The 258216-nt window shown below is 41.0% G+C and overlaps 5 protein-coding genes and 2 long non-coding RNA genes across 19 annotated transcripts; 5 read left to right on the plus strand and 2 right to left on the minus strand.

The window, feature by feature from the left end:
• Window positions 1–24377: 24377 nt before the first annotated feature.
• On the plus strand, window positions 24378–37585 carry FRG1 (FSHD region gene 1). Its single transcript, XM_045017762.1, has 9 exons — window positions 24378–24522; window positions 25042–25109; window positions 27159–27281; window positions 28350–28407; window positions 28673–28787; window positions 29190–29294; window positions 32412–32503; window positions 33408–33518; window positions 34663–37585. Exons 1-9 carry the CDS (start codon window positions 24461–24463, stop codon window positions 34697–34699), a joined length of 771 nt encoding a protein of 256 aa, XP_044873697.1. The 5' UTR covers window positions 24378–24460; the 3' UTR covers window positions 34700–37585.
• Window positions 37586–49744: 12159 nt separating this feature from the next.
• ASAH1 (N-acylsphingosine amidohydrolase 1) lies at window positions 49745–79918 on the plus strand. The gene is made up of 14 exons (XM_045017761.1): window positions 49745–49900; window positions 62846–62892; window positions 63086–63176; window positions 63794–63880; window positions 65774–65852; window positions 67002–67076; window positions 68537–68582; window positions 70979–71123; window positions 75790–75844; window positions 76092–76173; window positions 76856–76987; window positions 77320–77443; window positions 77995–78051; window positions 79248–79918. The coding sequence occupies exons 1-14, from the start codon at window positions 49760–49762 to the stop codon at window positions 79335–79337; spliced, it is 1251 nt and encodes a 416-aa protein (XP_044873696.1). The 5' UTR covers window positions 49745–49759; the 3' UTR covers window positions 79338–79918.
• LOC123370887 lies at window positions 67011–85745 on the minus strand. The gene is made up of 3 exons (XR_006579610.1): window positions 84819–85745; window positions 77307–77408; window positions 67011–67270 (listed from the first exon to the last, which is right to left on the minus strand). It is a non-coding gene; the product is annotated as an uncharacterized LOC123370887 (long non-coding RNA).
• A 3580-nt stretch (window positions 85746–89325) lies between these two features.
• Window positions 89326–100953, plus strand: LOC123370788 (general transcription factor IIE subunit 1-like). 3 transcript variants are annotated; one of them, XM_045017587.1, is made up of 6 exons: window positions 89326–89485; window positions 94035–94108; window positions 94337–94493; window positions 95967–96168; window positions 98249–98478; window positions 100171–100953. In XM_045017587.1, exons 2-6 carry the CDS (start codon window positions 94046–94048, stop codon window positions 100554–100556), a joined length of 1038 nt encoding a protein of 345 aa, XP_044873522.1. In that variant the 5' UTR covers window positions 89326–89485; window positions 94035–94045; the 3' UTR covers window positions 100557–100953. The 3 variants fall into 3 exon arrangements, with proteins under 3 accessions (XP_044873522.1, XP_044873520.1, XP_044873521.1); XM_045017585.1 differs by having other exon boundaries at window positions 94035–94493; window positions 100171–100951; XM_045017586.1 differs by having other exon boundaries at window positions 94035–94493; window positions 100177–100951.
• A 4411-nt stretch (window positions 100954–105364) lies between these two features.
• PCM1 (pericentriolar material 1) lies at window positions 105365–180413 on the minus strand. Of its 11 annotated transcripts, none has more exons than XM_045017752.1 (42): window positions 180272–180413; window positions 179514–179611; window positions 175920–176033; window positions 174982–175227; window positions 173412–173684; window positions 172578–172748; window positions 172269–172385; window positions 170753–170926; window positions 168390–168567; window positions 165114–165223; window positions 164036–164252; window positions 156172–156373; window positions 155574–155747; window positions 154136–154293; window positions 153619–153836; window positions 151041–151195; window positions 150823–150952; window positions 148887–149018; window positions 141171–141361; window positions 140059–140256; window positions 138048–138267; window positions 137756–137901; window positions 133265–133458; window positions 132028–132208; window positions 130143–130507; window positions 129216–129383; window positions 127745–127801; window positions 124579–124751; window positions 124369–124497; window positions 123552–123672; window positions 123185–123322; window positions 122815–122948; window positions 121939–122073; window positions 120681–120878; window positions 119034–119051; window positions 115580–115718; window positions 114104–114261; window positions 110685–110745; window positions 108520–108761; window positions 108194–108286; window positions 107937–108060; window positions 105365–105686 (listed from the first exon to the last, which is right to left on the minus strand). In XM_045017752.1, exons 3-42 carry the CDS (start codon window positions 176013–176015, stop codon window positions 105661–105663), a joined length of 6360 nt encoding a protein of 2119 aa, XP_044873687.1. In that variant the 5' UTR covers window positions 176016–176033; window positions 179514–179611; window positions 180272–180413; the 3' UTR covers window positions 105365–105660. The 11 variants fall into 11 exon arrangements, with proteins under 11 accessions (XP_044873687.1, XP_044873686.1, XP_044873684.1 ...); XM_045017751.1 differs by having other exon boundaries at window positions 118992–119051; window positions 153625–153836; window positions 180272–180412; XM_045017749.1 differs by having other exon boundaries at window positions 118992–119051; window positions 180272–180412.
• On the plus strand, window positions 145657–153806 carry LOC123370884. The gene is made up of 3 exons (XR_006579609.1): window positions 145657–147433; window positions 148395–148486; window positions 153669–153806. It is a non-coding gene; the product is annotated as an uncharacterized LOC123370884 (long non-coding RNA).
• Window positions 180414–180985: 572 nt separating the features above from the next.
• FGL1 (fibrinogen like 1) lies at window positions 180986–233605 on the plus strand. The gene is made up of 8 exons (XM_045019852.1): window positions 180986–181004; window positions 199509–199584; window positions 213394–213574; window positions 218956–219115; window positions 225896–225993; window positions 227964–228052; window positions 229078–229265; window positions 233259–233605. Exons 1-8 carry the CDS (start codon window positions 180988–180990, stop codon window positions 233416–233418), a joined length of 969 nt encoding a protein of 322 aa, XP_044875787.1. The 5' UTR covers window positions 180986–180987; the 3' UTR covers window positions 233419–233605.
• Window positions 233606–258216: the final 24611 nt, after the last annotated feature.

The raw sequence follows: 258216 nt of genomic DNA on the forward strand, positions 1-258216 counted from the left end.
AAACTATGAAATAGCTGTATATAGTAATTAGGACGCAACAGGAGTCAAAAAGATTTTCTGATTTCCTCCACTGTGTTAAAAATAGCGTGCCCTGTGCAGTACACTTCAATACTATTGCTGTAGCATTTGGAAGATTGTAACTAATGGCAGCAGAAGTTCCTTACACCAAGTTGAAAATTTATTCTCAGCAGATGTATGAGGTGTGGCACAGGCCTTGTCTTACGTATGGAAAAAGAATGGTGTGTTTTTAATTCAAGTTAGCTAACTTGAGTTAACTAACACAAGATAAAATCCTAGTGAAAACAAGGCAGTTTGTAGGTTTCACATTGAAGTTAAAGCCGAAGAAGGAACCTAGTCTTTAACTCAACCTGCAAACTCAATATAAAATCACAAATTGCCATGCCTCCCTAGGATTTTACCTTTAGTTAGTTAACTTGAGTTAATAACATACCTTTTTTTCATAGTGAAGACCAGGCTTAAGGGGTTAAGGCCCCAAGGCCTGGGCCTGAATCAAGTAACCAAGGGTCACATGATTGTAACCTAGAAGGCCACTTTACAGAACAAGAAGAGGCTCTTCTGTGGTAGAGTCGGGATGTGGAAGCTTGCCAGGATTCTGGTGCAGCTGCTAGAAGGAAGGCTGTGGCAACGCCCCCCACTAACGGTGGAATTGCTGCAATCCCTTCAATGAGGGCTGCAAAGAACACTGCTAGCCAGAGGAGAAAAGGACTAGGCTAGGGTTGCCAGGTGTCCATTAAAAGTCCAGTCGGTGGCGCATGAGGGGCTCAGGAGCTAAGGCAGTATCCCTGCCTGCCCTAGCTCCAGGCAGCTCCTGGAAGTGGCCACCAGGTCCCAGCAGCCCCTAGATGCATGGGTGGCCAGGGAGGCTCTGCACACTGCCCCCACTCCAAGAACCTCCCTGGCTGCCCATGTGTCTAGAGGCCACAGGGACTTGGCGGCCGCTTCCCGGGAGCTGCAGTAAGCAATTCTGGGACCCCACATCCACTGCCGCACCCAAACTCCTTCCCAGACCTGCACCCCCCTAGCACCCTGCCCCAGCCCCTTCCTGCACCGCAAACCCCTCATCCCCAGCCCCACCCCAGAGACCACACCCCCAGGCTTTTAAAAACAGCATTCGCTCAATATCTAGTTATGTATCAAATTATTTTACCTAAAGGCAAGGGCAAAGAACTGATTTTTTATTTGTTTAATAAAGTGGGGAGATAAAAATGAGACTACAGTTCAGGCCAGGGGCGGCTCTAGGCACCAGCAAAACAAGCAGGTGCTTGGGGCAGCAAATTACCAGAGGCGGCATAATCCTGGGGCCCCAGCTCCGACCTGAGGCAGTGTCCTGGGCTGGATCCTGACCGCCCTGTTGTTCTCTGACCGGGTTGAAAGTACACAAATAAAACTGGGTCAATATTGATAAATGCAAAGTAATGCACACTGAAAAACATAATTCCAACTATACCTATAAAATAATGGGGTCTAAATTAGCTGTTGCCATTCAAGAAAGAGATCTTGGATTCATTGTGGATAGTTATCTGACAACATCCTCTCAATGTTCAGCAGCAGTCAAAAAAGCAAACTGAATGTTGGGAATCATTAAGAAAGGGATAGATAATAAGACAGAAAATATCATATTGCCTCTATATAAATCCCTGGTATGCCCACATTTTGACTATTACATGCAGATGTGGTTGCCCCATCTCAAAAAAGATGTATTGGAATTGGAAAAGGTTCAGAAAAGGGCAACAAAAATGAACAGGGGTATGAAACGGCCACCATATGAGGAGAGATTAATAAGACTGGGACTTTTCAGCTTAGAAAACAGACGACTAAGGGGGGCTATGATAGAGGTCTATAAAATCGTGACTGGTGTGGAGAAAGTAAATAAAGAAGTGTTACTTACTCCTTCTCATAGCACAGGAACTAGGGGTCACCCAATGAAATTAATAGGCAGATTTAAAACAAACAAAAGGAAGCATTTAATCACACAATGCACAGTCAATCTGTGGAACTCCTTGCCAGAGGATGTTGTATAGGCCAAGACTATAACAGGATTCAAAAAGAACTAGATAAATTCATGGAGGATAGGTCCATCAATGGCTATTAGCCAGGATGGCCAGGGATGGTATCCTTAGCCTCTGTTTGCCAGAAGCTGGGAATGGGCAACAGGGAATGGATCACTAGATGATTACCTCTTCTGTTCATTCCATCTGTGGCACCTGGCATTAGCCAGTATTGGAAAACAGGATACTGGGCTAGATGGACCTTTGGTCTGACCCAGTATGGCCTTTCTTACAGGTCTTCGTTTCTTACTGCAAAATGAGTCCCATGGTCAGTGAGTTTTAAGACAGTATCAAGTCTGTGTTTTGATTTTCCTCCTGGAAATTAGAAGTTCTTTGTTGAAATGCAACAGATTTTAGGATTGTGAAAAGACAGATTAGACATTACAAAGCTCAATGACACCCAATGGACATGGCAATGAAAAAGTATGGAGGCAATGACAAAAAATCACCGTCCCCCTGCTATCATACAGGCTTCAACAGGGTTAAATGAGCTGTCCTCAGAGTGTACTATTGTTCTGCTGGTTCAGACAAATGGGTTTCATTTTATTGCATTTGATAAGGTTTTTCGATTGATTCTGGTGAGTCACCATGCCTTACAGCACAGGTTGTTATTCTCATAACAGCATCTAATGCCCTTCACAACACAATGGTTTTCCTTAAAACAGGCAGGTGTTATCAAAGCTAAAATGATCAGTGGAAGCAGTTTCTCAGATTTTGTGAATCAAATTAAATCAATTCTGCATCAGCACAATAACCATAACAACCAGAAATACCAAGAGACCAAGACAAAATAATGATATTTTTCTCTTCTGTCAATGTTTGGACACCATGAAGATCCAGTAGAATCCACAATTCATAATCCCAATGCACAGCAGGAATGGTGTCAAAATAGGTGTTTTCAAGTCACAAGTGCTGTTCTTAATGAGACTAAACATACTTTTCACTGGAATAATTAGCAATACCAAGAATTGTAACTTCAGTTTTAGAATGCAGACAACCAGAGTAGAGACTTTGCTACCTCATCTATGACCAAATTCTTAAAAGTGAAGCTAAGATTGTTTTTCCTTTTTTACCCTCACATAGGATTGTCTTTCCCTCTTCACCCTTACATTGAGTTAATAATAATGGGAGGTGAACCTCTAAAAGTTTCAAAAATGTAGATAGGTTTGTAATAACAAAAGCAGTGTATCTAATAATTAGAGCAGAAAATGAAAACTCCTATAGTCCAACTCTTCCACTGACTCAATGAGTAATATTGGAAAAGCCACCTCTCTGTACGCCATTGTTACCCATATATTAAAAAAGGGATGATAATAATATCTATTTACCTAACAGGAGTGCTGAAAGAATTCACTGTTTGTAAAGTGTTTTAGGAACTCCAAAAGACACAATAAAAATGAAAGTATTTTTATACTGCCATTATTATCCATAGGTTCTGAAGCTTATTTTGAACCTCTGGATTGGAAATATCAAAAGAACAGGCTCTCCAGCAAACTTTGCAGTACTACTTCTTTGCGGGAAAGTCAGAACTCCTGCCAGAGTAATGTCTTTCTTAGTATTCATACTTGTGATCATATCAAGCAAGTGCAGAGGCCATAAAACAAATTAAGAGTTAACTAATTTTTTTTCAAATCTTCCATTTGAGTTTTGGACGGTTTTTCTTATCCATACAAGTTCATCTGTCCTTAGTTTTTGGCATTACAGTCAGACAGGTGTGCTCTGTAGTTTAGACAAAGACTGATTAAAATCTGCTAGGGTTGTTTTAAACCTCTTTTTTCTGGATTTTTCTTAAATCTCCTAAAAAAGTTCTGAAGAAGAGATTTAATCTTATTCAACTCCTTCCTTCCTGTCTGTTTGTTAGCAACTAGAAACATGTCCAAGCCACAAAACAGATCATGCTTCAAATTTTCCCAAGATTTGAAGGTATTCAGAATCACAGTGCTGGTTTGAGCAGCTATGATAATAGAGTAAGGCCCAGATCCACAAAGGGATATAAACCCCTAAATCCCAGATTTGATGCTACTGTGATCCACAAATCCCCCATTCAACTGTTGCCAAACCCTATAGGTTCCTAAACTCACTCAGCACCTAAATTTTCACTGTAAAAGTTTCCTAGGCGCTTAAGTTTCTGCCTCTAGCCATGTGCACTACTGCCTCAGGCTGGTGTTCAGATGCCTATCTCACTCCTAAACCCCAGTATAATCATCAAAATAAGTGAAGATAGGTGTCACCCCAACTATCTTGCCTATAGCCCAATCCACTAGGAATATTCACAGCATGCCTAACTCCACATAAAATCAGTGCGTGGGGGATGCTTTAGCCCAGTGGTTAAGGTACTCACCCAGGCTGTGGGAGACTCCACTTCAATTACCTCATCTGCCTGATGTAAAAAGGGGATTTGAACTTGAATTTCCCACTTCTCAGGTCAGGGCCCTAACCACCAGAGTATAGCATGCTCTGGCAAGGAGCACTCTCAACTGCGCTTGTTGAAGTTGTTCCACTTTGTGACACTAATGAAATATGCAGTGTAGTGAACCACAAAAAGGGTGATTCTATAGCCCAATGGTAAGGGCACTCACCTGAGATGGAGGGAACTCCTTTTCAAGCCCCTTCTCCACAAAGGGCAGAAAAGGAAATTGAACAAGGGTCTTCCACATTCTAAGTGAGTCCCCTAACTACTGGAATAAAAGTTATAAGACACCTTTATGTCCTCCCTACCCATTTTGTGTGGAGTTACTCATGTGCTACCATCATTCTTGCAAGAAACAACATAGGCGTCCAACACCAGGAGATGGTCCCCAGCTAAAGATCACAAACAGAGATAGGCACCTAACTTTGGTGCTTAACTCCATGTGAGGGGCAGGGTTTACGACACCCCCTTCTTGTCAGCATCTCCCACTGGCTAATTTAGGCGACTCCCCACCTAGTGTGCTGGCTTTTGTGGCTCCCATTCTCAGGCACCCATCTCTCCACATGCATTGTATAAGGGTCCTAAGGTGCCTAATCCAGAGTTTGTGAATTCCACTAATTTTCCAGGCACCTACAAGTTAGGTGTTGCAATGTCTAAGTTTCTTTGTGACTCCAGGCCAGGAAGTTCAGATGCAAATCTGGAATTTCCCAGTTTCAAGTTGTTTTGATCCTGAGTTTTAATTCAAGTGCAATCTCTGTTAGAAAAATTACAAAGCCTTGACCTATCATACAGAAAAAAGTTCAGTGCCATCCTCCAGTGGAGCAGGACCTGTCCTTTTATACTCATGAGGAGCTTTACATCTGTTCCTGAGCTTTCCTTTCAAATTAGCTGCTTGTCAATTCTATTACCAAACAAACATGAAGCAGCTGTAGCTCTCAAATTCTGATTAGTATTAAACCCTCCAAATCCAGCCCAGCTTAGACAGCCTCCCTACAGTTCTACTCAATTGATTAACTCCAACTGGTTCGTTACTAAAACTAATCTATTAATTTAACAATCTGAAAAAGCTTCAAATAAAATGCTTCACACCAGAGGGATCCAAACAATAAATTAAGTAAAACATCAATGGAGACACCACAGAAGTGATTTAGGAGGGATAAGTAACTTTACGTTTTAAATCAGTGAGTTTTCTTTTGCCTTATGGCACTAAAACTGTGGATTATTTTATTGATTCAACACTCATTGTTTTCCTTTGCAGAACACTGGAGGACTGGAATAATGTTATTATTAGTCTTCTGAGAAAGGTAACATAGAAGACTCTAGGAACCACAAACTAATCAGCCTACTATCTGCTGCCTATGGTGTCTGTGGCAAAGTACTGAACAATTGATTTACAGCAAAGCTGGATTCCAACCATACTAAAGAATAGCATCTCGATCTGAACTTTCCACAACATGTACCACCTCTGTGCAATCAACAAAATACATGAAAAGATGACAAGCTATAACCCATCAATTTGCATTATCTTGTTAAGTCACGACGTGATGTGTAAAATATTATATAGGAAGAAAGTTGGTTACATAAAACATACCTATTGGTGTGGGGGTGCTAACCAGAAAAGTGAAGGGCTGTGTCACTGCCTGTCCTGTAACCCTGAGTGCCTCACAATGCCTTGCTGCTGTAGCTCCCAACCTCGGACACTCACAGCCAGCCTACAAGCTTTCAGGTCACACCCTGAGTGTCTGTATGCTTAGACAACCCTGGTTCAGCAGCTCTGACCGCAACAGCCTCTCTACAGCCCCAGTGAGGCTTCCATCAGCCCTGGTTACTACTTGAAGGGTGACCCCAATACCTCCCAATTCAGAACTTTCCCAAAACCGTGTGCTCTGTAATGTCCAGCCCTCTCCTGGACAGTAAAAAGGTTTGATTTTCCTCTAAAGACACAAAAGCACATCAGAGCTTATTAACTTAACTGGCATAAAGACACTTTCCATTTAAACACAGAAATGAGTTGGTTTATATTAACAATAAAACAAGTTTATTAACTAAAGAAGATAGGTTAAGTGATACCAATTAAAAGGAATAAAGCTAGAAAGGGTTACAAGCAAATAAAAGAGAAAAACACACACAGGCTTTGTTCAAGATGTTTTTTCTCACCTATATTCAGTTCCCAGAGACTTCAAAACACACACCTTGGTTGAATGGCCCATCTTTCTCAGCTTGCAAGAGCTCTATTCGTTTGTGTCTGGCTAGTGGATGGATGCCAAACATGGCTTCTCTCCTTGCTTATATCTTCCAAAGTTCAATGACTTTGTTACAAGAGGCAGGATGGCTTCATGCTGTTCTTCCCTTTCTGTGGGCTTCCCATGCCCTTGTATATAAATGGGACTTCTATTATTTTGATTCCACCATCTTCAACTGACATAGGAGATAAGTAAATAGTTACCTTCTCTCCTGTGTAGAGGGTACCTGTTTCTCCCCACATGGCCACAGACTTCAAAACATAATATCATTAGTGTTAATACATACATTTCACAATTATATTACTCACCAAGGTATCATTAGCTTTCACTCTTATAATGCAGTAATATTGCATATGGTCAGTTGATTCAACTGCTTTCCTCCAGAACCATGAGGGCTAGAAATGACCTTTTTTAAAATAAAAGCTGAGATTCTCACGTAATCGCTTCACTCCAGGAGCTGAAGCTTAAAGAAAAACACCAAAAGTGAGAGTTACAAAAAAATCATGAGATTGACATCACATATTATAAAATAGGTTCTATATACTATATAATACTATTAGATGTTACATGCAGATGGCAAAAAAGAACAAAGGTCCAGCAGTTAAGGTGCAAGCCTGGGATTTGGAAAACCACAGTTCAGTTCCCTGCTCTATCACAAATTTCATGTGTGACCCTGGGACCTTGATTTCAGTGGGAATTAGACACCAAAGTACTTTAAAAAAATCTCCTTGTGACTCAGTTTCCCATCTGTAAAATGTGAATAATAATGCTTCTCTATGTTGTGGGGCATAATACATTACATACATTCTGAAGATAAATACATTAAAGATTATGAAGCATTCAGCTGTTATGGTAATGGTAGAAGTAGAGAACTATCTTAGATTTAAAAACACTTGGAAAACAAGAAGCCAGTTGGCAAAACAACTAACAACTAACCATTACAAAATGACTAATAATGATCACTGCATTTTTATGACTAAGGGGGCCGTTGAGCAATCATGATCAGTGTCCTGTTTGTGGCTGGCATCCCACAAGTTCTTTCCCAGGCTAACCCAAATGAAGTTTGTTGCAGTTGTCCAGCCTAGAGGTCACAAATGTTTCAATAGCAAAAAGTAATGCAGCAAGCAGACAGAGTAGCAAAATCCAATGCTTTGTTAGGCTATGTCTACATTTAAAACACTACAGCTGTAGTTAATCCACCTTCCTGAGAGGCAGTAGCTAAACCTAGCACTGCCTACATGGGGAGTTAAGTCGTCTCTCAGGGGTGTGGATTTTTCATACCCCTGAGAGATGTAGCTATGCTGATGTAACTTTTCAGTGTAAACCAGCCCCAAGAAGCTAATGTTATGTGCTGGGGCTCTGTTTGTTTCCAAAAAAGTCCCACACTTGCATTCCTCAGGCCAGGTCTACACTACAAAGTTAGGTTGACCCAGCTATGTCACTCAGGAGTGTGAAAAATCCATACCCCTGAGCAACATCGTTAAGCCAAACTAAACCCCACCCCAAGTGTAGACCGCACTAGGTTGACAGAAGCATTCTTTATTCTGACCTAGCTACTACCTCTCAGGAGGGTGGATTAAATACAGCAATGGGAGAACCCCTCCCATCACTCTAGTGAGTGTCTACATTGAAGCACGACAGCTGTGCAACTGCAGTTGTATAAAAGTAGACATAGCCCGTCTCTGGTATTATACTAATATATGTTCTTTTTGAAACCTGATCATCTTTTTCCAGTCCCACTCAGCATACTACATCAAAAGCATAGATTACTATGGCAAGGCCAGGTTCTGAAAGAAAAAGTCACAGCTTCTGAATATTTCAGAAGCCCCATCTGGACTCCTGACCAGGTCAGAAACACGGGCTTCCGTGTTCAATTTATGGACAATTTTTTTTGTTTCTTTTCCTAACCAATTTAAAACAACAACAACAACAACAATAGCTTTAAAAAATAGCCTAACCAATATTTAAGACTATGTGGTATAGGTTCATAATATAAACTGAATGGATTTTGCTCACCTAACAGATTTTCATTAACATGAGTCTTGAGACAGCAATGCATGCTCTTGCTCCTCCTTGGTTAGTGCTGGTCTTAGAAACTCAGATTCAAAAAGTCAGACAGCCCAGGTATATTAGGTTTATGATGGAGAGAGTTATATTGACAAAAGCAAAAAGTAGAATTATATGCTGATGATGTCCTGACTAAGGTACAGATTAGGAAAGTATATGTACTGTATACTTTTTTCATTCCTGTCACTGAAACAAATGCAGCGGACCATTATTACCATTAGATGGCTGTTTGGGTGGAAAATAAATGTGACCGTCTCATTAGTCAAGTTCTTAATGGAAAAAACCACTAGCACCAACTGACACTGTTAAACCATATGGAGTAGCTCAAGAGTATGAGTACCAACCTCAGGGCACACTGTTAAGAAACAGAGCCCAAACCCCAAACTGGTTGTGAATTCTATACTTAGATTTCACCAACCAAGTAACAAGTGTAAACTCCTCAGACACTATAACAGCCTACCCATGGAGTCACAGACAGTCCCCTTGGGTACTCCAGTCTATCTTGCCACCTAGGCAAGCTTGCCTTTTCTTACATCAAAAATCACAACAATAGTCAGGTTAATCCCAGTCCCAAAGAACCAGTCACTTGCCCCAGATCAACTGTACTTTAAATCTTACACCAAAGATGACACTTGTAGCCAATCCTATAATAAACTAACTAAAGATTTAATAACTAAGAAAAAGAAATGAGAGTTATTTACAAGGTTAAAGCAGCAGGTAAACATATACACAGAAATGAGTTACAGTCTTAGGTTCCAAAAGGTGGTAGAAACTTCTATAATAAACAAACGGGATGGGCTCCACCTAAGTAGGGAAGGAAGTAGACTTCTAGGAGGGAGGCTGGCTCATCTGATTAAAAGAGCTTTAAACTAGACACTGGGGGGAGACGGTTGGGAGAGGTCCAGGTGCTCTCCACGCCAAATTTATACATTGGGAGTGAGAACAACAGGATAACAACAGATATAGCCAGAGGGGGGCGGTTAGGTGTAAGGAAGAGGGGGGGGACGGATACTAGATCGACAGGTCATACTGGTAGTACTGTGTCCCTACCAAGTTGGGTAAAAAGGGTGAGAGGAGCCAAACAGCAAAAATTAGGATGTTTGTTCATCAATGCGAGAAGCTTAGGTAACAAAATGGAGGAACTGGAGCTCCTGGTCCGGGAATTGAAACCGGATATCGTAGGAATAACCGAAACATGGTGGAACGGTAGCCATGACTGGAGTACAGGTATGGAAGGGTATGTGCTGTTTAGGAAAGACCGATGCAAAGGTAAAGGTGGGGGAGTAGCATTGTATATCAATAATGAGGTGAAATGTAACGAAATAACTAGCAATGCAATGGATAATACGGAGTCTGTTTGGGCAATGGTCACATTGGGGAAGAAAACTACTAGAGCCTCCCCTGGGATAGTGATTGGGGTGTGCTATAGACCGCCGGGATCTAACCTGGATATGGATAGAGAGCTCTTTAATGTTTTTAAGGAGGTAAATACTAATAGGAACTGTTTGATCATGGGGGACTTTAACTTCCCGGATATAGATTGGGAAACAAATGCTAGTAATAATAATAGGGCTCAGCTTTTCCTAGACGTGATAGCTGATGAATTCCTTCATCGAGTAGTTGCTGAACCGACGAGGGGGGATGCCATTTTAGATCTGGTTTTGGTGAGTAACGAGGACCTTGTTGAGGAAATAGTTGTAGGGGACAACCTTGGCTCGAGTGATCATGAGCTAATTCGTTTCAAAATAAATGGGAGGATAATCAAAATTGCATCTGAGACTAAGGTATACAATTTCAAAAGGGCTAACTTTACTAAATTAAGGCGACTAGTTAGGGAAGTGGATTGGACTAACATATTTAGGGATCTAAAGGCAGATGACGCCTGGGGTTACTTCAGGTTGAAGTTGCAGGAGTTGTCAGAGGCATGTATCCCAAGAAAGGGAAAACGGCTTGTAGGTAGCAGTTTTAGACCGAGCTGGATGAGCAAGCGTCTTAGAGGGGTGATTAAGAAAAAACAGAAAGCGTACAAGGAGTGGAAAATGGGAGGGATCAGCAAAGAAACCTACCTTATTGAGGTCAGAGGGTGTAGGGAAGCAGTGAGAAAGGCAAAGAGCCGGGTGGAGATGGACCTAGCGAAGGGGATTAAAACCAATAGCAAAAGGTTTTTTAGCCATATAAATAGGAAGAAAACCAAGAAGGAAGAAGTGGGACCGCTTAAAACTTTAAACGGAGTGGAGATTAGGGATAATCTTGGAATGGCACAATATCGGAACGAATATTTTGCCTCAGTCTTTAATGAGGCTAATGAAGGGCTAAGGAATAGTGATAGAGGGACTGATGGGAATGAAGATATGGGGGTAGACATTACGGTATCTGAGGTAGAAGCCAAACTTGAACAGCTAAACGGAAGTAAATCGGGGGGGCCCGGATAATCTTCATCCTAGAATATTAAGGGAATTGGCGAGTGAAATTGCAAGCCCGTTAGCGATGATTTTTAATAAATCTCTAAACTCGGGGGTTGTACCGTTTGACTGGAGATTAGCTAATATAGTTCCTATATTCAAGAAGGGGAAAAAAAGTGACCCGGGTAACTACAGGCCTGTTAGTTTAACATCTGTAGTATGCAAAGTCATGGAAAAAATTTTAAAGGAGAGAGTGGTTACGGAGTATGAGGCCGATGGCAACTGGGACAAATTACAGCATGGATTTACGAAAGGTAGATCATGCCAAACCAACCTGATCTCTTTCTTTGAGAAAGTAACAGATTTTTTAGACAAGGGAAATGCGGTGGATCTAATATATCTTGATTTCAGTAAGGCGTTTGATACGGTACCGCATGAGGAATTACTGGTTAAATTGGAAAAGATGGGGATCGAAATGAAAATCCAGAGGTGGATAAGGAGCTGGTTAAAGGGGAGACTGCAGAGGGTCGTATTGAAGGGGGAACTGTCGGGTTGGAGGGGGGTTACCAGTGGAGTTCCTCAAGGTTCGGTTTTGGGTCCGATTTTATTCAATCTATTTATCGCTGACCTGGGAACCAAAAGTAGGAGTGGGCTGATAAAGTTTGCGGATGACACCAAGTTGGGAGGTATTGCAAATTCGGAAAAGGATCGGGATATCCTCCAGGGAGATTTGGATGACCTTGTAAACTGGAGTATTAGTAACAGGATGAAATTCAATAGTGAGAAGTGTAAGGTTATGCATTTAGGGATGACTAACAAGAACTGGGGACGCACCAGTTGGAAGTAACGGAGGAGGAGAAGGACCTAGGAGTCCTGGTTGATCGTAGGATGACTATGAGTAGGCAATGTGATGTGGCCGTTAAAAAAGCTAATGCGGTCTTGGGATGCATTAGGCGAGGTATTTCTAGTAGGGATAAGGAGGTGCTAGTCCCGTTATATAAGGCGTTGGTAAGACCTCATTTGGAGTATTGTGTGCAGTTTTGGTCTCCCATGTTTAAGAAGGATGAATTCAAACTGGAACGGGTACAAAGAAGGGCCACTAGAATGATCCGAGGAATGGAAAGCCTGTCGTATGAAAGGAGACTTGAGGAGCTCGGTTTGTTTTCCTTAACCAAAAGAAGGATAAGAGGAGATATGATTGCACTCTTTAAATATATCAGAGGGATAAATACCAGGGAAGGAGAGGAATTATTTCAGCTCAGTGCTAATGTGGACACGAGGACAAACGGATATAAATTGTCAGTCAGGAAATTTAGGCTTGAAATTAGACGAAGGTTTCTAACCATCAGAGGAGTGCAATTCTGGAACAGCCTACCAAAGGAAACAGTGGGGGCGAAGGACCTCCATGACTTTAAGATTAAGCTAGATAAGTTTATGGAGGAGATGGTATGATAGGATAACGGGCTTAGTCAATAGGTCAATTAAGTGCCACACTGGTAATTAGTACAATGGGTCAATGATAGGATATTGTTAGCCTTTTTCCAGAGGGTATGGCTGGAGAGTCTTGCCCGCATGCTCGGGGTTCAGCTGACCGCCATATTTGGGGTCGGGAAGGAATTTTCCTCCAGGGTAGATTGGCAGTGGCCCTGGAGGTTTTTCGCCTTCCTCCAAAGCATGGGGCAGGGGTCGCTTGCTTAAGGAGTGGGTGGATCGGCATATGAGGCCTGAATCTTGCAGGAGGTCAGACTAGATGATCATAATGGTCCCTTCTGATCTTGAATTCTATGATTAACGCTATCTGTCCTGGAGGGCTAACCCAGGCCAAGCACTGGGGATCTTTTGCTTATGCTTAGTAATCCTTGCCCCTCCGGATATGTCTACACAACAAAGAAAACCCCACAGCCAGCCCATGCCAGCTGACTCGGGCTCATGGGGCTCAGGCTGCTGAGCTGTTTCATTGCTGTGTAGACTTCCAGGCTTGAGCTGGAGCTCAGGCTCTAGGACCCTCCCACGCCACATCCCCTCAGAGTACAAGCAGCACGAACATACCCTTTCTTCTTGTCAGGGATTTTTATTCCCTTCCCCCAGAGTTCAAATGTATGGGACGAATCCACATGCACATCTCCTCTTCATAGGGTGTGGGGGAGCAATCAATGAAAGTCCTTTGTCCTCTGATATTCCACAGTGGTTTGCCTGGTGTCTATAGGCCTTCTTTTGTTGGGCCAGAGATAACACCTACTGTGGCAAACTAGTATTTCACACTGGGTAATGTTTCTCTCCTGGCTGATGGTATGAGTTTCAGAGTAAACACTTTTACAGTTACAGAGCAAACACTTAAATATTGTCTTATAACATGGGATACAGATATTATAAGTGAGTTTCATGCATGCGGAAACTTACAAGCATTTCATAAACACCAAACGCATTTTTATAAACCTAATGCCTATTTTACCTATAACACACCCATGAGCCAGACTGGTTTCCACCTACGCATGTCAGTGTTCACTTGAGGCCTAAGGGCCTCGGCATGAGCTGAAACCTGGTCTGCTAGTGTCACAGATACCTTTGCCACAGTCATAGTAGTGAGACTAGAGTCCGAATGGACATGGAAAATGAACACCAGAGGTTTTCTTTTCAAGCCAGGAAGCTTGCTCTGCCACTGCCTGTGCTGCGCCTGTTCTGCAGATAATGATTCTTTGGGCTTTTTCCCACCTTTCACACATACTAAGTTTCCCCAAAACAATTTTTTTTTAAAATAAGTTGTTAAAAACTCAAGAATTTCACTCCTATTGGGTGTAAAGAAAATTATTTTGTGGGTTTAGTATCTGGATTCAGGACAAATGACACAGAATCAGAAGCTCTATAAGATAAAATAGAGGAAAGTCACCTACAACAGCTCTTCCAATTAAAATGGGCAATGAAAACAATCAAATACCTTGGCAGTGAACATTTTAGTCCAGTTAGACAAAACTGAATAAAGAAATTATACAGCATTCCTGTGGGACAGCAAACATAATTTAGGAAGAAAAGGCTTACAGTTTTATGGCTGGGGAGAATAGCAGCAGTGAAAATGGACAACCTGCCAAGGATTCATTTTCTTTTTAAGCTCTGCCAATTCAAGTGTCTAGGGAAACTATAAATGACATCCAGCATTGTATCACAAGATTTGGGGTGAGGGAAGTAAACCAGTCATGTGCTGTCAAGGAAAACAAAGGGTTATGGGATGGGCCCTCTACAACACTGAAAAATATCACTGGGCTACACAACTAAGGACCCTGTTTCGGAAATATGGCCCTTCAAGAAGGAAGCATACTAAGTTCCAGGGGATTTTCTGCAAACACAGATCAAGGGCAAAGAGGAAATAATTGCTGAGAATGAAAAAACAACTGCTGAGGTAGCAGTTGGTAGTTTGAGGAAAACTTGGGTTATTACAGTAATTCTATCTAGGGCTCAGGGACTGAAGCCTTGAAGTACAGGTCGGGCAAGACTCATTTTCTCAGGCAAGAATAAGGAATCCTGAGAAAAGGGGGAAAGTGGGTTTTATATATTCTTCCCTCAGAGAGGAGGAGATTGTGGAGGCTGACAGTCTCTCCCAGAGCTACAGAGAACTTGGCCTATTTTGCTTCCAGCTGTGAGGAAGAAACCTTTTGAGGAATCAGTCTGATGTGATAAAGGTAAACACTGGGTAGCAGTTGCTTTGGAAAATCATACAGAAATTAAATTTCGGTATATACTAAAAAGAAAAAGACTAACCTCAACAATAATGGAATCACATGAAACTCCAATCACTAAATTCTCTCTAGAATTTTAGAGACAGTTGTTTGAAAAGTTGGCTATTGCCTCATTTTCTTTCCCCGTGTTTTCATTTCTCCCAGGATGTGAAGCTAGCATATTTGCACAATGAGATCAATACATTGGGCCACATCAACTATCTACCGCAGGGAATTAATGTAATTATGACAAACCAAGGGACCTTCAATTTGATTACAATATAATAATGATTACTAAGAAACAGGAAGGGAAAGGCCAATATATGAAAACCAGGAAGAGTTAGTGGAAAAAGAACAATAGACTTTAATTTGGGAAAGAGCAGATAATATCATGCACTCAAGAGGATAAAATGAAATCAGAAGGATTAATCCCAGGCAAATCTATAGGGGCCAAAAGGGCCATGGAACAGCTGCAGAGCTGTTCCATGGCTTTGCTGCCCTTTGACTCTGGCAGCAGTCCTGTGCAGAGGAGGAGCACTATATTTAATGGTTAAGCAAAATCCCACTGCCTTTTGCATTCTCTCCATTCCTCCCTAAAATATTATGCATTACAAAGATATAATATTTCCAGGCATCTCTGTTCTGGTGATATGCCTCCTCCTGCCATCTGCACAATTTCTGAATGTGAGCGGTGTGTATAATAGGCCCGGGGAGGGCCTCCCCAAACAGACTGTGGTACACCTCCCTTTAGAGGGGCACCGGCAATCTGCTCCCTTGGGAGCGCCGCCCAAAGGGCGCCCAAGCCATGGCCCCACCCACGCTCCGTCCCAAGGCTCCTGTCATAAACATACCATTAAGGGTTAATTCCTCTTTGACCTGTAAAGGGTTAAGAAGCTCACAAAACCTAGATGACACCTAACCAGAAGGACCAATAAGGGGACAAGATACTTTAAAATCTGGAAGGGGAAAAGAAGTCTTTTGTCTGTGCGGGGTATGTGCTTTTTGCCGGACACAGAGAAAGAAGGAGCCATCCCACTCCTATAGGGTAGTGAGTATTTAGAGAAGGAATGTATTAGATTACTTTTATGTTCTATTTGTGATTTCTTTTGCAAAATACAAGGAGGATAAAATTGGGTTCTTTGTGTAGCTTTAAAGTTTTGCCCAGAGGGAAACCCTCTGTGTTTTGGATCTGTTTGTCTGTGAGATTATCTTGCATTCTAATCTCGCAGAGGTATTCCTTTCACATTTTTCTTTAATTAAAATTCTTCTTTTAAGAACCTGATTGATTTTTCATTGTTTTAAGATCCAAGGGTTTTGGATCTGTGTTCACCAGGACTAATTGGTGAGGGTATACTCTCAAGCCTACCCAGGAAAAGGGGTGTAAGGACTTTGGGGGGAGGAATTAGTCTCAAATCTGCCCAGGAAGGGGGAGGTTAGGGACTTGGGAAATATTTGGGGAAAGGCAGAGTTCCAAGTGGCTCTCCCCTAAGATTTGGAACACGCTTGGTGGTGGCACTCACTGTTAACCTAAGCTGGTAAATAAGCTTAGGGGGTCTTTCATGCAGGTCCCCACATCTGTACCCTAAAGTTCAGAGTGGGGAGGGAACCTTGAAAGCTCCACTCCCACATCCTTCTCTTACCAAGTGGAGCATGGGTGGGGCTTGGTGTAGCGGAGGCTGAGTGGGGGTGGGCCTTGGTACAGAGCAGTGGGAGGACCATAGTCCAGGCACTGGTGGCCCCTCTCACTTCTAGGGAGCTTCTGGCGGTGAGGCCCAGCCTCCCCAAATGCGGGAGTCATGTGCCGCCCATGGTAAAAGGCATCCCTAGGGCTGTCAGGTGTTCGGTTTTTGACCAGAACACCCCATTGAAAAGGGACCCTGCCAGCTCCCGGCAGCACTGGTCAGCGGTGCTGCAGGGCTAAGTCAGGCTAGTCCCTACCTGTCCTAGCACTGCGCTGCATCCCAGAAGTAACCAGCAGGTCCAGCTCTAGGCAGGGGGGGGAGAGGAAGAAGGGCGCACAGGGCTCTGCACGCTCCCCCCACCCCGAGCACCAGCTCCGCACTCCCTTTGGCCAGAACTGTAGCCAATGGGAGCTGGGGGGTTTCTGTAAGCGAGAGCAGCACGCGGAGCCCTCCCCCCCAGCCTAGGAGCCGGACCTGCTGGCCACTTCCAGGGCGCAGCGCAGTGCTAGCACAGGTAGGAACTAGCCTGCCTTAACCCTGCTGCGCCGCTAACCAGGAGCCACCCAGGGTAAGCCCACGCCCCAACCCTGAGCCCCAACCCCCGACCCCAGCCCTGAGCCTCTCCCCCCCGAACCCAGAGCCCTCTTCTCCATCCCAAACCCCTCATCCACGGCCCCACCCCAAACCCTGAACCCCCAGCCCAGAGCTTGTACCCTCTCCTACACTCCAACCCCCTGCCTCAACCCGCAGCCCCCTCCTGCACTCCAAATCCCTTGGCCCTACCCCCTAGCCTGGAGCCCCCTCCTACACCCCAAACCCCTCATCCCCAGCCCCAGCCCAGAACCCTCACCCCCAGCCCAGAACCCTCACCCCTTCCCACACCCCAACCCCCTGCCTCAACCTGCAGTCCCCTCCTGCACTCCAAACCCTCGGCCCCACCCCCCCAGCCTGGAACCCTCTCCTGCACCCAAAACCACTCCTACCCCAACTCCCTGCTCCAGCCCAGAGCTCTCTCCCGCACTCTGAACCCCTCATTTCTGGCCCCACTCCGGAGCCTGCACCCCCAGTTAGAGCCCTCACCCCTCCCACACCCCACACCCTGCCCCGGCCCAGTGAAAGTGAGAGAGGGTGGGAGAAAACGAGCCACCAAGGGAGGGGGAATGTAGTGAGTGGAGGTGGAGCCTGGGGGTGAGGTCTAAGGGAAGGGGTGGGGCTAGGGTGTTCAGTTTTGTGGGATTAGAAAATTGACAAACCTAGGCATCATGGAGGATTTATGATCAAAATCTGTCACATAAGCAAAAATTTACTATTAGCTCTTATGTTTTTTCTGATACCCTAAATACTGTATCATGTATTGACTAAAGTTGTAAAATGCTTGTTTGAGAACGTTTACTTGTCCATGTAAAAATCTGAAATTAAACTTCTTATTTAACAAAACTGGCAATTTTCAAGGCATCTGTAGTATCCAGAAGTTACAATAAAAACATTTTCAAAATATAGTAGATCAAAATGACTCTATTTTGACATCCAGAGGCTGTGCCCTGACATCATGACTTGCATCATGATATTATGGCGATGCATCAGCATGATCACACAGCTATTTTGGAATGTTGTGACAAAGCATTGCAAGGTGGCAGCCTAAGCTCCACCTCAGATCAGACTTCCTTCCTCCAAATTACCAAGCAAAATATAAACCTCACACAACCTACCTTTTATGCAGCTTGTTATATCTGCCAAGAGTGAGATATTTTAGGAAGGCCACCCACAGTTGTAAAGAAAGAGAAATTGAGCCAATTCCACTATTAAGAGAGCTCATTCACCACTAGAGTTTATCTTAACCTGGAAGATTTCCACATTTCCTAACTATAAATAAAAGAGCTAGACCTAGACCCATGCAAAGTTCAGATCCCAAAGTTCAAGGACGCTCACATCTGGGATTTTGGTTCAGGCCCATCTCTAGCAAATGCATCTAGAGTGCTTGGCTATATCCATGCAAGCACTACTTCATCTCTTTATTTCCATCACTTCAAAATGTCCTAGAGACATGTTGTTCATAAGGATTTTTTTATAACTTGAGCGATGAAGGTGCCCATTTTGCAAACGACACCTCAGCAAAAGTGCCCCATCTGCATGAGAGACAGCAAATGATCTCACTCTTCAGGGATCTTTATTTAAAAAAAAAAAAAAAAAAAAAAAAAAAAAAAGCACATACAGCAAATTCCAAACCAGTAACAAAATCCATCTATGAAAAAAAAGGTTGATTTGTTTTCTACATTTTCATATACCAAGGCTCTAGTTATTTCCACTACCATAAAGAAAATGAACCATTACACTTTTTTAAACAATCATAGTTAGCACATTTTGGAAATGTTTTAATTTCAAAAATACTAACTGGCAAATTAGAATGTAAATAGCTTTCCTAAAATGGCACTATTTTAGACACTGTTTTCTGATTGATGGAATGACTTTGCCCTGAGGGAGAAGATTTCATAGTTTTGTATGTATAATGTAATGATGTCTTTTTGCTGTTAGTGTCACTGAAATGAAAAATACTTCAAAATATGTAATTATTGTAAATAAAATTATACACATTAAAAAGAAGAGAACTTAAGTCTCACATTATGGGAGCTTGAGAAACTCATGCCTACATTTTTTTTAAGCACTAGGAATGTATATTCTCAGCACCCTTCTCCAATGTAATGAGAAAAATGAAATAATAAGTGTAATAAATATGGCCCCAATCCTGCACAAACTTACACACATGCTCAATTACAGTGCTTAGTTTCTTCATGGCCCACTCAAAATGCACAAAGTTAAGCAAGTGTGTAAGACTTTCCAGGATCAGACAGATATCATTAGCAAATTGTAACAAAAGTATAAGCATTATATTTTTCAAAAGTTTGTTAATTTTCATGTATTTTTGTGGATACAGCAACATCTGGTGGACAAATAGCAGAATATAAAGAGAAGACATTTCAGTTATCTGATAAAAACGAGGACTCCGGTGGCACCTTAAAGACTAACAGATTTATTTGGGCATAAGCTTTCATGGGTTTAAAGAAGAAGTGGGTTTTTTACCCACGAAAGCTTATGCCCAAATAAATCTGTCTTTAAGGTGCCACCGGACTCCTCGTTGTTTTAATGGCTACAGACTAACACAGCTACCCATCATACTTGACAGTTTATCTGATGTATATGTAACAAACTGTAATCTGTTATTTCTTCCATTTATTTATAAAATCTTACCAAAGAAAACCAGCTATTTCACTCGCTTTTGCTAACTTTTTTGTGTATCCCTTATAACACATTATATTCTTAATCAGAAATGGTCAGGACATCTTTGTTCTCATATTAGATACTAACATACTAACAATGGCAAAACAAAGTATATAAACACTATAATATAGGAGGCAAAATGAGCCTTCTACTCCTCTGTAATCAACACAGCAGAATTCCAGCCAGCAGAGTTATTTTGCATAATGAATTGGCTAATCAACCCAGACTGCACAGCCCAGACTCCAAAGCCAAGCATTGACCATTGTGAAGAGCTATCCGCATATGTCATTGATAAGATAAATGTATTACATATGGAGCTAATTGTGAAAGAATATTCCACCCATGACTAGATTGTGTTATTCACTCTACCACCCCTGACTCAGTGCCAGAAGCTGGGAATGAGCACCAGGGAAAGGATTACTTAATGATTACCTGTTCTGTTCATTCCCTCTGGGGCACCTGGCATTGGCCACTGTCGGAAAACAGGATACTGGGTTAGATGGACCTTTGGTTTGACCCAGTATGGCTGTTCTTATGTTCTTAGTGTGGCCCATCACATAATGCCGAAGCTCAAGAAGCCGCAAAGACTATTAGAGCTATGAACCTGTGAAATGGATCCATGTTCCTTCTGGCTGGTGAAAACCAGCGAAGAACTATGCTTAATACTAAAGGAAATAGTCAGTGCCTCTTTCAGAAAAAAACATACCAGTAACTACCAGACTTGTTGAAAAATGCAACGGTTAACCCAAACTTTAAGAAACCAACATTCAGTCCTGAATCTCTCTCCATCTACTAACCAGGGGCGGCTCTAGGAATTTCGCCGCCCGAAGCAGGGCAGCACGCCGCGGGGGGCGCTCTGGCGGTCGCCGGTCCCGCAGCTCCAGTGGACCTCCTGCAGACGTGACTGCGGAGGGTCCACTGGTCCCACGGCTCCAGTGGAGCATCCGCAGGCACGTCTGCGGGAGGTCCACTGCAGCCGCGGGACCAGCGGACTATCCGCAAGCATGCCTGCGGGAGGTCCACCGGAGCCGCCTGCCGCCCTCCCAGCGGCATGCCGCCCCAAGCGCGCGCTTGGCACGCTGGGGTCTAGAGCCGGCCCTGCTACTAACCTATCTCCAGCATCCTGTTCCTGGGCAAAATAACTGAGAAAGTAGTAACCACTAAGTTCCAACAATATGTGACATCAGTCAACATCCTGAATGCCTCACAGTGTTCAGACTAGAGCACATAACTGGCTCAAGTGGCATTAGAAGACAATCTCCTCATGACCATGGGCACAGGTAAAATCTCCACGCTCATGCTACTGGACCTCTCTGCAGCCTTTAACGCCATGGACCAGAAAGTACTACTAACTTTCCTACTTGACACAGCAGACAACCCAGCACTAGTGGCTCCAATAATTCCTCTTTAGCATAACTCAAAGAGTAGTGATGGGTAACTCTTCTCCCTCTGAAGACCTTCACCTAAGGGTCCTGCAGCAATCCCTACTATCCCCCCAACTCTTCAATATCTACCTGAGACCACTGGGAGAGAGAATGAGATGCTATGGGCTTAGCTCTCAACAGTATGCCAATGATACTCAACTATATATCTCATTCTCAACTGATGCAACCACCACCACTTTTTAAATGTCAGAACATTTACAGAAAATAAGCTCTTGGATGAAGAGCAGCTGATTCAAGCTGAACTCAGGTAAGACCAAAGTGGTGCTGGTCAGAAAGAAGAACAGCTTGTAAGACCTGGCCAAGTCATTGTCTTCGCCTTCCATCAAAGGCATGCAGCCCTCATTCGGGGTCCTATTTGACCCCTCACTAAGCTTGGATGACCAGGAAGCATCATTTTCCAAAAATGCCTTCTCTGACCTCCAGCTTGATATGAAACTTGTCCCTCTCACGCAGACAAGGACCTGGCCATATTGATCCATGCATTTGTCACCTCCAGACTGGATTACTGTAACTCATATCTGAAAATGAATATGCAGATGATGCACTCACTGTAGCTGGTATAGAATGTGGCTGCCCACCTTCTCCATGGCTCAGGCCACCAAGAACACATCAAGCCTGTGCTCAAGTTTCTTTAAGTTCTTAGGGTACGTCCATACTACCCGCCCAGGTCGGCGGGTAGCGATCGACTTCTCGGAGTTCGATATATCGCGTCTCATCTAGACTCCGGAACTCCACCACCGCGAACGGCGGTGGCGGAGTCGACGGGGGAGCCGCAGACTTCGATCCCGCGCAGTGAGGACGGGTAAGTACTTCGAACTAAGGTACTTCGAGTTCAGCTACGCTATTCGCATAGCTGAACTTGCGTACCTTAGTTCGAAACCCCCCCCCCCAGTATAGACCAGGCCTTAGTGTGGCCCATCACACTAGTTTCTGATGCTAGTTTAAGGCTTTCGTACTGATTTTCTAAGTAATTAATGGATCAAGGCCCACCTACATCAAAGTCTAATTTTTGATCTCTGAACCACCGTGACAGCTGAACTCCTCTGAGACAATAAGATCTGAAAGCCCAGGATAAAGCATGTGAGAGCTGGGGACAAAGTATTCTCTGTTGAAGCGATTTGGCTATGGAACAATTTTCCTGAAGAAATCAGGTGAATCTAGACTGTGACCATCTTTACCAAATGTTGCAAAGCCTTCCCCTTTGAGAAAGCTTTTTCAACATGTGATGCTCATAGTTCAAACAACCCTTTTATTTCCAAATGCCTTCCATCACCACCCAAAAAGAAAAAAAAGAATCAGCCTATCCCAAACAGAGTTTTGACCCTGAAAAGGAAGAAGGGCCAGAGACCTCATAAAGTCCATTGGGTCTTGGCTATTGATATTGATTGTATGTGGAAGATGCTCAGATATTATGGTGATAGGCTGTACTATAAAACCTTTAGGGTAAATCTATACTGCATACCCCTTTTGATAGCATGTAGAATACAGACATTATGCACACCCCAGCATAAATATATATAGTAGTGTAGATGGTGAAGTACTGCTTAGGCGAGTAAAAACACACCTGAACCCTTTGGTTATGTCCCCTACATGACACTCTACACACCCAAGCGGTACCTCCCGCCATCTACATAGTTATTTTTAGCCGTGTAGTGTCCTACTGCCTTCCTGCTGCTGGAGTATTTCCCCTCCACAGGGAAAGGCTCCAGCAGCGGGGAAAGATTCTGGCAGAGGGAAGGCAGCATGGAAAAGCTTTGGCAGCTCCCTGCTGCTGAGCCTTTCCCTGCTGCCTTCCCCAGCCAGACCCTTTCATCAACACTGTGGCCACACACTGTACTGTGGACACAGGCTGCTTTTCACTGTGGTGTCAGTTACACATACTCTACACACTGATGAAGGAAGTTGTAGTGTAGACATAGACTATGGGTATGTCTATGTTGAAATTAAAAACCCGTGGTTGGCCCTTGCCAATTGAGTTGGGCTTGTGAGGCTCGGGCTCACAGGGTTGTTTAATTGTAATGTGGACATTAGGTCTATGGCCAGAGCCTGGGCTCTAAGACCCTGCAAGGCGGGAGGGGGCCAAGCCCAAACATCTACATGGCAATTAAACCAGGGCGGCCCAGAGGATTCAGCGGGCCTGGGGTCTTCGGTGGTGCGGGGCCCCCACTGCTGAATTGCCGCCAAAGACCCAGCACTTCGACGGCGGGTCCCGGGGTGGAAGGACCCCCCACCACGGGTCTTCGGGGCACTTCGGTGGCGGGTCCTAGGGCGGAAAGACCCCTCACCGCTGAATTACTGCTGAAGAAGAGTGGAAGAAACTCCAGGGGCCTGGGCCCCGCAAGAATTTTCTGGGACCCCCGGAGCAAGTGAAGGACCCCGCTCCAGGGGCCCCGAAAAACTCATGTGGGGGCCCCTGCGGGGCCTGGAGAAAATTGCCCCACTTGCTCTCCCCCCCCCCCCGCCCCACGGGCAGCCCTGGATTAAACAGCCCCTTAGTCAGAGAGCCCCAAGCACCGGAGGCAGCTGGCATGGGCCAGCCGTGGGTATCTAATTGCAGTGTAGACATAATCTCTAGCCCTGAGGCTTGCAAACAAGCGCCCCCTAGAGTGAAAACTCACAAGACAAACACACTGAAGCCAGGTCGGGTTTTTTTCAATCTTATGACTGAGAGTCGCGGGGGAGGGGGAGCCGCCGCGGCGGGCGCGGAGCCTTTGGCGTTGGCAATCCCGCACCCGAGACCAGCGCGGGCACAAGCACCGCATCAGCCCAGCACTGAGTGGCAGCTCGAGACCTTGTCCCCTCCTTGTAACCCGCCCCGCCCCCCGCCTCCCAAACCCATCCCGTGAAGGGCCTCGCCCCGCCGCTGTGACTCTGCCCTGCCCCCGCCAGGGCCCGGCCCCCTTGGGCGGGGCGGGGGGGGGACCCCCGCCTGCAGCCCTGCTGGCGCAGAGACATTCACAACACCCGCCCGTAGGGGGCGGGAGCAGCCAGGTGAGGGCAGAGGCGTCACTTCCCCAGTGCGCATGTGCACGCCGTCCGCACGCGTTGACTAAGGGCCGGCCGTTCTCATTTGTCCCTCTGCGGCCCCCGTCCGAGGTGCCGGAAGGGGTGGGCTGTCTGTCTGTGCCGCTGCGCGGGGGCTTCCGTAGTTCAGCGATGGCGGAATATACCTGCGTGAAATCCACCAAGCTCGTTCTCAAGGGGGCGAAGCTGAAAAGGTGCGAAGCGGCCGGGACGTTCCTCCCCATTGGTCGCCAGCGCGCTTCGATGAGCCCCGCCCCCCGGCATGGACAGGCCGGTCCGTCTCCGTCTGCTGCCCCCAGACGGGGGCCCTGCCCGAGGCTCACTCCCTTCCTCCCCAGCCCTGAAGTCACTGCGCGTCGGCCGGAGCGCGCGCTGTCCCCCGTCCCGTGTGGACGCGCTCGTTCCGGAGTGAAGCGGCCTTGGCTCGCTGTAGCTTAAACTGACAGGGATCAGGTGTAAACTAAACCCCAGCAAGAGCGTCCACACGGGGACGTGCCCAGTTTTGAGTAAAGCGGTTTAAAAACCGACTTCTGAGATGGGTACAACGTGAGCCTGCGGACAGCTGGGTCTGTGAAGCCAAGGGTTGCCCTAGTGACCTGCCCCCCTCTCCCTCTCCTCCACTGTGCTACTGTGTATTAGTGGTGGTGATTCAGACACACACGGTTAGTTAGGGAAGGTTTATTATTTAGCTATTTTGTTGTCTCGCTTTGCAGTAAGAAAAAACACAGAGATAAGAAAAGAAAAAGAGAAGAAAATGCAGAAGATCAGCTTGATATTGTTGGTGAGTTGGCTTTAAAGGACGTGCACACCAGTATAGAAGTAAAGATAAAGACAGGAAAAATTAGGGTGTTTGTTTTGTTTTCTTGTTTGGGCTTCTGGCATGAATACAAAACCCTTCTGGGTTTACTATATTTGTACGCATGTTTGTAAACCTATAAATCAGGGGTCAGCAACCTCTGGCATGCAGCTCGTCAGGGTAAGCACCCTGGTGGGCCAGGCCGGTTTGTTTACCTGCTGCGTCGGCAGGTTCGGCCGATCGCAGCTCCCACTGGCCGCGGTTCGCCGTCCCAGGCCAATGGGGAGCGGTGCGGGCGAGGGATGTGCTGGCCGCGGCTTCTTGCCTCCCGCATTGGCCTGGGACGGCGAACTGCGGCCAGTGGGAGCTGCGGTCCACCAAACCTGCCAATGCGGCTGGTAAACAAACTGGCCCGGCCCGAGCCGCGTGCCAGAGGTTGCCGACCCCTGCTATAAATCATAGTCCTTGTAGTAAAGAAAAATAAATGAATGACTGTTTAAAAAATCTGAACAGAAATCTTTTTTTATATGGGGTAGAAGGGAGGTCTGATGTCCAATAGCCTCTGTTTGTCTACACACACGATGTTCTCTTGGGCTGCTTCCAAGAAAAGAGGAAAAGGCCATTCTAAGTTTAAGGCTACAAATAATCTTTCCAATAACTAAGTCCAACTTCTAATTGCAGTGTGTTGTGCCATCAGTCAAATAGGGTATTTGGTGTTTGTCATTTATTCACTTTAAAGGGAATGATGCAGAACACTTTTGTTCAGCTTCTGGATTGCAATTGTTTTACTGCAAGAGCAAAATAATGCTAAATATAATTATCACAGCAAACTGCCTAAACAGTAGAAGCTTATCATGCTACTACATATTACTAGATAAGATCTATTTCCTACCCAGACTAAAATCTCAACCTGTGTCTCTCTCCTCATGGATGTCTAGCCATCAGCTGAAGCTCTGTGTGGCTACAACAGCTTTTAATCTTTCCTCAATGCCCTTCCTGCAACACTTTTCTTTTTCAATCACCATGAACAAAACCATCTTCCTGCTGTCACTCAGGCACATAACCTGGGCATCATCTTCAACTCAGACCTCTCTAGGTCCTCATATTTAAGCTATCTTGCAGATTCTTTCTGCAAAACTTCTCTAAGATATAGCCTTTCCTATCCATACATGCAGCTAACACGGTGGTGCAGGCTCTCGTCGTCCCAATCATTGGACCATCCTTTTCTCTTTTTAACATCCGTAACAAATGCAGTCTTATCCCACTCATATCCATTCAGAATGCTGCTGCAAAGATCATATTCCTAGCCTGTTAGTTTGACCATATCATCTTTCTCTTTGCAACCCTCCACTGGCTCTCCCTTCTCTATCATGTCAAATATAAGCTGCTGCTCTTCACTTTCAAAGCCCTGCATAGTGTATCCCAACCCTACCTATAACTTCTCATTCACAGTTGAGATGTTAAGTATCAGAGGGGTAGCCGCGTTAGTCTGGATCTGTAAAAGCAGCAAAGAGTCCTGTGGCACCTTATAGACTAACAGACGTATTGGAGCATGAGCTTTCGTGGGTGAATACCCACTTCGTCTCTGCCATTGATGCCAGCCTCTATCACCCACTTATTAAATTTTCAAATAGCACCTTAATGCTTTCTCCCATGCTGTCCCTCATGCTTAAGAGCAGTTCCCCACAAACATGGTTATCCTCCAAACCCTCTCCTTTGCCATGACTCCTACAAAAAGACCGATGACAGTTAGGTTGCAAGTATGCTAAGACCACTGCCTGTCATGCTAACGAATACTGTCTTGGTTCCTTGTACTCCCCTGTCTGCCTGTATCCATCTGTGGTCTCCTATCTTATAAGTCAGTTGCAAGTTCTTTGGGGCAGGGACCATCATTTTGTTCTGTACAACACCTAGTATGATGGGGTTCTGATCCATGATAGGGCTCCTAGGTGCTATGCTAATTCAAATAATAATAGTATTTGGCTAAAATCAAGTTGTAAGTGTGCTATGTTATATCATTTTCTTATATTTTAGGAAGCTGGTGGGCAGTAAAAAATTTTGGTGAAATCACAGGAACTGTGGCAATAGAACTGGACAACGGAGCTTATATCCACGCTCTTGACAATGGCCTTTTTACACTTGGAGCACCACATAAAGGTTTGTATTGGGAAAAGAGAAATTTTGCAGTGTTGAGGTATGAAATGTATTTGCTAAATGGAGAGTTTTTGTTCAAGTCAATAAACTAAAGATTTTTTTATAGTGATGCTAGTTAATATATATAATAAAAAATATTATCCTATATGTCTGCATAGCATAGCGAAGAGGATAACTGAATCCTAATGAATGACCACTAATCAATTTTTCTAAGCTAGTCTTGATGTTTTCCTTATACGTGCAATTCAGTTCCTTTCCTGATGCTCACCTGTAGGTTTAGGCCTTTAACAAAATGGAAAGCAGTATGACTCTTGTAAGTAACCATGCAAAACCAGTATGAGGTCAATTTGTCTAATAAAAAGAGAAACTCAAGTCAGACTAGGACCCTCATTTACCAACCAACAACTCCCACTCCACATTAAAGGGTGCTGTAATTGTTATGTAGATGTTCTGTGGAGGTGGCCTGGTAGCTGGTCTTTCCCTCACTCTGGGAGTGAGAGAGCCACAGCTCAAGTAGAGAAACCCTACTGTGGAAGCAGAGTGAATTTGGATGTCTTTCAACCCCAGAGTAAGGTAACGGCCAGTCCAGGAATGGCAGCAGTATATCATTCCTGATGTTACAAAAGTGATGGTGGCTTTTAAAATACTGAATTCCAGTCATGCGCTCAAGTAAAACAGTGCAAGTACATTTTGTTATGAGACGCTTATATAAGGCTGAGATTCACAAAGCAATTCAGTGGATTTAGATATACATTTTCCATGAATTGCTATAAATTCTCAATCCTAAATTTGTTGGGGGCAGGGATTGGCTTTATTTGTGTCTTGTAGAGTGCTAATCATATAGGTGCTTAGATAACTCCTATAAAACTCTTTTTTGTTTTTACAGTAGTTGGATACTCTTTTGAAAATTTATATCAATATCTGGCCCTGCATTATAGCCTTTTCCTGTATTGTACACCAATAATTCTTGTATAATTTATCAGCTTTATTTAAACTTAGTCTCATACATTCAAAAATTGTATATCTAATTCTTTATACCTAATAATAATTTTCAAAAAAATTCTCTTTCAGAGGATGATGGACCTAGTCCTCCTGAGCAGTTTACAGCAGTAAAGTTGTCTGACACCAGGTAATTACTCCAGTGGAGTTTTGAAAAATTTGATGTTGTGCAGGTTTTACTTCAAGAATGTCTATCAGGTCTCATTTAGACTGCTATATGAGATCTCTTACACTGAATCAAAGCTAAATATCCCTCCTTAAAATCTCCTTTATTATAACAGCTAGCTCTTAGAAGTATAGCTAAAACCAAAATACTGAACCTCTTTGATATACTGAATATTTTAAAGTGTTTTAACTTTAAAACATTCTGCATCTTTTCCCCTCATTTCTCTAAGAATTGCACTGAAGTCTGGCTATGGCAAATACCTTGGCATAAATTCAGATGGTCTTGTTATTGGACGATCAGATGCAATAGGATCAAGAGAGCAATGGGAACCTGTCTTCCAAGATGTAAGCTATCCTTAATATTAACTGCAAGTGATGTTCTTGGTAAAAATTGTTGTTTTAAACTTAACATTAATAGTGCTAATGGGATGCACTTCCATACAGGTGGTAAAGCAATGACATGACAGGTATTGCAAGATTATAAAGAATAGTTAACTTGTAGATTGCAGGTGGGTAAATTACTGTATTTTTAAAGATTTTAAATCAAAATGTTTGTCTGTTTTGGCAGCAATATACAATGTAAGAGTAAAAGAGACAGCAGATCCCCAAAGCTGGCTACTAAGAGTTCCTTAGGCAGAAGGTGAGAAGACATCTGTGGTGTCTTCTGGAGTATTCTAGAATTAAAATCTTAAGGCATGTGTCTAAAATTTGTTCACAGTACTAACTTAAGTGGTGGTATTTTAACAGGGGAAAATGGCTTTATTAGCAGCAAATAGCTGCTTTATCACCTGTAATGAAGAGGGAGATATAGAAGCCAAAAGTAAAACTGCAAGGGAAGAAGAAATGATAAAGGTAATTTGTGTGTGTGATATATATATATATACTTTATAATTATATTATCAGCTTGAATGCTATAATAGAAAATGCAAAACTATGCACAATCCATAATATTTATGGAACAAACATTCTAACATCTTAAGTTTACATAATCCCTTTCACCATGATTTTTTCTAATTCACTTTACAAACTGCACATAAAAGAGCATCTTCATTCATCACTGAATTGCAGACATCTCCAAGGCGGTATGGGGCAGCTTTTCAACAAATGTGCTGCTTATTTAAGATAGGAAGAGAATTATTCTCATTTGAAATTGCAGGTAGGCAGAATACTCAACAAAACTGGCTTATACCAGGTAACCAGGATTGCAAACTCCTTACTCTTGTGCGAATGCCACAAGATCTCTGACCAAGAGTAGTCACTGTCTTTTTCAGTCTGAACAAACCAGATTGTACTTCTGACAGCAAATTACTCCCTAATAGTATGCTACATTATTTGTTCAACACTTGCTCAGAAGTGTACCACTTCCTCCTTGCCAGTAACTGACAGCAACTTGGGTTTTCCTTGGCGGTGTCGGATGTAAGTACTAGATGTCCCTGGTTAGTAAAAACAATACATCTGTTAGTCTTTAAGGGGCCACAGGACTCATTGTTGCTTTTTACAGATCCAGACTAACAAGGCTACCCCTCTGATATAAGATTATCACAGTTTGTAATGGAAAAACAATTAAGATCCATCTATAATTCAACATCAGTTAAATTAGAAATGCATTGTATTGTCACTCCTGGACATTAAATCAGTAAAAAAAAATTCTTGTCTTGATTTCTAGTTTCTAAAATTCCATCAACTTAATCTAAAACTTGATATATAAAATTTGCTAAGAACTCAGTCTCGTAAGATTATACAATTTAAATAGGAGTCTCCAAGTCCTCTTTCATTTTGCCAAGTACAGATAATGTTGTTTTAATTGCATATCTATAGCAGAGCATTAACTATTTCAAAACATGTGTGACATAACGTCCCATATAATCTGTAGAAATACTGTTATGATAATGGCATAACTAAGATGTATTTTATGCAAGATGGGTCATGTGAGATACCATTGGAATGGTTATGATTATGATTATCGTATTTGTATGCATGTACATTTTTGTATCTGAGGTTAGGAATATTGTCTATTCACCTATTACAAATGTGTTTATACCTGGGGAACGCCCACTAAACAATGTGGTCGGTCTAGATTGCTCGCAGGAAAGGGCCATTACGAAAAACAATAGGTCTTCAAAGATGCTAATATCCCACCTTCCTGGAAAGCCTTCCTGTGGACTCTGCAAATAGACTTTGAGTTATGGCTGCTGGGTCATGTGATCAAGTCACCTGGTACTAGACTCCATGATAAAATCAGTACGCTTCCACTGGCTAAGAGTGGGAATCGCACTGGAAGACACAGGATTCCAGCCATATGTAAAAACCCATTTAAGGCAGGGAAGTGACATAATTCTGGTTCATTCTTCACTGAATCCCTGCCCAGGATGACTGCTAGAAACATCTAAGGGTATGTCTTCACTCGCAACATTAAAGCGCTGCCTGTGTAGTTGCGGCACCAGCGCTGAGAAAGAGCCCTCCCAGCACTGTTTAAAAAAAAAAACCACCCCTACAAGGGGAGTAGCTCCAAGTACTAGTGCACTGTCCACACTGCTACTTTACAGCTCTGAAATGTGCAGCGCTCAGGGAGGTGTTTTTTCACACCCCTGAGCGAGACAGTTGCAGCGTTGTAAAGTAACAGTGTAGACAAGGCCTTAGAAACAAGGACTGGGGGAAGAGGAGCTGAGCCCACGCTGGAAGGGTGTCTAGTCTGCGAAAGAATACCTGGAGTTTTAAGCTTCAAGCAAGAGAAGCTTGCTTTCAAGAACCTCTGCAATCTGCTTAAAACAACATTCAGGCCTGGTCTACACTGGGGGGGGGGTTCGAACTAAGGTACGCAAGTTCAGCTATGCGAATAGCGTAGCTGAACTCGAACTACCTTAGTTCGAACTACTTACTCGTCCTGACGGCGCGGGATCGAAGTCCGCGGCTCCCCCGTCGACTCCGCCACCGCCGTTCGCGGTGGTGGAGTTCCAGAGTCGACAGGAGCGCGTTCGGAGTTCGATATATCGCGTCTAGATGAGACGCAATATATCAAACTCCGAGAAGTCGATCGCTACCCGCCGACCCGGGCGGGTAGTATGGACGTACCCTTAGGGTTAAAATTCGGTATTTGTACCAGTTACTTTAGTAGCTTAAGCTTAGTTTGTGTCTTTGTTTTATTTGCTCAGTAATCTGCTTTGATCTGTTCACTACCCCTTATAATCACTTCAAATCGATCTTTTGTAGTTAATAAACTTGTTTTTGTTTTTTCTAAAACCAGTTTGTGGAATTCATAACTGGGGGGCAAAAAGCTGTGCAAATCTTCTCCACATGGAGGGAGGGAGTGAATTTCATGAACTTACACTGTACAGTTCTCTGTGCAGCACAAGACAATTTTGGGTTTACAATCCAGAGGGGGTGTGCACTTGAATGCTGGGCAATTCCTTAATTGAGCTTTCCCATGCAGAGCTGATCTCAGCATCTGTGTGAAACTGCAGCTGGGTGTGGCCCGACCTGTGTGTGTGCAGGAAGGGAGTTTGAGAGCCTGTCACAGCAGCACACTGTAAAGGGAACCCAGGCTGGTGGGTCAGGCGAGCTCAGTGGTACCCCAGTTCCAAGTGGCACCCCGGGGGAACTGGTCCCAGCATGAATCTTGGCTAATCATTTAAATGTAGTATTTAATACTGTAGATTCAGAATATATTTTGTTTGTATAGTCAAGAAATATGTGAAATGTAGTTTAGTGTTTGTACGTTTTATATATAAAATTACAAGGTAGGAGCAAAGGCTTTATAAAAACAATTAACTAGAATAGAACCAACTTTTTTGTTAAGAGATCTTTGGTTACATCCTAACAAGCTGTGAAACTGAAAAGACCTACTCAAAAATCCAACATCTGTAATGTCTTGAGTACCAGGAGAAGTTAGAATTTGTTTAATTTTTTCTTACTATCAATTGTAGTTCGTATAATGTACATTTTCTATTTTCCTTTTTCCCTAATAACTAGATCCGTACTTGTGCTGAAAGAGAAGCTAAGCAGAAAGATGACATTCCAGAAGAAGACAAAGGAAATGTTAAACAATGTGAAATCAATTATGTGTATGTAATTGAAAGCTATATAGCTGCCAGCCTTCTACATCTAAAATAAATTATCCATTTCCATATCTGAGCACAAAGGATTCCCATCTCCCCTTGTTTAAAACAATCCTGACCCACCATTCTTCTAGTCAAATGAAATTCTCTTCAGAATCTGTCAGCACTGCACATTAACCACCCAGAGAGGTTCCTGCTGAATGACAGTCTTCCCTCTCAGACGAGCCTCCCCTCCTCTGTTTCCCCCCCACCCATGCCCGGAGGAGCCCAGGGCTGGCAGAAGCTGCACCATGCTTCCCCTCCCCTCCCTGGACCCAACCTGCCCAAGGGAAAAGCATCTGTTAGAAGACGGTTTTGATATGCCCAGTGCAGGTTCCAAGGCGGCTGAGGAGGCACATACCAGCTCCTCAGCCACCCCAGAACCTGCTTGGGGCATAATAAAGCAAAAACTTTGCCACCAAACCCTGCAACCAGGGGTCCAGCAGCTGCGGCAGCAACACGCCTGGCCTATTGTACCCGCCACCCATGAACTCAGAACACAGTGTCCCTTGGGGAGGGATAGCTCAGTGGTTTGAGCATTGGCCTGCTAAACCCAGGGTTGTGAGTTCAATCCTTCAGGGGGCCATTTGGGGATTTAGTTGGGGATTGGTCCTGCTTTGAGCAGGGAGTTGGACTAGATGACCTCCTGAGGTTCCCTCCAACCCTGATATTCTATGATTCTAATATATTGCATCTACAACACTCAGTGCAACATGTGAGACTATTATAGATTCTCTTGCATCTTGTTCTACTTTTAGGCCACCAGTCTAATCCAGGAATTGAACTTAGAAATCCCAGCACAACTATTGCATTTTATTATATAAAGTTTCAATAGAACTGGAGCTATTTTCACACTGTTCATTGTTTGCAGAAAGAAGTTCCAAAGTTTCCAAGACCGTAAGCTCAAAATAAGCCAAGAAGATAGTAAAGCTCTCAAAAAAGCTAGAAAAGAAGGCACTTTCCATGAGACACTGCTGGACAGGTATTTTAAAATCCAAATAATTCCAGTTGTTAACTAAATGAAAGCTATTGACAGATGAATCTGTGATATACCTGGAATGCTCAAGACAACTAGAGTTAAGATTGCCTAAATGTTCTCACTATAGTCCATTTTCTGCTGCCTATATATTTTTGAAACTCCCCTTTTGAGCTGAAATTTTTCAGGCCTGCCTGGTTTCTACCTGAAAGAAAACTTTTATGGAAAGCTTGAGTAAAACTGGTTCAATCAATGGAGTACAAGGAGAGTGGAGAACAATAATACTGTATTATAAAAGCAAAATTCTTACTTTTTATTTTTTTCAACAACCCTAACGTCAAAACGGGGATAAAAAGTTGCATTTTTGTAGGGAAATAGCCGTTATTGAGGATTCTTTTCACATTGTCTAGTGAAAACCAGTCTTGGTTTGACCAAGCTATGAGGGTGTGAGAATAGCACTTTGTACAGGTGCAGTATTTGGGGAATGCAGAATATTCTAAGCACTACTTACCAGTGTTCTAAGCAAAAGAAAGCTGTATTGTGTACCTATAAGTAATTAACTCAGCTGCAAAAAATATTGTGAAGAACTGTTTCCACCTCTGTACAATTGTTGATATGTTGATTTAAGGCATTAGGGTTCCATAGGAGCCCTCCCCCACTGCATTGACTTCTGCAACTGAAAAATTTATGAACGTGGCATAATGTTTTCTATGATGTTCGATGTGTACTCCAGTGAAGCCTTTCCTTGTATGTGATGTGGCATGCCAGAGATGTCCAGCCTAATAGTTTTTGATTTTGGAATAATTTTTCTTTACATTCCCCATCTTTGAAAGTCCATTTAAAAAAAACAGTAAAAGACTAAGGCTTCATGATTCAGAAGTCAGAAAACTCCAAAATTTTAAGGGTGCATGTGCAACCAGTGGGCATATTCCTTACAGCTCTAATGCAAGAGCAAATGCTAACTGTGCAAAGTAACAAAGCCACCAAACAAATCAAAAGTACTAACAGGCTTCTAATGTCATTTGCAAATTTTCCAAAGTTAAGTAGAAGCAAATGTTATAACAGCCTACTCATGTCTTGTGATTATCAGGCTGTTCACTTACATAGCTGTTGTGTAACCTAAATTTTGTCTGTCTTCTCTTTCATATAGGCGAGCAAAATTGAAAGCCGATAGATACTGCAAGTGACAAAAACAATTCGCTTGTTTGCTTGCTTTTATATCCTTTGGTTGTCCATCTGAACATACTATCCGAATAAGACATTTTGCAAAAGTGACTTTATTAATGCAAAGACTTTTTTTGTTCCTACTTCTCATTAGAGTTACTTTACACAGTATTGAAATTTGGTATGCAGAATTTGATCCAAAACCAAATAGCTTTAGCAAATTGAATTGTCGAAGGTTGAGAGAAGCAACTCAGTAGTCTGAAGGTCATGATGAACAATCAAGAAGAGAAGAGCTGAATACAGAACCAAACTACAAAGTTGCCCTGACAAATTGTATTTTCATGAATAAATAAATATTTTATCAAACTAATATCTCTCTGAACATATGGGACTGAAGTCTCAGCTTGACTTCAGTGAAGCTATGCTGCCTGATACCAGCTGAGGATCTAGAGTGGTTTTCAATATTTATAGAGAACAATGGGTCATTAAGTGAATACTTGCATAAACTATGTACTTGAGAAACAGTATGGAGAAATGAAGAAATGTAGAAATTGAGGTTTTTTATGAGAAAAGGAGATCCCTTAATTACTCATATGTTGCTGATGTTTTTATGTTCTTTCAAATTTTGCTAACTTAAAGCTGTTAGATGGACTTGTTGCTATCTTTTAAAGTAAAAATGTTAAAGAATGTTTAAAATGCAGATACTGTGCATTCCTAATAATTATTACGAAGAATGCTGGTTGCTATTTATGCTTGTTACCATAATTTTATTTTAATAAAATCCGTTTATGGGAATTATTCCAACTGTACTGATTGCAACACCACCTTCACAATTCAGCTCTAACCTGTCTTCAAAAAGTTCTTGGTTACCATGCTCAGCCTTTTCATCTCAAATCTTACTTCTTGTGAAGGCCATAATTTAAGTTACCTACATGCAACGTGTAGTCTGTACTGTTTTTTGTGGTTTTAAATTTGGAGCATGCAATTGCCTATAACCTAAGGCAGGGGTAGTTAATAAGGAGACCACAAGCCAAATCTGGACCGCCAAACACTTTTGAATGGCCCCCAAAATCTTTTATTTACTTACTATTGTCATTATTGTTATCTGGCGTCAGGACCTTGACTATTTCTTAACCAAGAAATTTGGACCTTGACAAAAAATAATTGACTACGCCTGACCTAAGGCATAAAAATGAGATCATTAAAAGAACAGGTAGAGTCTGAGCATAAATACCTATCAGCGTAAGGCTGAAAGACAGTACTGCCAGTTTAAAGTGATGTCATTTCATAGCCAGCCTATGTAAAAATGAAACAGGGTGAACTTAATTGCCTATATTCAGAACAAGTTACAACTGGTGCTGAAGCCCAGTTAAGAAATAATTGCACTAGTAGAGCCGTATACACATATGAAAGCATGTGTCACTGTTGTCAGGGAGTCATAAGAAAAACAGGTGCATAGCTTGTGCAGATTTATATTGCTGAAAAACTCTCAGCTGACACACAGAATTTTACCGTCCCTCATCACATGAAAAGTTAACTGATTATTTATTGTATCAGGATTAGGATGGGTGCTTGGGAAAGTTTACTAGTTCTCTGCTAACTAAGCACCTTGATTGTTGGCTCTCCCACATGATTTTAATGCCAGGAATCTAATGGTCTGTTTTATTTTATACTCTTAAAAAGATAAAAGATCCAAGCTTTAGATAACATAGAGCAGTGGAGTCCAACTCTTAGTTTTTTAGAAAATGTATATATTGAAAAAAATAAAAACCATAACACTTGTCCATTATATTATCACCTACTTTTTATCCCTTGTTGCTGTTTGTCTAGATATACCAGATCATTCTCTGTTTAACCTTCATGCAGAGGGGACTCTGCACCTAGGTTTCCCTCATGGAAGGATGGGAACCATCAGTTGTACTGTTCCCCTGTGTCCCCAGTCCTGAAGAGAGCCCTCTGCAGGTCTGAGAAATCATAGGAGAGATAGGGAAGTGCTTGGGAATGCACATTCTCCTGCCCATGCTGCAGGGATCTCGCACAAAAGTTAATATAACGTGGGGCTGTATCCCTCCTGTTGGGAAGTAGCTTTTCAAGGGGAATCTTTGTCACATGGCTCATTTGCTGCTGCCAAGGAGTTGGAAGGAGGATCAAGAGACCTCCAGAGCTGTAGTGGAGTCAGAGGGCCTCCAAGCATATGGCTTTTGCCTCCAGGTAGATCTCAGCAGATCTACTTATTCACAGGGTGGTCAAACATTACTCAACAGAAAAATTGGCAGAAACTCTGCCATTTTTCCTTCCCAAGCCTTTTTGTGTGAGATTTTGCCTGAGCAGAGGACTTGTCTACATGAGGAAATTTACAGCCATGCTACCAGTATAATTATACTGGTATAATTTTCCATGTAGACACGCCCTTAAATAGTAAGTTCACTGGAAGGCCCATAAGACTTATGGGGTTGATAGAAATAAGTTAGAATACAGAGACATTAACTTAAAGCAAGGACCATAGCCATGCCAAGCTGTAAGAATGACTAACAACATGATAAACTAATCAGAACAACAAGAGAAATTGCCATCACTTTTGTCCATTTCATTCTATGTCCATTTTATTCAGTGTATCTGACAGTATCAACTAACAGATGCATCAAACGTGAGTGCAAGAAACCCCACAGTAGATAATTGTGATCTAACCTGACCTTCAGAAAAGTTTCTCCTTAATCTCTGTTACATATGCCCTGAAGTATGAGGGTTTATAGCCTTTCCTAAATATAATTCTAATGCTGGACATTTACTTGAACTATATAAATGTCTAATCCTTTTTTGTATGCAGTGACCTGAAGAAGAGCTCTATGTAAGCTCGAAAGCTTGTCTCTCTCCTCAACAGAAGTTGTCCAATAAAAGATTCTCTCACACACCTTGTGTGGCTAATCCTTTTCTAAATACTATTCAGCTCAGCAGTCTCAATTTTGTTTAGGAATGAGTCTTTAAGTTATGTTGTCAGGTGTTTTTTGTGGGTTTTTTTTTTTTAGTATTTGCAGGTATCCGTTTTGAATTTGTTGCTTTCCAATTTCAGTGAACATCCCACTTGTTCTTGGATTGTGAAAAAGGATAAAAGGGGCACTCAGTTTATCTTTTCTGTGCTATTTGATTATGTTGTATACTTCCATTATATCACTTACCATTTGTCTCCTCTCTAAACGAAGCAGTTCTGGTCTTTTCAATTCCTCCTCATATAAAATCTTGCCATGATCTAGTCATATTCATCACCCATGTCTGAATTTCTATTTCTGCCACATTGTTTTGAGGTAGGGTAACTAAAACTGAATACAGTATTCCAAGTAAGGGAAACTATAGTTTGATTAATGGTGTTACGTTCTCAGTATTATGTTCTTCCTTTATGCATCATCATGTATTTTCTTTTGACAGTTGCCGTAGAGCAGTGGCTCTCAACCTTTCCAGACTACTGTACCCCTTTCAGGAGCCCGATTTCCTTTGCGTACCCCAAGTTTCACCTCACTTAAAAATTACTTGCTTACAAATCAGACAAAAATACAAAAAATGTGTCACAGCCACCCTACTACAGAAAAATGGCTTACTTTCTCATTTTTACCCTATAATTATAAAATAAATCAATTAGAATATAAACATTATGCTTACCTTTCAGTGTATAGTATATAAAGCAGTATAAACAAGTTATTGTCTATGAAATGTTAATTTGTACTGACTTCACTAGTGCTTTTTATGTAGCCTGTTGTATAGTTAGGCAGAGAGCTAGATGAGTTTATGTACTCCCTGGAAGAGCTCTGCGTACCCCATGGGGTAGGCACAGCCCTAGTTGAGAACCACTGCTGTAGAGCACATTGAACCTGTCCATGCTGACACTTGGGTTTTTCTCTCCTTTTTTTTTTTGCCCCTTCACTTTTATGCACTATCTTGCATTTTGTCAACAACAAATTTCATCTGATCTGGTGCTGCCCATCTACCTAGCTTTGTTAGGTCCCTCTGAAGTTCCTCATAGTATTCTGCAGGCTTGACTAAACTCTAGAATTGTGCCACCTGCAAATTCTGCAATATCACTTTTCACTCATTTTACAAAGATAATTAAAATATAATTGAACTCCAATCCTTGTACAGAGCCTCATATCACCCTGCTTTAACCTTTTACCATGTTGAAAATTGGTCTTTCATTTCTATTCTTTATTTCTACTTTATGGCAGTATTTTACCTATCAGAGTAAGCTACTCCAGGGAGTTTGCAGATCAATTAGAATGAAATAAAGTAGTCATATAGTTACCAAATTTGATCCTTGTGTTTCTAATTATTTCATGGACTTCCCATGGAATTACATCCCTTCCTTTACATAGGATTCTTAATGCCCCATCCCTCCCATACCCACAGACACATATCATGTACAATATATTTCTGTTTGGGCTAACTGTAGGATTGCATATGAGAATTTGGCTTGAGTCCTTTGGGACACACCCTAAGAAAAATTGAAGAGGCGTGTAAAGCCTTAGTCAAGCAGTAATGCAAGTCATATACTGCTCCTGAAGCCTTAGAGGCAGGGTATGCATTGATATGTTACAGAGATAACACCCCATAAAATCAAACAAAAAAAAGATGCTTATATGATCAGTGGATAAACAGTTTTTGTGAATGAGTTCAGATATTGTATATAAAGCTTACCCCATAATGAGATCACTCTGATTTTTTTAAAATATAATCTTAGCTATGCCAATCTCTACACGAGTAGCAAAAGCCCAGTGTCCATGGTTGTTTAAAAATGTGGAAATAAAGACCAAATAGCCATTTACAGTGTGTCTGGCATTAATACCAATATTTCTCAATTGTCTAAAATATAAATCAGGCACAGGCAGCCAAATGAAACACAATTAGGTAAAGAATTCTCAAAAAGTTGGCAATTGTTAGGCTTAGAAAACTTTTAAAAGAAATGCTTGGTTCCTATGTTAAAGTGTGTTTGTGTTCTTAAAATTGACTGTAAAAAGAATAGCCTGCTACTGCACAAGTCTGTTTCATTTAATGACAAAGTTAAATGAATATCTGTCAGTCTGAGATTGGAATCTTTTTAATAGTATCCATCGGGGCCACTCATGTCCTATGCCTCCTCATGCTCCTGTATGAGGACATAAAGGGCAGGGCAGCTGTGACCCTCCCTCAGTTCCCTCTTACCACCCAGTGTAGGGACACAATCTGGTAAATTTCCAACACACTAGTTCTTAGCTTCAGAAAAACCTTCAGAACTCTTCTGCTTTACTGACAGGACTGCTGTGAATGATACCGACCTGTCTGAACTGAATATTGGACCAGAAAAAGAGCTCTGTGGTGTTTGAAAGCTTGTGTCTTTAACCAACAGGACGGTTCAGTAAGAGGTTACTTCACCCACCTTGTCTCTGGACTGAATACAAACCCTCTTGTACAGGGCTCCTCGATATGATGGGTTCAAACCTGCAGGCTTAAATCCCCGCCTTCTCCTGTGATGGAATAATTCCACTGAAAGATAGATACACCAGGGCCTCTTCCATTTAGGAAAGTGTTAGGCCTGAATGAAAATATAGCAGGCAAAACAGTTATGCCAACCTGACTGAAGTCAGGCTTAGAGAGGTTTCTGGGTAATCCCAGAGTGGAAAAGTACTGAGAAGCAGCATTGTTTTACAGAGCCCTGGAAAACGTGAGATAAGCCAGGGATTGCATTCCTGGCATACCATTAGCTCTGCTAAGGACAGTGTTTGAAGAACTGATAAGCAATTCTAGCATCCCACGGTTCAGATTCTAACTCTTTGGGTGAGTTATAGGTTTGTTTAAAACTCCCCTGTATTTTTAACTTTTGGGTGTTGTTAAGATATAATTAATAATCTAAAGTTGTAGACATAAAGTCTAGGCATGTGTGTATATTAAAAGTGTCTAGTTTTAAGTTGTTAAACAAAGGGGGGTGGGTTTTGCTCAAGTGAGTGATGTATGACATAATAAAACTGTCTATATAGGCTAATACTAAGCTGAAAAGTGCTGCTGGTTCTCACTGGAGACGAGCTGCCCTTTATTGATGCGTGCACTTGTCAATAAAGGGCTTTTGATTGGACCTTGCTGGTGTTGCCTGTCTCTCTGTGATCAGACAACGAATTTCGCTGTCGGGGTTAAAGGCCCCAACAAAAGTCCCATATAGAGTATGCTAGCAAAACTTTCTCAGTAACATTGACCTGCCCAGGTATAGACACGTGCTGGGAGGGTATAAAGAGAAACAAAATAATTGCTTTGTTACTCAGCAATTGTTTTTCTGAGTGATCCATATGTTGTTTCCCAAACAGAAAAAAAAAGATTATTAATAAAGAGCCTGTAATACTGAACTGATAAGCCTCCCTATTACTTAGGGTTAGAACTTTGGTGTCCTCTTCGAGTCCTCTCTTTCCTTCATGCAAAATCAAAACCTTTGTTAAATCCTATCATTTTTTCTTCTATGATATCTGTAAATGTAGCTTTTCCTCCATCATTACCACTCAGACTCCTGTCTATTCTTTAGTAACTGTATGCAAGAAAAGTTGTCTATTCTTAGATAATACAATAACTATAGTATCTTCTTATGGTCTGCACTCCCTTGATACCATCTAACTTTCATGCTGTCCTGATCTCATCTAATATGTCCCTTTACTCCTTCTTTAAAAAAAAAGAGTTCTATTGGAAAGTAATAAATATGCACCATTGTAACTAGCTACAATAAGTATAGAACTCTGATGATATTCATGTTCTGAGGGTGTGAACGTTTTCAGCACATGCTTCTCTTTTATCTTAATATTTTGTTATTACACTGCCCAATTAGTAGATATTAATCTAATGCGGAAGCAACATAAGTGACAAAAAAAAACATTTGTATAGTGCACAATATTTTTTTTTTCAAAGGAGTTTTGCCATGGAAGAATTTGGCCCATTGCAACTGAGGTTGAGCTAAGTTGTAGTCCTGGTTTGATTTAGGAATCTAATATAAGAAAAACAGAAATACATTCTTATCCTATACGTACCAAGGTTATCTGCATTAACTGCATACTTGAAAACTGGAAACCAGATGTTCAGCTATTCTCTGTTGGCATTTGATGCACATCAGTTTTTCCATGGAAATGGTGTAATATACTCTTGTAAACTAGCAAGATTAAGCTGGCTGGTCTCTTTTCTTCCAGTAGACCAAAACAATGCATCCAGCTATCACCAGTAAATATGAAACCAGTGTTCTGCCACATGCAAGATATGTTCCCCTCCACCCACCCCCAATGAGGACACCCAAGTAGAAAGACAGCTAGACACCAAAGAAATTAGTGTAGGTGATTTTCTGTGCATTAGGTACTAAAATAAGCTTCCAGAGCCCTTTGATGATGAGACACTCCCGTCAAAGTGCTGAGCTCTCCACTGTTACAGCAGCAATTTTCCCTATTTCTCAAATCTGTACACTGATTTCACATCGTCCACATCAGGCTTCTCATCGTTACTGTAAAGGCTTTATGCAACTCCACACCTGTCTGCATCTATTAACTGACTTCCTACACACTGCTGCACACCCTATATTTGCTTCAGGCACTAACACTTTGTTTCCTTCATCCTTTTCTGACACTGTACCTTCTTCAGTGCCTCCCGCTCAGTACAGTAACCCATTGGCATTTGCCAAAACATTCTCTCATCTTCATACCATCTGGGTTTTATTTATTTGTGGGGCAGTTCAATACCTGAATAACTTGAATAACTGTATAAACTAACTTATTAAAGAATTTATATCTTGTTTATGTGTGCTTTAAATTATGTGAGATGCCTAGAAACTGAGTAGGCCATTGGAAAAATCAGAAGAAACAAAATTAAAATGCTCCCATTCCCAGAAGGCCTACATACTTAACATTCACACATAATGCCACACTATTGTTACTTTAATTGCAGTAGAGTGCCTATGTTTTAGTACAAAGCACATAGTATTAAAACAATACTAGTTTTTATTTTTTTATTGAAAACTCTTTAGCATCTGGACCTTGTCTTCTGTTTGCTGAGTTATTTATAGCACTGTAAAACATCAGGTACAGTGATACATAAATAATAGACACAATCTGTGTTAGCTTTGTGGTTGCATGCCTGTGGGTCATCTGCCTGTTGCATTCTTGAGCAGGTAAGACAACAAAAACTCCTTACCCCTTACCACCCCCCACCCCCCACCCCCCCCCACCCACCCAAGAGTTTCAGGAGACTAAGCTTTATTACCATAACCTGATAAAAAGAACTAAGCAAATAGGCAGAGCAATTAGATAGACCAATGCATACAAAATTAAACCTAGTTCTACAGGGTTGCTTAACAGCGAAGGTAGAATCCTGGTATTGCAGACTCACTTTTGCATAACAGATTTTTTTTTTCCAGTCAGGACACTCTTTTTAATATTTATTTTTAAGGTAGGTTCCATTTTGGGTTAGTGTTTTAAGTTGCTGTATCAGCTGAAAACCAGTCAAGTATCACTCTTTTAAAACAAGCCAAATGCAATCAACTAGAACCTGTTCATCAAGTTTCTGTTCAGTGAAACAAGTATTGTATCAGAGAAAGAAATGTCAAAAAAATAAAATACACTAATGCAGCATTACAGCTGAAATGTTACACACTCAAGTTGGAAATTCAGCGGCTCAGACCTGTTCTCAATGTAATAATTTATATTATTCTATATGGTATTAACTGTACTGCCATAAAGAGACACTTTCAGGTTAAGAGTGAGTTATTAAATAGAGTTACTGAATATATCTACTTTCAGTAGATATGTGGTCTGTTTTGTTTTTCATTCTACTTGAATAATGCAAACAGATTAAAAAGAGTTCACTGGAAATTTGGGAGGGGGATTCTCATGGAAAATTTAGACTTTTTGTGCTTATATGCTAACCAGTATTGTTTCATTGTTCCCTTATGCTCTCCATGAAAGCCTAAAATTTGGGAGGGGGGTTGGATGAAAAGTCAAGATTTTCCATGGAAAGCAAACACTTTCCGCAAAAAATTGATTTTGTTGAAAACCCGATTTTCTGTTGAAAAACAGTTGATGGAAACTTTCAACCAACCCAAGTGAATAATACTGTTTTGCCCTTCTACAGCACCTCTAGCCAAGGAGCTCACTCAGGTTTACAAACATTAAAGAATAAAATCTTCCTAACACCTTGTGAGGAAGAAAAAAATTATTACTGCTCTGAGGGAGAGACCATTTTTTCCTTTCAGTCTGTTCAGAGCCTAACACAGTAGGATTTTGGGGCATGACTAAGGCTCCTAGATGCTACAGTAATACAAATAAATAAATAAATAAAATAAGCCAGGTTCAGCTTTGTGCTTAGAAGTGCCTTGTTCTGTGAATATGAATTTAAGGAGGTACTGAACCCTCCCAATTTCAGTTGAGATCAATGAGAGCTACAAGTGCTCAGCACTACTGAAAAGCAGGCATCAAGTGACTTCCCAAACAAAGAGAAAATAGAATAGATCTCTCTAATGAAACCCAAATTGCCTGATTCTCAGTCCTGTGCTTTAACCACAGCCTTCCTCTGACTCATCCTACTTTGAACTATTCATGTGATAAGGGTTTGCGAAACTGCACCCTTAGACTGACTTTTTTCATAATCCATAAAACAGCAAAGAGTCCTGTGGCACCTTATAGACTAACAGACGTATTGGAGCATGAGCTTTCGTGGGTGAATACCCACTTCGTTGGATGCAACACGAAAAGCTCATGCTCCAATACATCTGTTAGTCTATAAGGTGCCACAGGACTCTTTGCTGCTTTTACGTATCCAGTCTAACACAGCTACCCCTCTGATACTTCATAATCAATGTTATGTTACGTCTTATGCAGTAGCACAATGCTTCAGTGTTTGGAATGCAACATCTACAAAGTATATTTTGTTTGATTTTCATGTTTTTTAAATCGCTGCTGTTGAATTCAGCCATGCAGCTGCACAACTGGTGGGATAAGTGGGCCACTCACTTCTCATCCTGGTTCTGCCACTAGCTTGCTGTATAGCTTTGGGCAAGTTACATGAACTCTCCTGTATACACATGTCTATAAGGTAAGTACCTCCCCAACTATAACTATGTGTTTTATGAGGTTTTCACATCTTATATTTGATAAGGTTTTCATTTGACCTGAGCGCCTCGGGGTTGGGTGTTTCTGGGTGTATTACTGATAAAGTTATTAGGCCAAATTAATCCTCACTGTAACTCTTTTGACTTCACTATACTACAGATAATGATATCCTATTTTTATTAAACTATTCAAAGCCAACACACCTATAGATACAAAAGAAAAAACACATTAATTCCAAAAAGACTGGACTAGTCTGATCAGGTTCATGCAACCTTCCTCACTGCCCACGATCCTGCTGTTTGTTAACAATTCTGTCCTTATCTCTAAAGGTTAAAAACTATTTCAGCCCAAGGTTGGATTGCTATAATCTCAGGAACTTTCCATTTGCAATATCTAAGTGTTCCATCCTCTTCGGATGAAATGATACCTGTGTTAGATTTCTTAATACATTTCTTCATACAGTTCATGACTCCCAGGCTTGCAGAAGGCACCACCAAAAGGAGATAAACCACAACACAGAACCAGATCATACGGAGAAAGATTATGAACCAGTTCTTTGGCTCCTGTTCCAGCTGTTTTGTGCTGCAGCAGCAGACCACAACAGCTGGAAAGCTGCCTTAAAGAGTCCGGTAAGGATTCCCATGAGATAAATCATCAGCTGGTGGAGTAGTCCCTATGAAAGTGCTCCAACTGATTTAATTTACAGCATCCCTTGGGCTACCCTATGTTGGAGGAAAACAGTCTACAGCGTAGATTTGAGAGAATGGAAAGGTGACTTAGAGTCATCTTCACTTCCAGCCCAACCTCAGCTGCAGGAGCATGACATAGGCACAGCTGAGGGCTTGACTCCATGTGTTTCATTTTACAGCTCAGAGTGCATCCACTGAGGTAGATATGGTCATCCTCATTGCCGACAGTAGTCTGAATGTTTAACCCAGGCAACAAGACAATAGCAAAAGTCTTTGGAGATTGCTTCACTCCCACTTATTCCTATTAATCATTCACCCAAATAAGTCAAAATAGGTCCCCAAAGATCAGCCAGCAAACTAGCAGCTGTACCTTGATAATAAGCCATCACTCGAAGTGTTTGCAGCATCAAGGTTGTCATGCAAATAATTTGGCAATTCCTGTTTCAACTACTTGAAAGATATAATTTTGATATTGTTTCATAGTGCCGAAGCTATTCTACAATACTCCAAAAGCTGATCTCTTCTTGAAAAAGAGCTCTGCGTCGGCTGATGCTGTCATAGATCAAAGGACAACGGAGGCCCCAAAGCTCTTAGCGGTAAGGACTGTTGTTTACTGTATGTTTGCACAACAACTAGCACAGTGCAGCCCTGAATTAACTGATTTCCAGGCACTTCAAAATATAAATCTGCGATAAATGTGTCCCTCTTTGTATTCTGGGGGCTTGAGAAAAGGAGCTTCCAGCAGCTCATGCTTCAGCAGCACAGAGGATTGGGGAAATGCTACTGAAACCACTTGCCTGGCTTTTGCTTGAGGGACACAAACTGCTGGTGAGGCCTGGGGACTTGGAGTCTGACTGATAGCCTGGGGCAAACACATACAGATCCTGCATAGCCTGTGCCTGGCTGCTGGAACCATCCTGACATTGGAGCTGCATCAGACAGACCCCTTGTTTGGGAGGAGGAGGAAAAGGAGTTACCATATCAGAACCTGCTTGCACGGCTTGGAAGACCATCCGCAGACCCTGGAGAGCTTGCATATGACTGGGACCAGCCTGACATGCACTGAGAGCCTGGACAGGGACACTGTTTGTGGGAGACAGCGGGCTGCAAGGAGTTGGGTTACAGCAGCAGGAGGAGAAGCAGACCTAAGGTTGCTCCCTGTAGCAGAAGGGAAAACAGCCCTTTTGTCTCTCTCAGCCATAGGGCTTGAGGCTCACCTAGAACTCCTAGCTCCACAAAGAAGAGACTGAGCTCCAAGGCAGTGCTGTGCCTATGAGGCATGACTGTCAGAGGCACCCCAGAGGCCTCCCCTTACGGTTGCCAACAGTCCCTTATCACAAGGGACGTCCTTATTTCTTCTCTCTCTACAACAACGCTGAGAGTTGCTGAGTGCTGGTGGAGTTGGAGTTCAGTAAGAAGGGCTGTTGTTCCTCACTGGAAAACCAATAGCTCTTCCTTTTGGCTGCAGGAGGGAGTACGGGCTCTGGGCTGGGGGGTGTGGGCTCTGGGGTAGGGCTGGGGATAAGGGGCTTGGGGTGCAGGAGGGGGCTCCAGGCTGGGGCAAGGGGTTCCAGTGCAGGAGGGAGGGGGGGAGGGCTCCAGGCTGGGCCAGGGGGTTGGGGTGTGGGGGAGGTGGGGCTGGGGATGAGGGGCTTGGAGTGCAAGAGGAGGCTCCGGGCTGGGCCCAAGGGTTGGGGTGCAGAAGGGGTGTGGGCTCTGGCTGGGGGTGGGGCTGGGAATGAGGAGTTTGGGGTGCAGGAGGGGGCTCCAGGCTGGGTCAGAGGATTGGGGTGTGGGGTCCTGGCAGCACTTACCGCGATTCTCTGAAGCAGCCGCCAGGTACCTGCCATCTCTAGGCGCATGAATGGCCAAGCAGCTCTGTGTGGTACGTGCTGCTTTCGCACCCGCAGGCACTGCCCCCTGCAGCTCCCATTGGTCGTGGTTCCTGGTCAATGGAAGCTGTGGAGCCGGTACTCGGGGCAGGGGCAGCACATGGAGCCTCCCAGTCTCTGGCTGCCCCAGTGCCTAGGGGCCACAGGGAGCCGGCAGCTGCTTCCAGCAGCTGCACGGAGCTAAGGCAGGCAGGGAGCCTGCCTTAGCCCTGGGCCTCCACTGCACTGCCAACTGGACTGGTATAGGGGAGCGTAGTGTACTCCTAAAGCCAACTAATCTTGTTGTCTACCACTTCAGAGCTCACCTCCCTTCCAACACTACAAAACAATTTAATTTAGTCTTACAGCAAGGAACAAAATCACTAGTTGCTTCCAAACTAAACCACAATTCATGCCCAGCTGGGTAGAGTTGGGAAAAGTTTCTCATCTGGGAGGATATTTTGCCAATAATTATAATAAGGTATTGAACTGTTCAGAACCAACTATAATCTCTCAGATACTTTTAGTTATCTGCACACTGTCTTCAAGACAGAGCTAGAGAACAAGTAAGAGTCTCACAGAAATACAAACTGAGAAATCTCTTTCAGTGTGGATGGACTCCAAGCAATTCATCTCTGAAATAGTTTCTTCATGCTCCATGCAGTGAATTCTGAGAATAGAAACTCAATATTATGTTGACTAATGATCATTGCTTTGAGATGTTGCAATATCCAACCTCATTCCCAATGTGCTATAGATTGTCTGCCTCAAGTCTTTCTTTAAACAGCTAAAATTCCTTATATAACATAGATTGCAAAGTAGGACTTGCCATACTAGGTCAGAATGGTGAACCATCCAGTCTAGTACAGTATTCTGCATCTGGCAGAAGCTAATAGATGCCTCTGAGGAAGGGGTACTCCTGCGGGAATTTTACATCACTGCACATGTGCAAAATTCATGACCTCCGCAGATTTCTTTGCTCCTCTGCAGAAAAATGATTTCTAACAGGGATGCAAAAGGAAGCCACAAGAGTGGTCATGTGCCCCTCCCTGGCAGTGCAGAAGGTCAGTTTGGGTGCCCAGAGCAGCCGGTAGAGACATAAATCACTGCCGGGACAGGAGGGCTGGGCAGTCATATGTGTAGGGTGACCAGACAGCAAGTGTGAAAAATCAGGACGGGGTGGGGGGTAATTTGAGCCTATATAAGAAAAAGACCCAAAAATCACGACTGTCCCTATAAAATCAGGACATCTGGTCACCCTACATATGTGTGAGAGAGAGAGAGACACTCTGTCCCTCTTGCTCGCTATTGTGGCATGCTTGGCGTGGAGGAGCAGGGCTTTGGGGTCTTTCTGAGGAGGTAGGTGTGGAGCAGACTCTGCCTGCTTAGTGAATTGTTCCCATTGTTCTTAGTGAATTCCCCCAGGAGTATAAAACAGGTGTAAAAATTTTAAAACTCCTTTACATTGCCAGAGTGGTGTAAAGGAGCCTTATTGTAAAAGACAGTGTGGCTTTAGAAATGCTTATGGCGCTTTAGTGATTAGAACCTGTCTAAATTTTTGGACTGAAAATTTTTTGTATCAAATTGTGTTCCACAAATTGTTTGCTACTGACCTTTCTGGAGATGGTCAGTAGCCAATATAAATTGTGACTTCGAGTCCCCAGCCCTCACTTGCTCTTCAGTTGTCTATAATGTAACACTGAGCATATGGCTGCATATAGTTGTTAACTAACAACTAGAAGAAAGGATCAATACTAGCTACATTACTATTAGAGAGGATTTGAGGATTTCCTCCAATGCTCCCTACTACCATTCGACAGCCGTTGTATTGCAGTTTAAATAAATTACCAAAACAATTGAAACCAGCATGATTATATTGTTATTTTGACAAATAAATTTCGCAGAATTTTAAAATACTGTGCACAGAATTTTTAATTTTTGATGCAGGATTCCCCCAGGAGTAAAAGGGCAACAAATCCTGTTGTGGACAATTATGGAATAATCTGCCCATGAGGGAAACCTATTCCTTACCCCAGGAAGTTAGTGACTGGTTTATTCTAGGTGACTGCATGAAGGCTTATAGCCCTGAAACAGTTTTAATCTTAGCTAATGCAAGCCTGGGTGTTCTCACTTCACTGTCCATACAACTAGCCCTGCCCTTCCATTTTTCGCTCTGCCGGCTCTGGATCGCCGAGGCAGAGCGTTCCACAGGCCTATCCCGGGGGTGCAAAAATAGCATTTCCTGGTGCCGGTTTTGGCGTGCGCTGGGGGCTGCTGCTCCCTGCAGAGCCGCCTGGCCCCGCGCCCCCTGTTCGCTTCTCGCTGGGTGCCAGTGGAACATTCCTCACCGCCTCTCCCCCCTGCACAGCCAGCGGCACCTTCCCGGGCATGGCGAGTCACGTGGCGCGCCCCACGCTGGGCGTGGGCTGTGTCACATGACACCACTTTCCCCTTGGTGCCTGCGCGTGCCGGCTCGGTCCGTCAGTCAGTGCGCGGCGGGGCCTCGCAGCAGGATGAGTGTCTCGCGCTGGTTGTTGCTGGTGGTCGCTGCCGCCGCGGCGCTGGCCGAGGACCCGGTGAGCGGCGCGTGGGGGGCTGCGGCGCGGGGCATTTCCCCGCGGGCTGCAGCTGTCGGTGCGCGGCTTCCCCCTCCCCCGGCGGGCAGGTCCCTCCGGGCCTTGCTGGAAAGCGCCGGGCCGGGCGAGGGCTGCCCCTGCTTGCGGGAGGGAGCGCGGCCCTCGCCGGCTCGGGCGCTCGCTGGGGTTGTGCCGCCTGCACCGTTCTCCTCGCAGGCAGGGGCGGCCCTCGCCTGATGCTGCCCCTGGGTCCCCGGGGGGGGGGCGGGGACACGGAGCCTTGGCGGTGGTAGTTGTGTGCACGGGCCGCACCTAGCTAAGCGAGGCACCGCCCCAGGCTGAGAGGGGAGACAGTGGGCTGCCACGCCTGGGTTAGTAGCAGGTAGGTGGGAGGTTTAGGAGCCTGGGAGTCAAGCTGGTCTCATTTGCTCTTGTAATTGGTATTGGTCTAAACTTTCAGAGTGGGGTTCCCGAAGCCGGGCACCTCGGTTAACCAGCCTGACCACCTAGCATTGCACAGCTGCAGTGCCTCTGACTGCTTCTCTTCGTATCCTAGCCTCTTTGGCGTTAGTGGAGGCTGGGGGTGCTCAGCCCTTCTGAAAGTTAAACCACTTATCTAGGTACTAAATTCTAGGTGCCAGGCTCATAAACTGTAGCCCTTGTTAATGATGGAGATGCTTGGTGTTTTACTGTGCAGAAAGTGGTACTGTCCAATCTACAGTAAGATCAACTGATTTTTATCCTGTTTTGTGCGCTGCTGAAGTTACAGGTTCATCTCCTCTTAACTATTTGCCCCCAAACCACTCTTTGTGTGGGTTACTGTAAAGTATAGCTTTATTCTGTAAAGCAGGAGGTGGCTGGGTCTGTTCATGCTGTTTGGTGAGACCCTGAAACAGTTAACTAGTAGTTGTGTTGGTTAAGCAGAGTGATTTAAATGTGCAGATCTTTATTGGGAAAACTTGATTATTCTCTGTAGAAGGCTATAGGCAGAAAACCAGTATTCAAATGAGATCTTTTAGGAGTAATTAGTAGTAGTTATTAGTCTGCTTTCTATGACAAAACATACAGTTAACACCTTCCCTGGGTTAGGAAAAGTACAGACAAGATAATATGCAGAGAAACAATGGTGACCTGTGGAGAACATTTGTAAGACCTAGCTTTCCCTACTCAAGTTAGTGGCCCAAGGAACTTTTCTGAATTGAAGCTTGGATTTTCTTCAGTGGGAAAAGAAAACACTTGAAGGTTTGGGCAGTAGCCAGAATAGCAGAAATCTATCCAAGCTAGTTGAACTCCTAGCTGATAAATTTACACAAATTGGCTTTTGTGGTAGCCCTGTGCAGCTGCCCTGTAACTTTTGTAACCTTCGTACACCTCTGAACTAATCCTTTCCATACCTGTAACTTCATTTCAGTAGTAGATTAAGTAAGTTACATGTATACATTTATGAAGCACTTTGGGATACTTTGAGATAAAAGTGATCTATGTTTGGATTATAGTTTCTAGAGACCTCATTCAGAATTGGGACCTCATTGTGCTAGGAACCATGCAAACAGTGATAACTTAAATCCCTGTCCTGAAGAACTTGGTCCTGAAGCCCCATCTTGAAAATGTATGAGAGTAACTTAACTTGGCATATGTGAGTAGCCTGAACTCAAGAAGACTACTAATGTGTAAGGTAACTCACCTGTGTAATAAGTATTTGCAAGACTTTGGCCTAATTAAAGACAAGATGCAACAAGTGGATGCCTTATGAATCACAGCAGCTGCCGTTCAGCACACTATGTTTAAGTCCTGGATGTTAATTTTAGATCATATGTAACCACTTCAAAATATTCTGTTTTTTAAATTTAACAAATTTCAGTAATGGGCTATATGAGAGCGAGGCCCTTTATATATTTTAGATTACTTGATTAATAAGCTATTGTCCTGGCAGTTTTCCTTGTGCTTGCAATGATTATTTTGCATATTTTATTTACTTAATATACACTTCTGACTTTTCATTTGTTTTCTTTCTTGTATGAAAGATTAAGTTGGCAAAGGCTTCTTGATGAAATACTGCAGTACTACACACAAACATACCAATACTGTTTTTAAAATGTGAAAGGAGGGAAGAATCTCAAGAGGACTGCATGCTGTGTTTATTTGTAGTGTTATATAGAGAATTTAAGATAATTTCCTTTTAAACCATTAAGTATGGCTACACATTTTTATTTTTAGAGGGAGTGAATACCAAATTGATTTTATATAAAATGGTTACCAATTTTTAAACAATTGTTTAGTAGCGTAAATTTGTACTGTATTTTAGAAGGAAAATATATCAAACAATAAACAATCCTAAGAATTCCTGAAAATCTCTACTACTGAGAATAAGGAATTCAGGAGGAGAAGTCCTATTGACTTTAATAGGATATCTTGAAAATCTCTGCTAATACAGTTAGGGCAAGTTCTTTGTTTTAGAAGAGTCCACTTTGAATTCTCCCTAGTCCACAGCAATTTACAACAGAACAATTGCTTCCTTTTATGACTTTCTGTGGTCTAGGTAACAGTTGTCTTGTTTCAGAAGTGAACCTTAATTCTATTACCATATCCTTTTTCAAAACACTGGAGTGACACTCTTCACTTTTGTCTCAGGACATAAAATGAATTAAAGACATGCTATGTAAGCAGAGTTCCTCATTTTGATTGTTTTCCTCTTAAGTATTCTGTATCAAGCATGCTGACATTGCATATGAATGAGCTCACATACTCAAACTCTAATGTATACATGACTTTTTGATGCAACTGCAAGGTCTTGTTGAACAAGTGATCATATCTCCAAATACAAAATGTGGCCTCCACCAGTACAAATATTTGTAATAAGTTTATAATGAAAGTATTGCAAAGGTAATTAAAGGGGGGCAAAGGGGAACTTAAAATCCAGCCAGATTCTTAGATCCTGATCTTGCAGTTGACTGCACACAAGTGTATCCTTGGGGCTCCATGTTGACATGGAGCATGCTGCTGTAGTGGCTTAGGCCTGGTCTACACTAGGACTTTAAATCGAATTTAGCAGCGTTAATTCGAACTAACCGCTCAACCGTCCACACCAGGAAGCCATTTAATTCGAACTAGAGGGCTCTTTAGTTCGAATTTGGTACTCCACCCCGAGAGGTGGAGTAACGCTAAATTCGACATGGCTAGTTCGAATTAGGCTAGGTGTGGATGGAAATCGAACTTAGTAGCTCCGGGAGCTATCCCACAGTGCACCACTCTGTTGACGCTCTGGACAGCAGTCCGAGCTTCGATGCTCTGACCAGCCACACAGGAAACGACCCGGGAAAATTTGAATTCCTTTTCCTTTCTGGACAGTTAGAATCTCATTTTGTGGTTGGACATCGGGGCGAGCTCAGCAGCACCAGCAGCAATGCAGAGCTCTCCAGCAGAGGAGTTCATGTAATCTCTGAATAGAAAGAGGGACCCGGCTTAGACTGACCGGGAACTCTTGGATCTGATCGGTGTGGGGGGGCGAGTAGTCTGTGCTTTCGGAGCTGCGCTCCAACAAACGGAATGCAAAGACCTACGAGAAGGTCTCCAAAGCCATGATACAGACAGAGGATACAGCCGTCATGCAACGCGTGAAAATCAAGGACCCCAGACAAGCCTACCAAAAAATCAAAGCGGCCAACGGATGCTACGGAGCCTGCCACCACTGCCCCACCAGTGACCATGGACTCTGATGATGGGACAGTGTCGACAGACAGTTCCTCGACGATGTTCACGGACGGGGAAGATGAGGAAGGGTTTGTGGAGGACGAGGCAGGCGACAGCGCTTACAACGCTGGTGTCCCCGACAGCCAGGATCTCTTCATCACCGTCACGGAGATCCCCTACCAACCCTCCCCGGCCATGAACCCGGATCCTGAATCAGGGGTAGGAGCAGTCGGTAAGTGCTTTAACCATGTTAACTTTTATTCTTAATATAACAGCAATCTGAAGTGTGTGAAAAGGAGGTCTCTGTATATATGGTGATAGAACAGAAATCCTCCTGGGAGATCTCCACGAAGCTCTCCTGCCGTTAATCGATAAGCATCAGCAGGAGGTTCCTGGGGAGAGCTGCCTTATTGGGTGCTCCGTGATAGCACACTTTTCCGCGCGAGGCTTTCATGCGGTATTCAGGGAGCACTGCCTCCCAGAGCACGGCTGCATAGGTCCGTGGTTCGTGCTAGATTTCACGCAGCATGCGCTCTCTATCTCCTTCAGTGCCCGTCCTCACGGTTATCTCGCTCGGAGACTCCTGCATCTAAGTAGGGGAATTACTGTAATGTTACGCCTGGTCCAAAGTATTTTTAATAAATCCACGGACAGACGGCATAGCACAGACTCAGCACGCAGCTGCGTGACGAGCGTAACGGAAAGCCAAAGAATCAAATGGACGCTCATGGAGGGAGGGGGGAACGAGGACGCAAGGTATCCCACAGTTCCTGCTGTCTCCGAAAAGCATTTGCATTCTTGGCTGATCTCCAAATGCTTCTAGGGTCAAACACAGTGTCCGCGGTGGGTCGGGGCATAGCTCGGCAATTTACGCACCCCCCCCGACCCCCAGAAGTTAAAGGGAAAACAATCCTCTGTTGACTCTTTTACATGTCACCGTATCTGTACTGAATGCTGCAGATAGACGCGCTGCTGCAGCACTCAACAACATCATCCTTCCTCCCACCCCGCCATGGGTGGCTGATGGTACAATAGGACTGCTACCCGTCCTCATCATCAGCCTATTGGCACATGGGGCAGTGCAAAAGGACTGGTAACCATACCAACTTGCTTGGGACAGGTCGATCAAGGTCGCCTGGTCCTAATTTTTCATGGTAGATGGTGCAGTATGGCTGGTAACCGTCCTCATCATTGCAACAGGGGGCTGAGCTCCATCAGCCCCCACCCTTCATTGTAAAGAAAAGATTCAATTGCCCCTGGACTAGCAGAGGGATGATTGGCTCCCTCCTCCACACCCCTTAATGTCATCTCTGGACTATCATTGCAGCTGGAGGCTTCCTTCCATTCATTTCTCACAAACGACGACCTGTGTCTTATTCATGCATTCTATATTACTTCATCACACAAGTGGGGGGACAATGGTATTGGAACCCAGGAAGGCTGGGGGAAGAACGGAATGAACAGCTGGGGTTGTTTCAGGAGCACACCCTGTGAATAGCATTCAGCTCAAAATTTATGCATGATTGGCCAGAGAGCAGCTGTGCTCTCTGGTTCTATGATACAGTGGTTCTCTAGTACAGTTGCCCATATTCTAGGCAGGACTGATTCTATTTTTAGATACCCAAAAAGGAGGGATTGACTCGGGGAGTCATTCCCAAATTTTGCTTTTGCGCCCCTGGCTGATCGGCCAGGGGCACTTATGACAGCACCAAATGGCGCAGTGCAAAAGGACAGGTAACCATGACCATCTTATTACCGTCTTCTTACCAGTTCATGGTATGGTAGACGGTACAGTATGCCTGGTAACCATCGCTGCTGTCATGCAAAAGCAAAAGCATGCTGCTGTGTAGCGCTGCTGGTCCGCCTCTGTCAGCGGCATCTAGTACACATACGGTGACATACACAAAAGGCAAAATAGGGTCCATTGTTGCCACGCTATGGCGTGTGCCAGGGCATTTCATGGAAAACGTGCTCGAAATGATTGTCTGCCGTTGCTTTCCCGGAGGAAGGAATGACTGGCGACATTTACCCAGAATCCACCGCGCAAATGATTTGTGCAACAGCAGGCACAGGGGTCTCAACAAAAAATTCACAGAGACAGCCTAGACTCAGTTAATTGTTCGCAAAAAAGTATCTTTGCAAGGAATTCACTAACTGTTTCCCATCTCACAGCTTCCACTGTCTCCAGACCTTCCACAGCATCCCCCTCGCAGAGGCTGGCGAAGATTAGGCGGCGAAAGAAAAAGACAAGGGACATGATTTTCGATGAATGTGTGGGCTGCTACCTAGCTGAGGCGGACCAGCAGAGGCAGTGGAGGGAGAAAGTCTCTCTGTACCAGCGCTCACACAGCGAATGGGAGGAGAGGTGGCGTGAGGAACACAAGCAGGCGACTCAAGCAATGCTTGTACTAGTGAGGGAGCAAACGGACACGCTCCGGCGACTTGTGTATGTTCTGCAGGACCGCTGCAGGACAGAGCCTCCGGCAGTATCTCTGCAACCGCCCTCCCCTGCCACAAAGTCACATATCCCCCTCACCCTAAATAACCAGGAGGATGCCCGCCCTGGGCCGTGAATACTGTCACTGCACCCCAGCAGAGTGCTCAAGTAACCAAAAGCTCTCATACCCTACGTTTGCATAAGTCCTTCCCTTCCGGACTCAAACAAGTCCCAATCCCAGTCCCATCCCATAACTGTGTACTTAAGTAATAAAAATACTTTGCTGTTAAGTACTGTTTCCATCATATTTTTTCAAAGAAGACTGTGTTTGAATGGGGTGCGTGGGGAAGTGCGTTGCTAATTGCATAGGACAGGCACCTTTCCCAGGGTACAGACACGGGGGCCGGATCAGCAGCGGGTCACACACACAGTGCAGTCAGTAGGCACCGTGGTCGGTATGGGAGGTGGTTTCCAGGGTCTGTGTGGGCGGTGGGGATGTAACTTTTTAGCGGGGGAGGGCGGTTACAGATCTTATACAGCGGTCCTTGTTCTGGACCGCTGAGTCACGCAGCAGAGGAATCTGTATCCGTCCTCCGCCACAAGGCCACATAGCCCCCCGCACACAGAATCCCAAAAAGGAGGGATGGCAGGCTCCGTTGAAACAAGCAGTCCGGCAATGCGGACCGCTGTAGGAGCAGGAGCCTGTCATTCCTTGAGTTTAGAGGCGGTCTTTACATCAGCGCACACCCTACCCACCACAGTCTGCGTTCCAGTTTCAACCCTTTAACGAAAAGTCATGAATAAAGAAACCTCTCCTCAGTAACAGTGTGACATGTATTTTATTTTTACACGTGTCTTGGAAGTGGGGGAAACGGGGAGAACGGGGTATTTAACCGAAGAGGAGAGTCAACAGTAACTGGGTAAAGAAACAGGGGCAGGTTCAGCTTCTCTGTAAAGAAACTGAACAGTCACAGGTCACGCTGCTCACTGGTATTTGAAGAGTTCCTTGTCGCTGTCCCAGGCGCCTGTATAGGGCTTCATGAGCAAGTGCATTAGCGGGCAGGCTGGGTCACCGAGGATCACTATAGGCAAATGCACATCCACAACAGTTATTTCGTGGTACGGGAAGAAACTACCTTCCAGCAGGCGTCTGAGCAGCCCACAGTTCCTGAGAACACACGCATCATGAACCTTGCCCGGCCATCCGACGTTCATGTTGGTAAAACGTCCCCTATGGTCCCCCAGTGCTTGCAGAACCATTGAAAAGTAGCCCAATTTCTCAGCAGCTGAATGTGGAAGAGGTGGACGATAAAGTGCGAGGAGGAGAAAACGGCGAGGATCGCAGCGGGCTCCATGCTTGCAGTGCTGTGGCGTCCACGCTGTCACTGACCAGAAAAGTGCACGAACAGATTGCCCGCAGGCGCTTTCAGGGAGGGAGGGAGTGAGGGCGTGATTGACGGTTCAATGACGACAGTTACCCAAAACCACCCTCGACACATTTTTTTCCCCCAGCAGGCATTGGGGGCTCTACCCAGCATTCCAATGGGCAGCGGGGACTGCGGGAACTGTGGGATAGCTTCCCACAGTGCACCGCTTCCAAAGTCGACGCTGGCCCCGTGAATGTGGACTCAGAAATTCGAATTAGTGTATTTAGTATGGATACACAAATTTGACTTCATAAGGTCGAATCCACAAATTCGAACTAAGTTGATTCGAAATAGTCTTGTAGTGTAGACAAGGCCTTAGAGGCACTAGTGTGAAAATGTGTTGGGGGAGGCTGTTTTGAGATGTAGCAGGAGAGTTGGTGGTAAAGTGGATGACTATATGACTCATTTTAATTTGTGTGATTCAGTTTCTTATAAAGAACTTCAGGTTTCTCTTTGATTTGATGCAGATACATTAGGTTAAAGTATACTTCATACCACTGGCAATCAAGCTGGTTTCTCTGTCACTAGTAATAAATATTATATAGGGGACATGCTTTCAGTTACAGCTGCGTAATCCCATTGTATTGAGAATTGCACAGGTTGTAACTGAATGCCTTCAGTGAGTTGTACATGTGTAACTGAGGGCAAAACTTGGTCTTGCAATTTCAGCTTAGATAGAACTGAAAGCAAAAGAAAATTGGGCTCACTTGCCCTATCTGTGTTGGCATGCTGTTAAGTTTTGTATTACTTGTTACTATTATTCTGAAGGATGAAAAACATCAGTAGGATTATTACAGCATGGCAGAATACTGCCTTGTAATGGGAGAGGTAAAGAAATTGTTTTATGGAACATAGAATTCTAAGCTGTCTTTAGTTACCAAAAGGATGCAGAATATCAATTAGTCCGATAGCTTTTAATGTGATATCTTTAATCTATAAAGTACTATTCGATGTTATAGTAGTGCAAAGGGAGATTACTAGGAATAATAAGATTAGGTAAGGGGACTCTTAGACTGATCAGTGAGGAAAACTTCCAGAAATTCTGGAGTACAAAATATTCTTTCAAGGCAGTGATGAAATCTCTGTTGCTTGGAATGCTTAGAATGGACAATTTGCACTTATAAAGTTCATCTGGACATTTAAATAGGCTGGGCTTGAAAAGTTTATTCAACTGTTACTAATCTGGACACTAATGCTACTCTCTACAGTGACAAATGTGGCACCATAGCTCCTGCAGTTTACAAGAACTAAAACAGCTTTGTTCTGTATTTAAATGTAACTGTCAGCTTTCTATTTAATAAACTTAAAGTAAATGGATGAGTGACTCTTTTGGACTCCCTTTCTTCATAACTTGGCTTCACTCACTTTGATCATGGCATATGTTTTCTATGTTGTCTTTCATCTTACCTTTTTCCCTGCATTATCTTTCTCCATTTTTCCTTCTATGTCACCTCCACAATCTAACGTGTTTCTCACCCTCTCACATACATTCATGTACACATGAGATTTGGAAAAACTTTACCCAACATCTAACCGTCAAAACAAAACCTGGTAGCAAAAGGTTGGTAAGAAAGATGCAGCCTGTCTGGGCCAATGTCCAAGCAAGAAGCTATCTTATCTCCAACCAAAACTCCCTAGCTATTGAGAGAGAGGAAAGTATAGGAATTTTTACAAAGATGCTGCTTCAGGCCCCTGCTTCCAGGCTACACTTTTTGTAGCAGCCTCTGATTAAGTGTCTGACATACCTGAAGTCCACTTTCATGGCTTCGAAAAGGAAGAGAAGATCTTTGTCTGCTAAGAGCAGCTTGACTGTTAAGAGGAGAGGGTGTATCTCCTCTATCCTTCCTCCAACTTCATGATAGTTGTGAAGGAAAGAAGCTTCATGATATTACCACACTAATAGCTCCATACCTGCTCCTAATTTCATTCTGTTGCTGGGAAATGTTTGTCGATTTCACTGCTGTTCCAGAGAAGCTTCTGAACAGCAACAATGAAACTACAGTCTTGTCAATTTCATGCTTTTGCTTAGGAAAGCTGTGAATAGTAGATGCTCTGGAACTTCCTGAAGATCTGGGAACATCAGTGTATGTTGGTTCAGGAATGGAAGGCTATCTTTGTAACTCTCCACCTAGAAACTTGTTTTGTTTGGAAAGTTAAGTTCAAGAAAACAGACACCATACTTGTTTTAAGTGTGGTTTTTTTTTTTAAATATTAACTCTTACATAACACGCACAATGACTAACTGAAAGACTAGAAAAAAGTCACTTGTTTGTTTTTAAGTTTATTTCCTTTGAGTACCCACAAAGGACAGTTTCGCATCCCAACCCACCCCACCCCTCTTTGATTATGTGGGTTATTTTACACAACTAGAGAAAGGGGAAGCATTTTAAGAGTGATTATGGAACAGCCAAAATTAGCTTGGGGGTATAGCAGCATATATAGGACCTGAAACACCAAACTTTAAAAAAAAAATTTTTTTTTTATTTCAAGCTAATGTCCTATTATGTTCGATTGGCTAGAGGCAATAATGTTTCCTCAATTAGTATAGACATGGCCTAGGTTACCATATTGAGCTTCTTATCAACAAAAGGATTCTGGAGTATCCAGCTGTCACTTAAAAAACAAAACAAAACAAAAAAACCACAACACAATTCCCCAAGAAGCCAAATTTCCAAACTGAAATTTGTCATTTTGCTTTAACAGTAGATCACTAAGAAGCAGTTGTGCCCATTGCCTGGAAGTCTGCAAACTTACAATGTTTACCTAGTTTTCTTTTATAATTTAGTTATAAAGGGATAATGAGTTTTTAAACAATGCTGACAACAAAACAATGGATTATTTTGAGATACTTGAATATTTTTCTGCTTAGCAGTGTTTTTCAACCAGACATCTATTTTGGAAGTGGCACTGTACTAATTGCCTGACCTAGTTCTGATTTTGCTTTATCTGTTAAACAGAGATGTATGTGATGGAATATTTCCTTTTTTAGTATTGTGAAATGTTAGTTTCACAAGATATAGTTTGGCTGTTCAGAATTCCGACCCCTTTTAGCCTTCTCGGTCACCTGATGTCTACAGCTAGCTTCCTTATTTTAGATTCCTTAATTTTGTAGTTAGCTTCTGTAAGTTTGAAATTTGTTTTACCATTGTCTTAATTAGGAAGAGGTTATAACAACTGCACACCATTGTTTTCATGCCCATGAACCTGCATACTTGCTATAGTCACATCTAGCATGAGCTTTGATTCCCCTCATAAAGTTTCTTCCCAATCACTCCAGACAGAAAGAATACAAATGTATTACTTTTATTTAGTGCTCTGCTGATTGCTGTTCTTAGCTGTGACTATATAGTGACTAGGACAACAGGGTAAATAAGCAGCAGCTGCCTGCCAAAGGGTAACTTCTATGATAGGTATAAAATCTCTTTGCTAGATTAATTTGTTACAGATCAAAAATCCTCACACCAATTATATTGCACAAGTATTAAAAATGTTAGTTAATTAAATGTCCTGTGTTCTTCTATAATACCATGGAATAACTTGTAAAATAGAAGGTACCTTGCACAGTGTCACAGGCTAGTTGAATTTATGAATCTAGAAAGCTGAAGATGAGTTGCCCAAGGACAACTTGCGTCTCCATCCAGATTGTTGAACATGGATATGCTGGCTGTCAGTTGTTTAGTCTGAGTGAGTTGTATGCCCATTTGTCAAGGACAAACTTAATCTTTCTTACTGGTGCAACCAAATAAACTGCAAATAATTGACCATCTGCTTGTTTACTTGTAAATGGCATTTGTTCCCATAAAACACTTTGGGGTGCACTTGTTCTGTAGGGCAAAGTGGGGTGTGCTTGGGTAAACAAAATTCAGAAGCAGGCTGGTATTTTTTTTCATTACTTCTGTTAGCTGGCTACACTTACAAGTCAAATGAGGTAAGTTGCCAGAGTGGAATAGCTGGTGCAGCACAGGATTGGGAGTAGGGAGACTTGGGTTCTGACCCTGATGCTGATTCCTAGACTTTGCTATACTACAAAAAGTAGTCATTGCTCACATTGGGTGCAGCTGTTATGCTTGGGATTATGCTGGCCGTTAATCAGTTTCGATATTGGTGCTGAATGTAAAATTAATTAAATGGTGCCAAATGTAATTTGCCCTTGGCTACATTGCATTTAATCCATATTCAGCACCAGTTTAGCTGCACATGTCAGTAGTAGGTAATGGCTGTACCATATAGCAAGCTCTTATGACTTAAGGCACACCACTTAATTTGTATATGCCTTTGCCACCCATCTGTCATACAAGGATAATATCAAACATGCCTATCTTGCATGTGTGTGGTGATTTACTTAACACTTCTGAATTATTCTGACCTCTTAACAGAATGCTTTGTAAACGCTAAGTGCTATCACTGGCACCTCTGATCACAGTAGGAATAATCAGTTAATATATAGGATTAAGTGCAAGCCATTAGCTTGTCCACTAAGCAATAAATAATCTTAAATTCACTTGTTCATCTTGGACTACCAAAATATGGGATTTTTTCCTAGCCTGTTATGATTGCTCAGCTAACTAACTAGTTAGATTATTCTTTGATAAAAGTATGAATGATTCCCAAGCACCCGCTTGTGTCTGAGCATCTTAAGGCCAGGGTTACTGTCCCACTTCCTCTGTCAGGCCTTTTAAGGACTCTACAGCAGGCTCTCTTACTTCAACATCACCCCTCCTTGGAGCCCATTTATTACAAAAACATCATGCAAATAATCCAGAACAAAAATCCCAAAGCATCATCCATCTATCACCACCAGTGCCTCTAAATCCATTGACATACCACATACCACACTTCCAGTGCCTCTTTGGTCTTCTCCTGGCCTTCTGCCAGGATAGCCACCCAACCCTTCTACCTGGAGTACAACCCCACTATTCCCTGTCTGCTGGGAATTCATCCATGTCAGGAGAACATACCTGACTCCTGTCCTGTTAACTTTTTTCTAGGTCTCCAGCATGTAGATCTCATTGGGTAAACCCCTCTGTTGCACCCTTGCCTTCAGTCTTCTCTGGTCCTTGGTTTCAAGCTCTCCAGCTTGGAAGTCAGTAGGTAACTCCCTTTCCAGCCTGGGGAGGTCAGCCAGTGAACATGTCTGCAGCTTTTCCTCAGACACTGTCTTCCCTATGTGCTTCTCCCTGATCCTTTATAGCTGCATGTGCTGTCTGGTCCCCCTAATTGGTCAAACTGGAAGCACCTGTACTGGCACAAGGGCGCTGGACATGCTTCATTTAAAAGGACCAAAAACCTAAGACTACATAGCATATTAAAAAAAATCAGCTAACCAAGAAGCAGGTTTAGGGGGAAAAAAAACACCATACATTCTTAAACAGTACTGTGTTCTCTTTACAGTTTGGAGAAGACTGCAGAAGTAAAACATATCCTCCTGCAGGACCAACGTGAGTAACTCAAATTACTGATCCACATTACAGGAAAACAGTGAATGGGAGTGGGGGGAGAGGCAGTTTAAGCTTCTGGCTTGCTCGCATAACAGAATCAAACAAACATCTCTTCCATAGTTTTGGCCTTGTACTTGGTATAGCACAGTTTTATAAACTTGTATAAATATGAACGTTGGTATTTGTTTTTCAGATTCAAAGGGACGGTTCCAACATACATCATAAATCTTGATTTACCTCCCAGCAGAAGATGGGATAAATTGCTGAGTGACAAAAAAATAGAGGTATGAAATAAAAGCTTTTGCTCTTAAGTTTAGCTTTAATAACTTATATACAACTTTTTCATGGAGACTCACAGGAAAGAATGAGTGGGAAGAATTTACCTTTGAAATATTTAATGACTAATGTTTCTAATTCCAGTGTTCCGTACCTAAACTGGTCTGACTTAAGGTCTTGACCGGGGGAAAAAAATAAATGGTTGTTAAAGTAAACACTTTCTTCCTACAAAATGTTTATTCTCAAACTGGATCTAACATAATAGAAGGTAAGTTAACTAGCAATTAGAACACTTTGCAGAGTGGTGTTTCCTGAGGTGGACTTCATTTTACTTATCAACTTTTTCTCCTTAAATCTAAACATATTTATTATGAGGGAATTGTGCCAGAGTGACAGCTTTCTGGGGGCTGAAGTATTCTATCCACAAACACAGGATACAGCAGCAGTAGTCTTAACTTTCCCACTGATCCAGTCAGTATGCCTCCTTCCTAATTTGGAGAAACTGGCAATGTTTGTCTCTCATCACTAGCATCAGATTATCATTTTTGCTTTTATCATTTCCTATATTAAAATGCAAAAGTTATCACAATCTTGAACTCTATTAACTTCATTTTTGCCCTTCTAGTTGAAGACTGTAATTCAGAGTATTAAAAATATAGCAGATGCATTCATCCCAAGTGGCAAAGTTGTTGAAATAGTGGATACTAAGTTGGTAAGTATCTTCAGTGTCTGTGGGGTTTTGTTTTGTTTTTAAAAAACATCAAACTGCATGCCCTAGCCTCCAGAATGTAGTCCTAGAATCCATAGAAATGTAGGGCAGGAAGGGACCTTGAGAGGTCATCAGGTCCAGCCTTCTGCACAGAAACAGGATCAAATACACCTAAACCATCCCTGACAAGTTTGTCCAACCTGTTGTTAAAACCTCCAGTGATGGGGATTCCACAACCTCCCTTGGAAGCCTATTCCAGAGATTAACTACTCTTATGGTTAGAAAGTTTTTCCCTTGCTGTAGATTGTCTGTTACTTCTCCAGAGACTGAGACTTCCGATGTGATAGATACTTATTCTTAGTTTAGAAAACTTATTTTCTGGAGTTTAAATTCTATCTGAAGCCAAATGGTAAACTGAGGAAAAAATTATCGCAAGTGTTCTGTTTTGGGGGAATTTTTATGAATTCAAGGAAGTTTGAACTTAGTCTTCCTATCCAGTAGGAAAATTCATACGTGATTGAAAATGACTTGGTCTCTTTGACTTATTGCAATGCTGTTTTTTTCTGCTGTGCTGTACTACTCCTTAGTCAGTTCCTTTAGTTTATTGAATGTGGCATAAGTGTCTGACCACAACAGCACTAGTGAATTTACCAAACGGTCTTGATCAGAGTCCATTGTTTTGGACTAACAGGAAAACTGTGGCCCCTCCCCTTTAACTACTAACAGATATATGAAGTATTTGAATAATTCACGAGCGTGACAAAACTGAATTGAAATAGTACAGTTTTGAGCAGCAGCAGTAATATCTGGAGTTAAAAGTACCATTTTACTACGTGCAGTTTTGCAAAGGGTAAAAGGGACAATAGCAAGAGAAATTGTGGATGGTGGTATTGATTGATAAGTCTGCTGATCTGTATTGTAAGAGACATGTCTGTGTACCCTGCAATTTCCCTTTTATCCTTTGTACATTTTTAGACCTTCTCAGCTGCTAGACTGATTGAAATGATTATTTTTTAAACTCTTAAGATAAGGAGACCACATGAGCAAGACATAAAAGGCATTTCAGAATCACTAGAAGTTAGATTCTTTGGGTCAAACCTTCAAGCCTGGTTGATCCAGGCTTGTTACAGCACCTGAGCAGGGAGCAAGATGACATGGCCACATACGCTAGCTGTGCTCGAGCTAATGTGCTAAAAATAGCAGTGTGGCTGTTGCAGCATGGGCTAGCCACCCAAGTACAGACCTCGGGGGTCAGGCAGGCTTGTACTTGGTCAGCTAATTCATGCCATAGCCCAGGCTGCTACCTTAGAGCTAATGTGTGTGTGTCTGTCTTCCTGGACTGGGAAGTGCACTCCCAGTTGCAGTGTAGACATAACATTAGACAACTCTGCTTGCCTCATCCTGAAGGCAGCAGGAGGCCAGGTCTGTCCCTACACAATTTACAACAGTCTCATGTCACTAGATTAGAAGGCACTGTGGCTACACCCCATCCTACTTCCTCTCACTCCAGTTTGCCTCTGCGGCAGAGAATGGGTGGTGTAGCTAGGGATTCCCCTAATCAGCATTACTGTGAATGGTGCCTGGGACTTATGTCTTGGTCTTAACGGTGACAAGACTACACTTATCTCCCTATTACTGTCTGTGGTCTCAAATTAACTAGACATTGTGCCCATCTCCATTGTTTGAGTGTAGAGATTTTAATAAACTTAATTTGTATTCTTAAGGTGCTTCCTTGCCTTTCAATTTCTTCCACAAACCCCTCAAATATTTTCAGAGATATTCAATATCCAGTTTTATGTCCGCCTAGAAAGATGTGCTGATGAGGAGAGAGTCTCTGTTTAGAGACCAAGATATTATTCATCTTCAGTTACAAGTTTTTTTTTTTTTGTCCCTCAGGTTCGACTGATTTCCACCCTTCCCTACCCTTTCAATGAAGAGCTCAAAGGGATTGCAAATGCTTCAGGCATTCCTTTGGGTAATAATTTAAACATTTCAGTTCTATAATGTCTCAATCACTGATTATTTTTCCCCTTTAAAATTGCAGTGCATTTATCACATTAGCCTACACTCCCTGATTATTCAGTGTATAACTGGTAATTTAGTGAAGCACTTTGTGATGCTTTAAATGAAAACATTATCTGTAGGAACATGACCGCAAATGACACTTGAAAGATTGCGACTTGTAACCCTTCTGTCCAGCCATGCCCTCTCCCTGATGGTCTTGTGAAGCAGATCTTCTGCTGGGAGATATGGAAGCTGTCAACCTAGGACTGCTAGAAGTTGTAGCACTCCTTTGGTGAGAGTTCTTTGCCTTTCTGTACACCCACTCCCAACGTGCCAAGAGGGGCAGGATAGGATTGCTTGTGGGACTTTTCTCCCCAGAAAGGCATGTGTAGCTACATGCCACAGTGAAATGCAGGCCGCATCTGCACTGCAATATGTAGCTACATGTGCAAATGAAAGGTATCCCACTGCCAGAGCCACACTGCTAAAAATAGCCTTTTAGACTAGGGAGGTGCTGCTTGGACATGTAGAGAGCCATGTAGGTACATACCCACCGGGTTCAGGTGTGACTTTAATTGCCTAAGCAATGCCTCACCATCTACACTGCTGTTTATACCCATGCTAGGGGGGCATGCCACGTATGTACTCTACTTGCTGATGTAAGGTGTGTGCAGACACCCACAATGGATCTCTGGGTACTCCATTTCCTCTGCCAGAATCCAGGCAGATCAGGAGAACCACTGATCTGTGCTTTTCCTCCCCAACAATCCTGGCAGTGTGCAAGCAGCATGAGCAGTGCTATGTTGAAGATTTTGTGTGATGCAAGTTGCTGAACAAGGAAAGCTGTATCTTCAGTGTCAGATTTGGGTGGGCACATAGGTGCAAGAGAGAATCTAGTCCCCATGTTCGTTTAGTTCTTAAGATATTGAAGCTCCTTATACCTCGTGAGGCTCTTGCCTTTAAGTGAACTGGCCATTCACTCAAACCCCAAGAGTCAAGTTAAAATTCTAGAGGAGTGCTGTAGGATTCTCCTTTCTCTAATAGACTTCTTTTCTAATAGCTATTCTTTTTATTGATAGTCTGACACTTTGAATGAATGCTCCTCTTTTTTTTTTTCTAGGAGAAATTGTTCTGTTTAATATCTTCTATGAAATCTTTACAGTATGCACTTCAATAGTAGCAGAAGACAAATCCGGTAAAGTCTGTTCCTAACCACTTTTATTGTGAATCTTATGGGAGTAATGGCTTTTGTCCTGCGTAAATACTTTTTGGTTGAGCTTTGATAATAGTCCACTAGGAACTTTGCTATTGCTGGCTTCTGTTCCTTGCTCTGTTGCTGTCCAGCTGGATGAAGTGATTTGCTCAAGGTCACTGCTCCCGTTTCCCCTTCTGGAATGTAGAGATGATGATAATATTGAACTCAATAAATCATGTTGTGATCTATAGATGAAGAGCACTATATACAAGTTAGGTACTTTAGGTGAAAGGTGCTCAGATACTGTGGTGATGGGCAGCATTTATATAACTCTAACCCAAATAATTTTAAGTGGCTAATTCATACCTACTGAATAAAAAAAAAAATCACTCCATGGTCACAGTGTTCTCCGTTGCTATGGGTTTCAGGTTTTGTTTTCTTGGTCCATTCTTTCCCCTTCCTAAACTGCACAGGCACTAATATGAGTTATTGCAAAAGGAGTCTTCCATTTCTCAGCCAAATGGGTGATAGCTTTGAGGGTAAGAGTGAATTCAGTGAACAAATGGCATGAGGATTTCATTTGCTGCTTTTTCCCTTCCTGCACGGACACTCTTTCCACAAGCAGTTCCACTGGGCAGGGTCCACTGGCTCCCTCGACACCTTCGAGGAGCAGTGGGCGCTCTCTGGGCTTCTCTGCTCAGTGTCCCCATCCGGTACCCTCGTTTTGAACCTATGACCTTCACTTTACTCATTGAGTTTTTACAGTGAACAAAACACCTTTACAAACAAACAGACCATCTACTCATTTAAAACAAAACACTCAAATAGCTGTGGATTGAAGCAGTAAACTGGAACTGCTTTGTATTCATCATTCCATGGACTCTGAAACACTAGTAGCAATCTGTAAAGTACCATAACTTTCCCTATTTTTCAGATTTACTAGGGTAGTTGAAATGCCTTTCCAAGTCTCCAGGAAGACACAGCATTTTTAAAGTTACCTGATTATGTATTCACTCAGGTGTTCTAGCATGTTAATTCCATTTTATTTAAAAAAAATTAATGGGAAAACTGGGAGAATTGTATTTTAATGCCCAAATAATGTTGGGGATTGGAATCTGTTTCCATATGAAAAACAATGGGACAAGTGTCATTCATCAGAGGAAAAAAGCTAAGGTTAGAAAACATTAAATTTTAGAAAGGGAAAGCTTTAGAAGCAGGCTTGTTCCAAATATTGTTTTGGCAAAGGTAGCTTATTTGGTGTCCCCAATCATTCTTACTATAGAATGGTCTTCCTTAGCATCCACATTGGTATAGCAAGAACACCCACAACAGCATCCAATTATAAAATCTTGTATCTGCTATGAGTTCAGCTTGCCTATTTTTCTTCAGTCACAGAGCCTTAACCCCCTAAATGTCTGTTTTAAAAATATGTATTAAAATAACTTCTCTTCTAAATCCAGGAAAGCTGTACCACGCTAGAAATTTAGATTTTGGACTATTTCTTGGGTAAGTACATGTGTCTCTGTCCTTTTAGACATCATAGAATGATTCCGAATAAGAGTCCTAAAAGCAACCTAGGCTTGAATGTTACTCTGTTTGCTGTTTTTCAGTACAAGCTATTAATTTTACATTTACACTGACTGTTGCAACTAGTTACTGTAGCTAACTTTTCACTGTATAATGAAAAAGACTAGTACACGCTAAGAGTACAGCTCTCCTAACCTCAAGTAGTAAAATGACCCTTATTCCATACTTAACAGAAATGGCTGTCATTCCATTTTTAAAAATATCATATCTTGTCCTGTTAGCATGGAAGAGCCCCATAAATGGCACAAGTGACTCTTGCCCCCCTCCCCCCCCCACACCCACACCTAGGAATGGGTATGAATAGTTGTTGGAAACACTTGCACTCTGTGTGCTCCTCTGTCCCAGCAGATTGAACTCACTCTGGCACAGAGTCTGCTGTGGCACAAAACACAAAGGAAACAATGTAAAAGAAAAGTAGTGGATCTCTGGGGTCACCAGGCTTTTGGCTTTGGTCAATATCTAATTCTTCTAGTGGCATCATGTGAACTGAAGAAGCACTTGTACCATGCCATCTGGATTATTCCTGTTGCTTGTTTTAGAGTCCTATGTATGTATACATACACATGCTACGGCACCATGAGTGTGAACTCTGGAATTTAGTTTCTTTAAAAGGATAGCTTGGATCAAACAGACTTTAGCTTTACATCTCCTAAGATCAGTAGAAATGTTTCCATGGAATCTTCTTTTAAATTCTATTGGAGAGTTTGCATCCCAAATATTGCCACATGCTAGTGCACGAGTCTAGTAAACAAAACTGACCAGTTTATATTTTTTTCTTAGCTCAGAGAATGTAAACCATAAACAGTGAAAAGTAAACTGAGTATGAAACAAGGGTGAGATTTTACCACTCTTAAAACTATCTATGGTGCTGCTTAGTGTGCTTTGTTTTTTAAATGTGTATACGTTTAACCTGGCTATCACTGTACTTTCAGGTTGTTTTCAGTTTTTATTCTTAAATAACTATAATCTATGTAGTTATCATATGTCCCTAGTGTCTGAGGCTTACTGTGCACCTTGCTGCTTATAGACAGATGGGCTAAAGACTCAACTGTAATATTCTGTGAAATGTCTCTCTAAACAGTTCATCTTAGATTTGGGTAACCTGTATTACTGTACAGGTCATTTGTTTTCTTGACCTCTCTCAGCATTCACAATCTGTTCTGTCCAGAAGCTGGTGGTCTACTCACTATTGTATATCTAATGATCTGGTGTTTGTATCCATATAGATTCTATATTGGGTGGGCAAACTTTTTTAGCCTGAGGGCTGCATCAGGTTTCATAAATTGTATGGAGGGCCGGTTAGGGGAGGGGGTTGTGACCCAGCCCCCCCCCCCCTTCCCCCAGGACCCCTGCCTCGACCAACTCCCTCTGTTCCCTGATGGCCCCTCTGGGACCCCTGCCCCATCCACACACACCCCCGCTCCCACTGCCCCATCCAACCCCTCCTCTCATTCCTGACAGCCCCCCCGGGACCCCTGCCCCTGACTTCTTCCTGCCACCCCATCTAACCCTTCCATTCACTTTGTTTCAATAATCTGAGCTCCATTGTTTGGCAGTAGTTTTCCTCCCAACTGTCTTAATAGCCAAGAATTTCAGAATTCCATTAATTTATTCTCCCACTACATTTCTGAAATGTCAATTTTATCTAGGTTTTACTAAAAGCTCCACAAATTAACCATAACTACTGTCTTCTCCGTATTTTTACTAGAACTTCTGCTGTTTTGTGTGAGCTTCGTTGATCAGTGCGCCTCAGCATCTTTCAAATTTCCCGATTAATATTAATAACCTCCCCACAAAGAACTTCCACTCTTTCTTTTGGCACTAAAAGAGAACCCTTGTCTCTTTAATGAATCCTGATAATATTGCATCTTTGCTTTCTCATGTCTGTAAAGATAGGGGCATGGCTGAGACTTTAAACTAAAGATGGTGGTCTCCACAATAAGATTTCATCACCCTTTGTCCAAGAGGTATACATCTTTTTGGCGTGCTTTAAAAGTCTCAGTAGCTCCTGGAATTCCAGGTAACATCTCTGCCAAAAGTGGTACAGTTGTTATGACAGTTGAGATTATTTCAAGACCTCTTACTAATAGGGTTAGGGTGTCTGGGTAAGTATGGTGTAGAGGGCTTTAAAACCATATATTCACCCATAAACTTCAGTTTATAAATTCACTTTACACTTTCTTCATGCATAGATTAGCTAGAAGTAAGGAATTAAAAGTAATGCCTAATGTGGAATTAGGAACACTGTTGCTTTGGGTGCATGCAGTCTAACAACATGTGTTAGAGTTTTCTTAATGCACACTTTCCTCCTGTAGGTGGGACATAAAAAATAGTTCCTGGATTATAACTCAGGAACTGAAGCCCTTAGTGGTGACTCTGGACTTCCAGAGAAACAACAAAACAGTATTTAAATCTACAAACTTTGCAGGATATGTGGGCATGGTGTCTGGAATCAAACCAGTAAGTATTCTTTGTTTACAACACTACAAAACTTTCTGGCGCAGATTTTCCTTTTTTTAAGAGCACGATTCACCTTCCTTCTAAGGATCAGTTAGAAACAGGTTTGAAACTTGTCATCTTCAAAGACTGTCCTTCATCTTTTTTAACTCTGAGCCCTTTACACAAGTTAGCCTCCAAGTTTACTCATAATTGAGATGGAAATGTATGCTTCCAAAGAATGGAAGAAGAAGAAAGGATACTTGTTGGAAAATGCCATTGATTTGCACAATTTCATTATAAAAGGAAATTGCCCACATAACATATTTGAACTTTAAAGCTAGCTTGTATAACTAAAGGGAAATTTCTCTCTCTCACTCAAAATTCAGAATCGTGCAGTCTTGTATCCAACACAGATTTGGCTTTTAAAAAAAAAAGCAGCTTTGAGAACAAGCAAAAAATGAGATCACTTGTGATTCCCAAGAAGAGAAGCAGTGAACTTGGTCCGTGTTCTTAGTGTTGAGATGTGTTAATCTCTCTTCCTGGCGAATGTAGGCATGTATTTTAAAGTGACTTGTCTTGATTTGCAGGCAGCTGAGATCTGGGATTTATCTAGATTTTAAACGCTGGCTATAAACATACACCCTGCCTCTCAAGCTGGTGGTTTTCTTCTCTACCACCTCTTTTTCTCTGTATTTTACCATCACCTCAAATCTTCTCCACATGCTCTATCCTACTCTTCTCTACCATTTTAGCCCCCAGCATGGTAAAGTGAGCTCCACCTTCAGGAGTCTAGGCCTTAGCTGTTGAGTTCCATTCCCACCCCACTGGAGGAGCTGAGCACACAGGAGGGATTGGGAAAATTGAGGCTTTAATGTGGAGGCTAATGCATACCTTGAAAGTTTAATGTGCGACTATAAATAAAGTGTGGTACTGGTGACCACGCCATGGGGTAAGTCTTCAAGCCTGGAACTTTCCTAAAGTCTGGTGTCATTCTGGGAGACTAATCAGGTGGCTAAAAGGGAGGTCAGGTACATTATTGGCGGGCAACTGATGTGATGCTTCCTGTAGTGGTCTGAGCCCCTGCCTTGTCTTATCCATAGGCGGCGAGTTCTATGGGCCCGTGGAGCCCAGGCCCCACCAATAATCCTAAAGGTGGGCCCAGCTCCACCAATGTTTGGGCCCCAGGCCCTGTGCTTTGGGGGGTCCCCGTGTCGCAATGCCGGGTGCTCTCACTGCAGCGGCAGCTCCCGGGAGAGGCTCCAGCAGTGACTGGGCTCACAGCCCATTGGCCGGGAACCCCAGCCAATAGGAGCTGCCGGGGGCGGTGCCGGAGCTGCCTGGCCACGCCTCCACAGCTGGGAGGGGGAGCGAGCCACTGGCAGCGTCTGAGCCCTGAGCAGAGCAGCAGCAGGGTCTGTGCCTGTCAGACAGACTCAGCTGGTGAGCTGTGGGGGCAGCCAGACACATGGACACAGCCGGGGAGGGGGGTTTGGTGGGGTCAAACAGACACAGCCAGGGGGTTGTGGGACAGACAGACACAGTGGGGGGGTGGGGACAGACAGGCATAAGGACACAGCCAGGGGGGTTGTGGCACAGACACACACAGCCGGGGGTGGTGGGGACAGACAGACACAAAGACACAGTCGGGGGGGGGGGAGCGCGTTGGTCGGGACAAACAGACACAGCTGGGGGGTTGTGGGACAGACACAAGGACACAGCCAGGGGGTTGTGGGACAGACACGCACCAGGACACAGCCAGGGGAGTTGTGAGGACAGACAGACGGACACAGCTGGGGGGTTGTGGGGACAGACAGATGGAGCCGTGGGCGGGGAAAGGAGCAGCAATGGGCACCCCGTGGCTGGTATAAAATACACAGGATGGGGGGAGCTTCCTGAGGGGACTATAGTAACACCCCCCGCAGAGCAGACCCAGGTTGCAGCTGGCTCTGCCCATCACAGCCCCCTGCCCCACAGAGACCCACACAACCCTCTGCCCCCTCGAGAGACTCCCAATGACCCCTGTCACTCCTCTCCAGAGAGCCCTCCCCTTTGTGCCAGCCCACTCCCCTCCCCCACTGCCTCCCCTCTTCCAAAGCTCCCTACAATCTCCCCATTTGCCTTCCACCCCCCAGCCCAGCCCATTCCATTGGCCGGGAGGCTCCCAGTCTAGTGGCTATCAGGGCCCACGGGAGCTGCACATGAGGCAGGGTGCCTGCCTGCAGATGCAGACCTGCTTGGCTGTGCCTCCACAGCACAGGGAGGGGGAGCCCGAGCCACAGGTGAGCAAGCCCTGGTCATCATCACAGGCCCAGTAATTCTCTGGATATTTAATTTCACTGAGGCAAAATGTGTGCAATTTTATGGGTTGAATGATTGAATGACATAATACCCACCTGCCCACATTGTCCATCACTAAGTCCAGTATTTTTGTCAAGTGTTTGTTGCACAACATGGTGGTGCCTACCCCTACCTTGTGCTTCAGGGGGTGATGGGGTCAGGGCAGCCTGTTATAGAACTACCTGATTAGTAATTGGATATGTTGGCTGGCATCTTTTTTTACGTGTTCGCTCCCCCTGATGTTAGAACCTGGCTACACCACTGGGGAGGGGAGCTTCCTAGACCTGTGCAGCTGGGGCTTAGGTGAATTTTGTGATACTGTGCCCCTCCCCAGCTACCACCCTGCAGTCCCCACTCCTGCACCATGCTGGGCAAGGGGCAGCCCCATCCCCAGTGAGGCTATGGTGAGGGGTGGCAGTAGGGGAGGCCACACGTGATGGCAACCTCCCCCCTCGGTACCCACCATAGGGGAGGTGAGTGGGCTTTCTGGACCTGAGAGGGACCTAGGAGCATGTGCAGTGAACTGCGGGGGAGAGGAGGGGTCCCTCCCCTGGAGCTTGCTGCTGCCAGGGAGGGTGGAGGGGAGTCCTCTTTGGCCCTTGCCCTGGGGCAGCCTGTCTGCACCCCAAGTTCCTTATCCCCAGCCCTGCCCCAGAGTCCTCACCTGACGGGAAAAACACGCAACTTAAATTTGGTGGTCAGTTTAGAGTATCATAGAATATCAGGGTTGGAAGGGGCCTCAGGAGGTCATCTAGTCCAACCTCATGCTCAAAGCAGGACCAATTCCCAACTAAATCATCCCAGCCAGGGCTTTGTCAAGCCGGGCCTTAAAATCCTCTAAGGAAGGAGATTCCACTACCTCCCTAGGTAACCCATTCCAGTGTTTCACCACCCTCCTAGTGAAAAAGTTTTTCTTAATATCCAACCTAAACCTCCCCCACTGCAACTTGAGACCATTACTCCTTGTTCTGTCATCTGTTACCACTGAGAACAGTCTAGATCCATCCTCTTTGTAACCACCTATCAGGTAGTTAAAAGCAGCTATCAAATCCTCCCTCATTCTTCTCTTCTGCAGACTAAACCATCCCAGTTCCCTCAGCCTCTCCTCAGAAGTCACATGCTCCAGCCCCCTAATCATTTTTGTTGCCCTCCACTGGATTTTCCAATTTTTTCCACATCCTTCTTGCAATGTGGGGCCCAAAACTGCACATAGTACTCTAGATGAGGCCTCACCAATGTTGAATAGAGGAGAATGATCATGTCCTTCGATCTGCTGGCAATGCCCCTACTTATACAGCCCAAAATGCTGTTACCCTTCTTGACAAAGGCCAGAGGAGGGAGTGTTAGTGCCTGTGCGGACTTCTGGGAAGTGCATGGGGTGGAAGGGGATGCTGGGATGCTCTGGAACCACTCCTTCAAAGCCAGTCAGGACTCTGGGGGAGCCTCCTCTCTGAGCAGACTGTCTCCAGGGCAAGAAGCTTACACCTTCCTGGGTCTGACCTCAGAGCATTCAGCATGCCCTTCCACACCATGCACTTTCCGCAGTGAGTCCGCCCAGGCGGGGTCCTGGGGCAGCCAGAGGTCCCTGCACCCCAACTCCGCAGTCAGATGTGACACTCAGCCAGACTGTAAAACAGAAGGTTTATTAGATGACGGGAACACAGTTTAAACAGAGCTTGTTGGACCTGACAGAGGGGTTCTGTTTTCTGTACCATCTTGCAGGGTGGGGAGCCTAGAACCAAGTTCTGGGTCTCTCCCCATTTCCCCAGCCAGCTCCAAACTGACACTCCCTCCTCTGGCCTCTGTGTCTCTTCCGGACAAGGAGGCCTCCTGATCTTTGTCCCCAACACCTTCAGTTGGCATCTTGCAGGGGAAACTGAGGCACCCACACAGTATTCAGAGAAAATATTAACATTCCCACTTCATCACAACAGGTGCAACAAAATATAATACTGTATATTGAAGTAGGCAAGTGCTGCTTCTGACTTTCCACTTTTAATTGACCCTTGTAATCTTGTGGTGCTGACGCGTTGTAGCTTCATTTTATATCGGCTTACAGGGCGGGAGCGGGGGGGCACCACCATTTTGGGCCCCACCAAAAATTATACAAACCTGCCGCCTATGGTCTTATCCACATCTAGATTAGTGAGGTTCTGCTGCATGTGTGTCTAATTTTGCAGTCTCTTTCTCAATGAGTAGTTCCACTGGAAATATTCACACGGAGAACAGATTACAGAATCAAGCTATGTGTCCACCTTAAAGTACAGTGTTACTCATTGCGGTGTCAGTAACTAGTTAAAGTATCTAACTTCATTATGAAAGGTAACTAATTTTGTTTACTGTTTTCCAGGGAATTTTCACTCTTACAATGAATGAGCGCTTCAGTCTTGATGGTGGTTACATTGGTTAGTAACTGAGACTTGTTTCTTGAATATACAGCAAAGTTTTCAAAGTTTAGGGGCATCTGCTGATTTACCAAAAAAAAAAAAAAGACTGAAGTCTGTCTAAGATGCACAGGACGGGGGAGAGGGGAGAACAGAAGCTGAGGCTAGGGATTATACCAGTTACATAGAAGCTATAAAAATCAGGAGGAAATTATAAGGTTTTGTTTGTCTAGGAAGAAAAATTGTTATAACTGGTGACTTCTTTCAGGAATCTTTGAGTGGATTCTTGGGAGGAGAGATGGTATGTGGATGGGCTTCCTCACCAGAACTGTGCTAGAGAATGGTACAAGGTAACACGTTTTTTCTGATGATCTTTGTTTATAATGGTAGTGCTGTGGATATTAACATGTAGAACTCCCTAATTACTTTTTTTTTTAAATCTTCTGTTAGAAGCTTGAAAATTAAACAGATCTCTGCCTATTTTGAAAATGCATGGTAGATCTTTAGAAATTGGAACAGGAACCTTTTCCTGTCGTGTGTGTAGGTTCTTGACAAGCCCTTTTTTCCTTAAATGAAGCTAAAATTAAGAAGACCACTTCCAATTGTTGAGTGGCATATCATGACAAAACCTCTTCAGACACTAGCACAAGTTAGGATGTTGTCATGATATTGGAAAAAATGCTTTGTTTCGCTGCAACGCATGAGGGGGGAGTGCAAAACACTTCGAGTTATAAAAAAAAAGTTCCCATTTGTCTTGACAACACTTAAAGACTATCCAGGAGATTCTCCCAGCAAACTATAGGCTTTTTAAATAGTGAATCAAATTGTAAACATGCGCAGTTTGCTACTGGGAATTTTTACTTATACAAACTCAGAATACTGTTACTTCATGTAGTTCTATTAAAGTTTACTTATTGAATAAGTCTGATAATGGAAAATACTTTCTTGCGGATTGATATTTGGGTATTCATAGGGCTTAAAGCACAGACACAAATGTAGCTCAACAAGACTCTTCTCTAATGGATTATTTAGTTATCAAGAAGCAAAGGACCAGCTGGTTAAAACAAGACTACTGGCTCCAGCTTACTTCATACTGGGAGGAAACAAATCTGGAGAGGGCTGTGTAATCACTCGTAGCAGACAAGCTGCCTTGGATATCTGGGAGTAAGTACACTTAAGAGCAAGACAAATTCCATTGACATAGGTGTGCCTTTGTCTAATGATTGGTCTCTTTTTCCTTGAGAGAGTCAGCTGACTCTAGTATCTTACTGCTTGATTTTAAAGCTTTTAATCCAAAACAGTGTTTTGATATAGTATCTGGCTTATTCAGGAAAAAGTGCTTTTATAATCTTAAAAGCCTATTTCACTAATCTGCTCAGGAATCTCATTCTTTAACTAGTGTTGTCAGTGAAATGCACTTTTCCCCTATGCTAGCCATATCTGTATCTGTGGAGTATTTAACCGAAAATGAACACACACTTACATCTCTTTTCAAGCCTTGATTCAAACGGGGGCACATGGTATGTGGTGGAAACAAACTATGATCGTTGGAAGGCTCCCCTTGTCTTGGATGACCGTAGAACACCTGCAATGAAGTGCATGAACCAGACAAAGCAAGAGGTAAATTTTAAAATAATTTAGTATTTTGAAATTATCTGAACTCAAGCCACCTCATAGTGAGGGTCTGCACTAACCACGGCAGTTCAGGGCATTTGCTTGGTAACAGGAAGAACTAAGGCTTTGTGATGCAAGTTTGCCTACATGATTTAGCCTGAGGCTCTCACTGCTTTGCATTTTTAAACTCAAATTTCAGAAGCTTTTTTTCTTATGTAGTAAAAGCAGGTTGGGCTACAACTGAGAATATAAAAACATGTCAAACTACATTTAGGGATTGCTTCATCCATGAGCGAAATTCTACAGCTGACTTAACAGGTGCCAAATGCTACAAAACTGCTCTACTTGCAGCAAAGCCTGGCCTGCCAATCTCTAGTGCCCATGTATCTTCTGTCCCGAGGATGGTTGGAGTTATGTATTCTTTAAGTCTTCTTTAATGTTACAGCTTAAGTAGTCAGCAAAGATGATATCACTGTTCTCAGCATGATCTTGCTATGTAATTTGTATGTAAACGTGAGCTAGAATAAATATAGCTAATTGATCTACTTATCTTTCAGAATATCTCCCTACCAACAATCTATGATGTTCTCTCCACAAAGCCTATCTTAAATAAGGTAACCATTTTTTCCACATTTCTTGCAATGGAGGTGTATTTCCACAAGGTGGGCATATCACTTTAGGTCAGATTCAGTGGCGTTTCACCTACTTATGGCTAGGGCTAGAAACTTGAAAAAATAAAACAACAATTATTCTTGGTCTTGAAAATGTAGAAGAATAACCAGCAAGACATCTTCTGAAACATCAGTGAATGCAGTGATCATACTAGTTTGTAATAGGATGTGCAGCAAAACCAACTTGTTCAGAAAAGGATGAACTCATCATCATTTCTAATAGCAGTCAAATTACACAAGCAGGGGAAAGCACTGACATGAGATTCCTAAGTAAAACTTCCTTCAAAATATGTTGGAGTCAAAGTTCTCTGGCACTTCACAATGTATATGAAATCATTTAAACTTGTATCTGTAAATAGAGGCAAACACACTTAATGAGATTTGGGTGAGGTCAGATTCACTGTTACCCATGAATTTAGAGTTTAAATATCCAAGGGATAAATCTGGTCCAGTCTGCTTACAAATTGTGACTCATATCACACAAACCTTATCTTCCTTAATGCCAGGAGCAAGGAATCTAATGTCAAGGAGCACAGACCCAGGGATTAAAAGTGTTCATCTTTTGATGAGGTGATGTAAATTTTAGGATAATGTCTCCTCTTATTTTTACACACACACACACACACACACACACACACACAGAGGTTCTGGGCCTTCATTAAAGATCAGTCCAAAACTGGTTAATCAGTCCAAAACTGATTAACCAGTTTTGGACTGATCTTCAAATAACTTAATTCAAAGTTAAGTTATTGGACTGATCTTCAAATAACTTAATTATTTGAAAACTTTCCAGTTGCAGCTCAAGATGCTACTTCTCAGCATGCCTAAAGTTTTTCTCTTAACATATAGAATGGACACTTGATGGTTCTTCAGTGGGATTAAGATTAAGTTTGTTATAACTGATCATAGTGGTTTGAGGTTTTTACCTCTGTGGATGGCAAGAACATAATCTTCATATTCTTGCTCTTACCGCATACATGTAATGTTCTACTAAAAACAAACCTCATAATATACACAACTAGAAATATTAGAAGCTAGAAGAGCCAGATAGTTCTCATCCTCTGTTCCTCAGCAACTATATGAAATAAGTAAAATGTGAATCACAGGAGGGATAAAATGAGTTTCCTTTTTCTTGCTAGCTGACTGTGTGCACAACACTGATGGAGGTTTCAGAAGGCCGTTCAGAAAGTTATCTGCGGGAGTGCATAGGTGCCTGTAGTCCATGGTGATCCTCCACTCATCTGGGATGAGCTCTGCCTGTTGGAATTGGATGCCCTTCACTAAAGAACTGTACCTCTGGAAAGGGGCTCTTCAGCCTACAAATGTTTCATCAGAACTTTGTTTTCTATTTGCATATAGCTATCAATGAGCTTCTAAGAATAGATCCAGTGTAGGACAGGCCTCCATCTGCTTCCTTAATTGACAGTTCAGACAACTGTACTAGCGTTCTTTTGTTTCAACTTCCAAGTATATCTCTAAGTGTAATACAACAATCACCTGTTGGTCCCTGCTAATTAGTTACTGCAATTGTTCACCATCAGAGAATTCCTTTTTTCTGATTAAAGATACTTTTAAACTACAAAATTCCATTAAATGTGGCACCCTCTCCCAGTATGAGAGAACTAGAAATGTGTAAAAAGGCAGTTGATTAAATGAGTTCTGCTACTCTTCCTTTTCACAATAACAAATTAAGAGTTATATAGTTGTTTAATGCTGCTAATCCAGTATTAAGGATGTATTTCTAAAATGTCTGTGTAAAATGAGCTATCCATAAAATAGCTCCTATTACAATAAACAAGCTGTTGGGGAATGTCTTGTGTTACATCTGGGACAGAAGTGGCCTTTGGTGTTGGAGATTTTTACCCACATTATTTGCTTGGCATGACATTTGCACTCTAACAAAACTAACATTTCAAAATGTATTAATACTACTAAATATTCCTAGAGAATATTCATCTACTTTTTGACATCCAAAGTGCCTATGTATGAGTCAATTACATGTGTGTACATAGGTGTCTTGTGCATATAACTTAGCCTGTCACTTGCAGTGAAAATAGGACATTGCAAACAACTTGCATAAAGTAGAAAAGTTATCCTGTGAGGAACAAACACCAATTATTAAATTAGCAGATAAATCCATAACAAAGCTGTACGGAGAAAGGTGTACTATAATAGGAAGTATTTGAAAGATCAGTAATGTTGGTTCTATTTCTCAGTTGTTAAAAAGATCCTTACATAGGACAAAGGAAATATAGAAACCAGAACTAGTAAATTGGGATGATACTCAAACTGTAGAGAAGTTTAAAGATGCCTACTAGAGCTCAGTGAATGATTTTTTTTTTCTTGTTCCTGGGCAGAACTGAAAAATCCCCAAACACTTTCAAAGTGAAACTTTTGTTCTCGTTTCTCTATTTAGACTGAAACAACTTGTTCTGAGTGGGGTTTTTTGGTTTCAGAATGGTTTTAGGTGTTTCACCCTCTAAGTAAATAACTACTTCTGAATAAAACAGTTTTAAAATGAAAAGCTAAAATATTTCATTTCAAAATGGCAAAATGAACAGTTTAACTTAAAAAAAAGTCAAAGTAGTGTACACACATTATTAACGTGTGCTCTGTATACTTGGGTCACATTGGAGGCTTTTCTCCCATCCACCTGATACTATCTCAGAAAATTCAGAAAACTGCTGTCTCTTGCACACAAATTAAAGTTCTGAATGGTGGTTTTAATTTTGGGGGGGACTATAGATATTTCAACAGTTAATAGCAGTAATCACTAATTTTCTGGCTTCTGTTCTCAAACGATAAATTAGGTTCAACAGTTTTTCAGCATGTGGCAGGATACATCATTGAAATGGTTTAGGGGACTACTCAGTACGTTTTAATTGCATCCAAATAGAGGCAACATTTGGTTCACTTACAAAACTGTCATTTCAGGGATTTTTTTTTTAAACCAGTGTCCTATTTAAACATAATAGTGTGAAAGGGAATATGTATACAAATGTGGGAAAGACTAGACAGTCTAATGGTGTGGGAAGACCAATGTTTTATATTCAATGGCCAAAAATATTCCTAAAAAGTGAGATTTCTTAAGTTTTAGTCTTCACTGTAGTGCTTATTTAAAGCAGACAACAGAACTAAATGTGATTAAATATTGAGAATATGGTGATCCTACAGATGCTAAATTCACACCCCACTTTGAAATATTAACTGTACTCAGACAGCTACATGCAACTTATCCTAACTCCATTCTTTTGCAAAATGCTGAAAAGATGAAAAAGCAGTGCCTCAGCACTGGATGTTAAATAGGTCATGAGCTTAGTGTACAGAAGCCTTAAACCTACATTACAACAGTTATGAAAGTCATTTGATGCATGTGATTATAGTGGGTTGATGATATCACCTTCTAGTTGCAAACTATTCCTATTAGAATTTTTTCCACAAACTCAAATTTCAGAAACATCCACCTTTTGGAATTTGAACTGCTATGTTTGTTATGTGCTTAAGGAACATTCCTTTGGAAAGGATGGACTAAGTGCCTCCAGCAATTTGAATGCTTTCAGAAAAGGGAAGAAAAACACAACTCATTTTCTATTTTAATTCAACCACTTTTTTAAAAGCCAATCAAATGTTAGGAAAAATCAGTCCCAATCAGTTTGCTAAAACCATACCTTATTAAAATGACAGCTTTGATTTCCCTTCTGCTCCCCTTATCTTTTTCCCAGATCACTCTCCATACACTCCCACAGGAGGTTGGAACCTGCCTTAGCACTCTGTCAGAGGGGGACCTCTTAACCAGCCAGCCTCTTTACTAAAATAGTCATGGGTGAATTTTTTTTTATTTACTGAAGGTTAAATAAAAAAAGTATTCATCCTTCCCTAAACTGCAAAGGGATGTGCCCAAAGCCTTTATTTAAATGTATGTGTAAATGTCAGCCAAAACCACTGGTCACATTCAATCCAGCTTTGCACATTGTTTCAGTGCCCCCTCAAAATGCATTTTTGGCAAATTTATTATGGGCTGAAAAACTTTGCCTCATTCTAATGCTTAAACATGCAATATGCATGTATGACCAAGCATCAGTTTACATCCATAGTTATCCTGCATGACTGGCACTGGAAAATTTTACATAACTGTAATGTTACTTGTTTTGCAGGATTCCAGAGTGAATTAATAACTTTGATGGCTGGAGTATTTGTCATTGATTACACCTGGCATTAGTGCCTAGCCTCCAGCTCTGTGCTTAAGCATGTAGGACTAAGTGTTTTTTGATTTCTACCCACAATCTCTTAAATTTAATTTATGTTGTAAATAGTGTTTTATGGTAAACAGCTGAGCAGCCACAAAGCTGAGCAGTTCACGCCTAGCATATGAGCAAAGTGGCATTCATCTGTCCCTTCCAGATGGTGTAAACTATTTTTTCCTACTATCTATATCTGGATAAATGAGGAAGCAGGTACTTCAGGTGTCGTACCAGCTTTTAGGCAGTCACAAAACGGCTGTTTTGCCTGAGGCATTGAAATAAAGTATTGTAACATTAACAGACCAAAACTAAAGCAGCTACATTCAACATTTTAATGTAGTCATCAAGTCAGCAATGATGCTGAATACTTGACACCTGTGTAATTTTTTTTTCAGTTTCTACTCAAATGAAAGAAATTAGGCATAACTTTTCCCCTGTGAGAGTAATTAGCCATTGGAACAGTTTACCAAGGGTCTTGGTCAATTCTCCAGCCCTGACCATTTTAAAAATCAAGATCAGATGTTTTACTAAAAGATATGCTCTAGGAATCATATTGAGGAAGTTCTGAGCCTGTTTTGCTCAGGAGACTAGATCAAAATGGTCCCTTCTGGCCTTGGAATCTGTGAATCTATAAAAAATGGCTACATAAAACAGCAAGCACAGCCTTCCCTTCATAGTAATAAATATAAATCTAGTAATTGTGTTCCGTTTAGTAATCTGGGAAGTCAAGAGGGAAGATCTTCTGTGTGTTGGAAAATAAAGTTAATACCTACAACAATCATCAGTGCAGAACTTAACGGTGGAGTGTCCATTGAGTTAACTGTCCAACAGCACTGTGGGGGACAAATTTATTTACATTTTGCCATTGTATAAAGGTTTAATAATGAATCTTAAATTTTACAATACTTAACATTCACCTGAAGATACTGAAGCACTTCATAAACTTCAACTTCAGCCTGTAGTGAAGTAAGTCTCATACCCAATTTACAGTTAGGCAAAGTGTGACATGCTCATTTAGGGGAGCCTAGGTAAGTGACTGAGAAGCGAGAGGGCAGAACTGGAATGAGACTAGGACTCAAGACTCCTAGGCCCTGGTCCATGAGTTAAACACAGGTGTTACCCTAGGAATTTAGATGCCAATTAAATTACCTACAAATTTCTCTGACAAAGGGTAAGCAAGGCTGTGGCCCTAAAGGAATTGCTAGGGTTTTCCCAGGAGGCTTGTCTCTGACCCCCAGAGGGCTCCCCAGAGCAGCCAGTATTGTTGACCCCTGAAAAGACACACATACCTAGGGTGACCAGACAGCACATGTGAAAAAGCAGGACACATGGTGGGGAGTAATAGGAGCCTATATAAGAGAGAGACCCAAAAATCAGGACTGTCCCTATAAAATCAGGACATCTGGCCACCCTACACATACCACCTTCCACTCAAGGATTGACATACAAGCAGAAATTCTTTAAAAACAAATATTAAAAAACCATAAGAAGTTACAGGAAATTTAGTAAAGGAAGAAAGAATGCATAGAAGATAAAACAATAGAATTATATTGAAATATACAGTGCAGCACACAAAAACTATATAACATATAGCAACGTAATCATTCGCTTAACACTAAGTCACATTTAACATGTAACACAATTATTTGCATTCACATTCTGAGGGCTGATCATAGAGCCATAGGACTGGAAGGGACCTCGAGAGGTCATCTAGTCCAGGCCCCTACACTCAGGGCAGGACTAAGTATTATCTAGACCAGGGGGCAGCAACCTTTCAGAAGTGGTGTGCCGAGTCTTCATTTATTCACTCTAAATTTAAAGTTTCGCGTGCCAGTAACACATTTTAACATTTTTAGAATGTCTCTTTTTAGAAGTCTATAATATATAACTAAACTATTGTTATATGTAAAGTAAATAAGGTTTTTAAGGTGTTCAAGAAGCTTCATTTAAAATTAAAATGCAGAGACCCCCGGACGGGTAGCCAGGACCCAGGCAGCGTGAGTATCACTGAAAATCAGCAGCACGCAAGCCATAAGTTGCCTACCCCTTAGCTAGACCATCCCTGATAGGTGTTTGTCTAACTGCAATTATAAATCTCTAATGATGGAGATTCTACAACCTCCCTAGGCAATTTATTCCAGTGCTTAACCACCCTGACAGGAAGTTTTTCCTAATGTCCAACCTAAACTGCCCTTGCTGCAATTTAAGCCCATTGCTTCTTGTCCAGTTCATAGAATATCAGGGTTGGAAGGGACCTCAGGAGATCTAGTCCAACCCCCTGCTCACAAGTTAACAACAATTTTTCTCCCTCCTTCTTGTAATAACCTTTTACACACTTGATAAGGTATGTCCCCCCTCAGTCTTCTGGCTTAGGATAGGTAGGGGAAATCTCATTCACACACAGGCATCCAGCTTTATTGACAGATGCACCCATACATTCCTTACTAATAGATGGGGAATTACACTTACATTTTAGTCCCTTAGTATCTCTTGAACCCTCAAGGTCTGTCTGCTCTGTCTCAGTGCTGTTCCCCTCAGATGGTACACGCCGCCAACACTGATTATGGCAAGCAGCTGAAGGAACGACAGTGGCCATCCAAGGGCGGTTACAGAGCTGCTGCTGGCTTGGTTGCTACAGCAACTGTTGTGAGGGCAATCTCAGGGTTCTCTTACTGCTGCTGCAACTGTTGCTTCTTGAGGCTTCTCACAGGCAGCATCTTTCTTGAACTCCAAAGCAACCCCCACCCAAAGCCTCACAAGACTCTACCCAAAATCTAGCTAGCTTTGCTTGCTGCCTCTTCAGAACCCCAAAGCAACCCCCACCCAAAGCTGCTTAGGAACCCTCTTCCCAGATAAGAGTCTTGTAGCATCTGTTCTTCTTGAAGGTCTCAAATGACTAGGAGGCCAGCTTACTGGCTGTTGCCCTTATATACACTTTCCAGCCTACCCTGCTCATCTCTTATTGGTCGCCTTTCAGGGGCATCATATTTTCTCTGCCTCTGATTGGTTGCTCTTTCAGTGGGGTGATATTCTCTTAGCCAATCAGCTACCTGCTTTCTAACTCATGTGTACCTACATGTGACTGCTCCTCCCTGACACCATCTTGGGTTCTAGGAGTTCCTAGAAAGTTCTAGGTGATCTTTCCCTGTATCTGCTATTTTTGTCTGCCATATTGGCTTTTCTAAATTTAAACTATTTTTAATTTGTACTTATTTAAAGCCTTAATTTTAAAACTAATTACTATTTTATGCACACTAAAGTGTCCTGATGCTGTCACCACTCTTTTTATGTCCAACTGAGAAAAAAATTACAAAATTAAACCCCCTTCCAAGATTTTTCTGCAAGCCTTTATTCAGAACATTCAAGGCAAAAATCTCTCACTACACTGGTAGTCCCCACTTGAGTGTAGGTTAAGATAAGCATCTAACTACTTAACTCAATTGACCTGAACAAAAGCAGTGAGAGAGTTTCTTTAATTCTGTACCTAATCAAAAAATGTTAACAAGTGAGCCACCAGCAACATATCATTCAGTATGTGGGGGTTTTGTAATTCACTATTATCTTCAGGTTCTTTCTTTAATCTGATTGTAAACAAGTTTGATTTGAGTTTAATCTTTAACCTGTTTTTACTAAGACTTGAGCATAGCGGAGTAAGGTGCCTTTATTCCCACATGGACATAAATATGTATATATGACCCACAACATACCTGACTAATGGTGCAGTGCTATGGGTCACATGAACCACTTTACCTAAACAAACAAGGGTAATCAAATGTTATATTTCATGGCATTAAAAAACAGATTTTATATTACTCCATAATCCACACCCTAATTCAGGAGTTGGCACCATTAAGGTAATTAGGACTACTTCGTGGAGTAGGGTAGTAATCAATGTGAAAGAGGGAGGCAAAAATCTGACCCTAAACTAACCTGTCCTTCAAAAAAACCCAAACCCTTACCAGCCTATCATCATCAGCAGTGAATGCAATTGATTTACAATATTCTGCATGAAGTATGACAGTCCTTCTTTGCTTGTGCTCTAAATACTCTAGCAGCGCTCTTAGTTTTACCAGGTGTCCCCTTAATAAGTAATAAGAACTTTGGCTGCCTCTTGTGCAAAATAACCTGGATTTGTTGACTTTCAAGGTATCCTGCAGGAGTCGTTTGTTTCACTTGCCTTTCAAAGAGAGCCAGCAGGCTGGAGGTATAGGCTAAAGTATTATTTGAATTTTGTATTTAATTCCAAGCTGCTACTTCTTACAAGGGGCGAGCTGCCTGAATTGCATTTTTGGTTTTGTAATTTTAAACTACTGCCAGGGTGATCAAAGTCTATGGGTGGGTGGGTGGGTGGCCTTTTTGTTATGCTGCATAAAAGAAATCAGTCAATAAAGCAGGGATCCAGTAGGAAAAATAGTGTGTGATGATATAATTGAAGACTGTCGTAGTACACATGGACAAATGATCTAACTAAGGTTGCACAGGCAACCTTATTTTTGGCATTTCCTAACATTTGAGTGTTTCACTGTGCAACCTTAATGTTCATCTAATTTAGCTTTCTATGTAATTTCCTGAGATTAAAAAAAAGTAAAAATTTGTTCCACATGATGATTTTTTTTTTTTCAAATTGACCCTTGATATGGAGCATCATCAGGGTTGCGGTCTTTAAATCCACAGCATATATCCATTATGATATAATCTTTAATTACATGATCATATACTATTTTTTCCACCAGACTTGTGCCTCATTCAGTGCATAGGCTGGATGGTGAGCAGCTATTCAATATTATGTTTTCTCCTCATTTAATATGTAGCTCCAAGCTTTATTTACTGCATGCTATTCTGCAGATAAGATTATTAATGTCTTCCTGGGATTTTTTCCTTTGGTATCTGAGTTCTTCACAACCACTAATTTATTTTCACAACACCCCTGTGAGATGAGTAGGGAATATCCCTATTTTACAGATGGGGAACCCAGGCACACTGAGTACGTTAAAAAATATACCCTAAGTGCCCACTTGGAGACATTGATGACCTGATTTTTCAGAGTACTTAGAATTATGTAGCACTTCATACACTCAAAGCACAGCTCCCCTTGCCTTCAGTTGCAGCTGTCAGTGCTCAGTGCTTCTTCAAATCAAAACCCAAAATATCACGTTGGACACCCAGAAAATGAGGAACACACAATATTAGTGGCCACCTGTGAAAAACGTGGTTCATGTGACCTACCCAGAATCATATAGGAACTCTCATACAACCAGGGGTAGAATCAGATTCACAAGGGCAGCATTCAACTGCAAAACCATGAGACCTTCCTTTCTCTTCCTGCAATTCCTTTCCTGATCCACTACATACCTTCCAATTTCTGCAAATGAGGCACGGATCCTACACACAACACTTTCCTTCACTACACAACTGTTATTTATCCCCAGCACAGGCCTGGGGATGAATAGTTTTTTTTGATGTAATATACAGAGTAGGGCAGCTTCTGTGCTGTGCTTTCTGAGAGATTCAGTACAGAAGTTGATGCCCAGGGGGAGGTAGGGTAGGGGCAAAAGTTACTTTAAACCACATCTGTGCTACCAAGAGTCTTCTTCCCAGACCAGGCGACACTGCGGACACTAGTGTAAGTTAGAGCAGCCCCAGGGACCACTTACACTGGACTTTTGCTGCACTTGTTCTGGTGTCCAATGTACTGTATTTGCCCAGCTTCTTGTGAGTCTTCTACAGCTCCAATGTGCCATCAGACCAGTGACCAGAATGTGACCCAATGTACTCATGGTTTTTATTAATTGTTTTTCTTTTACTCTCTGCTCTATTCTTCAGTCTCCCTTTATTTGTTTTTCACTCTGTCTGCTCCATTTTCCACTCTATTTTTTTTCCCATTGGGTATGTTTCCTCTGTCCTCTCACGGCTGCTTCTATCAAGTGTTTTATAACTGCAATGCAAATGCCATAATTTTCCAGATGAACTGTCAAACCATGTTCAAGTGGGTTTGAAATGAGGCAAAATGCATTTGTCTATCCTGGTCTCTAACTCCTATTTTTCAGTGAGGGTTATATTCCAGAGCATTATGATAACACGTTAGCATGAAAATAGAACCCCCTAGAGGCTGTGTCTTGGCTATGTGTATTGGGAAATCCAGTGCAAACCACACCTTATTTTACTCTGATTACAGGTCTAAATTTTACTCTCTCTAACTGCACAGCATAAGGCAGTGGAGCTCCTATGGAAAACCTAGTCTCCACATACAGGAACAGATATGAGCACATATGTGTAGGAGACGTGTTGTCTGATGATCAAAGCATGGAACTTGGAGTTAGGTTCTGCAGTGTTCTAATCCTGGCTCTGACATCCTCTCTGGCCTTGTCTTAATTTTTCTACCTCAGTTTCCTCATCTATAAATGGGAGATTATATTACCCACTTGCTTCCCTATGTCATGGAGATGTTGTGAGGATTAACTCCTTAATATTTGTGAAGGGCTCCAAAGATGAAAAATACTAGAATACATAAATAGATTGATGACACACAGAAGTTCCATTCTCTCTTCTGCAAAATATACTCAAACTGCATATATATTTGCAAGCTGCTGTGGTTATGAAACCTTCTAAATGCAAGTTAAAACAGGTAAGGCTAAGGATCTGTTGTGCAACCAAGTAAAGGGGCTTGGGTTTAGTTTATTCACACTGAAAGAGATTTACTATCAGCTTGAGGAAATAGGTAATAGAAATCAGTTTAGTAATTCCACATACCCATTAGTTCTTTCCCACATTGCTGAATTAATTATGCTGATAGCTTTAATCTTCTACAGAAAATCTAATTAAAAAGGCTACTTTTTGATTGCAACAACTAATCATAATTTCAGTCTCTTGTCTGCTCTGAGTGTGTTTGTTTAGCAATAATATTTGCATGGTATAATTTAAATGTTGATTTCATTCAGGTGCTAGAGTCACTTTGAGTGTTTCTCCTTCCAGATGGCTATCAGCTGGGACTCAGCATTGATAGGCCCAAGAAGAGGGTGGTAAAGAATTAAGCTTGGATGAGGGTTGGCTCTGAGTCCTTGGAAAAGGGTTATATCTGCTGCAAAATTAAATCAGAAACTTTCTAGGGAAAATTGGTCCTGTATGCTCCTAGAGAGGTAATAATGAGTGGTTTAATTCAACTGCAAGGGGTTTGATTGTATAAGACATTAAAGGTTTTGGTATAATAAATCCTAGCACTTTAGTATTTCTAAAATATATAAATTGATCAAATTCTCACTGATAAAATGATTGTGGGGCAGTTTTTACTTTATTTCCTAATAGCTATGGTAAGAAATTAACTTTAAGCAACTGGCTTTTAAAAATCCTGCTGAATATACTGTATATGATATCTGTTAACTTGAATTCTGCTTTGATAATTGTCTATCAATTTGATAAGTAACCTTCTGTAAACAAAAAGGCTCTGAAGGTAGTTTTTACATTCTTTATTTTAGGCTTTTCCCTGGGAAGTCAAGCTAGTTATCGTCCTTGCAACTTGATTAAGTTGCCTATGATCTCATGAAGTTTGTCTATATTTCTTACCAACACTGGCAAGTGATGTCTCAGTACGGGGTGGGAGGGGGTTTGCTCCCACTCCTGTCTATGAGGAGGCTTTAGAGCTGTAAGATGGAACTGCTTTCCAGGTGCCTTAATAGAAATTAAATTGGCTTTACATTTGTTTAGAAATTGAAAGTTCTGTGCAGTGTCTACTAGGCCATTTTAAATAATGCATTAGAGAGCGAGAGAGCTCCCATTCTGCCGAAACCATATCTGATTTAACAATGGTTAGGGCCAAGGCTGAAGTAAATCAGGTTTTCTTAAAATACTTGTTCCTAAACAATTTTATAAATTAAAAAACTAAGTTACACTTGTTCAAGAAGCTGTAAATGTACCTGGCTTCCTCGCATGGGGACTTGGGATGCTGAGCCTGCAAATTACTGAATGTAAACGGATCCACGTTGAAGTGAATAGGGCTCTGCCTCCCAGCAGCTCAGAGATTTCCCCCTAGTCTCACAAGAAGTCTGTGTTAGAGGCAAGACCAGAAACTATGGCTCCTAGCAGCTATGCCCAGGTCTCCACTACCAGACTACAGTGCATCCAGTCAGGTCACTTAATCTCTGTATCTTTATTTCTGTCTCTCAAATGGAGATAATACTGATCTGACTCCCCTGTGTGGGTACCCGTCCCATGGCCCTCTTGCTTAATGCAAAGCTAGCATCTAGTTTACGGTCACTGCCATGTAATGCCTTGGAGAGGTGTGTGGGAAAGAGAGTTCACCACCTAACAAATATGTGGTCCAACTGTCAGACCAATGAAATTATTTTATGCAGAAGTATGTTACTAGATGCAGCTTTAAGGGAAGGAAATTTAGATGAGGTGAAAGGGGCTGTTGGTACTACACCATCCAGCAAGATGCCATTAGGTGTGATGTCAAAGCAGCATTGAACAAGCTAAGGATGGGAACAGAGGAGTGGCTGAGCCACTCCTCTCTCACCCCTGACTTTATGGCCTCAGTCATTGGGGCCGACATGGAGAGGGATAGTCATAAGGTAACAAACTGACATCTCAATGACTTGCTAGGACAAGGGTGGGAGGGAGTTCTTTGCAAGGACAATGGCAGTCATGAGACATGGGACCTGACCTTCCACCACTCTCAGTTATACACCTCTCCCATGCGGCACATTAACAGTGACTTGTCTCCTGCAGCAGGAGACTAGGACTCCAGGGTTCTACTCCTGGTTCTGCCACTAAATTCCTGGGTGACCGTGGGCAAGTCTCTTAACTTCTCTGACTCCCCGTCTATAAAATGGGGGTAATGTTATTGAATTACCTCACAGGGGGACAATGCATTGTCTACGTTTTAATGATTAAGTAGATTATTATAGTGCGAAGTCTATTAGTTGATGCCTGCTGCAGCTTGGTGTAGCGGTGCACAGGGAAGGCTGCCCTGTGCACTGTGTCAGTAGCCTAACTAGGCTGCCTTTTACAGAGTTTTAGGACAGGGAGGTTATCAGGATATATGTAAAATGAGAATTACTAGAAGGGGTTTGATGAGGAGAGGGTTTAACAGAAGCATTTGCTGTGGAAAGATAATCTGATTTATAAAGACAATGAAAGAGAAACAGCAGTGGGGCTTCTAGCCATGCCGAAGGGGTGTCAGAGTGGTCTAAGCACAAAATTTTGAGATCTGTAGACACCAGTTCAAATCCAGACCGGATTAGATCAGCTATTCATCTTCAAGGTAGATAGACTTAGCTCCATGCAGTTTGCTGTAGGAAGTATTCTGGCCAGGCCTTAAAAACTGGAGTTTGATGTGGACATTGGAGAGTATATGATGCATTTTGAAAGAGGAGGTTTTCTCAGTGTCATTACACAGACCATCCTCCCACTCACCCACCCATCTTGTGCTGCAGTTGGCAGGTGCCCTCCCCTCCCCACCCCCCTGCTCCCTCCGGAGGACCTGGCCCTCTATTCCAGTGGTGCTTTATGTGTATACTTTGGAGAGTGTTCTGGATAAAAAGTGCTGTGTAAAATGTTACAGGATACTACTCAGCCTGGACATACTGAATCAAGATGCTTTCTTTGGGACATATCCAGGGAACAGATTTCTTTCCCCTTGATAACCATCATTACAGTTAATGGTTAAAATAGCTGAATTAGAGAGTATGATCATAAATTCTAACTAACAGGACTGATTTTGTGACAAAGGCCCCAAATCAGTGCCATGTACAAGTGCTAGAAACCAGTCAGATCATCCCGCCAGGGAACATCCCTGTCACAAGGAGTATTCCTGGATAGGCAAGTGGAACAGTCTTACACTGCACCCTGTCTACATGGGTATGTTGGGGGAAGGCTGGAATAGGCCTAACCCCTCTGTGTTCTGGCTCTGCTGGGTTGCTGAACATTCATTCCCTTGGGGGACCATTGCAATCTGGACAGAAGTCAAGCATTTAGATTAGAAAATGGAAAATGCCACATTAAGCCTTATAGTTCAATCTCAATGCTGCCCTCTTGTGTTTATCCCTTGGAATGGTGTCATGAGGTATGTCAAACTATTTTATTAATTAATAACACATCTAGGGTTGCCAACTGTCTAATCACACAAACACCCTTGCCCCACCCCTTCCATGAGGCCCTGCCCCTGCTCACTCCATCCCACCTCCCTCCTTTATTTGCTCTCCCCAAGCCTCACTCACTTTCACTGGGATGGGGCAAGGAGTTGGGATGTGGGCTTTGGGCTGGGGCCAAGGGGTTTGGAGTGTGTGTGTGGGGGGAGGGGGGCGCTCTGGGCTGAGCCTGGGGAAGGAGGTTGGGGTGCAGGAGGGGTGCAGGCTCTGAGAGGGACTTTGGGTGCAGGAGGGGACTCGGGGCTGGGGCAGAGGATTGGGGTGCAGGCTCTGGGAGAGAATTTGGCTATGGGAGGAGGTTCTGACCTAGGGTGCGGGGCTCAGGGTTGGGATGCAGGAGGGAGCGTGGGGGTGGGTTCCAGCCGGGAAGCACTTACCTGAGGTGAAGCAGGGCTAAGGCAGGATCCCTGCCTGCCCTGGCTTCACGCCACTCCTGGAAGCGGCTGGCATGTCCGGCCCATGGGTGGGGTGCAGGTGGCTCTGTCTGCTGCCCCTGCCCCCAGTGCTGATTCAGCAGCTCCTGTTGGCCAGGAACCGTGGCCAATGGAAGCTGTGGGGGCAGCATCTGTGGGCAGGGGCCCTCCCTTGCGTAGGGACCAGACATGCTGGCTGCTCCCAGGAGTGGTGCAGAGGCAGGGCAGGTAAGGAGCCTGCTTTAGCCCTGCTGTGCTGTCAGACTTTTAGCAGTTTAAAATCTCCTGGATTGGCTTCAGTTGCCTCCAGGAGATTAAGCCCGATTCTGGGAGACTCCTGGCAAAACTGGAAGGATTGGCAACTGTAAGAGATCATATGACACTTGCAGAGACTTCTCACTAACCTTGTACACAGTAAGTTCCAGCACAGGACATGCAATGTTCACTTCAGACCTGAATTCCAATTGGTGTGATCTACAAGACAAGCTGAAAGAAAACGGTAGTCTTAAAGGTGGGGTGGGTGACCTTTAGAAACCAAAATCCTGTCCTCATCCTACCCCCATGTCTACCCCAGAGGAGATAGCTCAAGGGAAAATCCTGTCAGAGGAAGCTTGTGGAGTTTTTCTAACCCCTTCTCCCTTCCTTTCTTCTGTGGGCTCTTACCCAGCAGGGGGCATCTGTTGCATGGATACTCACTAATACACAGCTAGGCCCAAAAGCATTCAATAAGCTTTAATATCCAGATGTGGTGGGGTTGATCAGAACCTAATGACGATTGCACAGAATGTAGACACACTCAGACTCCTATTGAAAGAGCAGCATGGCAGATGACCTGCTTTAGAACCAGTCTGAGCTATCCAAAGGTTCACAAAACACTTAATATTGAGTAGGGTGTATGTGTAACTCACACCTCCTGGGTGTGGTGTACTGTCCCATCTAGTGGTACTGAGACCGCTTAGAGAAAGAGATTGAGTTTGCTCTACAGCCTTAGCTAATAGGCATGTAGCTTTTAGCTCATGCTGTAGAGGCTCATGCACTAAGCTCCAGAGGCCCTAGGTTCAATCCTGCCCACTGACAACTGGGGTCTGTCGGTGTTACATATACTAACACTCTTCTTTCTGACACAGTTTAGTTACTGATGGGAGATCAAGATGTTATTACGGAAGTCCCAGCAGCACTGAAACGGTTGGCCAAATACATGGTGCGTGGCTTCTATGGGGTAGAGTACTCACTGGTCCTTGATGTATTGATCCGATACCCCTGTGTGAAGGAGGATGACCTGTTGCTACTGCTCAAGTATGAACGCAAACAGTTGCGCACTGTCCTCAACACACTCAAGGCAGATAAATTTGTCAAGCTGCGCATGCGGGTTGAAACAGGGCCCAATGGGAAGAGTACAAGGCATAATTACTACTACATCAACTACAAGGTGCTGGTGGATGTGGTGAAGTACAAACTGGATCATGTGCGCCGGAAGATAGAAGCAGATGAGCGGGATTCAACTACTAGGTCCTCCTTCAAGTGTCCGTCTTGCTTCAGCACTTACACAGACCTGGAAGTAAATCAGCTGTTTGACATATTCACAGGTATGCCAGCTAGACTGCTCATCCACTCTCATCCTTCAGGAAATTGTTGGCAGCATTAAATGTGTCTGCACCTGTGCACATTTCGTAATAGAACCAGGTTGGTTGGATTATGTTTTTGGACATTTGCCCTAAAAAAAAAAAAAAAAAAGTACAAGGAAATAATTATTCTATGCAGCCACAATGTCTAATTGGACTTGTAGAATGAGCTGTGGTGACATGGAAGGGTGGTATTGTAGCTAAAATGCAGCCCTGGGGTTCAGATTAGTCTCAGCTCTGCTATGGACTTGCTGTTTGACCTTGGCCAAGTAGTTTAACCAAGTTTTACGTGTCTTTAATTTCCTCGCCTTTTAAAATGCAAGTAAGTTGCCCATTTCATCTGGGTGTTGTGAGGTTAAATTAATTTAATGATTATAAATGCATGAAGATCCTGAGGCAAGATGCCATAAAGTATTAATAAAACAATTTGAAATGCTATATTTTAACAACATTAACTAATTCTCCTAACGCCAGAGGGGGAGGTATAAGCATCCCCATTCTACAGATAGGGAACTGAGACAGAGGTTCAGTGTCTTCCCAAAGCCACAGAGCAAGTCAGGAGCTGAGCTGACATAAGAACTCAGGAGTTTCTGCCTCCTCTTCAAGCCAACTGAACCAGAAGTTGCATTTCAGATTCACTGGACAAGGCATTGGGAGGTATGATGCAATGACAATCTGACACCTACACTATAAACATCTGGGTAGCTGGTAAGGATGAATGAATCAGAAAGAATGAACAAAGCTTGATTTTGAAATTGTAAAGGGAATTTGCAGGGCTGTGTACTGGCAAAATCCTTGGCTTGTAAACTGAGCAAATTTTATCTGTAATCACTGAAACAATAAATATGGAAGCGGCTGATGGTGACACTTTTACAGAGTAACTTTTCAGAGTAGAACTATATATTTCAAACAGGCTCCTTGAGGTAGAGGTACTGGTTTTCACTTCAGGATTCAGCTAGAAATAGCGCCATTGTATTTAAAAGGACACTGTCAATTTAAACGTCAAATCTGCCTGAAAATATTTTACCTCTTGTTCCATGTTACATCTAAGATGAGTGAACAAGTATAAGATATTAGAAGAAATTGACTATACAGAAGATGTTGCCAAATGCACAATTTCTCTTTCCTCTGGTAGTCTCTGTGGATCTTTTACACAACAAGTGTGTCAAAATCAGAGGCAAATGGGTTTGTAAAACTTTCATTGTTCCCCAGGATTCAGAGGCAGGAATAGTATCAGCAACTCGTTTTTAACAAAAAATGTTGACATTAACAGATTTCAAGTTTGATTGTTTCTCTTCAATAAATGGTTGTAGCATGGAATTGGGTTGTTCTTTAAAAATCTTATTCATTGGGGGAGCAAAATCCTTGGCAAAGATCACTGCTAAATTTTTGTATCTTTTACTAACCTGTGAATTTCAAATGGGGGTGATGTTGCAGAGACTTTCCGCTGCACCTACTGCAATGCTGAAGTTGAGGAGGATGCCTCTGCGCTTCCCAAACGAGATGCTCGAACCTTGCTAGCAAAATTTAACGAACAGATCGAACCTATCTTTGCACTGCTGCGCGAGACTGAAGATGTTGTTCTACCACATGATTTGCTTGAGCCTCAGCCAACGGAAATTCCAGAGCTATCAGAAAGGTATGAAGAGAGATCTCTTCTCAATACAAGTTATAACTTATGGAAACACAATCTTTTCTGGCTCACTTCTTCCAGAGCATAATTTAAACTTGTAAATCTTTCTTCCCATGTAAGTAGGGGACAGAGAGTGGCCCAAGATGATGAGGTGAAATCATGCTGACTAGAATAATGAATTGTCTTTCAAAAGGCCACTAAGGCCTATATTTACATAATTTAGTTCTGACTCCTGTGCATCTAAGGTGCCACAAGTACTCCTGTTCTTTTTGCGGAAACAGACTAACACGGCTGCTACTCTGAAACCCATCTAAACATTGGCACCTTTTCGTCACTGTGCCTTCTTTAAAACTACCAGCCTACTCCTTCTCTGCATCTCCCTAAGATCCTGATAACGACTTAAAAAATTAGAACTAACACACTTTGCTAGGCTCTCCTTCACTTCTTTCCCTCCATCTTATTTTTCAGGCCAATCTCTTCCTTCTCCTATTATCTCCAACCCAGTTATCTGCTCTCTTGCTCCTGACTCCTTCCACTCCTAACCTTAATCCCCTTCAGTCACCCACCTGTCTCACTTTCCTTTCCACATTCAAACATGCCCTTGTTTTCCTCTTTTTAAAACTCCATTGGATTCACTCTCGCAGAACCCTCCTCTTCCTATTCCCCTTTAGCCTCTGTTCCTACTACTCTGCACTAAATAGTTTCTAACATTTCCCTCCAACTTTTTGCCATGTGGCTTTCTCCAACTTTCCTTCACAGAAATTACTCTCAGGAAAGTCCCCAATAACTGTTGCTTGATCAAGTTAAGCCCTCTTCCACTCTCCTCCCCCCTCCCACCCCGTGGCAATGTTTCTCATCTCTCTGCTCCCTCTGACATGGTATGTCATTATTCCCATCTCAACTTTGTTCCTCCCCCGCCACACACACACCCCTTTCTGCTTGTCTGAAGTCTGTGTTGATTCCCATGGTTCCCCCTCTATCTTCCATGAATGACTTGTCCCTCATCATTGATACCATTACTACTTGACTCCCATATTTGCTTAGATGACAGGTTATTTGTGTTTTTGTTTAACTTTCCCACTTAAGCCCTGTCTTCTCCTCTTTTCTTAATCCTTCCTATTACCCGAGCGCACAGCCTTGATGTCACTTTTGATTTTCCTCTGCCTCCTTTCCTGCACTCCCGGGCCCTCAAGCACATCTTATTGCTTCTTTCTCTAAACTTCCAAAGTTCTAGCCCCCCAAAACTACTCGTTGGCAGGCTTTCCTAACACTTCCTCCTTGACTACTGCTATTTACTTCTTGCTCACTTTCAGCGTTCTTGGTCTCCATCCCTATTTATATCTTCTTGCACACCTGCCCAACAACTCCTTTGTCTCCTCTAAACTTTATCCTTTTACAGAGTCTAGAATGGAGTCTCTTTAATGCTGCACTGCAACAAGTTCTTGCTTAATATATGCCAAGTTCCATGCATAGAAAATAATAAATAAACCTAAAATCTGTTCTAGTTTCACTGTTCTTTCTACTCTATTTGTCTTGTATTGTGCCTGAGTGGTTTGTGTTTGGATTTTTTATGGTTTTTTTCCATAACTGCTTAACATACAGACCTGTTATGTTTGGCATATCTGTAGTATATGGCACTCTTAAAAACTCCCAATTATTAAATGTGTGTATTTTACCCCTCAAATTCCAATATTTTTTTTCACGTTGGGGGGAGTTTCTTGCTTTTTAAAAGTTTATTATATTTCTCTCAATATTAATTTGGGCTACTCTTGTTCTCTTTACTCTCTACTGTCCTGTGAAAACCATGATATTAATCCTGACAATACACTTGATCCAAAAATGTGTTGTAGAAAAGAGTATGCAGCTATTAAGGGCTCAGAACCACACACGTTAATCATGGATTGGAGAGGAGATAAAATTCTCAAGATATGGTGTAGCTGGCCAAACTGAAATTAATCTTGTCAGTTTCCTTGATTTGAGAGATGATGTGGTGGTGGTGTGTTTTTGTGGGGGAGGGGGCTTTTAAATACCCTGGAGTTTCGGAAAGTGACACCCTGGAAGCAAGAATTAAACTTTTTTCCTTCAGCTTTGAACAGAAGGTGTGTTCAAGCATCCTGGACTCCAGTACCCATCCTGAGAAATGGGCCAACAAGAATTCATCTGTCAGTAATATGTATGTTCAAAACTTGGTCATTGATGTCCAAGATTCTGAACCAAAGAAGAAAGGGAAGGAAAAAGTGACTAAAGAACATCCTATATGGATGTCACAAAGTACTGTACAAGGAGCATCTTCATATGCAACTGACTCCAATATTGGTAAGACAAAGTTTGAGACCCTAACATTTGAATGTATGGTCATGTTTTGATATGTCCGTGTAGTTAGGAATGTACTGTAATTATCTCCTGACCACCACATTAGTAGCTGGTGGATACTCGGCACTTTTGAAAACTGTCCTCATGTAGGTACCTAAATACAGACTTAAGAACCTTGCTTTAGGCACCAAGTTCTGAAAATTCCCATCTTTTAGTAGCCTTATATTTTGAAATATCTTCTTGAACGATGTATTCTATGTAACAATACATCTTTGTAAAGCTCTTTGAAATCTGGGAATAGCAGGAAACTGAATGCTGCTTTAGGGATATTTATATCTGTACAAGTACCTGTGTAGGGAGACTTCTGCTAGTAGAGGGCTCTTTAAGCAAGCAGACAAAAGCTTAACGAGATTTAATAGCTGGAAGCTGAAGCTAGATAAATTCAAGCTGGAAATAAGGTGTATTAAGAGGGTAACTAACCATTTGAAAATCTTGCCAAGGAATGAGGTATTTTTTTTTCGATCCCTTGAAGCCTTTAAATCAAGGTTGGGGCATCTTTATAAAAGATGCATTCTAGCTCAATCAGACATTATGACCTGTGATATATAGGAGATAAGATTAGTTGATACTAACTAGTTCCTTCTGGCCTTTACAAATATAAATCTATACAGGACATGATTTTTCAAATGCTAGTAGTGATTCAGCATGTTCACCTAGCCTAGAGACACTTTAAAGTGTACTAACTTTCAAAAAGTGCTGAGCACTCCCTTTTGAAAACTGGGCCCTTTTGGGGCACCAAGTTTGAGAGAGACCTTATTCACTGATCACTTCTGAAAACACTGGCATCCGACTCCAAAAGCTGAACATGAGGTTTGGATTAGATTTATAAACAAAGATCTGAAGGCTTAAAGGAATACATCTCTACCCCAATATAAGCCTGTCCTCGGGAGCCAAAAAATCTTACCACGTTATAGGTGAAACCGTGTTATATCGAACTTGCTTTGATTCCCCCAGAGTGCGCAGCCCTGCCCCCTCACCCTCGGAGCACTGCTTTACCACGTTTATACCCGAATTCGTGTTATATTGGGGGTAGAGGTATATTCTGTACATAAGACTGAGGGGGGCAATCTACTTATAATCAGGAAACAAGTATTAACCACAGAACAAACCATTAAAGTAGGTCAGTTTAATCAAATATGATCTTGTTCAGAATTTTTCAGTAGAGGAGAAACAGTTATACAATGTGCCAGATGCAACTACAAAAAATATCTTTACTGGCTCAATGCTTCTAAGGTAACTTAAATAAGAAGCTATATTTCAAACATAAATCTAATTTTATTTCCTAACTGATGCATCTGGTGCTGAATTACAGAAGCAGCCAGGGTGCCATGTCTAGAAAACCATTGAAACAGGTATGATCAGTATCAGATACAATAACTACAGCTGAGGTGGCACTCTGTTTTAAAGGAGGGCTGGAGGTGCATTTACTGTCCATCGCTCTCCATCCCATTTTAATATACTTCATATACCCTACTTATAAATGAACAGGGAAACACTCATTCCATTCACTTGTGAAAGACGTCTTATCCTTTGATTGCAATTGTCAAACTTAAGTAGGATTGTTCAAGTGGCAAATTTACTGGTCTGTTTACATGTTAATCGTGTGTGGCTTATTTGGTGCTCTTTTGTTTTTGGGAACAGAAACATCCAAAGAAACTGATGACTCTGTTAAAGAAGCTGTTCCTGATAATGAAGTAATACGGACTCTTCTCATCCATGAATCTAAGTCTTCCTCTGGCACAGGGCATCCCCTTCCTCTTGCCAAAAACAAACTGCTTGAGTCAGAAAGTGACACCAGTGAATCAGAGGAGGAGGCCAAACATGCAAAACCTGTGGTAATTAAAGCAGCAGGGAGTGACTTGGAGCAGGAAACACTGGATCCTACAGTAATGGTTGCTGGGCAGGCCCACTTGTACAGTGAAGTTAGTGACAATCCAGAGCTAGTGTCACTTATGACAGACGAAGAGAGAGAAATTTACATCAAGGTGGGACAAGAAATGTTTCAGTCTGTCTTTGAGTAAATGCATGAATTAAAAAGCAGTTATACTGCACATGTAAGTTCTAGATATACTGTGTGAAGTTCCTGTTGTAGCTTAACCTACAGTTGTTGCTGGGTGAAACACATGTAAAGTTGAGGATATTTTTGTGAAGGTGGTGGTATAGTCTAAATCCGCTCCTTGGAGAGCTTGTTATTTAATTTTTATCCTGTTGCTTCTCCAAAGCAACAAAGTGAAGATGTTGCAGATGACCTTGGTTGGTTTCAATCTAGAGAATGTTTCCATATAGTTCCTGTTTGTGAAACTGTCCTAAATTTTGTTTAATATGCTAAGTATTGTAATGAAAAGACAAAATGTAATGCTTTAATTACTTTAGAAGCAGGAATCATCCTGTCTGATCAATAAATAAATCACACCAAGACAATTGTCTGAGTGCTAAAATAAATGCCTAAAACCAGGTGACCAAACCTAAATGGATTTAACAGGTCATGTAATCCATCTCCCTGCCAAGGTGATGTTAAATTAACTGCCGTTTCTTGATAAGTGCGTTAAACTCATCGCGGCTGTAACTCCTTCGTGCCAATGTGTCCAAGAATTCTTCTGGGGTGGATGCTTTTACCGTGGTGGAGTATTACAGGCAGAGCAATCAAATCCCTGCACCCAGATTTCTCTTTCTAGAGTTAACAACTAGCAATAATCGCGCCTCGGATTAATCTCATTGACTAATCAAAGCAATGAATAGTCATAACAGCTTGATGGCTAATTTAAAAAGAAAATTGTCTGGATTAGCAAAAACTTTTTGCCCTCTGGCAACCCCAAAAAAACAAAAACAAAACAAACCAACCCACACAGCTAAAAGAGATTACCAAGTGCTCTAACTGATCCCTTTTGGGATGGGTAGGACTTTATAAAAAAAAAATAAAAAATCTCAGCGTAAAGGGTGAGCTGAAGTGCCAGAGAAGAGGTGGGTTCCTCCATAGAAAATCACCTCATTCATAGTCTGAGGCCAGAAAGGCCTATTGCAATCATCTAGTCTGCCCTCCTGTACAACACAGGCCAGATGATTTTACCCACAATTCCTAGAGAATGTTAAGGGGAAAAAAATCCAACCTGATTTAAAAATTGCCAGGGATGGAGACTCCACCAGGACCCCTGGTAAACTGTTCCAATAATTACTTCTATTAATTTCTTGTTTCCATCTCAAGTGCTCTAGCTTCACCTTCCAACCACTGCAGCATGTTAGCCTTTGTCTGCTAGACTGAAGAGCCCATTATTAAATAGTTATTCCCCTCTAAAAATCTATAGACTGTAATCAAGTCACCCATTAGCCTTCTCTTTCAGCTCAGAGTGAACTCTTTGAATCTACCACTATGGCATGTTTTCTAATCCTTTAACAGTTTCTTCTCTGAACCCTTTTGAATTTATCAGCATCCTTTTTGAATTGAGCACCAGAACATGACATACTCATCATTCCAGCAGAGGTTGCACCAGTGCCAGATAAAGGAAAAATAACTTCTACTTTTACTGAAGATTCCCCTCCATCCTAGGATGGAGTTTGCTGTTTTGGCCGGTGTCACACTGGGAGCTCATGTTCAGTTGATCATCCACCATGACCCACAACTCTTTTTCAGAGTCAGCATCCCAGAACAGAGTCCTCCATCCAGTAGGTTTCTATGGTCTGTTGTTGGTTCTTATATGTATGTTTACATTTTAGCTGTATTAAAATATTCTTTGTACACATGGTTTACCAAGTGATCCAGACTGCTTCAAGTCAGTGATAGTTCTCTTAGACCTGGTCTACACTGGGGGGGGGGGGGGAGGTTCGAACTAAGGTACGCAAATTCAGCTACGCAAATAGCGTAGCTGAACTCAAAGTACCTTAGTTCGAAGTACTTACCCGTCCTCAGGGCGCGGGATCAAAGTCTGCGGCTCTCCCGTTGACTCCGCCACCGCCGTTCGCGGTGGTGGAGTTCCGGAGTCGACAGGAGCGCGTTCGGAGTTCGATATATCGCGTCTAGATGAGACACGATATATCAAACTCCGAGAAGTCGATTGCTACCCGCTGACCCGGCGGGTAGTATGGACGTACCTTTAGTGTAACTGATGTGAAAGTGAGTCCTGGAGACATTCTGAGGGCTAGTTTGTCTGTTCAGTTCTTTATTAAACAGCTGAAGTTGGAAGTCCAGACACAAAATATCTGAGGCCTTGGGCCAAGTGACTACTCCCATGTACATCCCACGCATTGACTGTAGTGCTTTAGGAAAAACTTCTGTCTACCAAAGCAGACAGATGTAGCTCTTTCTATTCATCTTCCCCTTGGTGGTTCAATGCTGACGTGCAAATTCAGAGAATACCTTGTTCAAGGAACTTTGAAATTCTAAAGAACATCTTAAGGCACTTATCACTATGAAACAGTAGTGATGTCTCCTCCAGTTGTTGTAACTGCAACAAGGAAGATTGTTTTAACCAATAAATACTGCAACCAATCTTTAGTTCAATGGCTAAAGTGGCATAACCATTTGGCAGATTCCCAACCCCATGTTTGAACCATAAGTTCAAAGATCTGCAGGCTTCAAGAGTACCACACATCTTAGGGGTGTCTTTTTGGCTTTGAGCCAAAAGCAAACAATCCTTATCAGTTTAATCGATGTAGAGATTAGAGAGGCTTGCCCCCTCTGTTCATTTCTCTCCCTGCCCCCCCTCCCCAAATTGTACAGAAGTTGAGCAGTTATTAGGGGGCCTATATTACTCCTCTATTCTGGACTCTAGTAGCATTGCAGCTGCTGAACAACTTGTTCCCCCAGTTGGAGAGAATGATTTCCATTGTCTAATGATCAGCAAGCAATAAGGAAAGGAGCAACAGATGCAATTACCGGAGCCCCAAAGTCAGGGATGCTTTCTGCACCATGTAGGGAAATAGCCAAAATAAGACTATTAGGATAAAGGGTGAAACATTTAAGTCAGGTATTTCAAAAGTAACAGTTCTCTTAGTTGGTACCAAAAGGCCCTGATGGTGATAAAATACAAGCTATTTTTGTTTGTCTACAGTTCTATAATGCACTGCTATTTTAAATGCATTGATTCCTGAAACATGCATATTCACTTTAAGGATTTGGTTAAATAAAAATAACTGTGCTCAATATACCTGAACTAAGTTAGCAATTGAAAGATTGCTGGGTTGATAGCTAGGGAAATCTGTTTAGTTTAAATATTGACTTGTACTGTCAAGTGTTAACTAACATTTACAAAATGCCAATTTGAAACCTAGAGTTAAGTGTTAATCTTACTTACTGAATGTATAATGTGTTAGTTTCTAATCTTGACTGTATGTTAATACCTGAACAGTTAAGTGTATTCAGTTTACATTAAGGTTACAAAGCTCAAAAGTGAGTGAACTGGACAGAGCTGGAACAAGGAAAGATTTAGTTTTTAATTGGATATAGAAGAAGCAACTACACAGTTAAAATTGGGGTACAGAGGCAAGGAACAGGCTCCACGTCTTGAACTTAGAGCCCTGTGGGGGTGGGGGGGGGGTTGTTTGTTGTTTTGAGGAATAGCACTAATAGTTTCAAGATTTATAGGGGATCATATTACCTTGGGGGAGGAGGGGACAATATGCAAGTCTGAGATCATCCTTGGGAACAATGACTACTGCAAGTGTTATTTGAAACTGACTCTTGTAAAGTAGGCTGTTAAAAATGAAATATTAGACGTATCCCTCAACACTTACTTCCCCTATGAAATTTGTCACCAGGTGCTATTCAAGTTCACTGTTAAGTGGCAGTGACTGAGGCACTGTCCTTTATGCCAGGGAATCAGACATACTCTGGAGAAACTAAACACTACTGAATCTAGTCAGTTTAGAAGTGGCTTATGATTATGCCAATTTAGTTTGTCACATTTTCCTATTCCTTAAATTTTGCTTGTGTAGAAGACCTATACAAAGGGGGAAAACTGATTATACAAGTGCTCAAATGCAGATCAAAGAAACTTCTCTCATACCATCTCAAATTATTGTAACAAACAGTTGTAGGTAAATACATTTTTGGAGCCCTTTAAACTGTTTGCAGTGCTTATACCAACATTGGGCCCACCCTCATTTAAATTCAGGTTGTTTTTTTTAAATCCAGCATCCATCACATGTAGGAAATAGTAATGATTTTTATCTCTCTCCAAAAAGTTAATCTACTTAATATTTGAGTTCCCTTAAATTCTCTGAATTCTACCTCCCACAATTAGACATTTTTAAGTTAAAGGTAAGCATTCATATTACTCTAAGGCTACAAGCTAAGGGTAGGATGCCCAGCTCCTTTATAAGTACTCACTAGCTCAAGTAGAAATAGCAGCACAGCACATATCCACAGGATGCAGGGATAGTGTATTCAGTACAGTTAAGTCATACCAGTGCCCCTGCCACCACAGCTACACTACTTATACTCCTGCTAGCTCTAATACACACTTGGTTGATATGTGAGCTAGGACACTCAGCCCTAGAGGTCATAGTGCAAACATAGTCCAAGATGACAAACACTCCTGTTTTCCTTACAACATCAATCATCTGCTTGGGCAATTAACAGTACAGCTACACCTACATAGTACTGTACCAGGTGAAGGGGAAAATCTTTGGGTTTTTTTTTTTTTTTTTTTTGGAAAGTTACCCTCCCCCACCACAGATTGATAGGAAAACTGATAGCATCCCTTTAAATGGCACACTGTACTGTCTACAAATAAGCATTCAATACAAAGCACTGCATGTTGTGCAGGAGAGCTGGATGCCTTCACACAGCATCATCAGAACTTCTCCAGAAACTATAAAATAATGGCTCAAAGACTTTACAGACAAGTCCAACCTTTATTTAAAACTACATTTTAAAATTACTAAACAAATCACAATGAATAAAAAAAATTAAGACAGAAAAAGAACAGTGCAGTAAGAGTAACTAGAGGATTCAGTTACAGCTGTTTAAACTGCCCTGGGCAGAAGTTAGCATATCTATCCTAAAGGCAGTAGTGTGTCAAACTAATTTACATTTTTATACAGATTCAAATTCAGTGAAGTTTGTGCCAATTTTCTATATGCACTAGTATATGTGGAAAGAGGCTAAGAAGGAGTTTCTGGAATTTTTTTTCATGCACTTTGGGCTCCAGCAGTTTCTGCAAAATAAAAATTGTATTCATTAGTGTCCAGGAACAATTACTGAATCTCAGATACACATCTTAACAGGTATATGTTTAAAAGTATTGCTGAGAACATCTTGACAAAACAAGTTCCTCCTCATTGTTGGTCTATACACAGTTTGCACATTGTGTTAGTTGAATAGGTGCAATCCATCATGTGGGCACTCTGATTGCATTAGGGTGCTTTTTATATGAAGTTACCAACTTAAGCAAAATTGAAAGAGGGTACTCAACCCACACCAAGTGTCCACAGAAGCAAGCTCCATCAATTTAACTAGATTGGTTTAGAAACCAAATCAATTAAGTGCAACTTGTGGGGAGACCAGCCCCTAGTGCCATTAAATGTGAATCTAACACTTAGGAGGAAAATTACATCTTGTTCCAATACCAGTCCCTGTTTCAGGCAATGACTGTTGCCATTGTACTAGCACTCTTTAATCTGACAAACAAACTAACGCTATTGATTCAAGGTTTTAAGACAAATTTTAAGTTCTATTTTTTCTTTTAAAAGTTAGGCTTACTGACATACAAATTCATTATTTTAATTCTGCCCTGAATTTAAAGAGACTTTTAAAACTAACAGTCTATTGTAGTGTAATTTTTTACACTTAGAAATTGAAATGTAATGACATATTTTGATCAGAAAGTAAACCAGAAAATATCAGTTTAAGTAATTAAGACCCATAATCAGCAAGGTATACCCAGGCTTTTAAAATACCACTTCTGGTTTTGTGACTTGCATCTTCATATCTTGAACAAGAGAGAGGGGGTTCAACCTCCTTTCCTTGTTCTTTAAGTATTCCTCTTATGCATCTGAATTACATGTCTAAAAATGCCATCAAGAGACTTCTGGTTACATCAGACTTAGGTGACTACTTTTTTAAAATCTACTACACTTGTTTTTTTCCCTGTCATTCTTCACCTGTTCTTTCCCCTATTCAAAATGTAACTAAAGTTTAGCACCTGCATCTCACCTCGCTTCAGCAGTCACTGCAGATTAAGACTTTATGCACAGATCTGACCCCAGTCACCTATGAACTAAGGCGTTTTGAATCACATAACAAAAGTGTATTTAACACTATTAGGCTACTCCTGGGGGAATTCTGCATCACTGTGCAGGTGCAGAATTCACGTCCTCCACAGATTTCTTTGCTTCCCTGCAGAAAAGTGACTTCGGATAGGAGAGCAAAGGAAAGCCATAAGAGCAGTCACACAGCACTCCCTGGCAGCACAGACAGGTTGGTTCGGGCACCTGGAGCAGCCAAGAGAGATGTAAATCAACACTGGAGGAGTGTGAAGGGGTGGGCAGTCGTGTATATGAGAGAGACAGACAGACACACCCTGTCCCTCTCACTCACTATTGCAGCATGCTTGGCATGGAGGAGAAGGGCTTCGGGGTGTGTCTGAGGAGGTAGGTGTGTCTTTGTGAAATACCCAGGAGCTTAAAACAGGTGTAAAAGTTTTAAGGCTCCTTTACATGGCCAGAGTGGTGTAAAGGACAGCATGGCCTTATAAATATTTAAATGATTAGAACTGGTCTAAATGTTTGGACTGAAAAAGTACTCCATAAACTATTTGCTACTGAACTTTCTGGAGATAGTCAGTAGCCAATATAAATTGTAAGTCTGATTCCCCAGCCCTCACTGGCTCTTCAGTTGCCTATGATGTAACACTGAGCATATGGCTGCATATATTTGTTGACTAATAACTAGAAAAAAAAAAGGGTCAAACCTAGCTACATTACTATTAGGCAATGTTTTGGGGGATTTCCTCCAATGCTCCTCACTCCCATTCTCCAAACATTGTATTGTAGTTTAAATAAATTACCGAAATAATTGAAACCAGCATAATTATATTGCAGTATTTTGATAAATAAAATATGCAGAATTTAATTTTTTGGTGCAGAATTCCCCCAGGAGTAGCTGATGTATAACTTACAATATCAGATCCTTCCTTACCATTAACTTCCCTTAGAAAAGGATTGCTTCTTTAGTCATAGTCAAGAATATCTTGACAGGTAAAAATTAGTGGAAGCAGCAGCAGAAAAAAGAACATTTATGTCAATACAAATTTTCCAGTATGTCATAATGAAAACTGATACACTGACAATCGGAAGATTGAGTTTTCTTGCTTTACTCAGCAATAATCCTGAAGGTTTTAGACCCTAATAAAGCTTAACTCTCCCAAGAGGAGATTCATGAGTTAGGAATTTAAAGAATCTCTCACCAGGTTCTTTCAGTGTTTGAGAGTCTCCAGCTAATTCTTCACCTTGCGTTCCATCACCATCTAGTATTGCATCAGACAAAGTGTTAGTCTGGGCCTCGGCCATCATTTTCTTCATTAGCTCTGCCTTGGGAGTGGATAAAACAAATTAGTTTCCAAAGTCATATGTATTTCTTCCCTCCCCACATCCCCTCATTTAAAAAACAAGACTCAGTTCTGTGATGGCCACTTCTAAGTACAGAAAAGCGCAAGCAAAATACCTCTGAATATATTGTGAGTTTAAGGGGCAAGTCTTCAACTTTCACAAAGTCATCTTCATCAGACTTTTGACTTATGTTTCCGGACCCAGCTTCCTGTTGATGACAGAATTTGACATTTTAAGAAGAAAGCAGAGATGCATGATTCTGTTCTAATACAGATATCTGATAATTCTCTTAAAATATAACTAAAAATAAAAGAAATGAAATGAAGTGCCTGTGTGCTCAATTTAACCTACAAACTGAATGAGTCTGGAGAGAAGGCTTAACTTTGAAATGACAAATTTTCTATTCAAGACAGACAATATGGAAACTCAAGCTATACGTACATATTCATTCACTAACACAGGTGACTCTGTATCAGGGCTGCCAGCCATGGAGCTTTCTGGGCTTCCTGTCAAGGATTTGGTTTCTGATATCTGAATTTCATTTACTAGTAATGAGGGGCTTGGCTCTTCAGTTGCTGACACCTCGGTAGCAGTAACAGACTCAGCTGCACTGACTGTTAGAAGTTGCTTATTCTCCAGCATATTGAGATAATGAGGCAAAATAGCAGGCACATCTTGTTCATCTAAAAACACAAAGCATTTTAAACCAGACATGGATTTTGACAAAGTAAATGGCTTAATTTTTTTTTTTTAAATTCAAATGAACAACAAAAGCAAGTTTCCAGCAGACATTAGTCAATCTGTCTTTGACAAACGGAACAGGAACAGAAATCAATTTTGCTGAAATATTTGAGAGGGCAACAGCCTTGTAAACACTCAGTGCAAACTAAAATGAACCTAATTAAAAGCCAATATATCAAGTTACAGATACCACATATTAAATAAATATCTTCCTGAAGTTTACAGGCTAACCTTAAAGTCAAGAGTCATTTTGTAAATACAGAGATCAATTGTGGCAAAAAACTTGACCAATCTGCCTAGTTTATAGATCAGATTCATAGTAAGCGGTTCAATATTTCAGGCTTTTTTTTTTTTAAAGTTATTTCAAAGAATGTATAAAAGAGATACTATAAAGCCATAATTTACAAGAAAAACTCATTTATCCCAGTAGGTCATTTTAAAATACTGTCTGTGTATAAACAGTGGCATCAAAATCAAATATTTTAAGTTTAGAAATTAGCGCAATTTTTTACTGGTAAATTGCTAAAGTGCAAAACTACACTCCTTTTAAAGTTGTTTGGTACTAAAACAGAGTAATCCTTAGCAGTGTTTTGGAAAGTTAATCAATCTGCAGTTGTTAAACCACAGATTTGTTAAGCTTATTAATTTAAAATTCTGATTTTTAAATTAGCTTTTTAAATCATCCACAAACTTTATATCAAAACAAAATGTAAAATACAATCTTTTGAAGGCAAGGTTAGTATTTTTTTTTATGATGAATCAGCATATTGTGAATAAGTTCGTTTTCTTCCCTACACTGAAGATATTAAGAGAGACTTGACACTATTCCCAGGAGCGGGTACAACTTTAGAACAGAATGGTGCATGTAGAAAGGATCTGACATGAATGTTGAAGTTAAAGCACAATTATTATTATGACTGATGGGAACTTAAAGGGCAAATGTACAATGTGAGTTGCACATAACTGTCTCCTTTTCTTTTAGTCTGTGTATGCTCTTCTTACATAAAAATTTTAAACCGTACAATGTGCAGAATTTCTTAATATGTTTTGCATGACTGCTGAAGCACTACAGAATCCAAAGAGATAGAGTTGTCAATCTATGAGAGGAGCATGTGTCAGTGCAGAAAACAGACTACTGCTAATTGTCTGTAATAGAAAATAAATCTTAGGTGAGAAGACACAACCATCATGACATGCGGTAGACTGGCCATCTTTTGCCAATAAGTAGCCAAGAACAGAAGGGCAATTTATTTTTGGAACAGTTATAGGAGTGCTGACACATTTTCCCATCACTTCTCCAGTAGATATGGATTTGATTTAGTCCCCATCTAAGATAAGATTTCTCACACAGGAAAGATCACAAATATTTTTAAACACTTATTATTGACAATGAAGGATGAAAATGGCAGGGAGTGAGAAGAAGGCACAGCAGCAATTATCTGTTGACTATGAAATTCAAGCTTTATGTTCCAGTTTACTAAAGTATTATCCTTATCAGCTATTATTCAATAGCATGGGTTATTTTTTTTCTTGATACAAGAATATTCAATTAAAATTGTGTGTGAACCATGATATCAAAACAGTCCATAAAGTTATACTATGGACAAATGTCAAAATGCAACCCGATCATATACACTCAATTATATTGAGGTTTCTCTTTTAAAATGCTTGTTTCTTCTTATTTAATACAATTAGATTTCAGCACATGCAAGATCAGTAAAACAATCCAATTTAAAAAAAATGAATACATTCTTACAAGTTTAATCAACTTCTTCCTTCTTGTAGAAGGCAAATTTACATGAAAGTGACAGTATGATTTTTTTTTTTGGTTATGTACATAATTTAAAGTTTTATTCAGATCTTACCTTTCTGCTTAGTTGATAAAATCTCATATTCATTTGGTTTATCAGATTTATCTGTTGGAATCTATATGGGAAAAAATCATGTTTAGACGAGATAAACTTCTATTAGGGAGAGTTCAGTAGTTCATCTAGTCTACCCCTCCCTGTCTCAAGCCCCACACGAGGTATGCTTGTTCCTTACAGTATAACCGCCAACATCTTGTCTATATTAGTTTAAATACTCAGTAAGTTCTACTGTTTATTCCTGTTCTACTGTTTACTTCTTTTTACCTTATTAGTCCTCATCATAAACCCATACATCAAACTGAAAATCTCCTCTATCAGCATTTACATCATTCAGTACTTTTAGACAGTTATACTTGCCTACCTCTTAGGCATTTTAGCAAAATGAACGTGTTTTTAAAAGGTCTTTATAGGTCAGTCCTTCCAACCCTTCACTCACTGGCAAATTAAGGAACAAGTCTCTAGAACCAAATCATATAGAAACTCTTGAATGAGTATGAACAATGAAGTGGCTCAACAGCTAATAAAATACCGAAATTTTATTTTGGAATCTGCTACCATACTAGAAGGCTAGAGAGTAGCCAGTAGTTGTACCTATCTTTAAAAAAAAAAAAAAAAAAAAAGCTCTAGAAGTGATCCTTGAAATTACAGCCTACTAAACTTTCTTCAGTACAGTTAAACTGTATTGAAAAAATTTAGAATAGAATTATAAACAAGTATTGGCACATGAGATGATGGAATGGCTTCTGCAAAGGCAAACTGAGTTTTAGTTACCAACAAAAGAATGAAGAAAGAACCATCACCTGACAATGTATCTGGACTTTCAAGAAGTCTTAATATGTCTATTTCCTTGCCATAAATGCTATCACAGAAAAGATGGAAACAGTTGCCATGTTCTTTTAGAAAACTGAGTAGCAAGGATATGACCAAACCTTTGTTACTGTAAGCTATCATATTACAATGAGAATAGGTTTTTCTGTCAAATCCTGTAGTACAAACTGAAGTTACATTCATGTCCATATCAACAAACAAACAGTTATCTTGCATTTTGAAAGGGGGCAAGAGTGGGTTTTTTTAAAATGACGATTTCAAGAGTCAAATCCGGTTTAAAAAACAGACTGAAAAGAGATCACTATGGGGGGTGACCTTATAAAATACAAGTGTTGGAACAGCAGCTTTTATAGAGGATATTTAATACCTAGAGATTGTAACTGGAATATGTAGGGACAGATCATGGGACCTATGAAAGGAAGCCACTCTCATACCAAAGCTGCTTTTTAAAATGCCAATGTGAGAGCAAGGCTTTAAACTGATGCACAAAACCAGACTGTACCTGAAGACTACCCTAGCATCTGTTATAAAGAAATCATGAACTTTAATCCAGCAAAATTCAAACTGGAATTTATTTTAACAGTGAAGGATGTGGTAACATTTTCTCTCACTTGGTGTCTTTAAATCGAGACTGGATCTCTCTACAATATATGCTTCAATTCAACCGTAAGTTGTTGGGCCAGATGCCAGGAATCACTGTGTAAATTCTGATGGCCTGTATTATGCAGGTCAGACTAGATGACTGTATTGGTTCTACTTCTGATCTTCAAAATCTATGAAGATAAGTGATGGACTAGATGAATATGAAATCTTAAATGCTCACAATGTATGAGACCTGCAAACTTCTCTGAAAAATCATCCTATTCAAAGTCAACTCTCTTCTCAAATTTTCTCTTTCCAATTTGGTGGAGGGGAAAAAAAGGCTTTATCCATCTAGTCATTACTTATTTCTAACAAAGTAACAACAGTTTGACATCACAAATGGCTACTGAGCAAGTAGGTGTTCTAATAAACTGAACTAACATTATTCACTGAAGGTGGGAAATGAACAGCAGAAATATTAAAGCTGGAAACAGTGAATTTAAATAAAGTGTGAGATGCACCCAAGCTGAGTGGCATCACAGGGTCACAATGCAACTCCTATTTAGCGCGACCACCTCTGTCTCCACTTATGGAGGGGCGAATTCACCAAACCGATGCAACCACACAGGCCAGATCACAACACCTGAAGTGGGGAACCTGGCCCTGAACCACTGCGGGGGGTGGCGGGGTGTTGGGTGAGTGCAGTGTGGGTTCCTTCTCCAAACCCTTCCTTCTCTCCTCCCCACAGGCTGCCTGCCCTCTCGCAGGCATGGATATATTGTGGTTTCTACATAGGTCTGCCATAAAATGTATTAAAAATTGGCATGCCAAATTCTAGTCTTAATTGTAAGGCCAGAAGATACAACTGATCATCTAGTCTGACCTCCCGCATATAACACAGGCCATAATTAACTGCTGTTTGAACAAGAGCATATATCTTTTTGAAAAACATCCAATATTGATTTAAAAGTTTCCATCTTGGAGAATCTACCACAACCCTTGATAAGATGTTCTAATGGTGAGTTATCCTCACTATTAAAAATTTACATGTTATTTCCAGTCTGAATTTGTCCATCTTCAATGGCTAACTATTGGATCTTGTTATACCTTGGTCTCCTATATCGAAGAGCCCTCTTATCAAATTTCTGTTCACCATATAGGTACTTACAGAGTGTGATCAAATCACCTCTTGGCCTTATCTTCATTAAATTAAATAGACTGAGCTCCTTGAGACTGTCACTAAAAAGCATGTTTTCCAATTCATTTATCACTGTCACAGCTCATCTCTGAATCATATTTAATTTATCAACTACCTTACTGAACTGTGCACAGCAGAACTGGACACAGTATTCCAGTCAGGTTGCACTAATGTCCAGTACAGAAGTAATATAGCCTCCCTACTCATACTCAAGATTGCCTGATTTACATATGCAAGGATTGCATTAGCCCCTATTGACCACAGGGTCACACTAGGTGCTCATGTTCAGCTGATTATCCTGGGAAGCAGTGATTCTGAAAAAGACCTGGGAGTCATGCTGGAAAGAGTCTCCCATTCTTTTAAGTATGGCCTACATTCTTTGCTCCCAAATGCATGACTATATATTTTGGCCATATTAAAACACATTGCTTGCTTGCTTACCAAGTAATCAAGATGACTATCAGTGATCTGCCCTCTTCCTTTATTTAGCACTCCCCCAATCTTTGTCCCATCTGCAAACTTTATCAGTAATGATTTTTGTTTCCTTCCAGGTCATTGATAAAAACATTGAATAGCACAGGGTCAAGAACTGATCATGCAAATAAATATCCTTACCAACAAGAACTCAAGAAGACTGTATGACAGGAAAAAGGGTATCCATGTATAACATTTCTTTAAAGCAACCCTAGTAAGTAACAGAAGAAAGGACTGGCAGTTCAAGAATACAATGCACAGATAGCTAACCTAGTTGGTACTCAAAAAATATTTTAATGAAGGGAAGTTAAGGTTTGTAGAACTCTGATAGTACCTGTCTTTGTTCACTTTCAGCTGTAGTTTCATTGCTGGCTTGCAGTGAAGTCTGGACATCCACAGGTCCTTCTTCAAATTCTTCTATTTCTTCATCTTCATTCTCATCTTCCCCACTTCCATAATTAGTTAGAGCTTGTGTTTCCGCTTTAGACAAACCTGAAATCAGTCAATGCAAGAGTTTCAAAATAGCTTAGTCACTGATAAGTTATACTGGCTCTTCATTAAAACTCTTGTCCTCAGTATTTCAAAAATTAAAATTCCATATTCTGGAATAGGAGATAAGGCAACATTAGATACCTAGAACCTCAATATAAACATGATAAATTATACTGTCTATGAGAATGGTTATGACCTGTAATTCTCTTGTGAGACCTTTTCCTGGAATGAAAATACTCTACAGAAACCTGACTGGAAGTACCACCAAATGCCGTTGCTGTGCTGTAATGTAACTAAGTACTTTTATTTAATGCAAGTATACTTGAACAGAGCAACCATGATGGAAGCAGAGATATTCAAGGGTGGAACAAGGGGACATAATTAGGAATAATGCAATGAGAAGAGAAAACATTTAGGTGGAATACCCAGGAAAAGTGTACGGATAGCATTTAGAGCTAAACTGCAGAATCAGAATAATAAAAAGGAGAATGAAAGCCATTTGGCCTTGAAAAGATTCATATGATGAGAGACTGAAAAGACTGGAATTATCTGCCTTAGAAAGGAGAGGAAAAAGAGGGAAATGATAAATATATATAAAACAACAAATGGTACAGAGAAGGTAGATTATAAACTTCCGTTTCCCTGCATCTCAACATATGAACATTCACTGAAATTTAAAGGAAACACTTTCTTCAAACAATCATTAATAGAGTGTAGAACTCCTTGTCAGAGGGTATCACAGAAACTAAGAGCATGGCAAAATTCAAAAAGTGATTGGACATGTATGTGGATAACAAAAATAGTTATTAAGGGTAAGAAAAAAATCAGAAGGGATGTAAACCACATGCTTCTATGTTTAATACACTCTAACTAGGAGAGATCATGACAAGGCCTTTCCTGGAGATGAGGTAGGGGATTTATTCCACATCTGCCTAATTTGGAGTTTCTTGACTCGTCCTCTGAAGCTGGCTGGCCACTGGGACACAGGTTACTAGACTATATGAACCATGGATTTGATGGGATGGGAATAAGACACAAATCCATGGAATAAATCTTCTAAGTAGTGGAAGCTCCACTGCTTTTGGCATTTAAACCTAGACTGGACAAGATACTAGAAAATGTAGTACTGGAAACAATCATATATAGTTTATTCTCCTCTCTATGCGAGTTAACAGAAAACTGAGATAAGACCTATCAACCTTATGCATCTATAGCACACACGAAGAGTATATCGTTAAAAATTGTCATAAAATTAGTTCCCTTAAATTACAGTAAAAAACCGAGTAACAACCTATCAAAACAATAAAAAACCACTTACTTATAGACACCAGACAGCCTTCACTCTCCTCATCTTCCTCCTGATCAGAAGCATCAGATCTCATACTTTGAGAAACTTCACCATCATTGTATATTTCTGATTCTTGTGTGTGTTTAACTGTTTCAGTCTCATCCTTGTCCTAGTCATAAGTAAAATTAAACCTCTATTGAATAGATTTTTCCCTTATTCTGAACAAGAAGATTATTGTAACAGGTTTTACTCATGGTAACAATTAAGTGCATTACCTCTGCTGCACTAAAAAACTCAGAAGCATCAGGAGAAAAAGCACCCAATGGAACAGATGAAGTACCTCCTTCAACAATCCAAACATTCCGAGAGAGATTATGAGGAGGACCCACAGCTCCAATTGCCCTCCATTCTTTCTATTAAATTTAAGAATTCACAGAAAGTTTTGAAGGAGTGAGGAAGTGGGAGTACAGTGTGAATCTCCAAAAGCAATACACTGACAGGACACTTCACTGGTCTTTTTCTCCTTACAGAATAGTCTCTTTTAGATCTTCATGCTTGGGAAATTAATATAACCACCAATTACCAATGAGGATGACAGAGTGTCATTAAACAAGGACTGAAAACTGCTCTCAAAATAAAATGTCACTACAAGACACCAGGTCAAGAGAGACCCACATATGTAACTATGGCTTAGACGTGGCCCCCAAGCACAACTGTGTGAACGAAATATATGATAATGACTTGAAAACATATTACCTGAGTAGTGTTGAATCAACTTTTTTACTATGGGGAAACTGTAATAATATATGGAGATATATCTATCTCATAGAACTGGGAGGGACTGTGAAAGGTCATTGAGTTCAGCCCCCTGCCTTCACTAGCAGGACCAAGTACTGATTTTGCCCCAGATCCCTAAGTGGCTCCCTCAAGGACTGAACTCACAACCCTGGGTTTAGCAGGCCAATGCTCAAACCACTGAGCTATCCCTCCCCCCAATGTAGGGAACCTACCTTCCCAAAAGCCGCTCACTGCATACCTTGCAGCTACAGGACCAGCTCTCTAGTGATAGCTAGAAACACTCCAAATTGCTTTTGGTCCCTTCCTTGCTATAGCTGATCGGCAGCTCCCACACTGATGCCTACTGCATCACAGGGGAAGGATGAGAAAGTAGTTCTGGTTGCTCCATTGCTTGTTTTCCATCTGGTCTATGGAAACCCCAAAGAGAGCAGGACTACTCCCTAGAGACCATATGCCAACTGGGAATAGCCAGTGTGCAACATGATAAAGCTACTCTGCCTTCCCTGCCCCAGGGGCCGAGCAGAGAGGCTCAGGAGCTAGTTATATCAGGCTCTAGGCTTTTTGGAGGACCTCCGCTGCTGGGAGAATTCCCACTCCCTTTGCTCCATCTGAATAGTGCAAAGGGAGCAGCACAAACAGGGCCCCTAAAGTACTGATTGTGGCCACCTAATTATTTAGAAATATGTTCAGCTCTCTGGCTGATACCACTGCCATTTTTTTCTTTGATAGCCTCTCCCATACAACAATAAGACTATGTAAAAATCAAATCCATTTTGAAAGCCACAGAAATATCATGAAAGGCCAGAAGAATCTGATCCTAGACACTAATGTATAAAGGCAACTTCATATAGGTTGTCTTTGGATCTGTCTCTCTCACCCACAGGGTCCTCCCTGCTCAGAACAATACCACCCTTGTTTTTCCTCATAGAAAAAACATTCACAATTGCTTAGAGAAGAGTCCTCAGCAGCGTGCCTTTTCTTCGTTAAAGACAGAAAAAGAACTGGGAAAAAGAAGGGCTATAAAAACAAATTCTGCCTGTATGCCCAGATATTTTTGAAAAGACAAATCAAATCCAACACATACTCAGTGGCCTTAGACTACTTTATGGAGGCTTGGTGGGAACCAGGCAACTTCAGATCCCAAGGAGACCTCAGAATAGACACCAGGACATTTAAAAGTTTTGAAGACTTCTTTCATGCCAAAGGAGGTGGTTACTTAGACCTGGAACCAAAGGATTCCAAGGGTCTAGTCTTCAGGCTCCTACTTTAAGATAGTGCAGCATTGTTCACCATCCTCCACCTGCAAGTAGTAAACCCTGTGCACACAAAGCAACCTCAAAGAATATTCATGTGGAAGGCACAGATAGACAAGGTATGTGACTCTTTATCAACATCAAATGAGTGACACACCAAGCACAGTTCAATCTTGCCTGCTTGCAGAGATCTGCCATAGAGCCTACCAAGACAACAACCCTGAGTAAGAGAGAGGGGAAAAAAGGTAGCTAACAGAGCTGAGTGGTCATTTGGAGTCAAAAGAAGTAGGAGTTGAACATCATACAATGGTGATTAGTCAAATAATCCACTCAAAAACTATGCTAATCATGAAGGGTGCAGAAAAAAGGTTCCTATGCTCACAGCTAGCCATTATGAAGAAGGAGCTGAAAGTGGCTGGAGCCACAAGTCCTCTTTATAACCTCTTTGTTTGGATCTGCAAAGTGGCCACTTTGCTCTGCTTTTCAAGATGATTCTGCATTCACAGCACTGAGGGCATACATCCCACAATGAGTTTGCATAGAGGCAGTTTTTGAGAACAAGTACTGAAAAGGAATAATGATGTGGTTCTACTCTGAAGAGAGATACTAAAAAAAGATAGAGGAATTCCATGTTTATTGTGTCTATTTCTACATCAATTCTGCTAAGCTTATAAACTATTTTTGTTTTAAATTGCCAGCCCTGCAAACTATTACTGGCATCTCAAAGTCAATCTTGCTCTTTCACACTCGCATCACCATTAACAGAGATCCTGCAGGTCTCATTATGTTTTCAGTTAAACCTGATGTGAAATGTCTTTGAACACAAACGTTACAACTGTGAATGTCTTTAATGAGGATGCACAAAGATAACTGAGGGCAGAATCTGGCTCTGCAACAATATTTTAATGCATAAGAAACAGAATCAAACTCAGTGTCTGTAAGCTGTGATGGCTCTGCTGTGCTAACAGAATGAAAATGAGTAGATCTCCGTCACTAAAGCATACTGCCATTATTGAATGCATGCAGAAGGGAATCTACTGATTAAGGAAGTTCACTTTCTTTTACATAAATATTTTTTCAGAAAGCTGTACTTTAAAAGATAGGTTACAGTACACACTGTGTTTCAGAGACAACTAAAGTAAAGAGTTGGTAACAGTTTGAGGAGACAGAAGAGGGTATTAAATGATATTTTCAACCAAAATTAAATTTTGAAACATTTGCTTTCCAAGAATCAGAGCGAAATGGATTGTGTAGAGACACTGGGTTTGTATGATCACTTTTGTTCAAATCATTACTAAAAATGCACTGAAAGTGATAACTAATGATTTGGGAAATTCTCTTACAAAAAGGAGTAAAGACAGCTACAGTTTTAAAAAATAAGTATAACCTACTTTGTCTTCATCAATATCTTCAGCGGAAGAACTAACTCCTACCTCAAGAACTCTCTTTGCCTAGAAGACAACCAATTAAATTATCTTCAATTCTGAATTGAAAATATCCATATTACAAAATTTAGCCTACATATAAATCCACATTTAAATAAAAAATAGCTTTGAAATACTGGAAAAAATTGACTTAGTGTCATACCCTTACTTAGAATTATGTTTATATACCATGCCTACTATTATAAATTCAATCTCAAAAATTACAATAAAATACTCTAGCAAGTATTTCTCAAGTCTTGCTGTAGTTTTTGAAGGGATACATCTTTAAATAGGTGTCATCACTATCTGGGAGTTATAATACTCATTCAGAAATCCTTTTCCAGGTATCTTAGTGTTCAGTTATATTTTTTTAATGAATTTTTATGACTCTTGTACTATCCCAATTTCACAGATGTTTCTATTCACATTAAAATGAAATTAGTTGAGCACATTTTTTTTATTTGAGACTTCTAAAGAAAGCTACTAACTAGGGTTTCCATTAAAATACAAAAAGGGAACAACTACAGTATATAAAAGGAAGTAATTAGGTAGGCTGCTTAATGCTATGGTGGGGTAGTATTCATTTAGCTTATACAAAGTATTTTTGTTCTTATTTAGTTTTTCTATACTAAGTTCATTATGAACCCTGAGGATGCTGCAATGACATTCTTCAAGTGCCACCAGGTGATCCCACAGTCCAGAACTAAAAGTGCTCATGATACATCCTGTTGGTATAGATGGTGCCAAGGATATTCTTATTAGCATTACAGGAGGAGAATTTCTATTACATTCTTATTCATCGATTCCAAGGCCAGAAGGGACCATTGTTTTCATCTAGTCTGACCTCCTAAGACAGGACATAGAATTTCCACAACATCATTCCTGTTTGCACTAGAGCAGATCTTTTAGGAAAAAAGATCCAAACTTGATTTAAAAATTGCCCATGATGGAGAATCCATCATAACCTTTGGTGTTGTTCCAATAGTTGTTTACCTTCACTGTTAAAAATGTATACTTATTTCCAAACTGAATTTGTCCACTTTCAACTTGCGTGTTTCTTTTTAATAAGAGGTTAACATTTTATTTACATTCCTTATTGAAGTTCGTCATACATCCAAGAAACCCTGCCAAAACGGAAACTTTGCCAGATTGCTCACTGACACGGCAGCATAAGTAGTCTTTCTGCAAAACTTTAGTCTCACTGAAGTAGTGGATGGAAGGGCAGAAGGTGCAGGGCAAGAGAGGTGGTGCAGTGGGGAAACTGAAGAGCACAAACTCATGAGCCCAATTCTACAACTATTTACTCAAATTAATAATCTCAATAACTTTAATGGGACAACTGACCCGAGTAAACTCACTTGTGCATATTTATAAGGTTGGATCCTGTTTTTTGCTTATGAGGAAAAACAGAAAAATATGACAGGAAGAACATTATCTCTGACGTCCTCCATGCACTAGGCCACTGAGGACTAACTGTAATTGATGTGCCTATATACAATCATTTTATTACTATGATGTCCTATTAATAGAAATAAGCTTTCAGAAGCCACATTCTTTTTTCTAGGAAAAGTTTTCAAAATAATTAAGTTAAATATGCACATTTTAACTGAAATCAGAAAAATTACATGCTTAAAAGAAAAAGCTTAAGCTGTTAACCTCTTTATCGTAAGGTTGTATCACTCCCGCTGCTTCCATTTTACTTTTGCATCTTTGTTTTACAGTAATACTGTTGCTGTCCAAATCTTTCATGAGTTTAAAGAAGGCTAGTTCATTAAATAAAACTTCAGAGATCTCCACAAGAAGATCCTCTCCACAATCTTTTAGTTTTCTACCAGCAAATTTTGCCAGTGAATCCTGTCAAAAGAAAAAAAGTTTTTCAGTTTGAGTCATGATCTTAAAACTGAAAAGAAGACTAAATAGCTTTTCCTTATATACCCCTGAAGATGAGAAACCTAGCATATTACAAACAGAGTGAAGCTAGTTAGAAACAGATTGTCTAGGCAGCTTGTTTAAATGGAATCCACCATGACGTAACATGGAGCTCCTTGTTACCAGGTCACGGATCTGAATTGGCCCCAAGCCTATGGCAGTCAAAAGTCATGATCACTTGATGACTTTCCAGTGGTCCACATGAAGTAAATTTCTAGTTTCAGTACAGTACAAGTGCATGCCCACAAACAAAACCATCATTATGGTTACCTTTAAAGGCCATCTCAGTAGATGTATTTCTCCACAAGTATTTTATTTTAAATATTTGTTCATATTTTATCATGTAGTTGCTGCTTATTCTGGAAGGTATCAGGATTCCCAGAACTTGACTGTTCTTTGTATCCATGCATGTAATAGGCCAAAGCACAAGGAGAGGGCAATGCAAATTTGTCTGCTGACATTGCTCAATTCTGTTTTAGAAGAACCATATACGCATCTCTCTCAGTACTGTCAACACACGCAATCCCTGTGGTATGTGGGCACTAATGAAAGGGTGGTTTAGTTTTGATCAAATACTTGACTTTCTGACCAAATGTCAAAAAAGTTACGTTAAAATCAATTATGCTGGCAGGTGGTTCATAGGTTTCAAATCTGTATTTGTGTTGCCAGACTTGTACTGCTGTCCTATCCTGAGAGACCAATTTGGAGGGAGATACGAGAAGAGGTGATATTTATGTGAGGAAACAATACTATTTTATTAATATGTCAAAGAAGAAGGGAGAAGAGAGGCAAGGGTTTGTGTAATAATTTATGACCTGATTTTCAGAAATCAGGAGGAGCTGCAAATTGCTAAGCACTGTTGAAAATCAAGATCACTACAGTACAGATTTAAGGAATGTTTAGACTAGAGATTGTGAATCTGCTGCAAGTTATCAAAATTTGCAATATAGCCCAAAACAAAAATTTATGAAGAGAAGTTACTGACCTGCAGTATGCCACCAAGTTGCTTATGAAAAAATTTCACAAATTCTTTGCTTTCATCATTTTGCTGTGTAAGAGTCAGGACCATACGTCTTACTGATGTCAACAGCTGAGAAGAGCATATTTCATCCATGTGTTCCTAGCAAATCCCAGGGGACAAAGAAAATTATCACTACTTAAAAAAGTGGTCACTATACCATATCTTAAAGCTGACATTTACAGACAGACATTTTTCCAGAGCTGTAACATTCACATGGCACAACCAGGTTGTGTTTTTAACTCATGTCATAACCTTAAGGGCCCCACACAGAAGGAATTATAGTGAAGACCTTATTTATATAAAATCTAAGCCCAACCTAGCCCTATTCCACCTTTCCAATATAGTTACTTCACACCAGCCACCAGAAATTTTACTACTTTCTTAGGATCTTCAGATACTCCGTGGGTGTGAACATTTAAAACCCTATATATGCTGGAGGGCATTGTTAAAAGATATCTACAGTTGTAAGCCTCTTCGAATTCATAGGCAAACCTCAAAAGTTCCTACCATCAGGAATTGTGTTAAACCATCAGGATATAGAGGGTTTAAAATGTCAGCCAGTAGGAATTATTGTCACAAATCTAACTAATTTATGTTGTCTACAGATTACAGTGGTGACAACATCAGACTAAGATTACTTGGAAGTTAATTTCTGCATTTACACTTCAACTTGAAACGGTTCATTTTAGAGTAGATGAGGTACAAAATTTGTCTTAAATTGGAAACCTAGTTTAAACCATACATATAGAGAAGTTACTGCTGCTTCATAATTTGTTTTGTACAACTATGTTGTGTGATTTTTGTTCATCAAGAAAATTGTTCAGAAATAAAATCTCTTACCTTCAGAAAAGGGATGACCTCTTTCATAATTGCTTTGATCTGCCGGTCAAGCTGCTGAGTATCTATACGAGGACATGGAACAGTAGAAACTTCACTAGGCTGTGACACACAGTGACTCTCCCCAGAAGATGGACCTTGTAAAATAAAGTGCATTCAAACCATAAGATATCTCTATTTAATAAGTATCAGTTTCAAAAAATACACTGTACTTTAAGTTAAAACTGCACGTTTAGTTATGGCCGAAATCCTATGCAATTAAACTAAAATTACAATAAAGTACGATTAAGATGGAAATGAATTGTCCAGTGAATAGTTCCTGATATTATCTACAGATACTGTTTTCAAACACAAAATAAAAATATGCACATACCTTCTAATATAACAGCAGAGACATTCTGGAGATTACTACAGCAGCCCTCTGAGTCAAGGGTACTTTCAGCTTCAGTTTTCATGCGCTCATATTCCCTCATCCTAGCCAATGCCTGATCTAAGTGAATCACAGTGTTGCCTATGTTTAGAGCAAAAATATTTTTTATAAGTTTTTTAAATTCTACATTAAGGTATGCATGTGCAAACACAATGTGCCTAACTGTAATAATGAATTACAAAATAAGATTATGTTTAAGTTCAAGAGGCATAATTACTTAGGATACAGGAAGTATATCTTTCAGAGTTAGTCAAAAGTTTTTAATGTTTCACATATATTGTTTAATACTGACAATTAATGTAATGTTTACCAAGATCATCAGTGGCAAAAGGTTCAAAATTTGAAGATGTCGACATGGTACTGCCATTGTCCGCATCATTTTGTTCACAATCTCTACTTGCTCCTGTGTCAAAGTTCTTCTCAAAGGTTTCCTAAAAAAACCATACAAACCAATTTACACAAAGCAAGCATATGCCATGCTTCCTCAATTATCCCAGCAATCCACTGATTCTCTCTTCACCTTGTCCCTAAGGTTACAAAATGTGTTCCCAGACTTCCATACTGGGAATGACCTAACTTATAAAGGAGGTAAATCCTTAGGGTGCTTCTATAATGATCTGTTTTGCATCCATATATAGGTAATATAATTGAATAAGGCATTGGTGTTTGTGATTTCTTAAACTACAGAAAGTTTTAAGTCTTTGGGATTCTATTGGGAATTGCTGTCACTCCCTATCTCATCCTCCCACTCTTGAAGCAGTTTTGACAGCTGAAGGATTGACAAGAACTGCTGCAAGTTCCTGGTAGAATCTCAGTCTCAGATATGAAGTAATCTGGGCTCTTTACATTAACTGCAGGGCACTGAGTCTTCTTTACCAGCTTTTACACTAGTTTTCGATATTAAATGAAACAAGATTCTACATAATTCCCATGTGAAGATATCCTTTAGCAAGTTTCTTCTTACAAGAAAGTGACGGCTTATAAGCTAGTGTGGATTTTGGAAAACAAGTCACTATGGTGAGTGCAGCATTAAAAACCTGCACAGAAACTGAAAGATGAAGAAATGAATTTCATATTAAACTAGTTTCTGAAGATAAAAAAACAAAACAAAAAACAAAACACCTTACATCATCAGTTGTAGCAAGACTTTCACTGGGAGTAAGTTCAGAGTTTGAAGCTATCCAGGTAGCTGAATTCAGAGACTTTGTGCATTCTCCTTTTTCATTGTTCTCAGATATATGTCTAGTCACTATATCCTAAAAAATATAATGAATCTTAAATCTATATTGTGAAGAAAGTTTATCCAATTCATAATGTAAATAAAATGTTTTGCATACCTGTAATGCATACAATGCTCTTTGCCTCAAGTAGTCTGTATTTAGCAGCTGAAGCTCATGGAAAAGTTCAATAAGAAAATGTGGACGAGATTCATTTTGAGATATCAGAGTAGCTACTTCAGAATAAATGGTGTCTCGCAAAGCTTCGAACATGGAAAGATCGCTACCAGTTTCTGTAGAGGAATAAAGGAGCCAATCTATGCTCATGAAATTCTTGATAGTTCTCTCTCTATTGACATATACCTCAATTATATTTGAAAACTTTATCTTGGATTCAGTTTACATTTTAAACAGCTGAGCACCTTTACTGTTTCTTAAAGCTTACTATTTCCCTAAGGCTACAAAAATTTAAAACATAATACAATTATATTTTAGACAAGTGGTTTTCAACCTTTTTTCATTTGCAGACTCCTAAAAAATTTTAAATGGAGACGTGGACCCCTTTGAAAATCTTGAGTCTGCAGACCCCCAGGGGTCCACAGAACATAGGTCAAAAACCACTGTTTTAGACCGTCTTCCTTCATGTAAGCATTTATGTATAACGTAATAATTAAATTATACCATACACTCCCATGTTTTAGAAATCAGGACTAGCTTTGTGTCTGTTTTTTTTCTTTAAGTTTCTGATTGACAACTTTAAAGATGTGGAATATAATTGAGTACATTATGCACAAACATATATATGGACACAGGTTTTGAGAGTAGGTAGACCACTTTTTAAAAACCAGGCCTCTAAGGTATTTCAAGCTTGGCACCCAAAATCACAAGCTTCCTTTTGAAAAATCTAGCCTTATACATAAGATATCCTCTTTAAAGAAACAAGGAACAAAGAAAATCTGGTCTGGTGATAATTTCTGCATTCTAAAGACAGGTTTCAGAGTAGCAGACGTGTTAGTCTGTATCCGCAAAAAGAACAGGAGTACTTGTGGCACCTTAGAGACTAAGGTGCCACAAGTACTCCTGTTCTTTTTGCATTCTAAAGGTGATATTCACCAAACTGCTGAAGTCCCGACAAAACTTTCTGCAACACTTAAATCCTATTGATATGCTGTACATGGGAGGAAGAATGCAATGGCTGTGCATGGGAAAAGAGTCTCCCTCCAAACTATGAACAGATTAGTGCAGATGAGGGCCTAGCCCAGAGAATACATGCTTACAGGAATCCAGGGGCCCACAAATGCCAGGGTGCAAAGGCTGACATTCCAGTAATGCTACAATAGGAGTAAATTTCATCCCAGCTTCATTTAAGCCGGAGAGAGAGAGAGAGAGAGAGAGAGACACACACACACACACACACACACATATTGAGCTTTTTGCAGAGGTGAATTTACTCACCAGATTTTAGACTCACACCTCTTATTAATGTTTCTTCAACATTTTAAGAAGTATGCAAGGTTAAAAATGATCTCCATTCCTTTGAAAATAAAGTACTGTACTCCTGAGGGAATTCTGCATCAAAAAATTTAAAAAATTGTGCACATTTTAAAATTCTGCATAATTTGTCAAAACAACACAATATAATCGTACCATTTTCAATTATTTGCTGACAAGTATTTTGAAATAAATTATAATCGCACCATTCTCAATTATTTTGGTACTTATTGTGTTACTGTGTAATTTTGACAAATAAAGTATGAAGAACTTTGCAGAATTTTAACATTTTGGTGCAGAATTCCCTCAAGAGTACCAGGGTTGTGTGGGGCGCGGTCTGGGTGGGGTTTCTGGGTGCAGGGGGAATAGGACTCTGCAGGGGAGTCCAGGTGAAGGTGAGTAGGGCTTGGCAGTGGGGGGGGGGGGGGTGTCTGGGTGTGGGGAGTTCAGCTGCAGTGCTGGGGGAGTGGGGTCAGGGTGCAGCTGATTGGGGCTCAGTTGGGTGGGGAGTCCAGGTGTGGGGGGCTCCTGATGTAAGGGGGGAGGCTCGGGGGATGGACGCTCCCCCTACCCAACCCCCATGCATCTGGACCCCTCCACACCCACCCGAGTCTGACCCCCCACACCTGGAACTCTCCCAGAGTACAGAGCTTCCTGCAGCCAGGTGAGGGTTCTGGAGGTTGATCTGACCCAGCCTTGGCTGCTCAATGCAGGGGATGGGGAACTTTGTCTCCGTCCTCCTCCTGCCACCCCCACCCCCACCCAGGACTAATGTCCTTGGTCGGCCAAGGCATCCCCAACCCCAGTGATTTACCTCTCCCACGGCTGTCTGAACAGACGCACCTGCGCTGCCAGGGAAGGTGAGTGAGCACTCTGTACAGCTTATCTTTGCTTCCCCACTGAAACCATTTTTCTGCGTGAAGCAAAGAGAATCTTTGGGGGGACGTGTTTCCACGTGCATGCAGTAGTGCAGAATTTCCCCAGGAGTAGTACAAGTTCTATTAACTTTACTTACATGAAACAGTTAACTATTTATTTATTTTAAAAAGGGTAGAAGGAAGCGTAGTTCTTGGAAAACTCAATAAACATACTGATCCTAATAAAAGGGCCATTCCCTACTATTTTAAAGTAACAGAAGTACTATGGGGTATAGTTCTGTGTTTCTTCTTTAATTAAAATACAGTTGAATGTTTGTGGTTTATCACAAAGTTTACCAAATTATTCAAGAATGCAGACAAATGTATTAAATCTACTATCTGATGTTAGTTCAGCAGTCTTACAAGTGTGCTTAAATGCAGTTTTATTTTTTAAAAGACTAAAATATAATGGCCGCCTTTCAACATTTACTGACATACTTAAATGTACTTTGCTTTTCAGGGTAGACTGAATCCAAACATCAATTCTACCAAAGCTGCAGGCTAATAATTAAGGGCACAAGAATGCCCCCTGAAATCAATTTTACTATGTTCTAAATGCATATTTTGAATCAAAAGCAGTAGTTAATGCCATTAACCACATTGTACTTTAAATAAGAAAAATACGAAGTACAAACCAGTTATGATTCAAAGTAGCTGTGTTATCGAATATTCAGCAAAACACAAGGTTCTTGTTTTCCTGGGGTCGGAGCGGGGGTTGTTTTGTTTTTTTAAATAAAATACTCGCAACAATAAAAATTAGTATACATAAAATTCACTAAAAGAGCTACTGAGAAACACAGTTTAGTTCTAGAATAAAAGCTAAGAAAGAAAAGTAAGTAGCTGTGAATAGTTCTGAAGCTAAGCAATTAATGCATTACCTGGGGCTTCAATGCATGCATTTCTGTTAGACTGCTGCAGTATTCTCCTAGCATGTGCTGTAGGAAAGCGGGGACAGACAGTGATAAAACACAAAAATGTGTACTAGAAATAAAGACTGTCTATATGAATCAGTGGAAGGAAGACTCATTAAAATGACACTAAACTGAACTACAGAACTAGTGGAGGGGAGACGGGAGGAGAGGGTTTGTTTGTTTAGGAAGTTTTGTGTTTTGTTTTAAGCAATTAAAACTAATTATTCTAACTAGAAAAAGAAATACAATCTAATCTGGTCAACATTAAATTACAAACACCAAAGATATTCAAAATATTTAACCTAAAACCAAGAATCAGTTTACAAATGTGATAAACACTAAAGCCCATATTCTACCCTATCATATATGCAAAGATCCGACTGGAACCACAAATGCAATTTCAAGTGCATAATTTGCCCATAAACTTTTGGATATTGAGACCAGGGATAAACTACAAGGAAGAGAAGGACAAAGTCTGACTAATTATAGTAAAGAAGCAATGGATCAAAATCACAATTCTTAAGTGAATCCCCCCACCTGTTTCATAAAGGTCAGAAAGGAAATGGGGGGAATGGGGGACACTTACAGGGACATCATAAGATGTTTGTTTTGATAGATTTATTTTTCTCCTCCACAAAATCTTGTAACCAATATGCTCTACGGAATTAAGTAAAATATACTATTTTAACTAATGTTGGCATTAGACATCTTTTGGGAAGCACTGTTTCTATCCAAACACTGCAGCATTGAGCCAACATGTAAGAATCTAAAAATGATACTACGTACAGTATGTTCACGATACAGGAATGCAAAAAAGCAAGCAGTGTAAACAGTGAAATGTAAATGCAGATTTTTAAAGATATGACTGTTAAATATTTACTTTTTTTTAATCCTGAAAGAGTCCCTTTAAATGTGAACATGAATGGAAAGAAACAGCATGCAGTACAGTATGTAACTTAAAATATTAAGTGCAGATGGAATCCATCATCTGAAATTCTAACTGGTGTTTTTTGCCATGACACTTTATCTAGCACAACCGGTAACCTCCCATAAAATAACATTAATGAGTATTTGTATCTTTCCCCAGAGTGTTTATAGTAAGATTACAGTTAGTTTCAAAATTATGTTAAATATTATATTTAGTCTACTTCAAAACACTTTCCGCTTTATCACAATATTTGTACAGCAGTTTTGAAGATTAAAATGTGATGTAAGGGCTAAAATATTACATGTGTATCCTATATACACATTTAGCAAGGACTTTAATAGTGACAGCACTTAATTAATTAAGCCATGAAGTGACTGTCTCTTACCTGAAAAACCCTTTAACAGCTCACAGGAAGACTGGTAAAATACCCTTAACAGTTAATAAGGAGTTACAGGATCAATACATATTTACAGAATTTTTTAATATTGTTCAGATTAATTAAAAGAATACCTGAGGACATTTCTGTAGATCTACTATATTTAATTATTTTTTCCAATTGTTCTTGATTCTTTTTGCTGAACACTTTTGCTTGAACAGCCTCTTCATTCTGCACAGAGCGCCTGCTCCTATTACTCTTGCAAGGTTCACATGTACTAGAAATGCTGGCACTTTCATAACCTTAAATGAACAAAAAGTGTCTCTTTAAAAACAAATAATCTTAAAATCACCTGTTTCTAGTCAGTTTTAATGATAGCTCAAAAATGCAATCCAAAGACTTGTTAACCACTCTTTTGTTACTTCAAACTATGCAGAACTTAAATTATTTTTATAATAATGGGAGGTTGAGATGTCTATGTAATTAGCATTGACGGTGTCAAACATGAGTTAGAGATTGTTACAGAGTGGAGAGCAGTGGTGAAGTATTAACAATGAATAGTCTGCAAGATGCAATTCACCACAGAACGTTTGTTGGCTAATAACTAAGTCTGATGCAGAAGCATGTTGGCAGACTACAAGCACCCAAGTCAACATGAACGTATTTTACATGAGCGTATGTATGTTGGCAAACAATTCTGTACGTTACACTGTTTAAACAAACTGCAATTTAAATTTGGTTCTCTTAGAAAAAAAAAAACAATTTTATCAATATTAAACACTGCGGAACTCACTCCCATCTTGTTGGGTTTCATACCTTTCCACACTAAAAGCACCATGTTCAAGCCATTAGCATTTCTGACACATTTAAGATGACAAAAATAAAACTTTTGCTACATCACTTACCATCTCCACATCCTGTGTAAAATTAACTTCCATTCCCAAAACTTTAATGTTAATTATGACACTGTCTACACTCCAGAGTACACCCGAAGCAACATTTAAGTTATATGATTAAAATGGAGTTTGTCTCAGTGCCCTTAAGGTTAGCTGAAAACCTACCAGTATTTTTAACTCTGCTTTTTAGCTGAGTAGAACTCCTCCTCTTATTCTTCGATTTAGGTGTTTTATCTTTAGATGCCAAGCTGGCCTGGGCTGATGCTTTTCTAGATTTAAATGTTTTAGTCACAGTAGTTGGATCCACTGGATCAGGCATACTACTAAAACTCTCCAAAGATTCCTCATCAAACTCTCTTCTCCTCCGGCTGGTATCAGACTGACTTTTGTGATTACCAGATGCCATATTTTGTACTGAAACCGCAAACCCTGCCTTCAGGAATGACTGTTTTTCTTTTCTTCCTTCCTGGCTGTCATCTAGCCAAACTGGTGTGTTGTTTTCTAATTCCTCTTCAGGTTGTCTCTGACTCCTTATCAGAAAGAAAAGTTGTAAAATACATAGTACAACAAAGCTCTTTGGGGAAGGAACTGTGACTGCTATCAGACAAATAAATTATAGGTTCATCCATGATTTAAGGAATACCTATACAGTTACCCAATAGCCAACAACTGTAAGGTGATGCTGCAGAATTAGCAACATTTAAAAAAAAAATGGAAGAGAGTTACAGGCATTAGAAGAAATTCACATTACCCACTGAGTTTATCATGCAGAGATATATATTTCAGATTTATGGTTGTACACTCATATGGTGTCTTTTTTTTTTTTTTTTAAATCAGTGCAGTAACATATTGTTCTGAAGAACAAAGATGGCCATACTGGCAGACAGACTGTCCATCTAGCTCAGTATCTGTTTTCTGGCAGTTGCCGGTGCCACATGCTTCAGAGGGCATAAACAGAATCAGACAATTTATCTAGTGATCTATCCCATTGTCCAATCCTAGTTTCTAGCAGTCCATGGCTAGGGCCACCCAAAGCATGGGATTGCATCCCTGCCCATCTTGGCTAATAACTATTGATAGACGTATCCTCCATGAACTTATCCAATTCTTTTCTGAACCCATTTATATTTTTGGCTTTCACAACATCTCCTGACAATTTAAAAAATATTAAGTGCAGCTCAAATTCATGTTCCTTTCTATTTTCCTCAGTAGGATTTGACTTCCAATTTTTAAAGGAAGTCTTTTTGTCTCTAATGGCCTATGTTCTGTTGTTTAGCCATGATGTGTTTTTTGGTCCTGTTACTTTTTCTTTTTTTTTAATTTGGGATATAGATGTAGTTTGAGCCTCCACTGTGGTGTTTTTAAAAAGTTCACTCTTGGGATTGTTCCTTTTAATTGCCATTTAACTACTTTCCTCATTTTTGTTTAGTTCCCCTTTATGAAGTTAAATGTTACCGTGATGGGTTTCTTTGGTATTTTCCCCCTACAAGGTTGCTAAGTTTAATTACACTGTGGTTGCTATTGCCAAGTGGTTCAGCTCATGGACCAGCTCCTGTGCGCCACTTAGGACTAAATTAAGAATTGCCTTTCCTCTTGTGAGTTTCAAGACTAGCTGCTCCAAGAAGCAGTGATTAAAGGCAATAATATATCCCTCTCTGCATGATGTCCTCTAGCACAACATTATGTGACTGTATGGCAACAGAATGTATCTCATCTACTCATTAAAATAAGTATCTTTCAATATTTGTAAAACTTGGATATAGTTTTTCTAAGTATAAAACCTGTAAGACCATTCAGCAAACACTGTGCCTAACTATACCCAGTGTATCTTTCACACACGCCAAAAACTGTAAATTAAGACCACACTTTTCTGTCAACAGAAAATAGTCATAACACAGGTAGGGAAGAGCAAATTACAATGAGGATTGTTCACCCTTTAATTCAATTGTTTACCTTTAAAGTAGAAGTTCTGATACACTGATGGGTTCCAAAACCAAATTACAAGTAAAGAATGATTAAAGGAGAATTCCACCATAAATAGTTAAAATACCTTTGTTTCTCTGCTCCAATAGAGGAACGGCTTTCAAAGGGCTTTGGAAATGCCATGTATTCAGCTTTTCCAGAAGTGTTATGATCTAGGGGTTGCTGCTGAGGTTGCTCACTATTGTGTGGGGTAACATTATGTGCAAAATCTCCAAAACCAGAGGGATATATAGGGTTGAAGTTCATACCTGTGAGGGTAAATTAAAGCTAATCAGAAGACATACCACACGGGGAGAAAAAAAATGTGACACCACACGTTAGAGAATACACTGCATATCACTACAGCTTCAAAGTTTTATCATTCATGCAATGTTCTAGTAAATATTTTTAAAATGCTCCTTCCCCTATGGTTTTCACATACCAAAAAGAAAACAAGAAAAACCACAGTAGCTGATTTTAAACTGCTGTGATACTGGGGCCTTGTCTTAATTTGTCCCAATTTCAACCATGTCTGAGCAGCCATCACTGTAGATGCACAAGTGCAACCCATAGTTTACCCAGGGAAATCTACCATTTGCACAGTGTAGCTTTTTACCCAGATTTCAAGCAGGGATAAGTTCTGCCAATGCAAATAGAAACTTTGTCTGTCTACACTAAGGGTTTGTACTGGTGTAGCTGCTCAGTAACATATAATGCCTGTTTGGTAGCAGTCTCAATCCAAAACATGTATTGGCAGTCTCATCAGAGAAGTCAAGTAATGAACATGTTCACTCTCCCCACGTACGCAGCCCTTCTTCAGAAGAGTGTTACTGCACAATGGCAGGGGCTTGTGTGGAAACTTCTTTTAACAATCCTCATCCTATACCTGACCTATATATAGGAGGATTTCAAACATCACTGCTGTAATCTGGCATGTTTCACCAGCACCAAGTTCACTTTTTTCCCCACTGCCAGATAGAAGCCATGCCCTCCACATGGAGCTCAAAATATGTACTCCATCTCTTGGCAGCAAATGTTCATGCCCATCTGCTTGGATAGCCTGGGCTCACAACTCACAAGTTGTTTGGACCATTTCATTAGGCAATATGATCTGGGAAACATATGGAGAAAAGAAGGTAAAGCAGGCCTCCAGGAGCTGAGGTTAATCGGTTTGTAGAGGGAAGTAGAGGGAAAACAGTAAAAATACTATTTTAACATGAGAACCCATTTACCAAAGTCTAACAAAGCAAAATGTTTATATAACTTGTACACCAAAACTTTGCATTTAGTCATTTCTTTCTCTTTACATTTCCAGAAATACCTACCTGGTGCAAAAGAAGAAAAATTAGAAAATCCAGGTATGTTAAATAGATTCATTGGTTGTGGAGGAAAACTGAAAGGACAAAATACTGTAGGAGATGGAGGTGGTGGCGCACTGCTGCCTCTTTCCTTTCTTTGTGGCTTCTCCTGCTGCTGCTGTTCTTGTTGGTACATAAGATCATTTAACATCTGCTTTAACCTATGAAATACAGAAAAGTTACTTCTGAAGAGAAAGGTATGTTACAAAATGATATATAGTACAATAGTTTCATTTATTTCAAATGCATGTAATTTCAAAAAGACCTTAAACTGGCTTTTTCCCCCACCTTCCCTTCAATACAGCAATTTTGAATGAATTGTACAGTCCATATAGAGGAAGCCCAACAACTAAAGCAACATGGAAGTCATATAGATTTGCATCTACATATTAACAGACAACCATGGCTATAGAGTAGGCCAAATTCCCACATACGCTGATATTAATGAAACAAAGCATTTTTGGGGAAAATTTGCTAAACCTGTTTTTTTTCATAATTTCAATGTACTGAATTTGAAAATTGTTACTAAGAAGAGTTTTGAACTTGAAGGTAAGTAAAATACAAAAGAGAAAATTGCTACCATTTGAAACTTAAAAAAATAAAGGAGAGATACTAAATATTGATTATGTTCCTCATTTGAAATACCATACTATCAGAAAATACAGGGAGTGATCTCTGTAGAAGATTATACTCTGTGCTTCCTCTAGTCACATGAGGATATGCACTGGAATTTTGTTGGTTTTGCAGTAAGGACTTTTAAGATTAAGTAAACTAACTACTTTTCAGGTGTTTTTGATATGTTAAGGAATTAAATGCACTGCTGTCCATTACACAAAGTATCATGCACAACACAGTATGATAATTTATTTCTGTAAATTCTCTTTCAAAAATATAAATTTATTACTGTTAGCTAATTATCAACCTAACTAACGCTGACTTCTGCTTACAGTGTGAGTGAGTTCTTAGTACGGATTTGGAAAACAATGCCATGGCATAAGTGATATACTGGTAAATATTTATTTGTTCAACATTCATGTGACAGTTAATTGCATTATTATTGTCATGTATTCCTTAGACAAAACAGGGAGACAGTCCTGAATCTGACATGTTCCTCAACAGTATCTTATGAAAAATACATTTGCCAACAAGTGAAAAAGGAAATTTTGCTTCTAGCAAACATGGATTAGCTACAATACAGGAGGCAACCAATGCAAGACAGAAACTCAAGATTTCCAGAATAGGGATGCAATTGATAAAATTCTACACAACTCTTCAGTCTGAATGCAGGTAATCATTACTTTGGCATATAAACTGTTATGCAACATGCACAGATAAAGGTAAAATTAGCAGACTTCATAAATCCATTGAAGCTACCTGTAAAGAGTGAACTGCAAACCCCTTTGTGTTACAATCACCAAAACCTCAACAGCGTTTCAGAGCAAGGTCCCCCCAGAGTGAACTGGAGTCTTTGCATTTTCTGCCAGGATTGAAGTTCCATAACATTCAAAATAAACAAACATATACTTGAGGCAGAAGAGTATGAACATGAGTTCAGTGTACATGTAAATGGTGTTAAGTGACCTTATAGTCTCAGAAGGGAAATACCACCTTAACTGCTATAAGCATTTCTTGAGAAAAGTAACAAAAACTAAGCATGACTAATAGTGGTCCTGACTTGACAATGGTCTCACTTAGTAATGAGTTAAAACATTGTGCCCCGAAAGGACATGTCCTGGAACTTTCACAGGCATGGACTTTTTACTGTTTTCTCTCAAATGAAGTTGTTGAAGAGGTCCGACATTCATTTATAAGTTGTATAGCAACCTTCACAGAAAAAATTTCTACTATTGATGGTATTTACAAATTCATTGTCTTAGGTGATCACCTGCTTCTAAGAGACAAACAATATTCGTGCTTGTCAAATTTTGTCACATCCCTCAGTAAAGCAGAAGAAAATGCATCAACCATTCAATTTTTCAAGACCGAGCTGGAAAATGAATCTCTCTCAATGGTACATGTAGCAATGAAATTACGCTTAGATATACTTGCTCATCCTGATTGCCATGGGTTAAACACCAGTGAGGAAGAGGCACTAGCCTGAGTCCCAAACAGCATATAAATGTTTTTGCAACTCATCTTGGCTGGCCAATCTACTCTTGAGTTAGGAGAAGCTGAAGAAGGTGGTGGTGGTAAGGAGGGAGGACACAGAAGATAACATTGCAGAAGAATGTGAAGATGAGAAACAGGAATCACATAAAGAGACCAGGCCATTAAATATTGCACATTTCATCTACAGTGTAAGTGGAGGTGAGAAGTGGACACCCAAACATGTTAGCCTTGGAAGTATACTTCACCAGGCAATAAGAACAAAAACTCTTATCCAGATGTTTCACAACATTGGGCATTGCATTAGCTGCAAGGACGTACTTTGAGTTGACACAGCACTGGCCAAGAGCACTCTGATGTCAACGAATGAGAATGGAACAGTGATCCCATCAAACCTGGTTAAAGGAAGCTTTACGCATATCACTGCAGATAACATTGATAAAATAAGCACACACTTGATGGGCAAAACACATTACATACCAGACAGTATGCAGCCTGGCAGAGGTGACCCGCATCAGATCTGATACTGCAGGACACTGAGCCAATAAATCATGCTACTTTAAATGTTCCAGATGCAATACACCATTTTTCCTGCTGATATCACAGCAGAACCAAAATTCAATGAAGATGTCCTAGCAGAATGATTTAGTGAACACACAAAAGATTGCCAGTCAGCTTTGAAAGCACAGGCACAGGATATTATTTCCCCTCAAACATCAATCTGAAAATCCCAAAATCAGACTGGATACATTTTAATTAAAAGCACAGTAACAGCAATTCTCCATTAAACTACATACAGCTACATGCCTATCTTTCAGTCAACAGCTCATGAAACTGATACATTGAATCCTGTCATGAAAAGATTTGCACAAGTCACAGATCATCATCAACAGAAACATGTTGATGTTTGTTGATCAAGCACTCTTCCCTGTGCTGATGAAGCTAAAATGGACCGTACAAGAATATAAAGATATCCTGATACTATGCTTAGGAGGTCAATAACTTCCCAAGAGTGCTGGGGCAGCATACACAGGATTTTGAATTGTCAAATGTGTGGACAGAAAGTGAAATATTAGGTAGACAAACAACAGAACATGTAATTGCTGGTAAAATGTATGCAAAAAGCCACTCATGGTTACAAGCTCACTCTATAGGCAACGTGGGGAACTGCTATTACAACAACTTCTGAGCTATCTACGGCAACATGACAAGAAACTCAAAGAAAAGTTCCTGGATTTGGAAAAATTTGATGCTGCGGAAGATTAATATAACTTAGTGCCCATTCAGTCATCAGCAAGTTTCCATGACCAGGTGGCATCATTTGCACTGAACTGTACAGACAATCACCACAATTTCAAGTACATGGATGTGGTGTGTATTCTTCTACTCTTCATCAGAGCTCAACAGAATGAAATTTGGGACCTCCATCTATGTGTCTTCAAAAGAAGGCTTCTATTTTTTTCACCAATACAACCACACAAATTATGCTCAATGGGCATTCATGTACTTAGCAGAAATAAACCAGCTCCCTCTGGAAGTACTTGAAGAACTCCATAGAGACAACTGGGTTATGAAAGTTTCCAACCACAGATTCAGTCAGGTAGATCCGGACCACTCCAAAGAGTGACTCACGCATGCCACTGTTAAAAGAGGAGGAGGAATTACAGGTATTACAAGAATGTCCTCAGGAGATGGGCTCTCTCATATAATCTACGTGCCCAAAATGCAACCCAAACCAGAAAATTATTAAGTCTTGGACTAGAAGATCAAATTACTTGCCATGAATTCACACCAGCACAAAAGTAATATGATCATGTTTATTATATGTTCCTGACACTTCAAAGATTCAAAATTATTCACTAGTAAGCCAGCCGACACACTAAAAAACATTGCAATTAAGGATGTGGCTACAGAAGTGATTTAGGGAACTCTGCTGAATGCAGAAATATTTGGTCAGGAGCAAATGAATACTTTGGTTCAGGAAAGGCTCATAAACACCAAAGGAAAGAAGTACAGTATAAATGATTCCTACAGAAATGGAAGGTTTTTTTCATTCACTGTGGGAACTCCACCTCCCAAAGTGATGGTAACTAGCTCAACGGACACATTCATCTGTTGACGTAGCTGCATACACACTGAGGATTAGGTTAGCATAGCTATGGCACTCAGGGGGGTGAATTTTTCACCTCCCCAAGTGCTGTAGTTATGTCAACCTTACTTTTACATACAGACCAGGCATCAGTTTGATTTATTTAAAATATTTATCAGTGAAGTAAGCTTTTTATTACTTCTGAATCATTTCAGCACAAGTATTAGCAAAAGTCTTTCACAAATACAGGATAAATAGCATACCTTTGAACATTATTCTGTTGCCATGTCAGCTGAGTATAGCATTGGTTTAACTGGTGCATTATAAGGTGCACTTGTGGAGATGCAACATTACTGGGCATCACACTATAAGGGCCTGTAAGCAGAGTCTGTAGTAGACAAGAGAGGGTCTGTGGAAAGAAGGAAATGCTGGTCACCAAAACTTCTGAAGTCAGAGATTAATTATTCCTGTAAAATTTAGAGGAAAGAACACTACCACTACAATGTATGCCATACAGAGTAATAAGATACCAGAATAAGTGCTTTTGATATTTACCTGCTGATCCTGCATCAAGGTCTGACAAATACGGACACTAAATTCAAGCTGTTTCTTTAACTGGTTAATCTGCTCTTGCCATTGTTCCTTCTCCTCCACATAAGAGAGTTCAGACATCCACTTAAGGTTTTCTTGCCGCCGCATGCTAATATTCTGTTGTCTTGTCTTAGCCAATGGACGGTAATTCCCATCTGCTGAAAGAGGGCGGCGATTCTTCCATCTGGGGAAAAGGGAGTGTCAGATTTCTTGAAAGTCAAACTAACTTTGTAAGAGAAGAAAGTTGAAATTTGCAAAGAGTCCATAGTTTCAGTCAACATTTCCATTCTAGGTAAACTATTAACACTTTTTGACAAGAGCAGTTACAGTTTCTTATTCCCAAGAAACTTACCCATTGGCACAAAAAAAAAACTACTTTAACTTTTAAATTCAGTATGAGTTGGAGAACTGGCTTTTGTTTTGAGATTGAGATCTAGGAATTCAGTATCTTCTGTTGCAGCTCTTCTTTTCTTATATTTTATATGGCAAGCCTAACTTGTGAGTAAAGAATTTATCTTTCTAATTTCTATATATACTCACATGCTTTTATAGCTTATTCATCGTAAAACAGCATGGGAGCCAAACAGAATATTTGCTGGGGTCATATTGGTGGCATTGTAAAATCATGCAAAACTGAACAAGTGTGCTCAGCAAGAGTATGGGATAAAGCCCCAGTCTGTATTAAAGATGCAACTGTATATGACAACTATTAATATACCACTTCCACAAATGGGTTTGAACAAATGGCCAACCAATGGAGTGTTTCCATCACTAAAATCAGCTAGTACCCCATGGGACTACAGAGTAACTAATGTTATATCTATCTTTAAAAAAGTTGATAAAGATGATCTTGGAAATTATAGAGCTATAAACCTTTCTTAAGTACCAGGAAAATTAGTAGAAGTGATAATTAAAAACAGAACCATAAAATATCTACACAAACATGCTATGATAGGGTACAGCTTCTGTAAAGGCAAATCATGCCTCTAATCCAGGGGTCATCAACCTTTGGCACGCGGCCCATCAGCGGATTACGTTTTGTTTACGTTGACCATTTGCAGGCACGGCGCCCTTGCAGCAGCTCCCAGTGGCCGTGGTTCGCCGTTCCTGGCCAATGGGAGCTGCAGGAAGTGGTGGGCCGCAGGGACATGCTGGCCACTTCCCGCAGCTCCCACTGGCCGGTAACAGCGAACCATGGCTACTGGGAGCTGCAGGGGGCCATGCCTGCAAATGGTCAACATAAACAAAATGTCTTGCGGCCTGCCTTCAGATTACCCTGATGGGCCGTGTGCTGAAGGTTGCCAACCCTTGCTCTAATCTATTAGAATTCTTTGAATAGGTCAACAAAATAGAGGAAGGTAAACTGGGTGATATGATTTATTTTGACATTCAAAAAGCCTTTGAAAAAGTCCCATAGCAAGAGGCTATGAAGGAAACTAATTAGTCATGTAGCGAGACAAAGTACTGCCATGGATTAGAAAATGGCTAAGAGACAACCAACCAACCAAAAAAAAAAAAAAATCAGAAATAAATGGTTAATTTTCAACATGGCAGAAATTAACAGTCAGGTGCCCCCAAATGTTCCATGCTAAAACTGATGTTTAATGAAAAACGTGTTGAACAATGAGGTGGCAAAATTTGCAGACCCTATTCAATTATTTAGATTTGTCAAGACTAGTAGAGACTGAGGAACATCAGCTTGATAGCAGATGAAATCTACTGTTGATTATGCACGTTGGAAGGAATAATTTGAACTACTCAAACACTGCATATAGCTAGTTTAGAACCTAGCTATAACCTCTTGACAAAAAAAGATTTGGTTAGATGCCACACTTGACAGTTCAGTGAAAAAACTCTGTCTTCTTCCGCTATTGCTGAGTAGAATTTTGTTATCAGCTCTCTCTGTAGAAAAAGTGCAACACTATTTTATAAAACTTACCCTAATATCAGACCAATATTAAATAAAGCAACTAACCTATCTTTATTTTCTTTAACACGATATGTACTTTGATCATTGCTATGGGGATACATGGAGAAATTGTCATTAGAACTGGACTCTTGTTCTTCCTCTTCTTCCTCCTCTTCTGCCTGAAGAAGTCCATCAGAAAGATAGCCATCTCCATCCTCTTCATCTAACGCACACTGGGTAGAACCTCCCCATGTTGCCACTGTTCTAGTGAACATTAGACATTAAAAGATACAGTCAATCTGCCATTAACAAAGGATAACAGCTAAAATCAGATTACTAATAAAATTTTATATGCCAATTATATCTACGAGTTGCATCAAAATGAATTTCACAAACCTCTTACCAATGCAGAGACAGTCAACTAATTTAAAAAGAACTACTTGTGTTTGAACTTTGTAACTTACATTGTTAACACCTAACATCAGAGAAACTTATCTATGAATCCAAACAAATTGAAATGGCCAGAAGTGATCATCTACAAAGACCTCCCATATTACAGAGACCAAGGACTTCCCTGAGTTCACTCGTTTGAATTATAGCATATCTTTTAAAGAAAGACCCAGTGTTGATTTAACACTTGAAAAGAAGCCATTCTTTCAAGCTGGAATCAAACCAACAACTTAAGGATATCTTTCCAAACATGCTAGAGTCCTGCCAGTTGAGCTATTGAAGGCCAACCTAGTATTTTAGGCATCTGACAGCATTTTTCATACAGCCCTTTTTCCTTGTTTATATGCGTTTTCCCTCAGTAATGGGGAAAAAGAGAGAAAAAGCATTTTGAAAAATATAACATCAAACCCCCAATAAAATGGGAGGAAGCTCATAGGCAAGTGGGTACCTCAGAAAACTTTTAGGTAATGTTTTGAAAGTCACTAGATTATAAATTTCCAGTATGCCTTTAAAACTAAGAAAATATAGTTTACTACTTTTTCTCTTAAACACTGGATGTGGAATTTTGTTCAAAGTAAACACAATAAAAGCAAGTCTCTTACTAATTTATTTTTAAATGGAGTACCTCTGTGACATTGTTCACAACAAATGTTTAATATACAGTAAATGATTCCAGACTCCAAAGGTAAGACCATATAAAGCAGGATGGGTGTGACTCATCCTCTTACTTTTCCATCCTACTTTGTTGTGGAGTACATTGGGTCTCTGATCCATCACTTTTAACAGATGCAGCAACAGTAGATGTGTTTTCTGCCAAATCTCTTCTCCTCTGATGTTCAGCCATTAAAGCTTCAAGCTGCTTTCTTCTCTGTCGTAACTCTTCCCTTAAGATCTCATGCCTACGCATCTCAGACCATAGCTATTTGAAATAAAATAGTTTAATCCTTCTGTTTCATTTTACAAATTTAACTATATTCAAAACCATTAAACCAACAAATTATGCAAAGCTAAAATTTTTCAAAATTAATTTGATGTGACTATATAGTAGAACAAGCAAAATGAAGAAAAAATCCTAAATTACATCTTGACACACCTATGATGTAAGTTTCAGCATTTATGTTGTAAGAACAGAATGTAAGTTATATCAATAAAAGTGAGGCTAATAAAATAATGGTTCTCCTGTAATATTAAGAGGTGATCAGGACTAGGGCCACATTGTGCAAAGGGCTGCAAAAACTCAAAGAAAATAGTCTCTGCCCTGAACACTTTAAAATCTAAAAAGGTAAGTAACATAAGAAAGTGGGGAGAGAAGAATCCAATCAAATTGTTTATATTAATACTCTATAAGAACAATGAAAGTGTATGATTTCCATTTATCACTCAAGCTAGCTATCATTAACTGGCTGATTTCTTACCGACGTCAAGGCAAAATAGGGTCTTGAGGAGGAATTTGAAAGAAAAAGTGGTAACAGTTTTATGGATCACTTCATGAGCATTTATGGATCATCTTCTTGTCAACTGTTTGAAATGGGCCACCTTGATTTCATTAGCACTATAAAAGTGATTTTTCCTCCCTTGGTATTCACACCTTCTTGTCAACTGTTGAGAATAGCCCACTTTCACCTTAACTGAATTGGCTCATTAGCACTTGCCTTACCAAGTGGGGGTAACTCCCATCTTTTCTTGTGCTTTTACCTGCCTGTATTTTCCACTCCATGCATCTGATGCAGTGGGTTTTAGCCCACAAAAACTTATGCCCAAATAAATTTGTCAGTCTCTAAGGTGCCACAAGGACTCCTCCTTGTTTTTTCATGAGCATAGGAAGCATGAATGAAGGGACAGGTGTTTCTGCAAGAAGCTGTGGCCCTAGCTTCTTCCCTGGCTATATGAGGACAGGTCCCCACTCCTCTGAATTCCTTCACACAAAATGTCCAGAAGGGAAGGAGGGTGGGTTGTGGAATACACATCTGCATCACCAATAAGACAGAGGACCAAGTGGCAACCCTGCAAATGTCAAATATAGAAACATGTCAGTCCTAGGATATTAGAGACACAAAATGGGTGAGGTAATATCTATTATTGGACCAATTTCTGTGGGTGAGAGAGAGAAACTCTGTGTAAGCTTGTTTTTCTCACCAACAGAAGTTGATCTAATAAAAGATATTACCTCACCCACCTTCACTCTCCAATATCTGAACGTTGCTTAGAAATTCCACTGAGGTTGCCTGGGCCCTCATGGAAAGAGCTTGCACCCGTTGAGGAGGCACAGTCTGAACTACTTTGTATGCTGTCAGGATACAGAAAGTTATCCAGCTGGAAATCACTTGTGAAGAGAGATCGTTTGCCTCTTCATTTGGTCCACATATGAAACAAACAGATGAGATGAAGAATGGAAAGGTTTAGTCCTATCCAGATAAAAAGCTAAACAATCGCTTGACATACAATATGTGAAAATGCTGCTCATCTGGGGTTGAATGCAGCTTAGGGAAGAACCCTGGTAGATATGTAACTTGGTTCAAAAGAAACTGAGAAACCACTTTAGATAAAAACTTAGAATGCGGCTGCAAAGTTACTTTGTCTTTGGAAAATTGTATGCAAGGAGGCTCTGTCATCAAAGCCTGCAATTCTCTCTCACTCCTTCCAGATGTTTTTGTCACAAGGGAAGCAGTTTTCTGACACAGAAGGGAGAAAGAAGAAGTTGCCAGGGGCTTGAATGGTGGTCTCATAAGAGCTGCTAAGACAATATCAAAGTCACACAACGGGGACAAGTTCTTTAACCAGTGGATGGAGACAAGTGACTCCTTTCAAGAACCTCGCCTCCATGGAGGTCAAACACACTGACTTCCCATGGATAAGTCAATGAAACATGGAAATCATTACCAGGTGCACTCTCAACAAACTAAGTGCAAGACCAGAAGACTGAAGGTGTAAGCAGGTACGCCCAGACGTCCTGGATACAAGCCATTTTCAGTTGAACTCCCCAGGCTAATGAGGAGGTCAGAGAGCTAACATTGTCTTGACCACGGTGGAGCAATGAGAATGAGGTTGCCATGATCCAATTTCAGCATGAGAATGACCTGCGGGATAATCGGAATAGGAAGAAAAGCATACAGGAGTGCAGATTCCCAGCTCAGGTGAAAAGAATTGGTCACAGGGCCTGGACCGAGACCCCCTTGAGAGCAAAAGAGATGATTGTCGAGATGCCCCAACCATAAAGATGGATTGCTGGACACTGGGCTTCAGAAACCACTCATGATTCAGGGAGAAATTTCTGCTGAGGTGATCCACCAGGTGGTTCTAGAACCCAGTTAAATGATCAGCAGCAGGGTAATGTTTTCTCTGATGCAAAACTTTAAGAGCCTGATGACCTCCTGACATAGCAGGTTGGAGCATGCTCCCTCCTTTCTGTTCATGTAATACTTCACAGTGGTACTGTCAGTAAGGATGTGCATCGCCGAGTCCCTGATGTGATCTTGAAGGGCCTAATTGGCACTGCAGATGGTATAAAGCTCCAAGACACTGATATGCAGAGAAGTTTCCTATTCTGATCACAGGCCTTTCACTGACCCCAGATGCACTCCCCAACCTACTAAAGAGGCATCAGTGGGGACTTAGCGAAGGAAACACCCTGGCACACATTGCCCTGAGCCAGTCACCACCATAAGGACTCCAGGATCGGCAGAGGAAGTTGGACTGGTCCATCCAAGGATTCAGATGACAAACCAACTTTAGCCACATTTGAAGAGGATGAAGGTGCAACCTAGCATATTGGATTACTTATTTGCATGCAGCCACATGGCCTAGCAACCTCAGGCATACGCGGACTATTCTTGAGGGTTGAGTTCCCTGCAGCTCCAGAGATAGGTGGCAAATCGCATGTAAGTCAGTCAGTCAGTAGCAACACTCTTGAACTCAAAGTTTAGTAGGGCCCCAATGAACTCGATTCTTTGAGTTGGAACCAGTGTTGACTTCCTGCTGTTTAGGATGAGACTTAGATGATCATCTAAGTGTAGAATGAACTGAACATGAAAGGGGACTTCTTCTCTGGACTTGCTTCTCAGTAACTAATCATCCAGATATAAGAAGATACGAGTTCTCTTCCTGAGGTATGCTTTCACTACAATCATGCACTTGTTAACATGCCAGGCGGGAGTGGAAGACAGACCAAAAGGAAGCACGGTATACTGATAGTGTTGGTTTGCCATGACAAACCATAGAAACCTCCTGTGGCTTGGGAGCACTGCTACATGGAAATAAGCATTCTGAAGGTCCTGCAAACCATTTGCAATTTAACATGGGGAGGATAGTTGCTAAGGTGACCAGATGGAATCCCACATATCTGATGTATTTGTTGAGGTCACAGGGGACATGACTCATCCCTCGAGGGAGTAGAATCCCTGCCTCCAATGTTGCAGTGAAACCTCCTCCACAACCCCCAGAGCCAGTAGAGACAGAACCTGCTCCAGAAGTTATGTCTTGTAAGAAGGGTCCCTGAAGAGGGATTGGGGGGGAGGGGGGCAGAAACTGTATGGCACCAACCCTGGGTAACTGAGTCCCAAACACCAAAAAAAATGAGCCAGCCTGTCCCTGAACAGGGGAACAAAGATGGACTTCTGCTTGGGACATACAAGTCAAGATGGGCACTTACTGGATGCCAGGGGAGGACAAGCCAGTCATGTTCAGAGAACAATGCCTGCTGGTTCGCAATGCCCATCTGCCAAGAAGAGGAGGTATAAATCTTCCTTCCCATGAAGTCCATCCCCTCCTAGACTCTGTCTTTAGTAGAGATTTATATCTTCACTGTCATTTACTGTGGTTACTTCCACAGTAAACTCCCAACAGAGTTAGGGGCTGGGTGGGAGTAGAAACCTTCAAAACCCAGCATGGGACTGAAATATGACTTCTCTGCACACTTTGTCATGGGAGGCTATGAAGTCGGAGAATTCCAGTGTCTTTTTGCAGGCTCCAAGACAGCCTCATTTATCAGGCTGGCTATTCTCCCTGGAGCGGATTGGAGAATATTCAGCAGCTTATGCGTATTCTCCTGCATAAACTAAGCCTGGATGCCTAGCAGCCATACATCTAAGAAGGTCCTGATATGCCTTAAAGTCCTCAGACATCAAAGGAGAGCAAGAGCTTGGCATGGCAGAGCTGTCCAGAGATGAAGAAGCAGTGGTTTGCTCCACCAATGACAGGTCCTTTCTTGACTCTCTCTCACACACACACACACACACACACACACACAATTGGAGGCCTAGAGGGATGGGCTCAGTCTCGCCTGTAGCTGGTTTGGGAAGGGAAGCCACCCATGGGATCAGTGATCTAAGTTTTAGAGCAGCTTGAAGAATGGGACCTGAAAGACCGATGAGAGTCCTGGCATTGGTGATCAGTAGGCCCTGAACCAAGAACCCTCTCAACTGCAGAAATGATGCCAACTTCAATACCAATGGTGATCCAAGGACAGTCTCTAATGCCTATCAGGCAATGACGAAGGGGAGGACGACCCGAACCTGGGTCTCGAGGAGTCACACAGATTCTTTGGTGACAATGGAGCCAGGCACAACAGAACAAACAAACAACCAGACTCATCTGAAGCCCAACAGAAACAGCATCAATGCCAAAAAGGAATGGGGAATCTGCACCAAGCGAGACATTCCACCCACCCAGTACCAGAACAGGCGCCAGCACCAAGGCCAAGGACCAAGGCCAAAGGGGCCATCAGCATTGCGAGGGTCTTTGGTGCCAGTCACAGCACTGGTCTCAGTTCCACTGTCTGGGACCTGGGCAGCCTGAGCTGCAGTGCTGATGAACCCAGCAGCTCTACGACCCAGCCAGAATGTGCCACGGGCATAATGGAAGATGAAGCATAGAAGCTACAGCACCTTCAAACTCCTGAACTAGTAGAGAGTCATGGACTAAGAGGGAAAGCAGGTCTGATGTCACCTGATACGCCTCCAGCGTGGAGACAGTCAGCACTGGTGCAGACATCATCAGTACCACACTCACTGGATGCCCCATGGCCAGAACCAGAGCTGATATGGGCTCTTGCTGATCTCGGCACGGTACCAAGGAGAGGTTAGATAGACTTGCTCCATTGCGCATGCCAGAAGGAATATGGCGCTGGTCAACACTCCTCTTAGAAGATGAGAAAGTCTCCCATAACCTTGGAGCGCTCCATAATTAGTCTTATGGGACATCTTCCTCACCTCACCAAAGGAGGGAGAGCAACTCCTCTTCCTCTGAGGAAACGCTAGAGTCCATGTGAAGCAACATGACTTGCTGGTTCCGATGGCAACCATCGAGCAGACGAGGGTCTCAGTGCTGAAGTGAGCCTCTTGCCCTGTTCCTTCAGGTGCTGCTTCACCCATAAGTCTCTCACCACCTCCGTCCTCTTTTTGAACGACTTACAGATGGAACACCATTCCTGATCATATCCCTCAGCCACAACAAGCACCTCATGTGAGGATCACCACCCACCCACATGACAGGCAATGCTTGAACCTTGGTGAGGGTATCACAAAGGGCAGCCAACTAGTCCAACTAACACTATACTAACACTTAACTAAACCTGAAATGCTACTAGTTTTCTGGGATTATTTCCACTAAATGATGAGACCAAAAACATGAGATGAAAATACCACACAAAGCTTCGACATAAGCCACAGGCAGTGAAAAGGAACTGAGTGGGGGTCAGGATGGAGCTGTCTTTATATAGCCAGAAGAGGGGCTAAGGCCATGAGGGCACAAATGCTGTCCTTCTGGGTACTGCTAGGCAAAGTTCTCCAGCTTCGGTGCACTGGGCACAAGTACACCTCTGTGGAATACATGGCTGCAGCTATTCGAAGATAGTAGTATGAAGTAATCGATATGTACGGAGGAGCAAAGTTGTGAAGGACCTTGAAATCAAGAAGAAGCTTGAACCTGATGCAGTGAAACAGGGTAATGGAGGAATTTAAAAGGGAAGGTAATATGGTTACAGCAGCCGGTAAAGGTAACTTTTGAATAGTTTTGAGCAGTGTTTTGAATAGATTTGAATGAGGTGATAAAGATGTCAGGGAAGACAGATAAGGTATATTATACAAAGCATAAAGGCAAGCAGACTCTGCTTTTGTTACGAAATAGCTGAAGACCTTTCTAGGCGAAGTTTCCAACATCTTTGAAAATATTAATTTGCTTATAGAAAAGGCTATATTTTGAAGTTAAAAATCAAAAGTTACTTATGGAGTTTTAGAAATATGATTATCACTACATGCTCTTAGTGTTACACCAGTACTTTTTTTAATTTTTTAGCAGAAAGAGACCCACACTGTTTATCAAAAGGCAAATTTAACTATATATATATATATAGTCATAAGATGCTTATGTTTAACTTAACCAAATCCCACTTTTCAAAAGATCTTGAAACCCAGCCAAATTTTTTAATTTTTAAAAATGTGCGTTTAAAGCATGAGCATACAAAATGGTCACCCATAACTGGGACAGCAAAAGCAATACCATCGTGTTATGAAAAATATTAAATGGAAAAATGAAACAATGAAAATGTATAGCTGAAATTCAGTGACACTTATAGTTAAGGCTGTACAAGCATTTTGTTCTAAAGGATAATTTTTAGACACCTGTAATTTGTCTCTCCTTACTCTTTGTTCTGTTCTCATTTTTTGTTTTAAAGTCCTCAGTAAAAAAAAATTTCACCATTTGAGAACAAAAACATGACAATCCTATCTTGTCTTTATAAAAAAGATTTATCAGACACTGTTAGAAGGCAAACAATATATATTTTGCAAGAATACTCCTTACGTAAGAGATTACCTTTTGATGGTTTAGGGGAAAATCTTTGATTCAGTGAAATTACAAGGATTTCTAAGAAGTATTTTAGACATACATAAAGTTTCAGTTAATTGATAAAACTAATGATCTGCCATGTTAACTAAGCGGAGTGTGTGTTTACATAGGGTGAAATTATCCAGTTATAAGATGTCAGGATGGAACAGCGGAGCTGCATTTGCGTGCACGAGGCAGATCACTGGGAAACTAATTTTAAGATGTAAGCATGTGTGAAAGTGTCTCTCTGTGATTGTTTATAAGGAAGGAGGCAGGAATATGACGAGTCTTGCCTCATTTCATATTCTACATGGACTCCCTGATTGGATGGGTTGTTCTTGGAATCCAGTTTCTGCTGAGATCATTCAATCCCTCTGGTTATAATTTCAAAATTCATATCCTTTTTACAGCCAAATTCTGCAATATTTGCTTAAATATTTCTTTTGGCAAATACTTCTTGCTATTAAGGTTCATTGTTTGCTTTCTACAAAAACACCATATATCTCAACATGTATATAAAAAGACTTAATGTTTCAAAATGTTTAAAAGGTATCTAAGGTATTTTCCTCTTAAAAAAAAAAAAAGAGTAACTGACTCACAAGCAAGTCAGAAATGTCAAGTACCTCATTGTCCACTGTTACCGATTCTTCAGGTTCAAGAACAGGCTTGCCTGCTGCGCTACTTTCAACAGCTGGTGTTGAAGTAGCAGGTGAAGCTGGTCTATTTGCTGGGCAATTCCCCAAACTAGCTGACAACTGAAAGAAAAAGATTTTAAAATTAAATTAAATATATGTTACTAGAGTAAAATAACATAGGTTATTATTGCTTTCTGCAGTTTCTACTTATTTCTTATTGTTATTGGATATGGCTATGTCCCCCTCCCGCCAACTACTCATACACAACTCAATTTTAGACTTCTTGAGATAAACAGCTCAAAGTCGACATATGCTATTAAGAATAGTCTCAGAACCCACATTACCTATACTTCAACCAGCATGCAGCCAACCTTACATTATGATCAATGCTATGTGTAATGTAAACTAAATCAGAAACTTTGTCATAAAAAATTAATTTTAAAAACTCAAGCCAACATTGTGCAATATGGTAGAATGCTGGTCCCTTGAGCTCTTTTAGTAACTAGCATTTTCAACTGCCTGAATGAAAAATATTTTTGAAAAAGGTCAACATTTTGTTAACTTTCATTTTAAAAGAACCAGTTACCTTCACATCAAGGATTTATTCCAGATTTAGGGAAAGATTGTAGTGAAAATGAAGTAGACAAAAATTAACAAACTTTGCAAAGTTTGGTAAGGTGGGATCTGAACATCTGTTTTAATGCAGCCAAATATAAAGTCACCTTCACAAGATGAGACATTACTCTGGAATGCAGGGGCTCTGAAAAGGACTTAAGGGTCATAGTAAATAAGCTAATGGCCATGAATTTCCAGTGACATTATGTAGCTAAAAAGGGCAAATGCAATCCTTGCATCTATAAGCAGGAGAACATCACATAGGAGCAGGGAGGCAGAACCTAGCTCTGTATATGGAAGTACTGAGACCATTACTAAAATGGTATGTCCAGTTCTGGTGTCACCACTTCTAAATGAATACTGAAAAATTTGAAAGAGTTCAGAAAGGAGCCACAAGAACAATTTGAAGTCTGAAAAACATGCCTTTTATAGTGAGAGACTTAAGACGATCAATCTATTGAGTTTATCCAAGAGAAGTGTAAGAAATTAAATGATCATGGTCTACACTACCAGTACATATGTAGGGAAGAGATTCTGATAGTAGATGTCACTAATATAGAAGAAAAAAAGGCATAACGAGATTCAATGGTTGGAAGTTGAAACTAGACAAAATGTCGGACTAGAAATAAGGTGCAAATATTTAACAGTAAGGGTAATTAACCATTGGAACATATTACGTAGGAATGTGATGATTTCTCCATCCCTTGAAGTCTAAATAAAGACTTGATATCTTTCTAGAAAGATATGCTATAGCTCATATAGAAGCCAGAAGCCTAATCCAGAAATTATTGGGCGAGGTTCTATGGCAAGTGTTATAAAGGAGGTCAGAATAGATGATTATACGTGATCCCTTCTAACCTTTATCTATAATCTATGAATGAGTCTTAGAGTGGTTTTATTGAACAAAATTCAACATTATGAGCATAAACAACTTGAAGTCCTGAATTTCAATTTTTCTACTAGAAAAACTACTGCTGAGAGAAACATTTGGTGCCCCATTGCCTGATATTCTTGGTGTATGTCTACACTACAATAAAACACCGACAGCTGATCCGTGTCAGCAGACTTGGGCTCAGGCTGCGGGACTATACAATTGCAGTGTAAACATTCAGGTTCAGACTGGAACCTGAGCTCTAGGACCCGCAAGGGGAGAGGGACTCAGAAACTGGGATCCATCCCAAGCCCAAACATTTACACTGCAATTTTAATAGCCCCAGAGCCCGAGCCAACTGACATGGACCAGTCGTGGATGTTTTACTGCAATGTAGACCATACCCCTGGAGTCTGTGAAGAAGTATACTCTACCTACTTGAAGGTCAGGACAAGCCTTCTGTAATGCTTGGATTTTTTCCTGAATCTCAATCAGTTTCCTTCTTTCTTCTTGAAGTTGTTTAAGTTCCCGCTGTTGCTGCTGAAGTTTAGCTTCATAGAATTTTTCTCTGTAGTAAGAGATATTAGCTGCATATTACTTAGTAAGAGATTTGATGGAATTGTGATCTTTAAAGATAATTTAAAAAGACCATATACCTTGCTTTTTCATTCAGTCTCACATCTTGTTGCAATTTGTTGGTGCAAGCTCTGATATTATTTGGTTGCTGCTTTGCCTCCTCTACTTCAGCCAAAAAGAAGTCACCCACATTAGCTATGTCAGCAGTAGTTGCTTCAGGCTCTGTCTCATCATCCTGTAACAGCAGGAGTGCAGTCAGCAATATTTTTCAATCAACTATATTTTGTCAACAAATCTGGAAGCAAATCGTGCTCCGGCCATATGTGTGTATGTATAGTCTATATAGCTGGAGCAACAGTTTATAGATGGAGTGTAATTTTTTGGAGCACTATGAACAAAAATATGACAGTTATTGAGGGACAAGAGTAGAGTTGAAATAGACAGTGGTCATGATCCCATCTTAATGGGGTCACCAGGGCTGGCTTAGATTTGCTGAGGTCCAGGGCCGAAGCCCAAGCCTCAGGGCTTTAGCCCTGGGTGGCAGGGCTCAGGTTATAGACCCGTTCCCTAGGGCTGAAGCCCTTGGTCTTCAGCTTTGGCACCTGCAGCACAGCAGAGCTTGAGTGGGCTCAGGCTTCAGACCCTCCTCCTGGGATCGTGTAGTAATTTTTATTGTCAGAAGGGGGTCGCAGTGCAATGAAATTTGAGAACCCTGGAATAGGCGATTGCCTATTTAATCGTCCTCCTATTGAGATCCTGGCAAAACTCCCATAAACTTAACCAGAAACCAAACTGTGCCTGAAAGAGACAAATTTAAAAACATTTTAAAAGAAAGTGTCCTTTATGTGGCTTAAAGGCCTCATTTTCTTGGCTTTTGATATTTTTTTCCCCCATCTCATGTAAATTTAGGAATTTTTGGCTTAATCTAAAAGCCTATGAAGCTGAAGCAGCCATTCCTGTTGCTGCCAAGATGAACACTCTGAATCAAGAACCAATTAAAACAGAGGGATTATAGAAGCCAGAGCGCAGAGAGATACATATTCACAATGCAGTTATTGATTATGCAAATAACTGTACTCAGATTAACTAAACTGCTGCCAGTCAGAAAGGTTGGAAGGATTCAAATGTACAGTTTAAAACTATTTGCACCATGATCATGCACATCACAGGGCTACTAAATCTTAAAGTAGCTGTTCAGCAGCTCTATTCTCTGGCTACGACAATTCCACTTACATAAGAAATAAAACGCGCACTTTAATTAAATTCTCAGATTGTAAGAATTACACATTTTTAATATTGTACAGGTTTTTATCTTTACATTTACTTGCTGTGTAAAGGTAAAAGATGTACAGGTTTTTTTACTGCCTTTTGTGGGGTATTATGTTAATCTTGTTTCAACTGAAAGTCAGGAGGAGGAATTGTTTGGGGAGACAATCAAAACCAATGAAAGAAAAATATTCTATTTAAAAACATTATAGGGACACAGGCAATTCTTATTTGGCCCACAAATTATGAGTTTGAAAACAAACTTATGAAAATATTGACCAATACTTTTTTTAAATTCCAGTTGAAACAGGTGATATTAAATCTGTTCCCCTGCAGTGATCAAAAGCCAAATTTGCAGACCTCAGAACCTGAAAGTGAGACTGATTTCACTAATATTCATTATCCAAGATGGAAAAAAATGCAAGAGTAATAGAGCATAAACAATGAAAAATTAGATTTTTAGAAGTCACTTAGGGATCATCTATGGTGTTTCATAAGAAAGTTTTTTATATTATAATTTAAGTTTAAAGACCCTCTGAAGCAGGGGTTCTCAACCTTCTGCTTTCTGAGGCCCCACCAACATGATATAAAAACTCCACAGCCCAGCTGTGCCTCAACAACTGTTTTCTGCATATAAAAGCCAGGGCTGACATTACAGGGTAGCAAGCAGGGCAATTGCTCTGGCTTCGGCTTCAGCCCTGAGTGGCAGGGCTCGGGGCCCTTGGTTTCAGCCCCACATGGGGCTTGTCTTCACTACAGGGGTAAGTCGACCTAAGTTACGCTACTCCAGCTACATGAATAATGTAGCTGGAGTCGAAGTAGCTTAGTTGACTTACCCCAGTATCTTTACTCCGCTGCATCGATGGGAGATGCTCTCCAGTTGACTTCCCTTACTCTTTTCAGAGAGCTGGAGTACCGGGGTCAACCCGAGAGCGCTCTGGTGTAGATTTAGCAGGTCTTCACTAGATCCACTAAATCAATCCCTGCTGCATCGATTGCAGCAGCGTCTGTCGCCCCGTAGTGAAGACCAGCCTGTGGTGGGGCTTTGGCTTTCTGTCCTGTGCCCCAGCAAATCCAACAGTGGCCTTGCTTGGCAGACCCCCTGAATCCTGCTTGTAGCCCCCCATGGGGCCCTGGACCCCTGGTTGATAATTGCTGCTTTAAAGAGCATTTTAGATTTGTGTTTCAAATGGACCACCTCCATATTAGACAAATCAAACTATTCTCCTTTTTCAAGTTTTACAGTGAGCACTACCACTCTATCAGTCTGGTCTGTGCACAATGTTAAAAAAAAATGCAGTTAGTTCATACACTCAGGAGTTAGTAGTTTATTTGGTTTTTTTTAAAATCATGTTCATGGGCATGTAATAAGACTGTATTTGTAAAAAGTACCTGTACCATAGCTACAAGATTTTGTAACTGTTTAAGTTTTTGTTTTGCAGCTATAAGTCTACTGATCTTCTGCTCAAACTCAGCATCTCCAGCATCAGCATCAGCTACACTGCTTCTGCAGCTAGATAAAGAAACTTCACTGGCTCTGTCCTCTTCCACTTCGTCATCACCACCTTGTGATACATCCATATCTTTGTCACTGTCCCTATTACGACAATCTGAAGGAAAAACAGCAAAAACAGTGCCAAGGTTGCAGATAAACACTAGTGAACTTGTTAAAAATCACTAGATGTTCATACGACTAATGCGTTTCAGATCTGAAGCTGTACTGCTCAATGAAAGGAATCCAATCTAGCATTTAAACCCTTGCTGAACACTTAGTTTATATGCAAATCTGAAGCTCCCAAACCATGTAACCAGGAAGAAAGCCTAAGGAGTTAACATGCTCCCAAACACACACACACACATCAGTTTTAGCTCTATATACAGTAATACTTGAATATCTTTTAAAACATACCTAATGTAGAAGACATATTTAAAGTCCTTAAGTTAGCAGCAGATCGGTTATTTATTTCACAGTCTGTATTAAGGTGTCTTCCATCTCTGTTAGTAGTTCCACACTGTATGTTGGAATTGCTATTTATTTCACTCCAGCTACTAATTCCCTGAGGGTTTCTAGGAGAAAACATTCATCATATTAAAAATCGGTTCTCATTCCATTAAAACTTTAAAAAAAAACTGGGTAAGATAATTTTTTTTAAACTTTAATCATTTTAGATTAATGTGCTAAACACTACAATTGCCAAGATAAAAGGTCATTCAAAACAATCACATACAAACCTTAACATCCCATTTCCCTTTTAGTGGGGCAACCAAAATTCCCCAGTCCAGCTCTGCGCTACACCCCACATCTATCACAGACATGAGATAGAATCATAGAATCTCAGGGTTGGACAGAACCTCAGGAGGTCATCTAGTCCAACCCCCTGCTCAAAGCAGGACCAAACCCAACTAAATCATCCCAGCCAGGGCTTTGTCAAGCCTGACCTTAAAAACCTCTAAGGAAGGAGATTCCACCACCTCCCTAGGTAACCCATTCCAGTTCTTCACCACCCTACTAGTGAAAAAGAGATAGTCTATAGCACAAGAGTCCCCTTTTTAAATATCTCCCATGTAGATTTTCAAGTAGAGCTGAAGATGCTGGTCTGAACTTATAAAATGTTACATGGTCTGGGACCTGGTTACTTGAGAGATTATCCGTGCACTCAAGTACATATGGAACCCCTTCAATGTGAACAGAAGAAGCCTTTGACAGGGGATATCCATGAACATCCCTCAACTCTGCAATTCATTTCCACCTCGATTCTCTAGACTAGATTTGTTAGCCAGGTACATTGCAAATCCCATCTTTATCTGTGACTATGTGAGGTAAGGGTGAGTTAGCAGCCTGATAAACTGAATGCATGGGACTACATTTGGATTTTATAAGGCCATTTAATGTGCCTATTTATCCTTTCTGTGTCTTATCTTGAAATTCTAATAGGTATCAAGAGTTGCATACTGATGCTATAAAATCTAAACAGGAACATTAATTCTGAAACACCATTTAAAAACTTCGTAACATTTATACAAAGAGCATAATTTATCCGTGAAGTCCTTAGTGGAGTTTCATGGTGTAATCAGCACAGGGTCTAATTCACAGTGCATAATTCTAGAGCTATTGTATATTTTAGGAAGACCTTTAAAATGACTTATCAACTGGATTAAGAAAAATATTGTATTAGCCAAGGTTAGGTTATCAGCATAATGAAGGGTATCTCAAATGAACTGACACAACACAGTGTCAATTTAATCTAAGTATTAAAAACTTCTAGTTAACCACACCATCTCACTATGCTGAACGTACAATAACTAAGGCCACAAAATTTAAGACAAAATATAAAAAAAAGCGTAACCTAATATTGGTAACAGGTTGTGGAGTCTCATGTTCAGAATCGCATTCTGATTCTCCTGTGTCGTCCTCTTTAGTGTTTTCATTCACGGCATCAGTCATCATATCAGATGTCTGTTCATAATAATGAACTAACTCACGCAACTCATTCAATCTCTTACGAACTTCATTCAGTTTCCTGAAATGAAAGCAGAATACTTTATATACATGCCCCTACTCGATTAAGAAACCTGAATGTAGCATTCAGTTCTTTATTAAACAGTGCTCTCAAAAAAAGTGCAGCAAACTTAACCAAATTTTAATTTTAACCAAGTACTTGTATACATAAACTAATTAATATCTAAATTCACTATAATTTCAGATCTATAACAACCTTTGCTTGAAGATGTTCTCAAGCCCAAATTAATCTGTATGATATTTCACAGAAAATACTACTACTAAGATCTAACTTAAGATAACTAGTTTATATTTCAGACTTTCTACATCTTTCAAAAATATGCTACTTAGGGAAAAAAACTTAAAACTTAACAAAAATTTATACAGAACCATTTAAGTTCATCACAGCAAATTAATTACATAATAAAATTCATAAAACATTTTACTGGAGCTTTTCTGTTGGGTTTAGATTGTCATCCTCTTCACTCTCATTCTGAGAAGCAATGGAATCAGGAGGATAAGGAGCAGATGATGCTAGGCTGTTAGACTCTCCATTGATAACAGTTACTATGCCTACAGGAGCAGAGGCAGCTGAAGTTGTACTTCTTTGATCAATACTCCTTTGAGGAGAGCCTGACATAGGCAAGACTACAAAAAAGGAAATGAAAAATATCAAATTTGGCATCGTATTAAAAAGAGCTACTTATTTGGATTTATATAAACATATGTAAAGACAGCAAATATTAACAGAATATGTACATCAGCAATAAAGATCTCTTGGTTTTTGCAAATTTCACTACATTTATTACAGGCGGGGCTGGTGGTGCTGCCTATTATGATGGTTGCCCCACACTTCTCATTATAAGACCCTATTTTCAGTTCCTTGTAACCTCACCAAACTGCAACCATTTGTGCTGAAGTTTTCCATGCTGGGTGTCTGCTTCACACTCAGTTTGGTTGGAAAATTTCAGCCAAAAGAGTTCAATCATAATGAAGCAAGAAGTTAGAGAAAGATACGTTTTGCCCATATTAAAAAAATTCTGTTAAGCCTCTTTTTGAAAAGCTCTAGCACGTCAATGCTTTGTAGTGGGGACTTGAAATTTGGTAAGACTCTGGCATTGGTGACAGGGATCTGATTTTTGCTGTCCCCATAAAAATCTGCCCAAATTTGTCCCCGTTACAAGCATACGAAAAAGATCAGTTTGAACACGTTCAGTAAAAATTCTATGATTAGCTAAAAATCTCTGAAATCTCTCCTCAATGAGCACACTCAAGCTTCTGTGTGTGAGCAGACCTCATATGTACCATCCCCAAAGATTAATCTTTAATTAAAGATTGTGTCACGTGATGAAATCTCCAGGAATACATCCAATCGAAATTGACAACCCTAAGCTACAAGTGTGTGCGTGTGTGTGTGTGTCTGTCTTGGATGGGGAGGCAAACGTAATTCTAGCATTTCCTAACCTTTCAGCACTTGCCTTTGCAACTTTCATCATAATCTTTTTTTAATGTAGTTATTTTGGATGTAATCGAACATAAGCTTGAGATTCAAGTCCTCAAATGTCAGGAAAAACGTCAATGATTCCACAGCAATCTAAAGATTAGCCTACATGTATATATACACAATAAGAAAAGTCTCACTCCACATCATTGCAACATTAGCAATGCGATATTATTTTGAAACGAATGGCTTTTTATAAAATGAAGTTAAATAAACTGAAGTATTAGTAAGCAGCCACTAGTTATATTAAAATAAATGTTATTATCAAGTAGATATTTGTATATTGTATTGTAAGCTCACAATGGAGAAAGTTTAGCTTGCAAGACTACCATAGTTTCTCTCTTAACCATACACAAAACTCAATTTGAAAAACATGAATTGATGTACAATTTCATAAGGTTTCCAAGTATCAGAGGTGTAGCCGTGTTAGTCTCTATTGCAACTGAAAAGAGGGGAGAGGGGCAGGGTTATGCATGAAAGCTTATGCCCAAATAAATCTGTTAGTCTTTAAGGTGCTCCTTGTTGTTTTTATAAGGTTTTCAAATTCTTTGTTCAATTGTCATTTTGATATGCGCATTTACAATGAAAGGCAATATTTCTCATCTTCCAAATGTTGTTTCTTGGAGAGCTTTTATAACAAACGTTTAGTGTAGGTAACGTCTAACAGTAAACAGAGTTATTACAACTAAACCTATGAGTGATAGCTATAAGAATGATGTTGAGCTAGCAAACCTGTTAAATCTTTGAAAGAATAACCACACTATTCACACTTATGAGTAATATGTAGCCTGGGGGTACCTAAGAGCAGACCTACTCCAAGCAGCGTCCAACTAGACCACACATGCGCCTCTTCCTTCCCCTTCTCTCTGTGTCCCTGAATGTTTTGAGAGTGAAGCTACATAATAGGGCAGTCTGCCCTCTACTACCTCAGTTCCTTCCACCACTAACCCAGAGAACCAAGGTAAGACTCTGAAAAAAGAGGGGAAGGTGGGTGGGAAGTGTGACTATATAGTCCTCTTGAAGAACTCTTGTGACAAGTACCTAAGTTTTATTCCTCTGAGTGGCTTTGCATACTCCCCACTTATGGATAGTTTGCCAAGCAGTGCTGAAAACTCAGGCAGAGGGAAAAAACTAGTAATAATGGTTGAAGCACTGATCTACCAACTCTAGCAATCTGTTCTTGAAGCCAAATCCAAAGCGCAGTGTTTGGTAAAAGTATAGATTGACCTCCAAGCAGCAGCCTTACAGATTTTTCCCATTAGGAACATGTTTAAGGCACTGCTCTAGTAGAATGAGATTTTACAATACCAGGCACAGGAATTAACAACATTCACTGATACACTCTTTAATAAATCTGAAAACAGTCTGAATATATACACTATTAACTACACTTTATTAGCATCTAAAATATGTAATGCTGATTTCCCTTTAGTAGCAGGAGGCTTACGGGAAAAAATAGTAAATTAATAGTTTGATTGAAGTGAAATTCTGATACTACTTTTCGCAGAAACATGGAGTCAGGTCTAAGAGCTACCTTGTCTTTATGAAAAATACTAAATGGCAGATCTGCCAGCGGAGCACATAATCCACTCACCCTTCTGGATGATGGTCTAGCTATAATAAATACCATCTTAATAGACAAATAAAATAAGAAACGCTCTGCCAAAGGTTCAAAGGGTGGTTTCATCAGCCTGGTCAAGACCAAATGGCGATCCCATGGAATGGCTGGATCCCTCAAACAAGAGTACAGATTGAACAACCCCTTCATAAACCACTTAACTGAAATCATGCACAGTCATCTACCATCAATCAAATCATGGTAAGCAGAAACAGATGCCAAATGAATTGTTAAAGAAGCATGAGATAAGCCTTCAGACTTCAAATACATTAAATACTCTAAAACAGATGGACTAGAAGCTGAGACTGGAGAATCAGATTTGTCCAGAACATCCAAGAGACAAATCTAGTCCATTTCAAACAACACTCTTATCGGCAACTTCCTTGAATTAAACAATAAATCATGGACTACAGAGGAACATCATTGTTCAATATCAGTCAAAGTCAAATAGCCCAAACTGTCAGATGAAGTATCCTGCCCTGTTGTGGTGACAGCTAGTCTGGAGACAAAGGGAGACTTTTGTGAATCCCACCCGACAGATGAAGTACCACTACTGTCTCAGTCAAGCTGGGCAATAGTATCATTACTGCCTTGTTTTGATGTACTTTCCTCACCACTTTCTAAATTAATGAGAGTGAATCAACAGAAGACCCTTTCCACAGTGTAGCAGGAACATGACTGAAATGGACTGCTTGTCTCTTCCTGTTCTTGAACAGTAGAGGGGACACTTCAGGTAAGAATAAGTGCCTCCTTGCTTGTTGATGTAATACATAGCCATTTCATTGTTCATTGCTACCCGAACAACCTTCCACTTTATGTGAGGAAGAAAGGATCTGATGGCCATGTGAATTCCAACACATTTATATTCAAGTTCTTTTTGCAAGACAGCCAATTGCCTCAAACTAAGATGACCCAGATGAGCTCCCCAGCCATTGTTGGTTATCGCAACCAAAGGCAAAGGAGGATTGAACAAGACTCCTCTGAAGACTTTTGATTTGTCTTCCACCATATCAATAAATTTAGGACATGCTGAGGCACGATGACAAACATTTGAAGACTGTCCAGATAGGGCCTGTAAACCTGAGCTATACAGGGCTACACTGACCTCATTCTGAGTCAAGCACACGGAGTCCTGTAAATGGTTGCGGCCAGAAGGCTCATGAGATCCAGAAAGAAAATCACCTTCTGGGTCAGACTCAGCTGGATGTACAAAAACAGACTGTTCTACCTTCAGAGACCTTTCCCCTTGGAGAAAAGCCATTCCCCTCCTGTTACCAAGTCCAATACAGAACTTATGAAATGTAGTCTCTGAATTGGGCAGAGATTCAACTTTTTCATGCTCAGCAGCAGTCCCAGCTCTGTAAAAAGGAGATTGTGGAGTTGATGTGAGTAGCGGGTCCTCTCGTGCAGAGGATTTCAGCAGTCAATCCTGCAAATATGAGAAAAACAAAAATATCCTGCTTTCTTAAATGTCCTACTATTACAGAGAGATACTCTGCAACCCCAAGAGTCTTTACAGAAAGGCCACCTGGCAGGACCTTGTACTGAAAGTGTTCTTGGGCCACCAAAAAACGCAGGTACTTCTGATGATTCAGCCAGATTGAAGTATGTAAATATCTGTCCTTTTCTATCAAGAATTGTGAACCAATACATAGTTGAAAGCGAGCGGATTATGAAGAACAGGTTTAGCATTTGGAACTGGAACTTCTGAACGTACTTCTTCAATCTTCTCAGATTTTAAACTGGATGAAATCTCCCATCTTTTTTCCTATACCAGGAAGCGTCATGAATAAAAACCCTGATGCCAAAAAGATATTTGGGAACCTCTTCGACAGCACCTATCAAAGAATTTTTGAACCTCTGATAGAAAGACAGCCTTGCAAGAAAGCTCCTTGTAACGGGAAAGGTAGGGGAAATTGAAAGGGGACAGTTTTCCAAACTGCACAGCTAGCCATCCTCTAATTCCTAGAGCCTAACTTGTCTGCTGTAATAAACCTTCAATTGTTACTGAAAAGGACTATCCTGTCTCCAAATAATAGAAGGGAGGGATCCTCATTACTTGGTTCATGACTCTTGATCTTCACATCAAATTTGATGCCTGGTAGCTGAGGAAGCCGATGAGGAAAGAGAAGGTTGTTTTGTCTTATGTCTGTATCTGGAAGCTCACTTTCTTGTGCTGGCTCTGCAACAAGCTTCCTGATGTTGTTGATGTCTCTGATTTGAGGAAAAATAAGCAGATGACTGAGGGTAAACCGGTCTCTGATAGAGGGAAAAATGGCATCTTCTTCTAACCAAGAGATGAAGACCCAGTGATTGAGCAGTGGATTTAGTAGCCTTTAATTTCTCCAACAGTTTGCTGATCTTGCTGCTGAAAAGACCACCCCTCTCATAAGGAAAATCTTCAACTTAAATTTTGGTATCCAGACCCAATGAAGATGAATGAAACCACGCATATCTCTTTAAGATAACTGCAGCTGTCAATGCTCTAGTGGAAGAGTCTGAAGCATTAAACAAAGTCTGAGAGTATGCTTCACCACATTTTGAGCCTCCATCAAAATAGCATTTGCCAGCCTTCTGTTATCTGGCAAATCCTGAACAGAATGTAGCCATCTTTCCCCACATATGGAATTGGCAACAGGTCAGGACCATCTGGTAATTAACCACATTAATAACCAAGAGAAGAAGAAGGGGGGGGGGCTTTTCCCAAGAACATTGATCTTTTTTCCCTTTCAGTCAGCAGCAGACCTAAGCCTATTATTGGAAGCAGCCATCACCAGTGAATTAGGGACAGGGTGAATGGAGGGAAACGGGGGAACGACACCTCCTGGGTTCTCTCATACAATGTATCTGTTTTGGGTTTTTTAAGAAATAGGTGGACAGGAAGGAGGGATCATCCAAACAGTACTAGCAGGCTATAGGAGAGTATTCAGTATCGGCAATGCTATTCTATTCCTAGAAGTAAACCCAAGAACATCAAATATCGGGTGGGAATTTTCCTCCATGGTAAAAGTTCAATGTGAATGTCATGTGGTCCACCAGGTCATGAAACTGCGAAGTGTCCTCAAAATAAGATGATGCAGAAGCAACACTCTCACTGAGTCACCTGCCTCCACAATTCCCCTGGCAGGGGATGAGGAGCAATATGCAGAAAACAAGTGGTAATGGGGGCCTGGAGTCACTTGGGTATTGCGGGACTGTCGACGACTGCCCTCCTGGAGAAGAGGGGTTGCACAAGTGGAAGGGGCAGGCTTTTGAAATGCCTGGGAGAACTTAAATAGATAGGGGGAAAGGGGGCACAACTGCTATACAGGTTGATTTAAGGGAGATCATACTATGAAGTAACAGGAAATTCTGTATTACACAATGGGCAAGACAATGGACTTATCACGTCCCTTACATTAAGAATGACACTAACCAATCAATATAAGAAGGAACAGGAGGCATCTTTCTCCAAGAAGATGGCAACAGGACGCTGCATCTGCAAAGTCTTTTTTGACGTTTCAGTTCTTCAAAAGCACTCCTGTGCTATCTTCTATTCAGGAGTGAATTAGTCTACCCCACAGTTAAAGCAGAAAACCTTGCCTGAAAACTTGGCTGGGGCAGGATCCTCATCCTAGGCACCTTTACATCTTCAAAGTCACATTTAAAACTCTGTTGCTGAATCACCCAACCTTGAAACAGAAGCCCTGAATAAAGTTTCTGAAACCTCTGGGCCCTTACAAAGATTTTAACCCTGTGTCTCAAAGAAAACTAGAAGCCAGAATTTTATTCCCCGGAAAATGAGGAAGATAAGACTGCCACGTGGACAGAAACCAAGCCCCTCAGAAAGATTTAAACAGCTAGTCACAGAGGGTGTGAGGAGTACAAGCTGTCAAACTTGTCTTAGAGAGAAAAGTAGTCAGTCAGTACAACTGTAAAGTTCCCATCTGTTGTACGAAAAGAACTAAATATCAAGTGTGTAGATCAGAACAAAAACAAATTCCCTGTAAAGTATGCCAATTTAAAACACAGTTATATTAAAGGAACAAAACTGAAAATAAAATTTCTATAATGAAATTTTACCTTTTATTACAAACACAAAATGACAAAGATTAGAGGAAAAAAATCTTGTTTTTAATTTACTTTATGCATTTGACAGAAGTGTGTATACAGTAAATTTCATTGTTGGCCCCTATATATTCAGTTTCTACCATTTGTTTTGGCCTTTCAGTAAAAGAAGACAAATATTTAAAAGATAGGCAAGTGATTTTTAACACCACAAATATTGGCCAGGAATTCAGGGCAAAGCATAGCACTGAAACTATTTAACTCTGTGTCCCTTTAAGTCTTAGCCATTCTAAAGCAGAAAGGTTAACTTTACAGATCTCAGTTAGTGTAAACCTTCCCAAACATTTCAGGAACTTAGCCATAAAAAGTGCTATCAACGGAGGGAGCAACTTATCAGTAAGGTTCAATGAATCATTTTAATCTAAGAAAGTAATTAAATTTTATAATTTTCAAGACAATGGGGGAAGTTACTGAAGAAAATCACATTAAAATGCACTTTTTGCCTGTAACATTGGGTATTGCCACAGTTACAGAGGTAAAGTTCTATAGTCAGATTCTTCATTAAATCAGTTTGGTGGACTTTCAAATACTATAAAAGCAAAAGACTATTACCACAGAAAAACAATCCTAGTTCTGTATTTAAATCACTACATTAAAAAGGAAACATTCCATTAAAATTTGTTATTACCGAAAGCTACACAAATGACAATACTTCCAGGAGAAAGACAAGATGGGTGAAGGAATATCTTTTATTGAACCGACTCCTGTTGGTGGAAGGGACATGCTTTTGAGCGTCACAGAGCTTTTCCTCAGGTCCGGAGAAGGTAACCAGAGTGTCTAAGCTAAATACAAAGTGGGACAGATTGTTAAGTACAAGAGGTTCACACGTGTTGCAGGAAGAGCTCAATGAAGCTTGAAAGCTAGTCCATTTCATCAAAAGAAGTTGGTCCAATAAAAGGTATTACTTTCATCACCTTTCTCCGTCACGTCCTGGGACCAACACAGCTACACTACTGCAAACAATACTTCCGTGTACTAAGATCAGTAACAATTCTGAGTCATTAGTTGCAGGTTACATTTAAACTGGATTTGTTTAATGTAGTTTATAGTACTTTTAAAGTGTGTTCTGCATGCATTTACTTACAGGAGGAGTTGTTCAGATGCTGGTCACGAAGTGTGTGAAGCTCTCCTAACAACTTGTCCATTTTTTGTTTTTTACCTTGCAACATTCTCATCTTGCTAAAAAGTTGCGATTTCTCATCTGATAAGTGCTGTGACACAGAAGAATTTCTACTTTGTGAAATCTCTCTAGTAAGTGAAAGACTTTCTGCTTGCCTTCTATTATCTGGCACAGGTTGAGTCTAAAAATAAATAAAGTTTATTTTAGTAGAAGTACTATGAAGATGCCATAGTAATCTGCTAGTTACCTTTCCCAATTCCAGAAAAAAAAGTAAAAAAACCACCTCATTTAACTTGTTAAACTCAAGGCTAGTGCTAAGACTCTATAACAGAAAACCAAGGTTCTCAAACTAATCAATAGTTAGCTCTTATATAATTCCAACTGCATAGTAACTAATATGGATTGTGATGTGAAACTGTTGCTCTTGGCTTCCAAGAACTATGTATAAACTGACACTAAGCTTGTCTCAGTCAACGAATAACGACTTCTAGCCAAAGTAAAACAACAAACATAGAAAGCATCAATTGGAATAAAAACAAAACAAAAACTTTACAATCAAATCCAGTTAATGTTTACATATAATAAAAAATGTCAAACTCGTCATAGGGTTTTTTAAACTGAATATTTTATTTTAAACATGTGGCCCTACATACAATTCTTGTTATGAGTTGTGCAAGTAACCTACAGGGCATATTATTGAAAATGTAATTAGAAGAAACCATACTCAGCAAGTCAGACAAGTACAGGCAAAATTTACACAGGCATTTAAGAGGTAGCAATACGAAAAGCTTAAATTTTGTGCATCACAGCAACAAGATCTAAGAAATAAGATCTTTTAACTGCATATTATTGCCACAAAGATTTAAGAAAATGTTATCAAAACAGGAATCACTTTCACTGTGTGAGAAAGTATACTGAAAACTAAGTCAGAATAGCTTTGCAATAAACCTATTTATTCAAGTATTTTTAAGATCCTTATAGGGAAAATGAACTAATATACACACACAGCAACACAATATTTAAAAATAAAATAAAAAGTTACCTGAGATTCATGAAGCTGATTGTGAAAACGCTGGATTAGGTCATTTAATTCTTCATTTAGTTCAGATGTAAGACTCACTCCTGAAATGCTACCTGTGGTCTCTGTTACAACTACAGAAAACAGTAAGTCCAAAGCATTAAACTAACAGGTTAATTTTAAGATTTCAAAATAAGTATATACCATAGCTACTAACATACAGCACTGGTTAGACAAATGTATCTTATATTTCAACTACACTAACCAAATCCTATGCACACATTATAGAAATTTTAATTAAACTGAAACATCTGAAGTAAACCTTTAGAAAAACAGATTTTTTTTTAAATGACACCTACCCAACCCCAGAAAGAATTCATCATTTGATATGGACAGCACTATGTCAGCAGGAGAGACTCTCCTGCCAACATAGCTAAGGGTGCTTGTTGAGGATGGTTTAATTATGCCGGCAGGAGAGCTCTCTCCTGCCAGCAAAGAGCAACTACAAAGGAGATCTTACAGCAGCACAGCTGTGCCACTAAAGGTCCATAGTGTAGACATAGCCTTGGTCAATGTACAGTTTCACTGTGAAAACCAACTATGCAAAAGCATACCTTGTTCAGCAGATCTGTTCCTTTTGTTTTCGGTTTGTTTTTTTGTTGTTCCCACAAAAATCAGTTAAGTTCAGTTTTTGTTGTGTTTTTTGTTTTGTTTAAAAACTGTATGGCCCTGCAGAACCAACACTGCTAAGAAAAATGATCTGGACAGCGTACTTCTCATTTATTTATCAACAGAACTCTATGTTCCAGTCAAAGACAATGGATTATATGGGTGTAAAGGCAGAATATAATTTGGTCTCCAGAACCTTTACTGACCATGGTATGCTAGAAGGAAATACCTCAGTTTGACATTCAAATCTGATTTGCAGGGCTGGCAGTTAGGAAAAAAGGCACATTTTTACTTGCGAAAACATATTTGATATGGAAATCAAGAGAAATGTAGAACTCTACAACACTATTTTAAAAACAGTCACTTGTCAAAACAAACCAGGACCTTAAATATCCACCAAGTTTAGCCATACCAGAGTGTGGGTGTCTAGCCTATTTTTAACTTCACATTAATAGTTCGTTAAATAAACCCTTAACTGGGTTTATTTTTAAAATGTTCCATATATTTAATTTTACATCAATTTTTTTTTCTCTTTTCCCTGTCCCTGCTTCTTCTACGTTTTTCCACACAGGGGATGCTGCTCTGAGTATCACCAGGACAAATGTGACACAAATAATAGTAGCACCAGGGAACAGAGAATAAGCCTCTCCTTAAGGCTAACTTAAGTAAGCCTTTCCTCTGTCCACCACCTCCTCTTCCTATGAGGAGGGGTTATTTCTGTAGGGGAGAGGAGAGTATGGGACTTCAGATTTCTACTAGTACTGGGAAGTTTGCTTAGGGCAAGAGACATCATAAGGCAGAGATGAAGGTGCTCAGAAGCTGATTCAGAAGAGCTGCAAGGAAGAAATGCCTTCCCCAGAACCATGGTATGCCCTATATTTGAAATTGGGCAACCGGAACTGCAGCCAGTATTCAAGGTGTGGGCATAACATGGATTTATATAGTGGCATGATATTTTATGTCTTATATATCTAAGAATTAGAAAAGGTATGGAGGACAACAAAAGTGATTGAGAATATGGAACAACTTCCCTATAAGGACAGATTAAAAAGACTGGGACTTTTCACCTTGGAAAAGAGGTGACTAAGGGAGGCTATGATAGAAGTCCATATAATCATGAATGATGTAGATAAAGTGATTACGGAAATGTTATTTACTCCTTCATAAAGCACAAGAAGTATGGGTCACCCAATGAAAATAATAGGCAGCAGGTTTAAAACAAAGAAAAGGAAGTACTTCTTCTCATAACACACAGTCAACCTGTGCAACTCTTTGCCAGGGGATATTGTGAAGACCAAAACTACAATAGGATTCAAAAAAGAATTAGATAAGTTCACAGAGAATGGGTCCATCAATGGCTATTAGCCAGGATGGGTAGGGATGCCACACCATGCTCTGAGTGTCCCTGGGAGTGGGTGACAGGAGATGGATCACTTGACGATTGCCTGTTCTGTTCATTCCCTCTGAACTGGCACTGGCCACTGCTGGAAGACAGGATATTGGGCTAGATGGACCATTGGTCTGACCCAGTCTGGCCATTCTTATGTTCTACTAGCTGCCTGGAGCATCATTCCATCTCATAGCAAAATCATCCTGTATGGTCCTTCTATCCCACCTCAAAGCTGGCTTGTTAGGCCAGGACACAGGAAGAGATCAATTACTACAGGCAGAGCCCTAGGCTACAATTTTGCTTGTCAGTTTGTTGGTGCTATTGTTACGTGTGATGTTACGGGTCAGACAAGCAATGCACTCCATTTCTAAAGAGGACAAGGCAGAAGTGAGGCAAAGGGAAATTTGAAGTCAAACAATTTTAAAATGATTTTCTCTGTTAGAAATTTGCTAAACAAGCTTTTAAAAAAAAATGTATGGTACACATTCTGTGGGAATGGTAAGCAGATCTGAGACCATCACCATCTAACTTCCAAACAATTTATAATTAGAGATTGTTTAACACTGATCTCAAACCACTTCTGTTATTACTTTCCAAAAAAAATTATCTTTGGGCAGAGACTAAATATGAGAAGTTTCAACCCCAAAGATTTTGACAAAGTTAAGGAAGCGTTAAAGTACAGGTTTACAATGGAATAACAATTATCTTTATAGTGGCTGTGATGTGTTTAACAGTTGGAGGCAAATCTACAATTCAGATTCTTTACAATAATACACTTTGATTTCAATTACAACACGGAATACAATTGATATGAAAAAGAAGAAAGACATCCAAAATATTTAATAAATTTCAATAGGTATTCTATTGTTTAACAGTGTGATTCAAACGGTGATTAACTGTGATTAACTCAAAAATTAATTGCAATTAAAAAAAATTAATAACCTGAGTTCACTGCGATTAATCGACAGCCCTAGTTTTAAGTTTGTAGCCTTGTTACCTAATAACATATACAAAATATTTAAACTAAGTTCTTCCACTAAATGGAAGTCCTGCAGTAAAATTCCAAATATTACAGGTATTTTATATAAGACACAGAATGTACAAGATTAAGAATATATCCAGAACATTTTTTTTTAATTGTGCAGTACATTTATACTTTCAATATTTTTTTTTTAAATTCAGAGTTTCAGGTTTAATCAATATATCAATTTATCATTACATACTCTTGTCCTTCCACATACCAGAATCATCCATGACAGCAATTGCCTGCTCTGCTTTATGCTGCAGAGCAAGAAGAGCAGCTTGTCTTCCCTGAAGTGCTTTCAGCTGTTCCTGTTGTTGTAACATCCTTGTTAACAAGTCATGTTGCTTCTTCAAATTCTCTAGCTCCTCTTTAGCCTCCTGCTGGGGGTCTCTGGCCTGGAAGATAAGAAAGGATGCTATCATAGCTGTGGAATTTATTTGATAACACTGCAATAGTAATATGATGACATCTTAATGTAAGCTGAACCTTACCAGCTCAATGAAACACTTCAAGACTAACAGTTTAGTTTAATGAGGTGAAGACTTAACTATCGTCTCCTCACACTTAAAGCTAGCTCTTCCAGACCAAGTTTGAGTCATTTTAGGGAAAAGTTTGTACTGCCGACAACCATGCTGCACAATGCCTTGTGGATAAATAAAATTGTTTTGTCTCGGGGTCTGCCAACTCAGCACCTTCCACAAGCAGATTACAAAATTAAAAACTTGCACATTTCTTCCTTTAACTACGTTTATAAATTTAACTATGTTTATAAATTCATTAACACAAAAAGCATATAACCACAAAGCCATAAGAGTACTCCTCCCCTCAATCCCTGATTAATTGCATTTTATATATAAGATACTGAATTAAAACAGCAAAAACACAAAGACTTCTGTTTGGTGTTGAACTTGTTTTACAGAGTCTCTGCAGTAAACACTTTTTAAAAATATGCACCTGATCCTCTTCATTTCCTATACAGGCTTAACAGTCCAGTGTAGAGTGAAAACAGAAACTGAATCATCTGTTCACAAGTATCTGTTATGCAACTGCCAACCCAAAGAAGCATCACTGGACCCTGCCTTAGTAAGATCCAAGGTCCAAAATGATTCACTAGTCTCAAAGCTTTATCTTTCACTACACAATTTTGCAACAAATTATTGTTTCTCATTCCATAAAACCATATGTAGGCTACAATTCTGCATCAAGTTTGAACCTGCATCTTCACAGTAGGAAGATGGGCTACAAAAATACCAGTATTATGATTTTTTAAATATTTGTCAAGTCTTAACAAAAAACAAAACAAAACAAAAAAAGACCTTTTGCCAAGCTGAAATTCCACTCGCAAAGTAAAAAAAATTCACCTGCCATCTAGTGTCGAGTACTTACTGTAAGCAACTATATCTCTGAATTGTGAAAGATTCCTACACTGAAGAATATGCTTGCATATATTAAAGTACTTGGCCTACCACAGAGGTACTTCCCACAGAGTTTGGAAGTTATTGGAAAAGGCAAGGTCAAGTACTTTAATGGACAGTAAATTAACTTTGTGGATGGGGTGCTGCTTCTTGCCCCCCCCAGCAGAGTGTGTGGATCCCAGAATGGAGTGAGCAACTCTCTCTCAGCCTAGGCATCAGAAATGTCTGAATCTCCAAAAAGCAATGTTTTAAAGGGTAAACCATGTTCAGATCAATCCACTCAATCCAAGCTTGACAAATTTGCTATAAAGGGTACAGAAATAGTCAAATAATATATTTAACCAATTTGAGTTTAAACAAAAAAGATAGGGCACTAAAAATTCAATTACAAAAATATTAAAAAAAAATATCACAGCAGGACTGGACACATCTCAAACACAGTTTTTAAAGGCACTGACTCCCACTAATGTGTTTTTCCCTGCAGGTATATACTGGGTATTGCTACAGGCATGCACAGTTTATCCTCTGTAGAAATTTTATTACAGATCATATTTTTCCTCTGGGCAACAGAAGTTTTTGATCTTCCACTTCACTTTTTCTACACGATATTTGTTATTAAGTTCTTTCAGGCAGATTAATAGCATGAAACTTAACAGATCTCTAAGTGTGAATTATCTAAAATGACACTACATTAAACCAATTTTAAAACACTTTCTCAGAAATAAGAGTGCAATTGCATTAACTCATGAACCTGAAGTGGCAAGCTGTGGCTGCAAACAGTGAGATTAACAGATGGACATAGAGTTAGATTTATACCCCTCACTAATCAAAAAAGAACATATGTTGGGTTGGAGGAGGAAATTAGTAAAAAAAATCATTTTTATAAAATCTCTACTTCTGAAAACAAGTCAACATGAAGAAGAAGAGACATTCAATAAAAATTTATCCATACACAGGTAAGACAGACAGGTCTATTGTTATAGTGGTGACTAAAGCATTAAACACCAGAAGCTTTTGTATGGAAAGAGTGAGAGAAAAAAGTAATTGTTCATTACAAATAATTAGTATGTTTTAAAGCTGTTTAGCAACAAAGGAACTGAGGAAGAAAATCAGCAAGTACAGACCGTATTTTGGAGACTTGCCAAGGTAATATTCTGAAGAGTACCTGTGAGAGTAATCCAATCCTAATAGGCCAGATTTCCCTGCCATTCAGAGCAGCTCTGTCACCTTTCCCCTTTGGACTTGTTGTAACGTCAATGTCTGAAACCTGTCCTTGTGAAGCTGAATTCCCTAGTTTGTCCTCAATGCAGGGCCGAACTTTCAGACTAAAAGATTCTTCCTTTATTAAATAGTTTAGTATGTTAGATTTAGAACACACTCCTGTTTAACATGCATTTTTAAACTATAAAATTTCTTACCTAAATCATTTGTGTCTTATTTATTATATTGAGTGGAAAATTGTATTACCTCACTCAAATAAGTCTTTTCTTGTTTAATTAATTGTACTGAATTTTCAATTGCCTTTGTTAAAAATTATTTTCTTAATTAACAGGATTCCAAATATCACCGTACCATGTAATTATAGAGAACTACTTTTAATATTTCAAAGAACTATATTATAAAAGAAACTTAATTCCAAAATACTTAATAAAATTGAAAAAAATATGCTCTCTGTATAGATAAACAACCAGATACAAGCTTTGTTTACAATAATTCTATATGGATATATATTTCTGTCAGTACTGGTTATTTTTTCACATTTTAAACAATATTTTAAAAGTTAGATGTAGATGTTTAATCTCTATAATGTTATCTTTCTGAAAGACCCAATAATAACAAGATGATCTTGCAGGACTTTGATAATTAGATTGAGAGACTGTCTTGTTTCATTCTGACTTTTAAATAAGTAAGTACCTCTATTCTTCATTTAAATGCTACTTCGTAACTTCCTAGAACACACATTCCTAACCCAAAGTTTGTGGAGCACTTTGCGGATGGTCCACATCATGCTGGCTGAAAACCAAGAGCCAACACCATATACACAGATGCTTAAATTTTATTAAAAAGGAGATAAAAACATTAGGAAGTATTCAGCGTTCTTTTCCATGTAAGCAACTGCTGAAATTGCTACAGGAGTTACGTGATCACAAATGGGAGAGGAGATGGTCTGTGCAATCATGGAATGTATATATGTAGAAATGCCAGAATCCATAAGACACTCTAATAAGAGGTGGCCTACCCAATGAAAGAGGTTGGGAACCCCCATCATAGAGCAATGCTTCTTACGGTTTCACTATAGTTATACTTATGCTTCCTATAGCAACAACCCACGATAGTGAACCATTTACACGCCTCCATTACCCTTCAATTTCCCCAGTACTGGAAGCAAACCTCTTACCAAAAACAGCTTAGAAAACTAGTTCTTTCTGCACTGATAACAGGCAAGATACATATTTAACTCCTAGAATTATTTTAAAGATTCATAAGCTATCAAAAAGTAAAACTGCTACAACAGAAGCTTTTTAAAACAAACTTTTAAAAAATATACATCATTGAGAGTTTGGGGGGTTTAAATCTCCTTGAACTGAATTTCAGATGATTAACAATACTATCAAGTATCAGTCAGGAAAAGAAAAAACAAGTCTTCATTTCTAGCACCTTAATTACTAAAAGCAGCTTACCGTGGTATCTGAAGCCTCAGACTGCACATCTATGTTTAGCGATGTGCTCTCAGCTACAGAACCAGATCCCACAGCTGAATCTATAGTCCGAACATCCTCCTCCTCATTTTCTCTAGCCTGAAATATTTTAGCGGCATAAATCAAAAGCTATATAAATGGGGTAGTAAAAATGAATTATTATGGAAGGTACTGTATCTTGAAGTTAACTCCCCCAGCAGTATCATCAAAATATCAATAATTGACTCCTTAAAGTTTTTGCACATTGCTTAAGAGACACATTATATCTATATTTTAAGTTCTGAAACTTACAAGCATCTTTTGCAAAAATTTCAGATAGGATTTTTCTTGTTCTTTAAGATGGTCTATGAGATGTGACAAGCGCTCAACATTAGCAGATCTTTCATTTTTCTCTACAAGATCATCCCGCATGGAGCTGGCCTTAGCAATATAGTCACGAATTTGAACTAGTCTGCTCACAATCTGCAGAGAAGACATTGAAATTACTCAGTAAGTTAATCAATAAATAGTTTTGATATTTGTGAACCACAAGACATGAGGGTGAAAATTTAACTTATACTACACTTATGTAAATAAAATGAAAGGTGACATACTAGAGTTTATGGTCTCAATCCTACAATTGGCACCGACTTCAACAGGGATGCAGCATGTGCATAAAGTTCCAAGACTGAGGATGAATGTTGCTTCTGTCAGATACCAGGTGCACTATTGAGCTCATATCTCTAAACATTATGTCACAATTTGTATGCTGGTCCCAGAAATGACCAAGACAATTTAAATGGTAAGAAAATCAATCTCTAGGCTTAAAAGAGGTATATTAAATAAACTACTTCTCTCAGTATGCAGAGTTACTAGCATTATGTGATCATAAGCATTTCCACACATAGTACATTTTAAATCTCATTTCACGTGTCCTGAAGCAAGTTACTTTGTAAACAATTAAGAGTAGCAAAATATAAACCTTCATAATAACCATTTGAAATTAATTTTAAAAATTAATGAAACTTTCTAAGAAGCTTCATCAGGCTGTCTACAAAGCAATAATGAAATTAGACATTTTCTAAAAGTTCTGGTATTGTAGGAGGAAGAGATTGCAATTGCAATAGCCTGAGTAACGAACAATACCTGGTTACTATCCATAGCAGGTTCTCCTCTTCCATCTTCTTGAACAGACACCTGACAGTTTTGCAAAAAGTCCTTACTTAGAGCAGATGCAAATAACTCTTTACATTGTGATGATCCACTAGTTTCTTTTTTTTGAGGGCTTGTAGCAGCATCCTTGCTTTTGTTAGTGTTAATCTGCAGTGATAGGAAGTTGAATGGTTTTCTGGTTTCATTAAGCTGACGTTTGTTGTTAGCAGCCGTTGCTCTGCCTTGAGAATCACTTCCAATGCTCCTCTACATAAAAACGAACCAAAGGAAGTTATTACATATTACTTAAATATACCTTCAAAAACATTGTTCTATTTGTATTAGTTCACAATTGAACAATAGAGTGGTACCATCATGTGCCATTACTGGGCATAGCTTGGAAAAAACCCAAGAGATTCATCTACTAGCCAGAGAACTAAACTTACTAGCTGACAGCTGATACTAAAGATGATTAAAACCATCTCCGCCAGGCAGATTCTGGTCAGAAGCTTGACTTTCCAATCAATCTATTGGGAATGACAGGGAGACTTCTAGAATTCCTATCAGGGTCCTGTCCCTGGACCCTGCTCTAAACTCCAGCTTCCTGCCTGATACTATAAAGCCACATCTCCCTTCCAAATGCATGAGAAAGAAGCTACTTATATAGCCTCCTGACTATTGAACTGGAACAAAGAATAGCATCGGATACTGAATTTCTCTACAGCCTCTTCCTGTGTGGAAAAAGATCTTCCCACCCTACTCTAGACTGCATTTATTGGTTATCTACCCCCAACCGTAGCTCCAGAGCTTTCTTCTGCCACTACTAGGCAGGAATGTTTACTGATGCTATTCAGAACTACGTGTGCAACCGTGACATTAAGTATATCAGTTCCACTCTACTGTTCCTTGAAAAGCTAAGAGCAGCAACAGAAGCTCTAGAGTCGGCTGTCTTCAGATTTGGGAAGACTACAAAGCAATGGGTCACATTTGGAAGGTATTACAATCATAAAGACTAGAGGTCACAGTCTTAATTGAAAACTTAAATTAAGCAAAAATTTAGGGCACAAGTATAGTAAAAAGCATGACATTCCATTCTGCCACAAGGCACACCATCCAGAAATAACCAGGGTTAGAGTCTCAAATTACATTAATTCAGGAAGTAATGCCTTCAAGAAAATATTTCAAGATTGGCAGGTACTAAATAACCTCTAACTCTCACAGATGTGATACACATAGAGAAATACTGATTTGGAGAACTGCAATTTATTATATTACAGAGTGACACCATATGCCAACCTTCAGGTATGCTGTCTAGTGAAAGTAGCTGACCTACCCTTATGTATCTGGACACCATGATCCAGAATATATGTATTTTTCTACACTTTTTCCAGTTCAGAATCTGGACTATTATTTGCTATGTGACATCACTTCACGTTTTTATTTGAGCCACTGACTTTCAAAGTCTTTCCTTTTGAAGTTAGTCAGATTAATAAAGACAGTTTAGCAGGTTTGTGTGGTTTCATATTCACATTTATACAATTTTTGCAAATACATATCCACAAACCTGATCCAGATCACTGAAGTTTATTCTTTGTTTAAGCCTTTCTAATTCTGCCTGCTCTGGAACAGACATCTGAGTCATATATCTAGTGTGAGGAAAACTATGAAGAGTCCTTGTCTTCCGCCGTCCCATTCCGGGTGAGGACTCTGGAGATATGTCATTAGTAAGCCTTGTTTCACCTTCCCCACCAAATTTTTTCTTGTTTTTCTCTGAAGACCTGTTTGCTTTCTTCTGTTGACCCCCCCAGTCCTTCAGAAAAGCAGAAAAAAAGCATATTTATTATCTCTTTAATGAAAAAAAATATGGTTTACTTCAGTGAATTGGAGTTTGACTCAATTTTAGAATTACAGAAAAAACAAAAATGCCAAAACATACTTATATTTAAGCAATAATTGAGAATCAAATTGGATAATATAGTTTTCTCCAAAGCACGAATAGTAAGTAATCTGACAGAAAGTTTGGTCCGCTTAACCTTTTTAGCCTTCTGAAGTACTTATTCACTTGAAACAAAGCTACACTAGCATTTTTCCCTTCTGCTCAGTCTTCAGCAGGTTATAATGCTTAACCTTGAGAGCAAATTCACTTATGGCTTTCAATCAAATAGTCTAGCTCCCCCACACCCTCACCCACAAAATGGTTTATACATAGCTAGATTTGCGACTCAGTTTTGATAGGCCATCTCTTGACCAAGGATGAGCATTCATATCAGCATATGGCTCTTTCAAATTTATGTTTGTATCATACATTTGTTTGCTGACTTTTGTTTCAATTGTACACATGTATTTAGTTTTATGAACAGAATGTAAGCAACTAACTTCTACTATAGTATTTTGTTTGACAATTTTTATGGTTTCATATCTATCCATCACTGCAGTAGACTCTACGTGTCAATTTTCACCTACAGTATGATGTGACAATTAAAAAGTTAACATGAATCATACCGTATTGTTCAGCCGGTCATCAAAGCTCTCATTGCTCCAGCTAGGCAAGTCCTGATCATTCATGCCTTCCTCAAAAGGACCACCTCCTGTTGCCATGGTATGCAGTCAAAAATGCTATAAAAAATTACAGTTGATGCAAAATGCAAAAATTAGCAATGCAGAGAAAAAAATCAAGGCAGGTGCTATAACTAAACACTCACAGAAATTGAAAATAAGCGCTGAGGTTTACTTTCTAATATTGTTCTATTATAAAAGAACAATACAAATTTAAAATATTTTAGTATTCCTCACCCTGCATAATAAAGAGCAAAAAGGTATAATCAGAAATTTTAGTTCCTGGAAACACTATAAAGAATGCAATACAGCAGGGGTCGGCAACCTTTCAGCAGTGCCCAGTCTTCATGTATACACTCTAATTTAAGGCTTTGCGTGCCAGTAATCCCTTTGAATGTTTTTAGAAGGTCTCTCTCTAAGTCTATAATATATAACCAAACTACTGTTATATGTAAAGTAAACAAGGTTTAAAAATGTTTCAGATGCTTTATTTAAAATTAAATTAAAATGCAGATCTTATTAGTTTACTGTGATCCTTGCCCTTGCTTTTCCTTGCTGAGTTTTCCAATGTGTGGTGGCACCTATTTAGGTACTATTTAGATACTGAGTTGCACACAGGCTTCTGAGTTATAAGTTGATAACTGGCTGGCAGGAGGTCAGCGGCTGGAACCCCAGATTGGCAGCTGAGGTGAGTGGAGCTGGCGGCTGGTTGAGGTGAACAGGGCCGGAAGCCTGGACCCTGTCTCGCATGTGGCCTGCGCTGGAACTCCAACTGGAAGCAAGGTGAGTGGGGCTGCGGAGGGGATCCCGGCTGGCAAGGGGCCAGCAGCCAGAACCCCAGAGCAGCGGGGGGCTGACCGCCACCGCTCTGGGGTTTCCACCACCGGCTCCTGCCAGCTGGGGTCTCAGCCCACTGCCAGCCGGGGGTTCTGTCCCCTAGGCCAGCAGCGGGTGCTGAGTGGGACTGCAACGCCGGGGGGGGGGCAGCTGGCAAGCAGCGGGAACCCCAGAGTGGCAGCAGGCTGAGCCCTGGGCTCTTTAAATCACCACTGGAGCCCTGCCACCGCTACTCCGATATAACGGATTTCACCTATAACACGGTAGGGATTTTTAGCTCCGGCGGACCACATTATATCAAGGTAGAGGTGTATATGCAAGGCTTGACAGTGTAACAACCATTTTATCCTGACCTATGTCACTGGCCATAATGAGTTCATCAAACTAAGTATATTCTTCCCTTTTGATGTTATACAAGTTGTCTAAATCTAGTATAAGATTACATCACAACAGCCAATTTTTTCCAGTGTAAACAAAAAAAGGGCAATATTTATCTTAGCATCTAACAGAAGTAAGATATAAATCAGATACATTTTTATTACTACATAAAAACTCCTGTAAGGATTGAGTATTTCCACTTAAGTAAGACTTCTATAACTGCACATAGGCCAAGATCAGTTCAGTTACACCTGTGCAAACTTCTGAAATCTTAAGTAATTCTTCTCTCCTATTTACCAATATTTTCGTGGCATTGGGACTTTTAATCCTGGTTTATAGCATTCACTAAATCAACTAGACTACTTACATGCTTAAACTTAAGCATGTGCTTAGGCACCTTGCTGAATCATAGTCCAGGCAGCTTATCATATTCTGATGATGTCCTACATTTGTTTTTAAAACGTTTTCTAATAAACCCACATCCCTATTGGACTCACTTACATAAATTCTTTGAAACTGATGCAAATTACTGGTTACTTTGAGATGTTTTTCACTAAAATAAGCTTGAAGAGCTATACAACTCTTCCAACTTCTTTTTTCTGATTAGTTTGTTTTAACTAAGACTACATGCAGCTCTTTTCGAATAGTCAATTCAATAAAATTTCATGCATGGGAAATTAAGTTCAGCTTTTCTTGGTCTTTTACTTGGTGTGTTATTTTCTTTCACTTTACTTCCTAGCAGCTATTTGCAGAAGAGATTTGCTTATGAAAGTTTTGCTGTCCTGTTATTCTCCCTTTGTGTTTCCACCAATCTATCCTCAACAAAAGGAAATCTTACAAGATAATGTTAATATCCTATGTGAACCTGCTATCCTTCAGCATAGTCATTAATCTCCACGAATTATTTTTTTTTATTACAAGGGACTTCATAAAACCACATTTGTCTGAAAAATTCATACAAACAGTCACAATATCTAATACTAGTATAGCTGAACAGTTAGCCAAACTAACATCTTTTATGTTTATTTTCTCTGTTTTTTGGTGACACTTTGCATATAGTCAGTTTCACCATTTCCCATTGGTCAGTAGCTCCCTTAAGGAAGAGCCCCTTACAAGCACTAACAACAAAGAAGAAAATAATTCTTACCCCCTAAAGGTTTTAAAAGAAAAAAGAAAAAAGAAAAAAAAAAAGTCAGGCCATTCCAGTTAGTGGATAGTCTATCAGAAACATGGTTTGTTAAGCTAAAAAAAAAAAAAAATCCCAAAAATTTCAGGTTGAGAATGTTCATTCGTTTTTATCACTCACCATTCGTTTTTATCATCAAGTAGCCACAGAAAACCAACAAACCAACTCCTCATTTTACCAGAATTTGCACTCATGATCCATACCATCAATTTTGTATTGTATAGATATAACACAATACAATATCAAAACTGCTGATCCTATTAGATACACTGGCAATCATCAAATTGTGTAAAGATACAAGTCTGGTAAACGTTTGGCACTAGAGCAAACCAATGCCAAGATGTAACCTTTTATTTTAGGCCTTTTATTTTATTTTATTAACCTCAACTGTGACTGAGTCTCTTGTCAAATTTTAAAATATCCATTTGAGCTGTAAAAGCTCAAAATGTTCAACATTTATAATTTGATTGGCGGGGGGGAATCAAATATTCTGCACAAATCTTCAACTCAGAAGTTCTGAAAACTAGAGATTTTAAAAGGATAACATAAATTTAAAATCTAGCCACTTAAAAAAAGATAAATTAAAAGTAATTTCATATACCACAGACACTTCATGAATCTCCCCTCTAATCTCCAGTTTTGTCATCATAGTCTGTTGTTATTGGGAAGCAGCAAAGAATCCTGTGGCACCTTATAGACTAACAGACGTTTTGCAGCATGAGCTTTCGTGGGTGAATACCCACTTCTTCAGTGTTGTTATTGGGAGATCCAGGCAACTGAGAAAGCTGGCTATACATTAAACTGACTAAAGCAGTGTTGGCAACCCACGATGTAAACAAACAAAACCCCAGAGTCTAGAAATAGTTCTCTGATCTCTTTCGGTTGACAATCATATCCTCACATGTATCACAAACAATGGTGAACAAAAGCACTGCGGCCGGAACGCTACTTGGCCGGTGAGATGTCCCCTCAGTGGGGGTGGTGCTGAGACCCCCCCCCCCCCCCGGGCTCTAGCACAGTAAGTGACCACACCACACGCTGGATACCGAGCGGCCAGGCACACCAAGGGCCCGCCCGGCTGAAGTCCGTTTTCATTCTGACCGCTAGTCTAGGCCCAGGCAATGGCACCCAGGACCTACCTGCCCTTCAGCCGCTCCGAGACCCCAGCGCAGGAAAGTTCCTGCCCCCTCCGCCTCCTGCTGCCGCCAGCGGGGATGGAGGAGCCGAGTGGGTCACACTGCAAGGTGGGGAGGCGGTTAGCAGGGCGGACTCGCTGCCTCCCAGCGGCAAAGCCGGCGGGCGGGCTCCGCGCCAAGGGCCGCTGGCAGGGAAGCTTCGGGCGGCCGTTGCCCGTGAACGCGCAGCGTCTCCTTGGAGAAACGGTCAACATACCCTCCCCCAACACCGCCTCCACGCGGCGGGAACGAGCGGCGCAGCTGGCCGGGCACCCTGGGGCGAGGAGCCGCGGCACAGAACCGGCGGCCCCCTCCGCTCCGGGAGAGGCCGAGCCGTCGGCGGCCGCTTTATCTGCCACGATCCTGGCCGGGCAAGGCGAGCGCTACGCTGCTCTCCCCCCACCCACGGGGCCCGGCCGAGCGGGCTGGAAAGGCCAAGGGCTCCACACAGGCCCGCCCCAGCTCTCCCGTCCTCGGCGCCTCAGAGGCCGCGAGCCGGGCAGCGAGAGGCGGACTCCCCGCGGGGAGCGACAGGGAAAAGGCCTTGCGGGGGGGAAGGGGGGGAGGAAGGAACAATGCGGCCGCGGCGCCGCTGGAATAACATGGGGGGGGGGCTCCCCGGGGAAGGATCCCGCCTTGGGAAAAGCTCCGGATAACTGAGATCGGGGCCCTCACCCAGACCCGCCCCGGGCTCCCAGACCCTGGCGGGGCAGCGGTGTTACCTTGGCAGCAGCTCCGCTGCCTTGGGCCTCACGCCCTGCGGCACCGACCAGGCCCGCTTGGGATGGGGGGGGGACAGGGACCCTCACACGCAAGCCTCAACGGCCACCTTCGCCGCCATTTTGGTTCTCCCCGTACGCGGAGGAGGGACGGGGCGGACGGATACACACCGTTACTTAGTAACCTGCCCCGGAGATGCTCTTCCGCGCTGCCCCCCCCCCGCGGCCTCGTAAGGGCACGTGACTGAAGGCTGGAACAGCGCGTTTTTTTCACGCTGTGCCGCTCACTCGATTCCTGGCGGGAATCCTGGGGCGGCTGAATCGAGCCAGCGCCTCAAAGAAAACCAGAACTACAAATCCCGGCATGCCATGCGTGACCAAATGGGTTCCAACCACTTAGGAGCAGAGCATGGTGAGATTGGTAGTTTCAGTGGTTTTGAGGATGACTATGGGTGGGGAGAGATGGACAGACACTCTCCGATCGCAATGCATGCTGGGAAGTGTAGTCTGTGGTTACAGTGCTCTAATAAGGGTCAAGAATTTTTGTCACTCGAAAGCCAGGAGTGTCTGCTGAGTCAGGTGTTCCCATCGCAGCCCAAGCAGGGTTGAGAGCACTTTTTGTTCAACATGTCGCTGGTTCAATCACTACTGGGATTCACAGTCTCTTATCCAGTTTTTAAGTTCTCAGCCATTTTGACTTTATGAATTATACTGGTGGAATGTACAGCTATAGTATGTAAGATATGTATTTGTCCCATACCAAGAGTCCAATACCACTGTGGTCTCTGATGTAACTCAACTAACCACCCCACCCTTACTCAACAGCTAATAATTATGTATGCAAAAGTCCCATGGGTTGTCTGGAGGAGACTGCATGCATAGCAGATTACATGACCTAACTGTCACAATTCTTCAAAACAATACAACCAGCCCATGCAGTTGCCACAAAATTGCATTTCCTCACCCTTGCACACATGATTATTCACCACTCACACAAATCAAAACTAATCTTCCACGATTGTCACTTTCTACATGTGTGACTGAAGCTAGAATGTCTGTTAAGTCTTTGTGAAGTGACAGAAACAGCAACAAGTATGAGAGAGAGCTAATTTTGGTTAGAATATCAGCAAGTTCAATCATCACTGGGCTTTGCAATCTGGTACCATCGAGTTTTTAAATTCTCAACCATTTTCAGTTATTTTACCACCTGACTTTATGAATTACACCTGTGTGATAATACAGGCTTTCAGCTACTTGTACTGCATATTGATCTAGCTCAGGGGTTCTCAAACTGGGGGCTGTGACCCCTCAGGGGGTCATGAGTTGTCAGCCTCCACACCCCCAATCCCATTTCACCTCCAGTATTTATAATAGAATTAAATATTTTTTAAAATGTGTTTTTCATTTATAAGGGGGTCATACTCAGAGGCTTGCTGTGTGAAAGAGGTCACCAATACAAAAGTTTGAGAACCACTGATCTAACTGCATTACAGGTGTTCTAAAAAGGAAGGAGAATTGTTGGGATTGTGCCCTTTGTTTACTTCTTTATGGTTATATATAAAAGATATTAAACTTTTTTAGATTTTAAATTCATGGCATACTAATAGGATCATGACATCAGTCATCAAGTGTGAGAAGTTATTTTTATTTAGACTGCAATAGAGTCATCAGTTTAATGTGCATACTTAGGTTTAAAAGTTTTTTCATCTTCTCTCATAAGTCACACATACAATGATAAATAAAAGATTAAAGAGAAAAATCTTCCTTTCAGCACATGTAATTTGTGCATTTACCTGCACATTGTGTATAGTCTTTTTTACTGTTTCCCCATTGTGTGTCATTTGTAGGTATTTTTACACAGCAACAAGAGAAAAAAAACAAAACAAAACTTTCAGGCCCTCATTATACATCATAAAGAAGCACACGCACAAAAAGCACATAGGAGAGAACTCTATATCCGTTTACATGCAAATAGTTACATAGTCTTAAGCACCATCTATTACATATACCTGTGTTTTGTAAGATCAATAACACTTTGGCTTCCTCTCTGCAGCTCTTTACATCAGCTCTTCACACCTGCCACCTGTTGGTCTACATCATACAAGGTTACTTTTAATATGCTATAACTCCTGCTAAGGTGTCCTGTGGTCTCTATCAGCCACATCTCTGTATTAAAAATAAAAGATGCCTGGGGTGGAATGTCCAAATCTAGGCATCACTGACATTCAGAAAACCCCTGCTCAGTTGCTGCCTAGCCCTATAGGCACCTTAATTCCCTATGTGCTTAAGTTTCTGCCATTAAAATCCCCAAAGTGCTTAAATTTTGGCAGTTAGGCATGTGCTCAGCCATCTAAGTCCTGATACTGCCCAGCTGCTCCGTGCTTAACTCACATTCACAAACTGAGTGTTCCTCTGCCTACTATGCCTTTGGGTCCAATCCAGTAGACATACTCAGAGCACATCTAAACCCACACCAAATGTCTGCTGGTGGTGCAACCCCCTCTTATGTCCTTTAGACCAATGGTTAGAGCACTCACCATTTGTGTTTATATAAGCTTCTTCCCAGAGTGACAGGTGATATAGTAGCCATATGATATCCAGGTCCCTAACTAAGAGCAAAGGTTGCAGCTCAAGAGAGGTATCCAATCATGAGTTGTTCATACCTCTACTACTCCCAGAAGTAGGGAAAAGGGGCCATGAATTCCCAAACCTATATTACCTGAGACTCCCAAAGCAGGAGGCTCTAAGAATTTGTTTGTGGTTTATAGTTGAATGCTGATCTTGTGCAGTGGGTGTTTTCTTTATACTACATTAAAATATGGTAAAGGAGACTTACATTGGTACTAAACCTTCATCTAGCCTTTACACTAGCAAAAAAACAGCTGCGGGAAGTTATTTTCCATGGCTCATCAACTGATCCCCTTTGTGCAAGAAGAACACAAGGACCGGAAACTCTGTGAGGCAGCGAATCTCTTGAATTTTTATGGCAAATATCCCCACAGTAGGTAGGGGCATAAGGGTATATTCCTATGTTTCCATAAGTGAAATCACTTTCAAAAAAGAATATGTAGCAACTTCCTGTAATAGATCATGCTGATTTGTACCATTACCACCTGTATAAATATTGTGCAACTAATAATCTCAGTTTAGAGCATGTAACAGATACTTGTTAAAATAATTCTGCATCTATTACTTGACTAATGTCTTTTTCTCCCACCCTCTATTGCCCTGCATGGAAAATCAACATTATACTGGCAGTGGTTCAGATAAGCAATGTACTATGTTGTGAGAGAGCAGTACCTCTTGTTGTCCTGCAGACGGCAGCAGCATCTAGCTCAGTGGTTGTCAACCTATTTATCATTGTGGGTCACATATGCAGCTCTGTATGTGTTATGTGGGCCACATCCACACAATATATATACTACCTGTACATCTAAAAAAAAGAAGGTTTAGTATTTGTTATATGACAGAAATATGATTCAGATCGATATAGTATCTTTCATTTCAACACGGCAAATGTCTACCAAGAACATTTTAAAGTAGCTAAATAAGTAAAAACATTATCCGTTAAAAATTAATTTACTGTAAGGGTGGCATGGCATGGTGTATTGCCACCCTCACTTCTGCGCTGCTGGTGGTGGTGCGGCTGGACTGAACGCCCAGAGAATGCAGCTGCGGAGCTTGCCTCTGCCTGCAAAGATGGGGAGCCCTGTCAGGTGCATGGTTCTGCCCACCATGCACCCAGCCCCCCTGCTAGGGACTGTCCTCCATTCACCCAGAATCTAGATTCCCCCAACACTGAGCTGGCACAAATGCCTGTCCTGCAGAGACAGGGTGCCCTATCCAAGGCAGAACAGCCCCCGCGCCAATGGACTGCCCCCTCTAGAATCCAGTCCCCCTCCCAGGGACTGACCCCCCATGCAACCAACCTCCCACTTAGGGACTTCCCCTCAGCACCCAGCCCCCGACTTAGGGACTGCCCCCACCACCTCCATATCCAGGTACTGTGCTCCAGTATCTAGCTCCTCATCCAGGGACTGTCCCCAGCCACTAGTCCCCCCACCTAAAGTCTGTCCCCCATGCACTAGCTGCACCGCTCTCCCTGCAGCCCTAGCCCCGACCCTTTCCCTGCACTAGGGTTGCCCAGCATCCAGTTTTTTAGCAGAACGCCTGGTTAAAAAGGGACCCAGCTCATGGGTCCGCTAAAAGGGCAGTCACGGGGTCTCTGCTAGCTGCCTCTGCCCCAAGCACTGGCTCTACAGCTCCCATTAGCTGGGATCCTGGCTGGGGGCAGTGCCTACAGGCATGGGCAGTGCACAGAGCCACCTGGATGCCCCTGCGCCTAGGAGCCGGACACACTGGCTACTTCCAGAAGCTCCTTGAAGTAAGCGCCGCTCAGAGCCCACACCCCAAGCCCCCTTGTGATAAATGAAGTGGGGAGAGGATAGCTCCCTTTTATGAACACCCAACCAGCCAGTTAGCTGTAAAATCCCTCTTGGTGTCTGTTCTCTGCTTGCTTTACCTGTAAAGGGTTAACAAGCCCACAGGTAAAAGAAAAGGAGTGGGCACCTGACCAAAAGAGCCAATGGGAAGGCTAAAACTTTTAAAATTGGGAAAGAAACTTTCCTTTTGTCTGTTGTTCTCTGGAGAAGGAGTCACAGAGCAGCAATGCTATGTAAGGCTTGAACCACGTATGAAAATTCATCTTCCATACTTAGCAGAAAATATTTGGATAGGGAATGTTTAGTTAGGCACAATCAGGTTTATTTTTTTATTTTGGCTTGTAGATCTCCTCTGTGCTAACCCTTGATGTGTATGTTTGCTTGTAACCTTTAAGCTGAACCCCCAAGAAAGCTAGTTTGGGTGCTTAATTTTTGGAATTGCTCTTTTAAAATCTAGCAAAAGCCTAAGTTCCAGATGTATTTTTTTCCTTTTTTTAAAAATAGAATTTAGCTTTTTTAAGAACAGGATTGGATTTTTGGTGTCCTAAAATGCATTGAGCACCCTGGCTTCCTACTGATGCTGCTGGGCCTGATCCTGCGCAGCCCCATTTTTGCACCCCCCCGCACCAGCCCTGTGCCCTGGGCAAGTGACTCTCCCACTCCACCCTAGTTATGTCACAGGAGCCACATCTGTATGCTGACTGCGCTGCAAGTGACCTGTGGGCCGCATGTTGAGAACCACTGATCTAGCCATGTTCACATTCTCTAGCTATTTGAAATAGCAATGTAGAAATGTGCTAAATGGAAACAGAAAAGAAAAACAAAAAGAGAGAGAGAATTGTTAATTTGTAAAAGCCACACAAATTTCCTCCCTGACCCCAAACAAAGAACTATACAATGAAAGAAACAAAACAAAAACTAATATACCTTATGAAGAAATGATCACAGCCAAGAGTTCATATAATTTTGTCCCTGTTTTTATTCAGTCCACTTTGAAGCTAAATTAATTAGGGAATTCTCAATTTCTATTCTTTCTGCATTATTATAGATAACAAAAAGAGAGTGTTCCAACATTTGAGATTCCATTCTAAAAAGAAAGCATTGAGGTGACTATTTTAAAATTGGAAAATTAAAAGAGCATCTGATAGCAGCCATTCCTGCCCATTTCATGAGCCCCATGGACTAATTGCTTTCTTTACACTTTATAGCTTTGATTTACATCCAAAAATATGTCAGCATTAAAGTATTTAGCAGATAAACCTATGCTGAATACTTCAAAGCCACCCTAATTTTCATGTCCATATGTGCTCCTATTTTAATACGGAAGCAAGCTTCCAAAATGTGGACCACTAAAGAGTACATCTGATTGAAAATAATCATGTTCTCGTTAGCAGTTACATTGTCTTGGGCTCACACCCTGGAGATGCATATTGACTTTCTGTATTAAGTTGTCAAAACATGTCATGTAGCAATGCAGAGTTAAGTAATTTCACAAAGTACCATGGAAATTAACTTTGTGGTGAGATGCTGCATACTTTACTGAAGCAATAAAGCATGCAATACTGAGCCACACATCACAGTGGGTAAGTGTGAAGCAATGGGGTACCATTTAACCAGTTCAGTAACTTTCACTTTTATAAAATACTGCATGCACTCAAATTTCATGTGATGTGTTACTGATATCCAGATATTTTATTTGCATTTTACTCCCCAATAGCCTTCAAAAACTACATCCTATTGATATTTATAATTTACTTGTTCATCTTCCATTGTTGGGGAAAGATATTTTAGGTCCTCTTACCCAAGAGAGCCTGAACAATTATTCTTAAAAACGTGTAGTTGCTTTTATGAATCAGTTTTTAAAAATGAATACTTGTAGTAATGAATCTCATATGTAAATCAAATTTAAAATAGTGAACACGGACATAAAAGTTAGGGTGGCTTTGACATGTTTTGATTAGATTTATAATCTAAATATTACTGACACATTTCTAACAATTGCTTACTTCATACTGTCCTTTGTTGAACTGCACTGGCATGGTTTGATGACATACACTTAATTTCCAAATTACTTTGCCATATTTCTTCACTCAGTGGGGCTACGGCTACAGTGTGCTCAGTTCTGATGTTATGAAGAGACTGCAACCACTCCATAGTTAAGGTTGCAACAGGACTCTATTCTAATGCTAATTTCTGTCCCCTAAAATAAAAATTCTCACTCTTCTTAAAATTTGAAGGGAAATTAGTAGAAGGGAGAATTTTTCTAGAAAATTTGAAAGAAAGTAAGACTTAAAGCTGAAAATACAGTCAAATTATAATTCTGGAGTTACTTGATAAATAGTTTCCATCATATCTACAGGTGAGTTTTCAAGCAAAGAAAATAAAAAGTACTAATTAGCATTTTTTCAAGAAGTAGACATAGCCCTTTTTTGCTATATCCAGCAGAGCAAAACAATGTAGATAATATTTTCATGGGCAACATTAACATAAAAAATTCACATGTAAATCCCCCCTTCCCAGGGAAAACATTAGATTAGACCTCTTTTCACAGGGAAGACTTTCTATGTCAATTGCTTTACCTAGGACCAGGTTAAAAGTTTCAGTCTTAGAAGGCATGGGCACTCTAGCCCCGATCTACAAAAACATTTAAGTATGTGTATAGTTAAGAAGGTGCAGGACGATGGTGAATTGGGCTCCATATAGCTACCTGGTAGGTATCTTCCCTAGATAATCAAACACCTTCTTTCACAAGGCCAATTTATTATTATAATTAGAGATAAACCTTAACCAAAACCATAGATCCAAACACTCTTACACTTTGAGAAAGTTCACATCAGCAGTCAGATACAAAATTTGCACCTTGGATCAGTCTCTAATTATTGTATATAGACTTTCAAATAACTGTACCTTAAACCCATACAGATAGCCCTGTAATTGCTACCATTTACCTGAATGTCCATCAAATCCATAGACCACTGGTGAGGCAGAGGAGGTGAGTAGCATAGTTGGACCTAGTCAACATTCCTGCCTGCCTCCACTTCCAAATGGAGAGGCATATACATGTCCCAGACAGCAATAATAGGGGTAGAAAAAAGCAGGGAGACAGTTCTAAGTGTGGTTCCCATTATGGTACTACCTGGAGACACTATTATAACCTGTTGGCACTGGGGTTTGATTAATCCTCATTGAAAGTGATGGATGTAACAGCTGCCCTTCATTCAGAATAAATGTAAAAAGCAATTAAGATTCTTTATGGAATAGACATCTGAAACAATAGGAGCCACTGGCTAAAACACAGGCCACGTGCGAGGCTGGAATAGGCATTAAGTCATGCAGTCTGATTGGTTTTCCTTGAGGTCTGAATACAAACACAGGGTGGGGGTTGGGGTGTACATATAGTTTGATAGAGCTATGCGCATGAGGGAGAGAGAAGAATCAGTTACACCATGGAACCATCCAGGGAAGGCAGCAAGGAAACTCCAGAGACAGCCAGAGAAGTACTTGTAGCATGACCCTGAGAAAAAGTTGAGAGCTTTTTGTTAAAGTTCTCACTAAGAAGAGACGCGGAAGTATGAGCAAAAACTGTCTCTGGGTGTTTCATTCCTACCATGTTGAGGAAAACAGGACTTGATGTACATTCTTGGTAAATAATACCTGACTCTATCATCAATTTCTCCTTCTAATGGAAACCACTTGCTACTTCTTGAATATTGGCTAAAGGGAGAGCCCTATATTAAAATGAAAGGGAAACAACTCATTCAATTTCTGAAAGAAGTCTACCCAAGGAAGCCAGTATTCAGCTGTAAGAAGTATGGATTTGATCTCCAGGGAGATATGTAACATACGAGTTTTTGCAGTGATGCCACCATTTAACTTAACAAAGACTATGGGCCAAATTTAATGGTGAGGTAAATTATGGGTTAACTACCATGCTGTTGAGTAAGTGGATATGTCACTAAATAAGTATAAATTCCAAAATGTAGGGATGGAAGAGCAGGCATGCAATGGCAGTAAGACAGAACTGGTGGGGGCAAGTGTTATACCTTTTTACACTCTCCTGTTTGTTTTTTTCTGGTACAACTACCACCCTTTCACCTCTGCATATGAATTACCACTTATTTTCATCCACATACTGATATAACTTAAACCACTTTTGAATTTGGCCCATTATTTGTTTCTGTTGGCTTTGTGCACTTTCAAGCCATTTCGCATTTCACTTTCAGTTCAGCAGGAATGAGAGATAGTCTGCACACACTTTGTGCACCAGCAAGAGTGTCTTACATCAATATAGCTTAGTTTGTTTTGTAGCTGATTTAGTTAAATTGCTGCAACCTCCCTGTATGTAAATCAGTTTCAGAATCTCCACATAAGGGAACAACTCCCACTTAACTAACATGGATTCTATTTAAATTGTTACATAAACTGTGAGTAGATCAGCCCTAAAAGGAAAAAAATATGGTTTTTCAAAGTATGCTGTTTTTCATAAATATGACTCCAAAATACCATATGGAGTATAAAGAGTTGTTAACTTTATTTAGCGATTTAAAAATTATATCTGCATTTTTACTAACAATCTAATTGTTAGGTATTTTTGGTCACATATAAAGGACTTTGAGTTTCTAGTTACTCTAACTGTTCAATGACAGGGCAGCATATTATATATGACGACTCAAAATGAGCCCTTATACAAACTAGAGCAGCGGTTCTGAAACTGTGGAGCAGGCCTCCCAAGGGAGGCACGAGCAGTGTGCTTTTTTTTAATTATTATTGAAGAGCTCTGGCTGTCAGCCCTGGTTGGCTAGGTATCATGCAGAAAAGTCGTGAATACCTGGGAGGTAGGAATAAAGGGGACAGCCAGAGCCCCACCAGGCTGGGGCTGACAGCTGGAATCCTGCCACCCAAGCATGGTCTCTCCTTCCCACCCAATCCCACTCCCTCACTGGTAGGCAGCCCAGGATTGGGCTTTCCTTCCCTCTCCCTTCAATCCCTCACCAGGAGACACTTTGAGCTCAAGGCTCTCCTTCCCCCACTCCCCAATCCCTCATCTGGAGGCAGCGGGGCTCCGGCTGTCAGTCCCAGGGTGCCAGCAGCAGCACAGAAGTAAGGGTGACAATGGGGCACAACCCTTACTTCTGTGCTACTGCTGGCACGGCCCTGCCTTCAGAGCTGAGTGCCTAGGCAGCAGCTGCTGCTTTCTGCTCTGCCTTCAGAGCTGGGTGGCGATATATGTACTTGGAGGGGGTGGCGTAAATGACTACAGACACAGAGAAGCAGGGCCCAATCAAGTAAGTCTGAGAACCACTGAGCTAGAGCAATTTTGTTGAAGTCAGTAGAGTTGTACCACTTACATCAGGACTGAATTTGGTCTGTCTTGTGTAAAAGTGAGACTGTGCCTTTTAACATGTCTATCCGCTATGCCTAAGCTCAAGGAATATATGTGCTTTTATTCATGAAATACATTTATGATGTTGAAATACAATATTATTCTGTTAAACAGCAGCTTCTTTGTTGTGATAATGATCTAAACAGGTTTTAAACATGCAAGGTTAATGTTTTAGTCATTCTCTAATCTAGTTCGTACATGCAAAACTTAAAGGCTGTTTTTTAAAATTGGACTCACAATGATTTTAAGTTAATAGGAAAAAATTACAAAGCTGAGGCTGACAAGTCTCTGATTTCAATTATGTGCTGTATCAGTTGTAAATAAATTATCTTTTTCAAGATATGATTACTACATAAAAGTGATAGAAGCAACAAATCATTAATGGTGTGAAATACTAAAAAAATACATTAATAAAAGTGTGCAAAAGTATTTAGGAAAGACAAAGATCTTTTTGCTTTGATTAATCAGATTTCAGCATCCAGAGTAAAAAATAATTTAAAAATATTATCTCAGCTAAACTACCAAACATTCTAGCCACTTCTTATAAGGCATATTTGTTACTGGCTCAGCATACGTGTGTAAGACCATTCGAGTATCCTCTTGCTGGATGTATAATACTTGGGACACAATTTAAAATGTGGTTTTAGCCGACTTTAGAATCAAGTCCATTACATGTTTTCTCTTTATTCTGGACATTCCACAAACCAAAAAAAACCCACCACCAACAAAAAAACCAGCCATGAATCGTGTAAACAAATTAATTCATAACAGATGGAGTGAAAGTAAATTTTGGCATGCACAGAGCTACCATTTCATGCTTATACAATCTTTGACCCTTCCATGTTTTTACATGACAGCTGAAGGTGATTTGAAACTTCCCAGGCTAAGAGTCTGCCACATAAGAAGAGATGAAGCTCCACTTTTTATAAATGGTGCTTAACACTTGCATTATAGTTTATCAGGAAAAAAAAATAGAACTCTTAACAATTCAGTTTACCTAACAAATTCTTGTCTGCTTACAGCCTCTTTTGAGTTTGAGTGACAAATGGCTGACTTTATGAACACATTATCTTGGATGTACTGATTTTACAAGCTCTTGAAATTCTGCCAGATAAAATACTGCTGCAGCAGCAGCACAGCTAAAAAGGTCATAACATGTAGAAAGACCCTCCGCTTTCTTTGACTGAAGTAATTTCTTTTAAACATTGACATAAGAAAATAGGAGGCTTTTTAAAGTTCTATTGGCCTTGAAGTTGACTGCCAATTCACAGCATGGATTGACTGATGTCACCATGCACATGGGAAGTTTAAAGTTTTATGAGATTTATTATAGAAGTGAGCAACAGCGATAATTTTTATAATTGTTTTTAAGAAATGAGCTGAGAGATGAGTGAGTAATTCACTGTGTTTGACAAATTTTCCCTCATGTCTGGTTGTAAGAGCAGCTTATTCATAGATTTGGGTGGCCAGATCATTAGCTGGGTAAACTGGCATAGCCCCACTGAAGTCAATGGAGTTTAGCCAATTTACACTAGTGGAGAGTCTAGGACTAGATCCTCAAAGATATTTAGGGGCCTAACTCCCATCTGAGGGAATTAGACACCTAAATACCTTTGACGATCTGGGCCCTAACCCCATCTCAAGATAAGAAGGGATCATTATGTTTTTATTCTCTGGTACTTATAAGTCTCTCATTTCCGTAGTATCTAAGCACCTCACAATACTGGATGTATTTATCCTCATGGCACCCCTGTGATAGTCATCTAACCTGACCTCCTGCATAACACAGATCATTGAATTTCACCCAGTAAATTCTACACTGAGCCCAATAACTTGCAGTGGAACCACATCATATCTTTTAGAAAGATGTGCAGTCTTAATTTAAAGACTTCAAGTGATAGCAGATCCCTTGGTAAGGTGTTTTAATGGTTAATTACTCTGAATTAAAAATTATGTGCATTATTTCCAGTCTAAAGTTTTCTAGCTTCAGCTTTCAGCCATCGGATCTTTTTATGCTTTTGGCTGCTAGGTAAAAGAGTCCTTCTAAAAACAGATGTCTTCTTTCTGTGTAGGTTCTTGTAGATCATGATTTCCTCAGCTTTATCTACTATTGAAAATGACTTGCAGAATATCTTCTTGCAGTGATTCTTTATCTAGCTCATTCCTGAGCATTTTGTTGTAGGTATTTAACATTTGCAATTCAAAATTAGAGCTGTGTTGGTTAGTTTTAATTGAATCTGTGGCTTACATGGTATGATTTCTCTTCCCTGAGTGGGTAAGTATTATTCTTAAAATTAGATTCCCAGTGCTAATATTCACATTTGAGTCCAAAATTGCTTTCCCTCAATATTCCTTAATATTTCTTATAAACTTTACTCTTTCCTGAAGAATGCCTACCAGTTCACTCATTTGATGGGCTGTTCTTGGAAAACCAACACAAGTGAAGTGTCAGTCAAAATAAATTCAATTTTTTTATCTGAAAAAGCATACATGGAAAATGTATGTTTGTCCAGCTCTAAATTAGCCCATAGTAGTATGACTATGTCCCAACAAAGTCAGTAGGCTCATGTGCCTATAAGATGTCACTAGAACAATAATAAATGTTCCCTGTGTTTGTCCATCATAGTTAGAATGTCCTGCCTTGTATCAACCACAATTCTCTGTCTCTAGCCCCTTTGGCTCTCTCTACATTGCTTTGTTTGTGTGTTTTTGCAGACATTCCTTACTCTCCCAGCTCTATCTATTACACAGCTGTAAATTAATCTTACTAGTCTCTTGATTCAGTAAGTTAAACATGCTTGTGTGTTTCTGAAGCCTAACAAATTTAGGCCCTAGTTCAGGAAAGCACTTAAGCGTGTGCTTAATGTTAAACATGTACTGAAGTGCTGTCCTGGTGAGGAATGCTTTCCTGGATCAGGGCCATAGAAAGGAATGGATTCTTTCTTCCTTTCTTTTTTATTAATTTTCAATTTGTATATTAGGCACTATATTATAGTCTTCTCTTTCCTGTGTTGCAATTTAGTTAACAGTCTTGATCACTGCAACTCCTCAGTAACATTCCTGCTCACTGACTCATGAGAGACCTAAGTCTCAACTCTACAGAGTTCAATAGCAAAAACAATCTTGCTCTGGGAAAGGCTGTGGAATTCTTTGCATCAGCTAGGAAGATTTAACAATCGTAAGTTGTGTCTAGAGAGTAAAGATAAAGCTGGTAGGTGGGCTTGAGGGTGTAAGCGGGAATTTGGGGTGCTTTCTACAGTGCTGAGTAAAAATGGACATATTTTTGAATCAATAATGTATTGTTTTAATTATCTCTAATGATGTGATTGTGTTAAGGGTGGATCTAGATGTTTCGCTAAAACATTTAGTTGTTATTCAATAAACTCTAAACTAAGATCTGTAGTCCTAAATATATTTTAATACATTGATGTATGAACTGACAAGACTGTTTTTAGGCCTTAAAATGGGCTAAAATCATTTACTGCATTGCAGAAAAAGTGGGTGCATTTCCAGAGATATTACCTAATATAAAACAGTTCAGAGCTTGAATAATGAAGTAATGATTACTTGTTCGTAAGAATGGTTTAGCTTTTAATAATTCTTAAGAATGCAAGGAGAAAAATATTTCCCTGAAGGTCATATACTGACCAATTTACATTTTTGGAAGGAGTTTCACTTCGCTGCGAAGGTTCTTGCCTATTATTATATTGATGTTCTTGGAACTGTACAAACACAGATGAGACAGTGCAAATCCCACATAGCTGGCAATCTACAGAATTCAGGCAGGCAAAACCAAAACAAAATCACACATCGAAAGTCCGATATTTAACAGTGTAGAGTTTTTTTATGGTATTAATGTCTGAAGGACATTGAAGGATAAGTGATTTTAGGAGGAATTTGAACAGATGGGAAGTCTGAGCATAAATAGTGGGAGGAAATTCCATGCATAAGGATGGCATGGAAGAAGAAACTTTAAAGACACCTACCTGGCTTTTTTTTTTTTTCCCTTCAGTGAAATAATTTAAAATCTCTCAGAAAGCCATACACATCCTCTCCCCCGCATAATGTCTTAGCTAGTGTATGGGTACCATTATGCTCTTATGGATAGAATGTCAGAACATCTCATGAGACTTAATACTGCTTTACCTAAAGATTATTCTCCTTTGGATCAAGTAGTAGTAGTAGTATGCATCTTCAGATGAGAAGAATTTTCTTTAATTTTTTATCTTCACCTATGGCCCTTCATGGTGTGTGGAAAACTGATGACAGCGAATCTGTAAGATCTGTTATCCACCTTGAAGGTTTTTCAGGGGAAGAATTCCTATGTGTACAATTTCTGTTTCCTTTATGGGCAAATGTTGATGTTGGAGGGAAAGTCATCTTTATAATTATTCAGCACATATTATCTCTTTGGAGTCACTAAAGTCAGTAACAAAAAAATGTTCACTAAAATCATGACTGATTTCAGCTGTGCTGTGACTATTTAATCATGTGGCAGCTTATTGGAATGAATAGGCTTGCTTGCTGATTTAATATGTGAATGTTTATTTGTAATTATTTACCCTAGTGTAGGGAGAGGCTCTCTTAATAAATTGTTTTATCCTATAAGGAAATTTCTGATTAAGTTTTAAGTAACTATGTAAAATTAATTTAACTGTTTAAATAGGCAATGAGATTAGCATGAGGATGTAGACTGTCATTATGTCTGTCTGGAGTGGCTCATGATTGTGAGTGCCTACTCAGAGCAGGCTGTCAAAACAGGGCAGACACCCCAAACTGGTGGTATGTTCTATAATTAAATTTCACTAATGTGAACTCCTGGATCACTGTAACAGTCTTACCACAGAGTCACAGATAGCCCCCGTAGACTGGGGGTCGGCAATCTCTGGCACACGGCTCGCCAGGGTAAGCACCCTGGCAGGCCGGGCAAGCACCCTGGCAGGCCGGGCCAGTTTGTTTACCTGCCGCGTCGGCAGGTTCGGCCGATCACAGCTCTCACTGGCTGCAGTTCACCATCCCAGGCCAATGGGGGCTGCGGGAAGTGGTGCACGCTGAGGGATGTGCTGGCCGCAGCTTCCCACTTCCCCCATTGGCCTGGAGCAGCTAACCGCGGCCAGTGGGAGCCGTGATCGGCCTAACCTGCCGACACGGCAGGTAAACAAACTGGCCTGGCCTGGCCCGGCCCACCAGGGTGTTTACCCTGGCGAGCCGCGTACCATTCCATAGACTCTCCAGTCTATCTTGCAGTCCATTTTCTCTCTGATTGTTATGTTTCTGTGCATAAATAAATAATACTTTGTTCTGAAGAAGGTGTCTGTCACTAGCATTTTCATACAGATCACCGCTCCTGAAAGGAAGTTTCAGGCAGGTGCCAAACTTTGTTGAGCTAGCTAAGGAAACAAAGTTGATAAACCAGGGTACTGTAACCTAGAGACCCAGTCTAAAAGTGGGGTGAATCATAGGATTCCAACCCAAGAGACAGAGGTACAGCTATTCCAGAACCATGACTTTTTGCTAATAAAAGTCTGTGGGGGTACAGGGTCCTGCTGCAAGTTATATTGGAAGGGAGGTCTAATTAGGTGCAAAGAGAGGAGTTGCATTATACATTAAAAGCAGCAAAGAGTCCTGTGGCACCTTATAGACTAACAGACTTTTGGAGCATGAGCTTTCGTGGGTGTATACCCACTTAGTCTGGATCTGTAAAAGTAGCACCGAGTCCTGTGGCACCTTATAGACAGACGTTTTGGAGCATGAGCTTTCGTGGGTGAATACCCACTTTGTCGGATGCAAGTAGTGGAAATTTCCACTACTTGCATCTGACTAAGTGGGTATTCACCCACGAAAGCTCATGCTCCAAAACGTCTGTCTATAAGGTGCCACAGGACTCGGTGCTACTTTTACAGATCCAGACTAACACGACTACCCCTCTGATATTATACATTAAGTGCCCAATTCTGCAACCTGGACTCACAAGTGGTCCCATTTACCTTATGTATTTGAAATATGAAGAAATAAACAAAATAGGGAAGCTAAGTTAAAGAGGCCAGATATCATATCAGTGACCCCTCTCTTGGCAGTGCTAGAGCTGATATAGCCAAAGTTGTGTTCCAGTGAGCTTCCAACTCCAATCCTTGTGCACCTCTCCATAAGAAAGACTTCATTTAAAATGAGCGACCCTGTAACGGGTTGGACTCACCCCCGCGGCACCTCCTGCTGGTGACTCTGGGAATTAGCTCGTTCCAGGCAATGGAGCGCCCTCTGCAGGCTGGTGATCCACCTGTCTTCAGGCCCCCCCGTGTCCCTCCCTGGACCCGGTGCCCTTTTACATGGGGTGCAGTAACCCCTTTCTCTCTGGGTCTCCCCTCCTTAGGGAACCCTCACCCTCTATCCCCACCTTGCCTCAGTATTTGGCTACTGCCAGTCATTGTCTAGCCCCACACTCTGGGGCAGACTGCAGTATCCGCCTATTCATCACTGGCAAAGGGGTTTGGACCTGCTGCCTTGGCCTACACCTGGGCTGCCCTCTGCAACCCCCAGTACCTGTTGGCCCTTCGCTAGGCCGCAGCCTGGGGCTTTCTAGGCTGGAGCTCCCCAGCTCCGCTTCACTCAGGTATCCAGTCTCAAGCGCCTAAGCAGCCAGACCCATCTCCCTCTAGCAACAGAGAGAGAGTGTCTGGGCTTCTGGCTTCCCTGGCCTTTTTATAAGGCCTGTGGCTCAGTTTGGGGCGTGGCCTCAGCTGCAGCCACTTCCCCAATCAGCCCAGGCTAGAGCAGCAGCTCTCAAGCCCTGCCAGGCCACTTTTAAACCCCTTCAGGGCCGGAGCAAGGGTTCACCCTGCTACAGACCCTTTAAATAGAAAGGTTACTTCATTTGAATAGAATATACAATCTCAAGTGCACAAATTCTAAACTCCTACACTTGATCTATAGCTTACATGCAATAGATCAAACATACTGTAAGAGGTGTAGGCTGACTGAAAGAACTCTGATGAGTAAAGTCTACTTTTGCATCAACACTATTTAAGGTGTGTTTGCTACTCCCTTTAAAAAATGAAGTTACTCTAGTTAGAAAGATGTTCAGTCCTTGAAGGATTGACACTCTATTCGAGCCCTTTATATTTGTGAACTCTCTGTGAACCAGTTGGACTGTGGAGATTAGTGTGCAGTTTACAAAAATAAATGCCTGCAGTTATGCATACCAGATGAACATGAATTATTAAATGAAAGAAATACAATCCTCAAGTCCTAGACAATATATCTTAATCACAACTGTATGTAGAATAAGTAGTATGACCAAGATAGTCAAAGCTAGAAACTAAAGATCACATGCAGGTTGCTCAGCTAGCTGATGTACTCTTAAGTCACTCATCTCCCATGACTGAAAGAAAATCATTGCAACAGGTGGCAACAGCTGCTTTCTACACTAGAGTAGCTGCAACAAGAGAATGACTACACAAATATGTGAAAGTGCCTCAGGTTTGTCATGGTTCAAAGTATTTGAAATCCAGATTAATGTCAGAGTTCAATGACAGGCGGGTTTTGTAAATTCTGCTTTCATGAAAACAGAAATAGGGTTGCACTGGTGTAAAGAAGAGCAGAATTTGGTCCTCTGAGTTTAAATTAAATATTCAGATAATATAATGTCTATAATAATATCTGGTCAGCCTGGGAAACAATTTAAGGTTATGATTCAGAAAATTTATGACAAATAGTCAAGGCTGAGATTTTCAGATTATACTTTATAAGTCACATTTATAAAAAGTTTCTAAAGGGCTAGACAGTGATCAATAGATATTAGAAGCTTACTACAGGTCTGAGTAACATTAGAGACTGTCAGCAGCACATTCATGGTAGGTTTTCTAGAGCGTTATAAACCATGATTATTTGGCTTGGCTTATTAGACTCTAACAATTGATTAACCATTATTAAAACATCTATTAATCATTTATTAACCCTTCATAATTTTTTTCTAAATGTAACCTTAATATAAAATGTGATTTCCCCCCCCCCCAAATCTTCCCTAAGAAAAATGGATGCTCAATTGCCATTAAAACTAATGGGAGTTTGGTATCCAAATCCCCTAGGTAACTTTAAAAATTTCAGTCCATGGAACATAGCAACATTTATATTAACATTGCCCAGGCTTTTTCATTCTACGTGGTCATTTTCAGTTTCCTTGAAGTTTTAAATTTTGGGCTGAAACTTGATAATTTGCTCTCTGTCCCAGAATCACAGAATGATTTCTGTTCTGAACATTTCAGCAAAAACAGATGAGCCATTTTCAAGCATAATAAATTACACGGTTGGAAAAATGAATTTTTTCTACAAAATTAAAAGATCTGCAAAATGAAGGTGATAGAAACTTGACATTTGGCAGGGCCATAGCCTCCAGGACATGTGCTTTTCATAGATCTTGTGACCATTAGATCTGATTTGGCTGAGTTATAAGAGTTTTAAAAAAACATACTTCACACATGCACACTGTTTTTTGTTATACAATATAAAGAACAATCTGCCATTGTTCCACTGGCATTACACATGCATGCGTAAATAAACCAAGTAGAAATTTCCATAAAAGCTATTCTCTATCACGCACATGCTGAATTGCTTTGCTAAAATTGAACCTTAATCTCTCTCTATATTAGGCCTTGTCTAACCACAAATTTGCATTGGTTTAATTTAAATTGTTTTTTAAACTAATTTAATTAGTGCAAAAGGCTCCATGGACACTCTTATTTCAGTTTAAACTGGGCTTATTTTGGTTTACTTAAAGTCAATTAGGAATTGGTTTAAATTAAACTGAAATAATCTACTCTTAAATTGAAATGAGTGTCTATACAGCAGTTTGAACCAGTTTAACTAAATCAATTAAAAAACCCAATTCAAGTTAAATCAATGCAGTATTCTCATGTAGACAGGCCCATAGTTCCCCATCTCTAAAGTGAGGATAATAACACTGCTCAACCAAACAGGAAGTTGTGAGGCTAATTTTATTAATGTTGAGGCACTGAGATACTATGGTCATAAGAGCTTCTTTAATGTAATTTTTTTGGATGATATAATAATAGTTTACAACAATAGTCAATGGGAGGGAGGTTTTTTTGTTTTTTGTTTTGCATTCTTGCAATTTTGTGATTTCCTAGCCTCTGCATATCTTTACATGAAAATATATTTTCAGTACTCATTCAAATGAATATTGGTGATCTATTAAAGGTAGTGTGCAAGGGAGAGAAATGATTTTATGCTTTTTTTTTTCTTCATGATGTATAAAGAAAGTCTGGGTTTCCCTGCCCCCACCAAAACAATTCCCCCCCCCTCATTTTAAATATAGTGAAAATAGCACCTGGATGATTTTAAAGAACTAAATAAAACAGATTTAAATTAATGCAGATTTCATTGTTACTTTCTTTTGCAGTTTCCTGAGAATGAAGATTTTGACACTGTTTAATTTCATCCTTGCAAATTGTTTAATAATGGCCACTGGTAACTCGGTAAGTTTTACGAACTGCAATCGTATTTATAATGCCCTTGTTTATTTCTAACAGTGTAGAAGAGGTCAAGAATAAGTTACATTATTCTTATGTCTAAATTTTCCTCTAGTGATGGGTTAACTTCAAAAAGTTCAGAAGGATGGTTTGGAGGAGCACCCAAAAGTTTTGGCAATATAACAAACATCCAAATCAATCCAATTTCTTGGATCTGAAAATCTCGAGATTGAGCTTTGTGGGAGGGGACTTCTGTGGCAGTAATTCCTGTTGTGGTTGGGCTAGAACTACCATAAAAACAGTCTCTCAAATTCCTAGATTCTGGCACTTCCATTTCTAGTTCTGGTTGAAAGTTAGAAGTGTGGAAACAAATGTAAATTAAATCAAATGAAGGGGGAAAGTCTAGGTTTGTTTCATTTCTGTGCAAGTTCACTGACTGCAGTGGGGAAAAATCATTACATTAGCATGAAGTCCATTTTCTTTCTTTTAGTTTTCAGTGGGAAGTTTCTGGACTCTGGCTGACTTTGAAGTGAATAAACTGGGAGTACTCTAAAATTTATCCCAGGGTTTTCACCACTTCAAGGATGCATACCGTTTCATCTCATTAAAGTCCTCAGAAAGAGGAGAATACAAATGAACAGTTCAGTGAAAGATCCTTTCAGTCCTTAGCCTAATTCAAAGTAGTATTTTACTGGAAGGATGTTAGTTCCTCAAGAGTTACAAAATGAAGAAGTAGGGTACATGTGGCATATTAATAGCAACAACTCCATTAAATATGGGACAATGTGTCCAAGAATAGAGCTGTCAGCAGCCCTTGAATAATTGCTTCTAAATGTATAGTATAAACAATTGTAGTCAGTAAAGCAGACAAAAGAAGCTCTATTCAATCTGGTTTAAATCAGTGATACTACTATCCACTAGAGACAGAGCCACAACCAAATAACATTTCTCTAATTGTTATAGTATCATAATATTTTTACTTTGATTCATGTCTAGACTAAAGACAGATAAAGGAAAAGCAATCTGTTTTTGCCAAAGATTCTTGTACTATATGCTTGAAGCCAGAGTCACCATTTCATTACTCTATGTTTACACTGGTGTAACTCCAGTGATTTCAGTGGAGTTATCCTGGGTAAAACTGGAGTAACAGGCCCCTAATTCACACATCTGAGAGCCAGGCTTTTCAGCTTGGAAAAGAGAAGACTAAGGGAGGACATGATAGAAGTATATAAAATCATGAGTGATGTTGAGAAAGTGGATAAGGAAAAGTTATTTACTTATTCCCATAATACAAGAACTAGGGGTCACCAAATGAAATTAATAGGCAGCAGGTTTAAAACAAATAAAAGGAAGTTCTTCTTCACGCAGCGCACAGTCAACTTGTGGAACTCCTTACCTGAGGAGGTTGTGAAGGCTAGGACTATAACAATGTTTAAAAGGGGACTGGATAAATTCATGGTGGCTAAGTCCATAAATGGCTATTAGCCAGAATGGGTAAGAATGGTGTCCCTAGCCTCTGTTCGTCAGAGGATGGAGATGGATGGCAGGAGAGAGATCACTTGATCATTGCCTGTTAGATTCACTCCCTCTGGGGCACCTGGCATTGGCCACTGTCGGTAGACAGATACTGGGCTAGATGGAACTTTGGTTTGACCTGGTACGGCCTTTCTTATGTTCTTATGTTCAGGCTAATCCACATTAAAGTTATAGAACTGGTTTGTGATTGTCTCCATGAGGAATAGGTCTGGTATTCCAGATATGAGACCCTTATTATTGCTGCTCATCAATAAAGCCTTATAGATCCTGTTGGGAGTTCAGCGAAAGAGACACCAAAAACCCAAAGTTAGTACTGTTCATTCATAGCTAAACAGATGTTGTTTTATTCTCTGTTTCTGGTCAGTCAGTTTCTTATTATGGTACCAGCTGTCCAACAATGCTGATAGGCATCTAGTATCCACCAACATAGGGATATTTGGTCTCTTGTATCAAGGGTATTTTTACATAGTGTATTCCAGTTTCTATTGTACCTGGCTACACAAGGTGCAAAGCGGTGGAGATTATTCAGGCTCTGTGTTGGTCTTTCACTTTTATGAGCTCTAAATTCACTTGCAAACATTTAAAGTAAATAAAAAGAAAACTTCAGTTTAAAATGCAAAGTTTAAAATAACAGTATTTAGAGACTTAAAATATCTTAAAATGACACTAAGTAATTTAGATTCAAAATAAGTGATGGACCTCCATTTGGTTATGTTCTCAAGATTTGAATTAATCTTCCTCCCCTAAAAGACTCTTCTGTATGATCAAGATTATATAAATAAACATTAACTTCTGATTATTGCTAACTTTATAGGAATTTTGGTTAAGTGATTAAATTAAAGACTAAGTGTCAAGGGTTCTGGACTCTGCCAGTGACTCGCTGTGTGACCGTGGCCATATTATTTAACTTTCTATGCCTCGGTTTATCCATCTGTATTATTATTTATTGCTTGTATTGTCATAGCACCACAGAGACCTGGTCTAAGACTGGGGCTTCTTTGTGCAAGGTACTGTACAAACACAGAACAAAAAGACAATCCCTGCCCCAATCTAAGTATAAGACAAGAGACAGTAGAGATGCAGACAGACAAAAGGGGAGTACAAGGAAACAAAGAGAATATTGGTCATCCTCAGAGGTTGTGGTCTCAGCATACTAGCAGCCTACCATTGTCAATTGTTGTGTAGGCATCACAGCAAAGAAAAGTTTTAAATAGGGATTTGAAGGAGAACAATTATGTGGATTTATAGATGTTTATAGGGAGCTCCTTCCAAGTGTGAGGGGCAGCATGAGAAAAAGCACAAATGTGTTTGTTTGAAAATTTAACAAGAGGGAATGGAGGCTGATATGGGCTGATCAGAGACAAGAGTCAACCTTTTGACATTGAATGAGAGAAGTGTGTGTGTGCGTGCGTGGAGGGGGAGGGGGGAATAGGCCATGAAGGGCCTGAAAGTGAAGACAAGTAGCTTATTTTATACGATAGAGAAGGGGGAGCCAATTAAGGGATACAAAGAGATAGTCCATTGTTTTGACCATGTTCTAGGAACATGATCTTTGTAGCAGCATTCTGAATGGATATGACTGAGACAAGACTGCATTTCTCAAGGCCAGAGAAAAGGATGTTGCAGTAACTGAGACATGAAATTAAGACAGCTTGGATGAGAGTTTTTGCTGTGTGAATTGATAGGAAAGGCCATATCTTAGGTGTTTTACAGAAAGAATCTGCAAGATTCAGACATAAATGGACATGAGGAGTCAGATGTCAGAGTCCAAGATGATGCCCTGGTTATGGATTTGAGTGGACAGGTGGTGATGCCCTCAGTGATCAAGAAAGGAGATAGCAAGAAGGATTTTCTGGGAAGGGAAAGGAGAAGATTAAGAACGCTGTTCTAGCCATGTTGATCTTGTGCTGACAGATATGAGGAGATGTCACCAAGCATAAGAACTTCTTGGACCAGATCCTGGGCCCATGGGTGTTCCAGGCTGCCAACACTTCCACATCACCATCGGAAGCTCAGGCTGGGTTTCTGCTAAGGAAGTCTGTGAAGCTGCATGCTGTAGGATGTACACCCAGAAGGGCCTGAGTGGTAGCCCCTCACAGCCCACTGATTGGCTCACGTTGCTATATAAACCAGGAAGTCATCATAGCAAGTTGTCTGAGCAATGGCACAAACTATCTGCTTGCTTCTGCTCCAGACCTTGCCTTGCTGTGAGCCACAGACTCTGCTACTTGCCCCCTCTATGCAGCTCAGCATCTGACCCTGACTTCCAGGCATCCTGACCTTGTCTGACCTGACCTGACCCTGACTCCGCTACTTGCCTCCTGTCTGCAACTCAGTGCCTGACCCTAACTTCCTAGCATCTTAACCTGGCTTGACCCGACTCTGCTACTCATCTCCTGACTGCAACTTGGTAACTGACCCTTACATGCAGGCTGCCCCAGGCCCAGCCCTGACACTGAGACAGGCTGAGATTTTAGTTTGGACAGAAAGAGACAGGTCTGGAGCAAAGAGGTACATCTCTAAGGGCTAGTCTACACTGGCAATGGTAAAGCAGTGCCATGGCTCTCCCAGCACTCTAAAAAAACCACCTCCATGAGGGATGTAGCTTCCAGCGCTAGGAGCCGCGTTCCCACTGCTGGGGCACTGTCTACACTGGCGCTTTACAGTGCTGAAACTTGCTGAGCTCAGGGGGTGTTTTTTCACACCCCTGAGCGAGAAAGTTGCAATGCTGTAAAGTGCCAGTGTAGACAAGCCGTAAGTTGTAGAGATAGTAGTTAAATTTGTGTTTGTAGATGAGATTACTCAAAGTAAAGATATGGTGTAGAGGGAGAATAGAAGAGGACAAAGGACAGAGCTCTGTGGAACCCTCAGAGAGAGCTGAGGATATCCTCCAAAAGACCCTCTGAAGGAGCAATTAGAGAGGTAGGAGGACAACCAGGAGAGAGCAGAGTCATGGAAGCCAAGAGAGGACAAGATTTCAGGAAGAAGACTATGGTTGACTGTGTCGAAGGTGGCTAACTGGTCAAAGAGAATGAGAATGGAGTTCTGATCCTCAGCTTTGGCTAAAAGTTCATGTGTAAAATTATGATAATACTTCCCTACATCCCAGGAGTGTTTAGAGGCTTAATTCATTAATTTTTTTAAACCCTCAGTTCTTCATTTGAAATGCATTATAGAAACAAAAAATATTGTATAATTATTAAAAATAATTAAGATCCTACCTGCCTCAATTTTCCAAACCCTCTAACTTTGTCACCCACAGTTCTGCAAAAACTCACATTTTTGAGCGCAAATGCTTCTGTGCATGAAAACTAAGCAGCCAGACCTCTAACTGCTTGACAGTACTACAAGTACTGTATGTGTGTGCAAGATCCACAAGCAGTTGTGTGTAATATTGTCAGAGCAAATGTGGCATCTGTGTTGAGGGCAGTTTGAAAATTTGGCTCATATTATTTTGGGCTTTGCTGATGAAGAGCCAGTAGAGGGAGCATGAGTGTTTTACACTTGCATCAAACGGAATAAGAAATACAGTCAAAACTACTAGTATGCTGTGAGGCAAAAGTGCCCATTCCCTGAAGCTGAAAAAAGTACCTTCGCTCATAAGTCATCTGTAAGAATTTTGCAGTAAGAATCACTTGACCAACAAGGACCATCTCATAAGTGACGCTCATCAGCTTTTCAGGAGTACATTACTGTATTGTCTATCACTGTGCCCATTAATACTGATATCTGGAAAAGATTTTCAAGGCACTATTCAAATAAGTTAGGGCTCTGGGGGTTAATAGGCCACTGGAGGGCTTTTATGTGTCTTCTGGTGAATTTTAGGATTTGGTCAACTAGCTCATCTCACAACCTCTTGTGGCCAAAGGTCCTGCTGCCTGCACAGCATGGCTTAGATGAAGGCAGCCAGCTGGTACGGAACTTACTCCATAGCTGAATATGGTCCAAAGAGCTTTATGGAGTTTTCAGAGATGCATCACACTGGCACACGCAGTAAACCCTCTGCTCTTCAACAGGTTCCAAAAAAACCTAGCTTATCCTGCCATATGTTTTCCAGGCTGCTAATAATCATCATATACTGGATTACAACAGAGTATGAATTAAATTAAAAGCAAACATCTGAGACACAACACAAATATTTGGAATGAAGGCATGTAATCAGGATTGCGCTGCAGAGACAACATGCCTGAAGCAACAAGTACTCATCTAAGGGAATCTTGAATATTAAAAGAAAATAACATTTTATATAAAAAATCATAACAAACCCCTTTGAAGTTATTCTTTATCTCTTGCCTAAAAAGATCAACTCTTCTCTCTTTTCTATCTCCTACTATAAGTTGGTCAACAAAGTGAATTGCATCCTCTAGAGTGAAAAAGCAATGAGGTCTAGCCTCCTGTAATAATATTGAGTCTTACCAGAAACAATGGGCCATATCTATGTAAAATGGATCATGAGTGTTTATTGGTTGTAGTAAAAGCCTCTCTGCTTTTTAACTAACACTATAGTAAAATCATGTATTAACATCACAGTTTGTGGAATCTTATGAGTGCTGTGTGTCTTAATTAACAATCCTATTCTCAGAGCTGTACAGACATTAATGATCATGCTGATTCACCAACAAGGAAGCAAATCTATAGAGAAACATGCTGGTTTGTGCTGCATTTGGATGTACTGGAGGGAACCTGTTTTTTCAAATTGAATAGGACAAAATTAGTATAGAAAGAATTTTATTTTTTTCCAAGCTTTTGCAACAGTGCGAACTGAGTGCAAAACACTACTATTATGTTCATGGCATACACACAGAGAAATTAAATAAAAACATAGATTCTCTTGCAGGAAGGTTGCAGCATCACACTTCATTTCTTAGAATTCAGAATGATAATACTCAAGAACCTGAAAACAGACTGCTTCCTAAGGCAGCAAGGCACAGTTCACCTGACCTTGCTTTAAGCTGGCTCGGTCCAGAATGACATTGATGGTACACTTTGCTCCAAACCTCCCTAGCCAGCAAGCAGGACTAGGATCCCGCCTCCACCACCACCACTCAGACTGATAGCTTGTGATTCCAACACAGTCTTCAGTACACCAAAACTACCAGATCAGAATGTAGTAGTATAGTAAAGGGTAAACAAAGTGTATCCACTTCTCATTGGGGAATATGGAATGTAGGTGAGGTATTTTTGTTTGTTTGTTTTTTGTACCACCACACCACTGCCAGAATGTTAAAATTTCACACCAGCCTTGCCCTCGTGTAACTGGTTAAATGAGTAGTGGGATGTGAGTGAATCAGGTTCTTTATACTTAGCATTTATTCTTCATGTTCATCAGCAACTTGTGAATGATCTTTTTTTTTTTTTGTGAGCACTGGCAGTGGTGTGGAGCTGTACAATCCATGCATAAAGGAAGTCCGAGTCCCTATTCCTAAGAACCTTGTACTCTAAAATTAAATGAAAGACAGACATAATGGCATTTAGACAGCAAAGCTGAAAAAGTACCAGTGCCCAGATTATATTTCCTGAGATCCTTGGGGATCTACAAGGTTTGGGGAAGATCCCACTACCTGTTCTCTGGGGACTTAAACCCTGTTCCTGACAGGAAGATGTGGGGGAGGCAATCTCTATGAAGGGATCCTTACAGTAACATTCTCCACCAGAGTCCCTTCCTGCAGATTTTACTGTGGGAGTGGATCATCCATTCCCGCGATATAAGGGCTGGTCTCTAAGTAGTGTAAATTCCTTATTTATAAAATAGGGTGACCAGAGAGCAAGTGTGAAAAATCAGGACGGGGTGGGGGGTAATAGGAGCCTATATAAAAAAAAGACCCAAAAATCGGGACTGTCCCTATAAAATCGGGACATCTGGTCACCCTATTTATAAAATAGATACATGGATTATTGTTTAAAGATTCCATGGAAGAAGTATGTTTTAAGGAGAGGTCTGAGAAAGTGATGGTGGATGTTTGGCCACTCTGTAATATACTCAATAACTTTAAATAAAGGGGGGGCAGGCTAATCATAATCAATTTCTGCAGTGATTGCTGATTAAGAAAAAGCAGAAAGCCTACAAGGAGTGGAAGATGGGCAGGATTAGCAAGGAAAGCTACCTTATTGAGGTCAGAACATGTAGGGATAAAGTCAGAAAGGCCAAAAGCCAGGTAGAGTTGGACCTTGCAAAGGGAATTAAAACCAATAGTAAAAGGTTCTATAGCCATATAAATAAGAAGAAAACAAAGAAAGAAGTGGGACCGCTAAACACTGAGGATGGAGTGGAGGTTAAGGATAATCTAGGCATGGCCCAATATCTAAACAAATACTTTGCCTCAGTCTTTAATGAGGCTAATGAGGAGCTTAGGGATAATGGTAGGATGACAAATGGGAATGAGGATATGGAGGTAGATATTACCACATGCGAGGTAGAAGCCAAACTCAAACAGTTTAATGGGACTAAATCGGGGGGCCCAGATAATCTTCATCCAAGAATATTAAACGAACTGGCACATGAAATTGCAAACCCATTAGCAAGAATTTTTAATGAATCTGTAAACTCAGGGGTTGTACCGTACAACTGGAGAATTGCTAACATAGTTCCTATTTTTAAGAAAGGGGGGAAAAAGTGATCCGAGTAACTACGGGCCTGTTAGTTTGACATCTGTAGTATGCAAGGTCTTGGAAAAAATTTTGAAGGAAAAAGTAGTTAAGGACATTGAGGTCAATGGTAATTGGGACAAAATACAACATGGTTTTACAAAAGGTAGATCGTGCCAAACCAACCTGATCTCCTCCTTTGAGAAGATGATAGATTTTTTAGACAAAGGAAATGCAGTGGATCTAATTTACCTCGATTTCAGTAAGGCATTTGATACGGTTCCACATGGGGAATTATTAGTTAAATTGGAAAAGATGGGGATCAATATGAAAATTGAAAGGTGGATAAGGAACTGGTTGAAGGGGAGACTACAACGGGTCATAATGAAGGGTGAACTGTCAGGCTGGAGAGAGGTTACTGGTGGAGTTCCTCAGGGATCGGTTTTGGAACCAATCTTATTTAATAAGAACATAAGAACATAAGAACGGCCGTACTGGGTCAGACCAAAGGTCCATCTAGCCCAGTATCTGTCTACCAACAGTGGCCAATGCCAATGCCAGATGACCCAGAGGGAGTGAAGCTAACAGGTAATGATCAAGTGATCTCTCTCCTGCCATCCATCTCCATCCTCTGACAAACAGAGGCTAGGGACACCATTCCTTACCCATCCTTGCTAATAGCCTTTTATGGACTTCACCACCATGAATTTATCCAGTTCTCTTTTAAACGCTGTTATAGTCCTAGCCTTCACAACCTCCTCAGGTAAGGAGTTCCACAAGTTGACTGTACGCTGTGTGAAGAAGAACTTCCTTTTATTTGTTTTAAATCTGCTGCTTATTAATTTCATTTGGTGACCCCTAGTTCTTGTATTATGGGTATAAGTAAATAACTTTTCCTTATCCACTTTCTCCACATCACTCATGATTTTATATACCTCTATCATATCCCCCCTTAGTCTCCTCTTTTCCAAGCTGAAGAGTCCTAGCCTCTTTAATCTTTCCTCATATGGGACCCTCTCCAAACCCCTGATCATTTTAGTTGCCCTTTTCTGAACCTTTTTGTGTGCCAGTATATCTTTTTTGAGGTGAGGAGACCACATCTGTACACAGTATTCGAGATGTGGGCGTACCATGGATTTATATAAGGGCAATAATATATTCTCAGTCTTATTCTCTATCCCCTTTTTAATGATTCCTAACATCCTGTTTGCTTTTTTGACCACCTCTGCACACTGCGTGGACATCTTCAGAGAACTGTCCACGATGACTCCAAGATCTTTTTCCTGACTCGTTGTAGCTAAATTAGCCCCCATCATATTGTATGTATAGTTGGGGTTATTTTTTCCAATATGCATTACTTTACATTTATCCACATTAAATTTCATTTGCCATTTTGTTGCCCAATCACTTAGTTTTGTGAGATCTTTTTGAAGTTCTTCACAGTCTGCTTTGGTCTTAACTATCTTGAGCAGTTTAGTATCATCTGCAAACTTTGCCACCTCACTGTTTACCCCTTTCTCCAGATCATTTATGAATAAATTGAATAGGATTGGTCCTAGGACTGACCCTTGGGGAACACCACTAGTTACCCCTCTCCATTCTGAGAACTTACCATTAATTCCTACCCTTTGTTCCCTGTCTTTTAACCAGTTCTCAATCCACGAAAGGACCTTTTATCCTACGACAGCTTAATTTACGTAAGAGCCTTTGGTGAAGGACCTTGTCAAAGGCTTTCTGGAAATCTAAGTATACTATGTCCACTGGATCCCCCTTGTCCACATGTTTCTTGACCCCTTCAAAGAACTCTAATAGATTAGTAAGACACGATTTCCCTTTACAGAAACCATGTTGACTATTGCTCAACAGTTTATGTTTTTCTATGTGTCTGACAATTTTATTCTTAACTATTGTTTTGACTAATTTGCCCGGTACTGACGTTAGACTTACTGGTCTGTAGTTGCCGGGATCACCTCTAGAACCCTTTTTAAATATTGGCATTACATTAGCTAACTTCCAGTCATTGGGTACCGAAGCCAATTTAAAGGACAGGTTACAAATCTTAGTTAATAGTTCCACAACTTCACATTTGAGTTCTTTCAGAACTCTTGGGTGAATGCCATCTGGTCCCGGTGACTTGTTAATGTTGAGTTTATCAATTAATTCCAAAATCTCCCCTAGTGACATTTTAATCTGTGAAAATTCCTCAGATTTGTCACCTACAAAAGCCAGCTCAGGTTTGGGAATCTCCCTAACATCCTCAGCCGTGAAGAGTGAAGCAAAGAATCCATTTAGTTTCTCCGCAATGACTTTATCATCTTTAAGCGCTCCTTTTGTATCTTGATCAGCAAGGGGCCCCACTGGTTGTTTAGCAGGCTTCCTGCTTCTGGTGTACTTAAAAAACATTTTGTTATTACCTTTGGAGTTTTTGGCTAGTCGTTCTTCAAACTCCTCTTTGGCTTTTCTTATTATACTCTTGCACTTAATTTGGCAGTGTTTATGCTCCTTTCTATTTGCCTCACTAGGATTTGACTTCCACTTTTTAAAGGAAGTCTTTTTATCTCTCACTGATTCTTTTACATGGTTGTTAAGCCACGGTGGCTCTTTTTTAGTTCTTTTACTGTGTTTCTTAATTTGGGGTATACATTGAAGTTGGGCCTCTATTATGATGTCTTTAAAAAGCGCCTATGCAGCTTGAAGGGATTTCACCTTAGTCACTGTACCTTTTAACTTCTGTTTAACTAACCCCCTCATTTTTGCATAGTTCCCCCTTTTGAAATTAAATGCCACAGTGCTGGGCTGTTGAGATGTTCTTCCCACCACGGGGATGTTGAATGCTATTGTAGTATGATCACTATTTCCAAGCGGTCCTGCTATAGTTACCTCTTGGACCAGCTCCTGCGCTCCACTCAGGATTAAATCTAGAGTTGCCTCTCCCCTTGTGGGTTCCCGTACCAGCTGCTCCATGAAGCAGTCATTTAAAGTATCGAGAAATTTCATCTCTGCATTTCGTCCTGAAGTGAAATGTTCCCAGTCAATATGGGGATAATTGAAATCCCCCACTATTATTGGGTTCTTAATTTTGATAGCCTCTCTAATTTCTCTTAGCATTTCATCATCACTATTACTGTCCTGGTCAGGTGGTCGATAATAAATCCCTAATGTTATATTTTTGTTAGAGCATGAAATTTCTATCCATAGAGAGTCTATGGAACATGTGGATTCGCTTAAGATTTTTACTTCATTTGAATCTACATTTTCTTTCACATATAGTGCCACTCCCCGCCCTGCACGACCTGTTCTGTCCTTCTGATATATTTTGTACCCCGGAATGATTGTGTGCCATTGATTGCTCTCAGTCCACCAGGTTTCTGTGATGCCTATTATATCAATATCATCGTTTATCACAAGGCACTCTAGTTCACCCATCTTATTATTTAGACTTCTAGCATTTGTTTACAAGCACTTTAAAAACTTGTCCCTGTTTATTTGTCTGCCATTTTCTGATGTGTCAGATTCTTTTTTATGTGAATATTTATCATCTGATCCGGCCCTTACATTATCCTCTTCCATCCTCTGCTCCTGACTATAACCTGGAGATTTTCTATCATTAGACTCTCCCCTAAGAGAAGTCTGTGTCCGATCCACATGCTCCTCTGCAGCAGTCGGCTTTCCCCCATCTCCTAGTTTAAAAACTGCTCTACAACCTTTTTAATGTTTAGTGCCAGCAGTCTGGTTCCACCTTGGTTTAGGTGGAACCCATCTCTCCTGTATAGGCTCCCCCCATCCCAAAAGTTTCCCCAGTTCCTAATGAACGTAAACCCCTCCTCTCTACACCATCATCTCATCCACGCATTGAGACTCTGAAGCTCTGCCTGCCTACCTGGCCCTGTGCGTGGAACTGGGAGCATTTCTGAGAATGCCACCATAGAGGTCCTGGATTTCAGTCTCTTCCCTAGCAGCCTAAATTTGGCTTCCAGGACATCTCTCCTACCCTTCCCTATGTCATTGGTACCTACATGTACCACGACCACCCTCCCACCGGCTCCTCCCCAACACTACACATAAGTCTGTCTAGATGCCTCGAGAGATCCGCAACCTTCGCACCAGGCAGGCAAGTCACCATACGGTTCTCCCGGTCGTCACAAACCCAGTTATCTACATTTCTAATGATCGAATCTCCCATTACTAACACCTGCCTTTTCCTAGCAACTGGAGTTCCCTCCTCCGGAGAGGCAACCTCAGTGCGAGAGGCAACCCCAGCACCATCTGGAAGGAGGGTCCTAACTATGGGAAGGTTTCCCTCTGCTCCCACTGACCTTGGCACAGAAAGTGGGAATGTGCTAATAAGGTTTGCGGAAGACACAAAGCTGGGAGGTATTGCTAATACAGAGAACGACCAGGATATCATACAGGAAGATCTGGATGACTTTGTAAACTGGAGTAATAGTAATAGGACGAAACTTAATAGCGAAAAGTGCAAGGTCAGGCATTTAGGGATTAATAACAAGAATTTTGGTTATAAATTGGGGACACATCAGTGGGAAGTAACAGAGGAGGAGAAGGACCTCGGAGTATTGGTTGATCACAGGATGACTATGAGCCGCCAATGTGATATGGCCGTTAAAAAGGCTAATGCAGTCTTGGGATGCATCAGGCGAGGTATTTCCAGTAAAGATAAGGAGGTGTTAGTACCGTTATACAAGGCACTGGTGAGACCTCATCTGGTATATTGTGTGCAGTTCATGGTCTCCCATGTTTAAGAAGGAAGAATTCAAACTGGAACAGGTACAGAGAAGGGCTAATAGGATGATCCGAGGAATGGAAAACCTGTCTTATGAATGGAGACTCAAAGAGCTTGGCTCGTTTAGCCTAACCAAAAGAAGGCTGAGGGGAGATATGATTGCTCTTTATAAATATATCAGAGGGATAAATATCAGGGAGGGCGAGGAATTATTTAAGCTTAGTATCAATGTGGACACTAGAACAAATGGATATAAACTGGACACTAGGAAGTTTAGACTTGAAATTAAATGAAGGTTTCTAACCATTAGAGGAGTGAAGTTCTGGAACAACCTTCCAAGGGGAGTAGTGGGGGCAAAAGACATATCTGGCTTCAAGACTAAGCTTGACAAGTTTATGGAGGGGATGGTATAATGGGATAGCCTAATTCTGGCAATTAATTCATCTTTGATTATTAGCAGGTAAATATGCCCAGTGATCTGTGATGGGATGTTAGATGGGTTGGGATCTGAGTTACTACAGAGAATTCTTTCCTGGGTGCTGGCTGGTGAGTCTTGCTCACATGCTCAGGGTTTAACTGATCACCATATTTGGGGTCGGGAAGGAATTTTCCTCCAGGGAAGATTGGCAGAGGCCCTGGAGGTTTTTCGCCTTCATCTGAAGCGTGGGGCACGGGTCACTTGCTGGAGGATTCTCTGCACCTTGAAGTCTTTAAACCATGATTTGAGGACTTCAATAACTCAGACATAGGTTAGGGGTTTGTTACAGGAGTGGGTGGGCAATATTCTGTGGCCTGCATTGCTCAGGACATCAGACTAGATGATCATAATGGTCCCTTCTGACCTTAAAGTCTATGAGTCTATGAACTGTCTTCTTGAATTAAGTGGTTTATTAATTCTAAACACACTGTGACAAATGTTAACTCTACAAGCAAAAATGCATTTTCCCCTCTAGACTCTACAGAGTTGTTTTCAAGAGCAGCTGAGGCTCAAGGCCCAGGTGAGACTTCTGGAGTATCGTGTGAAACAGCAGCAGGTAAAAATTGTGCGGCTCTTACAGGAGAAGGAGATTCAATATCGTGACGATGGAGATGAAAACAGTGTTATTGACCTGGGAGAAAAAAGACAATACGCAGGTTAGAATTTATTTCTTCTTTTCACATTGTGTCTATTTGAACTAGTGTATATATGTTTCTATGGCCAGTGCAACTGAGACTCCAGCATTACAGTCATGCTTTAAAATTCCCCCAAGAAACTGTCCCACCAAGACATAGCATTCTGCTGTTATCCAGGCCTTTGTTGTCTTGAGATCAGATTGTGCAATGCATTCTACATGGAGCTACACCTTGAAACTGTCCAGAAACTGAAGTTGGTGCAGAATGTTCCAGCATGATTTTTCAAATGAAATCTTGCCAGGAACATAGTACACCTGTGCTCTAGATCTGTACTAGCTACCTGTTGGCTTCTGAGTAGATTTTAAGGTGATAACCTTAGACTTTAAGGTGACCTATAGAACCTAAGAAGCCTGACAGTTACCTATCCAAGAATCCACCTTTCCCCTATTGTGTTACTGCTACAGCTGCAGTGAATGATGGCATTCAAGATGGAGCTTCCCTCAGTATAACATAAAAGGGGTTGTTTGACAGGGTGTTTTCCATGAGGGCCCCACAACTTTGGACCTCACTTCCCACCATCTCAGTCCAAAGCAGCTGCTCTGTTGACATTAAAATTCTAAAATAGGTGAAATGCTGATAAAAAAAAGTGTAATGGAGATATACCTATCTCATAGAGCTGGAAGGGACCCCAAAAGGTCATCAAGTCCAGCCCCCTATCTTCACTAGCAGGACCAAGTACTGATTTTTGCCGCAGATTCCTAAGTGGCCCCCTCAAAGATTGAGCTCACAACCCTGGGTTTAGCAAGCCCATGCTCAAACCACTGAGCTATCCCTCCCCCATATCAGTAGGGAAAGAATTTTCCATACTCTAAAGAACGTGATACAAATAAAGGAATTTAAAAAAACCCCACAGCTATGGTCTGTTGTTTAGAGCCACATTCTTTAGGAATATAAACAGAGCCTGAGCTAAGAGACTGAAGAGAAAGGGCAAAGCCCTTTCAAACGTGTTTTTAATAATATTTTTTCAGCTGAAGAATGAGTCTAACTCCCAACTGTTTTCAATTTAATTTTAGGAACATCCAGCAATGCAATACTATATGTCTTGATTTCTTCCAGAAGCATAGACACTAGCAGCTCATCCAGGACACATGAAGCAAGACCATATAGAACAATAAAAGTTAATAAAAAACTTTAGAATCCTATTACTGGGTGACCAGAAGCCAGTACAGACTTCATATAATTTGTATTTGTATTTGTGACCTTAGCTTTAGTTTGGCTGATGATTTCATTATTCAGCTAGATTCTGGGCTCTACTCCAGCTGCTTTGTGCCAGCAGATCTAGCCCCTGCAGGATCCTCCCCACTAGTGCTGTAGAGCTACAATGGTAGGAACAGGACTACCTCCAGCATTGAAGAACACAAAGGTGACTTAAAGCCACCATTTCATAAACCCTCCTGCCCTGTGCTGAGCTCAGCTCAGCTGGAATGGAGGATTTGATCTTCTGATTTTTGCTACCTTAAGGGTATTGTTAAAATGAGACATAAATAACAGATAGTCAGCTAGGACTGCCACCTTTCTAATGGCTGGTGACCGGACCCTCAAGGCCCTGCACCCGTCTCCGCCTCTTCCCTGCAAGGCCCTGCCCCATCATTCGCCCCTCTCCCGCCTTCCTCCCGTAGGATTGCTGCTTCTGAGGTACATCTGCTCACACATCCTAGGGGTAATAAGCACAATCTGCACAAACATAGGGGGATTTTCATTTACACTCATTTGAATTTCTTCATTTCCACACACATGCACACAGTGGGAAGTTTGCTTCATTAGCACACTGGTTCTGGGGAGCAGGGGAAGAAAGCTCCCCCTTTGCACATACAGCTGAGGTGAAAGGGAGGACTCCCCCTACATTTACATGGATGCCTAGATTGGAGGAGAGACTCCACTTATTTGCACTAGTACCTAAGAGAGAAGAAAGTCCCACCCACTTGCACACACAGTGGATATGTGGAAGGAAGAGAAACAGGTGCTCCCCCATTTACAGCACACCCACCCACTTCCTGTGTCCTGCCAAACTCCAGGCTGAGAAACTTTCCGAACTTTCCCCAGTTGGGCTGTTGGGAGAGGGTGGGGCAGGGAGGGCTGCGGGCTGTGATTCGCTGAGTGGCAGGGTGCTCAGCTATGATTGGCTGGGCTCTGTCCCCCTCCTCACGATGGTGGTGTGCATTCTCTGGGTAAGTGTCTCTCAAATCAGCAGTGTGCAAGTTTTCACAGATCAAAAAAATCAGACACTAAGGCTTGTGAAATGGTACCTGGACACACAAGCTGAAACCCGGACTGTCTAGGTCAAATCCAGATGGGTGGCAATCTTATAGTCAGCTAACAGAAACCTCAGGTTTCTTCCTTTCACCCTTCATGGCCTGCTAAATCTGTGTCTAATATTAGCCAAGTCTAGACAAACACTTACACATGTCAGCCAATTACCATCTCCAGTCCCACTGAAGGAGGAGTGAAATACTAGGAAGAACAGTGAACATAAACCACCATACAATTACTAAACCACTGAAAATATTTTAAAAAGTGTAGTTAGAGACCAGATTTCCAAAGGTATTTAGGAGACTAGGGCTGCCAATAGGCCCCTAATAGTATTTCCAGAGATGCCTAGCCAGGTTAGATGCCTAATTCCCATTGAAAGGCAGCGTTAGACACCTAACCTGCTTAAGGGCTTGTGAAAATCCCCAAGGCACTAATCTGCATCTTTAGGCACTTAAATGCTTTTGTAAACCTGGCTGAACGTGAATATGAATGTCCAATTGTCCGTACAGATGACTTTTTTTTTCAATTAAGAGCCTGATCTAAGTGCATCCTGTAACTGTTATTATTTTTTGTCTTAAAGTAGCATCTAGAGGCCCTAACTGAGAGCAGGGCCTCACTGTGTTAGGCACTGGACATAAACCTCATAAACCTATGCAGAGCTTGCACTTTAAATGGACGAAGACAAAAGGTGGATGAAAGGAAGGCAGTGTACCCTGAACTCCCACTGAAGTAAATCAGCAGGGTCTCTCAGCACAATTGTAGGATTGGGCCCCATTTCATTATCTCTTCTAATAGAGCACCATATTTCACACATTATTGCCACATTAACTAACAAGATATGGAGAACTTAATTATTGTTGGGTTTTTGTTGTCTCTGGTACTATAAAGAAAAAGCCCCAAACATTTCCCTCCTTTTCCCCATTTGTCCTGTCAACAATGCATCACATTCATTATTAAAACCATTCTGCCAGTGGAAGCAACCAATTATCTTCCATGCTGGGTGTGACGCTCTGGTTTTGATCTAACATCTATAATGCTTACAGGACAGTGAGACTCTTTTAGGGCTTGTTACAGCTGAAGGGCATTTTAAGGTGGATAACACACCCATAAGAAGATATCTTAAAATTTTATAAATTATCAGCCACTTGTTCTAGTCTAAGGCACCATACTAGCAGTCAAGGGTTCAAAAAGAGAAAAGCTTAATCACAGATTCATATTGAATATCTTCTGTTTCTATAAAAGATGAAGCTACTTTGATAGTTTTCAAGACATTTGTGTTGCAAGAGTACAGCAGGTTTGTTGCAATTCTAAATAAAATCTTCTCTTCCTTCTGGGTCATCAGTCACTACCTGAGTCCTAAAGGGCCAAATCTATCCATAATGCAAATCCATTGACAATGGAATCATACCAAGAGTGAATTTAGTCCAGTGGGCCCAATATGTTCTCCTCTCTGCATGCTCCTGTCTCCACTGTTCAGCTACAGTTTTCCCATATCAGGTGTGTGCAGATAAGCAAGAGTCAATACAGACACAAGCAGTTTCTTAGGAAGGTTTGAATGCTTGGATAGCTGAGTTTCCAGTGTATATTATATATATTCCATCCTACAGCATGACATGCCTTCTTATAATAAAGGCATGTCCTCCTCCCTGTGCCAACCCCTAAAACCCAGATTTCACCCCACAGTATTTGGGGGAGAATCTCCCTTCCTGCAATACTAATGGCCCCTTTATACAAGACTAAAGGTCACTGGATTGCTGTATTTATTACGAGTAATATCACTGTTAGTGGGGGTGGTTATGTATTTGTATAGCATCCACAGTTCACAGAGCACTTCACAGAAAAATGAGGCTGTAAGGTCCTTGCCCCACAGAGCCCAAACCCAATCCATCTCTATAGTCATGCACAGGCATCTTCAAGGAGCTGAGCTCCACCATGCACAGTGGATGCAACTGGTGTTAGGTTGTCAAATCCTGATCTTCCACCTGCGTAGAAGAGGAGGCAGGATTTTCCTTTTACTAAAAAGTAATGTAAATTAAGGGAGCTAGGTGCCAGTTCAGCCAAACACTTAAGCATGTGCTTAAAATTAAGCACATTCTTAAGTACTTTGCAGACTTGGGACTCTGCTGAGAAAATCATGAGTGTTTGAAAATTTGAGACTATACTCTAAACTAGTGAAACATTCTTTACATTCCTCCCATCAACTGGCTTAGATCTTATTTACATTACTTTTTTCTACTATAGTCTGTTCAAACCCTAGCACAGTAATTTGTTTTCAGTATAAACTGTTTATTTTCTGGGCTAAAATGCACTGGGGCTTTCACAAGGGAGAAAGAAAATAGTTCAGAATGTTCCAAACTGGCCAGCAAATGCCATTAAAAAAACAAAATGTTGGCTGAATCCCAGCCAACATGTTGATAAAGTTCTCAGAGGTAAATCTTACAGTTAATCATCTCTACCTTTGCCAGGAAAAACAGAAAGAGTTGAAAATTATACGTCTTTCCTGTGTAACTGACAGCTTGATGGTAGATTAGATATAAACAAAGAACTCCTTTCATATAAAAATTAACTCCTACGAGGAAAAAAAAGATTATAGAATTATATAATTATTGTGCATTCATTGGGCCCAATTCTCCCGTTGCCCTGAACTTTAGTCAGTCACTTATACCAATGCAAAGGAAGAGCAAAATAGTATCAAATCACATGGGAACATTTTACACACTGTAGAAAGTGAGTTTGGACTCATTTTGTAGAAGGTGCAATAGTGTTCCAGGTTCAATGTTTGTTATTTTTCTCCTAACAGTGATGATTCTGTCCTGCTGTTTGTGGCTATTCTACAATGAGCAAAATTCTGTAGCCCCCTCAGTATATGGAAATCCCATTGAAGTTAGTGGGTGTTTTTATATTTGGGGAGGCTGTATAAACATGTAATTATGGTAATTGATGAAAATGATAAAAAGACAAAGATAATATGCAAGTTTTATATTTTTACCATACATTGATTATGTTGATAAAAGTCCCTCTTTGCGAAGCTTGTTTTTACTAATAAATACAGGACTGAAAAAATCTGTTTTCAACTGATATTTTGAAAGCAGATTGTGCAGAGATCTACAACGATGGACATAAACGCAGTGGATTTTACAAGATGAAACCTTTCCAGAGCCCTAGTGAGTTCCTTGCCTACTGTGACATGTCAGAAGGGGGAGGCTGGACTGTTTTTCAGAGACGTTCTGATGGCAGCCAGAAATTTGATAGGTAGGTGTTGGAGCCAGCAGTTATAGTTACAAACAAACCGCAGGCATCGGAGACCAGGGGGGACCAAGTTAAACATTAACTCTAAAGCTATCCCTGTAAGGGACTATCAGCGGTGAAAAGAGACGGATGATGATTTTGTAGGTAAGTCACCAGACTGGAATGCCAAAGTTCTTGGTTCAATTCCTGACTTTGCCTCAGACTTTGTGTGGCCCTGGGTAAGTTATTTAGGCCCAATTTAAAGTAGTTAAGAATGAATCCAACATTTAAGCATCTTTTAACAACAATCCACTGAAGCCCTTGGGACAACACCTGTGCTTAGGGTCTTAATTTTTCTGTTCCTCATTTGTAAAATGGGGATAATAGTAACTACCTACCTCACAGTGTTGCAAGGATAAAATCAATAATGTTTGAGGTGCTCTGATACTGTGATGATGCGGGGGTATGTAAGTATCTAGATGCTGTACCTAGGAAAGGGGACAATATACCTAAATTGGATTTATAAGTTGCTGTTTCTTTCCCCACTTATCCTGTCCAAAAGAATTCTGGTTATATCCTCTCTAATTAGAACACCCACTGATTATCAGGAACACTGGCCTAATTATTTGTAGTTAACACTAGAGACACATTAAATTCTAACCATAGAAGGCCACAGCAAAAATGGTCATTTGCTGCGCTAGAGTATTTTCTTTTACAGCAGTATTTGTGGTAATACAGATGTTCATAGCACCACTGTCCCACTGTGTGTAACTAAGTTCATTTTCATGTCATTAATAAGCACTGTCGTAGTATTTGACATGTTTAGAGTTCTATGCAAATACTAAACTAGGGAATCCTTTAAAAAAAACTCTGTGAGACAGGTAAGTATATATTAAAAATAGTTGGAAAATGGGGGAGGAGAGAGTGTTCGGTGGAAAACCTGGTTTTTTCAGCAAAAAATTGAAAACCAAAATAATTTGACTCAGAAATGACATTTCAGTGCCCAATAGGAATGGTAGTTCAGGTTCCTCATGATTCTGTTCTCCTCTGTAGGCCAAGCTCCTGTGTTGGATTACATCTCCCATGATGTACCACGGGAATTAGGGAATCCCTGGCTGTGGTATATCATGGGAGGTGGAGTCTGGCTGGGGAGCCCAACATATAGAGGAGAATGGGAACACAAGGCAACTGAACTACAACTCTCATGAGTCACCATGGTGGCATATAAGAAACAAAATATTTATGTACTTGGCTGAAATATTTCAATTTTTGGCTGAAAAACAAAATCTCATTGGTTTTCAGGCTTTTTTTTGTGTGCATGGGTTTTCGAGGTTGGTGAGTTGTATGGGCCCATGGTGCCCGTGCTCCAGCAAATTCAGGGCCCCGGGAGCCTGTCTCCACCAATGTTCAGGGCTGGGTCTCTCCCCCGGCCCCACCTGCCACCCCTGCTTGCCTCCCTGGAGTGTCCCTGCATCACCTGCCCCTGGGCAGAGGGGGATGGCTGCCCCCTGCAGCTCCACACTGCACTCCCTCGCTAGCCACTGCCGACTAAGGGAGCAGTGCCAGTGGCAGGCTGATTGCTGCGCTTGCAGAGGGGGGAAGGGAGGAGGCGCAGCCCCCAACCCCCAGCAGGCGACTCTGAGGGGGCTTATCCTGTCTGGACATTCTGAGCAGCAGCCTGGGGCTTGGGTGAGTGTTGTGCCAGGGGGGAGCGGGAGGAGAGGGAGGCTTCTCCCCCAGAGCTTGCTGCTGCTGGTGGGGAGAGGGCTGGGGTGAGTCCTCCTTTCTGGCTCTAGCCCCGGGGCAGCCTGCCTGCTGTGCCCCAAAGTTTGAACTCCTCATACCTGGCCCAGCCCCACCCCAGAGCCCACAGCCCCAGCCAGAGCCCTCACTCCTCCAACCCCAACCCTCTGCCCCAGCCCCCTCCTGCACTGTGAACCCCTATGCCCCAGCCCCACCCCACAGCCCTCACCCCCACACCCCAACCCTCTGCCCTAGCTCTGATCCCCTCCCACACCCCAAACCCCTCATCCCCAGCCCCACCCCAGATCCCGCACCCCCAGCCAGTGCCCTCCCCCCTGCACCCCAACCCTCTGTCTCAGCCCTGAGCCCACTCCTGCACTGTGAACCCCTCATCCCCAGCCCCATTCTTTGCTTAGGAGTTGGCATTTCTTTCCTTTGTTCTTTATAAGTGGTTCTTACGGGTGCATTGGTGTGGGTGCTAGACTGTCTGATTTGTAGGCCTTGTCTGCACTGGGTTATTTTACACCAACATAGCTGCATTTTACAGGCTGAAATAGTTGTATAACAGTTAAAACAACAAATCCAGTTAAATCAGTGTATACCCCCAGTAGTAATGCTCTGCACAGCCATGTCAATAAGCCAGTTCTGCCTGCTCTCCAGCCTGAGAGAGGAAAGGAATGTCTCACCCCTCATCCCCAGCCCCACACCACAGCCCTCACCCCTGCGACCCAACCCTCTGCCCTACCCTGAGCCTCCTCCCACACTCCAAACCCCTCAGCCCACCCCATTAATTTGGTGCAATAATAATCAACAATGGATAAATTCTTAATAAAGTTACCCAGCGAAAAAGAACAAAGTGACGCCTGAGTTCGACACCCAGCTTGCAAACTGAAGCTATACAAAAGAAAGACGTGGCAAATCTAAAAGATAAGAAAAGGAGCTTTCATCAATCAAATCTATTAAGATTTATGTGGTTGGAGTACAATAGTGAATTAGACAGAGCTTTTTGCTTTTGAGGGTTATTGATCCAAGAGTGCTTGGTTGTATCCATATTCAAAAGAGTATTAATAAAGTTGATATTCTTAGTTAAATAAATATTTCTTACAATAGTGATATTGTGTAATACAGAGAAACTGTTAAACGCTTACTGTTTCCAGTCCATTTTTACATTATTTTAAAAAAATATTTATCTGCTTACAAGGCAGGTGGGGGGGAGGGCGGAACTTGGACCTGTTCTGGGCACCACCAAAAATTATACAAACCTGCCGCCACTGTGGGTTTTGTTGTGGTTTGTTTTATTTTATAAATTGGTTTTCAAGCATGAGGGTTCTATGAAAAAGTTAAACTTTTTATGTAAAGCAGGTACTACTTGGGGAGAAATTATGTTGTTGAAAACCCAATTTTCTGTCAATTTTTTTTTGACAAAAATGTTGGCTAGTTTTAGTAAATATTACTATCCTGATTTTATAACTGGGGGAAACCGAGGAACAAAAAGGTTAGAGACACAATAAGTCAATCTGGGAAAGGGAAGTTTAGAATTCTGTAGCTCAAAGTCCTGATTCCCAGCCCTGTGTTCAGTCTGCCAGACCATACTGAGTCCAATATGGTTTTAATATTGTTACATAATTCATACTCAGTTAACTTTAATGATGTTACACGCACTACCCTGTTACCCATATGTTCCTGATAATCTTTGCAGTCTCATGACCTAGTCTGTAATAACACACTGTAGTAAATGAAGATCTTTAAATGTCTGACACTTTGCTTACTTCTTTTAATTGTAGTGAGTACACCTTGTATTATCCATTATGTATTTCATAGGGGGTTGTTGGCTAGCCTCTTTTACAAACTCTTAAACCTCACTGCTAGACATCTCTACAGTCACCAGTAAACAATACTTTAACATGCAGAAACACAAGTGAATCCTGAGGCAAGGATTAGCACATTTTCACAGTCATATATTGCCATTTCATATGACATAAGCTAGCAATGTATTTGGTTTTATTGTCAGTTGATATCTAAGTACTTTTGTGTCTTTGCTCTATTTCAGTAACTTATTTTCTCTTTTTAAATGCACAAAATACCAGTAGGAAAAGTGTTCTTCTGGAATTATTGTACTTTTAATCTAAAAACTACTCCGCACATTTTATGTTTTAACATAACTAGTCCTCACAATACCCTTGTGGGGGCAGGGGGTTGATCCTGAGAGAAGCTGAGCACCTGCAAGTAGGCAAAAAGTGACCAATACTATTTCTATTTTTCAGATGGGGGGAAATAAGGTTTTAGTTCACTGATTGACTGAAATTGAATTACTGTGCCTTTACAGTGATGTAACTGAGATCAGTATTAACCCCAAAGAGATTACAGTAAGTGATTTATACAAGACCACAGGGGGAGTGGGACGCACTCTTCAGGATACTCAGAACCATAAATCACTGCGTTACTCCTCTGCCTCAGCAAGTGAGAGCTTTGCTACTGCTAAACTGTATGTCAGCTCCCTGACACACCAGTCTCTCTGCCTTGGCCGCAAATTCCTTGAGACTCTGCCATTCTAAACCTTCCTTGCAGGTAACAATCAGTAAAACCTAGCTCCTGGGTTCCCCAGAGATGTCTTTCTGCAGTGTCCAGCCCCTCTCACAGAAGTTAGTAAGTTTGCTGCCTCCAAAGAGACACTGTGTACACCACCCTGTTAGGTTAACTGAGGACTCACTCTTCACCTGAATATAGCAGCAATGAGATGGGTTATAGTAAAACTAAGAATAAGGGGGAGAGGGGGTTGAGATTTAAGTGCTACTAAGCAAGAGAAAAAGACAGGTATGGTTACAAACAAAACATGCATTTTAGTCACTAAATCTTTTAATTTTAGCAAGTTATAATCTTTGCCTAAGCAGTTCTCACTTTCATCAGGTTACCAAAATATTTAACCCTTCAGGCCAGGGGATAAATCTTGCACAGAATCAGAGGGTAGTATCCCTTTTGTTCCATAAGTGATGGATAACTAAGGGGTTCTCGCCCCTTCTTTTTATAGTCCAGGAAACCTTTGAAAAGCAAACACAGACAAAGTTCCTTTCCTCTCCTGGTGTGCAGACACCATGCTGTCTTCCTCATCGTCTGATCAATTTTCTTTTTCAATTGGTTTAACTACTTCATTTACCTTACCTGTAAATGTACTTCCATTGTCTCTGGCCTCTCCTTGCTCAATTTACATTGGAGACAAAGGTAAACAGGTGAAACAACGTTCCTTTGTCTATTTCAAACCTGTTTATCTGCTCTACTCAAGTTGCTTGGTTTGAACATATTTTAGGACTATATTTCCAGCACATATACACAAGTCTTTACACACCAACTGCACATACATCACACAGTAATATTAGGGACCACTCTACCACCAGTTCTTACATGATACCTCACAAGACACTCTTTGGCTAAATATTCTGACAACAGCGTGCTGGGTGTGGCCTTCACCTGTTGGCATAAAGGGGGCTCTTAGGGTCACTCTAGAGATGGAAAAATAAAGATCTGCTCAAGCCTAATTCTAAAGCCCAACCCAACCCTGACTTGACCACAGCCAATCTGAACCCAGCCCAAGCCTGGGGGGTTGTTTCATACCCGACCCGAACCTGACACTAGTATTTGGGTTTTGTCAGGTTCAAGGCAGGTTGCAAGAGTCTAACCTCTGGTCCAGAATGCATTTTCTTTACTTTGTTTCTCCAGGGAGCCATTGAGGCTAATAACCCCCAGCCCCGCTCTCCCACCACAACCCACTGCCCCAGCCAGCACTGCACACCCGAAGGGTGGCCAGTTTCCCCCTCTCCAGGGCCCCTCTCCCAAGACCTGTGTTAGTGCCACCACCTCAGCCTCGGAAGTCAGGCTGGTGGGCCTTCCCGCTCCCCATTCTCTGTACCCCAGATCTGTTTCCGAATGGCTCCTTCCTGTACGGTCTGGCTGCATGCCCTGCCTGCTGGCCACTGCTGCCTCCCTGAGCTGTGCGTGCTGCAGAAAAAGAGGCACGACAACTTGTTAGCACAGCACAGTGAGGTGGCAGTGGCTAGCAGGAGCAGGGCAGGCAGCCACTGCTGTACCAACCCCTGATGCCGCTGGTGCTCAGAGACTGCCTGACTCAACTCCAGCCTGAGTGTCAGGTTGTTCTCCACCTGATCCATCCTGAACCCAGCACTTGTAGTCAGGGCTCATTGGATTTGAGGTCCATTGCAAGGCAAAGGAAACAACCTATTTTATCTGATCTATCTGGTATTTCTAGTACTCCCTTCACTATAGTATCTAGAGACCAGAGAGACTCAAAAGTGGCAGGGCTGATCAAGAGATGTGCCCCTAGCTTAAGGGTTGGAAAAGCAGGTTGATGCTACAGTTTACAAAACAATAGCAGCTAGATCTGTGGAAGTTTCATAAGCTACTCAGCCAAATATATGGAGCTATACCCATCTCATAGAGCTGGAAGGGACCTTGAAAGGTCATCAAGTCCAGCCCCCTGCCTTCACTAGCAGGACCAAGTACTGGTTTTGCCCCAGATGGCTTCCTCAAGGACTGAACTCACAACCCTGGGTTTAGCAGGCCAATGCTCAAATCACAGAAGGTATATTATTTCTGATGAAATGCTGTGTGCAACACACCTACACAGACTTTCATGCTGTGGTCACCCAGGAAGTGTTTCTTCATTGTACAAATTTGGGGGATGATTACTGGAATTTAGACAAGCATGTTATGCAGGAAGTCAGACAAAATGGTCATAATGATACTGTCTAACCTTAAAAGCTATTGTGGCTGTGTTTCTGGAGACCCAGCTCTAGTTTGGGTTTCAGCTGCCAGCATAAGAAACTAAGGACCTCCCACCTCCATGTGTGTAAATCAGAAGTAACTCTAGTTAAGTCAATACACTAGTTTAAAACCAGGCTAAGTGAGGTCAGAATCATGCCCCAAACAGTCATTTATTAGTGACTTGATATCATATAAGACTGTGAGGTTAAAAAAATTGTGTAGTTCCTAGCAAACTTCTTATCCTCTTTGATTATCCCAAATCATTAGTTTCAATTTTATTTTCAGAGTCTGGGCTGACTATGAACAAGGTTTTGGAAATTTTGTTTTGAGAAATGGTGAATACTGGCTTGGAAATAAAAATCTTCACTATCTCACCAATCAAGGTAAAACTTGTACAGAAATATTTTTCTTCCTTGGTGGCCTTTGCAATACAGGAAAATTCACCCTCTCATTCTGCTTGTTACTTTGCTCTTTCAGGACCAGGTTCTGATGCAATTTGCACTAGTGTAAATCCTGAGTCTCACCACTAGTTTGAATGGGGTTGTTTAGAATTTACAGCAGTGTAAATTAGATCAGAATCTGGATCTCAGTTCCTAATAAAGGATTCAAACTCTCATTGGGCCAATGTGTCAATGGTGTGCAGGGAGCCTCTACAGAGCAATGCTCCGCAGTACATAAGGCCACCGTCCCCAAGTGGTTCTCAGTTCCTTCCTCCCCCAAGCAGAACCGCATCAGTTTAACTGACAGTCCTGACCCAGTCAGTGAACTGCATCAGTTCCATTTATTCAGGACTTGTAGTGGCCACATATGTGATACAATCTGACTTACAGTGCAGGTCTGGGTACTTCCTTATTTCTCCTACTCCTGGGCATGCTAACAGAGTCTCCATATTTCTAATAACTGAAGGCAGTTAATCTCCTATTGTCCTAACATAACCTCCTCTAAAGGCTTGTCTACACATAAAACATTTCACTGGTGCAGCTGCGCCACTGTAACACTTCAGTGAAGATGCCACCTACACCAACAGGAGGGGTTCTCCCATCAGCCTAGGTGATCCACCTCCCTGGGAGGCAGTAGCTACAATGGGGGTAAGGCTGGTTTAACTGCATCACACAGGGGTGTGAGTTATACCGATCTAATTTCCTAGTGTAGACCAGGCCTAAATTATTGCTTGTTACATTTTATGCTTCAATTTAGTTTACTCATTCCTCCTCCCAAAACCTTCAAAAGGCAGACTTCCTAAATTACTCTGATGTCAGTTCACATTGGCACCATGCCCCTCATTGCTCAATCAACCTTTGAACATACTCTGTCCTCAGATAAGTCCAGCTCAATGGGGTTGAATGGGTGTAAGTGAAAGAAGAATTTATTCTATGCATTTAGGGCCATATCTTCAATTGGTTTAAATTTGGCACAGCTCCACTGAAGTCATTGGAACGATGTCAGTTTACACCATCTGAGGATTTGGCTCTGATTGTAGATTAGTAAATTAAACAGAGGAACCTAAGCCTCAAATTTTGGATTTGGATGCAAATTTCCCCAAACTTTGAGGAAGGTCAAATCCAGGATTATGGCTGGATCCTCTTTCCTAGTTTCATCAGCAACTCACAAATCCTACCAATGTGAGGGTTGGCTGGAAAACTTGTACCAGTGTAACTCCATTAATTTGTGATACAGATCAGCCCTGTATGTTTTGTGAAGGGAGAAATAGTAGTAAAAATTAATTTTAAATGTCTAAAGTTTGATTGCAAGCATTGTGGTCTATGATACGCTCACTTTTGTAGACCTTCACGAGAAAATGGGCTTTAGCAGAGGCAATGCATGGAGGGGCATGCGGGGTGATGTGCCCCACCAGATTTGCTGCTTGACTTGTACTGAGCATGCTCACATGGACTGAGCATGCTCAGTAACACTGCTGAAGCCAGCTGCCCTCACTCTATTCCCCTCCCCCACTCACTACTGGCAGGCACAGGTCATCTCTAGGCCTTAGTGACTATTATAATCTGTATTCTTGAAGTATATTCCACACCTTTTTATCTTCTTTCTTCCTCAGCACTTAAGCATTTCTTGCTATTCCTTGTTTTACAACAATTTTAGGAGCATAATTTAAAGAAGATGATGCCAGAACAATAGTAGTTTCTTATAGAAATTGCTGTGATCTTTATTCATATGAATTTGTCCCATAACTTTTTAAATATTTAAATGCAAATGTGAAAATAAAAAGGCTTGTGGGAGCAAAAGAAGAAACATAAATAGGATTTTGGTCTTTTTGTATAACAAAATGGCTTTATTCTGAGGAATACTGAGAGAGGTTGATTTAACATAAATAAATATTTGTTGTTGTTTTGTTAAGGAAACTATACCCTAAGAATCGATCTCTCTGATTTCGAAGGAGAGCGGCGATTTGCACAATATAAAAGCTTCAAAGTTGCTGATGAAGAGGTAATAGAATACTGAATAACTTCTTTAATCAGTAAATTTATTTTTTAAATGAAAGCTTGGATTCTGTAGGCAACAGAAAAAATATTATGGCAGGCCATATAATTATAGATTCCACAACTTTCATATACATATATAGTTTTCTAATATCTCTTGTTAACACATTTTCTCTCTCACCAAGACCTTAGAATTTTTGATAATGTAATAACACATTGGTTTAAGTTCATAAATTGGTTTCACACAATCTTACTTGGTGCCTGTCTTTAAAGATTTTAAATTAGTTTTCTGGTTCTTCAGCAACCTTTTAATAACAGACAGTTTTCATTTGCTGATGTTATCAATGATGGTGGTTACAAAGATTTTTTGACGTGAAAATGTTCAACATAAGATGAAGTTTTTATTAAGCAAAATTAGCTCTGTTAAAGGGTAAATCACAGAGAATACACTTTGTTAACAAATTTCAGAGTAGCAGCCGTGTTAGTCTGTATCCGCAAAAAGAACAGTACTCCTGTTCTTTTTGTTAACAAAGGCCTTGATTCAGCAAGGTACTTAAATATGTGGCTAATTTTAAGCATATGAGTAGTCCTGTAGAAGTCAATTCACTAGGACTATACACAGTTAAATTTAGGCAATTCTTAAGTACCTTGCTGAATTGGGGACAAATGGACCAATTATGCCTCCTGGTAGGTGCTGCCTATCCTAAACAATCACTAATGTAAAATTCCATTGTTCTGGAGGCAGTGGGAGTTAAAAGCATTCAATGAAGCCACTCAGCACCTTGCAGAATTGAACCCTAAAAAGCCTGCTTTATAGACAGGTATTTAAAGTTCTTGAAAATTCTTTTGTCTTACTGAGCATCCTCCCAGTTGCCTTTTATACTGTGTTTAAATGGCAAGAGCTAAATGATATGCCATTTCTGAGTTTATATTAAATAACAGTGAATGGAATGTATATTTCCTAATTAATACCTATATTTGTTAATAACTCCCAGAGATTAGTCTAATTTTTCTCTCCCCATTTTTCATTAGAGCTCATACCAGCTGAGCTGTGGAGAATACTCTGGCACAGCTGGTGACTCCCTTACTGGGGGGTTTCACCCTGAAGTAAAATGGTGGGCTGATCACCGCGGAATGAAATTTAGTACACAAGACAGAGACAATGACAACTATGAAGGGAACTGTGCTGAGGAGGACACAGCTGGCTGGTGGTTTAACAGGTCAGGTATTTATGAGAATACCAATACTAGTGATTATGATATTTCCTGATTACATATGAGCAGGCCTGGCTCCAGACACCAGCTAAAGAAGCAGGTGCTTGGGGCAGCCAATACCAAGGGTGGCATTCCGGCCGCTATTGGGGCGGCACATCGGGGTCTTCAGTGGCAATTCTGCGGCGGGTCCCTCTCAGAGCGAAGGACCTGCTGCCGAATTGCCGCCGATGCAATTGTGCTGCCGTGTTTTTTTTTAATGCATTTATTTATTTATTTATTTATTTATTTGCCACTTGGGGTGGCAGAAAACCTGGAGCCAGCCCTGTATGTGAGGTAGAAACATATGATATTAGGTAGGATTGGTATCATTAATTGTAATTAGGTAATCTGTCATTGACCCCTATCATAGACACCTCAGCACTTGCCCACATGACTGAGTTTGACCCTGGAACGAACTGCTGGACTGATACCCTATATCACACCATCTCCAACTTGCATTGGACTGAGAGAAGGGATTTACTATGTGCAAGGGTCTGCATTCCAACTTCTCACCTTGCTGTCCATCTAACTGTATTTATTCCATCTCCAATGGACAGATTCTCTTTAAGGTCTCTGATTTTCATTCAAGCAGGTCATCTTGAACACACATTACCACTGCTTCCCATTCTTGCATTTCCCCAGTATTTAACTAGACCAGATGTGACATTTGTGCAGGCTATATGACAAGTTAGTGCTAGTGGTTGAGTTAATAGATGTCTAATGTTAGGGGAACCATTTTTCACCTCACTTCACAGGGTCTCAAGCTCATTGTCCATTCATCAAGATGGAAATGCACCCCCCTTAATTAGGGGTTGTTCTCAGAGCGATTATTCTGAGAAGGAAACTTCCTTAAATATGATGAAGTCAAAGTTTTTAAAATGTAACATTTCTTATACTTGTATATGCAAGGTGACACAGAATATTGAACATAAATGATAAATAACCTTGGCCTTGAATATATGGGCAGCTATTTGTATAGATTTACTTGAATAATAAGATAATTATAGCTGCAAGGTGAAGCTATGCAATATATAGCTATAAAAGGCAGTTCAAAGAAGCATATTATCACAATGCAATCTCAGTTCACTTGGCATAATTGCCAGGCTGGATCAACTCCAGTGTGTGTCTCTCTCTGTGTCATCCTTTGTAACCCCTCACTTCCCAAAATTCAATACCACTTTCTTTGAGAGGACTGAGATAAGTTAGCCCGATCGCATTACCTGTAACCACCTCATAGGTTTGTTTCAAAATTAATTTTATCTTTTAGCATATGGAAGGGAAGGAGAATCAACATATTGGATATTGCAAGGAACTGGGATATCATATAATAGGAAAACTACATGTGGACTGAGTTTCAGTTCTACTTAAAGCTACAACTACATATAGAAAAAAATCAGTTGTGATTCTGTTCCCAATTAAATGAACCTCCAGACCTAAAATTGCATAGGATTGTGATAAGTATCACAGCTTTCATGTATGATGAATCACCAATGACTATTAGTCAACTGAATCCATTTTCCTCAAAACAAATCTCTTATTATATCTGATAGCTCAGGCAAAAGCATTATACCTTTGTGGAAATAGCTGCATGACATGATTTGACAGCTCTTTGTATCTAATGTACTATTATGATTCATGTCATATAAATACCACAGTACTGCCAGTGCAGGTTTCTACTAGCTGTGAATCTTTCTCTCTCTTAAAGTGATAATACTGTTTTGTAGCAACTATGTTCTGGGTTCTGGGTTAAAGATGAAAGTTGCTAATGAGGTTACCCCACTTCCTTGATTCTGCCATTTTGTTGAGTAAGCACTTACTACTGAACTGAACACTGAAATACTGAGCAGAATGCTTGCATATTTCAGTATTCTGCCTGCACAAAAGAACAAAGCAGGCAGGCACAGTGAAATGAAAGCACTGAGATCACTCATTTGTCATGCTCACATTAATAATCACAAGGAGAACCAATGCCCTTGATTGGTTTATATAGGGTCTCCCAGCTGAGTAGGAATTTGTTTTTCCATTTAAAATCTGTTGAAATGCAAGTTTTGCCTGAAACAAATTAAGGGATCAGTAGGACAATAAGTATGGAAATAGGCCACTTCTAAGGTGTGTACATGAGCCTGCCAGGTTTGGCAGTGTAACTTTAAGAAAAGCACACCTTTATGAATTTTTATTTTGCATAAGCTGAGTACCTAAGATATGTAATCAGTAAATCATATGCCAATTGTTTCTTCTGCATGTTGAGTTATTTCCGTGTGCAGACCGTTACACAGTATTTGTGTAGTTTTGCTATTGTGCTTTTTTGCTCCCCAGTACCAATTTAAGCATTGTTATTCTTGGCTCATGGTGCTTTCAAAAAATCCACTTGTGTCCATTTCCACCAAAAGAAGGGAATGCAGTAAAGGAGTCAATAAAGAAGTCCAATAGCTAGTCACCACATGTTATCCTCTATGCCTTTGCTAAGGAAGTTTGTGCTTGAGTGAGTAGTGCAAAGTAAACAAATGCCTACCCAGTAAGGAAAGTGTATGACATATTGAGCATGTCAGTTCTGTCACCGATTTATCATTTTGAAAATCAAAGCCACCTTTTATATCTGCAGGTCATAAACTTTCAGCTGGTGTATGGCATGATTCAATTTTTAAAAAGTGTTTGCAAAGAACAACCAGCTAAATAAGAATTTTAACATATGGCTTTTTTATTATTGCTTCTATTTCAGTTCTTTGTAACTGTTAAGTGTAAACATGTGCAAACACTCTGAGAGACTAACATTTGCCAATAGTTATATCCTTAAGGCTAATTCTGGGTTGTTTTCTTCTTTGAATTCTACCTAAGACAGCTTTCTAAAATCCATCATAATGTATGACAACCGGGGGCGGCTCTATGTTTTTTGCCACCCCAAGCACGGCAGTCAGGTGGCCTTCAGTGGCACACCTGCGGGAGGTCCTCTGGTCACACGGATTCAGCAGCGTTTCTGTGGGTGATCTGCCAGTCCCGCGCTTCTGCGTACCCGCCACTGAATTCCCGCTGACCAGCTTGCCTCTCCCTGCGTGCTGCGCTTGTGCCTGGAGCCGCCCCGGGTGACAACTAACTACTAATAACAACAAAATACCGACTCAACAGTTGTTATAATCTAGTACTGGAGCTACAGCTAAACAGATTCACTACAATATCCTGCCCCCCCCCAAAAAAAGTGTAATTGTCTATATGGTCACAATCATCCCAACCTCCTCCTTCATGGAAACAAAATTAATGAGGCAGAGGGGCTGTAGCACAGCAAAGTATTTCTTTGACAGTTACAAATGTAACTTATACTGTTGCAATGTGTTAGAGAGCCAGAGAAGGATGCCAATTAAAATGGCAGGTCAGATGATCCAGCTATTGGAGGATTGCCAGAGTGCCTATATTTAACTTGTAGAGAGATTTCATATTTTTCCAACAAATATGAAATCAGTAGTTTAATAGCTGAGCTGATGATGATTATTCTTATTTTTGCATGTGAAACTCCAAGTGTTGGCAGTAAATGCAGGGTTTAGAGCAATTGCTCCAAAACAACCAACAGAGGAACAATGCCACGTTCCTTTCACAAAGTTTTCATTGCCACGTACCCTTGTTGCTAGGTAGGATCTTAACAAGTCTGGAAACATTCTCTAGTGAAGCCGATTAGCAGGTGAAATGTCAGGGAACTAATGGTGTTAAAGGAATGGAGTCAAGGAACAAAGCACTTTTTGTTTTGATGCCGCTAGAACCCTTGAAATTGTGCCCTAATTTAGCCTTTATTGTTTAGTGGCATTGAGCCCCACGAATGCAAATTCCTGCAGCTGTCAAATTAGACTGTCATCAACATAACGATGTTTTTGGCTCATGCAATAACTACAAATCCCTGAAGCTTTTAGACAAAACAGATTTGTTTAATTAACATGAATGTCTTATTTTTATTTTCCCTTTCTTTCCCACCAGGTGTCACACTTCCAACCTGAACGGTGTGTACTACAAAGGACCTTATACAGCAAAGACAGACAATGGAATTGTTTGGTACACATGGCATGGGTGGTGGTATTCTCTGAAATCTGTTGTCATGAAGGTCAGACCAGCAGACTTTGAACCCAATGTTGTTTAAATATCTAGTTAATATAATTCATCCAGTTAATCTTTTAGCAAATCCATCCAAATTAAGCCAGATGGGCAGATTTGTCCCTCCACCCTCCCTCCCCCGCCTCATTTACGCCTGTATAAATCTGGAGTAACTTCATTAAAATCAGTGGTGTTATATGGGTATAAATGAGAATAGAATCTGGCCTTAAGCCTGGAGATACAAATAATGTGTACAGGATTGCTAAAGAGACCGGACAAAGTTCACACAGGGTTTATGGCAACTTTCACCCATGTAGAATACTTAGCAGTAGATCTCTAGAAGCAGGGGAAACTTCCACTTGACTGACAGGCATAATGTGGGCCAGAACTTCCCCAGAAGCGAGTGGTATTGGTCAGGAAGGAGGAGTGCACTGCTATTGTAGCTTCTGCTGGTGAGGCTCCTTTGGAATCCCCAGTGGAATTCAAAGCAGCCTACAATGCCAGAACCTCTGAGGAAGGACAGCAGTGGGAACATCACCTGTCCATCTCTAGGCCACAAGAGACTAGGCTGGCATACAGCTGCAATTTGTACCTTCTGGGGAATGGAGTACAGGAAGGTTGCCAACTTGGCCCACACTATTTTGGACTTTTTTTGTTTGGAAACCATTTCTATCTAAATCTGCACAATACATAGGATTTAATATAAAAATTACAAAATAGATTCACTATATTGTCTTAAAAACAATGTGAATATATATTACACATAAAAACGACATTAAAAGAATGTTACAGGCACCTCAATTAGTGCACGGAATGGACCGTTTCTGGGAATTAATCCTGGTTGTGTAGAATGAAGGTGTTGTCTGTAGGATCCCTGTGTCATTTGTTGCAGAAGTTGGAAGATGTGTAATGAATGAGGCAGAGGCCTGAAGGAAGAAAAAGGAGGGTCTTGTGGTTAAGTCACTTTAGTGCTGCCCTAGAAAGTTGGGTTCTCTCCTGGCCTTTACTGTATAGTTCCTATGTGATGTGGGCAAGTCACTTAAACCAAAATTTTCACGGATGGCCACTAATTGTGGGTTCCTCATTTTCTGGGTGCCTGACTTGAGCACTCACAGCTGCAACTGAAGTCAATGGGAGCTTTGCTTTGAACATACAGAGTGCTATACAACTCAAAGTACTCTGAAAAATCAGGTCCTAGTTGTTTCAAATTGAGCACCCAAAATTAATGGTGATGGAGCAATTTGTATACTGAGAGTGCTGAGAGCCATTGAACCAAGCTGTAAACTCTGTATGTGATGAAAACCCTTCAAAACCATGCTGTACCCCCAGCACCCTTAGTTCCAGCACCTATGGGTGGACATGCTGTACACTGAATGGGGCAGGGGTCCAGTGGAAAATATCATGTATGACCCTGTAATTAAAGACTGCATCATAATATATACGCACAGGGGAGCCAAATTAAGGTTATATGGGCAACTTTAATTCAGGCATTTCCTAACTTTTGAGCGCTTGCTTTAGCAAACTTAACATTCTTTTAATGTAGTTTTTGTATGTGTAATTTTAAAGAAAAGCTGCAACTCTCCTCCAGCATTTCCATCATGACACCCAGCAGGGTTGGAACCTTTAGATCCACAGCACAGACTTCTGCCACTTGAGCTCATGGAGTACTCATAGTAGCAGTAGGTTATCTTCTACGTGAATTAGTGACTAGAGGGGGAATGGAACACTCCCTTTTCCAGACGGTTTCACAGATATTTGCAGACAGCAGAGGAATGATGAGACTTAGGAATCTTGACTTTCTGTCTAGGTTCTGAAGTATAACATGCTTTACAGGTAATAGACCATTGTGACTCCCCTCACCTCAACAAGACTGCCCCCTTTTGCCACTTGTCCCTTTAGCCTTTTCCTTTTCCAGCCCTGGCTCTCCCCGTCCTTGCAGATCCTTTCCTAACTAGTCCCAGTCTAGATCTTCCCAGAATCCTCGCTCCACTCCCACTGTCCTTGCCCAGTCACATCCAGGCTCCGCATCCAAGGCACAGTCTTCCCCTGACCCAGACTCCTTGTCCCAGTTTCCTTGCTGTCAGTCAGTCTCAATTACCCTCCGCTGCCCCCCTGGCTCCTCATCCAATCGCAAAGTAGCATCCCTCCCCTCCCCCTGGCTTCCACTCCAAGTCTCTTTGCCCAGCCAGTCCCAGTCTCTCCCACCAGGGTCCTTGTTCCATTCTACTCTCTCTTGTGTCCCCAATCTGGCTCTTGTCCCTTCAGCATTCAAGTGGGGAAATTTCTTTCCCCACACTGCCTGAGGGCCTGCAGGGGAGTGCTCAGGAGCACAGGAGAGCCTTCTTGCTCTCAGTCCTGATATTGATCCTCACAGCCAGCCACAGCAGCCAGAAGCAGCAATTTCAGGCAAAGTTCTGCTCTGCCCCTGTAGCCCTGAGATGGAGTGTGCCCAAGGCAAACCGAGTCATTAGAGAACTGATGCTGCAAAAGTCTCTGCTGAGCATGTGTAAACTGAGACGTTTCAAAAGCTTATAATTTGGCCAGTTTTGGGTGTTTTTTTTTTCAAGGAAAAGCAAAAGATACATCCCTGGCTTGTATTTTTCAAGTTCCTATTCCAAAGCATAGAGATACTAGAGCTTTTAAACTGAACAGCTGTAAGAATTTTGTTTAACATGGGCAATGTGTTTTTCCCTAATCTCATTCTAGGAAATGGCTAAACTGTTTTTGTTGAAATTTCCCCCTCACCCTTCTCCCTTAAAAAAAAAAAAGTTAGCACCAGGCAGATATCTAGCATAGAAAGTTTCAGCCCAAACAGTTGAAGTTTGGCAAAGTTGTAACTAGCAGAAAACAAGATCTTATAATGGAAAGTATCAAGTAATTAGAGGTGTCATTACCATCTCCACCTATTGTACAGGGCTGATGCTGAAGCTACTTTTCATGCAGAACTCTTGTTGCCTCCAAAGTGTTACTGACTGGCTACAGAATCAAGCCATAGCAGAGGTGTTAGTAGAGTCAGAACTTTTTTTAAAAGAAGCTTAATTAGGTATGTTCTTTAGAATCAATATTGTATCTCTCTCTCTAGTCTGTTCTGAAGCTCTGTTCTAGCCAGTTCTGTTTAGGTCTTTCTATCATGCCCATCACCTGAGCACTTTTGTTCTGTCATCACATTCAACGTAGCTCAGACTTTAAGCTAGTCAGCTATATATCGCAGCTGCATCATGTACAGTAAGCAAATTCTGTAATATCACATCTAGTTTGTCACATTTCATTCACTGGGGACATAGGAGTAGAAGAGGTGGAATTCATATGGGATTTAGAACAAGCCAGTATGGGTAGATGTGGCCAATATGATTTTTCCCATATTCTCCTCCAAAATAAATGAAAGTTGACTGTAAGTCAGCATTTCTCAAATGCGGCCACCAGGGGCTTTACTTGCAGCCACAACCTCCTGGACAGTGATTGGGGGGCAAAGCAGCTGCCCCTTTCCCCTCCCTGTTGCTCCTGGATGTGCCACCTTGGTGTTGGTGGCTGGGGCTGCCAACAGGGGTTGGGCCCTGCCCTCCTCTGGAAACAGCTGGGGCACAACCTTGGAGGAGCAGGCAGCCTGTGAATTTTCCACCTTCCTGGAGGTGGTGGGGCTCAGGCTTCAGCCCTGGGATGGCGGGGTAAGCACCAGAAGATTTACTAGCTAGCAAAAAATAAATTACAATGATTTTGATGTGCATATTTATTTGTTTTTCCTAAAGTTAATTAAGTATTTTAGGAAAAATTGTCAGAGCGGCCACCAGCACTCTGAGGCCACCAAAAAATTTGTCATGAGAACCCCTGCTCTAGGTTATTCTCATTTTACACCCCATGATGGCAGAGGGATTCTATCTTTTCTCACAATCAATATATCTAGACGTAAAGTACTAAAAGCCTGACTTGCTTTTGCCAGCAAACTCCTCATTTCAGGTTCAGTAGCAGAAAAGCTATTTGATGGAGATCTGGTCCTGGCAAGTGCAGTCCAGATGGTAGTTAGGGTCATCCAAGGAGGTGGCGGACCTTGGACACTTGAAGATGCACTGATTAAGCACAAGCAGCTTCTATTGGCAGGGTGATGGAATATGTGACAGGGAAGGGGAAAACCATGGAGATGAAGAGCAGAATGTTTATATGGGTGATAGTTGATTCATATGGTATCAAGATAAAAAATTTAAAAAAAATCCTTAATTTAAAGAAACTAATAGTAAACCTCATATATCCTTATGCAAGTATGAATCAAAGCACAGATCTGAATGCAAACTATTGTACACATTCTCCCCAACTCCAAAAGAAAAAAAAGGGCCAGGCCCTGCCCTTTTCATTCCCCCACCACAAAACAGATGTTCTTATAGACTTTAGCCATGATCATCTAGTCTGATCTCCTGCATGTCACAGGCCACAGACCCTCATCCACCCACTCCGGCAACAGGCCCATGACCTCTGGCTGAGTTACTGAAGTCCTGAAATCTTGATTTAAAGACTTCAAGTTACAGAGAATCCACCATTTAATCTAGTTCAAATCAGCAAGTGACCCATACCCCATGCTCTAGTAGAAGGTGAAACCCCCGCAGCGTTTCTGCCAATCTGACCTGGGAGAAAATTCCTTCCAGACTCCAAATATGGCGACCAGTTTTCAAGGTTATCCAAATCTTTTTGTATGATATTCTTGTCCTCCTCCATAATGGCAATACCACCCCACCTTGTGTCATTTGCAAATTTTATTAGCACATTCCCACTTTTTGTGCCAAGGTCATTAATGAAAATGTTAAATAAAATTGGTCCCAATATTGATCCCTGAGGAACTCCTCTAGTAACTTCCCTCCAGCCTGACAGTTCACCTTTCATTATGACTCAGTGTAGTCTCCCCTCTAACCAGTTCCTTATCCACCTTTCAATTTTCATATTAATCCCCATCTTCTCCAATTTAACTAATAATTTCCCATGTCAAACTGTATCAAATGACTTCCTGAAATTCAAGTAGATTAAATCTATTGCATTTCCTTTGTCCAGAAAATCAGTTATATTTTCAAAGAAAGAGATCAGGTTGGTGTGGCATGATCTACCCATTGTAAAACCATGTTGTATTGTATCCCAATTACTGTTTACCTCTATATCCTTTCAAAAGGATATCCTATTCTCTTTCAAAAGTTGTTTTAAGACCTCCCATATAATTCAGGTCAAACTATAGTTTCCCATACCACTTTCTCCCCCCCCCCCCCCCCGGACACCATTTTCATAAATATAGGTAATATATTTGCAGTTCTCCCATGGGGTATGGCCCTGAGTTTACAGATTCATTAAACATTCTTGCTATTGGGCTTGTAATTTCATGTGCCAGGTCTGTTAATGTTCTTAGATTAAGACAATCCACAGCTCATGATTTGATCCCATTAAGTTGTTTGAGTTTGGCTTCTACCATGGATCTTGTAATTTTTGCTTTTTATGTATCTTTTTTCTCATTAGACACCCTGTTCACTGTGTCCAGGCTCTTTATTACTCTTATTAGGAAATGAGACCAAATATTTGTTTAGGTGGTGGGCTATACCTAGATTATTTTTAATCTCCACACTATCCTCAGTGTAAGGCCCCACAGGTCTAGAACTCAGGCTAGTAGAACTCTGAGGCAACTGAGAGCTCCAGGCTGCCACCCAGCAGCAGCTGTAACTAGTTTACACTACACATTCCATGACTTGCTGTGGACACAGACCATGGGAAGTTTGACAGACAGCAGCCCCATAGTTTCTGATTGGCTCCCTGCCCTATATAAACCCAAGAAGCAGTTCAAAAAGTGCCCAGGCAATAATGTGGATCTTCTGTAACTGTTATTACTTATTCCCTGCTCTTGAATTCCTGGTATTGCTGTGATTCTCCAGGCTTGCCCCCTTCTGGATGCAAATCATTTTGTCTGTTCTCACTTGCAATTTTCTGAGAGTCATCTTCTGTCTTCCTGTAGCTCTGAACTCTGGTTATCTCCATTGTCTCTGTCCCTCTTTTTGTAGGGCTAGCCATTCTTCCTTGCTCTCCCATCTTTTGTTAGTGACTTTCTCCTCTTCATTTTCCAACTCAGCAAACCTATTCCTTGGCCCTGTCTCCTGCACTAGCTGGTCTTTTCCTCTACCTGGTTCTTGTAAGCACATATTTCCATGGGCCACTTAATTCACCCAGCAGTCTACTCTCACAGTTGTCCAGTCCAGCTTGCAGCTGCAAGTCTTGAGTTTTCCCTTCAGCCGCCTCTGGCCTTTCCTTCATCATTTGCTCAAATCCCCTTCAAAACTCAACCAGAGTTTCTACCTGCATTTCAAAACCTGAGATCTTCTCTTCCATCAGATCCATCAGGCAGCACATCATACAAATGAAGCACCTTTCAGGTACCCTCTCCAGAATAACGTACATCTTGTATCTTCATTGGTTTTGTCCATTTTTGGGGTCACTACTCCTGCTGCCTCTGTAACAAGCAGAGCCTCCCCTCCTAAGCATCTGTCAACAAAAAACCCACACAACATTCCCCCCCTCGCTTCCTTTCCAAATTCCCCTGTTTCAGTTGTTTGTTGGCTCATGTGCTGCTGGCTGACCAGTTGGCTGCCTTTATAGGCCTGCTGATTATGGCAGTCTGGTCCCCTAATCAAAGCTCAGCTGTGATCCTTTTCTCACAACACACTGTCCCTTACTACACTTTGCAAACTGAAAGCAATCCAGCAAGCAAGCAGACACTCTTGAGAACACACACTCTGCCGCTAAGGAACAGGGTCTTGCCTCCCGTCTCCTCCAACAGGTTTCCAATAAAACTCCCCTGATCTCAGCTCTCTTTGCTGGCTCCTGTGCCACTACTTTGAAAGTTCTTGCAACAATCCCATGGGATAGGCATGGAGGGGTATTCATGTATCTCTCCATGGTTTAACTTGTTGGCCAGTGTCCTGCCCCATTCAGTGCTACTCACTATTTAAATTGCTTCTGGTGTCACACACTATACATTGGGAAATAAAGAAGGAAGGTGGTGTGGTTAAGGCAGCAGATTGGGGATAAGGAGATCTAGATTCTGTTCTGGGCTCTCTCATGGATTCACTGTGTGATATTGAACCCCTCTGTAAAACAGGTGTGACATTACTTCACAGGGTCTGCTGAGAGTAGATACACCAGGCAGATGAGGGCTGGAGGAAAGTCTATAAATAAATGAGATGTGGTTCATATGCATCTCTATGCTACAGTATAAACTTTAGCTTAAATTCTACAGTGGGTATTAAACTTATTCTTTTTGTAGCGATTAAAAAATCTTTTAAAAGATCCAGTCACAGAACTGGATGCAGTTTCAGCCTACTAGTATAGAACAGTTTAGTCACATAGAAAATCCACAGACAACAGGAAGATACACATGTGTACAATATAATATATTCAATATCAAAAGAGAGCCTCCAGCAGTTATTTCTAACCAATTTGCTCATTAAACTCAAAGTGATCCTGCATCTTCCTCATGCACAATCTATAAGTCTGAATCATTAGTGCGAAGATGAAAGCTTGTTTTTCCAATGCAAACAAAAAGATAGGTTTCTAGAGATGTTAGAAACACATTCTTTCCTGTGGGAATTCTCAAATTCCTTTCAGAAGCCTGAGTTGAGGAGGGTTCGTTCTCTGCCAAGCCATGAATGATATTACAGATAACTGTGAAATTACCCTTAGTATTTTGGAGAGGAAAAAGGAAGGAAGATTACTTAATGCATTCAAAGAAGCCCTACTGAGGCTGATCAAATTGCACTTAATGTAAACATAAGACATGGAAGGCTTAAATAGTAAATTCTCTAGCAAGAAAAAAATAGATTGCTCCCAGACTTTCTGATAAAATCTTCAGCAGTTTTCTTGAGCTTGCAGTAGGATAAAATTTTTAACTTATGAAAATGCTAACAATACTTGTCAGCTGAGCGAGGACATATTCCTAACATATGAATGCAAAAGTGGCAGAAAAAGCCATTTCCCTTCCTCTTTTGGAAATCTCATGAGAAAAGGTACTGTAGACTGATGTACAACCCGGTTACACAAAGCAAACCTCTTTCTGCATATTTTTTCATGTGTTTGCACATTGTTTATTTGGATTGTAACCTCCTGAGGCCCAGGACCTTGTCCTCCTAGCTGCTTGAAAAGCACCTGATATATTGGTGGTATTATGCAAATAAAATATAGCCCCCCCACACATTTCCATGTTTTTCTTTGTGTATAATCAATTCAGACTGCATTAAAATGTATGAGTAAAGTGTTTTTAACTCAGATGTGATCCCATGTTTCTTATCAAATAAGTAAAACCTTTATTTTTTAAAGAACAAGTTCAGATGGATTTTTTTTAAGTACAATTTGGAAGTGAAATCACAAGCTGCTAAGTGTTCCTTGCTGTGCCTGGCATAGCCTGTTAGTATTAATTTGTTTCCTCTACAGGTTTGAACATGTCCTGGAGCAGTCTAGTATTCATGCAAGATTGCAGAACAAAGATCAGTTTATTTGTTCAATCATTAGATAGGAACCACAATACAGAGCAGAATGAATTTGTTTCACTTGATACAAATTATACAACCCAAATAAAGAACAATCAAAGAAATAATAAGGGTATTGCTGTGTCATTCATGATTGAACAAAGAACACTATCCTAGCTACAGCAATACACCAAGCAAAAGAAGCCCGCTCTTTAATCATCCTTTGTGAGAAATGTCTCAATGTTTATGAACTAGCAGTTATTCTGATAGTTTTCCTTTCTCTTCAAATCGTTAAACTCTTTGGAGAGTGAAAGAATGGAAATCACTAATCAGCATGAATTAAGTGGAGTTGAGGGCATAGATCCATTAGAACGCTGCCTTCTAACCTCTCCCTACACTAACATAGTGCCATGTTTGTTTATTTTTTCAGGGAGGAAGTGGTGCACTGAGGAGGGAGGGGAAGTTCCTGCCATAATTTGGCCTATAGCTTTCCTGCAAAGATTTTTCTCTGAAGCTCCACTAACTGCCTAGAATTACTTCCGCTATCTCCCCCTTACACACTGCTACCCCACTAACATCCTGTGGATTCCTTTGATCTTTCTTTCAAAGGGTCAGAGCCTCAGGCCAGTTCTCAGCCCAGCTGCTGGCAAAGTGCATGTGACCAGGGGAAAAGTGCATGGTAAGGGCTCCCCAGATCCCCAAACATCCCTTTCAGGCTTCTCTAAGGGATGGGAACAGTACCTCAGTGGCCCAAAGACTTGAGGAGTACAATGCTGGCTTTAAACTGCCTGTATCCCTCTTCAGCTGGGTTAAGTACTTCTCCACTACAGCTGAAGATTGGAGAAAAAGTTTCTTGGCCTTAATTCCCCACACTTTTGGGGTGTTTCAGTTCACCAGTATCCTGGAGCTCAACTTGGAGATCTCAAAACAGGCACCCCAAAATCAGTGGATATTTTAAAACTTAGGTATTGATGTCTGACTGCCTCACTGTTGCATTGGGATCTTCAGATCACCAGACTCAGATCCTAAGGATCCCAAATTAATCTGTCCATAATGATGTAATATTATTTGTCTTATTTTTAACTCTCACTATGTGTCTTTTTCTCTTATGACTCACTCCTATGTATCTAGTGCTGATTACTGGAACATTTTTGAGGAATTGAAAACAACTCTTAAAAATGGCTACATTCCCATAGTGATAGAAGGGATGTCATGTTATGTTATTAAATCTCTGTGAAATGAGCTGAAATTAGTCTCCTGCCTTAGAGATTTGTTAAAGAACCATAACTACTAAGTTGTCATGAATTCTGCAATAGTGTCACATCTGTTCTAAGTGGATGTTGGGGAAATGTACAAATGGAGGTATTTACTATGAAAGATGTCCTGCCTGACAGAAAATAAATTAAAAAAACCAACAACAAATATCTGATATTTAGGTGGGGAAGGAAGCTGCAGATTTACTATATGGAAACATATGGCATTGGTACCATTACACACAAATCCCTTGGTAAAGAGTCCCCTATTCTTAGCAAACATTCCACCTCAGACCTCATAAACTTACTACACCAAATAGGTCTCACAGAATATCTATGCATAAAGAGTAACATGTAAGGTACCTATAGAAATCTCACAACTTATTAAGATTCATAATAATTGAAAGAGATATATATAGGAAATATTTAAGGAATAATGTATTTATATTGTTAGTATGTTTTATGGACCTGGGTTAGAAATTAATCACCAGGAGATGTGTCTGGAGATGGCCCCATTTGGGCAAAGGGGCATTGTCAACCCTCCTTGTTTGGCCAGTGATGCAATGCAAGACTCCATTGTTTAGCCTTGTGCACTACTAAGGCATAGACAAACTCTTGCCTCCCCCTACTTGTGGGGGGGCACAATCTTAGGGTGACCAGATAAAAATTGTGAAAAAATCGGGACAGGAACTGGGGAGGAATAGGTGCCTATACATGAAAAAGCCCTGAAAATTGGGACTGTTCCTGTAAAATCCAGACATCTGGTCACCTTACACAATCTAAAGGGGAGGACATGTGACCACCCCACATGTCTCCTCTGCCCAGTGCCCCTTCCACCCTGCACCCAGCTTCGGGCCCCCCATGCTCTCCCCGCCCCACCAGAGTTACCTGCGAGCTCTGTCCTCCTGCTGTGCCTCCCCCCTAGCCCGCTAGACCACCTTCCCTGGCAGCCAGGCCCAGGTAGGGAGCAGAATGGAGCTGCTTCTCACATGGCTGAAGCTGGCCACTCCAGGTTGCTGCTCTGTGCAGTGCAGCAGCTGCTTGAGAGAGAGCCTGGCTGGGGAGGTGACGGCAGCGGTGGGCCCCCCCCACACCCAGGGCCAGCTTCTGGGGACAGGGGCCGAGTGAGCTGGAAATGTGCCTGCCTACTTTATGAGATATGAAACCTCCTGTCTACTGTATGAGATATGAAATGTAATTATTAGTAAGTGTAGACCTTGGTTCACATTTTATGATTTACAAGAAGTAAAAAATGCAGTCTCCTTTGGTATCCCTGCCCTTGTTTCACCACCCAGACACTAGACTGAATGATGAGCGGTTATTCAAAACCAATTTAATCAAACAAAGGGTTCTTCTAACTCCAAGAGATCAGCCACACAGCCAGGCCAATATATGTCATATCTTACCCAATAATCATACTGTTGCCAATCCTTTAGCATCTACTATCTAAAGGTTTATTTATAAGAGAAAATAAATAGGAGAGAGTTAAAATGGTCAAAGGAATCAAATGCATACAACCATTGATGAGTTCTTATATAAGGTTTGAAACAGTTATAGAATAAATTGCTGGCTTGTAAAGTCTCTGGTAACTTCCAAAAGATTAGAAGGTCCTCAGTCTATCGGTTGGAATGTTCCTTTTAGTGTGAGTCCAGAGATCAGAGCAGGAAAGAGGCAAAACTGAGATGCTTCAGGGTTTTTTATACCTTCTCCCATGTGAAGGGGATGCTCTCAGTCTTAGTTTGTGGAAAATTACAGGCACAAGATGGAGTGCAGAGTCACATGAGCAAGTCACATGCTTTGATGAGTATAGGAGCAGCCATAACCCATATTCTGGCTAAAATGTCCACAGGAAGGCCCATCCGGTGGGGCTTCTTCTTCTATTCTGTAAGCTGAGTGTCCTTTAATGGGCCATCAACTTGAATAGTCCGTTCACAATGTGCTGGCTAGATTGGGTGTAAACTACCTAGTGGTTGTTACCCCAGAAGCAAACACATTTGAAATACTGGTACGTGGTCAATATTCATAACTTTGTGTACAAAAATGATACATGCATACAAATAGGATAATCATATTCAGCAAATCATAACTTCACACAACACCTTACATGATAAACCTGTAACAGGATTTGTTCCAATTGACTAACAATGGCAATATTAATGATATAACTGGTCATGTTTCAATCATACAGTGTCACACTGGGTGCCTTAGAACCATCATAGGTACGTTCATTGTTTCCTCAACAGCTGAGAACTGGAAAAGTTAAGAGGGCTTCAAATGTTCAGTCAAAATCCGCAGGTTTACAAACTAAGAGTTTAAGAAATTATAATTTCCTGTTAGTTAAAATGTTTGTTCAACTATGTACATGAGAAAAGTATAATATCCTGCAGTAAATAGTTTGCCCTTTGGCATTTTATTAGCTCTTTTCATCCACACAGAAAATAAATACTTTTTCTTTTCATATGGCTATCTGGAATTCCCTCACTTCATATATTTCTTGCAGACTAGATACCACCCCTCAGAGCATGTCATTGCCATGCTGCTAGTCAACCACAAGGGAGTCACTGCAAAGCAGCATAGGATATCTTGTGTTCTCCCACCCAAAGACTAAATGTATTGCCTCCAAAATAGAGAGTGAGTGAGAGAGAGAGAGTGTCTCTATATTTGCAGAGTTGTTATAGCTGTATTGGTCCCAGGATATGACATAGACGAGGTAGGTGAGGTAATGTCTAATTGGACCAATTTTTGTTGATGGAAGAGACAAGCTTTGGAGCTTCACAGAGATCTTCCTCAGATCTCAAGAAGGTAACCACAGTAACACTCTGATTACCTTTTCCAGACTTGATGGATAAACAGAAAGATGCTCAGACTCCCTTCATGCACTCCAGTCCCAGAGGAATCTAGTGCCCACCTTGGGTAGGGACATAATCACGTTGGGAATCCCAATTCTAATGAATGCCTCATGCAACATTGTGGACAGATGGCAAAGCATCTCCTCTCAAACTGAAATGGTTCTCTCAACTGGTTACAAGGAGTTCAGGGCTTCCAGTCCCTGCTGGCCTGATTTCCAGGTTCCAGATCATTCTCAACCCACTTTTCCCATGTGACAGCACAATTATATTTCTAGCTGAGCCACTACGCTGACACATTGTAGAATGTAATATTTAATATTAAATTAGCTAAACATGTATAAATGGCCTATGAAAATAAAAAGGCTTTTATAATAGTTGCATTCCACACTAGGCGGTGCTCTGCACATGCTTCATTTTACTAGGCAATGCCACATTTGCAAAGTAGTTTAAATATTTCTCACCTCCAAAACAATGTAGTATATAAATGCTTAAGATTTATGGTAATAATTTTAAAACTGCCTAAGTGACTTAGAAGCCTAATTTTCATTTTTAGAAGTGACTTAGACCCATTGAAATCAATGTGACAGATGCCTAAATACCTTTGAGGATTTGGGCCTTAGGAGACTACGGGCTTGGCTACACTTGCGAGTTAGAGCGCATTAAAGCAGCCCCAGGCACCCTAACTCACGACCCGTCCACATTGGCAAGGCACTTAGAGCGCACTGACTCCGTGGCTAGAGCGCTTCTGGTACTCCACCTCGGTGAGAAGCATAATGCTTGGTGCGCCTTGGGTGAACCACCCAGATGTCAGTGTAAACGAGGTATTGCATTACTGTGCTCTGATCGGCCTCCAGAAACATCCCATAATCCCCTTAAGTCAAGTGGCCACTCTGGTCATTGTTTTGGAATCACTGCAGTAATGCGGATATCAAAGCAAACCATTATTGTGGAATGCTGTGTGTGAGAGAGAGAGGCGATGGGGGGAGGGAGGATCTGCTGCTGTCTGAACTTACAAGACAGCATGCTGACATGCTCTCAGCCCCCCAAAAATGCACTCTCTCTACCCCAACATACACATTCCCTGTCATACTCCACCCCCCCATTTGAAAAGCATGTGGCAGGCACTTGCAGGCTGGGATAGCTACCACAATGCACTGCTCTCTGTGGCCGCTGCAAGTGCTGCAAATGTGGCCATGCCAGTGTGCTTGCAGCTGTCAGTGTGGACAGACTGCAGTGCTTTCCCTACTGTGCTCTACGAAGGCTGGTTTAACTCAAAGCATTCTATATTTGCAAGTGTAGCCATGCCCTAAGTCTCACTGAAAGTCAATGGGATTTAGGCTTCTAAGTCACATAGACACTTTTGAAAATTTTATCCTGAGTCTTTTTAGAATACCTCCCTCTCCCCCCCCTCCAAAAAAACCAACAACACCCTCATGTTTACATAATCTGCAGAAACAAGGCTGCCTAGGCAGGCAGGCTGTTTGTGATTCTTTAGTATCTTTTGCTCACTATTTAACAGAAACAAACAAAAACGATGATGCTCCCAAACTGTACACTTAGCAAATATATTGCAACCCTATATTCCTGTTAGTCTTTCCCTCTTCTTCTCTGCTGTGTTCCACAGGCACTTGCACATCTCGATCACAGTTCAGACTCTAAGGTTTTTAGAGATGGGGTGTATCTTTTCTGACTGTGCAGCACCCAGCACTACAGGGATTAATCATAATTGGGCCCACTGGGTGCTACCATCATACATATACTAATAAAACATTTAAATATTCCTTCATGATTCCTTGGAAATTAAGATCAATGGGTTTCATTGACCCCTGCTGGCATAGGTAGGGTACAAACTGCATCCCTTTCTTCACCAGCAGGCATACCTATGCTCCATGGGGTACTCACCATGAGGTAGGGCAGGTAATACTTGCTTTTGGTGGAGTGGGATTTATACAGTTGTATGCCCTCTACCTCTTCAAGGAAGATTCCACTGCAAAGGGCCCACAGCCCTGGATCTGTTGGTGGGTCATAGATGTAGCACCCAGTAAATAGAATTCATGTTATCAATGGAATTGACCAGTAAGACCTGCCAAGTCTTACACATTTGGACAGTGACTGCCTCATCTTAAATTATTAATATTTAGATACTTTTTAAAGTAACTCCATTTTGTGATAAAGAGTTTTGTAATGTATTTTAAAGAAATTTAAAATCTCCCACAGAAATTTTTGAAATAATTCTCATTCAGAACATCACAGCCCTACACTGCTGAATCCTCCCCACTCTGATATCTCTATCATGTAATCTACTCACCAAAGGACTTCAGCCAACAGAAGTACTTCTCGCAATGCCTCTTTTTAACATGAGACTTCAGAAAATGGATGGAGCAACATCTAACAGCTACTGAGGAGTCTTGTTACCCATCTGACATGCTGTGAGGATAAATCAGTCAGGATGGGAGGAGAATGAAATTTCAGTTTAAGGATTACTACTTGAATAGTACTTACTAGTGAAGGAAGTTAAGGACTTCCTCGGTCTGCGTATTCAGTTGGAAAAACTTATTAGCAAATAATTTTATCCTGTGATGATAACTTGTAAATCCCACATTGGGTTTTCTACTCTAGCTATATCCTAACTCCTCAACAATAAATGAAAGCCCGTGAGCTTCCCAATCTACCAGACAAAAACCTATCGTATTTGTGATGGTATTCACAAAGAACCACTGGAGACCTCTGTAGTTATACAGTCCTGGACTTTGCTTTTAAAATAATGGGTCAATACATCTGTAGTAGGGCAGCTGCCCCATTCCTGGAGAACAGGGGTTAAAAGCAGCCAAGCTAGGCTGATGAGGGAAGCAGCCACAGCTGGAGCCATGCCAATCAGGGCCCAGCTGGCTCTATAAGAGGGCTGGGGGCCAGGCATTGAAGGAGTCTCACTCTAGTGGGAAGGGTTGGCTGCCTGGGAGCAAGGTACCTGAAGTGGAGCAGTGCTGGGGAAGGGTAAAGGGAGCTGGAGAGCTCCAAGCTGGTAAACCCCCAGGCTGCAGGCCTTGGTGAAGGCCTACACAGGTACTGGGGCTACAGAGGTGCAGCTTGGAAATAGGCAAGAGGTAGCTGGTCCAACCCCCTTCCCAATGATGAGTAGTCATTACTGACTGCAGTCTGCCCCAGTGAGTAGGGGCTAGATGATGACTGGCAGTAGCCACTGAAGCAAGGTGGATTTAGAGGGTTGGGTACAGGGAGGGGGTACAGCTGGGGGCAGAACCATGATGAAAGGAGCACTGGGGTCTGGGTGAGACATGGGGGGGGGGCTGGCGGCAGGCTAGACACTTGCCAGTAGGAGGTGCTCTGTATGCTGGAGAGCTGATGACCAGCAGGAGATACTGTGCTGGTGAGTCTCACTTCACTACAACATCTCTAGTGTAAATCCATTGCCCCCCAGTGAATTTGCACTGGGGAATGAATTTGGCCTGTTTGCTGCTGGAGCAGATCACTTACATTGTTTCACAGAGAAGACACTTAAAGACAAATGGCTTCCGGTGCTGAACTTCCTTATGAAAAAGTCTCGATTATATTCACTGTGTAATATTCTAGCTTGTATCTCAGAGACCGTGGACCAAAGCTTCAACCAATGTAAATCAGTATAACTCCATTACACCAGCGATGGTTTTGGCCCTTTGAGTTATGAGTGGATATTGGCTTTGTAATGTGAAATATTGTAGAGATACTTGCACCAGAACCCATGCTAGAAAAAACAAAACAAAAAAACCCACCACCACTTTAGGATCCTCCCCTAACTTACATCTAAGTCTAATGAAAGTGAGAGCTTGTGATCCCTCTGGATCTATTCATGATCACCAGCTTGCACACCTATGTGCTATTGTCATGTGCATCAACAATTTATAGATTATCTGTACATTTAATTAACCATCTAAAGGGAAATCCCCAGCAAGAGGAAGAAAAGAGAAAAACAAGAACATTACCAAAGAGAAGCATGAGGGTCAAGGTCTTCATCACTTGAAGAGTTCTAGATAGAAAGAGAATGATGCCAGAGTCACTGTTGCCCCATGGTCTTTTTGCATAAGTGTAACCATCACAAAATGGCCCTAGGGACAATATAAGCCTACCAACGATTAGCACTAGCACTCAGGCCTTTCCACCAGATAAAAATATAATTTGTATGCAGGGGCATTCACAGGAATACAAATTTGGTCATTTTTGGAGGGGCGCCTTCTGTGTGCCCCTGTGGCTGGAGGAGCTGGCTCTCCACCTCCCACCACAACCCCAGGCCTGGTGTAGCTCACTCTCCCCTGGCAGCCAGAGGAGCTGGATCTCCTGCCCTGGCCTGGAACCAGAAGAGCTCACTATCCCCTGTCCTGGAGGAGTTCTGTGTATCCACTGCTTGGGGGCGCCCAGACCCCAGCTTGCTTTCCCCTTGTGCACTCCCCTGGTTGTATGGATATTGATTTCTGTTCTGTACTTGAAAAGTAGCATCTCTTCGTCCAACTGAGATTGAGAAACATTGGGACTGATCCTACAGCCTTTGCTCAGGAAAAGCTCCTATAAAAGACAATGCTGTAGTGCCATTCCTAAAGATGCTACCTATGCCCCAAGGGAATAGTGGCTTGTGTTATAGTTCTTTGTAATACCAGTTAGTGTTTAGGTATTTTTGGAGCTCTCACTAGTAGCTGATGTTTGGCAGCCCTCATGTCTCTGTTACTCACCTCTTCTATTTTACCTACAGTATCTCCTTTCACTTGAATGGTAATGGAACCAGAAATGTAAAATGAGACGCAAGAGAAGTCAGCTGCTTATGAAGATTCCACTGTTCTTTCTTGCTGACCAACTCATTTAGATGCAAGCAAATTGTATGGTTGATACAAAAAGGAGACTTCATAGAACTGGGATTATATTTAATCATTAAAGCAAAGAGGTTTTAGTTTATATCGTATCTCCAAAAATGTTGTGACAGATAAATTCTAAACTACAATGCATCACTAGATGGATTGCTTAAAATAAATACGTTTTATACAAACCCCACCATTACTGTCTGAGAGAACAAAATACTTCAGAACTGTTTATTTTAGTGCCTAATTATTTTAGCATAAATTTGCATTTGTCATTTCATGCTCCTGGCCTTCCAAGGACTAATATCTTTGCCTGCAGATAGAACTATTTCTATAAGTTAATTTTGGGTATTTATAGCTTTACACTATATTTTGCTTGTATATTTACATTTGGGGAGGAACTGTTTGGAGACAATAATGAAGAATCAACACTATTAAAATCTTTTCTCTAACAACACAATGTGAAAGGTTGGGGAAAACTCTTTTACTTAGAATCTATGTTCTGTAGCTTGATTACAAAAATACGTGTACATGTTCAGTTCTGTGGATCTCATTTGTTATTTGTTTAATATAACTTAAAGAAAATGAATACTACAAACACCAATTTTGCCAGGCAATCTGGTTCAATAGTTAGACGAAGGACTGCGAATCAGGGGACATGGGTTCTGTTGCCTGCTCTGTCACCAGCTTGCTGTGTAATATTGGGTAAGTCAACTAAACTCTTTCATATATAGGGAAACTGCAGCACAAACAAATAATTTTTAGTCACCTTTGTAAAGTACTTGAAAAATCTATGGAGGAAAAGTGCTATATAAATGTTCAATTTATAATTTTATCCAGATTATAAAGCATTAGAGTTTGTTTTCAACAAAATCAATGGTCCAAGTCATTGAAACATTTTGCTTATTTACACTAGAGGTGAATGTAACCTTCTGGGCCAGATTTACTGCATAAGCAGTAAAGAGTGAATTTAAATTTGTGGGAAATTTCAAAGTTTCTAACCTTCCAAATCAGAACAAAATCTTTTTCGGAGTGTCACATTTTTCCATGGAACTGGCTTTTAATTTGCTGGAGATTCCCCCTAGAGCATTCCCTCTTCAACTTTCTATGCCAGCTGACATTACACTCCCGGAATAAGTAGGAAAAGGGTCCAAGTCCAGGGCCTGCTAGAGGGTATGTTGGAGGCAGAAGGGGGCTCAGTGGAGTCAAGCTTAGCTATTCCTGATTCCCTGCTCTCCTAAACTCTTATGCTAGTAGTAGAAATATAATTCCTTGTGCTTTAACTTCCACTGGGGCCAAGTGGCTCGGTAGCAGCAACCAGCTCCTGTTGGCCACCACTGTCCACTATGTCCACGTGCAACTGAGATGTAGCGGAGAACCATCAATAGTATCTCTGTTAATAGGAGCACTGCCTGCTGCAGCCATTTAAAAACACCTTGTAAATTGTTCATAACAATTGGCAGATAAAGGTAAAACTACAAGCCAAGGTGCCTAGTTGTATGATATAACAGATTCTGAAGCATACATATAAACTGGAAAAAGAACCAGACATAGAGAGATCCTTCAGGGAATTCCATCAGCACACACAGGACTTTAGAAAATGTCATTTGTTGTTACAACTTGCATTTTAGAATGTGGATAACCATAAAAACTGACGCGTACCCACTAACAGGAGTCTGAGCAAGAGATTGTGGTTAATCAGGGCACCCTGTGGGACAGTAGGGAGGAACTTTCCTCCTCCACCCCTTCCAGCTTCTAACTCAAACTCATGGCAATAGAAAACATGCAAGTTTTAAAAAGAGCTTGCACAAATAATCTGCCTTCCCCTTCCAAAATGTTCTGAAGCTGTATCCTGATTGATAATCTGTGTCAGAGATTTGTTTATGAAGTGCAACAAAAACAATAACAAACAATGAAGAAATAATAAACATACCCAAACTTGAACATTATAGGCAGCACAAGTAGTGATACATGTAGTTGAGGTTACCTCGTAATTTCTATTATAATACAGTTTTCAGTTGCATATAATTTGACAAACTTCAACTATTTGGGCAGAATTTTTCCATGCTAAATTGGGTTTTTGCCTCAAATTCTTGGGTTAGGTTCAGTTAAAATGATCCAGCTGTTTCTGTGAATAATATGTTGTTTTGCCCAAGTTAAAAAAATTCTTACAACAGTTTTGTTGAGGAACTCTAATACCTCAACTTATTTATGCACATGTAATATCACCAATGTGCCATTTCACAGACAAATCTTATCACAGTTTGAGGATTCTGTGCTTGTACAATACATTAACTTAATTTCATGCTCATCTTCATTTACCCTACAGTTCTTTAACAAGAAAGCAATGCCTTTTGAATTCAGATATTCCAACTTCAAACAGCATTATGTTTTGTTCATGTGTGTAAAGTCTAATGACTTAAAGGCAAGCTCTGAGCAAGACTTAACTCTTTTATTTAGACCCTGTCCACATGGCAGTTGAAACTATGCCAACAATAACAGTTTCTTCAGGGCTGTGGGAAATGATACAGATGCACTAATTATAAGTGAGAGGAGAACTGGGGTTCTTTAGTACGGTATTATCTTGCACTGTAAACTGTATTTAAACTTTCTAATTTTCTTCCCTTGGGCTTGAGTTGCTATCCAGAAAGGAAAAGACCCTAATATTACTTTTACTTACTTGCTCCCTGGAGCTGCATATACAAGCTCTTCAAAGTTGCATACTGACAGTGACTATTATGCAGTTTGTGTTACTCATTTTCTATTCCTTTATTGTTTACTTAGTAACATTCAATACATACCAAATATTATGTTCAGTTTTAAGAGCCAAATCAAATGCATATGTTCCCCGTTCTTTAGTGTTGGAATTCAACTGTCAAGGCGAACGGGGAAAGGAAGGTGTTCATACTCATTTAGTCTGACCTTTCTTTCTGAGAGGTACTCATGACCTTTTTTGAACAGCAGGAGCTAAACTCTGTCAGGCCCTGGCATAATATCAGTGTTGCCACAGCATCCTTTAGTCCCATCCCTTCCAGCAAGCCCAAGAATCTGACATATTTTTGCAGGCATTTACTGGGTTGTTTCAACCTTCCTTTGAGCTCTTGTTTTTGTTAGAGCTGAAGTCACCCAGGAAGTTTTATATTCTGAAACCACTACATTCAGCATATTTGTCCACAGCTTTGTTTCTCTAAAGCGTCTACTTTCCATTAAATATTCCTATTTCTCAAGTAGACCACTACTCTAGTCAATATCAAAGTTATTTAGCACTACTTGTAATGTATCAAATTTTACATGGAAAAACTTTAACATATTCATGTAGGTCCTGGTCCAAAAAACAACTGAAATCTCTCGAAAGATTCTCATTGACTTCAATAGTTTGTTAATCAGGTGTGAGGGAAGAGCATTCTAGTGAACCAAGTCTCCCCTGTGACCCAAACTCATAACAGGAAGATGTGACAACAGAGCAATGAAGAGACTTAAACCAATCAGATTAATCTATTTTTTTCTTAATATTAGGCATAACAGAGACAGGAAATCTACATGTATGTTAATATCAATTTTTAATTTTATTTTTATAAGCAATTGCCCTTATACATCTGAGCAAGGAAACAGTTGTGCATCAGCAACATATTTTTGTTCCTGAAAATCAAGAAGTCCACAGTGAACTGGTGATGACAGCAGTAGTAAGCTTATGTAACTTAAAAGAAATATCCATTTTCTCTTTAAAATTTTATATAGATATAGTTTTTGTCTGAAACATTGGCATGTTTATTTAAATTGACATATAAGCAGCTGAGAGGTATTTTTCAGGTAGTTTGATATTAAGATGCAATATTTCTGTCAGGGCTGGCTCCAGGCACCAGCGGAGGAAGCATATGCATGGGGTGGCACATGCTAAGGGGCGGCATTCTGTCCATTCTTGGGGTGGCACAGTCCAAGCGGTTTTTTTTTGTTTGTTTGTTTTGCTTCAGCAGTTTGGGAGGCAGTCCAAGTGAATTTTTTTTTTGCTTGGGGCGGCAAAAATGGTAGAGCCGGCCCAGATTTCTGTGTAGCGCCTGACCCTCATCCCTTGCACATTCTGAACTCCCACACCGTGGAATTTCTAGGAAAACAAAAAATGCAGGATTGGGCCCAAAAATGTAGGTGCATCAAATTCAGTAGTAATATAAATGGTGGTCTAAAAGTTACATGTGATGTGTAAGTATGATAACCTGCACCAAGCTAGCAATCCGAGATGGTGCAAAGTAAATGATCAAAAACTTACCCTGATTTGACATTCTGAAATTAGACCCCTAATAAGTAGATGTTACCACTCCTGTTAGAGTCAAAAGAGCAACACAATGCCATTTATACCAAGCCTGCAGAGTTGGGCCCTCAGCCAGCAGCTGCCACTCTCCAGCCACCCTTACTACTGTGCTGCTGCTAGCTCCAGCTGCTCAGCTCTGAAGGCAGCGCCATTGTCAGCAGCAGCGCAGAAGTAAGGGTAGCAGTACTGCAGCACCTCCATCCCCCTCCCCAACAACCTTGCGATCCCCCCACAAGTCCAGGACCTCTACAGTTACACCACCATGACATTTCAGATTTAAATAGCTGAAGTCATGAAATTTACAATTTTTTAAAAAGCGACAAAGAGTCCTGTGGCCCTTTATAGACTAACAGAAGTATTGGAGCATAAGCTTTCGTGGGTGAATACCCACTTCATCAGACCCACGAAAGCTTATGCTCCAATACTTCCGTTAGTCTATAAAGGGCCACAGGACTCTTTGTCGCTTTTTACAGATCCAGACTAACACGGCTACCCCTCTGATACAATTTTTTAAATATCCCATAATTGTGAAATTGACCAAAATGGACTGCAAATTTGGTAGGACCCTAATTATCAATTAAAGAGCAGATGCTTTAACTCACACCATTTATGGCTGTGTTACCTTCTGGCTCTCATTGTGTAATTTACTCTCATTTTATACACATTAAATGTCAGCGCAGTGCAGTATTACTTTGCTACTTGCATCCATTTTCTAAACATCATATTGACATAGGCCAGATTCTGCTTCGAGTTGCCCCAGTTTAAATCTGGAGTAGTTGCACTCAGGGGCGGCTCTAGGAATTTGGCCACCCCAAGCACGCCGGTCCCGCGGCTCCGGGGGACCTCTTGCAGACGTGCCTGCGGAGGGTCCGCTGGTCCCGCGGCTCCGGTGGAGCATCCGCAGGCACGCCTGCGGGAGGTCCACCGGAGCCACGGGACCACCAGACCCTCCGCAGTCATGCCTGCGGGAGGTCCACCGGTCCCGCGGCTCCGGTGGACCTCCCGCAGGCATGACTGCGGAAGGTCCGCCGGAGCCGCCTGCCGCCCTGCCGGCAAAATGCCACCCCAAGCGCGCGCTTGGCGCGCTGGGGTCTGGAGCCGGCCCTGGTTGCACTGAATTACATTGATTTGTACCAGTGTAAGTGGGAGCAGAATCTGACTTGTAATATTTACACCATCATTAAAGTCTGTGTAGAATTTGGCCCAGAGACTCCTTTGGGAATTTCACTCACTCACTTCTTGATGCATCCGGTTGAATTTCTCCCTGTGTATACACAGTGATCATACAAACAGACTGGCCTAGATTCTCAGCTTGACCTGGTATCCACTGTCTGCAACAGTCTGCCATGACTGAACCCAAGCTGGTTAGAGCTTCTGCATTCTGCGGCAGCTGTAGGCCAGTGTTGTATAGAGCAGCCATATACTGCAGGCTGACTATGGCCCCCAAAGGCCTAGCTACCTGAGGAAAATAGCTGGAGTGCAACAGAGTTCTCCTGACATCAGGGAATGCCCAGTTGGGGAAATCCAGTTGCTTTCAGTGAATTTAAAATAAATCTGTTAATTAGTCTCAGAGTTAAAACTAATTAAAAAACTGTGCCCTTTAACAACTGTAGCAACATCTGTGTCAGTCAATTCTTTGTCCTAAAACTTAATAATGGGGTAACGTTAATAAATGAAAGTGCCTTGTCTTGGCTATGTTTTTACAGTGGAATAGCTGTGTGTTAATTACCCCTCAGTAAAAACACACCTTATTTGTTGTCAGTGAAGACATAGCCTTAAGTGAATCCCTGTAGTGACACTGTAAGGGGTACTGGGTCTACAAAGCCTGACCATTTTCCATTTATCTTCATTATACAGAACGAAAATTCTGGAGAGAAGACGAGCTGGTTACTATGGATAACATGGTTTGCTGGAGCATCATACAATTTTGGTTAAAAACAATTTCCCTTCTGAGGTCTGGAAGAGCTTCTGCATGGAAAAAAATGGAGTCAGTACAGTTTGCAGCCACTGTCCCACTGAATATGCTTCTGAGTCAATAAAAGCTAGAAATACAACAGATCACATATGCCACCTAGATGGTGACTATGTATGCGTAATAAACGATTTTTTTTTAAGGAGAAATCCCTCATGATCCAGTTAGGGAGGTTGTGGAGTCTCCATCACTGGCAATATTTAAGAACAGGTTAGACAAACACCTGTCAGGGATGGTGTAGTTAATACTTAGTCCTACTTCAGTACAGGGGACTGGACTCTATCTTTTGAGGTCCCTTCCAGTCCTACATTTCTATGATTCTATAGCAATTGGATTAATTTCCTAATATATGATTTGTCTGTTGAAAAGATTTGGGACCTGAACTAATACCCGTTGAAGTCAATGGGATTCACAGGCACTGGCTTCCTCCTTTCCTTGGGGGTACTCAACTCACGCTCAGTGCGAGGCTCTGCACCCACTCCATCCCTTCCCCCCAAACCCTAACCCCTGCCCTGCCTCTTCCCACCCCCATTCTGCCCCCACTCCCCCCCTTCCTCCCCCCTGACCCCAGCCATGCCTCCACCCTGCCTCTTCCCACCCAGTTCCACCCTCTCCTGGAGCACACCGCATCCCCACTCTTCTCCCTCCCTGGAGTGCCTCCTGCTTTCCACGGAACAACTGATCCTTGGTTGGTGGGAGGTGTTCAGAGGAAGGGGAAGGAGTTGATTGGCAGGGCCGCTGGTGGGTGGGAGGTGCTTGCGGGGGAGGGGAGGGAAGCTGGATGCTGGTGGGTGCTAAGCACCCACTAATTTTTTTTTCTGTGGGTACTTCAGCCCTGGAGTTGTTGCTGATGATGGGATTGCTTCCACTGGATTGGGCCCCACATTTGGAGGAACGATCTACCTCGTTAGAAGAAGTTATTGAAATTCTGCATGAGGAAAGATAGGCTGAGGGTAAGGACATGAATGCCGATTTTTACTTGAAGCAATGATTCAAAACACAATGCATGAGAAACTTCTATGAAAGTCATACACTTGTTAGTCAGTGTAAAGTCCCCACAAGTAGCCAAACTGCCAACCTTGATAAATCAAGGAAAGATTTGATTTTCTATGAAACTATGGGCTTGGCTACACTTGAAAGTTG

Source organism: Mauremys mutica, chromosome 5, assembly GCF_020497125.1.
Source record: "Mauremys mutica isolate MM-2020 ecotype Southern chromosome 5, ASM2049712v1, whole genome shotgun sequence".
Taxonomy (NCBI): Eukaryota; Metazoa; Chordata; order Testudines; family Geoemydidae; genus Mauremys; species Mauremys mutica.

Bases quoted from the DNA above. Each gene is read 5' to 3' on its own strand.
- FRG1 (XM_045017762.1), top strand. From the start codon at position 24,461: ATGGCGGAATATACCTGCGTGAAATCCACCAAGCTCGTTCTCAAGGGG. The intron at 27,282-28,349 runs GTTTGTATTGGG...ATTCTCTTTCAG, and splicing joins ACTTGGAGCACCACATAAAG to AGGATGATGGACCTAGTCCT. The intron at 28,408-28,672 runs GTAATTACTCCA...CATTTCTCTAAG, and splicing joins GTAAAGTTGTCTGACACCAG to AATTGCACTGAAGTCTGGCT.
- ASAH1 (XM_045017761.1), top strand. From the start codon at position 49,760: ATGACACCACTTTCCCCTTGGTGCCTGCGCGTGCCGGCTCGGTCCGTC. The intron at 77,444-77,994 runs GTAAATTTTAAA...CTTATCTTTCAG, and splicing joins TGAACCAGACAAAGCAAGAG to AATATCTCCCTACCAACAAT. The intron at 78,052-79,247 runs GTAACCATTTTT...TTTTCTTGCTAG, and splicing joins CAAAGCCTATCTTAAATAAG to CTGACTGTGTGCACAACACT.
- LOC123370788 (XM_045017585.1), top strand. From the start codon at position 94,046: ATGGGAGATCAAGATGTTATTACGGAAGTCCCAGCAGCACTGAAACGG. The intron at 96,169-98,248 runs GTATGAAGAGAG...TTTTTCCTTCAG, and splicing joins ATTCCAGAGCTATCAGAAAG to CTTTGAACAGAAGGTGTGTT. The intron at 98,479-100,170 runs GTAAGACAAAGT...TTTTGTTTTTGG, and splicing joins TGCAACTGACTCCAATATTG to GAACAGAAACATCCAAAGAA.
- PCM1 (XM_045017750.1), bottom strand. From the start codon at position 176,015: ATGGCAACAGGAGGTGGTCCTTTTGAGGAAGGCATGAATGATCAGGAC. The intron at 141,362-148,886 runs GTACTTGACATT...TATTTCAAATAG, and splicing joins CGGTAACAGTGGACAATGAG to CTATGGTCTGAGATGCGTAG. The intron at 105,687-107,936 runs GTGAGAGATTCT...TTTATTTTGCAG, and splicing joins TCAAACACTGAAAGAACCTG to AAACTGCTGGAGCCCAAAGT.
- FGL1 (XM_045019852.1), top strand. The intron at 213,575-218,955 runs GTTAGAATTTAT...TTTTGAAAGCAG, and splicing joins AGAAAAAAGACAATACGCAG to ATTGTGCAGAGATCTACAAC. The intron at 219,116-225,895 runs GTAGGTGTTGGA...TTTTATTTTCAG, and splicing joins GGCAGCCAGAAATTTGATAG to AGTCTGGGCTGACTATGAAC.